This window comes from Phascolarctos cinereus, unplaced genomic scaffold (genome assembly GCF_003287225.1).
Source record: "Phascolarctos cinereus isolate Bilbo 61053 unplaced genomic scaffold, phaCin_HiC Scaffold_3;HRSCAF=262, whole genome shotgun sequence".
Taxonomy (NCBI): domain Eukaryota; kingdom Metazoa; phylum Chordata; class Mammalia; order Diprotodontia; family Phascolarctidae; genus Phascolarctos; species Phascolarctos cinereus.
In genome coordinates this window covers 145983087-146271444 of record NW_027555736.1, presented here as the reverse complement: position 1 = coordinate 146271444, position 288358 = coordinate 145983087, and the positions used below count along the sequence as shown (strand labels likewise).

General features: G+C 39.9%; 5 protein-coding genes, 1 long non-coding RNA gene, 5 other non-coding genes and 1 pseudogene across 13 annotated transcripts in view; 8 read left to right on the top strand and 4 right to left on the bottom strand.

Moving 5' to 3' along the window:
- The window catches only part of LOC144454173 (uncharacterized), a 12845-nt gene extending 12552 nt beyond the window's left edge, over window positions 1-293 (bottom strand). Inside the window, exon 1 of the long non-coding RNA XR_013485100.1 lies at window positions 173-293. This is a non-coding gene — a long non-coding RNA (uncharacterized LOC144454173). The remainder of the gene's footprint in view (window positions 1-172) is intronic.
- Window positions 294-2085: 1792 nt separating this feature from the next.
- On the bottom strand, window positions 2086-4490 carry LOC110205894 (protein ABHD13-like; annotated as a pseudogene).
- Window positions 4491-101706: 97216 nt separating this feature from the next.
- Window positions 101707-134616, top strand: LCTL (lactase like). Its single transcript, XM_020982918.2, is given in 15 exon segments — window positions 101707-101794; window positions 104669-104817; window positions 105243-105406; window positions 106079-106166; window positions 107910-108019; window positions 110456-110584; window positions 110811-110906; window positions 116252-116306; window positions 116404-116565; window positions 129835-130109; window positions 130417-130543; window positions 131415-131614; window positions 133040-133077; window positions 133079-133101; window positions 134496-134616. Coding segments are annotated over 15 exon segments (1740 nt in total). The 5' UTR covers window positions 101707-101786; the 3' UTR covers window positions 134612-134616.
- ZWILCH (zwilch kinetochore protein) lies at window positions 132042-159668 on the bottom strand. Of its 3 annotated transcripts, none has more exons than XM_020982871.2 (19): window positions 159538-159668; window positions 157454-157493; window positions 156085-156180; window positions 152796-152914; window positions 151438-151637; window positions 150536-150615; window positions 150007-150162; window positions 148929-149000; window positions 146056-146149; window positions 145476-145525; window positions 144202-144307; window positions 143674-143753; window positions 143276-143432; window positions 142791-142819; window positions 140375-140511; window positions 138672-138767; window positions 138482-138594; window positions 135842-135956; window positions 132042-134721 (listed from the first exon to the last, which is right to left on the bottom strand). In XM_020982871.2, the coding sequence occupies exons 1-18, from the start codon at window positions 159588-159590 to the stop codon at window positions 135868-135870; spliced, it is 1767 nt and encodes a 588-aa protein (XP_020838530.1). In that variant the 5' UTR covers window positions 159591-159668; the 3' UTR covers window positions 132042-134721; window positions 135842-135867. The 3 variants fall into 3 exon arrangements, with proteins under 3 accessions (XP_020838530.1, XP_020838540.1, XP_020838550.1); XM_020982881.2 differs by having other exon boundaries at window positions 135867-135956; XM_020982891.2 differs by lacking the exon at window positions 157454-157493 and having other exon boundaries at window positions 159538-159639.
- A 378-nt stretch (window positions 159669-160046) lies between these two features.
- RPL4 (ribosomal protein L4) lies at window positions 160047-165753 on the top strand. The gene is made up of 10 exons (XM_020982903.2): window positions 160047-160150; window positions 161179-161350; window positions 161669-161775; window positions 162197-162335; window positions 163047-163171; window positions 163958-164087; window positions 164563-164719; window positions 164946-165029; window positions 165176-165296; window positions 165382-165753. The coding sequence occupies exons 1-10, from the start codon at window positions 160148-160150 to the stop codon at window positions 165646-165648; spliced, it is 1305 nt and encodes a 434-aa protein (XP_020838562.1). The 5' UTR covers window positions 160047-160147; the 3' UTR covers window positions 165649-165753.
- LOC144456423 (small nucleolar RNA SNORD16) lies at window positions 160989-161089 on the top strand. The gene has a single exon (XR_013485516.1). It is a non-coding gene; the product is annotated as a small nucleolar RNA SNORD16 (small nucleolar RNA).
- Window positions 161513-161585, top strand: LOC144456419 (small nucleolar RNA SNORD18). Its single transcript, XR_013485512.1, has one exon. It is a non-coding gene; the product is annotated as a small nucleolar RNA SNORD18 (small nucleolar RNA).
- LOC144456422 (small nucleolar RNA SNORD16) lies at window positions 162033-162132 on the top strand. Its single transcript, XR_013485515.1, has one exon. It is a non-coding gene; the product is annotated as a small nucleolar RNA SNORD16 (small nucleolar RNA).
- On the top strand, window positions 163753-163823 carry LOC144456420 (small nucleolar RNA SNORD18). Its single transcript, XR_013485513.1, has one exon. It is a non-coding gene; the product is annotated as a small nucleolar RNA SNORD18 (small nucleolar RNA).
- LOC144456421 (small nucleolar RNA SNORD18) lies at window positions 164769-164840 on the top strand. Its single transcript, XR_013485514.1, has one exon. It is a non-coding gene; the product is annotated as a small nucleolar RNA SNORD18 (small nucleolar RNA).
- Window positions 165754-166763: 1010 nt separating the features above from the next.
- SNAPC5 (small nuclear RNA activating complex polypeptide 5) lies at window positions 166764-170952 on the top strand. Its single transcript, XM_020982932.2, has 3 exons — window positions 166764-166970; window positions 168894-168983; window positions 169902-170952. Exons 1-3 carry the CDS (start codon window positions 166881-166883, stop codon window positions 170019-170021), a joined length of 300 nt encoding a protein of 99 aa, XP_020838591.1. The 5' UTR covers window positions 166764-166880; the 3' UTR covers window positions 170022-170952.
- A 2961-nt stretch (window positions 170953-173913) lies between these two features.
- On the bottom strand, window positions 173914-277929 carry MAP2K1 (mitogen-activated protein kinase kinase 1). The gene is made up of 11 exons (XM_020982941.2): window positions 277320-277929; window positions 240053-240263; window positions 237041-237187; window positions 227078-227155; window positions 226354-226405; window positions 190143-190267; window positions 184931-185132; window positions 183563-183627; window positions 176722-176783; window positions 176144-176189; window positions 173914-174962 (listed from the first exon to the last, which is right to left on the bottom strand). Exons 1-11 carry the CDS (start codon window positions 277397-277399, stop codon window positions 174849-174851), a joined length of 1182 nt encoding a protein of 393 aa, XP_020838600.1. The 5' UTR covers window positions 277400-277929; the 3' UTR covers window positions 173914-174848.
- Window positions 277930-288358: the final 10429 nt, after the last annotated feature.

The window sequence follows — 288358 nt, the reverse complement described above, 5'->3', positions numbered from 1 at the left end:
CTGAGCTCTTTCCAGGAAACCACACACAAACCCAGTTCCTTTGTCTTTCTTAAACCTGGACAGCCTGGCTGGTAATTCTGACCCACCTGGAAAAACACCATGCCTACGTCCCTTTCCCTTCTCCCCTACCAAAAGCAAGCAAACAAAAACCCCACCCGTCTTCCGATCGTACTTCCATTCAGAACTAAAGGGAAGTTGCGGTAGCTTTCTTCAGACGTCAGCACAAGCCATCCCTTCCCCAAGATGAGCCGACATTCATCTGTTAGGGATGGGGGTGGAGAGGTGCTGGGTCCCTCAGATAACTCAGCTGTGTTTAACTCTGTCTGCTGTTCAGGCCCCAGCAAGGCTGGGAGCAGGAGGGTCGGATGTGATCCAACCCTGAGTGGCAGACATAGAGGCAGCACCCTCTTCCCCTATTCATGCAGTGAGGCGCCTAACTCGGACCAGCCTCATCAGATCAAGACCAGAAGTTGGGGATGGGGGGGGGGGGCTCAGGGTTTTACTTATCACAGAGAGGAGGCCAAAGCAGCTCTAGAAAGAGAAGGGTTAATCCCTCTATTCTCTGCCCTGGACAGACCACATATGGAGTATTAAATTCAAAGCTCTGGGCCCCACATTTTAGGACAGACATCGATTAGCTGGTGAGTAACGCAGAGGACAGCAGCCAGAATGGTGAAGGACCTTGAGGCCATACTATAGGAAGATCGCTTGAAGGAATTAGGGTTTTTTAGTCTGGAGAAGAGAAGACATGGGGAGGATATAAGGAACTGTCTTCAAGTGTTTGCAGGGTTATCATATAAAAGAGGGATTAGATTTGGTCTGTGTGGGCTCAGAGCCAAGAATTCAGACCAATAGGTGGTGGTTTCCCAGAGGCCAATTTATCCCTGAGGTCAGGAAAAGCTTCCTGGGATGTGGAATGGGCTGCCTGGGGAGGGAGCAGGTTCCTTCTCCTTGACTGTCTTTAAGTAGAAGCGGGACCATTACTTGTCAGACATGTTATAGTGGTGACCCATTTTAGGTATGGGTTGGACTAAATGGACCTGAGGTCTATTCCAATTTTTAAACTCTGTAGGTGCTGAATCCTGGCCATGGTGACGCAAACACTGAGGGTCACCACGGACAGAGTATGCATCTGTCCTGAGCTGGACCTGACTCAGGGCACTCCCTGGTTTAAGTTCAACACTAAAACAAAATGGAGCCTCATTGGGTGTTCAACAGTTAACAAACGGAGATTCACTTAGCCATGGTAGTGGCTATCTCAAACATATCACAATAAGGATATGAATTGAGGATATCTTCGGTTAAATCAGCCAAGCTAAGCTCTCTTGCCTCTAAATTGTCCATGTGGTCTATCAGCCAAGCATCAGAGCCCACTGGGAGTTCCTAGCAGCAATTTTCAACAGATGATTAAGAAATAACGTCAATAGCCCTGAACCTTTAGTCCCTTGAGCCAACTAAATTGAGAGAATGGTTTCAATACCTTTTTTTTAAATAAGCATTTTTTTTTATCTTATTTTGTGTGTGTGTGTGTGTGTGTGAGGCAATTGGGGTTAAGTGACTTGCCCAGGGTCACACAGCTAGTATCAAGTGTCTGATCTGAGACCGGATTTGAACCAAGGTCCTCATGACTCCAGGGCCAGTGCTCTATCCACTGTGCCATCTAGCTGTTCTGTTTCAATACCTTTTAAGGAAAAATTATCCTAACTTACATTGGGGTGAAGAAATTAGGATATTGATCCCACCACAGCATCTTGGTTTCTAAAGCTTCCAGTGGGTGGGTGTCTGTGAATGATGGTGCAGGGCTGGGATTGGGTGCTCAAGTATCTATTTGAGTGTGTCTGACTGACCCTTCTTCATTTCACTTGCTACATCATCATCTGTGTCATGACCCCTAAAAATGGCTGGCCCCCAAGGCTCTGTCCTTTATTTTCCTTTTGCCTTTTTAAGTTCAATTTTACTCTTTAGATAACTACAGCTATAATAATACATGGTTTGAAATGAACATCCTTTGTCACTTTATTCAAATCAAGATATAGTACATTAGAAAAATTATATTATACAATTGTTATATTAGATAAAGGGGTTGGGTTGGGTTTTTATTTATTTATTGCCATTTCTTCAAGGGAGTGACTTTTTATTACTTCTTTGATGAACTGCTCAAGTGAAATGAAATAACTTTGGCACCGCCATGTGTCATTATGAGTTCCATCTGGAAAAATTACTAATCTTTTAGTAGGAGACAAGGATAGTTCATAAAGCTGCTTCATCATTACTGTTGGAATTAACTTGTCAGATAGCCTAAAGATGAAAAGAGAAAGGCATCCTGCATTGAGAGAAATTTTTTTATGTAGGAGAGGAATTTATTTTTGGAGCACCACAAAGTAAGATATCACATTGGAAAGAAAGAAAGAAAATAAAGTTGTGGCCATATATGGGATATTTAGAAACATGTTCTCCATCGCAATGGCTGGAATCCTATGGGAATTTTCAGAAACTGAGTGAACAGCCATTGCTTCCCCAAAAGAATGGCCAAAAAGAAAATTTCTGCTTGATCAAGGTCAGGTCTGGGCATCCAGCTTCAAAATCTAAGCAAGGTCCTTCTTCATTTACCTCCTCTTCACTTTTTCCCAGAACCTCTATAATCAATAGGTGAAAGGCTGACTTTCAGGTTAACTATAAGCAAAGTATTTGGCAACCTGTGACTAACATTGCCCGTGTTTCCGTGCAAGTAAGTGATAGTTGGGGAATACATTGAGTCATTTCCAGTGTATCTCAGAAAAATAAGATTGAGAAGCACTCCATCTTTGGTTCTGATGAAAATGGTTTCACATGGAATATCAGTGGTTATATTGCTGTTATTCAGTCATTTTTCAGTTGTGTCTGACTCTTCATGACCCCATTTAGGTTTTCCTTGGCAAAGGTACTAGAATAGTTTGCCATTTCATTCTCCAGCTCATTTTACAGATGAAGAACCAAACAGGGTTAAGTGACTTGCCCAGGGTCACACAGTTAGTAAATGTCTGAGACCAGATTTGAACTCAGGTGGGAATAGAAACATGTAAGGCACAGGGGTGGGGAGGGCTTGATGGTAGCTGTTCTGAAAAATAAAGCAATATATTATTGACTTTATGTGGGATACCTACTATCAACATAGAGGTTAACAGAGGTAAGATAATAATGCCCTTGCACAAATGGCAAGTTATTATTAAAGGTAAAAGAGAAAAATGGTAGAGAGTTCAAGACCATGAAGCTAAGACATCTTTCAACAAGCTCCACATGACCCATGACTTTTCCGCTGTAGCTCTCCTTGAACTATTATTCTACATGTATTTTATTCATAGATGCAGGGTTATTTTTTGGTGAATGGAGCAAGGATTGCTTTCCCAACATGCTTCCCAGCCTATGAGATGGCCAGACACATTAAGCCAGAAATCATCCTTCTGTATACCTCTTTATCCTCTTCAAGTTGATTGGCTGCCACACCAGAGCTCCCACGTCCTGTCCTAGGCCCTCTTCTTTCCTCTCTACACTCTCTCGGTGAGATCCTCCACTCCCACAGGTACAATTATTATCTCTATCCTCTTGACTCCCAGATCCATATTTCCAACCCTTGTCTCTCTCCTGTGCTCCAGTCTGCACCAAAAACTACTGGCTGAATGTCTTCTCTTGAATATTCTGCAGACATATCAAATTTAACATGTTCAAAACAGAATTAAATTTCATAAAGCAAGAAGTCTCCTCCTCTTTGAAGCCTTCTCTGATTCCTCCCAATCATTAATGTTCTTTCTCTCTTCAAATAACCTGAATATATTTCTGGCATATCCCCCAGTAGGACGTAAGTTCCTTGAAGTCAGGAACTATGTCATCCCCATCTTTGTAACCCCATCATCCAGCACTGTGCCTGGTATATAGTAGTGGCTTAATGTTTGTGGCCCATCAATTTGGGGAATGGCTAAACAGATCATGGAACATGAATATAATGGAATATTACCTTACTATAAGAAACAATGAATGTGATGAATATAGAGAAACATGGAAAGATTTACGTGAACTGATGCAAAATGAAACAAGCAGAACCAGGAAAACAAGATACACAATAACTAAAATAACATCAATGGAAAGAACAACCACAAAACATTCTAAAATAAATATTGCAAAATTATAAAATACAAGTTTGGCCCCATGAAGACAAATGGAAAGACACCTCCTCCCATTCTCTTGCAAAAGATGTGTGTATGAGTGGAGGGCTGTACAAGTATGTTGAACACCGCAAATATAATTTTTTAATATGTGAATTAGTTTTGCAGATATTTTTCTCTTCCTTTTTATTAAGAAAAATTCTTTGCCATAAGGAATAGGTCTCTAGGAATGGGAAAAGGAGAGATAAATGGATAAATCCAGGTGATAAGACAAAAGATTTAAATATAAATTTGTTGTCAAAAATGTTTGTAAAATTAAATTGAGTTGAATCATTACCCATGTGCCTTCATGTCTGCATACATATCTAATCATATATGCCTCTGAAATCCTTTATCTGGGTTGTGTGTATGTATGTATGTATATATGTATGTTCCTACATTCATGTCTCTATATGTGTCCACTCTACACGGTGATGGATGTTGGAATTCTCTGGTTTCACATGTTGATTTGTGCACTTGGGTACCTGGATATGCATGTGTTTCCAAATGAATGCCTAGGAGCATTCACGCATTTGTGTCAGAGTATATGTATCTGTATGTATACATACATATCTGTGTATTTATGGATGCAATGTTTGTGCACTTGTGTGTCTGGGTGTGTCTGTGGGTCTCAGCACATATCTGAGTATGTATGACAGAGGCTCGTCCATTTTTTAACTCAACTATAATAAACATTTGCATTTATTCAAGCTCTAGATTTGGAAGCTAGAGAGAAGAGAGCACTGCACTTTCACCAACCCCAGCAGGGCAAACAGAAGCTTAAGACACTGAGGTGATGTTCTGGGGTTGGAGAAAGTGCCACCTAAAAACCCCCTTCCTCCCTTCCACGGACCCCTCCACCACCACCCTGTTAATCTCCATCACACGTTGACTGCCTCTGGACTGGTACTACCCCTGGGCCTACAGTCCAATTCCTCTCTACATCTGTGTGACAGATGTGACCCATACTCAGCCCGACGATAGGTGCCAGAGATAGACAAAAGGAAAAACTGCCGCCCTCAAAGAGTTTATTTTCTAGGGGGTTGACTGGAGTTCTTTGATGCTTCATCAAAAGGTAAATCTTGGGTTGCCAAATGCCAGCTAGCATGAGTTGTGGCAGGGCCAAACGAAGCTGGCAAGGTTTTGAGAATGGGTCTGATAACAGACTGTGTGTCTATTGTCTGAGATCATTTCAGACAGGCTCATCCCCAGAAGTCTGGCTAACAGATAAGGATTTTGTTTTGGGTCAGAAGTCATAAAAAAAAAGATCCACTAAGGTAGGAAAAGGATGGGCTCTGACTCAAGAAGAGGCCTCCCCCATGGATGAAATGCTGGATTCTTGCTTGAAAATTTAAAGTGATACAGAAGAGCTAAGGAACAGTGCTGAGAAGTTCCCTGTCCAGGGTACAACTGGATGGCTCTCAAGTTTCATCAGTGTGTCTTAGGGTACCCACCCACTCATGCCCATGCTTTCTAAGCACTCCCAGGAGCCTCCTTTGGTCATTCATCTATACTAACACCACAAATCACTAAAAGATGAATATACTTTATCACCAGTTTCACCCACAAAATTCTCAAGAACACAAGGAATGTTATACACAGTAAACGTTCCTGAAGTTCCAAGAAAATATTAGCATATAGGCTTTAGAGCTGGCAGGGAGATTAGAGATGAAGAGATATATAGTCTAATTTTAGAGCTGAAAGAACTGTTAAAGTGACTTACCCAAGGTCACCGGTAGGAAGTAGCCAAGCCAGAATTTGAACCGCAGGTCTCTGAGCCCTGGATGAAGAGCTTTAAAAAAAAAAAAGTTTTCATTTTTAAAATTAGAAACTTAACAAATGAATATTTCAATATACAAACAATAATAGAAGAAGAGACTTAGGAAACTGCATTTCTATTACATAGTTTGGAGATTTTAAAAATGCTTTTGCTAACATGGGAGTAACAAAAAGGCCCTATTTTTCAATTTCTACTGCTGAACTTCCTCTGCTCTCTTTAATGTATTTTTTTAATGTTCCAATGAAGCTTTTTCCTTTCTTCTTTTTTCTTTTTGCATCACATTTTTTTTCCTACCACTTTTTCCACTGCACCAAATTGTTTCCCATGGCAATGTAATAATAATAATAATGACATTTATATAGTGTTTAAGATTTGCAAAGTGCAAATTTACAAATATTATCTCATTTGATCCTCACAACAATCCTGGGAGATAGGTGCTATTATTACCCCCATCTTACAGATGAGTAAACTGAGGCAGAAAGCTCAAGCCCAGTGCTCTATCCACTGATTCACCTAGCTGCCAATGTCGCCCTAGAGGACTGCTGGAAGATTACTGGACAAATTGAGACTTAAAGAATGGGTAGGACCTGGACCATGAGTAGATACCATGGGAATCAGAACACTAGGAAAGGGCCTTAAAGGTTTTTTGAGCTGATCCCTTCACTTTACGGATGAGGAAGCTGAGGTCCAAAAGGACTGAACAGCTGCTGCGAAACCTTAGGGATGAGTCTGGGGGATGGATAACAGCTAGAGGGAAAAGGGCAGAACCACAGGATTACAGAATACCTGAATTAGAAGCCCCTCTACAGCCCCTCTACAACCTGGGATGTTGTCTAACTTTGCTCAAAAACTTCTAGTGAGCAAACCTCTTGAGGCCACTCTTGGAACGCTCTAATTATTAGGAAGTTTTCTCTTACATTAAATTGAAGACAGGGAAACTGGGAACTCCAAACAGGAAGGGACCCTGGAATTTGAGGAGGGGGCAGGGTGGAGGAGGCAGTGGGCCTGGATCAGAGCTACCTGGTGAGTAATTCCCCATCTCCCCCCACACACACATTTCCACCACCACCACCCCAACCCTCACCCCCACCCCTCCAGTGTTCTGCGGCAGAGCCAGGCCAGGAGGGTGTCCTGTGACTAGCTGATAAGAAGCGTGGGAGTGGGACAGCAAGCTAGTCAGCTGCCGGTGGGCCCCAGGCCGGGGGAAGGCAGCAGTTGGACCACAGATAACTGCTGGGCCTCCCCAGACTCTGTGTCTGCAGGGCCCAGCCTGTCGGGAGATTAGACACTGGGAATGACTCCCATCTCCCCCATGGTTCCCCTCCTTTCTTCCCTCCCTCAGTCCTCCCTCCTTCCCTCAGGCCCTGGGGCCAGCACCACCTGACTGCTAAGACAGGATAAAGCAGCCCTGCTGGGCCGCCCACTATGGTTGGAGCCTGGGCAGTCAGGAATACAGTCACTGTTGGAACACAGCAAGCAGGCTGGCCCAAGCCATGGCTGCTTTGGGCCTAGTGACAAAATACAATCCATCTGACCAATCAGAGCCCCTCTCCCTACTCACACAGTGGCCATCTTAGCTCTGAACCTTATTGCTTGCCATCTCAATGGGTGAGGGATGGCTGGAGGGAGGGGGAGGATTTGGAACTCAAAATTTTTTTTAAATGAATGTTAAAAATATACATATTTTTTAAAAAGAACCTTATCACCTCTCTCCTTGGACTACTGGAATAGCCACCTAATTGTCTCCCTGCCTCCGGTCTGTTCCCATTCCAAGCCATCCTCCACACAGCTGCCTTATTTTCCTAAAGCAAGTCTGACCATGTCACACACACTCCCACGCATACGCACACTCTCAATAAACTCCAGTAGTTGCTTATTATCTCTAGGATGAAACAAATTCTTCTGTTTGGCATTTACAACCCTTCAAAACATTGGAGCTCTTTTCATGCAGCCTAAGATGATAATAACCTTTTTTAGCTTTCCCGTCTCACCACTGACTCATTACAGCCCAGATTTTTTTCATGTGAATTGTCTAGCCTCATCTACCCCATCTTATTCCGAAGGAGTTGATTTTTTAAGCCCAAATGTAGTACTTTACATTTATCTCTATTATATCTTATTTATAAGATTCAGCCTAGTTTGATAGCCTGTTGAGATCTTTTTAGATAGTTTCTACTACCCAGTATACTAGCTCACCCTCTTACGTGCATGTCATCTGTATTTATTTTGTATGTGTCAAGGTGCTGGCCAGCTCTGTGGATAGAGTTCTGGGTCTAGAGTCAGGAAGACCTAAGTTCAAATCTAGCCTCAGAACACTCACTAGTTGTGTGACCCTGGGAAAGTCATTTAACTTCTGTTTGCCTTAATCTACTGGAGAAGGAAACGGCAAACTACCCCAGTACCTTTGCCACAAAAATCCCCATGGAGGATATGGTCCACGGGGTCATGAAGAGTCAGAAATGACTGAGCAACAACTTTTATTCTGTATTATCTGTGAACATGTTATAACCCCTGATAGAGTATAAGCTCCTTGAGATCAGGGACTGTCTCATTTTTTTGTATTTATATCCCTATCAGCTAGCTTAGTGGCTGGAATACAATAGAAACTTAATAAATACTTATTGATTGACTTAAATTTGATAAAGAAGCCATTTATACCTTCATCCGTGTCATTGATAAAAATGATGAACTGCAAACAATCCAAGACAGCACACAAGGACGCTGCTAGAAATTTCCCTCCAAGTGGTCTTTGCTGTTGTTCAGTTGTTTCAGTCAGGTACAACTCTTCACAACATCATTTAAGGTTTTCTTGGCAAAGATACTAGAGTGGTTTGCCATTTCCTTCTCCAGCTCATTTTACAGATGAGGAAACTGAGGCAAACAGGGCTAAAGTGATTTACCCAAGGTCACACAGCTAGGAAGTGTCTGAGGTCAAATATGAACTCAGGTCTTCCTGACTCCAGGCCTAGCATTCTATCCTCTTTGCCACCTAGCTGCCTCCTAGGTGGTCATCTACTCTATTAATAACTATTCTTGGGTCATTTATGCCTGTTCATTATTATGGTATACGGTTCAGGCCTTGTGACTTTAGCTCATTGAGATCAGCAGGATGCTGTCTTATCATGTCTTCACTTATCAAAGGACAACAGATTTAGAGCTAGAAGAGATCTCTGAGGCCATGGAGTCGTGTTCTCATTTTATTCTACCCCTTTCATATTATACTGCAGAGAAAGGGAGTGCCATAGACTTGGGCTGTCCTTACCCCTCCCCTTTCTTTCTTGGGTGGTCGGGGATGTCATGCTTTCTGTCCATAGTGTCAAACCTGGAAAAAGCTAATAACACCATTTGAATTAACATTTGTTTCTGTTCTCCAGAATATTTGCTTTTTAAGCCTTATTTATTGGCCTGATTTAGAACTGAAAAAGACCTTAGATATCATCAAATTATAAAATTTAGAATTAGAAAGAAACCACTGGGGTCACTGAATCCAACCCTCTCATTATTCAGATGAGGAAACTGAAGCCCAGAGAGGTGGATGTCACATATACAATAAGTAGAGAATTCAGCATTAGGATCTAAGTCTTCTGACAAGTCCAGTATTCTTTCTAATACCCTATATATTATCGTTACTAACACTATTACAGTATATTATAATTTATTATTCATGAAAGCTCTATTCCCTTCCTTCAACTCCATCTACCCTAATTCCTAGGGCATATTCCCAGTCAGTGTTTTGAGTCATCTATGGTATATCATAAAAACATAGAACATTTGAGCCAAAAAAACTACTCAGAAATCACCAGATCCAAGTCCCCACCCAGGGTTTGAATTCACTCTCTCTACATCTCTGATAAGTGGTTATCCAGCCTCAGCTTGAACACTTCCAGTATCAGAGAACTCACTACCTCACAATAATAATAGTTACCATTTATATGGCACTTTAAGATCTGCAAAGTGCCTTACAAATATTGTCTCATTTGATCCTCACAACACTTCTGGGAAGTAGGTCCTAATATCATCCTCATTTTACAGATGAGGAAACTTGGGGGCCGGGGGAGCAGCTAGGTGGTGCAGTAGATAGAGCACCAGCCCTGGAGTCAGGAGGACCTGAGTTCAAATATGGCCTCAGACACATGATACTCACTAGCGGCATGACTCTGGGCAAGTCACTTAACCCTTATTGCCTCAGCAAAAAAAAAAAATGTGGATACAGATGAGGAAACGTGGGCTGAGGGAGGTTAAATGACTTGCCCAGAGTTACACAGCTCAATAAGTGACTGAAGCTGGATTTGAACTCAGATCTTCCATTGTGCCACCTCCCATTCCAATTTGGACAGAACTAATTGTTGGGAATTTTTTTCCTTATACTTCAGTTTTTTGATGGCTCTAAGACTTCAGCAAATTGGGTGGTCTTTCCAGTACTGAATATCACAACCCATCCCTATCTTTTCACATGTGACTCTTTTCCACATCCTCCCATAAGTGCCTAGACCTTGCTTGGATGCCAATGGAGAACACAGGCAATGGACTGGTTATCCCTTACTCTCTTACAACTGACCAGTTCACCTCCTTTTCTTCCAGATATCAGGCCAAAATTTCTAATACCGAAGTTACATCTTCCTGTAACTTCCACCTATTGGTCCACTAAAGTCTAATACACCAAATTTAATCCCACCTTCCACAAATGTGTAGACCAGCCACTAACCTACACCTCACTCCTACTACTTTACTCTTCTACAGGTCAGAGATGTCCCAGCTCCCTCAAACTGATCACCCATATCATTCGGCCATAGTTTTTTGTCTTCTTTTTCGGGGTCTCTCTTTCTGGAGTTGGAAGGAATTACATAGTTTCCCAATTAAAACAAAACAGAAGCCTACTTATTTCACAAATATAAGCAAAAATATAGCATATGAATATAAATGCACCATGCCCCACAGAGAATTTTAAAAGCTGCCAAAAATATTCCTCCAAGTCCCTGCCAAGGTTAACACTGGTGGACTTTTCCATGGAAAGCCTTAGGGAAATGAGGAAGGGGAGTAGGAGGGGGAGGAGGGGTTGGTGTTTCCCCACTGCTCTCTTTCACACAGGCCCAGCTGCCAACTAACAAGAGGTTCTTTTTCATTCCTTATTCTCATTCCCCCCACCCTCCCCAACAAAAAGAGGTTAATAGCCCCAAGTCTGGTTTCATCCCTAGCTCCATGACAGCAATAAACTGCACCTCATGTTAGCAAGAAAACTATGATTAAAAAGATTGTTTTGATATTAACAGAGGAGATAATTTCATGAAATTGACACGGAAGGTTGAGCAGCAGTGTGGATCAACAGGAAGTGTACTGACTTGGGGTTGCAAGACCTGGATTCAAAACTCAGGCTCTAGGGGCAGCTAGGTGATGCAGTGGATAGAGCACTGGTCCTGGAGTCAGGAGGACCTGAGTTCAAATCTGGCCTCAGACCGCAATACTTACTAGCTGTGTGACCCTGGGCAAGTCACTTAACCCCATTGTCTAGCCAAAAAAAAAAGTCCCAAGCATTAAAATACTTGAACACAATAAAATTAAAAAAAAAAACTCAAGCTCCATTGCTTTCTAAGTATGTGCCCTTGAGCAGCATTATGATGAGAATGGAGCAGGTCTAGAGTCCAATCAATGCCCAGTGTATGTCTAGGGTCTACCGCATCCCATTAAATGTTTTATTGATGTTCTTTAAAAAAAAATAATTGTCACATCTCAATGACTCACCCTACCCCACCCCAACTCTAATTGAAACCTCCTTTGTTACAAAGAAATACAGCATTAAGCAAAGCAAATCGATACAAGGGCCCCTGTCTGAAAAATGTAAGCCTTATTCCACACCTCATTTGTTAGTCCTCTGAAATCATGACTGGTCAGTGTATTGATCAGTTTCCTGAAGCCTTTCAATGTTGCTTTCCTTTATATGATTGTCATCATCATTTAAATTCTTCTCCTGGCTCTACTTGCTTCACTCTGTATCAGTGCATACAAGTCTTCCTAATTCCTCTGAATCCTTCAGCCATCATTTCTTATGGCACACTAATACCCACTAATTTCATCTGTCACTATTTATTTTGCCATTTCCTGTTTGATGTCTCCTAATTGTTTGCAAAAACAAAAAGGGTTGCTACTAGTAGGTAGGGGAGTTTTCCCTGTCTTTGTACCCCGGTGGTATATACCTAGTAGTGATACTGACGAATCAAAGTTCATCACATGTTTACAAAAAAAAAACCATGACGGGGACGTGATTTAATAGGAATAGGAGATTCCATATTAAGAGCCCTGAATTTAGAAGTCAGGGGACCTGGGGTCAAGTCCCAGCTCTTCCACTTATCAATGTGGCAAATCAGCTCATCTCTATGAGCGTCAGTTTCCTCATCTGTAAAATGGGCACAATAGGGCTGTTTAGAGGAGGGTGGTTTGTAAATCTTAAAAGCCAATAGAAATGTGAGCTTTCAACTTGTCCATAAAAACAGCCAGGGCATTTTCTGAGTTATCTCTCCCCCTGGTGGCCTGGAGGTGCCATTGCAGGACCAGCACCCTAGAAAATGAATCAATTTAATTGAGCTATCTATTTATCTGTCTGTCTGTTTGTCTGTATGTACGTATGTCTATATATAGATATCTACATAGCTATCTATATATGGATAGATATCTGTAGATAGACATATGGACATATCCATCTACAAATATATAGAAAGAAAATTTTTATATATGGATATTTCATATATATATGTATATGTGTGTATGTGTGTATAAAATCCAAGTCTGTTATCTCTTTGGTGTGGGGGACTCTGAGTGAGAAAACTCCCTCTCCCAATACAGTTCTGCAATTTCTCTGCAATTTATAACCTTAGAGAGATGCTTGGAGCACTAAGAATTGGACTGACTTTCCTAGGGTCATCCAAAAGAATGGGTAAAAAACAGGCCTCGGACCCAGGTCTTCCCGACTCCAAGGCCAAGGTTCTATGCACTGTGCCACACTGATTCTCTAATTTAACACGAGCACTGAGAATCCCAGATGACAAATCAGAAAAGAAAAAAAAAGTATTTCCTAGGTCAGTAGTGATAATCGTTGACATTCATTATTTCAACACCCATTTGACCCTCATCAAAATTTTCTAAGGCAGATGGTGTAGGTATAGTTATCCCAATTTGACAGGTGAGGAAACTGAGGCTCAGAAAGGTTAAGTGATTTGTCCAAAGCTCTACAGCTAGTGTCAAGGGCAAGACTTGAACCCAGATTTTGGGGGGTTCCAAATCTACTGCCCTTTTCAACTGCAACTGCTTTGCTTCACTTTGAAGCTAACTCAAAACCTCTGAAGAAAACTCTGTATTCCTCAGAGAATTCAAGGATGCTGAGCTGGAAGGGATTTTTAGATCTCATACTATCATAGACCTTGAACAAGAAGGGACCTTAAATATCAGTTTGTCCAAACCCTTCGAAGAAACTGAGGCACAGAAAGGATATGTAGTTTGCCCAGAGTTACACAGAGAGTGAGTAGTAGAGCCAAGGATGCAACCCAGGCCCTCTAACTACAAATCCAGTCCTGCCGCCATTGTTTCTCACAACTTCTCTGTCCACCACAGCTAAAAATGAAGCAAAAGTATTCAAACCTGTCTCTTACTTCCAATCCAAGCCATGAGGTAACTGGAGAGCCATGGTGACTCAGCCATGGTTGGGTCTGGGCAAGGACAGTTGAAAGCCTTCTTCTAAGCAACTTCAGAGAAAGAACTGATGACCCAGGACTTGACCTAAGCCTGCACACAAGAGGGGAAATTCTCATATCTCTTGGTTTCTTTTCTTGGTGGTTAGAGTAAGGAGGAGTACTTTGAGCTGGTTCTAAATTGCCAGCTGGGTTAGGAGGAGAGGTCAGAGGTCCCCCATTTACAATCAACCAGTTGAACTTCTTTAGGCTTAAGAAAAGGGATTTACTGAGAACACAGAGTTATTACAAAACACTTTCCTCCCAAAAATGTCAAGAGCATACACTTCCCCTGCAATCAATGGATGGATAAACATTAATTAAACATCTACTATATGCCAGGCACTGCGCTAAGTTCTATGGATACAAAAAGAAGCAAAAGATAACCTCTGCCCTCAAGAAGCTTACAATCTAATGGGAAGACAACATGCCAACAAATATATACAGAGGAAGTTATGTACAGGATGAATAGGAAATAATTAATAAAAGGAAGGCCCTGGAATTAAGAGGGGTTGGAGATGCTTCTTTTAGAAGGTAAGATTTTAGCTGAGACTTACAGGAAGCCAAGGTAGTCAGCAGTCAGAAAGCTGCTGGAGTTTGGGGGTGGAGGTTTGAGGGGGGAATGATGGTCGGACCTGAATTTTTGGAAAATCACTTTAGTGGCTGAATGGAGGATGGATTGGAATAGGGAGAGGTTCTGGGCAAGCAGACCCACCAGCAGGCTATTGCAGTAATCAAGGTGTGAGGTGATGAGGGCCAGCACTAGAGTTGAAGCAGTGTCAGAAGACAGAGATTTTACATAGATGACATCAGCAGACCTTAGCAACTGCTCAGATATGAGATGATGATTGACAATGAGGAGTCCAGGATGGCTCCTAGGTTGCAAGCCTGAGGGATTGGGAGGATGATGTTGCCCTTATAGTAAATAGGGAAGGTGAGGGGTTAGGGGGGGGGTACAATGGTAGTCAAGCACACGTGTAGAGAACACACATGGTAAAGGGTACCTCCTGACTCCTGGCCCAGGAAAACCTTTCTCCCTGCACAGAATCCTCATGAAGTTGAGGGGCCAGGTAGACTTGGTAGCCAACTACTTGCTCTGATGCTTAGAGAGGTTTTCTCCTCGAAGACAATGGCATCTCTGCTGAACTATCCTTTGCTGGGCTGGGCTGGGCTGGGCCTTGTCTGCTGCCGGGACAGGCTAGGGCTACTTTTCCATTGCCACTGGTAACTGCTCTCCCTCTTACGTTTGGATGCCAAGGGAGAGGAAGAAGTCATCCAGACCATGCTGGGCTCAGAAGGTCGCTGCCTTGTCTTGGCTCACTCATCCCAAGGTTGATGCTCAAGGCATTTCTTCACTGTTCCCAGCTCCAGTATCCTCTGCCGAGGCTAAGGGGAGAGACCTCTGTGACCTAGGGAGCTCCTGAACTCACATTTTTGGCCATTCTCCAATCAGAGCATTCATTCACTTAAGATCAGGAAAGAATAAACACAAAGAAATAGGGGCTCCTATGTGAGCCTAGGGTCACATGGGGCAGAGTGGGGGAATTCAGCTAGATGCTTCCCCTCTTCCCCTTGGCAGTTCAGAACCACTTCTAAGTACTCTTCCTCACTCTAAGCTACCAAGGAAAGAAATTGGGAAATAGTTGAGCAGTCCCAATTGTATGCACATTCAGATCCAGCTCAACCCCTACTGAGTCATTAGTTCTTCTGGCTCTAAAGCCAATTAGATTTTTCATCATCACACATTCCTAAAGCCTGGGTCATCATGGCTGGAAACTGGCTCCCCAAAGGTTCCACATGATTGGATTGAAAGCAAGTAGAGAATGTCTGCTCTAAGGGCTGGGTCCTCATTGACCAGTCCTCTCTTTATACAAACATTTACTAAGTATAGGTTATGAGCAGAGCACCATGCTGAAGCTATGGGTACAAAAATGAGCAACACAGTTCCTGCCATCAAAAAGCTTGCAGTCTAGTAGGGGAATGCACTGTCATTCAATCTTGTCTGACTCTTCATGACCCTGTGGACCATACTATCCATGGGGTTTTCTTGGCAAAGATGCTGCAGTGGCTTGCTATTTCCTTCTCCCGTGGACTTAGACTGGGGTTAGGTGACTTGCCCAGAGTCAACAGCTAGTGAGTGTCTGAGGTCGGATTTGAACTCAGGTCTTCCTGACTCCAGGCCCAGTAGTAGGGGAATACAATACAAGACAAAATGATTTCAGGCACAAGGTGTTATGGGGGCTCAGAGGAAGGAGTGAACATGGGTAGAGAAGAGAAATAGATTTGGAAGTCTTCATGGAAGTGCTCATACACCCATGCTCAGGTTCATGGGTAGAATTTTGAGAGGCAGAAGTATAGGGAAATAATTGTGCCAAATAACATGAGCAAAATTTAGGGTGAGTAGAGCAGGAAAGACAGGCACTTCAGGGGATAATGAGAATTACAGCTTGGCTGGAACATAAGATTATATGGAACAGAGCAGTGGGAGATATGATTTGAAAGATCTGGGGGAGATATATATGTATATATGTGTGTATACATATATGTATATGTATATACATATATGGAATTAATTCTATAAGTAATCCTGAGTCATAGAAGGCATTGCAGAAAGGTGATGAATATGATTGGCCATAGACTTGAAGATTAATCTGGTGCTTGGAATAGATTAGAGATGGAAAAGACCAATTAGGTAGAAGAAACCGATCAGGCCATTGCCATAATACGAGGGAGAGATTATGAGGACCTATAACAGGGTGGCAGAAGTGAGAATAGAAAGGACAGGAGATCAGGAAATCAGAATAAGTTTTTAAGGAAAATCTATGGGTCTCAGTGCCCTGAATGAAGAAGAAATAGGAGTCAAAAATTATTTATCTCAAAGTTCTGATCTAGTAAGCAGAAAAGAAAGTCTATTCATAAGCAACAACCTGCAAATGGGGATTGTTGAGACCCTGTCTTCAGGCTGCATGTAAAATGCAAAGGAAACCAAACTTAGCCAGTTGGCTCTTTTTCCATCCTAGGATTGACAAAGGAAATACTTTTTTCCTGGTTTTTCCTCTGGGATCCTGAATGCCCAGGCTAAATTGGAAACATCCTGCTTTCCAGTCCCAAATCCTGCTCTATACCCAATCATAGATTAGGAGGGGGAGCTCAGAGGTCATTATCCCCATTTCACAGATAGTGGGGCTAAATCCCAGAGGAATTAAGAGTTAGCTGAGTTCCCCCAATAAATCAAAGACAGATTGAGGGAGTGGGGAACCCTGAACCCAGGGGAACCCTGAAACCAGGGGCACCTACTCTCAATTCAAGGATTCCCATCTCTAAAGACCTTAGCCTTAACACAGAAAAACCCAACATCGCAACTTCTCAGCCTAATAATAATTTAATTTTACTTAATTATTTAAATATTATTAGTATAGCATCTACATAGCACCTTAACATTTGCAAAGGGTTTCACATGTCATTTCATTCGATCCACACTCTTGTGGATCCACACCCCATGAGACAGGTGCTGCTATTATCCTCATGTTACAGATGAGGAAACTAAGGCTGAGAGTGGTTAAGTACAGGGTCATGCTAACTCATAAGGGTCTGAGGCAAAATACATTATGTGACTCTAAATTCAATACTCAATCCACTGACGTCCTTTCAATTACCACCCATCTTCCTAGACCACAGCGGTTGGGGTGGGGTGGGGGGAACTGCCAAGAATAGCTCTTCCAATGACTTGGGGAAATGGTAACCCCTTCCCCAGCATAAGAAAAGTAGAAAAGGCAATGGCCCAGTAGTCATTGAAATCTTGGGTGTTCCGTTTATTACTTATGTTTGACCTGGGGCAACTTATCTAACCACCTGGGCCTCAGTTTCCTCAATCCCAAAATGAAGGAATTGGACCAGACCGACCCTACGGTACTTCCCGCTCTAGACAGAGAAGGTGCGCCCCAGTACATTATTAGTAGATAGGACCTGGACCACTGATTTCATCAGTATAGGAAACTCCCAGATGAGGAGTTCCCCCAATGCAGGTCTGCACCTTCTCTGCAACATCTCCTATTGGAGAGCTACCTAAGCACTGAGATGTTAAGCAACTGGCCCAGGATCACACCGCCAGTATGTATCAGGGGCAAGACTTGAGGCCAAAGAAACGTTCGTGGCCTCCAGGTCGGCTCTGTATCACGCAGCACTGCCTCTCAAATCTCAGATACTTTGGAGAAAACCAGATTTCCAAAAATCTTATCTTCCTTTTCTGTTCCCTCTCCCCCTGGCTACCCCCCCTCCCCAAGCCGCCCCTCCGGACTCCCCCTCTCGCTCAGAGTAGGCGCTAGCCTTAGGTGGGGGTTATTTATAAATTCAAGCTGATTATGAATCACGGGAGGAACTGCTCACAGACTTGGAGACAAGAGTCTGCAGCGGCTGGACAAATAGGAAATGCCCTTTACATGCGCCTTCCCCCTTGGCTGGGCTTCCCCTCTGTTTGCCCCGCTCGGCTTTCCGCCCCTTGCCCGGGCTCGCCCTGCGCCCGCCTCCCTCGCTGGGTAAACAGAGCCGCAGTGACCGCCGCCGCCGCCGCCGCCGCCGCCAGAGCCCCGGAGTCCCGGAGCCCGGCGCTGGAAATGATACCGCTTTCCTTAGGACTGGCGCTTCCTCCGCCCGGCGACAGTGGAAAGTTCAGACGCGGGCCTGGACAATTGGGCGGGGGAGGGGAACCAGACAAGTAAAAGGACAAGTCGTTCTCAGTGCTAGCCGAGCCAAAGACATTTCTCAACATCTCTGTCCGCCCTCGCCGCCGCCGACCCCACCATCCGAGCGCCCCAAAGGCGCTGATGGGAAGGACCGCCCTTGTAGAATTCAAGCATTCAACAAATAGGGACTGAGCTCCTACTGGGTGTCTCCGAGGCCTGTGCTGGGAACTGGAGGAGACACGGAGTTTGGTTCAAACCGCCTGCTGTGCTGTTATGTTGTCAGTCATGGCAAGCAACAATTAAGCACTTGCTACACTCCATCCCCGACTGCCCCTTTGCTGTTTCCGATGCCTCCTCGCCTCTGACTCCTACCTACCCTGACTGCCTTCAAGACTCAGCTCAACCCTACCTTCTTTCAGGAGTCCTTGCACCTTCTTTGGCTGCCTCCTTCCCCTCCCACTTTCCCTCTGAGATTCCTTTCCATTTTACACACACACACACACACACACACACACACACACACACAATGGTACATCATAGCATAATGTCTCCCCCATTAGACTGGGGAGGTACAAGCTACGGTGGAGGGAGTTCACCGTACCAGTAAAATCGCTGAACCAGTCCTTATTCGTCCCCATGGATGTAAATGCAGAAGGGCCCTCGGAAGCCAGCTGGCCGAGCTCCCTCGTTGTACACATGAGGAAACCGAGGACGAGTGGCTAAGAGCCTTGACCAAGGTCACACAGGCACTAAATGGCAGAGCTGGGATATGAACCCACATCATCTGACACCAGCACCCATTCCGCTGTATCATGATACCTAGCTCCAGCTCTTCTGTAAGTGAGGAGACCATTCAATAAGGGAATCATGGAAGGCTTCCTGAAACATTGTTACGTTCCTTATGTGTTCTGCATAGAGTAGGCACTTGGAATTCAGTTCCATTGCCTTTTGTTGAGCTGTAGGGTGTTGGATTACAGGCAAATAATATCTCACATTTGTATTAATTTAAGGCTTACAAAATGCCTTGCTCCAAACTCTGTGAGGTAGGTATTGAAAGTATTTAGCTCAATTTACAAATTGTGAGAATTATTATCCCAATTTACAAATACAAAAATTGAGTCTGAGAGGTTAAGGGACTTCCCCAAGGTCACTCAGTTCCCATGTAACAGAACTGAATTTTAAACCTAAGTCCTTCCTAACTCCCAATTAACATTCTATCCACTCTACTACATTTTAGCTGTGGCATAGTAGAGCATAATATGCTGGACTTGGGAGTCAGGAGACCTGAGTTCTAGAACTTGCTTGTGTGACCTTGAACAAGTCTATTCCCCACTGTGTGAACCTCACTTTTCTCTGGGCTTGACAATCTCTTAAATTCTCTTTCAGCTCTGATAGTCTGTGATTTTGACTTCCCCTACAATATGGATTCTGATTTTATATCAAGAGGGATCTTAACCAGGACTAATCTCACACAGAGTAAAAGAATTTCTCTGTCTCCATGTATCTTCTCCATTCTCTATTTAGGAACCTCAATTGTGGCAGGGCTGCCCAGAAACAGGCTTCGATATACGCAGAGCAGGCTGTAAACTACATGGAATGATCTTTCCAGTCTTAGAAGGTCCCAGGGCTCTAAATTACCTCTCTCTGCCTCTCCCTGGGGCCTAAAATTCCATTTTTAGCAATTTACTTTTAGTGATTCATTCCTTTGGGTTAAGTGTTGTTTTCTGCACAACCTTTCAAAATACAAAATTCCATTGGTGGGGGTAGACAGATATGATCAGATAAGTGCTGTCTATCCCTCAAGGGGGAATAAAAAGACAGAAAGGTGAGACTGGGATGCCAGGTAATTTGCAATTTTGCTAAGATCCAGCACTTTCTGGTTGTAGAAAGAATTTTTTTTTGTACTTAGAAGGTAATTCAAGTGGAAGGCTTAGATTCAAAGGCCAACTATACAACTTACTACTTAGGTTTCACTGGCAAGTCACTTCTTTCTGGATTTCAGTTTCCTCATCAATAAATTTAATTAAATTTAATAAATTTAAATTAGGTTATGATATCTAAGGTTCCTTTTAGCTCTACCATTTTTCGAGTTCTGTAGATTTTCCAAACTGCTATCCTGGCAGTTGGCTTCCAATCATCTTAAAATATCTTTTGGGAAAATTCTGGCCTGAGTCACTAACCCTAGGGAAACTTAAAAGTGCTTTGGTCTGTCAAATTGACCCCATAGCTCCCCCTGAAGAAATCACCTCCCCTGAAAGAGGTTGGGGTTTTTTTTTTAAATTAATTTATTTATAATTTGCAACAATCACATAAGATGTTGAGTTCTAAAAGAGTTTTTAAAGATAATTCGGAAACTGGAAACTGAAGACTCAGAACTGAATCTCAGCACCAACACTAGCTGTGTGACCTTGCTCAAATTGCTTCACTGATCTAGGCTTCAGTGTCATCACCTACAAAGTGAGAGAGGGAGACTAAAAAAGCTGTAAGATTCTTTCCGGCTCTTTTGACTCTGTGAATATGTAACTAACCACCTGTGATAACTTGGCCAAGCCTATGAATGGAAACAGACGTATTCATATAACACATGCAATCTGGGCAAACGTGCATTTAGGAAACAGTTGTAGGAACTGAAATTCATGATCTTGAGGGAATTTTCAAAATATTTTTCTACTTACAGAAGAGAGATGTCTATATTGTGTGAGAAGGGACCATACTCAAAAGATTTGCCATAACTTTCTCTAGCAATATCTGGATGTTTGACTGTTTTGTGGGGCAGTGCTCCACACCTTTCCCACCTTCAGAACATAATCTGACACCTCTGAAGGGGGATATGAGTGTCCAACAGAAGAAAACCTGCTGTTCCCATTCTCTGAAGGAGAGGACCAAAACAGATTGCAGCAGGAAGGATTTAGACTAGATGTATAGCAGGACTTAAACTGAGTGGTAAATGTTCCAACAGGGATCTGAGGAAAACTGGGGAATCTACTTCACTGAATGGTTTTTGACTTAGGAGACATTGATTTGTTACTGTCTCTGTACTTTTCTTTATTTGTTTTCCTAGCCCTGAAAAGCTCTCATTCCTCCATCCTTGAATCCTGTCCATCTTTTAAGAGTTAGATCAAATCCCAGCTTAAAGCCTGGTATATTAGGAAGAGTACTAGACTTGGAATCAAGAGACCTGGGTTTTGCTTTGGCTTCAAACATAAGCACCTCATTTACCCTCTGAAAGCCTCAGTTTTCTTACATATAAGATAGACATAATCAATCAATCAATCAATCAATCCACAGGTATTCATTAAGCTCCTACTGTCTGCCAAGCCCCAGGGATACAAAGATAAAAATGAAAGTCTCTGTCCACAAGGAGATCATATGGAGTAGAGCAGAGGGTATTGGGGAGCAGGTGATGGCACTAAACATGCATGTACATAAGCATATACAAAATATATAAAAATGCAAGGTAATTTTCGGAAGGAGGGCACTAACTATTTTGGGGTTTGAGGAAAGGCTTCACATGGAAGAGGGAGCTGAGTTTTGAAGGAAATCAGTAATACTGAGAGGCAGAGGTATGGAGGAAGTACATTCTGAGCATGGGGTACAGAGGCAGTAAATGGAGTGTGATGAAGAAAAGAGCAGCTAGGTGGCACAGTGGATAGAATGCCTGGCTTCAAGTCAGACTCACCTTCCTGAGTTCAAATCTGTCCTCAGACACTAGCTATGTGACCCAGGTCCAGTCACTTAACCCTGTTTGCCTCAGTTTCCTCATCTGTAAAATGAGCTGGAGAAGGAAATGGCAAACCACTACAGTATCTTTGCCAAGAAAACCACAAATGGGATCACGGAGAGTAGGATAACAACGAAAGCAACTGAACAACAAAGTCATGAAAACCCAGAGAGTAGACTGTCAGCGAGGAGAAAGTGGTCAACAGTGTCAAATGCTACAGAAGATCAGTGAGGCTGAAGATTGAGAAGAGGCCATTGGCTTTCTCAGCTGAGATCACTAATAGCTTTCACCGTCTGTCTAACTAGATGGTTGTGAAGAAAGCACTCTAAAAAGAACTATAAAACCATGTATTATTGTTATTACTCCCGCCCAAAGTGACCTCACCCTTTTGGGACTTCCTAAGACGTTCATGGCCTGTACCACACCATCCAACAGTAGTGCCTGTTTCCCTATTGTCATCTAGTGTTCCCCACGTTCAAAGTTCTTTTTGTTCAACATTTATTAAAGGCTTGTTAGGCTCTGGGAGAGATGCAGAATCTTGATAAGACATTGCCCTTACCCCCTTGAAGCTTGTATCCAAGTGAGAAGAACAATAATCATTCACAATTCCATAGAACTTTGAGGTTTTATCCTGCTTCCCTCATAATGAATGAGGTTGCTAGTATAAATACTATTATTCCCATTTTACAAGTGAGGGTCAGAAAGAGAACATAACTTGCCCACGACCACACCATTAGGAAGGGTCAGAGTCAAGACTCAAACACAGGTCTTCTGACCCTGAGTCCATCAATCTTTCCACTACACCCCACTGCCTATCTAGTTAGATTCTCCAGGGAGAATAACTGTCATATATTTCCCTCATATCACCCCTAATTTGTTCATTCATTCATTTACAGCCCTTGTTATGGGCCAAGCCTTATAATAAGTAATGGGGACTGCAAAAATAAAAAATATGCTGTTGAATATTTAACAACTTGCTCTCTGGGGGAAAAAACTGTACTCAGACACATTTTTAAGTTTAATCTGCATTATTCTTTGACCTTGTGATATTGGTACTAGGTCTATACCAAAAAAAACAATAGTTCTTTTAAGGATGGCAAAGCACTGGAAACTGAGTGGATGCCTATCAACTGGGGAATGGCTAAACAAGTTATAGTATGTGAATGTAATGAGATACTATTGTACTATAAGAAATGACAAAGGGGATTGTGTCAGAGAATCCTGGGAAGACTTGTAAGAACTGCAAAGTGAATTTAGCAGATCCAAGAAAATAATTTATATAATAACAACAATATTATAGAGACAATTAACTCTGAAGGTCTCAGGAACTTTGATAACATAGTGACTAGCCACAGTTCCAGAGGACTTATGATGAAATATGCTAAGCACCTCCAGATAGAGAGCTAACGGATTTAGAGTACAGATTGAAGCAAATTTTTTTTTATTTCTCTCTTCTCTCTCTTTCTCTCTCTCTCTCTCTCTTTCTCCTCTTTTCTCTCTCTCTCTCCCTCCCCTCTCTCTTCTCTTATCTCACTCTTCTCTCCCTCCCTTCACCCCTCTCTCTTCTCTCCCTCCCTCCTTTCCCCCTCCTCTCTTTCAATGGCCAACTTAGGAATTTGTTTCCATGACTACACATATTTGCAATGGGCTTTGCTTTCCTTGGCATTCAGTTTTCTCAGTGGTCAAATAGGATAATTCTACTTGCACTATCTAATGAACACAGTAGCTGTGAATATAAGTGATGTCTATCCAGAACCATATAAAAGTTAATATATTCACTTTTTCTTATTGAGTTATTTTCTACATCCCTACCAAAATTCCAGGTAACATAATTGTCTTTTGGCCTTCTAGATTCAATGGAGTGGGTAGGAATTTTAGGCTTCACCATCACAGCTATATATATCATATATATATCATAGAAGATATTTGAGGCAAGTGAACTCTTCCTCTGAACTGAATCACATCCCACTGGTAGCTATTTACTGATTAAAAATCAGGCAGAGAGGCACAGAGGCCCCAGGGTGTTTTAGATCTATTCTCTCTTTTAGTTCATAAGCCCATTAGGGTACAATTTTTCATCATGGTATAATCATGATCCTGAGTTCTTGAAATTTATGCCAAAAGAGCATAAGTTGTAGTAGGTCTTACCAAACTGGAAAGATTTAAGGTCAGACTGTATTAGACTCTAGGTGTGTCATCTGAAAACCAGTCCAGCTAAGTGAAGAGAGGCTTGTCCAATGCCTAGCACCATGCTTTGCTCATAGTAAGTAACTGATAAATATTTGTTGGTGGACTCAGCTGTGATCTGGCTCATTGGAGTGAGTATCCACCCCAATGGATGAAGCCAAGGGGCTTTCAAAGCACCAATGTAAAGTTAATTTCTGAGGTAGCTGGCCACTGCCAAGTACATGTTAGATAAGAGGGAAACTTCTTCCCTGGCTCCACAGCCACAGACACAAGTCAGACAGAAAGACACACACATTGGTCAAAAACACACATACCAGCCAGTCTGTGCTCTGGGCTGAGCCAGGTTTATTATACCTCTGTGACTCTCGGCTTTGCACCCCAGCTCATCAAAGCCAGAGAAACTCCTCCTCACTGCCAACCCAAACTTCACTAGTAGCATGAGCTACGTCCAAGAAAAAGATCTAGGGAGAGTTGGGGATTTTTTTCTAACTACATAGCAATTGTTGATTAATGCACGTCATTGGTTGTTAGAGTCAAAGGGGACTTTGTTTATAAATATCCAGGTAGCAGGATCCCGACCTGGGAAGGGAGCTGACCGTCAGTGTGAACCAACAAAGCAGATGTAGTGAGAGGGAAATGTTCCCTCTGGGGGTCAGCCAGGGACACGTTAACCACTTAGAGGGCCCCTAGAGAAATTTTTGTGTATGGACCATGACCCTATTTGTTTTTTCCATGTTGACCTCCCATGTTAGAAAGAAAATATTTTAATTATATTAAGATTGATCTCAAAGAATATTTTCTGATCATTGTGAATCATAAACCTTTCAACAAGGGCCATGTCGTGGAGTCTGTGAAGGACGTAGAACTTATTATGAAGGACTTCGTGAATGATTTAGGGACCCATTCTTTTAACCATAAGTTGTTGGTTTCGGTTCTTTTTTAATTCCACATTTTATTTAAAACTTAACATTGAACATCAATCAACCAAGTAAACTTGTTTAATAACTATAACCAGTTTAATCCAAATGCACAAAGTATCATCATTTTCAGTTCTCCTTGGTCCTTTCCTTCTCATTCATTTTTCCTCTTACAAAGTAGTAGTTAGTATGTATTTCATTCTTTTGGTTCTCTTTGCATTATTTCATAAAGGCTTTTTCAGGGTTTTTTTTTTGCATTCCTCATACTCGGTGTTGACTGCATTATAGTATCCTATTATGTTAATGCAACAATTTATTCAGTTATTTCTTTATTGGGGGTCATTCCAGTTGTTTCACTAGGGTTTTTACAATCACAGAATGCAGCTATCAACCAATAAGCATTTATTAAGTGCCTATTATTTTCTGGGCACAGTGCTAGGTGCTAGGGCTACAAATAAAAAACAAAACAAAAAAATAAAGCACTCCCTACATTCTACTCCTTTACATTCTGTTTTCTTTCTTTCTTTCTTTTAATTCTGAAGTTAGCAAACACCAAACAAAAAGAATATTTCCACATACATCGTAGAACAGGATAGGATTGTTTTGTTTATGACCAAAAATGTATTCTGCACCCTGAGCCTATCACCTCTGTCAGGACGCAGTAGTATATTCTGTTCCTTCCTCTGTCTTCTGTAATTGTGGTTGATCTTTGCATGAATCAGAGTTCTCAGTCTTTCAAATTTGTTTTTCTTTATAATGTTGTTATTGTATAAATTGTTCTCCTGGATCTACTCACTTTACTCTGCATAGGTTCATACAAATCTTCCCAGTTTTCTCTGAAGTTGTCCTTTTCAACATTTCTTATGATGAAATAACATTCTAGCACATTCATATATCATAATTTGTTTAACCATTCCATAGTAGGTGTGCAGCTATTTGATTTCCAAATTTTTACAACTACAAAAAGAGCTACTATAAATATTTTTGTACCTCTGGATTCCTTTTTCTCCTTCTTTGATCTCTTTGGGATGTGGACTTTGTGATGTTCAGTCACTTCTAACACCTTATACATTGGCAGAGTCAGACACTATGTTGCCCCTCCTCAGGGGATTTTCTGTGTTTCATGTTTACGAATATATCTTAGGTTGCCTCTCCATGCACCCTAAGTCCCAATAAGAGGAGATAGATTGTTGAGATACTGGGGAAATGGAGGGACCTGTATAAGGGCAACTAGGGAATTTAGTAGAGAGAGTGCTTGGGCTTGGAGTCAGAAAGACCTGTTTGAGTCATTCATCAGAAACGTATTAGCAGTCGAACCTTAGAAAAATCCCTTAACTTTGGTTCCCTGATCTGTTAAAAGGGATACTGTTAAATAACAGTTATCTACCTTATAGGACCATGGTAATCAATAATAATAGCTACAATTGAAATAGTTTGCAAAGCATTTTACGTATTATCTTGTTCGATCCTTACAACAACCCTGGAAGATGGATGCCAGTATCACTCACATTTTTCAGATGGGGAAACTGAGGCAGAAAGAAGTTAAGTGACTTCCTCAGGGTCACACGGCTAGTGAGTTTCTGAGGCAGGATTTTAAAATCAGGTCTTCCTGACTCCAAGTCTAACATTCTATCCACTATACTACCCAGCTGCCTGTTGTGAGGATTAAATGAGAAACGTAAAACAGCATGCTGATATTACTATTATTCATCTTCTCCCCTCTGCCCCTACCTTTTCTTTAAGAGACTCTTGCCATAGGAGATTTGGCATACAGGATTCGAGGAGAGATGCTGTAGTGATCCAACCCCCCCTTGGAATTGGTGGCCATAAAAGTATTTCAGGTTGAAATTATGGGTACCATTTGCAACCAGTCAGTCAAGAAACATTAAGCACCTACTATGTTCCAGGCACTCTGATTAAAACAAAGAAAGGTAATACAGTGCCTGTCCTCAATAAGCTTACAGTCTTTGGAGAAGACAACACACAAAAGGAAGTGGAAAGGAAGGGAGGCTTGGAGGAGGATGGTAGTCACTGAGAGAGCATGATGGAGAGATCCATCATTCATTTAGGTGGGAAAAGAAAAGATGACTGATCTGGGCTCCTCCTTAAATTGAGGCTCTGGAAGGAGCTCTCCACCCACTAATCAAAGGGAAAGAGAGGCCTTAATGGCAGAGTACCTACAAGGTATGAGTTCCAAGGCAGAGATGATTTTGTAGAGGGTACTGACAAGGTCACAATACAATGTATTGGCCAAGCATTGGCCTGAGACTTGAAAGGTGTCTGTGCCAGCCACACTTCTCAGGTCCTGCAGAACTCACCTTTAGGGAGAGCAAGCACTGCCTTGGGCTCCATCCTCCCAGAGCCTAGCTGCCACGGATGCTCTTTCTCTGTGCCCTCCTACTCCTCTAACTGAAGAGTAGCAGCAGATAGGAGAGGAGAGACCCAGATTAGGAGCAGAATTACAAGTTGCTGACTGAGACCGCAATGGAGGATTGTCAAACGGTAGATAGAGGCAAATCCTGGAGCTAGAAACTTTTCCAAAAGTTCATCAGCTTTGAAATGGACAGACAAATTAATTAATTAATTAGATTATTTAGTGTTATGCTCTTAGCATTGGGACTTACAAAGTTGATACAGTCTTTACCCTCAAAAACCTTATGTTCTAATGGGGGAGACATTGTTGCCAAGTCCAATTGGTTTTGCTTTCCTAACATTTCTTCTGTAAGTTCCATTCTCTTCCCTGATACTGCCACCGCCCTGGAGCCATCACCTTGCCTAGACTGTTGCATTAGCCTTTTGATTGTTCTCCTTATTTCAAATTTCTTCCCACTCTTCTTCTCTTCTCCATTCAGCTGTTAAATGAATCTTCCTAAAAATTAATCTGACCATGCCACCCCCTTATTCAATAAACCTCAGTGGCTCCCTATAGCCTCCAGGCTCAAATATAAAATCCTGTGTGTCATTCAATGCCCTTCACACCTTTCCAGTATTCTTACACCTTAATCTCTCCTGGCCCCCAATCTATGTACAATGTGATGTAGTGATTCCCAATCTGGGCAAGCCTTGCCTGGAATTCTCTTCGTCCTTATCTCTACCTCCTGGATTCCTTCAAGTCCTAGCTAAAATCCCACCTTCTGCAAGAAGCTTTTCCTAAACCCTCTTAATGTTAGTGCATTAAATGAGAAACGCTAGTGCTACTGCCCTCCTTCTGTTGATTATCTCCAAATTATTCTGCATATATCTTGTTCGTATATAATTGTTTGCATGTTGTTTCCCCCATTCGATTGTGAGTGCCTAAAGACCAGGGTCTATCTTTTATCTTTCTTTGTGTCCCTAGTATTTAGGATAGTGACTGGCACATATTTGGTGGTGGTGGTGGTGGTGGTGGTCCTTCATTCACAAAGAGGACCACGACATCAGGGAGGTGATGCCATAACTTGCAAGTGAATTAGATTTAAGTGAGGGAGGGCTGTGCAAAGTCACCAGCCTCACTCTCTCCTCTGGAACCATCTGGGTCCAGTGGCAAGCTATAGATCAGGATGACTAGAGATGCTCCCAGATGCAGTGGGAGATCTTGGCCTTTTTAAGTTAAAGTCTTTTCCAGGTCTCAATTTGACTGAGGCAACACCCATTCATGCTCCTAAATGCTTATTGACTGAATGACTGAAGATATACATTTATAAGGGAGTGTGAGACAGGGAAGAGAATTTCCAGGGAAGGTCTGAAAAGTCACAAAACAGTGAATGGAACATATGCTTTTTTGAGATAATAGTAGTGATGATTTGATTACTGAGAAAGATCTGGAAGTTGGTGGGGGAGGGAGGAGAAGGAACAAGGATGAAGGGATGGAATGTACCAGGTAGCAAAAGGCCAGGATAGAGACAGGGACACATGATCACAGGGAATGGAAGGGAAGGAAGGAACATTGAGGAGGAGGGACAGGGTGAGACAGCCTTCTTTTGCAACATTTCCTTTGTTTTTTATTTGGTATAAATTCTTGTCTCTCAGAAGAGTCACAGACACCCAGCTCTTTCCCCTAATCTTTTGGAAAGCTTGGGAAGGCCTGCAGAAGCAAGTTTAGGTTTCAAGAAATGGTTGGAATGGTTTCCTTTTATTTTCATTTTATACAATGAAACACGTAGCCAATAGGACACTATTTGTTTGTTTTCTATGGATATGTGGGGTTCAGACTGAAAAAGAAAATTCCAGATGTGGGGTGGTGGTGGGGTGTAACAAATCAGACATTTTCCTATTAATAATTTTGGAGGCATATGCCCTAGGGGCCTAGAATCTAGGCCCTAAATCATGTCTTTTTTTATTTAATCAATTTAAGTTCTACAATTAACAAATTTTTTTCTCCTTCCACTTTTTCCCCATTTCCCCCTCCACCTTTTGTTTTTGTTCTTGAAATCTGCACAGCCTTTGAGCTGAACATGAGAGTGGGGGAAGTGTTCTCTTGAGCACCTATCAGAGAGACCTTGATAAGACCACTGGGTTGGTGGCTCAAGCATAATGCCACCTGCTGGGCAAATTTTATATTACTCTTCTCCTTTGATGATTAATCAATAAAATTACACTTTACCTTTCTGAAGGTTTAAGGAAGTGCAGCTAGATGGTGCAGTGGATAGAGAGCCAGGAAAAGAGATCTTCCTGAGTTCAAATCCGGCCTCAGACACTTACTAGCTGTGTGACCCCGGGCAAGTCACTTCACCCTGTTTGCCTCAGTTCCTCATCTGTAAAATGAGCTAGAGAAGGAAATGACAAACCACTCCAGTGTCTTTGCCAAGAAAACCCCAAATGCGGTCACAGAGAGGAGGACGCAACTGGGCAACAACAGTAGGCAACACAAAAACCAATGTCAGCTGCTTGCATATTTCCATACTGGAAGACCTGAGTTCAAATCCAGCCTCAGATTTACTAGCTGTGTGACCCTGGGCAAGTCATCTGACCTTTGTCTCAGTTACGCCAACTGTAAAATGGGGATAATAACAGCACCTAATTCTGAGGGTTGTTGTGAGGATCAAATAGGTAATAACTGTAAAGCAGCTAGCACAGCACCTGGTACATAATAGGCGTATAATAAATGCTTGTCTCCTTCCTTCTTGTATCAGAGCCTTCCTAAGGGACCCGAAAATAATCTTCTAGGCAATCTCTTTACTAACAAAGTTGGTTCCCATTAAAAGGAAAAGCCTATAGTTGTGCAAAACTAATGAAACAGGGAAAGAAAACTGAACTGAAAACTCTCTTTACAGAGAGACCCAACTTTGCGTCCTGCTCAACATCTATTAACTTCAGTTCCCATATGTGCAAAATGAGGGTGATGATATCTATCACACCAAACTCACTGGGTTATTGTCTGCATTAAATGAAGTAACACAGGGTGTCCCAAAAGTCTTAGTGCAGTTTTAAGGGTTTTTTTTTTTTTAATACCTTAAAGAGGGGAGGGGCTGGGAGGCAGGGACCATCTCAGCTTTGTAGTTGTAGCACCAGTGCTTGGCACATGATAGACTTTAATATCTTACATACTACACTAAGACTTTTGGGACACCCCATAAGCACTTTCCAAATCTTGAAATGCTATATATATGATATGCTGTGTGTACAAACCGCACAGTGTAGGCCTCGGCAGCCCTGGGCTATAACCACTGACGGAACGGCCTCTTAGGGTGAGTCTTAGGGGGAGCAAGTGAACTGGTCACCTCACCACATCATGAGTGAGCCTTTGTTTCCTTATGGGTTTTGGATGGGGAGAATGAATCAGCCCAGACAAGAAAGAGGAAGAAACAGGGCCCAAGCCAGGAGGGTACCCCAGGAATGATCACAACCTCACAAAAGGACAGAGGACAGGGGAGGGAAGGGCTGTCTCATGTCATTGCTCAAACAGGGGCAAGTGGCCTTTTAAAAAAATGTTTCATTTATTTATTTAATTTTTATTTATTTATTTATTTATTTGATTTTTGATTTCTGGAAATAAACAAGCATTTCCATAACATAGTATAGCAATAATAATAATAATAACTGGTCTTTTTCTGGCAGGTAGTGTGGTGTTTTGGTGAGCAATTTGTCTTCTCAACTCCAATTGTTTTCTCCTTGACCCCAGGAAAGCACCCTCACTCCACAAGGTTCCCTGTCCCTTTTTGGAGGTGTTTTGCTCTTGTGCTCTCTCTTATCCACCCCACCAAGGTCTCCCCAGTTGAGTTTTTTCCTAAATGACACCTCTATGCCCCTACTTTTCCCACCCCCATGCTGGTCTCAGGCCAGAGACAAGGAAGGGAGACCAGGAAGGGAGCATCGAATCTCTCTTCCACACTAGAGCAAATCACTCACACGTTTGAAAACCACTCTTCCATCCCCTCTAGGTCTTCCCTTTTCTAGGCTAAGCATTGTCCCATTTCCTTTAACTGACTTCCTAAGTTCTCTTCCTCATCCTGGTCTCCCTCTTTAGAAATGTTCTCCAGTTTCTCTATGAAGACATGAAAGGGGAAGTGGTTGTTAGGACTAAATGTTGATGATGGAGATTACAACAACAATGACAATAATAATAGCTAGCATTTCTGTAGTACTTTAAAAACACTCTACTGGTAATCTTGCTTACTTTCCCTACCAACCCTGAGAAACATTCCTGTTTCAAAAATATGGAAACTGAGACAGAGCTTAAGGGTCTGAGGGTCACAAGTGTCTGAGGCAGGATTTGAACTCAGGTCTTCCTGCCTCTAAGTCCAACAAGCTACCTTGCCTGGTCCCTGTCTCAACCTCTTAACCTGTCTACTGGGCCAAATTGAATTTTTTGAAAGCATCAAGCCCTAAATGGCAAATGCTCCATAGGTGAGCCTCCTTTTTGGATATCAGTCACCCCCAGATGGGACTTCCCAAACCCCTCCCTCCCCTGTTGTTCACCATCTGGGGAGAGAAAAATCTCTCCTTTTTTTTAAGCCCCAAAGAAACTCCCTTTGTTCCTCAAAATTGTTACCTTATAGCCCAGAGGACAAACCTGCTTCTGCCTGGGGAAAGACCCAGATGGCTCATAAAAAAACTACTTTCCTTCTTTGCCTGCTCCAGAAGAAATGCTTTGGACACTTATTGAAAGAGGAAACTCTGAGTCAGTCCTTCTTGCTAACCCAGTTTACTCCTTGACACACACAAACACACAAACACCCCCCACACACACACCCCTCAACTTTAGTTGGAGGGTGGGGTAGGAGAAGGATGAGTACAGTGTGGAAGCAGGCAGAAAGTTGGCTGTGGGAGAAAGTGTGTAGGGGTGGTTAGACACGGAGGATGTTGGTGGAAGAAGTCAGGAATGGGTTAGGAAGCTGGAAATGGAGGGTGCTGGGAAGTGGTTTATGGAGGTGCAACAAGGGGGTTTGGGAGGAGTATGGGAGAAATGACAATGGGGGCAAGTTGAGGGGAAGACAAGAATGAGAGTTTGGGGAGACCTAGGGATGGGAGGTGGTGCTGAGATGGAGGGGGAATGCCATGTAAGGATTTAGCTTGACTGTGGAGCTTTAGCAAACTCCATCTCTAACCCTGTAATTAGAGAGGGAACAGTATTAATCCCAGGCTGTGCCCCAGGGGATGTGGGCGGAGACTGGGAACTGTGACCAGCAAACCTCCTATTGATGAGGCTGGATTCCAGGCATGCCTGGGTAAAAAATGAAGGAGCCAAGCACTTCGTTCCCATGCCCTACCTTCAGTCTGGCACCCCCCACTTCGGACACTCTGTTGTCAGGCCCCTTTTCCTTGGTGAGTTCTTGTGGGATTTAGATGTGTGTGAGCATTGGCCAATCATGTCACTTCTGTAAAATGGCGGCCAAGGTCTCATCCAGCTCTACCTGTGTTTCTGCATCCTGTTGGAGGTCTCCCTATCAGCTGCCTTGAGAACTCCAGGCCTTCCTGAAGTCTAACTTTAACCTTCCGTGCTAGAATATAAAGCAATTTCCATTTGCCTGGCCTTTGAGAGAAATTAAGAAGTTTTCGCTCATTTCCAACTCCTTTTGCTCAGGGATTATTACTCCTTTTCTTTCCCAAGTGAAGTGGTTGCTTTGGTCCTTCCCCAAATTCAGTAGCCTTTTGAGGGAAGAGTTTGTTCATCGAGCTGGAAGGGATTGTAGAGAACCTGGTTCATGTCCTTATTTTACGGGTAAGGAAACTGAGGAATTGTTTGTTGTTTTATGACTGGGTCACCAGAGCAAGATGGTGCAACAGACAGAGCAAAGGACCTAGAGTCGGGAAGTTGTTGTTCGTTCATTTCAGTCCTGTCTGACCCTTTGTGACCCCATTTTGGCGTTTTCTTAGAAAAGACATTTGGAATGGCTTGCCATTTCCTTCTCCAGCTCATTTTACAGAGGAAGAAACTGCGGTAAACAGGGTTAAGTGACTTGCCCAGGGTCACACAGCTAGTAAGTGTCTGAGGCCAGATTTGAGCTCAGGAAGATAAGTCTTCCTGACTCCAGGCCCCGAACTCTATTCACTAGCTGACCTAGGAATCAGGAAGACCTGAATTCAAATCTGGTCTCAGACACTTACTACCTGTGTGACCAGGGGCAAGTCACTTAGCCTGTGCCTTCCTCAGTTTCTTCAGCTACAAAGTAGGGATGATAACAGCACCTATCTTTCAGGAGTTTTGTGATGAGATAATATGTGTAAAGCACTTAGGACAGCACCTTGCAGTTGTAGGTGTTTAATAAATGCTTACTCCCTTCTTTATATCACCCAATCTGCAAATGCAGTGCCTACTCCCTGGCTGGTCTCACTCTGATGACTACAGGAGCTTTAACCTACCACATTCTGGACCCGGGCCATCTCACCCCTCTTTAAGCAGTCTGGTGCCCTCTCTATCCCCAGCTCCAGGGGCACAACGTGTTGGTGCCAGACTTAGTGCAGATGCCGTTCCACTTAGCCCACTGGAGCTCAAGAGATCTGCCTACCACAGTCTCCCATGTAGCTGGGATGACAGGCCTGTAGCACTACATCCAGGGAGATTCAGTTTTAGAGATATGAAATGCCCTGTGAGAGGTTACCCAGCCAGCACTCAGGACCAGAACCCAGATCTGCTGACCGTCAGGCCCAGTACTTTTTGTTAGCTGTCTTTCTTAGGTGAAGGCTAAATCATCAGCCATCTAAGCTAGAAGTGCCTTTTTAGGTCGTTTCATCCAGGACTTATATTTTACAGAGGAAGAAACTGAGGCACAGAGGAGAGGTAAAGAGAGTTTTCCCTGATCGCAGGACCATGACGCCAATTCCAGGGGTGTTGCCACTACACCAACTGCCTCTTTCAATCTCTTTGGTCTCAAACTCTCAGGGAACAGGTATCTACTTATCTTTACAGAGCTGGGATTGTAGTAGGTGGTCTCTACGGTCTCTCCTTCCACAGGCCCATTCCTGGATTCTAAGACATTTGAAAAAAAATGCCTTAGAACTTCTTGGCGTACTTGGCTTCCTCCAAAGAAGCCCAGGGACAACTAGGTGGTTTTGAACAGGGGTTCAATTTGCTGAGAGTCGGTCCCAGGGGCCATTAAGGCCCTGTCATGCAACCTAACTCCCAGGCCTAGGGAAGACTCCAACTCTGTCTTCCCCTCCCTTCTTTTCTGCTCCTCCCTTTTGTTTTCTCCTCCTCCTCCTCTCTCTTCCACTCCCATTCTCTTTTTGCCCTTCCCTCCCTCCTCATTTCTCTAGCCTTTCCCCATCAGGAAGGGGGTCTGGGGGAGAGTTGGGGGCTGGGTCACCTCCATGATTTGGAATGTTTCTCTTCTTCTTCTCCCTCCCAGGGGCCCTCCCTTGATCCCCAGAGCTGGGGGAGCTTATCTCTAAATCAATTCTCCAAACTTCCAGGCACGCATCTTTGAAATCTGAGCCCCAGCAGTCTCTGTAGCCTGGCTCAGGCCTCAGACCTGCCAAGCTAGGCCCTAACTGGCTGATTATAGCCAGAGCAGCATTTTTGTTTCGAGCTTGGGGAAGCCCCAAGACTGCCAGAGGTCAGGAGGTCCTATGGAGACTTCTTTCCTGGCAAAGGAAAAGAAACACATAACCCCATGGAGACCTGAGCTGCCCCCACCTAACCTGGGGCCTATTTGCCAAGGGTTCAGAGTCTCAGGATCTTGCCCTACTAGCAAAGAGCTAATTCTGGAACCACGCTTCCACCCCCCATTCCCCACAAGTTACCTGGAATCAGGGCACAGACACCATCACCCTGGAGTGGAATCTCAGGTTTGCCACCTCTAAGTTTATGGAATCAAGACCCACAGAGACAATGAAAACAGATTCATAGCTTAGGATAAGCTGTGTATCTCTGCCCGCCTCCCATTTCTACCTGTTAAAATGTCCCTCTCATAAACAAAAACACCGGGGCAGCTAGGTGGCACAGTGGATAGAGCACCGGCCCTGAAGTCAGGAGTACCTGAGTTCAAATCCGACCTCAGACCAAACACTTGACACTTACTAGCTATGTGACCCTGGGCAAGTCACTTAACCCCAACTGCCTAAAAAAATAAATAAACTAACTAACTAACTAACTAAATGAATGAATGAATGAATGAATGAATGAATGAATGAATGAAAAACACCCCGGAAGGTGTAACTGGATGAAGTCCCTAATACCTCCATATCTCAGTTTTCTCTCCTTTCAATTAATTTTTTCAATTAATAAGCATTTATTTTTTCTCTCTCTCCACCCCATAGGGAAAAAAAATCCTTCCCTTCAATTAGATATGTTTTATTAATACTCTTTCCTTTTTTCATGTCATTATCACTTCCCAATGCTCCTCCACCCCCGTAGAACCCTCCCTTATAACAAAGAACACAATCAAGTTAAAAAAAGTAATCAAACCATGACTCATATCTGGAAGTATATGCCTTGTTTTATACCTATAGTTTACCACCTCCTCCCCCATTAATCCTCAGGAGTCAGTTTAGTGACTTTGATCAGGGTTCTGAAGTCTTTCAATGATGTTCTCCTTTTATGGTACCTCCTCTGGGAGGCACTTCCCAGACAATTTCAATTTATGGGTTGGGTTCTCCCCTCAATCCCCACCCCTGGTGGACAACTATCCCAGCTTCAAGGTATTCTGTGGGTCCATACTCCTAAACCTATACAGCTCATGAGCCCCCACCAACATGCTTATTGTCAGTAGTCAGCTATTGGATATAATTAACTCAAAGCAAATGCTTTTGTTGATGTAATATAATTAATGGTGTACTGGTAAATGTTTAAGAAACAGCTCTCTGGGGAGAAAATATACCACAAAACACTCAAGTTTAATATACATTTTTAACATTTTCTCCATCCCTTTCTTAAGTCCAGACCATCAACAAAATAATAAACCAAACCCTGATTTGTAGCATTTACCAATTTCTGAGGTGTGACTTCTCACACTGAAAATTTAACAATTGTCCCACATTCAAGCTGGCCTCTCACTCGCCCCTAATATGCAAGATCCATAGCTAAAAAATGGTATTCCCATAAAGCTGTATTCCACTACAGATACACACAGAATCAGGGAGAAGATTGGGTATTTCCATAGAATCAATGAATGAATGAGCATATATTAAGCATTTACTATGTGCCCCAACACTATGCTAAACTTTTTTTTTATAAAAACAAAAATCAAGATAGTCTCTGCCCTCAAGGAGATTATATTCTAAATGGGAAGAGGAGTGATGATGGACAGGGGCATTTTGTTTGTAAAGTTACTGAGATGGTGAATGGAGCCAAATGGCATAGATTGACACACCATTTCTAGGAGTAATAGCAGTATTGATTGATTGATTATGGTTCCTGAACTGGAAAGCCAATGTCAGAGAGGAAGGGTACAAGCAGGGGGCAAGGTAGGTAGCTGTCTAGAAGATGCCTGAGAATGGAGTAAAACATGTCTTCCTGAAACATGCCCCCATGAGGCAATCCCTGATCAGACCAGGGTAAATCAAATCATCATATCCCACTTTAACTGCAGAGATGCTACTATAAATATTTTTGCACGTATGGCACCTTTCCCTCTATCTTTTACGTAATTGAGATATATGCCTAGTTATAGTATGGTTCCAAATTGCTTGCTGGATTGGTTGGACCAATTCACATCTCCTCCAGTAGTTCCTTAGAGTGCCTGTCTCCCCAGAGCTCCTCCGGCTGCTACCATTTCTATCTTTCATCATCAGTACCAGTCTGATGGGTATGAGGTGGAGCCCCAGAGTTCCTTTAATTTGCATTTGTCTTATCATTAGCGATCTAGAGCATCCTTTCCTATAGTTGTTGATAGCTTGCTTTTCTTCTTCTGAAAAGTTGCTGTTCAAATATTTTGACCACATATCTTTGTTATGGGAGCTTTAGCAAGAATAAAGAAATGTTTGCTGGGAAGATTCCCACCCCTGCCCCATTAACTATTCCTTTTTTTCATTCTCTTTGTTGTTGTTCAGTTGTTTCAGTCATGTCTGACTCTTCATGACCCCATTTGGGGTTTTCTTGGCAAAGAGATTGGAGTGGTTTGCTATTTCCTTCTCTGGCTCATTTTACAGATGAAGAACTGAGGCGAACAGGGTTAAGTGAGTTGCCCAGAGTCACATGGCTAGTAACTCTGAGGCCAGATTTGAATTCAAGAAGATGGGTCTTCCTGTCTCCAACCTTGGCACTCTATCCACTGTACCACCTAACTTCTTCTGTAATTTTATATAATTTTAGTTCTAGCTGCATTAATTTTGTTTGCACAAAAGCTTTTTAATTGTATATGTACTCATATGTATTTTTTAAACTTTGCCTTTTCTTCCTTTCCTTTTCTTGTTGTTTCATTTATTTTAGTTTCCTTATCAAGAAGAGATGAGGAGGCCCTGTAAAAATGAGGAGTATTAGATTAGCCAGAGAAGTCAAACTCCACTGGAGGGCCATAAGGCTCCAGAGACACTCCTGAGAGCTGCCTAAACCAGATTAAAATGTCATTGGGAGATGTTTAACAAAAATAAATAAAAATACAGTACAACATAGCTAATGTTAATTTATGGTTTTCTAAGTCAATTGCAATGTGCAGGAATCTTTTCTATTTAAGTTTGACATCGCTGGCCTAGAAAATTTCTAAGGCCTCTTCCAGCACTAACATTCTGGGATTCTGTAACTTTTCCCTTGGCCCAAGAGAAGGGGGCTCCAGAAAAGTTGGAAGGGGTGGGGAGAAAACTATCCCCGATGGTAATCACAGTCTTCCAGGAGCTTGACTTTAAATTACTTCAGCAAAGGATTTCAGTGAGTGAAGAATCTATGCTCTTGGGGGTCCTGATGCAGATCAGAAGAGCTGCTTTTTAAAAAGCATTGCTTAAAAAGCAACTCTGGTCAAATTGTGGCCATCATTTAGCCTCTCCAGAACTAGTCAGACCACTCCCACGTGGCCAGGCCACTGGGCAGGGTTGCAATTGGGGAGGGGTGCTCAGGCCCATTACATTAATAATGCTCTAACATTGATATAGCAGCTTTTCAGGGTGGCCTTGTGGGTGGAGTGCTAGACATGAAGTCAGAAAGGGCTGGGTTCAAATCTTGCCTTTAACATTTACTGGGTCACTTAACCTGTATGAGTCTCGGTTTCTTCATCTATAAAATGGAGACAATAATACCTCTACCTCTCAGGGTTGTTGAAAAACTCAAATGAGATTATTTACATAAAGCACAATTAGTATTAAAAAAGCATATTCATATCCATTCTCTAACTCAAAGCAGACAGTTGGTGGGATGCAAGCTGTTTAGATACATTGGGAGCTTCTACCGCCCAGAGCCAGGCCAAGTAGTACCTATTAGGTATGATTTCAGGGACAGCAGGAAAGCCCCTTTTAAGAGTAAGATTAAAGTCCTCCTTCATTTTAGTCCCTTGTCAGTGAATTGAATCCAATTTATCCTGTACATATCTTGTTTGTCTGTGGTTGTTTGCATAGTGTCCCCATTATTAGACTGTGAGTGCCTTGAGGGCAGGGTCTGTCTTTTGCCTTTCTTTGTATCAGAAGTGCTTAGTACAATGCTCGGTGCATCATATGGCTTGTTGATTTGACTTGACTAGGAAATGCCTTGATGCCCTGGGGGAGAGAGGGAGTTAGAGAGAAAACATCAAATCTTTAATTCCCCAATGGGAGAACAGAATTAAAGTGCGACCATCCCTGGAAGAGTCAAGCTGTCAATGAGCATTTATTAAGTACCTGCTGTGTGCCAAGGCACTGTACTAGGCAAAAATCAGTCCCTGACCTCAAGGAGCTTGCAATTTACTAAGGGAAACAACATGAAAACCTCTATGGTCAAACGAGATATATTACCAGATAAACTGGAGATAACTAACCGAAGGAAGAAACTAGCCTTAAAGGGGACTGAGAAAAGCTTTCTCTAGAGTGTAGCTGGGATTTGAAGGAAGCTAGGAAAGTCAGGAGGTAGAAATGAGGAGGTAAGGAATTACAGACATGGGGGATAGCCACTGAAAATGCTCTGAGTGGGGAGAGGGAACACAGGTAAATGAAGTTACATTCAAGTGTGAGTGACTAATGTCAGAGCTTTTAAATCCCTAGGCTTTCAGGGTGGCCACAGTCCCTTCTTGTTGAAGGCCTTTTTCTTCAAGATGCAGCTGAAATCCTACTTCCTGACTTCTCAGATGAGTTGCAGCTCAAAATCTGTGGTGGATTAGACTTGATGACAGCCAAAGCTTCTCCAGATAGAAATCTTCAATCTCATTTATGGTCTAGGAAACCTTCTCTGGTCCACCCAATTGGATATGATCTTTCCCTCCTTGGATTTCCCTAGAGCCCTTTATCAATACCTGTCTTTTGTTCTTACACATTTGAGCTTTATCATCCTTATTTATATGGGAGAGTCACAAGGTCAGATCTGCATTTAAGGCAAATAACTTTGACAGTAGTGTGTAGGATGGACTGGAAATGGGAGAGACCTGAGGCAGGCAGACCAATTAGGGGGCTGTTGCAATAATCTAGGCAAGAGGTAAGGAGGGTCTGGATTGAGCTGGTAGCTGTGGGAGTCTAGAAAACGGGTCAGATGTGAGAGAAGTGAAGGGAAAACTAGCTAGATCTGGCAACCAATTGGATATTTGAATGTGGGAGAGTGAGGGGGCCAAGATAATGCTGAGCTTTTGACCCTGAGACACTGGAAGGATGGTCGTGCTTCCTTGATAGAAATAGAGAAGTTTAGGGAGGGAATTAATTGCAGAGGAACAGTAGCAGGTTCGGTTTTAGATAAGTTGAGTTGAAGATGTCTTAGAGACATCCAGTCTGAAATGTTAATCATCACACAATACAATATTGCTTTACTGTGTACAACATTCTCCTGGTCCTGTTCACTTCACTATGCATCAGTTCATGTAAGCCTGTCCAAGTTTTTCTGAAATCATCCTGCTTGTCATTTCTTATAACACAATAATATTCCATCACGATCACATAGCACAGCCTGTCTAGCCATTCCTCAGTTGATGGGCATCCCCTCTATCTCCAATTCTTACTACCACAACAAGAGTTGCTACAAATATCTTTGTACAAATAGCTCCTTTTCCTTTTTCTCTATATCTTCATATCTTTTTATATCTCGTAGTGGTATTGTTGGATCAAAGGATACATATAGCTTTATAGCCCTTTGGGCATAGTTCCAAATTGTTCTCCAGAATGGTTGAATCAGTTCACAACTCCATCAACAATGCACTAATATCCCAGTTTTTACACATCCTCTCCAACATTCAACATTTTCCTTTTCTGTCCCATCAGCCAATCTGGTAGGTGTAAGCCATTTCAGAGCTTCAGAGCCATTTCAATTTGCATTTCTCTAATCAATAGTGATTTAGAACATTTTTTCATATGCCTATAGATAGCCTTGATTTCTTTGTCTGAAAACTGCCTGTTAATATCCTTTTACCATCCATCAGTTGGAGAATGACTTGCATTGTTATAAATTTGACTCAGTTGTCTATATATTTGAGAAATAAGGTCCCTATCAGAGATACTTGTGAGCAAATTTTTCCCAGTTTTCTGCTTTTCTTATAATTTTGGTTGCATTGGTTTTATCTGTGCAAAAACTTTTTAATTTTATATAATCAAAATTATCTATTGTACATTTTGTAATGTTCTCTTTATCTTCTTTGGTCCTAAATTCTTCCCTTATCCACAAATCTGACAGATAAACTATTCCATGCTCTCTTAAGTTGCTTATGGTATCATCCTTTAGGTGTAAATTGTGTACCCATTTTGACCTTATCTCGGTATACAGTGTGAGATCTTGGTCTATACCTAGTTTCTGCCATACTGTTTTCTAGTTTTGCTAGCAGTTTTTGTCAGATAAAGAGTTTTTGTTCCAAAAGCTTAAATCTTTGGGTTTATCATATACTAGATTACTATGGTTATTTACTATAATGTAATTTGTACCTAATGTATTCCACTGATCCACCACTCTGTTTCTCAGCTAATACCAGATTGTTTTGATAATTACCACTTCATAATGTAGTTTGAGATCTGATACAACTAGACTGCCTTCTTTTGCATTGTTTTCATTGATTCCCTTGATATCATTAAGCTTTTGTTCTTCCAGATGAATTTTGTTGTTGTCTTTTCTAGCTCTATAAAATAATTTTTGATAGTTTGATTGGTATGGCACTGAATAAATAGATTATTTTAGGTAAGATTGTTATTTTTATTATATTGGCTCAGCCTTCCCAGAGGCAATTAATATTCTTCAAATTGTTTAGATTGACTTTATTTGTGTGAAAAGTGTTTTATAGTTGTGTTCATATAATTCCTGGGTTTGTCTCAGCAAGTAAATTCCCAAGTATTTTGTGTTGTCTACAGTTATTTTAAATGGAATTTCTCTTTTTATCTCTTGCTACTGGACTCTGTTGGTAATATATAGAAATGCTGATGATTTATCTGGGTTTATTTTGTATCCTGCAACTTTGCAGGAATTGTTAGTAATTTCAAGTAGTTTTTTAGTTGACTCTCTACAATTTTCTAAATATAATATCATATCATCTGCAAAGACTGATAGTTTTGTTTCCTCATTGTCTATTCTAATTCCTTTAATTTCTTTTTCTTCTCTTATTGCTATAGCTAACATTTCTAGTACAATATTAAATAATGGAGGTGATAATGAGCATCCTTGATTCACCCCTGATTGCACTGGGAAAGCTTCTAAGTTATCCCCATTACAGATTATGCTTGTTGATGGTTTTAGATAAATATTACTTATCATTTTAAGGTAAGCTCTATTTATTCTCATGCTCTCTAGTGTTTTTAATAGCTATGAGTGCTATATTTTATCAAAGGCTTTTTCTGCAACTATTGAGATAATCATATGATTTCTGTTGGTTTTATTATTGATGTGGTCAATTATGCTAATAATTTTCCTAATATTGAACCAGCCCTGCATTCCTAGTGTAAATCCCACCTCGTCATAATGTATCATCCTTGTGATTCATTGCTGTAATCTCTGTGCTAGTATTTTATTTACAATTTTTACATCAATATTCATTAAGGAAATTTGTCTATAATTTTCTTTTTCTGTTTCGGTTCTTCCTACTTTAGGTATCAGTACCATGTTTGTGTCATAAATTAGCATTCACTTTTAAATAAAATTTTGAGTTCCAGATTTTCTGCCTCACTCCGTCCCTTCCCTCCTCCCTAAGACAATAAGCAATTTGATATAGGGTATATATGCGTAGTCATGTAAAACATATCTCCATATTAGTCATATTGTATAAGAAGAAACAGAGCAGAAGGAAAAAAAACTATGAAAAAAATAAAGTGAAAATAGTATGCTTCGATCTGCATTCAGACTCCACCAAGAACACCAATGTTTCAATGGCTCTGTAATTCAATGTGGATATTTCCTCCCTCAGATGAACAATCTGTCTATTCCCTCCCATCCTGTGTGACTTTCATCTATGTCTTCCCATAAACATGCCCCAAGAGGTTCCCCCAATGTTCTGAAGGCATTCCTCACATCTCCTTTACATTTACTGTGATCAGACATCCTTACAGGTTTTCCTAAATAACTCCTTGCTTGTGTTGGGTTCTAGCCCTCTTATTCCCACAAAGTACCTCTCTGTTACCCTTTGGGTGATCCTTAGCTTCAGTTCTTTGAAGACCTTAATGTTCCATGACTTACAGCCATAAAACATCCCTGGAAGATTATTGTTGTGAAAAATTGACCCTTTGTTTTAGGGAGGAACATGGGCTCATTAAAAGAATTTTGCAATTTTCCCCAGACAATTCAGTCTGCTTTCTTCTTCCTGTTAAAGTCTGGACCCTGCTAATTGTCTAGTTACAGTGTAACTGGAGTCTATCATAGATAGATAGATAGATAGATAGATAGATAGATAGATAGATAGATAGATAGATAGATAGATAGATAGTAGATGGATGGATGGATGGATATGGATATAGATAAATAGATGATAGATGTAGTTATAGAAGTATAGTGACAGAAGTTTAGAAATAGGTTATAAACATACATTTATAGAGATAGATAAATAGAAAATCAGATAAATACATGATAGATTGATAGACATATGCTATATAGATATAGATATAGATAGATATAGATATAGATATAGATACAGATATAGATATAGATATAGATATAGATATAGATATAGATATAGATATAGATATAGATATAGATATAGATATAGATATAGATAATAGATGTATAGAGACAGCTGTATAGAGAGATGGTAGATAGACAAATAAATATACATGCATTCATACATATAGGGTCAAGTTCTATAGGTTGCCATCCAACTCAATATTATTATCTGGATAATAAGCATTCTTCCTCTACTTGTTTTTTCCCGTGTAGTTAGAGCAAACTCTTTTGAGTGGTCATGAGTTTCATTTAAGATCTTCAGCAAAGTCTTGGCATTTCATGCAATCAGCCTGTCCCCTGAAAACAAAAGCATCTATCTGGAGGACCTTGTCATTTATAGGGAATCCATCTTCAGTCTGGATTCTACACCAGAAAACTACAACACTCAATAAGGAGGGAGACAGCATTGTCAACTAGGGGAGAAGAAAGATGGTACCAGGGAAGACTTTAGAAAGGAGGTTCTATCTGAACTGAGTCTTTTTTTTTGGGGGGGGAGGCAATTGTAGTTAAGTGACTTGCACAGGGTCACATAGCTAGTAAGTGTCTGAGGCCAGATTTGAATTCAGGTGCTCCTGACTTCAGGGCCAGTGTTTTATCCACTGCACCACCTGGCTGCTCCTGAACTGAGTCTTGAAGGAAGACAAGTATTCTGAAAAGCAGGGATGAGAAAGTAATACATTCCAGGGCAAACGCATGGAAGTAGGAGATTGAGTGTTGAGGTTAGGAAACAACTTGTCTTCCAGTCTGAATGGAAGATAGAGTTTATGAAGGTGAATATAAAATAAGTCGGGAAAGGTGGATGAGAGCTAGAACAAAGAGCAGAAGTTGTAAAAAAAAAGATAGATTTAGGTGTGGTATATGAAAAAATTTATTAAAAATTAGAGTGATTGAAAAGCAGAATCAACTGCCTCTGGGGGAAGTGGAAGCCTTCAAGCTTATGAAGGACTTGTAGAATTTGGAGATGGCATCCGTGGTCATGTGTGGGTTAGGATAGACGGCCTTGGAGGCCCTTTCAAGCTCTTAGATTCTATGATAGCCCTCAAAGAATTAGTCAGAACATCCACAATTTCCTAACTTTATAGTTCATAGATAGTGTTTGGGTCCCAGGGGCAGCTAGGTGGTGCAATGGATAGAATGCTGGGCCTGGAGTCAGGAAGACTCATTTGCCTGAGGTCAAATCTGGCCTCAGACACTAGCTGTGTGACCCTGGGCAAGTCACTTCACCCTATTTGCCTCAGTTTCCTCATGTGGAAAATGAGCTGAAGAAGGCAATGGCAAACCTCTCCAGTATCTTTGCCAAGAAAACCCTAAATGTGGTCAACACAGAGTCAGATACAACTAAAATGACTGAACAACAACAGGACCAGATGGCCTCTAATATCCTCTCCAGTTAAGCAGTATCGTACAGGGGAAATGACACTGAATTTGAAGTCAGAGGAACCAGGTTTGAATCCTGACTCTGCTGCTTACTATCTGAGTGGCCTTGAATGCCACTTTATCTTCCTGAGCCTCAGTTTTCTCATCTGTAAAATAAGCAAGTTGAGTTAGATGATCTTCAGGGACCTTTCTATCTCTAAATCTCCAATCCTGAATTACGGAGTCTGTGGTTTAATTCTCCATTCCAGAAACACTCAGAGACAGTGGGATTTCAGAAGGAACCCAAGCCAGCCAACTCCCAGGTGCTTTTTGAGCCTGTCCCTCATTTTCACTGTCTTGGCCTCCCTGTCCCAACGTGGAGGTCCTTGCTCTGCTAGGATTCATTAACTAGCCCTCTCCCCACAAAGGACACAATCTTCTGCTCGGTGGAGGCCTGGCCCTTTTTATTAATTCCTGCTGAAAACGCCTGCTGGCCTGAGGCCCAGCACGCACAATGCACCTGTCAAAAATGAACAGCTTTTTATACCTGCTGCTTTCCAGCCAGCAGCGTCTGAAATGAATCATCAGTGTTTGCTTTGCCCCACCCTGGACCAGGTTTTGATTCTGCCTGACTAATTTTGGCCAGTTTTTTTTTTATTAAGCCAGCACTAAGACCCCAGTGTAACCCCCCTGAGTGAGTAAGCTGCTTGGGCATCTGGACCCCTAATTAGCCACAGTTATAGGTAACTGCATGGATAGGCCTCTGTCTCCTACTAAAGGCAGGTGGAATATTTTAAGGGAGCAGAGACTTCCAGGATCTATGTCACAGTGCACAGGGGCCTGGGGGGAGGGAGGCCTGAGGTCAGGGGGAGAGGGGTGGGGGAGGGGAAGAGAATGCTTGCATCTGCTCGGAATTCATCCACCCAGGTGTGCCCAGAGATCTATCATCTACCTGAGGCCCTTTCTCTCTTTGCAGATGGCTTGGCATATGGAATAGACAGTTAAATGTTTCTCCCCCATGTCTGACAATATAAAGGAGAAAGGGAGAAGTCTTCCTGGTGCTGTTTGGGCCAAACAATGAACACAGGTTAACTGTTTGGGGGCATAAGTTATGCTTTCCACTTTCCTGCAAAGGTCCACTAGACTGATTATCTCCCAAGGGCACATTCCCCATGGAGCTCTTAGAGAACCTCTCCTTGAAGAAGAGGTGTGAATATCTCTCCAAAACCCTAGAGCCAGAAGGCCTTGAATGTCAAAAGGGAGAAATTTAGTACCACAGCATACATAGCGGAAAATAAACTTAAAGAACCCAAATGATAATGACCCAAACCATAAACAGATTCAAGAAGGGGTTAGATTAATTTCTGCTTGACAAGCCATACTGGGTTATTGAGGGAAGCTTGGGACAGGTCCATAACACTCAGGTTGATATCAGGGGGCAATCATGCCCTACCCTAAATTCACCCTAAATGGTGAAACCAATGTTTCAACTCCTGGCTAGTGAAGAGACCACCCAGTCAAATGCTTTTCCATAATCAAGAAACAATAATATAATTGACATCCATACGTAAAAATCATTCAATATTCCTTGAAAGATACAACAGAAATAGCCCTGTTCAATACAACAGGTGAGCATAAAACTGTGGTAGAGGAATCTGGTGCAGAGTCCAAATTGAAAAGAGTTCCTCTGTGGAGGGTGAGGGCATTCAGATAGTAAGGTCCTCCATTTGTCAATGACATTTTGTTGATTCTATCAAGTTTTAGAATATTGCAGAGTCTCCTGGGAGAGATTTTTAGCCATTTAAAAACAGCTTGAACTGACTATCTACATAAGAAAGACAAAATGGACAAAGGATGTTTATTGCCAAGATCATGGCATGCATTTGGATGGAAATCCTATAATGTTTCCATCAGTATGTATATCTGGGACAGACATACAGATGGACAACAATTTGGGTTTTTTTCCTGAAAAAGAGCACAGTGCGCTCCTTTAGAAAACTGAAAAGCTCCTTTAATGACCCAGAGCTTCACATGGAAACAAAGGCCCATCTTTTTAATACCAGCATTCTACTAGTATTGCTTAATGGCATCAAGATATGGAATGGAAGAGTCTCTGAAGAATTAAAAATTAATGTCACATAGAGGGTGATGGAGAGGTGCATGGTGGGTATGAGTCAGTTGTAACATGCAACCAATAAGAAACTTCTAAGAATAGAAGTAAGAGATGCCATTCAAGAAATGTATTATTGAAAAAGAAGATGAGCTGGTCATGTGACAAGAGCAAGGGATGAGAGGTGAGCAGCCAGAGTGCCCCACTGGTATCCTCTTGATGTACCAAAAGAAGACCCCTTCACGTTGGGTAGTGAATGTATTAAAGAACGTAAACAAAAGTCACACTGGATGGACAAGCATGGGTGGGTTGAAAGAACTCCCAAACTGATGAAATCACACACCTATTTGTGTGCTTATTTTAGTTCATACTGATACAGTTTGCCTTTATATTACATTCATTTCTAAATATAGCCCTACCCTGTGAGTCATTCTTTACAACAAAGAAGAAAAGGAAGAGAGAGGGAAGCCTTCATCTGGAGGTCCTTGACCAGTTGATTTTCCCTATCCCAGTAGAAGAAATTGCAGAATGCGTGGAACAGGTAACAGAGATAACAAAGTATAAAGGTCTCGGATGAGTTGTAGAGAAGTGTTTCCCCTTTGTTCTATCTTCTTGGAATTAAGAGGGCAACTAGCCATTGACTGGCTGAAAACTCAGTCATACGCCTGATGGCTCTTCAAAAAGCAAAGTGTACTCCCTGGGGTACAATCTAAGCAAGACTGAGTTCTGCAGAGGGTAAGCCCAGGCAGTCAGGCAGAGAACCAGTTATAGAAGAGGAACCTAGCTCCTCATAGGGAATTGATTGCTCTTCACTTCTTCGAGAAGGGATTTCTCTCTTCCTTCCCCCACCCCACCCTCATCAGCCATGGAGCCCAGTGGGAAACAGCATGCCCAGAAGGGAGAAGGCCTAGGGAATCCAGTGGAACAGCACGTTCAGGGTGAACAGTATGAGGACATCCTGAGAAAAGAAAGGACGGTAGGATCTTAAAATATCAGAGGCATGAGTCATCTTGGCTATAGGTGCTACCTAAGTAAGTACTTCTGTCAGGATACACTGTGTGTGTGTGTGTGTGTGTGTCTGTGTGTCTATGTGTATTACATCCTTTCTTCTTACTGACACTGTTTGTGGGAGAATGTACTTCAGGGGTGTTGTGGGGCAGGGTGAGAGTTGTAGCTACTGTCCTTATGATTCATCTCAATAAAGGCTTTTACTTTGAGCTAATTACATCCCTTGTCTAACAATGAAAGGCACATGGATCAGGGGGTGCTTGTGAACTTTAGTTTTAGGAGTGTGCTTCGCAGAGATAAACACACTGCCTGGCACATAGTAGGCACTTAATAAATGTTTATTGACTGACTAGGTGTGGACACATAGTAATTTGAACATAGGGTAGTGGCCCCCAGGAGACCAACCTACCCAGAAGTTGGGGAGGAAACAACTTGGAGGGTGTAGTCTACAATAATTTGGGCAGAGCTCCAAAAGATGAGTTGGCTTTAGATAAGGAGTATTGAAGGGGATGATAGTTACAACACCGGGAATGGCGCAAAGGAAGGAGTGTGTACAACGTGTTCTAGGGACCATGTGAGGATCAGTCTGGCTAAAGCAAAGAGTTCTTGTAAGGGACTAGCTTGAGATGAGTCTGGAAAAAGAAGCTGCTATCAGACTGTGTAAGGCCTTGAATGCCAGGCCAAGAAATTTGGGTTTTTTCCTTCAGGAAATGGCAAGCCATTGAAGTCTGGTTTTTGGTAAGGCCATTGGAGTTAAGTGATTTGCCCAGGGTCACACAGCTAGTGTCAAGTGTCTGAGGCCGAATTTGAACTCAGGCCCTCATGACTCCAAGGCCTGAGCTCTATCTGCTGCACCACCTAGCTGCCTGCCATCAAAGGTTTTTGAGCAAGCAAAAATATTTTCTACAGACAAATCTCTCTGCCTGCATCCAACAAACGTAGATTCTTGTAAGCCAGTCTTTCTAAGTGTGGCCCTTCCTGACTTTATCCAGAAATGCAGGACTCCATCTTGCCCTTAGGGTTCATATATAGTTCTCTCTCTCCTGCCTATAGTAGGGAGTTGTCATCTATTCCATACGGAGATTACAAAATTTCGAAGAATGAGGGCACAACTATTGGTATTTATTTCTAAAACTGAGGGACACCATGAAGGAATAAAGAGAGGGTTGATCTTGGAGTTAGGAAGGCCTCGAACACACACTAACTATATTACCCTGAGCAAGTTACCTCAGCTCCCAATGCCCAGGCAAACCTTTTAGACCATAATTCCAGAAGAGTTGTGGATTCACATCAGTATAAGGAGTTTCCCACATCAATAAAATCCCAGGCCTGGAACAAACACTAAAATTAGGCTGGACATAGTTTTATTCCGTCTAGTGATTCTGAACCTCAGAATCATTACAAACACCAACAGCCACTGTACTAGAGGCCAGAAAAGGCCCACCGAAAGGTAGGGTTGATGGAATTCCAGTTGCATGATGCAGTTGGGGAACAGAGCAGTTAGACAACATGGCCAGGTCAGTAAATGGTTTGAGGTGTGGAACTGAAAACCACACACACATACAGCTCTTTTGATGAGTCCCAGCCAGTTCCCAGGTGTGTCACTGATAGAAAAAAATTTGGTCTAGTGCAAAGAGCACCACATTCAGAGTCAGAAGACTCTGTCGTTGTTGAGGCGTTTCAGTCCCGTCTGCCTCTTCATCCATTTGGGGTTTTCTTGGCAAAGATACTAGAGCAGTTTGCCATTTTCTTCTCCAGCTCATTTTCCAGATGAGGAAACTGAGGCAAACCAGGTAAAGTGACTTGCCCAGGGTCACACAGCTAATAAGTATCTGAGGCCAGATTTCAACTAACGAAGATGAGTCTTCCTGACTTCAGGCCTGGGACACTATCCACTGCACCACCTAGCTGCCCCTATACAAATGCTAGCTCTTCCAATTAGTCCCTGTATGGCCCTGACAAGTCATCTCCTCTCTATAAGCCTCAGTTTCCTTATCTGTAAACCAAAAGGGGCTGGGCTGAATCTTTAAGTTACTTTTCAGCTCTAAACACTATAAACACTCTCCTGGGCATATCTGGTGTGGGAGAGCCTCTGACAGATGGCTTACAGACCCTTCCAGTGTCTGAATCAGGTGTGACCTGCCCTCTTCCCCCATGTCCACCCCCTACATTCAGCATCACTGCCGTGATCTTAGCCACGTGCTTGTTTCTCCTCCAAGAAACCAACAGCTTGAGATCCAACTGCCTATAGCCTTTGTGAAAGCAAACTCAGTCTCACTTCAGTTTATGCCTCAAGTTGATGAGGAGGACAGAGGTTGGGAGAAGGGGAATAGATGGCCAGAAGACCCAAAGCACAGTCATTGATGGGGTTATAACACTTGGAAAGGAGACAAGAGAGTAGCCCACTGGCTTTCAGTGACCTCTCTCCTTTTTCCATTGTATTTAAAAATCCAATCTACAAAAGCTGAGCTATTTCTTTTTTATAGAAAACATTCAGCCTGAATCCAGAATGGCTGTTCTGAGTCTAAGAATTAGACAAAATCTGTGCAAAATAATCTCCTGCCAGGGCCCACATGTAGATAATATTAATTGTCACAATTGTGGGAGGGGGTGGAAAATGAGGAAGAAGAAGAGTCTGTAATAGATGGTGGTAGTGAGAGGAAACACTAGCTCCCCTCCAATAGGCTCATGATGGTGGCTACAGAAAGGTCAGAGGAAGAAATTTTATCCTAGCATCATTACTGGCAGATTTACTGTTCTGTACAAGTAGAGAATCTCCTTTAAGAAAACCTAACATGGGAAAATCCAACTTTAATAATAGGTTCCCCTTATATAGCACTTTAAAGTTTTGGAGGCCTTAAACAATTTATATCTATTATATCATTTGATTCTCACAACAAAACACCAGGAGGTGGGTACTATTCCCTACTTCACGGATAAGGAAACTGAGGTTAAGAAGGGCTAAATGACTTGCCCATAGTCATACAACTAGTAAGCATTTGAGTCTGGATTTGAACTCAGGTCTTCTTGTTTCAAGCTCAACACTATAGCCACTACTTCATGCTGCATCTAAGTTATAACTGCTAAATTGAGAAACAAGCATATTCATAGCTAGGTGGCTCAGAGGAAAGAGTATTGGGCCTGGAGTCAGAAAACCTGAATTCAAATCCAGCCTCAGACACTCACTAGCGGTGTGAGCCTGAGCAAGTCACTTAACTTCATTTGCCTCAATCCACCGGAAAAGAAAATGGCAAACCACTCCAATAGCTTTGCCAAGGAAAACCCATGTGGGGTCACAGAGTCAGACACAACTAAATAAAAACAAATTATAGCCTAGGACAACATAGTATAGTATAGTACCGTATAGTATAGTATAGTATAGTATAGTATAGTAGGTTGTGCTATGTTATGTCACATCATACCACATTACATTCCATTAGATCTGAACAACAACACATTATAAGAAGATTATTGTGTTAAAGACTTCATGACAGTATTTCTTTAAATAGCAGGTCCCATGCATGTTCTGGGGAGCCTGAGATCTCCTTTTAACTTTGCTAGTAGCTCTCTTCCTCATGATCTTAAGCAAATAAGTTCCCTTCTCTGGGCCTCAGTTTCTTCATCTATAAATGGAGCTGTACCAGCCCAACCTTATAGGAATGTTGCGAAGCTCAGATTAAGTGATGAACTGAAGTCAATTCAACAAATATTTACTAAAGCAACTTCTGTGTCCAAGACCCTAATGATGATATTGATTGTGAAAATGCTTTTTGAAATGTAGATGTGTCAGGTATGACACATCTATTTATTTACATGCCATTTGTTCTTTTCAACCTCCTGTACCCCTCCCCGCTTCAAACTGTTCGGGTTTTTAAAAGAAAACTGCCTTGTCTTCTCCCCAAATTAATTGCCCGTTTCATTCTGACTCTACAATCGTCCAATTGTTTGACTGACGGTAAGGCCCTTGGCCCCCATCCATCTGTATCACCAGTCCCCAGGCCTGAGTTTGAATGTTGTCAGATGCTTAGTAGCTATGTAATCTCTCTGAGCCTCAGTTTCCTCATCTGTAAAATGGGGATAATAATAGCACCTAACTCCTAGGGTTGTTGTCAAGATCAAATGAAATAACGCACATAAAGCATTTTGTTAACCTTAAATTGCTTTTTAAATGTGAGCTATGATCATTATCATCAATATTATTAATTAATAATATCAATATGTATTATATGCCAACAGTATATTAATAATATTAACAATATTATTAGCAAAGTTATTATTACTCTGTATCAGGAGAACTATCACAGGACACACATTGTCCCTGAAAGCTACCACAGGGCATATTACAACAGGGAAATTACCCCATGTCCCCTGATCTTTTGCTAGAGACAATAGGACATGCCCCCTTTCATGGCTCTCTACTTAAATGGTGGGAGCTGTCAAGGAAGACCCATGCTATTCACCTATGAAAAACACAGAGTGCTTACCCTGGTCATCAGACAAATTGGACTGGGTCCTCAACAGCAGAAGGGAGTAAGATCCCCCTAAGTTTCTCAGGGGACAATGGGAAGCATTTCTTCCTGGGAGAAACATTTCCTATTGTCCCTTTCCTGGCCTTGATGGGTTCTCCCCCATTAGATTGTAAGCTCCTTGAGGGCAGGGACTGTCTTTTGTCTCTTTGTATCCCCAGCAGCACTTAGCACAGTGCCTGGTACTTGGTAGGCATTTAATAAATGTTTATCAATCAAAAGGAGGTATCAAGAACTTGGGATGTTTTGAGGAGAAGGGAATCATTAACCCTTGTACCCGAGGGTTTCTTATCATGCCCGGAAGGTTTCTCATCATGCCCACAGGGCAAGGGGAACACAAAGGGAGAGCTAGAGATTACAATTCCTCTGGAATATCGAGGCTTGCTAGAAAGCAGCCATAACCCTAGTATAGCTAAGTGTGGTGTGGAGGCCTCTGAGTGCTGTGAGTGAATGTCATGGAAAAAAGGGCTGTGGTTGTCGGCAGGTTACAGGTGTGCATTCATTCTAAGGGAGGGTGATTTAAGGTGATTTTGAGTCCAAGGTGAAAAATTTGGAGAGTGGCTTAAGAGAGGGTCAGTGGAGATAAGTGTAGAAGCTGAGTCTAGAACTAGGTCACTCCTTTCTAGAGAAATGCAAAAGCAAGTAACCCTCCTGTCCTTCCAGGTTCTTATTCCCTTGTATAGGCATCCTAGCCTGTGTACTAGAGCAGGCTTGAGGCCTGGTTGCTAGTGATACTCCCACCCCACCCCCAATCTCCAGTACATATTAGTATAGACAAATCAGTGATGTAATGATGAAAAGAAAAGTTGAAACTCGGTAAGCAATCATGACTTGAGAAGGCTGATGATGAAGCATGTCTCCCTACCGCTTGGCAGAGAGGTGATGGTCTGGAGATGCAGAAGGAGACTGGCATTCTCAGACATGGCCCGTATTTTGATTTGTTTTGCACGGCCATACTTATTTGTTAAAAGGGATGACTTTAAGTGGGGGAGGGAGTAAATTCATGGGAGGTAACAGAAATGAAAAAAAAAAGCATTATTAATGAAACATTAAAAATACACAGAAGAAAACAACAAAAAAGTCTAGATAGGGACAAGAACAAATGGAAATTTGTTACTACCTTGTTAAATTTAACAGAATTTTTTAGTCTTTTTTGTGAAGTTTTCTCCAATTAAAAAGCATTTATTTTCTCTCCCTCTCACCTCCTTTCCCCACCACCGAAATATAAAAATGAAAACAAAACTCTTTTAATAAACATGCTGAGTCAAGCAAAACAAATTCCTACGGTGACCATGTCCAGAAATGTGTATCTCATTCTGCATTTTTAATATAATGTTAAACAATGTAAATAACAGTTTTCACATACAAACAAAAGAAAGAAGAATAGATTTTTATCTCCTGCAACTTAACTAAATTGTGGGCAGTTTAGCTTATCTCCAGATTTCGGTTTCAGGGATTGCCTGCTAGGTGTTAGAAAGAGAGGCAGTGAGAAGGAAGTCAACATGGCCTGAATCACCCGGCACCCCCTCAGATGGCTTGGCCTCTTGAGGAGGATCCTAGCTGGTTCTAGTCAGAGAAGGGGGTCATCTTCAGAAGAGAAGAGATGCCTGACCCTGAAGTGACTCGCTTTGTGTCCCAGCTCAGCTGGGGGTGATCTATTCAGAATCACATTACCCACTGGGAATGACCAGAGCCCAGGGTGGCCCAAATGATCAGATAGGAACAACCTTCAGTGGTTTCCAAAGTTGGACAAAGTGACCCGGCTCGGATTCCGAGCCTTACAATGCAATGTATGACTTCTTCTGAAGCATTGAAAATAGACAATGAAAGAATTCTTTGCTGTGGTCTTGCCCTTCCCTTCACCCCTCGGAGTAATGCTGTGTGGAGGCCCAGTAAACACAGGGTGCAGTATTTCCCTAAATAAAGCAGAGGCAAAAGAACAGATCAATGTCCCAGTCGCCAACAGCAGATATGCAGTGAAGTTAAAAAAAAAAATCAAACATACAATAACTTAACTCTTTTTATTGACCCCAGGACCAGGGGGATCAATTCAGTTACTGGGACAGTGGTGGGACTGGAAGGGTGGGCAGAGAAGCCGAGCAAATTTCTGCCACCATAAAATACATACAAAGCTCTGGTCTAGACAATGAGGGGGTAGGAGGAGACACAGTCCCTGCCCTTTGAGACTTCCCAGTCTGGTGAGAGACATATAGTCCCATATTTTTAATTATCTGCTATGGATAGCTGTGATTAGTAGAAAGTGGGTTAGGTTTGGAGTTGGAGGACCTCTGTTGAAATCCCAGATCTCTACTTACCACCTGAGTGACCTTGAGCAGGTCACTTAATTTTTTCCATGCCTCAGTTTCCTCATCTGTAAAATAAAGGGATTGTATTAAATTACCTCGAAGGGCCTTTTCAACTCTCTATGATATTATTACTTCCTCCCCCACCCATGGCTTGCTGGCCTCTGAAATTCAACATATTCCCAAGCTGAGCTATCATCTTCCCCCAACACCTGACCCACCCTTTAACTTTTCATTATTTAGTCATCCAGGTTCATTGACTCCGAGTTATCCTTAACCCTTTTCCTCATCTCACATAGTCAGTCACTTGCCAAGTCTTGTCAATTATACCTTCAAAATATCTTTTGCATCCTTTATCTCCTCCTTTCTACTCACATTGTCACCGCCCATATTCAATCTCCCATCCCTTCAATCCCCCATATTGGAATAGCTTCCTACCACCTGCCTCTAGGTCCTCTTTTCCACAATCATTACTGTCCAACTAAGTTTCCTAAGACTTCACTCTGGTCATGAGGAGAAGCCTAGAGTAGGGGATAGATTGCTGGACCCCAAATGTGAGACTTGAGTTCCAGTCCCCAGACACTTACTGTGTGTGACCCCAAGCCAATCACTTACACTCTTCGTTCCTCAGGTTTCTTACCTGTAAAGTGAGGATGATAATAACAGCACCCATCTCATAGAGTTATTGAAAAGATCAAATGAGGTGGACGAGGAAAGCACTTGGCAAACCTTGGAAAGTGGTATGTCAATATCCACTATTTTTGTGCCATTGAAAAACCCTCAGTAGCACCCTATTACCTAAAAAAAGTTTAACCAAAATAAATAAATAAATGGAAATAAATGAAGTTTAACCTCCCAATCTTGGCATCCAGGGTCTTGCAAAATTTGCTTTAAACCCGACTTTTCCAGTCTTGTTTCATGTTACTCCCCTTCCTGTGTGCTCCACATTCTGGTCAGACTGGCTGACTCTCCTTCCCCCATTCTTTTCTTGCTAAGTCCTGTCTTTGTCCTGACCCTGCCTGGAAGAGACACCCTTCCCCACTCCAACCCATTTCTGCCCACTGAAGACCCTTCCTTTCCTCCATGATCCAGCTTAATGATCACCTCCCTGTGGTGATCATTTGTCCCTTAAAATTCTCATAGAATTTTGCCTGGACCTCTCCTTTGTACTTTTTTCCACATTTGTTGTATCAGAGTTGTATACATATCTTTCCTCTCCTATTTGTAAAATATTTGGGATATTTTACACATATTCAGGTTCAGCTACATGGCTTAGTGGATACAGCATGGACCTGGAGTCGGGAAGACCTGAGTTTAAATCCAGCCTCAGACACTTACTAGCCGTGTGACCCTGGGCAAGTCACTTCACCCTGTCTACCTCAGTTTTCTCAACTGTCAAAAGAGCTGGAGAAGGAAATGGTAAACTCCAGTATCTCTGCCAAAAAGAGAAAAAACCCAAACGGGGTCACGAAGTGTTGAACACAACTGAATGACAACAACAAGGTAGGGTGCTACAAATCCAAATGCATGGGCAGCCACAGAGACCCTATGACCTTAACCTAAATGTCTCTGGCCACCGAGTCACTGCTCCCCATACGTGAGCAGACACTGGCGCAGAGTATCCTAGGACGAAGACTGGAAGAGATTTTACAAGTCATCTTAATCCAGAAGAGTCAAAAACCTAGCATCTGTATTCATGAAGCTTCAAAACTCAGGGATGCAGGAACCAGATTCAAATGTATGTGGGAAATGCTTAACAAAGTAAATAAAAATGCAATGCAACATAGATAATGCTCATTTGTAGTTTTCTAAGTCAAGAAGCAGCCTGCCTGCTGGGATCCATGTCTATTCCAGTTAACACACCACTTATCTAGTCCGGATGAGGGAACTGAGACTCAGAAAGGCTAAATTATTCACTTAAAACCCCACAGGAAGTAAAGAGCAGAGCAAAGTAAAGTAAAGATTCAAACCCAGACCCTCTGACTTCAATCCACTATCTCCTGTTTCTTCGGAGGCACTTGGACACAACCTCCTTTGGAAAGCCACGGTAAGGGACAGTTTGCCCTTTCTTCTCTGTTAATGGATTGATTCCTTTAACGTTGTCTGCTTTCCGCAGAAGTGAATGACATGGAAGAAGGTATTTAAACATTGCAAGTGCCCCCAGCTTTTCTTTAATATATATATATATTTTTAACATTTTTTAAATTTTTGAATTCCGAATTCTCTCCCTCCCTCCCTCCCTCTCAACCCTTTCCCACCCATTACACAAGCAAGAAATTTCACCCAACTTTTCTACAAATATCAGGGAAGTGCTAGAGCCAGCCCCAACTGGTTTGAGAGCCAATTGTTAAATGTCTGGTGTGAACATTTACACCTCAGAAATCCTCAAGAGCTCGCTTTATTGTTTTGTTGATGGTCTAGATTTAAGAAAACGATGGAGAAAGTGTAAATAATGCAGATTAAATTTAAAAGTGTGTCTTGCCTATATTCACAACCGTCCCCGGCTGGTTGTTAAATATTTACCAGCATCCCTCTGTAAATGACAGAGATCCTAACCCACTCCTCAGAAATTATTATCTTCATTTTGCAGATAAAACACCTGAGGCTCTGAAAGTTTAAAGGATATAAAAGTCATTTTAATTAACTAAAACGAATTCTGTCACATTCAATAAAATGTAAGCTACTTGAAGCCAAGGACCATTTCATGTTTTTGCTTTTGTCCCCAGTCCTCAGCGTAATCAGTGCTTTAACACACAGTAAGTACTTCGTAAGTGATTGCTGAATTTGAATTGAATTGATATTGAGCAATTAAAAAAAAAAAGAATTAAAAGTAAAGGCAGCCAGAAGGTCCAGACTGGGTTACTTTCTGGAGGTGGGGAATAACCTTCCTTAGAGGACTTTAGCAGCAGGAGTCTCTCTGTCTCTGTCTCTCTCTCTCTCTTTCCCTTTTTTCCTTTCCTTTTCTTCCTTCCTTTCTCTCCCTTCCCTCTTTCTTCCTACTATTCTTTCTAAATTTTTTCAATGACAACTTTTAATTTGCTGAATTAGGAAGGGAGATGTGATAAGATCTAGGGAAGGCCTACTAGACTACGGAGCCTGGGATTTTATGAATTAATGGCACCTCAAAGCATAAGTCGATGTACTTTTCTTTTCTCAAAAAATCAACCCCAGGGGCTGATTCGACTAAGCATGGGTGTATTGGCTATCCCTAGCTCAGCTGGCCTGGTCCCAGTTTGCTCCTGTGCAAAAGGCGCTGGAGAGCCCAGGAGGCATAAATTAGGTCCCTTTAGCTGAATCTGCCCCCCTCCCATGGAGACAGACAGACAGACAGACACACACACACACACACACACACACACACACACACATACACACACACATCAATCCTGACCGGGGGGGGGGGGGGTGTAACTGCCAACCTTACAGCAACTCTGTTCTTAAGGAGTCTGGACCAAGAGCAAGGCGGAGTCAGGCACCAAGCTCTCACTGGGGAAGAATGAAGCAGCTTTTCCCCTATCCATCATCTGTGATTTTTCAGATGACTGCATTCCTCCTCTCCGTCAGCAGTGAGTCTCTTTTTTCATCCAATTTTCATGTATGGTACAGTACGTCTCTGAGGGCTGACCTGTCTGGGGCTCCTGGGCTATATATTCTACACACACACAGAGTTACCCAAGAGACCAAGTACCTATTATACACCCTAATGAAGGGCAGCACAGGTAACCCCACCTCTGGATCCAGTTTTAGTAGACAACTTTTTGAAAAAGGTATCTTTAAAAAATCATACATCTATCTCCAGCTCTGAAATGCATTATGAGTCTCCCACCCATTCTCTTCATTCTAGCTAGGAGACTTTTTTGTGAAGAGAGCCTCTCCCCAAAATGTGGCTATAAATTTAGGAATCATTTCCACCACTACCCCTCATGAAGGGGGTTTATCTTTTAAAATCTATACTAAATGCCAATGGGAGCTGTCTTAATATGCACACATACCCCTCTCCCTTCTTTGCAGACAGATACGGGATTATGGGTGTGGAACATTACATATACCATAAGACACAGTTGAGGTGTGGGTTAGCTTTGCCAAAATGCATACCAGAAGGAACTTTAAGAAGTCATCTATTCCAACCCTCTGGTTTTATTGTTGTGAAAACCAAGTCCTGAAGGGGGAAAGTGATTTATTCAAGTTCTTAAGCTAATTAGTGGCTGAGATCTAAATTTTCCCTTTCTCCTCTCCCTCTTTCCCTCTTTCCCCCCTCTCTCTTCCTTTTTTTCTTCCTTCCTTCCCCCCCTCTTTTTCTCTCTCTCCCTCTTCTTTTCTTTCTTCCTTCCTTCTTCCCTCCCCTCTTCCTTCCTACTATTCTTTCTTTCTAAATTTTTTCATTGATAGCTTTTAAAGATATTACTTTCATTTCCAAATAGAACTCTTCTTCCCTTACCAAGAGAGTAATCTCATGTTAACAGACATATCTGACTTTCCTACCTCTTATCTAAAGTATTCAGCAAACTGGAGGGGGAGAGCCTAGATCAGAGATGAGATGGGGGAATGCCCAAATTGTCTTTATGCTCTCAATCCTTTATTCCCCAGCCCCGATATTAACCTTAACTTTCATTCACTAAGCCCCTAGGGAAGATGGCCCTGGATGTATTCTGGTTGGTAGGGGGAAGCTGACCTAAGATTTTAATATTGCCCTAGAGAAGGGCTAGTGCTATGAAGTTGGCTTCTAGAGGGGACAAAATGAAAAATGAAGTTAATGATTGAGACTAGGAAGGCAAATTCTAGGAAGGATAAGGGCCAGCTACTGTCACATCATTTGAGGAAAGCTACAGCATGGAGGATTTCAGTTGGGCACAGGAAAGAACTTCCTGGCAACAAATGCTATAATTCCTAAAACCATTGGTAGGTACACTAGCATTCCCTGTAATTCATTCAGCCCCATTAGTCTGGGCTGGAAGATAAACAGTCTCATTAACCACACCAGAACTCTCCTGGTGACTTAGCATTCTCTGGGATACCCTCTCCCTATACTCTGTTCTCATCTACCAACCCCCATCTCTATCTCTTTCTACAAGATCAATCAATGAATAAACATTTATTAAGTACCTACTATGTGCCAGAAGCAGTTAGATGGCGAAGTGGATAGAGTATTGGACTTGGAGTCAGGAAGACTCATCTTGAGTTCAGATCTGGCCTTAGACACTAACTGTGTGACCCTGGGCAAGTCACTTACTTCTGTTTACCTTATCTATAAAATGAGGTGGAAAAGGAAATGGCAAATCACTCCAGTATCTTTGCCAAGAAAACCCCAAATGGGGTCATGAAGAGTCAGACATGACCGGAAAACATAACGTCATGTGCCAGACACTTGCTAAGTACTGGGGATACAAAAAGAGGCAAAAGAGAGAGAGTCACTGTCCTCAAGGAGCTCACAATCCAGTAGGGGAGACAACAGGCTAACAAAACAAGCTATATACAGGAAAAATGGGAAATGATTTCTGGGAAGACCTGAGGGTGCAAGTCCCTGTCACACACTGGATGTGTGAACCTGAGCAAATTATTAATCTCTCAATTCCTTCCACAGGCAATACTTGAAGACCATAAACTACAGAAAAAAAATTGCTGATCTGCATTGGCGAGGCTCATAGGAACCCTAAGGCAATAAAATCATAGATAGGGACCGAATGAAACAAATCATTGTGTAACAAATGTGTAATACAGATGTTATATTCATATTGTAGCTTCCTTACTTCCCAACGGTCACAGGACATTCAGAAACCCCGCATGGAACTGAGTGAGGCCTTTCCTTTAATGAACAATAAACAGCCATTTATTCATTTATTTATTCATTCATTCTGAACTTAATAAACACCCAAAAAAAGATGAGCATTCTATATACAAAGTAGAAGAGAAAAAGATGATTTTTCTTTTCTTGCTTTTTCTTTTAAGTATAAATCCAACATGTAGTTTTCTCTTTTCCTCCAAGAATTCTTTAAATTCTATTTTCTTTTCTTTTCAGGCTTGTGTTCCCTCCCTTCCACCTCCCCTCCCCAGTTCCCGCTGAGAAAGCAAGAAAAACACAGCGTGTTAGGAACGTGAGCAGTCAACCACAGTCAAAGTCCCCCATTGACCATGGCAGCTTGCCCTTCCGAGTGGATGTGCCTCAATCTGCACTCGAGTCTATCACCCGATCTATCATGGAGACACCAGTGGGTAGCACGCTTTTATCATGAGTCCTTGGAATTGTGATGAGTCACTGTGTTAAACCTGAGCCTTTCAAAATTGTTTGTCTTTACAATATCCAGCATGCAACTTTCCAAGCTGTCCTGATTGTCTGTTTCCTTCTAGCCTTCCTTCTGTGCTTTTTTAGTAATAACTTTTCATTGGTTTCCTTTGTCTTTATATTGCCTGGTTATTTCCCTATAGCCCCAAACAACCATCCCTTACAATTATTATTTTAAAAGTTTTCTATTCATTGAAAAAAATGCTTCTATGACCTCCTTTTCTTCTTTCTTTTTTCGAGGAGTAACATCTTCTCTAGGCCCCCCTCCCTCCCGCCTTCCTCCCTCAGCTGAAGAACAACAAAACAGCTATAACAAATATGCACATACAAGCAGAATAAATTCTGCATTGGTGTCATCTGAAAATGTCTTGGACTTGATGATTGTGCTTCATGATGGAAAACGCCGTCCACAGCCAGAGAAAGAACTATGGAGTCGGAAGGCAGAGCAAAGCTTACTATTGGCTCTTTTTTTTCTTCTGTTGTGTTTTGTTTCCTCTTTCTGGTGGTTCCTCCTATTGGTTCTAATTCTTACTTAAAACATCACTAATGTGAAAATATGTTTAATAGAAATGTATATGTATAGCCTGTATCGGATTGCTCACCATCTTGGGAAAGGAGGTGGGGAGGGAGGGGGAGAAAAATTTAAAACTGAAAAGCTTATGGAAGTGATTGTCAATAAATAAATCAAAAAACCTAATTTTTTAAAAAGAGCAAAAAAAAAAACTTGACACTAGCCATGTGACCCTGGGCAAGTCACTTAACCCTGAATGTCTTACCAAAAAGAAAAAAAAAAAGACAGTGTCTTGGGTCCATCACTTCTCTGTGTAAGAAGGTGGATAGCATGCTTCACCATCAGTCCTTTGAGATGGTCATTGCACTGAGCAAATCAACAAGCATTTATTAAGCTCTTTTTGTATTGGGCTAAGAGCTAGTGATACAAAGAAACAGAAAATAGTCCTTGCCCTCAAGGGAGCTTACATTCTAATGGTACATTCAATGTGTTGACAGATACAAAGTAGACACAGGATAGAGCGGAAGGCAGTAGCATCTGGGGGGGAGGCAGGATCTTACAGAAGGTGCCAGGTGAACCGTTTTGAAGACAAGCATGGGTTATAAAGGGCAGTTAGGTGGCAAAGTGGCTAAAGTGCCAAGGCTGGAGACAGGAAGACCAATCTTCCTGAGTTCAAATCTGACCTCAGACACTTACTAGCTGTGTGACCCTGGGCAAGTCACTTAACCCTTTTTTGCCTCAGTTCCTCATCTGTAAAATGAGCTGGAGAAGGAAATGACAAACCACTCCAGTATTTTTGCCAAGAAAACTCCAAATGGGGTTGGGCATGACTAAACAACAACCGTAAAGGGGTTATAAGAAGCAGGAGGTGAGGAGGAAGAGCATTTCAGGGAAACGGAACAAGGGAAATGAAATGAAGATAGGAGATGGAGTGTAGGATGTGAAAAACCACAAGGAGGCCAACATGGCTGAGCCATAGAGTTCATGGAGGCCACAAGCAGACTCACCTCCTGTTTTCCCAACACCACTCTCTAATTTCACTGCATAAGCAGAAGGGAGGGTGGGACAGGCCGATAGAGGCCTTTGCTGAAGCTGGTTCCAAAGCTTTCCTGGCCTGCCTGGGTCCCCAGGTGCTGAGGTGCAGATGATGTAATCACACCTTGTGAATGCAACGTTTAGTCTGTAAGAAGTCGGGAATTTCTGAAATGTAGGCACTGGGCACCGAGCCCACTCCTACCTCCATTCAGCAGCCAGGCCCACGCAGCCCCTCAGCCCCCACCCTGAGAGATTTCACTCCTCCTGAGTCCTAGAATAGCTCTCTTCCTTTCCTTTCCATTCATATGATACTTAAAAATTTACAAAACATTTTTCTCACAACAACCTATGAGGGGCAAAAGCAGAGGTGGGGGGGGATCCTGTGGCCCTTTGAATCCAAATTTTACAGGTTCTCCACCCCTGGGCAAGAGTTTTGTCCACGTTTTATAGATGAGGAAATTGAGGCAAAGAGGGGTGAGGTGACTTATATGTAGGTTGTCTGACTTTAAGATGAATTCTACTTCCACAATATTACACCATTTCTCATGACTGCTGGTCAGAGGAAGGAGGATGTAGACAGATAGAAGCTATTATCTGAGAGACATCTACTTCCCCACATAGCCTATGCTATATTCCAAGCCAAGTAACAACCATAACAATTCTGAGCGTGTGTTGGGAGGGATTATTCATGCAATGGTTTGTCTCCATTGTATCGCATGGCCCACAATGCCACACACCCACTTTTTCAGACCAGGTTGGGTTCTCTCCTCTGGCCCTTCCTGGGTCATCATAGGTATAGTCTCTAAAATTCGGAAGCCAGTCCAACAACCAGCAAGCATTCACTGTGTTCCAACTAGCCTTGGACAAGGAACAGGGGAAATACAAAAGAAAACCAACAGTAAAGTAGTCCCTGCCTTCAGGTGGCTTACATCTAATTGGGAGAATAATGTACTTCTACACCCTGGGAAGCAGTGTGGTGTGGTGGATAGAGAACTAGATTTACAGTTAGTGGGTCTGGGTTTGAATCCAAGTTCTGTTATGACCTATGTGGTCTTGAAGTTCACTTCTCGCCTCTGGACCTCAGTTTCCTTCTTTGTAAAATAAGGAAATTGGACTAGATGATCTCTTAATCTTTTCCGGCTCTAATCTTACAGGGTCTTTCATAAAATAAAAAACAAGACAAGATAATGTACGAAGCAAGACAATTACAGAGACTGAACTCCAGACTGTGGCTCCAGACAATAGAGATGCTAGGATCTAAAGGAAGGAATTCATCAAAGAGAAGTGGCGTGGTTAGTGGGAAGAACACCGGAGATATGGCGTTAAGCCTCGGCCCTGGTATTTGGGGCAGCTAGGTGGTATGATGGATAGAGTGTCAGGCCTGGAGTCAGGAAGACTCCTCTTCCTGAGTTCAAATTTGGCATCAGACACTAGCTGTGTGACCCTGGGCAAGTCACTTAACCCTGTTTGCCTCAGTTTCCTCTTCTGTAAAATGAGCTGGGGAAGGAAATGGCAAATCATTCCCATATCTCTGCCAAGAAAACTGCAAATGATGTCACGAAAAGTCAGACGTAACTGAAAGTGATTCAACAAGGTAAGACAAGTATCAAAACCACATGGTACAGCAGAAACTTGCAGTGGTGGTCCGTGGCGGCCACCAGCTTCTGTCACGCACCCCTCCTTCCCTGGACCTTGAGCATAGATCCACACACCAACACAAACATAGTAAAGAGTTAAGACAAATGACAAATCGCTGCAGAAGAGGTCCATCATGGTAACCTGTCTCCAGAAAGTCACTGTTTACAATGAAAAGATATGGATTATCTCAGAGAGCAGGTAACTCAGCCACATCTGTTAGCACAGATTTGTTTGTTAGATTAGCTGTCATCTTGGAGAGCAGGCGACAGTAAAATGTGGACAGATAAGTTTGGATAAAAGGGCATGGCGGGAGCAGGTTACTAAAGCACTAAAGTATGGAAATCTGGACTAGGGAGGATTGTCATTAAGTCGTTTCAGTTGTGTCCATCTCTGTGACCCCATCTGGGGTTCTCTTGGCAAAGATACTGGAGTGTTTTGCCATTTCCTTCTCTGGCTCATTTTGTAGATGAGGAACTGAGGCAAACAGGGTGAAGTGACTTGCCCAGGGTCACACAGCTGGTAAATGTCTGAGGCTGGATTTGAATTCAGGAAAATGAATCTTTCTGACTCCAGACACAGCTCTCCATCTACTTTGCCACCCAGGAAGATTGGGTCTGTATTAAATGCCCACAGTGAGGAGAGTCTAGGAAGCCTAGAGCCTGCCACAGGGCACTGAGCATCTAAGATCTATATAGAAAAGGACAGTGGGAGGGGGCAGCTAGGTGGCACAGCCGGGTGGCGCAGCAGATAGAGTACTGGCTCTGAAGTCAGCAGGACCTGAGTTCAAATCTGGCCTCAGACCAAACACTTGACATTTACTAGCTGTGTGACCCTGGGCAAGTCACTTAACCCAAATTGCCTAAATAAAAAGAAAGAAAGAAAAAAAGAAAAAGATAGTAGGGAAGATATCAGGAGAAATATAAAGAAGATGGAGGTAAGAAGAAAAAAGGGACTCTTGGGTCCAAAGACAAACCATCTAATTCAGAAATTCACCCAAAACTGAACTGTGGTCAAGGGATCCTGAAGTCAGTAAGAATCAAAGGCAGAAGAGCATGCAGGGTGACATGATGTAAAGAGCCTTGTCCTTAGAATGCAAAGTCTTGAGTTCTCTAGGCTCTGCTACTTGCCTACAGCACTTTGGTCTAATCACTTAAAATTTCATAGAATAGGGTCGTGACAACACTGGAGATTAGGGAAGAGGTCTTGGAGTCTAGGCTACCTGTCTTATAGAGGAAGAACCTGGGGAGTAGTGAGTGAGCCAGACTTCCTGAGCCTCAGTTTCTCCCCTGTAAAAATAATATAGTTAGCCTAGATCAGGTCTCCTAACCTGGGGTGATTAATTTGTGGGTTTTTTTTAATTTAAACTGTATTTCAATAAATCAATTTTCTTCGTATCATCTTTATTTTATGTTATGTCTTTAAAAGCCCTCTGAGAAGGGGATATTCAATGGGGTCAATGACGCAAAAAAATGGTTAAGGACCTCTGAAAGAGATGAACTCTATTGTTCTGTGTAAACCAGGTTACATTTCCACTGATCTGGTTTCTTGGTAATGCCAGGGACTAAAAAAGGAAAGCCCAACTCGTTGATAGATGGCGCCCTCTGCTGGAGACAAAGCATCATGTCCCTGATGTTAGATTCAGCTCACAAACACTCCTTCCCCCACCCCACCCCCACCCCCAAACAGGACAATGTGGGCCATAAATTTATTCGAATGACTTTCCTTAGTAAACAGGGCCTTGTAGATGCAGCCGGATTAAATGTCCTCTTGGCCCCACGGAAAATAGTGTCTAGCCAGAACGATGCCTTATCTCTGGGAGTTTATGTTTCGGGGAAATACGCTAAGCACATTGCCTCCCCACTGAGAAGTGGGACAATGGCCCTGCCTGACCAGTCCCTGATATTATATCTGCTGTCTGGGGGGAAGGAGAGGCTGCCATATAAACAATTCTTCGATAAACATTCCTCTCAAGGTCTGGGAGATACCAGGGCCCTGGGGGTGGAGGGCTCCTTCCGGAAACTTGGGCGGACAGCTGAAATTCTCATACACACATACCAGGGTGCTGGCTGGACTGTCTGAAATGGAACTCTAGAACAAAAAAAATGGAAAAGGGGAGACTTGAGGAAAAGAGGACCGCTTCTGAGGATACCACTTCTGAAGACACAGTTTTAGTTGTGCTATTCCCCCGCTTAAGAATCTACATTGGCTCCCTATTGCCTACCAAATCAAATTATAGGATCTTAGTATATTATAGTAATATGTTATATAGTAGTAGTATGTTGTAATCAGGGCACCTAGGGGTACAGTGGATAGAGTGCCAGGCCTGGAGTCAAGAAGGCCCAGGTTCAAGTTCAACCTCAGACACTTAGCTATGTGATCCTGGGCAAGTCACTTAACCCTATTTGTCTCAGTTTCCTCACCTGTAAAATGAGCTAGAGAAGGAAATAGCAAACCACTCCAGTATCTTTGCCAAGAAAACCCCAAATGGGGTCATGAAGAGTCAGACATGATTGAAATGACCAAACAACAAGAAATGTTATAATCATCGTATGAGCTCATGGGACTAAACTCTGCCTGTCATTCAAAGCCCTCTTGAATAATCTGGTCCCCAACCTTATGTTTTGCTGTTCCCTGGCAAAAACCATCAAACTCCATGCAGACTGGTCTTCTAATTGTCTCCTTGGTACCCAATTGTCAATCTTATCTTCCCCTTTTGTTCTTTCTGTTCCCCAACTTAGAATGAGCATGTCTGAGTATAGTGACTAAGTGTGCTTGTGTGTGTGTGTGTGTGTGTGTGTGTATGTGTGTCTGTGTGTGTGCGCACGCGCTAGACTGGTGTGTCTGTGTGAACGCCGGAATGCACGTCGGTGTAAGAAGTATGCTATTCAAGACAACCTTGCTGGGAAGGCAGTGCTTTGAATGCCTCCACTGCAGGATGCTGACTTCTGATGGCAGCAAGGGCATCACAGGACATTTCCAGGCCATAATCCTCTTGAGTGACAGACCTACCTAATAGCACTTGTTAAATACCGTAAGTCCAGGATCAGAACCCCGATGACAGGCATCGTCCTTGCAGCTGGGGTGCATTTGGATCTGCTGAGTCAGACACCTTTAAGAGAAATGCCCTTATTTTCACAGGTGAGAACCTCAGCCTCTCGCTGGGTCAAAGAGTTTATCACCACGGGGGAATGGAACAACCTGGAAGAGGGGGAGGTGAGGGAGGGCAGATTCCTCAGAAAGCAATGGGGTCTCTGTGGACAAGACAGCCTTGGGCCTGAATCTCTGGGCTGACCCCAGAGAGGCAGCCGGAGAGAGGAGGAAGAACCCTGACTCTATCTATACCCGAGGGTGTGAGCTTAAATCCCATTTGTTGCCAGGCACTCTTATCTCCTGCGCCACCTCGCGGCCCACATCTGCTATTTCATGTCTATATAACTAAGACACACTTCCCTCTATCTCTGTTTCTCAATTTCTCCAACAACAAATGAAGGATAACATGAGTTCAAATCCCAGCTCTGCCATTTAATACCATTGTGGTCTAGTGTGAGACACTTTACATCTGTTTCTAAGTTTCTCCATCCATAAGATGAGGATGTGGTCTAAATGATTTCCAAGGTCCCTTCCCCTTCTAAGTTCTTGCTGAGTCAGAGGGCTCTGGCCACCTTGCTCCTCTGTTCTCCTTTCTGCTTTCTGGGTTTAGCCATTCCCTCGTGTCGAGTGCCTGTTGGGTGTAGACACCTGTACTGGGTGCAGGGGAAAGATGTAGGGAGAAGAGACATAGTCCTTGTCCTCAGGGGCTTCTGGGTCTAACAGGAGAAAGAGTCCCCACCCTGGAGGAGGTCTCCATTTTATGGGGGAGATAGAGCGTACAGAAACAAAAAGTTCTTTGTATGTTACTTTATAAGCACTCACTAGTGTAATTTCATGTAGTGCAAAAAGAATCCCCATGGTATTTATCATCCAGGCCACACAATTCAGGCCCTGATTAGACACAACTCTGAGACAGTCTGCTCAGACTAGGCCCCTTCCCCCAAGGGCTGGGAGGAGGGACAGAAACCAGCAGAAATAGCAAGATGTATCCATAGATATAACTACTGACTGAGCATTGGCTCACCCCCAGTATGAATCTTCAGTGAGGTTATTCATGATTGATGGGTTTATTCTGGGGTGCCTGGGGTCTGATTGCCCTGCATTGGTACACGTGTAGAAGGCTCACTTTTGTTGTTCGGTCATTTCCAATTATTCATAACCTCATCTGGGGTTTTCTTGGCAAAGATACTGGAATGGTTTGCAATTTCCGTCTCCAGCTCATTTTGCAGAGGAGGAAACTGGGGCAAACAGGGTTAAGTGACTTGCCCAGGGTCACACAGATAGTGTCTTGGGCTTGACTTGAACTCAGATGAGTCTTCCTGACTCCCAGTGCTTTATCCACAGTGCCACCTAGTGACCCAAAAGGCTCAGTACCCTTGGTTTATTCTTGGTATAAAAATAGGTTAGGTTTTTTGGGGGATTTTTTTATTTTTTAAGAAGTGATTGGTATAAGTGGATAGAGAGCCAGCAACCAGGAAAATCTTGGTTCAAGTCTGTTCGCATACTGTCTCTGTGACCCTCGGCACATCACATAATCTTAGTGCTTCAGTCGACACTTTTAAATGATAAATTGCAGAGAAGGTGCCAACCTGCATTGTTAGAGGGAGTCCCGTGTTTCAGTTAAATCACAGGACCAATCCCTCTCCATATCTCCGTTAAAACATCATCAGCTCTATAACAGGAAGCAACTAGAACAGGGCTCCCCAAGGTGTCATGCTGTGGCCCTATCCCACTCCCAGAATCTGTAGCGCATCTACTCCAACTCCTTTGACTAGACCGGGGATTGCCACCCCTTGTGACAATGAGGCCCTTCTCTCAGGGCCTGGTAACTGGTGCTCTGCCACCTGCTCATCACAGCCTGGGGACCAGTCCTGTGCCACCACAAAGAATGTTGCAGGTAACTTTTTGTGTGTGTAGGAGTCCTTTCCTTTTGTCAAAACAATCTCATCTGATTAGTATCAGAAACAAGGAGAGCAAAGTGTATTTTCTCCTCTGTTTCGAGGTCATTGCAATTAACCTGAGTTCAGTTGCTTTATTGTAGCCATTATGTATAAAGTTCCCCTGGTTCTGCTTTCTTCACTCTGCATAAATTCATATCAGTCTTCCTATGTTTCTCTGAAGTACCTCACATTCATATTTTGTATTATTGCATTATTCATATTGTATTATTTTTATAATACAATAATATACCACTATATTCAAATATTACACTTTGCTCAGTTATTACAAACATTGGGTAAATACTTAGTATTTAATTTTTTTTGTACTATTGTAAAAAATGTGGCTATGATTATTTTGGTATATATAGGACTTTCATTATGCCTTTGACCTTGGAGTATATGCAGAAAAATGGGATCACTATGCCTAAGAATATGAAGGGTTTGGACACATTTCCTGAAAAGGTCCAATTTGTTTTCCAGAATCCTTAGACTAATTCGCCATTGGCCAAAATCACTTAATTTCTCTAAGGCTCAGTTTCCTTTTCTATAAAGTGGGAATAATTTGCACTACTTACCTAATGGGGCTGCTGAAATGACCCAAATGAGATAATGTATTGTGAAAGTACTTTTGTAATCAGATCCTACTAAGTCCTACTAAATCAAGTCAGCTGTATGAAAATGTCTTGACCAATGGGAGCCCTGCCTTCGGAGCAGGCATAGTGCTCTGACCACTGCCATGTGGAGGAAGCCAGAGAGCCTACTTCTGGAAAAAGATGAAGATGTGTAATGTAAGGGCCCTGCTCCCTGATTCCAAGCACCTGCAGGTTTCTGGTCACTTCACAACATAAAAAAGAGGGATCCTTCATTTAGCGGCTGAGCTGGAATGCTTACAAAACCAACAATCAAAAGATTCGACCTTTTCCTTCTTTGGTGGTCAGGAGGAACGGCTATGAGCCTTCCCAGAGTAGAAGAGGGGACTGAAGTCTTCTTACATCAAGAGGCTAGATAGCACAGTGGATAGAGCACTGGGTCTGGAGTCAGGAAGATGTGAGTTCAAATAGGACTTTTGACACTAGCTTCAGGATCCCTGTGCCTCTTAGGGCAAGCCTGAACTCAGGAGCATGTGAACTCCAATCTGACATCAGACACTTACTAGTTGTGTGGATACTCCCCCCAATCAATTAATTTCTATGTCCCTCAGTTTCCTCAGCTGTAAAATAGGGATAATAATAGCTCCACCTACCTCAAAGGATTATTGTAAGGATCTGGCTGGCACACAACAGATGCTTAATAAATACTTGTTCTGGGGCAGCTAGGTGGTGCAGTGGATAGAGAACCAGCCCTGGAGTCAGGAGAACCTCAGTTCAAATCCAGCCTCAGACACTTGATATTTACTAGCTGTGTGACCCTGGATAAGTCACTTAACTCCTATTGCCTCACCAAAAAAAAAACCAAAATGCTCGTTCTCTCCTCTTCCCTGAAGTCAAAAATGGAGCTGCCGTTACTAAGAAAGATCTTCTTTTCAATCCCTTGCTACTTTATCCTATCTCTGATCATGCCCCTGCCAAGACTCAGCCTTAGATTACTTTTACCATCTATTGCCTTTACTCTTGCTCATGGGCTGCCAGACAAAGCTAAAGAAAAGTCACAAAACTTTGCTGACTGGGTCCACTACAAATTTATGTTACATAATCTCAGCTGAGCCCTCACTATGGCAAAGCAATCTTTGTATCCCTCCCTAACTGACTCACTATCTCAGTCACTACAACAGCTTTGTCAACCCTTTTATCCACCTAAACTTCTCACAGTTCCTCCTTCCCCCACCCCGTTAGCCCCATATTTCACTGAAAAAAGTCGAGGCCATTCATTGAGAGCTCCCTTTTCTCCCCTTCATCCTCACCTCTCATCATTCAGATGTCTTCTGCCACTATCTCCTCTTTCACCTCTGTCTCATATGAAGAGGTGGACCTTCTCCTTGCCAGCACAAACTTCTCTTTATGCATAAGTGATTTCATTCAATCCAGTCAGTAAACATTTATGAAGTTCCTACCACGTACCAGTTACTATGTTAAACTCTGGGGATACCAGAAGAGGCAAAATATAAGAAATGACAAGCAGGAGGATTTCAGAAAAACTTGGAAAGACTTACATGAACTGATGCAAAGTGAAGTGAACAGAACCAGGAGAACATTGTACACAGTAACAGCAATATTGTATTGTGTGATGATTAACTGTGAACACAGCTATTCTTAGTAATACAGTGATCCAAGATAATTCCAAAGGATTTATGATGAAAAATGCTATCCACCTCTGGAGAAGGAACTGATGAGTCTGAATGCAGATCAAAGTATACTATTTTCACTTTATTTGTGTGTGTGTGTGTGTGTGTTTCTTTTGGTCTGTTTCTTCTTTCACATGACTCATATGGAAATGTTTACATGATTGTACATATCTATATATCTATATCTATATCTATATCTATATCTATATCTATATCTATATCTATATCTATATCTATATCTATATCTATCCTACATCAAATTACTTACCGTCTTAGAGATGAGGGAGGTGAGGGAAGGGATGAAAAATTTTGAAACTCGAACTTTTTTTTAAATGAATGTTAAAATTTGTCTTTACGCGTAATTGGAAAAAATAAAATACTATATTAAAAAAAGGCAAAAGATAGGCCCTGCCCTCAAGGAGCTTATACTTTAACAGGAAGACAACAAGCATACAAATATGTACAAACAAGCTAAATGTGGGATAAATAAGAAATAATTAATAGAAGAAAGGCACTAGAATTAAGAGGGGTTGGGAAAGGCTTCCTGTAGAAGATGGGATTTTATTGGGGACTTGAAGGAAGCCAGGAAGGCCAGGAAGAGAGACTATTCCAGGTGTGAAGGAACAACCAGGAAGCCAGTATTATTGGATCGAAGAATAAGTAGCAGAAACCAGGAAGTAAGGTATAAAACTAAGTGGGGGAAAATAAGGTGTAGGAAGATTGGAAAGGGGGCAGCTAGGTGGTGCAGTGGATAGATCTCCGGCCTTGGAGTCAGGAGGACCTGAGTTCAAATCCAACCTCAGACACTTGATATTTACTATCTGTGTGACCCTGGGCAAGTCACTTAACCCCTTCTGCCTCACTGAAAGAAAAAAAAAAAGATTGGAAAGGAGGGGTTTAGGTTATGAAGGACTTTACATTCAAAACAGAGGGTTTTGTATTTGATCCTGGAAGTAATAAGGAGCCAATGGAGTTTTTTGAGTAGGGTGATACGGTCAGACCTCTGAGCTTCAGGAAAATCACTTGAGTGGCTGAGTAGAGGACGGATTGGAGTAGGGAGAGACTTAAGGAAGGCAGACCACCAGCAGACTATTGCAGTAGTCCAAATGTAAGGTGATGAGGGTCTCCACTAGAGTGATCAGGTCGCCATGTCAGAGGAGAAAAGAGTGCTGTGTTCGAGAGATGTTACAAAGATGAAATTGATAGGCCTTGGCAACAGCTTACCTAGGTCAGGTGAGAGAAGTGGGAAGTCGAAGATGATTCCTAGGTTGTGAGCCTGAGGGACTGGGAGGATAATAGCGCCTTGGACAGTAGGAGTGTAGGGAATGTAGGAGTGGGAGAGGGCTACATAGGGGAAAGATAATGAGTTCAATTTTGGATATGTTGAGTTTCAGATGTCTTCTCCAGCAGATTGCCCCCTCAATCACTCCTACTCACTTCATTCCTGCTCTGTCTACTGGCTGCTTCCACATGCCTATCTCCCCAATACTCCCAATGCCCTTACTCGAGCCTTACATCCTATATCTCTCTTCCCTTTTGAGAAGGTCATTGAGAAGGCATAGGGAAGAATGTGTCCTCAGGCATTGGGAGAAATGGTTTTTCCTTCTTTTTTATTATATTTTTTCAGTAAATATCTTTATTTAAAAATATTAAGTAGATATTATATAGAAATATTAAATAGAATTATTTAGAATATTTCTATTATTTATATATTTATATTTAGAATAAGTATAGAATATTTAGAATATTAAATAGGGTTATATGGAAGTATTAAAATTAATTGACGTGAATTGGTTAAATGAAATGGCTGGTGCTAATCAATGATGATTAACACTGGGGAGAAAACACTGGAATGAGGGCTTGAGTCAGTAGCATTAGAGCACTTCCAACCCCTTTAGGGTACCCTTATAATCCTGGAAGAGAGATACAGGCTTGCTCTGGGGGACCTGACTCATTAGTGCCAATAGGGGTACTCCATGAGGACACTCAGAGATTCTGAGGGCTATTTAAGAAAATCCCATCTTTTCCCTTGGCCACCATAGGCAGCAGGGATCTGGCCTTCCTCTGAACTCCTACCAACCTTAATATCTGTATTACTCACTCCTTGGGCTCACAGAATAAATGACTTACTTCATTCATTCAATAAATATTTATTGAAAACCTACTATATCTGAGGCATTATAAGATACTGTTCTTTCCCTGAATACTGGATTTGGAGTCAGAGGAGCTGAACTATCTCAAAACGTCGTGTCACTCCTCTACTCAATAACCCTCATTGACTGCCTACTACTTGCCTATGGGATCAAGTTATAGAATCTGCTATTTATCTGTGTGACCTTGGGCAGGTCACTTAATCTCTGACTCAGTTTCTCTAAAATGAAAACGTTGGACTCGATGGCCTCTACAATCCCTTCCAGCTCTGAATCTATGATCAATGACCTTTCGGCAGGTTTGTTTCTTGACTCCTCAGACTATCAGCTTGCAGAAAGTAGGGCCTGTGCTGCATACATCTCCTTATCCACCCAGCCCCTAATGCAAGGATACATACATACATAGAACAGGTCTTCAAAAAGATTTGAATGATTAGCCTTCCTCATCAGCCTCTAGGACCTGGAGCCTTTGCTTAGATTTTAATGACCATCCCACCCAAGAGTGAAGCTTTTCCCCCAACTTTTTCCTTAGCCAGAAAGCAAATCCAGGCCCAGTCCCAGCTGTTTCCTCAAGCATACATGGTGTTTATGTTCTCCATCAATGTTCATGTTCTCTCCTTTCTCTCATTGACCTCTCTGTCACAGAAGAATTCAGAATTAGCCACGGAGGTCATGGAGGAAAGGATTATTAAGTCTAATGAGGTTAGCTAGGACAGCTAGGTGGGGCAGTGGATAGAGAGCTGGGTCTCAAGTCAGTAAGACCTGAGTTCAAATCCAGCCTCAGATACTTGCTATTTGTATTACTCTGGGCAAGTCATTTAACCTCTGTTTGCCTCAGTTTCCTCATCTGAAAAATCCCAAGACTGTTGTAAGGATCAAATGAAATAATTGTAAATTGCTTAGCACAGTGCCTGGCACATGGTAAGTACTACATAAATGTCAGATATTATAATTAATTAAGTGGGGGCGGCTAGGTGGCTCAGTGGATAGAGCAACGGCCCTGGATTCAGGAGAACCTGAGTTCAAATCCAGCCTCAGACACATAACACTTACTAGCTGTGTGACCCTGGGCAAATCACTTAACCCCATTGCCCAGCCAAAAATAATAATAATAATAATTAATTAAGTGCCAAGTATATAAAGATAGAAGCTAAACTTGTCATTTCATTAGCATAAGGAGCTCCTGACGAGGAACTTCCCTACAGATGCCGGTTGGCACCCTCTCTGCAATTTAGCGTCTTCGAACATTGCCTAGAACAGTGGTGTCAAACTCAAAGAGAAAGGGATCCATGGTGAGTACATACTGACTTAGAAAACCACAAGTTAATATTATCTATGAGCAGCTAGGTGGCGCAGTGGATAAAGCACCAGGCCTGTAGTCAGGAAGACCTGAGTTTAAATCTAGCCTCAGACACTTACTTGCTGTGTGACCCTGGGCTAGTCACTCAACCATGTTTGTCTCAGTTTCCTCATCTGTCAAATGAGCTAGAGAAGGAAATGGCTAACCACTCCAGTATCTTTGCCAAGAAAACCCCAGATGGGGTCACAAAGAGTTGGACATTACTGAACAACAGAAACATTATCTGTGTTGTATTGTAGTTTTATTTATCTTGATAAGCATTTCCCAATTCCATTTTCATCTGGTTTAGGCTTCTAGGAAGTTTTTCAGGCTGAGAGTTTGACTTAAAGCACTTTGAGGGTCAGTGACTTGTCAACAGTCACACGGTGTATGTGAGGGAAAGGGTTTCCTAGCTCTGAGGTCAGCATTATTACACCATGCTGCCTCTCACCAAATATGGTCCAGCTGCTTAATTTATGAAAGTCCAAGGTCTTTTAAAATTGAATCAGAGGTAGGGAGATGGGGCAGCTAGATGGCACAGTGGGTAGGGCACCAGCCCTGGAGTCAGAAGGACCTGAATTCAAATCTAGTCTCAGATACTTACTAGTTATGTGACCCTGGGCAAGTCATTTAACCCTGATTGCCTCCCCCCCTAAAAAAAAAAATTGAATTTTGAAGTAGCAGGAAACTTTTCCAATACGATGCCAGGCAGAGGTGATACCAAATTGAGCTCAGCTGACATCAAGGCCTAGCTACTGAACACGGGTTTTCAAGGCCCGTGGTTCACACATCTGAAATAAGATCTACCAAGAATCCTCTGATGTGCAGGAAAGACGGAAAATCAAACAAGGAAGACAAAAAGCCAGGAGGTCAAGCTCTTAATTTGTCTATTTCTCCAAAGGAAGCCACATCATCCAGAGGAATGCCATGGTTGGTACCACACCTGAGTTTCTGTTTTGGCGACACTGACGTAGCGGTGCATTCCTTTGCTGCAGTGATTGGCCCTTTCTATTTGTGAGGCTAAGCTGAGTGCTGCAATCAGAGTAAATGATAAACCTACTCCGGGAGGTCACAGGACCACTGCGATAAAATCACAGATTGGGACCGTAGAGGTAATCTACTCCAACCCATTCTACAGACAAGGAAACTGAGGCCCGGAGATATGAAGTAACTTGCCCATATTCATAGGGTCATGGATATAGAGTTGTAAGGGACTTAAGTCATCTAGTCTGAAGCCCTCATTTTACACATGAGAAAATTGAGACCCACAGATGGAGTCGCCCCAAAGTAACATTCCCAAGGTTATATAGATAGTAAATAGCAAAACCAGGATGTGATCCTGAGTTGTCAGACTCCAAATCTAGAGCACTTTTCTCTTCTACCACACAGGGCCCCAGGAAAAAGGGGGAGCTTACCCACAGATTGTCCACATTTGAATGTCGCTTCTCAGATATATACAGCCCTTTCCCTTCTCTGATAGTCTACCACATTTTTTGCTGTTGAATCCTTGATGGTCTGAGGGGCTGCTAGGTGGCACAGTGCACGGAGCACAGGGCTTGGAATCTGGAAGACTCTTCCTGAGTTCAAATCTGGCCTTAGACACTTACTAGCTGTGTGATCCTGGGTGAGTCACTTCACCCTGTTTGCCTCAGTTTCCTCATCTGTCAAATGAGCTGGAGAAGGAAATGGCAAACCTCTCCAGTAACCTTGCCTAGAAAACCCCCAATGGGGTCACAAAGAGTCAGACGTAACTGAAACGACTGAACAAGAACCTTGGGGGTCCAAGCCCCAGGTTGGGAGTGAGCAGACCAGAGATAACTTGCCGTGTGAACCTTAGGCAATCCAGAATCTAAGAATTTTAAAAGTAGAAGGGACCTTCTGAGGCCATCTGGTTCAACTGCTAACTGAAATAGGAATCCCTTGTGCCACATCCCAGACAAGTTGTCTGTGTCAAGACCTCCAGTGTCAGGAAACTCACTGCTTCCTGAGGCTGTGCATTCTATTTTGGGACAGCTCCAATTAATAGGAATTTTTTCTTTATATTCAGCAGAAATGGTCATGGTTCTGCCCTCTGGGGCCAGGCAAGAATAAGTCTAATTCTACACGGAAACTCTTCAAATATTTTAAGACAGCTATGCTCCCCTCCCCTCCCCTTCCCTCCCCTTCCCTCTCCCCATCTTCTCTTTCCCAAGCTAAGCAGACTTTTATAGTATAGTCACCAGGGCAAAGTGCGACGGATTTAAAATCAAAGGTCTTCAGTTCAAATATACTAACTGCGTGACTTTGAGCAGTATCGACAACCGACTTGTATGTAGTGCTTCCAAGGTTCAAGGGCACTTGACATACATTATCTCACTTAAATTTCACAACAATGCTGTAAGGCAGTTTGACAATAATAATAGCTTGCTAAAAAGTAACACTTTAAGGTTTGGAAAGCACTTTACAAATATCTCATCTGATCTTCACAAAAAACCTGGGAAGTAAGTGCTATTATTATACTCATTTCACATATGAGGAAACTGAGGGAGACAGAAGTGACTTGCCTAGGATCACACAGCTAGTGAGTAGCTGAGGATAGATTTGAATTTAGATCTTCCTGACTCCAGGTCCAGCGCTCTAGCCACTGTGCCACTACTCATTATTATCCTCATTAGGTTCAAATAAGCTTAGTGACTTGTCCAGGGTTGTACAGTTAGTGTTAGAGGTGAGATTTGAACCCACATCTTCCTTAGTCTAAATCTACCTGTGTGGCCAGTAAGACAAGTCACTTAATCTGTCTGTGTTACAGTTGCTTTATCACTAAGCTGCTAGGTGGCGCCATAGTGCACGGGGCCTGGAATGAGGAAGATCTGCGTTCAAATGTGTGCTCAAACACGGTATAGGCCTGGGCAAGTCACTTAACCTCAGTTTGCCTCAGTTTCTTCATCTGTAAAATGGGGATAACAACAGCACCTAGTCTGAAACTCAAATGAGATAATGTTTGCAAAGCTCTTAGCACAGTGCCCAATGCGTAACAGGTGCTAAGCAAGTTCTTGTTTCCTTCCTCCTGCTTCCCTATAAAATAAGGCAGTTGGACCAGATGACCTCCAAGGTACCTCCCAGGTCTAAAACCGCGATCCCACGCGCCTGGCCTCCTCTCTCTGGATAACACTAAAATGTGGTCCCAGGAACAGAATACAGTACTCCGCGTGTCATCTGACCGGGGCAGGGAACAGTGGTCCCTCTCCCTCTTTCTTGACTCAGTTGTTTAGGCCTGTCTGACTCTTCATTTTGGCATTTTCTTGGCAAAGATACTGGAGTGGTTTGCCATTTCCTTCTCAAGCTCATTTTTACAAATGGGGAAACTGAGGCAAACAGGGTTAAGTGATTTGCCCAGGGTCACACAGCCTAAGGCAGTACCTAAGGCCAGATTCGAACAAAGTCTTCTTGACTCCAAGCTCCGCACTCTATCCACCGAGCTACCCAGCTGCCTCTTTCTTGCCATTATCCTCTTATTAATATAGTCTAAGATTTCATTGACTCTTTTGAAAATGAATCAGGCTGCCAACTCACACTGAGCTTTCCTAGGTTCTCCTATGGGCCTCATCTTTATTCAGAAAGACTATCTCCAAGGTCCCTTTCAGTTTTTACATTCCTCTTTTATGATCTTTCCCATTTCACACGTATGTATCCTGTCTAATCAACAAGACTATAGACTTCTTGAGAATAGGAATCATGTCTTGAGCTTCTTTACCTCCTCAGTGTCTCTCACAGTCCTGGACGCACAATAGGCTCATTATTCCAATTCTAGAATTTGAAGAGCAGAAACACAGCCATGCCCACTTCTAATCTAACTACAGGGTTATTTATTAATGGCACACAAACCAAGAGCTGAACATTCACCCACGTGATACGACACAAGGATATATGGAGTTCTGCCTAAGTGCCAACTTTGAGTACCAGGCTTGGTCTGGTTCTAGGAAAAGAAGCCTCAGATGTCACCAGGAAACTGGCTCTATTGAGACTGTAGACCAGCTCCAGGCGGCCTTAAGGAAGCTGGAGCATCTTACAAATGTACCAGGCTAGGCTAAGGGGATCCCAGGCACCTTTGAATATACAAATGGATGAACACCGGAGCTGATAGCACTCCTTTGCTATCAACAACTACTTTCATGGACTCATCAATCATTCTGAAAGTTTCTGTCTGCCTGTCTCCCCTCCTTCCTCTGGGATAAGAGGCCTGGTCTAAGCAGTCTACATCAATAGGTTCTCAGCAAGAGAATTCTTGAATTGAACACAAACCCATACTCTGAGTGTGAATTTGAGATGTGTTCAAATTAGTAGGTGGTCAATTCCTGCCACAAGATGTGGCAAAATTGAATGGGTCTTGAAATTCCATTTAACCTGTGCTGGGGAGAGATTTGCCATGGTGGTAAGTTCCAGGGGTTCTGAATCCTTATTGGCAAATGAATCCTAGAGCTACCCTTGGACCTTTGGCAAAATCCCTGCTCCCAGTGTTGCTTACATTTACTAACATTATCCCTAGCAGGGATAGAACAAGGATTATTGTTATTTTTTAATTAAATTTTATTAAATTATTATTTTTAATAAATATTCTTTTTTATTGTGAAATTAAATACTTGAACATTCAATGCAGAAAGAACAGAAGATTCTATGCATGAACTTCTATTATGTACAATTAAAATATATGTTCAATTAAATTTAATTAATTTAATTAACAAAACTGCCCTATTTGCCCATATCTCCTACTAAACTTCCCTCTGCTCTTTTCTGGGTAATTTTAAAAAAATTTTCTTGACACTGTTATTTCTTTTCTTCTTTTTTTTGCATCACTATCACTACCCACCAACTCTGACCCCCACCAAATAGAAGCTCTCTCTTAGAGAAAGGATTATTCACCCCACTCTACAGATGAAGAAGCTGAGGCCCAGGGAAGCTAAATGACTGCCCCACAGGTACACAGGAAGTTAGGAGAGGAGCCCAGAGGAGAACTTTCCTCCAGTTTCTTTCCTTTCTTTCATCACTACTCTGGGCACGCGCCTCCCTGCAAGTGACCAGTAGCTCCCTTCCTAATTTACTTGTCAAGACCCCAGATGAATTCCAGATGTTAGCAGACAGCAATTCTCTCTGCAAGCAGAGAGGGGGGCCAGAGCAGGTCCCTGGACTTTCCCTTCACAGCTTGCCCCACTCCTGCATGTGTAATAGGAACCCGAGGGTCTCCTGCTGTCTCTGCTCCAAAACCATCCTCACCCAAAGATTATTACCTTCCACCATGAAGCCACCTAAGGAGGGTCTATTTTCACATGTGTTGTTTCAAACCTAAGTCTGAGGTCCTAAAGGTTGGAAGAAATGACTAATTAGGGAACCACTTCTTTGGACTCATCCCAGCCCCACAGGAAAGTGGAGAGAATTAGAAGTCATTTTCCTAGTGGAAAGTAGAGTGGCCAGAGCCCCCAGATCTCTGCCTCTCCCCCCCCCCCATGGCCTGGCTTTCTAGAGAGATTTCCCCAGTTCCATCAGAAAGGGACCCTGGAAACCCAAGAAGGATAAATTGTGATTCCACTGCAGTTTTCATGTTATCCATCCATCCACTAAGGGAGAAGGGATAAAAGAGTATAGTCCCCCCTCACATTCAATGTGGCAATCAATGGAACAATCAATTATTTAACTCACCACCTAAGCCCCTGTCTTATCAAGTCTCTATTGTCAGATGGGACAAAAGATACATAAATCTAATAGCAAAAGCATTTAATTAAGACACGAAACAATGTCAATAACAAACAGAAGGACCAAGTCGCAAAATATTCTTTGCATTCATATAAAAACAGGTGCAATCTCCTATACTTCCAGAGGAATTACAATGTAATGCCCTTTAACCCCCTGATTTCCTAGCCCAGTGGGAAGACCCAGCCTTTGGGATGCAGCCATGACTCCTGAGTTTTGGGCCACCATAACCATGCAATGCTCTGTGCACCATATTCTACATCCCCCTCTAACCTGAGCCTCCTACTGTTTGCTTCTCTCACATCTGCTTACACCAACCTTGTGGCCCCCAGCAGCTCTACTTTTTAAACCTCCCACCTCATACAGAACTACACTTTCTAGAGCTCTCATCTAAAGATGTCACCATGCTGTGCCAGATGGATGCCTTTTTGGAAAGGCAAATGTCCAGCAAATATCTTCCAATAGCCTTCATCCTCAAGCATTACGGGGAATGAAGGCCTAGGCACATGCTCACTATGCCGGCATGGTCTGAGGTCAGGACCAAGCCTAGAAAGGCAGTCTGGAGGAAGCAGATCCAATCTAGACTTAGATCTCTTGGGCCAAATCTTAGCTGGACTAGAAGCAAGAGCTGCAGAAATGCTTTCAGTGAGTTTCCAAACAGGATCGAAGCACCCCACTTCCACCCTTGGCTATCTCAGCAGGCTGTGTGGATCAGGGCATAGGGTGGCCAGATCAGCAGTTTCATCTGATTCAGAGCTGCAATAGATTTCCGAGGTCATCTTTTCCAACCACCCTCATGCCACAGTGAAGCACTGGAGTGGAGCTTGAGTATAGGAATGGGATTTCAGGCTGTATTAATAGAAGTATTGTGTCCAGAAGGAGGGACGTGATAATCCTTCTATTCTCTGCCCTGGTCTGACAACATAGGGAATACTGAATCCAGTTCTGGGTGCCACATTGTTAAGGGGATCATTGACAAGGTGGAGCGAATCCAAAGGAGATAGTCAGGGGACTGAAAAGTAAGCTTTACAGTCAGAAGGCCAAAGGAACTGGGGATGTTTATTCTAGAAAAGAGAAGACTTAGAGGGGACGTGGTAGCCTACAAATATTTGAAGAGTTATCGCATGGGACAAGCCATAGACATTTCATTTGGCCCCAGGAGAGACAATTAGGCAGCAAAGGCCTAAGTTACAGGGAAGCAGATTTTGGCTTGGTAAAAGGAAAATTTTTCCCAGCAGTCCTAGCTGTCCTTCAGCGGAATGGCCTGCTTTATGAGGTAGTAAATTCACTCATTGGCAGCACTCACACAAAGAGCGGACGACCATTTGTAGGGAAACCATAGATGTAATGTATGCTTCCGGCAGGAATTAGACTAGATGACTTCTCAGTTCCCTTCCAGCTCTGTGCCTCAAGTCTTAGGAAAGAACACAAGTTTCAGGAGGCTGTCCATTCTGTCTGGACTTCTAGCCAGGTTGAGCAAAGGTGGAAGGTGGGGGGAAAGTCTGATAGCCCTAGAGGGGGTCTTTGCCCAATAATCGAGGTGTCCCAAGCAAGAAGCAGGGAGCTAAAGAAGTTTTTGTCCACAACTACTTTCAGTGGTGGCCTTTTTTTTTCCTTTTGGCTCCACCATATTAAATGAATTAAAAAGAAAATGGGAAAATTGAAGAATCATAAACTAGATCAGGAAAAAAAAAAAGCTGAGCCAATCTGCATGGTGATGAGATTTCAGGTGATCAGTTTATCTGGGGGGAGGCATGATGTTTGTGGAGTTCAAACCAAGCGGAACTCCTCTGATGGAAAATGAAGGAAGATCTGAGTTTGAAATCTGCCTTAGATATTTACTAGCTGTGTGATCCTGGGAAAGTTATTTAACCTCTCTCAGCCTCAGCTTCCTCATCTGTAAAATGGGGATAATAATAGCACCTACCTCCCAAGGTTATTGTAGAGATCAATCAATCAATCAACAAATAAACATTTGTTCAGTCATTTTAGTTATATCTGACTCTTCACCACCCCATTGGGGGTTTTCTTGGTAAAGATACTGGAGTGGTTTGCCATTTCCTTCTCCAGCTCATTTGACAGATGAGAAAACGGAGGCAAACAGGGTGAAGTGACTTGCCCAGGGTCACACAGAGCTAGTGTCTGAGGCCAGATTTGATCTCATGAAGGTGAATCTTTCTGACTTCAGACCCAGCACTCTATCCACTGTACCATCTTGCAGACCCTATATAAATAGTAGTGATTATTATTATCTAGAGACAAACCCCCTCATTTTACAGATGAGGGGACGGAGGCCTAGGAAATTTAAAGACCTTGCCTAAAGTCACACAAGTTGTTGTTATCAGAGACAGGCTCTTCTCAGTCTAGAGTCAGTGTTCATTCCATTGTGTGTAACCCATTGGAGGCAGGACAGAACTGAAGAAAGAAACCAAATACTCCAGATGCTAACCGCCATTGGCCCTGGGAAATGCCCACCTTCAACAACTCTCGTCCTTCTGTCCCCCAAATTTAAAAAATTTAAAACATTAAAAATTTAAAACATTTAAAAAATGTTCATTGATATCTTTTGTTCTTACACCACCTTCATTTGTCAGCGTATCTTTCGCCTTCCCCTACCCAGAGAGCCATCCCTAATGACAGAGAAAAAAGAATGAATGAACAAGAGAAAGAAGGAACAACAGAGCATCAAAACTAACACGCCCGTCAAGCCCGTAGTATGTGCAGCATATGAATCATTTTTGTTACTTAATCGTCAAATTGTGAAACCTGACCCCATCCAGTCTGGCCAGTCTTCTCTCTCACGACTCCCCATTATGAAACTGGTGCTAAGGATTATCCTCATCCCCACAATGGAGGCTGTTCCCACCCCTAAGACTTTGTTAATGCAGCTCACCCTGCCTGAAATGCCCTCCCGCTTGAGGCAGCTGGTGGTACAGAGCGCTGGGCCCTAGAGTCAGGTAGATATGAGTTCAAATCTAGTCTCAGACAATTACTAGCTGTGTGACCCTGGGCAGGTCACTTAAACCTCTGTTCGCCTCAGTTTCCTTATCTGTAAAATGGAAGTAATAATAGACCTACCTCCTAGAGTTGTTGTAAGGATCAAGCGAGTTAATACGACGTAGGGGAGAGAGAACTTAGCACAGCGTCTGGCACGTAATATTTGCAATAGAAATATTTATTGCTTTTCGCTTCCCTCTCCCCCCATCAAATCCAGGTCATTTAAGGCCTAGCTCCAGTCTCACCTCCTCCAGGGAGCCTTCTCTGACTACTCCAGTCACAGGGGATTTCCTCCTCTGAATGTTTGCAGTCTTTGGCTGGGGTGCGAGTGGAAGGGGGGGATCTATACCACACTGTTTAGCATTTGATAACAGTCTTATAATATATTGCAGGCTGCTCATGCCCACCATGCCCCCCATTTTTGTCCTTTGGGTAACATACAACTTTAATCCTTCAGAGTCTGTGGCATTACATGACATACAATCATACAGCATCACCAGAAGAAAATCGATAATCCAAAGATAGACCTTTACATCAGAAAGAAGTAGGGGGTCTTTAAAAGGAAAGAAATGAGCATTTATTCAGCACATACAAAGAGCCAAGAGCTTTACAGATACCTCATACGATCTTCACAAAAACCCTGCTCCAAACAAGCCAGCTTCCTCACCGCCGTCACCCTCTTCTATCATACCCCAGCTCTTTTGATTTTGCCTTTTCCCTGACGTAAAAAGCCTTCCTTTCTCCCTATACCCTCTCTGTAAATCTCAGTTGGTCCAATATGAGCCCCACCTACTCCAAGCAATGTAACTCCCTCCCTTGTCCAAAGTTCTATAGAAAATCAGTTCTGTAACTGAGTTGATAGAAATGCTTTTTTGAAAGTAGAGGACAGAATGTCCTCTCCAGGAATCCAGGCCACAGATCAAAGTGTCTAGGAACATGGGCTACTAATGTTCTCTCCTCCGCCCCAGGAAAAGGCCAAAAGGAAAAGGCCTTGGCCCCCCCCGGTGAAAGTCCCAGGGATGTGATATATGGCCTCCAGTCGTCAGCAGAGCCAAGATTAGAAAGCTGGCTTCCTGCCTCCCAGCTCAGTCTCCTCTTCTGTTATGTCATAGGAAGACTTCTATGTCTCAGAAGCTTTGTCCCATTGTTTTCATGATCTGGGTTCTCCTTCGGCTGAGCCAGCATGGGTTTAAGATATAACTCATCTCAGGAGTATCTGCTTTTTGAAAGGGAACTCTGGGAATCCTTGAGGCTCCAACAGAATGAACAATTAGTGACAGACAAACAGATGGATGACTGGACAGATCTCATCCAATGCTCAGCATAGGCCCCTGTGACGCCTTCTCTATGAAGAAAAGAATATCTTAGCCCTGTCGTCACATATACAATAATAATAATTTTCAGGCAGCTAGGTGGGGCAGTGGATAGAGCACCAGCCCTGGAGTCAGGACGACCTGAGTTCAAATCCGGCCTAAGACATATAACACTCACTAGCTGTGTGACTCTGGGCAAGTCATTTAACCCCAATTGCCTCACCAAAAACAAACAAACAAACAACTTTGTGGACCCTAGATTAAGAATCCCTGGTTAAGATTACAGCTAAGTGACATAATGGATAGAACTCTGGACCTGGAATCAGGAAGCCTTGTTAAAATCCAGCCTCGGAACTTCACTAATGTGAAAATATGTTTAATGGGTATGTAAACGTAAAGCCTATATCAGATTGTGCGCAGTCTTGGGGAGGGTGGGGGGCAGGAAGAGGGAGAAAAATTTTCAACTCAAAAGCATATGGAAGTGATTGTTGATAAATCAAAATAAATTAATAAAATAAAAAATAAAATAAAATAAAATCCAGCCTCGGATATCTCCCAGCGAAAGAGGTATTATTTGTCTCTTTTATAGATAAGGAATCTACAGACTGGAGAGGTAGAGTGATTCTTCTGTAACTAAATAGTTAGTGGCTAGACCAGGACACACTAGCTGCGTGGCCCTGGGCAAGTCATTTAAGCTTTGTATGCCTCAGTTTCTTCATCCATAAAAATGGGGATAATGATAGTACTTATCTCTCTGGGCATTATGAGGAGAAAACAAGATAATATGTGTAAAGTGCTCTGCAAACCTTAAAGCACTATATAAATAAATGCTAGCTATCATGAATGTAACCCCTGTCCCAAAGGTTATTGGTACGGGCTTCTTTCCTTATTGGTACTGATGAACGCCTTGACTTTCATGAGAAGTGAGAATGGAGAGAGAGACCCTTTGGGACTTTTCAAGCATTGAGTTGCTTTGGGTACTTCTGGCTTCCATCCTTGAGCAGGAAGATGGACAAAGTCAACCCCATTTCAGGTTGCTGGAGGAAAAGATACTGGGAGGATATGAAAAGAGCAGGCAGTCTCCATCGTGTCTCTATAGCCAGCTCATTTCTCTAAAGACTATGGAGAATTTCCCCTTAGGTAAGATCCAGGACACTCTTGGTTAAGCTGAGCTACCTTGCTCCCAGTGGTAGAGCTCCTTTACTCTGTTGTCTGTTATATATTCTCCTATGTGCACCTTCTCTGATTTCTGGAGTTTGGATAAATGGGTTTCTTTGCTCTTCACTATGTGTGTTTATTGTGGAACTAGAATTTGGTGGAAACGGGGGCAAGCCTTGGATATAGAGCTTGGGGTCCCTCTTCCCTCAATAATAATGAGACAAAGTAACCTATTTTTATCAGATTATTATTAATTATTATTATTTCTTATAAGAAGTTATTTCTATAAGAGTGTGATCATATTCCCTAAGAAAACAATATTTTATTTAATTTGATATTAACACTATTTAAGATAGGTATAATTCTAGTCTAGTACCCTCTTTCACTGAGGAGAGTGGGATAGCCTAGGGCCCCAACTTCCAGCTTCCCTCCTGGCAGGAATCAGTTTCCTTTGGAAGACGGTGTGGGGAGAAGAGGCTAGAGATGTCCATTCTACCTCCCTCTGAGCCACACGACAGACAGACCTTGCCAGGACGGACCTCTCTACAGGTGAAAGGTCTCTTTCACCAAATGAACACTCTCATCTCTGCATATGGGGCCCATACTACACATACGGGGCCCATATTTGACTGCGTTATCATTATGAAGGGGTTTTACAGTAGGTAGTTTATTGAATGGTGAGAACTTGAGGTATTGTGAGGTGGCTGATTTGGGGTGTCCTTATTTTAAGTCTGCAGGGGAAAAGCAGAAGGGTCACCACAGCACATTCAGCAGCCACCCACTTTGCCTATGAGTAGGACTAGTCATCTTGCTGGTAGATGTGAATTAGATAACAGTTGAACAGCATTTATAGAATCATAGAATGTTCCAAGTGGAAGGGACCCCAGGGAGTGCATTTGTTTCAGCTCAACTCATAGCTAAAAGGGCTTTTGCCTCCAGTCAAGCACACACAGGTGGGCTTGCATTTAAACATTTGCCCCATGTGTAGGGGTGATACGTACACTTTATTGAGCATGTTCATATGTGCTGAGGGGCCACTGTTCTAAGAAGAGAAGCTTCTCCTCTGGATGTCTCAGATGACCCAAGATCACTACTAGACTACCCAAGTCCTCCGATTCCAAATCTGGCCTGACACCGCTACACCACAGCAGCTCCTGCCTGCCTGCCTGCCTGCCTGCCTGCTTGCTTGCTTTCTTCCTTCCTTCTTTCTTTCTTTCTTTCTTTCTTCTTTCTTTCTTTCTTTCTTCCTTCTTTCTTTCTTTCTTTCTTCCTTCTTTCTTTCTTTCTTTCTTTTTCTTTCTTTCTTTCTTTCTTCTTTCTTTCTTCTTTCTTTCTTTCTTTCTTTCTTCTTTCTTTCTTCTTTCTTTCTTTCTTTCTTTCTTTCTCTTCTTTCTTTCTTTCTTTCTTTCTTTCTTTCTTCTTTCTTTCTTTCTTTCTTTCTTCTTTCTTTTTTCTTTCTTTCTTCTTTCTTTCTTTCTTTCTTCTTTTTCTTTCTTTCTTTCTTCTTTCTTTCTTTCTTTCTTCTTTCTTCTTTCTTTCTTTCTTTCTTCTTCTTCTTCTTCTTTCTTTCTTTTCTTCTTTCTTTCTTTCTTTCTTTGCTTTTCTTTTCTTTCTTCTCTCTCTCTTTTTTTTCCCTCCTCTCTTCTTCTCATCCTTCCTTCCTTCCTTTCTTCTTTTCCTCTCTTCAGTTCTTTCTTTCTCTCTTTCTCTCTCTCTTTCCCTCCCTCTCCTTTTTAATTTTAAAATCTCCATGCTTCACAACACTGAACATCTGAATTACATAGTAAATTCTCCCTCTCCCCAGCCCCCAAGGAGAGCCAACATCATCCTGGAGGCCCAAAGCTCTATTCCATCATTCCGTCATTCCCACTAGGAAAAGCAAGGCCAAGCTAAGAAAAGCCCATTTCTTTTGGGGAGTCAGCCAGCCTGCAACCCCACGAAAGCACTCTAAGTATGGGCCGCTGAAGAATCCAGCCCTTAGATTGGGGGGGAAATAAATTCAGTGCATGACACAGGAAATAATAATCAGATGATCTCAGCCTCAGAAACATTCCTCGGCAGGGGAAATGCCAGGTTGGAGAGTTCATGTGGAAAAGCCAGAGGCTTGTAAGCCTTCCAAGCATCAGTCATCACTTCCAGATACCACTAAATACAGCTATTCAGGGGCTGCCACAGGATACCTCTAAATGCAGCCATTCACTCCACACTGCGGGATATTGTATTGAAAAGCAAGGCAGGGCAGCCTTGGACCTGCCACCGCTAAATATGTGCTGCACAAACCTACCCTAAGTGTGTTTTTCCTATTTGGAATAGGTTCTTTCATTGCCAGCAAGGACTTTGGTACCAGCGCCATGGACCCAACAAGGATAGAAGCACTCCATGTACGTGTCTCCCTCTAGAGGTATGTGCACATGTGTGGATAGTGGATAGACATACAGACATGCACAGGAGTATGTGTGCATATATTTTTATGCACGTGTATTTTATGTGTGTGCATGAATATATGTGGGATTATAGGATTTAGAGTTGCCAAAAGTTTTAAAAAATCATCCGATCTCCCTCCCCAGGGGAACTGTGTATAGATTTTAGGAGGGTCTACGAGTTTGGATGGGAAATTTTGACATCATTATTTCAGCATAATTTATTTCCTTTGTACTCCTACATATATTATTTTGTGTTTTTAAAAATATTACTGTGAGAAGGAGTCTATAGGCTTCACCAGACTGCCAAAGGGGCCATGACACACAAAAGGTTAAAACCCCTGATCCAGTCCAATTCACTCATTCACAGTCTGGCCACTGCCAGTTAACAACTTTGCTCAATTAGTTAACAAACAATTATTAAGCACTTATCATTTGCCAGACACTGTATATAAAGACAAAAATATAGTCCTTGCTCTCAAAAAGTTTATATTCTATTGGCATAGATAGACAACACATACATATGTAGCCCATATAGCCCCTGGGTTTCTTTATCAAAACTTTTATTCAAACTGAAGAATCAGGACCCACAGAGCAAGATTGGCTACTTCTTCCTCTTAGGGTTCCAGGGATACCTTTGAGCATTTGGGGGTGTCTTCCTCCTGCCACTGACTTGAGCCCCCATTGCAGTCTGTTCCCCCAATATCAATCACTAATTACAGTTAGTATCTTCCTTACATCATCAATACCCACCAGCGATTAGAATCCCAGGATCATTTAACCAACTAATATAAATTACTTTTTACAGAGAATATTTACTAAGAAGAAACAGCAAGAACAGAAGTCATTACCCCAAGCTGGGTACATACTGTCCTCTGTACCATCTTGGTCTCTGAGAGTGGGCTTAAGCTTAAAGCAATTCTACGAAGCATCTGCCTCCACCAAGATCACTTCCAAATGTGGCATTGCTGATGGACAAATTAATAATAATAGCTAGCATTTACATAGCACTTTAAATTTTGCAAAGTGCTACATATAGATTTACATATTTTATTCTTTTAACAACCCTATGAGGGAGATGCAGTTATTATCCCCATTTTGTTGTTTGTTGTTGACTTGTTTTTTAGTCACATTCAATTCTTCATGATCCCATTTCGGGTTTTCTTGGCAAAGATACTGGAGAGGTTTGCCATTTTCTTCTTCAGCTCATTTGACAGATGAGGAAACTGAGGCAAACAGGGTGAAGTGACTTGCCCAGGGTCACACAGCTAGTAAGTGTCTGAGGCCAGATTTGAACAGCACTCTATCTACTGTATCACCTAGCTGCCCTATTTTACAAAAGAAGAATTTGAGTTACCTAGAGGTTAAGTAACTTGACCAGGATTACATGGCTAGTAAGTATCTGCGGCAGGATTTGAACTGTGGTCTTATTGACTCCAGTCCCGCATTCTTAACCATTGTGCCACCTAATTTGCTGTTGCTTCTTCTTGACTGCCTTTGATCCACTTATACCAGGTTAAGAAGGTCACTTGGGGCTTCACTTCCTTAGCAGCTGGTTCTTCCTGCCCCTCATAGATCACAGAGTTATAGCTGTTCCATTTCTAATACTCCTTCACCTAAGGGATGAAAGGATAGGGACACAGCAGGGATAGAAGCAACAGCAGGGCCATGTGCTCATGGCTTCATGGTGACCCTGGAGGGGACCAAGGCAGCTAGTAGCAGGAGGCCACCACAGCCCCTGCTACTACCCCTCTCCCCACCTGGAGGCTTACAACAGTCCTTGCCTTGAGCACCACCAAGAAAGAAAGACTCAAGGTGCTCTTCTGGGGGTCTCTTGCATGTATTGTCAGTTCTAGCTCAGCAGCTAATCGAAGAGTTCCTTTCTTTACATATGGTGATTGAAGGAAACAGTCATAGAATATCTATACAGGCTCTAAAGTCCACATGGCAGTTGCATCAGAGGGGCATGTGCCCATGCTCATAAGGACTAGGATCTCATTGCTGAGTCCCCCTATTACACATAAGCATATATAAAATATTCTGAGGTGCAGAGAGGAGAGTTAAGTTACTCAAAGTCTTCCAGGGAATAAGTAGCAAAACTCAGATTTAATACAGGTCCCACTACTGACTGGCACCAAAGTTTTGATCTGCTCTGCCTCTGACCGGGTCAGTTTACTGATCCCCAGGCCACCTGGCAGCTCTCCCTTATCCTAAAGGCTCACCATTTTGATTCCAGAATAAGGGCAGAATCCTGACCAGCTTAGCCCACTGCATTTCAGAACTCCTGAATTCAAGAGCTGGGGATGATACAACTCCCAGCCTTGGAAGTTTTTTCCAGAGCTTGTGTTACAACCCCAGCCTTGGTAGTTCTTGCCACAGCCTTTGCTCCCCTGGAATGGCCCTGGAGAGCCCAGAGTCACTTACATTCCATGATTAGGCATGTGAAAAAGACCATAATGGAAGAATTCTTAGGTTACTGACAAATATACCTCAATATTTTAAGAATACATAGTTTCACTAGATTGAGTATTCCCTCCACCAATGCAGATTTCAACCCCTTTACAACTCTATATTTGAGAGGTACGATGACCCCAAAAATTCCTTACCCTGTAACCAACCTGGTGTCTGTAAATTTACCAACATTGATATTTGGGCAACAGACATAAGTACATCTCTGGGCCTGTCCTGAAAAACTTTCCAGCTTCTACTCATCTGACACAACCAATAAGAAACCAACAGCACCACCATGCTGGAAGAAGCACTGGAGGAGACATAGTGGAATAGAAAACCTTCATGATGTATGCAGATCATTTATCAATGACTGGGTCAATTTACTTATAATTCAATAAAATTAATTAACATGTATTTACAAAGGGCTTACAAAGTGCCCAACTTGAAGCTTTTTGCTGTGATAGATACAGAGCTACCCTTGAGAAGGACATAGTTTAATTAGAAAGACAGTCAGTGAGTCAATATGCATTTATTAAATACCTACGCTATGCCAGTCACTGAGCTAAGCTCTGGGGATACAAAAAGAGGCAAAAGACAGTTCCTGCCCTAAAGCAGCCCACAATCTTATGGGGAAGACAACGAGCAAAGAAATATGAGCCCAAAAAGCTGTATGCTGGATAAACAGGAAATAATTATCAAAGGGAAGACACTCGAATTAGGAGGACTTGGGGAAGGCTTCCTATAGAAGATAGAATTTTAACTGGGACCTGATGGAAGCTAGGGATGCCAGGAGGTGGAAATGAGGAGAGAGAGTATCCCAGGCACGGAGGGACAGTCAGAAGAAATGCCAGGAGTCAAAAGATGAAGTGTCTTGTTCATGGAGAGGCCAGGAAGCCAGTGTTACTGGATCAAAGAGTATGTGTCAAGGAGTAAGGTATAAGAAGGCTGGAAAGGTAGGGGGCTAGGCTATAAAGGGCTTTGAATGCCAAACAGACCATTTTGTATTTGATCCTGGGGTTGATAGGGAGCCACAGGACTTTATGGGGTGGGGGGCAGGGTGTGACATTTGGATCTGTGCTTTAGGAAAATCACTTTAGCAGCCGAATGAAAGATAGATTGGAGTGGGGAAAGACTTGAGGTCGGCAGACCCACTGTTAGCCTATTGTAGTAATCCTGGTGTGAGGTGATAAAGGACTGCACTAGAGGGGCAGCAGGATCGGGGGGGGGGGTGGAGAGAGAGAGAGAGAGAGAGAGAGATGACCCAGGAAGTCCACCAGGGCCCTGTATAGCAGCAGCACTTCCTACAGAAAAATAAAAAAATCAAAAAGTCAAGATTATATGTATCTCTCTTGAGGGATGACACAAGACCCCATTCTTGAGTGAGCCTAAGTTTATGGCTTACCTACCACGGCGTGTGCGCATGCACACACACACACACCAGGTGTGCTGTCTCAATTCTCAAGCTGTGAGTTCTACATGGAAGAGCTATGACCACAGACCAGGCCAGGAACGCTCATGGAGGAGGCCAAGAAGTTTAGTGAAAAGAACATTCAGTGGAGGACCTGATTTGAAATTTGGATCGCACTACCTGTGACCTCAGAAAAGTACTTTAGCCTCTCTAGGTCTCATTTTCCTCATCTTTCAAATATGCGAGTTAGACCAGAGAGGTCCCTTCCAGCTCAAAATCCTATGGTCTAATTTCCCAGGGAGAGCTGTGGAAACCCTGAGCATCTGAGATTACCAGCTAGAACAAGAGACTAGGTGTTAGAGCCTTATGAGCTCTGATATAGACACACGTTAGGGAAAGACTGCAAAGATGCAGTGGAGGAAACAATTGTGACTGATTTTGTGATTGTTACCATAGGACCATAGAGTTAGAGCTGGAAGGAAATTTGGAGGCCATCAAGCGTAACCCTATCCCACCCCTTACTTTATAGATGAGGAAACTGAAGCAAAGAGGTAAAGTGATTTGTCCAGAGTCACACAGCTAGCTCACGTCTGAGGCAATATTTGAACCCAGGTCTTCCTGATTCCAAGTTCAGCACTATATCCACTTGCACAGTTCTCTGATGCTCTCCATATCTGACATCTCGGGCAGTTTACAGCACAGCCTAATATACAAGACTTCCTCAGGACACACATCGTATAGGTAGAGAATCTTAACTTTTTTTCTTTTCTTAAATCGTGGACCCCTTTGACAGTCTGTGAAGTGTATCTCAGAATAGTGTTTTTAAGTGTATAAAATAAAATATATAGGACTACAAAGGCAGCCAAGTTCACAGACCCCTGAAATCTTTCCATATGCCCCTGAGATGTCTCTAGATTACGAACCACTGGCATAATGGAACATAAATATAGGCACATAGGAAAAGCCATCCAGTGAGCCAAATCCCCAGAGATGGACTGTTCTGTTATAAAGAGGTTTGACCTAGTTCTTTAGCTCTTCCTTCTGATGACACACATTGATTTGCCTTAGCAATAGAAATAGGGCAGCTGTAAACATCAGCCCAGAAGTTCAGTCTTTGACTACTTTTATGTTATCTCTATAGCAGCTCAGAATGGGACAGGAGGAATCCTCAAAGATATTGATGACAGCTTCCCCACCTTCCTGATTGTGGTAATCATCAACAGCTAAAAACTGCATAGTACTCATGCCACTGTGATGACTGAGATGAAAAACTTTAATATGAGAAGATTCTTTGTTCTGAGACTACAAATTACTTCTCACAGAGTAGATATTATTTCTTAATTTTACTGAGGCAATCAGGGTTAAGTGACTTGCCCAGGGTCCCACAGCTGGTAAGTGTCTGAGGCTACATTTGAACTGACTTCAGGGCCAGGGCTCCATCCCCTGCATTACCGGGCTGTCTCAGTTTTGTTTTTTAATTAAACTTTCCTTTGATACATTGTAGCAGAGAAAAGGGCAAAGGAATAAGTATTTATGTTCTCCCAAGCACTGTGCTAAATAAATATTAACTCATTTGATCTTCACAGCAAGCCCTGTGAAGTAGGTACTGTTATTATCCGTATTCAGTTGAGGAAATTGGGACAAACAGAAGTCAGGTGACTTGAGGGGATCACATAGCTATTAAGTGTCTTGAGTGTCTGGCAGAGGGAAGTTACTGGAGAATATTCTCAAGTTTCTGGGTGGAGACTCAAACCAAAGGAAGGGTGGCCCCCTCAAAAAAAAAAAAAAGAGGAACCAGGTCCTTCAGGCCACTGCCTCTCTGACATATACATGTGTGGGTCATACACATGCAAAAACAGCTAAGAATTGCAGGCACTATGTAAGTGAAGGAATTCAGAGAAATGAGAGATCTCTGAGGGCCAGGACATGTCAGAGAAGGCTTTGTGCAGGAGATGGGAATTGAACTGAGCTTTCAAAGATGGGAGAGATCCAAATAGGTATAGAGTATGATGTGGGCTACTGAAAGATAGAAATCAATATTCTGATTATTATTGTTCAAGCACCACTTTCTACATGAAGCCTCTTGATTTTCCTGACTCATGTTCTAGCTACCTTGCATTTATTTCTTTTCCCCATATTTCTATTATTTTAATATATTTTATTTCATTAGATATTTCCCATTTTTAAAATTGTTAACATTCATTTTTTTAAATTTTGAGTTCCTATTTTCACTTTGTTTTTTTCACAGCTTTTTCCTTTGGGTCTGTTTCATCTTTCACAACATGACTAACACAGAAATATGTTTTACATGATTGCACATATATAACCTATATCAAATTAATTACCATTTTAGGGTGGGGGGAGGTAAGAGGGAGAGGGAGAAAATTTGGAACTCAAATTTTTAAAAAATGAATGTTAAAAATTGTCTTTGCATGTAATTGGAAAAAATATGATACTATTTAAAATTTTAAAAATCATTTAAAATAACATTTTATTTTTTCCAATTACATGTAAAGCCAATTTTTCATATTCATTTTAAAAAACTGAGTTCCAAATTCTCTCCCTCCCTCCCATCTCTCTCCTGACTCCTTGAGAAGGCAAAAAAAATATCGATTATACATGTGAAGTCATGCAAAACATATTTCCATATTAGCCATGTCCTTGTATTGATTTCTAATTTATTCTTTATATACTTATACTCATGCATGCTGTCCCCTTGAAATCTCTGGGTCCCCAGCACCTACCACAGTGCCTGACATGTAGCAGTCACTTCATATGTGCTGATTGATTGATCACCTTCTGCACCAGTTCTAGGGCTGGGATGGACTCACCAGTCAAACCATGAATCCATATGGCCATTGCACTGCACAAGTAGTGGCATGGAGGGAAAGGGACATCGTAGTAGGAGACCACTTCTGTCACCAACTCACTGGAGACCTTGGGGGAAATCACCTCACCTCTCCAGGACTCAACTTTCTTTTTCAGCAATATAAAGTAGCTGGCTTGACCAGATATCTCTATGGTCCCTTTAAGCTGTTACACAAAAATCTAAGCAGAGTTCTCAGGCTGTTATCACACAGACAAGCTTTTTCCCTGTGGATGGAGAGCCTACTCATTCATTGTCCATGGGTTTGTCTTGTGTGTTTGTGTGTCTGTCTGCATGCACCGAGAGGGTAAGTGTCTCTTGTGCCTTTGAACCTCTGCTTGCCCATATTGGGGGGACTGGACTGAGAAGACCCCACCTGTCTGGGATCAGCCCCCAGAAAGGCTAAATGAAAGGAGGGGCAGTCGTGTTTACATTTATCCCCAAATTCTGTTGTTAGGCTCCTACATTTTATTGAAAATAGAAATAAGGGGTGTTTTAGGGAAAGGAATAAACAGAGAAGGAAGGGAACCTGTGGGAGACTTGGCTCCCCACCCTCCAGTCCTCCTGTGGCCCTTTGCTAGGCATCTAACTCTAGGATGGGATGTGCTGATCTAGCAGAGGGGACAAAGAGATCGTAGTGGAGAGAAAGAAATCCTCTCAGCAACAGCAAGGGAAACACTGAATTTTAAAGCCTTAACTAAGAAACTTAGAAAATGTCTAATCTAACCTTGCCTTTTGACACATAAGGAGACAAATGCCCAGAGCAATTAAGTGATTTACTTTCCAAGGTCACACAGCTAGTTGTACTCTACTCCTCCTATCCTTTCCTGGAATAGGTCCCATGGACTAAAGGTACTTTAAGAGCATGTGTGTTTTTGCAGAATCTCCTTCCAGCTCAGTTGTACGGTGGACAGAGTATCGGACTTGGAGTTGGAAGACATGAGTTCAAATCTTGCCTCAAATATTTCCTGTATGACTATGGGCATGTCATTTAACACGTTCTGCCTCAGTTTCCTCATTTGTAAAATGAAAATAATAATAGCATCTGCTTCAACAGCTTGTTGTGAGGATCATATCCAATAGCATGTAGAGTACATTGCAAACCTAAAAGCACTAATGAGAGCTAGCTGTTCTTTCCAAACGTGATAAAGCCAGATCCTGAGGTCAGTGAAACTGTTGGGAAGCACAGGCAGAATCTGTTTTCTTGACCCCTTGCTGGAGCAGAAGGAAGCAACAATTGGTGAGGCTTAGGGAAGGAGCCTCAAAGTGGACTGTCCTTATCTAGAAATGGGGGTCTCTGTAGCAGGGAGGTCTTTGCCTGCTCACTGGTGGCTGGGCACGGTTTCATAAATTATAATGTCTTAGAGCAAAGTCTGGCAGAAACCACTCAATTGCAAGGCCCCCTGACCACCAGGCTGGGGCCTCGTGGGAATGAACAGACCAGTGCCATAGGCAGCAAATAAAATTAATGTGATGGGGGCTTATGTGCAGAGCTCCCCCCATTCCTCCCTGACTGTATCAAGCTGGCCATTCACCTCCAAGACAAATACTCTCCCTCCAAGGCTAGAAGGAGAGGCAAGATTCTTCAGGGATGACATAAACACCTATATTTTTATATTTCCTGACCACATAAGCATGGAGAGCAGAGTTCCTTGGCAGGCCAGCCAAGCTGGCAAGGCAGCCTTCCTCAAAGGGCTCCCCATGCACACCTATCTCAAGAGCTCACGGCTTACCTTCACCCCCAAAGGGACAGAGAGGCCTGTGGCAGAGGCCCAGCAACCTGCCTGGTGATCAGTCTCTGTCCTGAGCACTTGTTAATGGAAGGACTGAGGAAAAAGAATATATATTTCTGCCCTCTGGAAGCCCCCAGTTTGTTGGGTGAGTTATATCCATTCACTCCAAGAGCACTGTTAGGCACCTTATCAGGCACTCATCAGGTACAAAGACAAAAATTAAATAGTCCCTGCCCTCAAGGAGCTTACATGCTACTGGAGGAAAACAACATGCACACAGACAAATAAATACAAAATATCTACAAAGTAAATACTCATATTTAAGGAGCATTCAGTCTGTTGGGGGAAACCACTGCCCAGCCCTCATCTTTGTTTTTTTAGCTTGGCAATGGGGTTAAGTGACTTGTCCAGTGTCATACAGCTAGTAAACATCAAGTGTCTGAGGTTGGATTTGAACTCAGGTCCTCCTGACTCCAGGGCTGGTGCTCTATCCACTGCGCCACCTAGCTGCCCCTTTTGGTTTCTTTGTTCATTCATCACAGCAAAATTTTAATGACCTTCTAGCATATGCAAGGCATCAACTGTATTCATCTCTTGCTCTATAATCATTCACAGGATCATAGATCTAAGGCTAGAAAGGATCTTAGAGGCCATTAAGTCCAACCCTTTTATTTTACAAATGAGGAAAATGAGTCCTAGGGAAGTGACTTCCCCACTTACAAAACTAGTTATATCGGAATTTGAACTCAGATCTTCCTGACTCCAGATATAGCCCTCTACTCACTATAACACCTAACTGTAAGAAGGTACCACTTTCATTTTTGAGCAGTTTGGTTGCTAAAAAGGGTAGAAAATGAACTTTTTAATAAAGAAAAATTAAATGAATTTATTTGATTGTTTTTTCAGTCATGACTGACTCTTCATGACCCCATTTAGGCTTTTCTTGGCAAGGATACTAGTATCCTGGCTTGCCATTTCCTTCTCTAGCTCATTTTACAAATGAGGAAATGAGGCACACAGGGTTAAGTGACTTGCTCAGGATCACAATAATACGTGTCTAAGGCCACATTCAAACTCAGGCAAAGAGGAGTCTTCCTCATTCCAGAGCCAGTGCTCTATCCACAGCACCACTTAGCTGCCTACGACTGGTCTTAGCCCAGAGCAAAGAGCATAGACTACTGAGGCCCCAAGTTCCTTGGCTCCTAGGTCTGCTCTCATCCCCTCCTAATCAAAATAGGGTGTTGACTCTTCACCAATCAAGATTGGTTGATTCTGCTTTCTACAGGTGAACCTATATGGGAAGACTGGGCAGATCCTAATGGTGGAGAGAGTGTTCCAGAAAGGCCTCACTTATTCTCAAATTATCTCCAAACTCTGCAGAGGAAATTCCCACCTTAGTCTCTCCTCTGGTGAAGACAGTGCTTCCCAAACTAATTTGGCCAAAGAATATTTTGGGGCTTGAACTATATTGATGGAAAACATAAAGCCTTGTCCAAGGAGAGCAGAATTATGGAGGGGCATCAGGATAGGCAGGGGTATTTTAGGAAGTTTAAGTCTATTTTCTTATCCAAAATGTTTTACATAATAAGCATACTTGATACATATAAAGGCTAAGTTCTGATGTTGCAATTTACCTCACTGAATCACTTAATCTCTCTAAAAGTCAGTCTCCTTTTCAGTTCTGATTTTCTATGATTCTGTTATAACCCTTATGACACGAAAGACCCAGGAACACTTTAAGGACTTCTAATTTCTCTCACTTTTTGCCCCAACCTAGAAGGCCTAGAAATTTCAATATCTGTCATACTTTCAAGAGTAGTTGTTAGCTCCCTTTACTGTTTGAGCACCCAGTCTAAAAAACACAAAGAGTTTTTTTAGCCAAGACTCATCTCTGAGACCATTGAAAATCAAGACATCTTTTAATCCATTCCCTAGAAACCTATGTAATCTCCATTGAATTACAGTATTGCCCTGGCTAAGGCACTGATAAAAAACAATTGAGGTTTTTTCCCCACACAACATGGTGCTCCCTTCCATGGTGCCTCTATCTGTGGCAGGTTGCTTATTTCTAACAATTCCCACCTGGTACACCACTGCTATTTCTTACTGGTCAACACTTTTTCCATCAGCTCTCTTTGGTCTTGGCTCAGGCTGCCGCCCTCCATAATTTGGTAGCCCTAATTTCCTTGAGCAGATGGTACTTATCATCTGTTGAGATGAACACACAATATTATTTTGGTTGTACTTAATTTCATCCTTCATCAATTCATACAAATCTTCCTATATTTCTCTGAGTTCCTTATATTTATCATTTCCTACTCTATAATATTCCATTGTATTCATGCAATAGCTTTTACCCTGTAATTTCATAATTGATGGACAACCAACTTTGTTGCCAATTCTTCATTACTACAAAAAGTATGACAATAATTTGTGGCTCATGGCTCTCACTTTGTTTGCTGTTCTCAGTAATTCATCTCTCCTCCCACAGATAGCACTGTAACCTTTTCCCAGGGCCAAGCTCTGCAAATTTCTGGAGGGAATATCTGCTGCTGCTTTCCAGGGTTATTGAATGTTGTTTTATTCCAAGATCTCAGGGAAAGTTTAAGCTGGAGATTTATAAGCTTTCAGCGTTCCCAAAGTTGCCCAATCAGGGGCCAAGTCTGATTGCTGTTTTTCTGATCTGAGTGCTACAAGTTCCTGACCTGGGTTTGAGTCTGAGCAACATGCCTGTGGGCTTGCCCCATTTAGAGTTCCAGCAGACTTAGCCACAATCTGTGAACTAGAATGCTTTCCTGGTTCAGAGTGATAGAACTGTAGGATTCCCTTTGGTCTGTGGTTCTTGCCCTGGTTATTCCTTTGCAGGCTTCAGACTAGCATAGAGGCTAGAACTAAGACCCCACTGCATTCCTGGGGTCTAAGCCACACAGCTGTTGCTTCCTTCTTAACTTCTTCATTGCTTGATACACAGGCTAGGAGTCCCAACTGCTCCTTACCCTGGAATGCACCCCTAGGTACAAGTCCCCTCCTCAGTCTGTGATCCAGAACAGAACTGACAGATGGCACTTTTTTTCTGTATCTTATACAAGTTTAGGCCCCACTGTACTGAATGTAGGACCTCTTCTTTCCCTGGCCAACAGCCTTTACTGGCTCTAGAATATTCTGCCCTGCATGCTCCTCCAGTATCCAAACACCTCTCAGTCTATCTCCTCATGCTGATCAAAGCTGGAAAAATTATTCACTGTGACTTTTTTTTTTGCTGCAATAATTGGGGTTAAGTGACTTGCCCAGTAACAGCTAGTAAGTGTCAAGTGACTGAGGCCAGATTTGAACTCAGGTCCTCCTGACTTCAAGGCCAGAGCTCTATCCACTGCACCACCTGGCTACTCCTTCACTGTGACTTTTTAAATTGGATTTCCCAATCAGGATTCAGTCTGGTGGCATTTCTAGATCTGTTCAGAGTAGTTGAAGGGTAGGGGAAGAGTTTTTTCCTTCTACTGTGTCATCTTGGTTCTGTCACTTAAGCAAAGAGAATTTCAAAGCTGGGTGTGAGAAAAGTCTTTGTGCTATAGAGTATCTCTTTTAATATATTTGATTTTATTCTTTTTGCTCCTATAGTAATAAATAAAGAACTATATACAATTATACCACACTTGTACAATTGACTTCATTATGCTTTGCTCACACAGTTAGGTCCATTGAAATTTAGCAGTCAAGAAAAAGGAAATGGAGGCTGATCTAAGGAGTCGAATTGGGTGGATCCACAGAGACCATGTCTGTAATGAGATTAGCCTTGAAGAAAAGAACCAAGGGTTTGCCAGTTCTCCAAGAACTATAGAGCTTGATTTTTCCTAGGAGTGCCCCTGGTATTGGATAAAGGACCTAACACCAGGGTAAGCTTGAGATTACCAGTGCCTGCTTCTTAGAGTTGAACAAGATCAGGCAAGCAGCCAGCAACACCACCTGGCGGCTACGTCAGGAAATAAGAAATTATGCCAGACACATCAAAGAAAGATGACCTGACCAATACTCCTTAAAGTCCTCATGTACACAGGAATATATAAGGCCAGGGTAGGCATAGTACTGCTCCCTCCCTTCCACCATCATCCCCAGGGTTTTAGCCTTCATCCTAGATTCCATTGCTGACTCAGGCTCATCTAACCAGCTCAGCATTCCCGTGGCAGCTACTGACTAAATCGATGGATTGTTCGCTTTTGTTAGAGGCTTAAGTTGCCAATTTGGCTAACTGACCAGAGGCTTCTGCTACAGGGGTTGTGGGCACAGGTCACAGGACAGTATAAGGAGCAAGGTCACTGTCTGGTAGCCTGACTGCTCTTATCATTACCGGTTGTTCAGCAAGGGTCTTTGGCGAAGGACATGCCCAGGTAAGCTGGCTGAGGGGGCACTCCAAGGAAGTTCTGGGGAGCCAGGAAACCTGAGTTGGCACCCAACTTCTCTTGGGGATTCAGAAAGGAGGTATGGAAGAATTCCCCCTATCATTCAGGATGGGAGATACTGTTATGAGTGTGTTTATTCAGGGTGCCCAGTCAGCATTGAGGGATTCAGCTTATACCCTCTGTTGTATTGCTGTAGTTTATATGTTGCTTTGGAAGCACTCTTAAGGTTATCCATGTTTGTCCTGCTTTATTCTATCAGACTAGAAGCTCCCTAAGTTTAAACACCCCCCAACAGATTATGAGTTTCCCAGTGGTAAGCCCTCTATCTCTCCTATCACACTGCGAGTTTCCTATGGACAGAGACTCTGTCTTTTCCAAAGATTTAAAAAAAAATCACTGCTTTTTGTTATTATGTAACAGTGATTTCTGAGGAGGGGAAAAACCTTGCTTTTTAAGAAAAAAAATCCCAGTTTGTTCCCCACTTCTCAATTGTGAGGAAACAGAGATGCTTCATTATCCATTCTCTGCAACCATCATCGGTTTTTCATTTACTCAAAATTTGACTTTTTTTAGTGATCTTTTTATTTAGCTTCTTATAATCATTAAACACAAATGTTCTTTTGTTTCTGCTTTTTTCATTCTGCATCAGTTCATACAAACCTATCCAAGTTTCTAAGAATCCCTTGTATTTGTCATTTCTTACTACATAATAATATTCCATTAGAGTCATATAAATAGTTTTTTTCATTACCATTTCCTAATTGATGTTTCCGAAGTTCCAATGTTGTTTCCAGTTCTTTACCACTACAAAGAATACTACAATTGTTTTGTATATGTTGAAGCTTTGTTTTTATTTTTGGCTTCCTAGGGGTTTATGCCCAGCAGTGGGATTGCCGGGCCAAAGGATATTGACAAAATCTCATTTATTTTCTTGCATATCTCCAAATTTGTATTCAGAACAGTTGAAGCAGTTCAGAGCTCCACCAACTTGTATCTGTTTTCCCATAGTCCCTCAAACATTGACTCTTCTTGTATTTTGTCATCTTTGTCAATTTATAATGTATGTGAGTTGAAACTTCAGTTGTTTTTTCATTTGCATTTTTCTTGCTGTTAGTTATTTGAAGTATGTTTTTAAAAACTCATTTATAATCCTTTGGAAATTTGTTTATATACTTTGACCACTTATTTCTTGGAGTTTTATTGTTATGTATCTCCTTTAATTTCCCATGTATCTTGGATATCAAACATTTATGACTGACATTTGATCCAAATGCTTTTCTCACTTGACAATTTCTCTTCTATCTGCATCGATTTTATTCATGGCAAAAGCTTTTTAATTATATGTAATTGAAATTGTCTGTTTTGTCTTTTATGTCTCACTCCCTTGTTTGGGTGAGAAGTCTCCTCCAGTCATCATTTTCAAAGTTACTTTCTCCCATTGGCCTCTGTTTGTTTTACCATGTAACGTTTTATATTCAGGTTAAATATCCATTTTGGCCTGATTGTTAAATATAGAGTAAGATATTGGTCTGAATCTAATTTATGCTACACTGTTTTATAGTTTTCCCAGAAATTCTTATCAAAAGTGAGTTCTGGGGCAGTTAGGTAATGCAGTGGATAGAGCACTGGCCCTGGAGTCAGGAGGACCTGAGTTCAAATCCGGCCTCGTACACATAACACTTACTAGCTGTGTGACCCTGGGCAAGTCACTTAAGCCCATTGCCTAGTCAAAAAAGAAAAAAAAAGTGAGTCCTTCAGCTAGTAACTTGTGTTCTTGGGTTTATCAAATTATTGACTAGGGCAGATAGGTGGCACAATGAATAGAGTACCAGGACCGGAGTCAGGAAGACCTGAGTTCAAATCTGGCCTCAGACACTTACTAGCTGTGTGACCTGGGCAAGTCACTTCACCCTGTTTGCCTCAGTTTCCTCATCTGTAAAATGAACAGAAGAAGGAAACGGCAAATCACTGTAATATCTTTGCCAAGAAAACCCCAAATGTGGTCATGAAGAGTCAAACAAGACTCAACAAAAACTATTTTTGATTGTTTCTCTTTCTTGCTTATTCAGTATTTTTTGATGTCCTTTTTTCTGCAGCATTAAATCATTTGGATGGTCCACATAACTTTTCTAAGGTACCTGTTTCAGGGCTCAATACCATAAGGAATTTCTTTCTTACCTCTGACTAGAATCACTATCTCTGAAGCATGAACACCTGTCATCTTGGTCTGTCCTCAGAACAGCTACTCACCCCTGTAACCTCTTCTCCAGTCATAGAAACACACCACGTTTAGCCCTTCGCATTTAGAGGCGGAGCTAAGGAGAAATGGGACAAACATGAGATTTTAAAACAGAAAATGTGTGTCCAAACCTTGGCTCTGCCTTTTACTTATTGGTCGTGTGACCTTTGGCATGTCACTTCAACTTTCTGAACCTCAGTTTCCTCATCTCTAAAATGAAGATAATACCTGAGCTATCTACCTCCCAGGGTTGCTAAGAGCATTAAATGAGATAATGTATGCAGGGTACTTTGTAAACCATGAATGAATGAATGAAAATTTCCTTCTATGTACCAGGAATTCTGCTAAGCTCTGAGGACACAAATGTAAGCCAGAGAAAGACAATTCGTACAGGGCAATGATGGTCAAGAAGGAGGGTTTTGGACAGGGAAGCCAGAGAGAAAAGTGAAGTGATGAATGCCATATATCTCTGTTCTCTGTACATAACTGTGAGCCATTAATATTGAGATGCCTTCCCATAACTGTGAAGCCCCAAATTGGTCCTGGACTCAGAGCTGACAGCAGACCCAGCTGTACCTTACTAGATTCAAAGCAGACTTGCAGCTTCTGTCGGATTTTTCCAGGTGTCTGGAGAAGGGCTGGCCAGTGGACACCTCGAAGACAACAGCCTTCTTCAGCCTCTGCTACCACCTGCTGCTCGTTCCTAGACTATGGGCAGACAGAGTGTTCCCTCGGGATGATGCCTCTTTTTACTATGGGACCTTCCCTCCTGGTAAGTCCCTATGTCTCTGCATATTCCATTCATGAAACTTGGTGGGGGAAAGTCAGTGGTGTCCTGGAGTCAACCCTTACTGACTTGGGACAGCCAATTACTACACTGTTCAGTGGGAGCTTTTTACACCTCAGAAATCAGCAAACACAACAATTCAGGAATCGATTTATTGTGTTGTTGATTGTCTGGCCTTAAGAAAGTGATGCAGAAAATATTAATGATGCAGCTTCAGTGTTAAACATTTAGTAATCTACCTCTGGGCTCAGTCATCTTCAGAAACAAGTTGGCCACTCATCCCTGCTCATCCTAGCAAAGGCAAACTCCTCAGTAGATAATGGGGTGTGTGCCCAGTGTGAGGAATTAGCAAGGGTCTGACCCTACCTTCTTTAGAGGAGATATTTCAACTTAGAGGCTGTTGTTTATAGGCTTCTCATGGGGTGCTGGAAGCTCAGCCTACCAGACCGAAGGGGCCTGGGACCAAGATGGGAAAGGCCCAAGCATATGGGACACCTTTACTCATCGCCAAAAGGGGAGGGTTTTCATGAACCAGACGGCTGATTCATCTTGTGAAAGCTACTACAAAACCCAAGTGAGTATAGGTTTCGCTGACTCTTTCCCCCTCAAAGAGAAGAGATGGAAGGAAGAGGTAGGGAAGACAGAATAGGAACGTAATAGAAAACTGGACTTGAATTTGAATCCTGGCTTTGCCACTTTCTAGCTATGTGACCTTGGGCCAATCAGTCTCTCTGAGCCTCGGTTTTCTCATCCAGGGAGTCCTGGAACCAATTCCAATCCCTGACATATACTGTTGTATGATCTCCTCCCTCCAAACAAACACACAAAACCCCCAAATTTATGAGTGTAGAGTACCACTGGGAATTAAGAGGCCTGAGTTCTAGTTCTGATTTCAGCTCTAAGCTTAGGCTAGTTACAACCTCTCTGGGTCTGTTTCCTTACATCTAGCAGAAGTGGGCTAGAAGAGATAATGTCTTGGGTTCCTTCTAGTTCTGACATTTCATATTATAAATACCTTCTTTTTATAGGTAAAAAAACTGTAGGAGCTAAGGGATTGCTAAAGACCCCATATCTATCAATTGGAAGATTTGGCACCAAAGCCCAACGCCTCTGACTATTAGCCATTACATTTTCTGCTACCCAAGAACTCTGGGGTTCTAAGTCAATTTCTGCTATGCCTAATAAGTGACACTATAATATCTTTCTCACTTCCTTGCTCCAGCAGTTCTTCCTGTCTCTATTACAGGATGATATCAAATTACTGAAAGAGCTGAATGTTAGTCACTATCGAATTTCTATATCCTGGCCTCGGTTGATACCCACAGGGGTCAAAGGTAAGTGGGTCAGAACATTCCCCGGTGAAATTATGCCCTCATTAGGCTACAGTCCCTGAAAAGGCCAAAAGGTAACAAGAACACATAGTCAAAATGCTTGTTTAACATCCACCTTTATTGTTCATTCAGATGCAATAGAGGAGACTATTAGTAAAGTTCCATGCTTTGGCGGACAAGCAGCTTCCAAATTTTGCTTACCTCAAAGTAATGATTGCTAAGTCTCATTTGGTTTCTCTTGTGGTTCAGGCCACAGATAAACGGAAGCTTTCATAAAAACACTAACACCTAACAGCTCCTAGGTAAAAGAAGTATTACTTACAAGAGGTAAGAAATTTGGGGAAGGGCTAGGTGCAACATTTTCAGGGAGATCAGTCTGTTTTGGAATTCAGCTGTCCATTACTGGGATAGAGGGATGAGGAAAAGATCACCTACTTTGTTATCATCTGTAGTAAATGTTTAACAATTCATTCTGTCAAAGAAAACACTGTATTCTGAGTTTTTTTGCAAGGCACAAGTCTACTAGAAAAAAATACATTTAGTTTATTATTAACCTAATATCAAAGCATTTCTAGCTTAGAGAGAGAGAAGTCCAAACTGGCATAGTTCTATGTGTGCAGACACGTTTCTCTACCCCAAGATGATTCGAGATACTATTTATGGGAATTTTGAAAAAGAAAAAGAATATGTTAAAATAGAATTTTAGTTCAAATTCCAAAACAGTAATAACTACTTGGTTCCTACCTGGCCTTCTCCCTTCAAGAATTGAAAAGGGTTTCTTCCCAGTGGTCCATATTTTTCCTTTATGAATGGAGGGATGGGCCTTAGCTTTAGGAAATGGAGAAAAAATGACTGTCCTTAGATGTTATTGGTCCTTCATTTTTTGAAGAGGATCAGTGACATCACTGTGATGTCTCGACTTGCCGGTGAATTGGATTTAAGTGAGGCAGAGCCATGCAGTCTTCAGCCTCACTTTCTCTTCCTGAGTCACTGACGTTCCAGGGCAAAAGGCAAGATGGCTGGTGATTGCCCAGGGTGCAGTGGACGACCTTGGCATCTTCAGTGCCTGACCAAGTTCTAAGCAGTGCTCCACGGTGCCTGCTTCAGCTGCCTTCATGGCTGTTGGAATAAATTATTTCTGTCCGCCCATTCCCCCAGGGATGGTGCTTGAGGTAGACATTCCCATAACTCGAGGACTGGTTTGAGGCCTGTCATTTAAATCACTTCTGGAGGCAAGGCAATAATGTTGCTTAGGCTACTGATACTCTTGGTTAAAAGGCTGATATCTACTCTTAATTCATTTCCTCAAGAAAGGCCTTTTGATTCGTCTTTACATCATGACTAATATGAAAATATGTTTAACGTGAATGCATGAGTAGAGCCTATATCAGATTGCATGCCGTCTTGGAGAATGGGGAAGAGAAGGAGGGGGAGAAAATTTAAAACTCAAAATCTTATGGAAGTGAATGTTGAAAACTAAAAACAAATTCATTAATTTTTGTTTTAAAAAGGCCTTTTGTCTTTGACCTAACCCACCTTCAAGCAAGGAAGTCTGAAAAGGATTTTACAAAAGAAAAGTAGTATTTCTTTAGAAAGAGGTTTATATTTTATCCTAGAAGCAAGAGGAGGGAAGCACTGCAGATTTTTAAGCAGGGACTTGACCCTCTCAGACCTCATGCAGGAAGAAGACTGGAAGCTTTAGGTCCCAACCCACCAATAACACGCTTCCCTTTCTCTTTCTAACAGCAGACTATGTGAACAGCAAGGGCATCAAGTTCTACAGTGATTTCATTGACACTCTTTTGGAAAATGGCATCACACCTATTGTGACCCTCTACCACTGGGATCTTCCACAGGTCCAGGGGACAACAGGGGAGGGGGTGTAGAGTCAGGACCTAAATGGACAAGGAGGCAAGAGAAATGTCCATTTTCCTCACAGATGGTGGGTTGAAAGAGATCTTTGCACTGATATTTGGCCCAGGGGTCTTAGAAAATGAGAAAATGAGAGCTATGGTTATGTATATATGTATATGCGTATTATTTGCGTATTTGTGTGTATGTATATAAGGTGTCACAAAAGTCTAAGGGCCTGTTATTATTTTATTTATAATTTATTTTCCTATTATTAAAAGCTTAAAATGGTACTAAGGCTTTTGGGACACCCTGCACATAAACATGTGTGTTTGTTGCATGTGCCAATGACACATATGAGGTGTGGGCCGTTGAGAAAATTGCTTAATCTTTCAACTCCCCAGCCTTTTCTCTAACACGATAAGTTACAGAGTAAAATTGTCCATTTGCATTTGGTAGAAGGAATTTCTACTTGAGTTCCCTATTTGGATGAAATTATGGGTCCTGATTTAAAATACATATATGTGTGTGTTTGTGTATGTGTATACACATAGTTATATAGTAGAAAAGTAATGCTGGTTTGGGGGTGAAGTCAACAAATTTTTTTAAGCACCTACTCTGTGCCAGAGACTGTACTACACTCAAAGATACAAAGGGATACAAAGAAAGGCCAAAAAGCCCCAGGCCCTTCCCTCAAAGACCTTACAATCCAATGGGAAGACAACATGTAAACAGCTATGTACAAACAAAATGTAGACAGGAAAAAATGGAGATATGATGGGAGGTAAGAAAAGGTGACTTTATTGGAGTTGGTTCCTTTCAAACCATTTCAAGCAAAATGGGCTAACGAATAGGCTTTATTTTTTTTTTGTCTCGACATATTGTAATACTCTCATGTTGTTAACATAACCACTTAATTACTCTGCATCTTAGTTTCTTCATTTATAAACTGACATCACAGAATGTTATAGTCCAAAGGAACTTTTAGGAATGAACTAGATGAGTGTTCACAATCTTTTCACATTTGAAGGCCATTTTTAAAATAATTTTTTCAATTAAGCCTTTATTTTCTCTCTTCCCTTGTCTTTCCAAAAACATTTGGAAAGAAGACAGAAAGAAAGACAGAAAGACAGAAAGAAAGAAAGACAGAAAGACAGAAAGAAAGAAAGACAGAAAGACAGAAAGAAAGAAAGAAAGAAAGAAAGAAAGAAAGAAAGAAAGAAAGAAAGAAAGAAAGAAAGAAAGAAAGAAAGTAAGAGAGAGAGAGAGAGAGAGGGAGGGAGGGAGGGAGGGAGGGAGGGAGGAAGGAAGGAAGGAAGGAAGGAAGGAAGGAAGGAAGGAAGGAAGGAAGGAAGGAAGGAAGGAAGGAAGGAAGGAAGGAAGGAAGGAAGGAAGGAAGAAAGTCCTTATAACAAAGGTGAATAGTTAAGCAAAACCAGTTCCCATATTGGCCATATCCAAAAATGTATATGAAGATCCTATTTTAATGTCAAAAAAAATCAAAGACCTTTACCTGACCTTGGCTGAAAAATGCATCATCCTGTAACCATGCTGGTGAAGAACCTTTCCAAATTTAGCTAGGTTGGTCCTTGAACAACAGGCACTGTTCTTAGGCCTGACTTTAAAATCTTTCCAGCTTAGTAGATACCATCATTGCTTGCATGCTACTGGCGCATTAGCATTTAAGAATTGGGTGGCCTCTACAATATGCAGAGGCAGTGGAGTAAGACTTAGAGGCTTTAATGAAGGACTAGTTCTTTATGGAAATAATAACCTCGATTTTTTTTCTCATCTCATTCCCCCCTCTTTTTATTCATCATGCATTCTAGCTTTCTGGCTAAGCTCCTCTCCTAATTTTTTTTTTATTCATTTAATATTTTTATGTTATTTCTCCAGTTCCAGAGTGCCTTTTTGCTTATATCATATACCTTTAACAAGATTTCCCTGTAACAAGACTCCATAAGACACCTTCCTTATGACTATGGGTTTTTTGTTTGTTTGTTTGTTTGGGGGGGGTTGTTTGTTTTGTTTTTATGGGGTTTTTTTGGGGGGGGGTTGTTTTTTGTTTTTTGCCACAGCAAATGGAAAAAGCCATCCACAGCGGCACAGTGGATAGAGCACAGGGCCTGGAGTCAGAAAGATCTGATTTCAAATTTGGCCTCAGACACTTACCAACTATGTGACCCTGGGCAAGTCACTTAACCTCTGTCTGCTTCAGTCTCCTCAACTAAAACGGAGAGCATAATTGCACCTTCCTCCCAGGGTTGTTGCAAGAAGCAAATGAGATAATAAAGTGCTTAGCACAGTTCCTGGCACATAGTAGGCCTTACTAAATATTTCTTCCCTTCTCCTTCCCTTTCTTTCCCAATTGGCTTCTAAATAATGTCTTTCATGACGGGGTCCTCAGAGATGTACTTCTCTCTCCCCTCCTATGCATCCAGATGCTTCAGGTCAAATTTGGAGGTTGGCAGAATGTAAGCATGGTCACCTACTTCAATGATTATGCCAATCTATGCTTTGAAAAGTTTGGGGACCAGGTAAAGCATTGGATAACTTTCAGTGATCCTTGGGTAAGTTGAATTATTTTTCTGAGCTATGGACCCTACTTTTAAAAACATTTTTTAATTGATTTTTTGTTTTTATATTGCCTAGATTTCCTCAAATATCCCTGTCTCACCCCTCCAAGAGAATCATTCCATATGACAAAGAATATAACCCCACTCTTTTCTAACACTGATTTTCACAGCTGTTTCCCGACTAATTGAGTTCCACTGCCCCCCCCCCTTATTCTTCTAGTCAGTTGCAAAGGAAGGCTATGAGACAGGACGACATGCACCTGGACTGAAGCTCAGAGGTACTGGGGCATACACAGCAGCGCACCATATCATTAAGGTAAAAATGAGACTGAAATCCTCACTGGGCTGCAGACTAAGGCTGAGGGAGGGAAAGTATGCTTCAAAGCAGAAGCACACTCAGGACTCTAAGGTCTCCCTATCCCTTTTACCTCATACCTTACTCTCGTATATTACTTTAACATGTTAGATAATGATCCATTGGCTTATGTATGCTGATTAAACAAGCATTTATTGAGCTACTACCCCATACTCACTGTGGTAAGTGCCATAGGCAGAAATACAAAGATGTATCTGTAAAACATGGCAGCTGCTCTCAAGAAATTTCCAATCTAGGAGCAGTGAGGTGGCGCAGTGGATAGAGCACTGGCCCTGGAGTCAGGAGGACATGAGTTCAAATCTGGACTCAGACACATAACACTCACTAGTTGTGTGACTCTGGGCAAGTCATTAACCCCAACTGCCCTCACCAAAAAAAAAAAAATTCTATCTAGTTGAGGAGACAGTAAGTACCCACCCGAAACCTTTAACAAGGCATGTCATTGGTTAATGAATACATACTTCCTTTTGTTTTCTCTAATGAAATATTTAGTATTTACATAACTATGGCAAAGTCAGCAATACTGCTACTATACACAGTGAAGGGCTCCCTGCCCCGCAGCCAAGTGGCCTTCTTCCCAAAACTTTTTTCAACTCCTTTGTATATATTTGTATTTCTTTACCTTATGCTTCTGTTCTCTGTATTTATATTTATTATCTTCTCCCATTAAAATGGAACCTCCTTGTGAGTAGGCATTGTTTCACATATTGTACTTATATCCCCAGCACCTAGCCCACAGCCTGGCACATATGAGGCACTTAATAAATGTGTTTTGACTGATTGGATTGGATTGTAATTAGTGGTGGACATTGAAAATGGAGAATCTGGATCTCCAGATTCCCAGCACAGTTGTCCTTCCATTGGCTATACAAAAAGTATAGCTTTTGCCTAGATGCCCCTGGGGGACAAATCTCTGGGGATTCTGGCCAGAGTGGCCCTAGACAGAACTGATCAGGAAGTAAAGTTCATCTTTCACATCTTGTATTTGCCCTTGGTGTATTTCACATGATCTCTTGCCACCCCATTCCATGTGCCCATGGGCCTCATGTTACCTCCTTCCCCCCAATTCTGCCTCCCAGTCAAGGACTCATTACTATTGCACCCCAGTGCCTGTCCTGAATGGTAATGTTCCATCATTCAGAACCGACAAATGTTGGTGGGAAGAGAAAATCCTGAGCTCCAGATAATCTGACCTATCCTAAATATGAAAAATGAGTATTAATTATTCATTAAACATTTATTAAGCACCTACTATATGCCAGGCACTGTGCTAAGTTCTAGGAATACAAAAAGAGGCAAAATTCTCCTCTCCTCAAGATTACAATTAAATGGGGCATAGAACATGCAAACAAATCTATACAAAGCAAACTATGTATAGGATAAATAGGAGATATTTAACATATATTTAATTAATTTCATAGAGTGAAGGCACTAGAATTAAGAAGGGTTAAGGAAGTTTTCCTGCAGAAGTTCAGATTTTGGGGCAGCTAGGTGGTGCAGTAGATAGAGCTCTGGCCCTGGAGTCAGGAGGACCTGAATTCAAATACAGCCTCAGACATATAACACTCACTAGTTGTGTGACTCTGGGCAAGTCACTTAACCCCAACTGCCTCACATTAAGAGAAAAAAAAGTTAGGATTTTAGTTGGGACTCTTTTAGGTAATATTTATAAGTTTAAGGGAGTTAGGTGGTGCAGTGGATAGAGTACCAGGCCTGAAGTTAGGAAGACTCATCTTCCTGAGTTCAAATCTGGCCTCAAACACTTACTAATGTGACCCAGGGCAGTCACTTAACCCTATTTGCCTCAGTTTCCTCATCTATAAAATGAGCTGGAGAAGAAAATGGCAAACCACTCCGGCATTTTTGCCAAGAAAATCCCAAATGGAGTCACAAAGAGTCAAACACACCTGAAACAACTGAACAACAACAAAATATTAATGTTAAGGGGGCTTCTGGGGCCAAGACCTTAACTTCAAAAGACTCTAATGGGGGTGTTGGAGACTATGATAGGTCAATAAGACAGATACTTGAGGGCAAGGAAGCCTTTTGGCAACCCTCAAAATTACATTGGCCCCAAGGGTCTCATTCTAGAAAATGTAAATCATTCACATATTAGCCAAAGAATAGCATAACCTTGCAACTAAAACAAGTATCACACTATTTCTGGCATTATGGCCAAATGACTAATGACTAAGAGTTCCTCCTATCCTGGCACTTCAAGTAGAAGTCATGACCAAGTGGTCCAGTTGAAATACATAGAGATCTTCCCATGCAGAATGAAGTCTTGCTGGCTGCCACATGGTGTTACTATTCTTCCAAAGCCTGTTTTTCTCTGTGGCCAAACCCCACAGAGACCTCATTACTTATCAGTACCTAGCACTCTGCTGAGTGGTCACACTCATAGAAAAGCATTAAATGGATGGGATCCACCAACTTTAGGGCCTTTTCATTTATAAATTCATGTATTCAATGCTTATTAAATGCCTACCATGTAGTATAAGCAGTGGTATGCTGGTAATGTTTAACAACTGGTTCTTGGGGGGAGAATGTACACAATACACACATTTAATTTTAACCTGTATTGCTAACATTTACTTCATCACTTTCTTAAGTCTAGACAATCAACACAATAATCAAGCAAGCCCTGATTTATAGTTTTTGCCAGTTTCTGAGGTATAAATGCTCACACTGAAAATTTAACAATGGATTCTCCTGGACTAGTTCAAGCTGGCTCCAGCACACTGAGAGTATAAGTGACAACACTATGTTGTCACTTATACATATAAAGGATACAAAGATGAAAAATAGTTTAGGCCCTGCTAAAAAAAAGAGAGAGATATTGTAGAGGATACAACATACGCACAAATGTTATAGAATGTGATGGGGTAAAGGTGAGATCCAGGCAAAGTGGATCAGGAAGATTTGAGAAAGAGATGACTTTTTGTAGGGAATGGCATCAGAGATGGACCTCAAAAGAAGAAAAGCACTTTAACACAGAGAGAAGATGGCCCACACAAATTCATTGGGGCAAAAAATAAGACACATACCTAGGACTCTAATGTGCCTGAAATGAAAAGCACACGGATGGGAGTAATGTGAAATAATGCTGGAAAAAGAAGTTGGAGTCAGATTGTAGATGGCTTTAAAAATCAGTATTTTAGCCAATAAGAAGGTACTGAGGGGCAGCTAGGTGGCGCAGTGCATAGAGCACTGGCCCTGGAGTCAGAGGACCTGAGTTCAAATCCAGCCTCAGACACATAATCACTAGTTGTTTGACTCGGAGCAAGTCACTTAACCCCAATTGCCTCAAAGAATAAAAAAAGGTACTGGAGTTTTTTGAGAAGGGATGCAACTTGGTCAAACTTATAAATTAAAAAAACCCTATATTTTGGCCATTTGGGGAGAATGGACTAGAAGCTGAGAAACTAGTTGGGAGCCCATTACATTAATTCAAGGAAAAGGTAATGAGGGCCTGAATTAGGTGTCCGTGAGAGGAGAGGAGAAGATGGATATAAGATATGTGGTAGAAGGTGATCTTTGCAATGACTGGATTTGGTGGGCAAGTGGGAGATGAGACAAAAACAACTCCAACATTTCAGGCTTGTGTAACTGGGAAAAGTATGGTGCCATCAGCAAAAATAGGAAAGGTAGGAAGAACAGCAAGTTTAAGGGAAGTTAAGTTCTACTTTGGACATGTTGGATTTGAAATGCCATCATGAGATGTGGAAATATGTGGCAGGCAGATGGAGGTAGGATTGAAGCTCACAAAAGAGTCTAGGACTGAATATATAAATCTGGGAGTATTCCGCAGAGGCAATAACTGAAACCATGGGAGAGGAAGGGATTGCCAAGAGAATTAGCATAAAGAGGAAAAAGGATCGAGGACAGAGCCTTAGAGGACACCCAGTTTTAAAGGCAAGAAGAAGCTCATGAACCAGAGAATGTCCCGATTCTCCAGAAGAGGAGGATCAGGAAACAATGGTGGCAGTATATTTAGCAGTAAAGGGGAAGAGATATGAGATGATACCTTGAGGGGAGGGCCAAAGCAAGACAAATTTTTTGTTTTCCTTTTTGGGAGATTGAGCACGTTTGTAGAAGTAGGGAAAGCTCCAGTACAGTGGGAGAGGTTGAAGATGATAGAGAAAGAATGAGATTGGGAGAAAGAGAGAGAAATGATCAGTGGCCCTAGAGGAGTTGGAAAGAGATGATGAGCAAGGGAGCAAGTGGCAGTGTTAGACAAACAGCAACTTACCTTTTGTCTTAGAGGCATAAATACTTCTCAAATCATCTGTAATCATTCTGTAAAGATTTGTCTATGCTAAGCTAATAGGTCAGCTTTCTTTACTATAATACTTAGCAAAAAAAAACCCAGTCAACTCTATTATCCACTTATGGATTATAAAATTGGATTATATTATAAAAATGGATTATAAAATTATAAAATAGAGTTCTTAAAATTATCTACAATGAATTCTTAATCTTGGGCTGACTTTCCCCTCATCACTCAGCATGCTACCACCCAGAATCTATATTCTCAGGCAATGAACATTCATTTAATTTTAGCCCAAGAGAAACATAGCCAGAAAGATAAATATACTGCAAATGCCATTAAGCACTGCAAAGCCAAAAAGTTTTTGGATTATTTGATGACTTGGATTACCCCACTATGATTAGTCTCCATTACTGTAGATGGTTTAGAACTAAGAGTGGAGAGACTGTAGACTGTATGTAAAAGGCAGAGAAGGGAGTCACAGAAGCTGGAGTAGGACAGCTAGTCTTTATATAGCTCTTCAAGGTTTGCAATATTAATTCATTTTTTCCTCTTGCAACAACCCTGGGAAGTAGGAGCTATTATTATCCTAATATTACAGATGAGGAAACTGAGGCAGAGAGCAGTTAAGTGACTTGTCCCAGGTCATACATCTAGTGTCTAAGGTTGAATTTGAACTCAGCTCTTTCTGACTCCAGTTTACTGTGCCACCTAGCTACCTACTAGAACTTGACTTTGAAGTAGAACTTGGTCTTGAACTATTAGAACTTGACCTTGAGTGATGGGATGACCTAAATAAAAAAGCAGGGAGAAGGTACCGAGGATAAGGTAATAAAGGGGGTTTGAAAGGAAGAGCAACATTCATTCAACTATTTATTAAATACCTACTATGTGCAAAGGAAGCCCTGCTCTTAGTGCTAGGGAGTATACAAAGATACTTAAAATATGGTTCCTGCCCTCATGGTGCTTAGGAGCTAGCAAGAGGCATTGTAAGAGTGTGTTCTTTTCCTTCTAGTCCCATGCAAAGGTCTGGCACTCTTACGACAAAACCTGGCGCAAAAAACAGCAAGGTAAGCCTCAGACATTTAGAACCCACAAACAGAATTGGAACAAACACAGGCTCTGTCAGGTGACACGTTCCTTTATATTTTTCCCCTTTTCCCAAAGGACTGGTGGGTATTTCATTAACCTGCAACTGGGGGGAGCCCGTGGACATTACCAACCCAAAGGACATCGAGGCTGCTGAAAGATACATGCAGTTCTGTTTAGGCTGGTTTGCAAACCCCATTTATGCAGGAGACTACCCCCAAGTTATGAAGGACTACATTGGTGAGTAAGCTGGACTCTTCCTATCCCAACTGGAGGGGCAATGTGGTAGATTGCATTGTTTGGCTAAACTGGGAATCAGAAGATCTGGGTTCTAGTCTCTGCAAGTCATTTCTTCCATTCAGACTGGAGATTAATAAAGTTCAGTTTCCTCCCAACTCTTTCATTCCATAATTCTAGCAGAATGGACAACTAGGTGGTGCTGTTGATAGAGATCTGGGCTTAGAATCAAGAAGACTCACCTTCATGAGTTCAAATCCAGCCTCAGACCTTTACTATCTGTGTGACCATGGGCAAGTCACTGAACCCTGCTTGCCTCAGTTTTCTCATCTGTAAAATGAGCTGGAGAAGCAAACAGCAAGCCACTCTAGTATCTTTGCCAAGAAAACCCCAAATGGGGTCATGAAGAGTCTGACACAACTGGAAAACAACCAAATAACAACAAATAGAATAGTCATGAACCTACTGTTACAGTGTTCATGTGAAAAGAATAAAAAGCTGGGGAAACAGAAGTAAGATAAATGGTAGTAAATGGCCTAGATAAGCCATAAACTGGATAATAAGCCACCAAAGAATAGGGAATTAACTGTTTCTATCCGGAAAGCAACCTAAGAATACTGAGAAAATGAGCTCACCAATTACTTAGATTTTTTTTCATTCCTGTGTTTTCTTCCTTTTTTACTTCTCTCTTCTTGTCCCTCAAACAATCTCTCGTCCCTTTTTTCTCTCTTAAGCTGCAGGAAAATGAAAGGGGAGTAAAAATTTTACTTGGGTTTGTTTGTTTTTGTTTGCTTTTTTGAGACTGAGTCTTCCTATCTTGCCCAGGCTGAGACTACTTGTGGGCCCAATGTATGATTCTGAAGGACTCACCACCCAGAAAGATGTAGTCTAAGAGATTAGATGTGGATGATATTTACCTGCTCTTCCAGTGTCTCCAGACAGAATTAACCTGTTCAAATCATGACACTGTCTACAAGGCATTATCTTTCATATCCTCTTAAGACACAGTCAGGAAGAACCATTGGATTAGACCACGCACAACCAGAAGAAATCAGTGCTAGAGGCAATTTTGCTGTTCAGTTGTGTCAGACTCTTCGTGACCCCTTTTGGGGTTTTCTTAGCAAAGATACTGGCGTGGTTTGCCATTTCCTTCTCCAGTTCATTTTACAGATGAAGAAACTGAGGCAAACAGGGTTAAGTAACTTAGCCAAGGTCATACAACTAGTAAGTATCTGAGGCTAGATTTGAACTCAGGGCTTCCTAACTCTAGGCCTGGCATTCTATCTTTTGCACCAACTAGATGCTATTGCTAGAGACGATACAACTGTTTAAAAAAAAAAAAACACTTGGGAACGGATATTCAAGAAAACTCAGAATAGGAAAGATTTTTTTAAATGGAAAAACTCATGGATGGTGTTCTTAATGGGGGAAGGGAGGATATAAGCATATAGCACCTACCACGTGCCAGGCACTGTGCCAAGCACTTTACGAATATCATCTCATTTGATCCTGATGACCACCCAGGGAAGTAGGTGCTATTATTATTCCCATTTTACAGTTGTGAAAACTGAGGCAAACAGCATTAAGTTACTTGCCCAGCATCACACAGCTAGCTCTGAGGCTGGATTTGAACTCATCTTGCTGGCTCCTGGCCTGGCATTTTAGCTAGCTGCCTCAAGGGAGAATAAGTAATGGTATCAAACTACAATAAAAACAGGGGCCACTAAACTGATATTATCTACGTGTTATTGTATTTCCAATTTATTTATTTATTTGTTTTTTATTTTTTATTTATTTTGTTAAATATTTCCCAATTAAATCTGAATCTGGTTCAGACCATAGTTGGGAGTGTTGTGGGCTGCACTATAACCTGCCATGTGTTTGACACCTCTGGTTAAAAGGACAGTGGTCCACATGCCTGCTTTCTCATGGCTGTAAAACCTTTCAGGATAGTCTATATATTCACTAAGGGCAAACATAAACTTAAGCAAATATGAGGGTATTCACATATAAAATCATATCTTTATAGTTAGATAATCACCTGAGAAGCACAGCAAATACAAGACCTTGCTATCTGTCTACTCTAACCAGTTCCTTGCTGGCTACCTTAAAAAAACAAACAAACAAACAAAGAACCAACTGAATGATGCAGTCAGGATCCAAAAAGATCTTGGAATATCTGTAATAAAATTAGATTCCCTTATTTAATGGGGATAAATAGAAAGTCTTATTATTTTTTTTTTTTTGCTTTTAGGCAATTGGGGTTAAGTAACTTGCCCAGGGTCACACAGCTAGTAAGCGTCAAGTGTTTGGTTTGAGGTCGCATTTGAACTCAGGTCCTCCTGACTTCAGGGCCGGTGTTCTATCCATTGCGCCACCTAGCTGCCCCTACATTCCTTTTTTTTAAAAATTTTTATTAATTTATTTTGATTTATCAGTAATCACCTCCATATGCTTTTGAGTTTAAAATTTTTCTCCCCCTTCCTCCCCACCATCCTCCCCAAGACGGCGCACGATCTGATATAGGCTATGCATTTACATTCCTGTTAACATATTTTCACATTAGTGGTGTTGTAAGTAAAAATTAAAAGCAATAGGAGGAACCATCAGAAAGAGGAAACAAAACTCAACAGAAGTAAAAAAAATAGCAATTCAACTTCCGTTGTTCTTTTTTTGGATGTGGACAGCATTTTCTATAACAAGCCCTCTGGAGATGTCTTAGATCCTTGTACGGCTGGGAAGGGTTAAGTTTATCTATATTAGTCATCACACAATGTGGCTGTTATTGTGTACAACATTCTCCTGGTTCTGCTCACTTCACTCAGGATCAGACCATACAAGTCTTTCCAGGTTTTTCGAAGTCAGCCTGTTCATCATTTCTTATAGCACAATAGTATTCCATTACATTCATATACCACAACTTGCTCAGCCATTCCCCAATTGATGGGCATCATCTCAATTTCCAATTCTTTGCCACCAAAAAAAAGAGCTGCTATAAATATTTTTGTACATGTGGGTCCTTTTCCCATTTGTATGATCTCTTTGGGATATAGCCCTAGAAGTGCTATTGCTGGATCAAAGGGTATGCACATTTTTATAGTCCTTTGGGCACAGTTCCAAATTGTTCTCCAAAATGGTTGGATCATTTTACAACTCCACCAACAATGTATTAGTGTTCTAATTTTCCCACATCTTCTCCAACATTTATCATTTTCCTGTTTTGTCACGTTGGCCAATCTGATAGGTGTGATGTGGTACCTCAGAGTTGTTTTGATTTGCATTTCTCTAATCAATAATGATTTAGAGCACTTTTTCATATGACTATAGATGGCTTTAATTTCTTCATCTGAGAACTGTCTGTTCATGTCCTTTGACCATTTATCAATTGGGGAATGGCTTGTATTTTTATAAATTTGACTTAATTCTCCCCATATTTTAGAAATGACCGCCCTTATCAGAGAGACTGGTTGTAAAAATTCTTTCCCAATTTTCTACCTTCTTTCTAATCTTAGTTGCATTGGCTTTGTTTGTACAAAAACTTTTCAATTTAATGTAATCAAAATTATCCACTTTGCTTTTCGTAATGTTCTCTGTCTCCTGTTTGGTTATGAATTCTTCTGTTCTCTGTAGATCTGATAGATAAACTGTTCCATGCTCTCCCAGTTTGCTTATAGTACCAGCCTTTATATCTAAATCATGAACCCATTTTGAGAAAGTCTCACATTTCTGTTCAAGAAATTGACTTCATAAATATAAGACGGAGGAGGTACAGTTAGATGTCTCCCCCATCTTTAAAAACCTCCTCCTTGATTCTCCTGTTCCCTCTCCTTCAGATATCATGCCATATTCCTATTCCATTTCATAGCCAAACTTCTAGAAAAATTCCTCTACAACATTTGTTGCCCCTACTTCCTTACTTCCTACTTACTGAGTCACATTTCAGATTTAAAGGGACCTTGGTGGTCATCTAGGGCAATACATGGTGGAATACTCTATATGACATAGCAAACAAATGGTCAACAAACCCCTGCTTGAAGACCAGCATTAAGGGGAAATCCACTAGCTCCTGAAGCTGCCCATCTGACTTTTGAATAGTTCTAATTGTTATTAGGGTAGTGAAGTGGCACAATGCATAGAGTGACAGCCCTGGAGTCAAAAGGACTCATCTTCATGAGTTCAAATCTGGCCTCACATGAATTGTGTGGCCCTGGCCCTGGCACTTAGCTGTGTTCGCCTCAGATTCCTCATCTGTAAAATGAATTGAAGAAGGAAATGGCAAACCACTTCAGTATCTTTGTCAAGAAAACCCCGGATGGGGTCATGAAGAGTCAGAAACAGCAGAACAACAACAATTGGTAGGCAGTATTTCCTAAAACAAGCCTAAGTTTCCTTCTTTGCCACTTCCACCCATTGTTCCCAGGTCAAGCAGAACAATCCATAGCATAATCCTTTCAAATATTCGAAGTCATTTATCCTGTCTTCCTTGGGTCTTCTTTAGGCTAAACATCCCCAGTTCTTTCAACGGTTCTTCCCACGGCATGAATTTGAGGCGCTTTGCCATTCTGGTGACCTTCCTTGGGATGCTCTCCAGCTGATGAGTGCCCTTTCTTCCATTAGATTGTGAGTTCCTCAAGGGCAGGAACTATCTTTTACCTTTCCCCGTATCCCTGGAGCTTACTGCGGTGCCTGGAACATAGGTGCTTAATAAATGCTTTATCGACTGAACACAGTGCTCCAAATGTGGTCTCACCGGGGCAGGCTACCCTGGAGCTAAGAGCTCCTTCTTTGTGTGAGCTGTGCTCTCTTCATGCAGTCCGAGGCCACCTCTGATCGTTTGGCAGGAGCGCCACGCTGTTGATTGATGTTGGAGTGAACTCTACTAAAACCTGCACGACTTTTTCAGACACACGATCTAACCGTACCTCCTCCATCTTATGTTTATGAAGTCAGTTTCTTGAACATAAATGTAAGACTTTGTATTTATCCCCATTAAATAAGAGAATCTAATTTTATTTGAGTCATTCCAAGATCTTTTTGGATCTTGATTGCATCATTCATTTTGTTAGCTATCCTTCCTAGCTTTGTGTTTATACTACCTATAACTTTATCTATATTTATTTATTTAAAACTATATGTACTTTATTTATATCAATATCTAATACACTCTATATACTATATCTTATATCTACTTTATATCTATATCCACTATACTATATCTATTTTCTATCTGTATCTACCATATTGTACATACTATATCTACCTTATATCTATATCTACTATACTATAAATAGGATATCTACTATACTACATATACTATATCTATGTCTACTTTATTTATATTGTAAGTCATTGAGAAAAATATCAACCAGTATAAGGCCAAGTACAGATCCCCGTAGCAGTCCACTGGAGACATCCTCCTGAGATGACATTGAAACACTGTTGACCACTCTTTGGGTTTTGCCATTTAACTAGTACTAGATTCACCTAATTGTACCATTGTCTAGGCCAGATCTTTCCTACAATGGTAGCATTAAAGATTATGAGATTATTTGGTAAAACTTAGGTAGACAAGATCTTGTATTATGCCTTATTTATTAATTTGGTAACTTTCAAAAAGGAAATAATATTCATCCTGATGAAGCCATTGAGATCACTGTTTCTTTTTCTAGATGTTCACTAATTATCACTTTAAATAATAGATTCTAGAATTTTACCAGGAATTAGTCAGGCTCACTAGACTACAGTCTACTCTCCTAGTATCCACAATGCATGCTAGACCATGCCCAGTTTTCCTTTCCTCTATCTTCCATTCTCTTTCCTTTTGTGAATATTGGGATATTTATCTTTTTCCTGTCCTGTGGCACCTCTCCTGTCCTGCATGTCTATGAAGTATCACTGAGAGAGACCAAATTCCCTAGGCATTAGATTGCATTAGAGAAGCCCTGTAAATGTGATGTGTCCTAAAGAATTCACATATCAATAAACTTTTCATGGTCATCAAAAAAATCTGAGTGGAGAAACCCTAGGAATGTGATGAGCTTGGCAAAAGGTTCGAACAGAAGAAAGCTTGATCTCACTAGTTGTCAAATGATCCATATGGAGGAGAAATTCTATCAATGTATTTAGTTTGACATAGGCTTCATTCAGAGAATAGTCCTGAACATTCATAAAAGTCCATTCAGGAGGGGTAGCTAGGTGGCACAGTGGATAGAGCACCAGTCCTGGAGTCAGCAGGACCCAAGTTCAAATGTGGCCTCGGACACTTAACTAGCTGTGTGATACTGGGCAAGTTACTTAACCTTGATTTCCTCCAAAAAGAAAAAAAAAGAGTCGATTCAGGAGAAAAAAAGACCTTGTATGTGTGGCAAATACAGGAAAGGATTCAGTCAGCACTCACATTTTTAGACATATCAGAAATCCTGAGAATGGCTCAGACATATCATCTGCCATTCTTTCAGTACCAGAGGAAGCAGTTCATCTGGGTCAGGTTACTTGAGCTCATCAAAGACAGTTTGGTGTTTCTTACTATCTCCTTAATGTCCTCAGGTATCAATCACCTGACAGGCATTTCTGTTCTATCCTTTCCAGGCCAAAAATAATTATCCATGGCAGAGAAAATGGTAGCAGAATAGGTTTTGAGCACTCTCCCTTCTTTGTCATCATTTATCGTTAATGTCATCCCACATCAGGTAGGATCGTATCCCGCCTTTGATCCTCCTCTTTTCCACAACAGAGCTTTAGAATAAAATAAAATACTAAAACACCTTTTTTCCTTGCCAGCCTCCGCTCCTTTTGAGCTTTGACACCTACTTAGTTCTTACAAGACTATGGCACACTTTTATATCCAGGTGCTGTTATTTGCCCTGGTGTTCTTTATCTGGTACATATCTTTTTAAAATCTAGGTTGGTGAATGCCCTGGGCATCCAGATTGGTCTCTTCAAAATTTTCTTTTTTGTGCCTCATTGGGATTGAATCTTTGTATCTTCAGAATTTCATCTTTGAATTTCCCATCCTTCTTGGGATTCTGCTTCATCTGTGGAATCTATAACCCATGCATATACTTTCTTTTAAGTCTCTGAAATCTACTCTCCTAGTATCCACGGTGCATGCCAGATGATGCCCAATTTTCCTTTCCTCTATCACAAACTTTAAGATAAAGTGTTCATTTTCTTCCAAGGTTCCCATCATATCCACTGTAGCAACCATTGCTTTCCTATTAGTGAGAATCAGATCCAAAATAAAATTTCCCCCTTGTTGTTTACAGGATGAATTTATCATTAAAGGGAGTAAGGAAATCATTAACTGTTCTGCTTTTGAGAAAGAGTACCAGCAGCTGTCCGGATGATCGAAGTTCCCATCACTACACCATACTGCTACGCCAGGCTTGTAATCTGTTTCCCAAACCGCGCATCTATTTCATCTTTCTGTCTAGGTGGTCTAGTATGCAAAATATTTTCTGTTGTTGTTTAGTCGATTATTTGTATCTGACTCTTTGTGACCCTATTTGGGGTTTTCTTGGCAAAGAGACTAGAATGGGTTTGCCATTTTCTTCTCTAGCTCAAGTTACAGATGAGGAAACTGAAACAAACAGGGTTAAGTGATTTGCCCAAGGTTACACAGCTACTAAGTTTCTGAGTTCGCATTTGAACTCACATCCTCCTGACTGCAGTGCTGGCGCTTTCTCTGCTGCACCACCTAGCTGCCCCTAATATCTCTTCTATTTCTGCCTTAATTGATCTTCACTCAGATGCTCTCTACCATGCTTTTCCCTCATGGCTCCTGGATTTCCTTCCACAACTATACCTTTTTAATGTACAATGCTGCCCCCAGCCCCTTTACTTATTCCGTTTCTTTTGATTAAGGCATACCCTTCCAGAGTCATAGTCTAGTCATGGATTTCATCTCATCAGTTCCCAGTTATTTCTATAAGGTAAAATTTGCCTACTTAGACTAATTCTTGTAGCTCAAGTTGCTTTTTGTTTATAATTTGAGCACTGATGTACTGATATTTGAGGCCATGTCTCCCTTCTTAGATTTTTCCTGGTGAACTTTTGTGTATCAACGGCTATTCTTCATATGTATATGAAACTAGAAATTCTCCATGGCATTTATTTTGATGGATGTTTGTAGGAAGTTTTTATACCTCCATCATTTTCAATCTAAAGCCAATCTGATTATATTTGCAAGACACTATGCAGATACATTCTCATCAACTCAGTAGGTGCCCTCCATCCTTGATCAGGAACTTGTAATTCCTACATTTTAAGCTATGGTTCAGATATTCAAATTCCATTTTCAGACACTATCTTCTTAACTAGTTGTTTGCTTCCTGAATCTACTTTTCTCCACCCCCTGTGCTTGATAAGGAGCAGTATTTAAGGACACCACTTGTGTCCTAATCTTTACTATTTGTAAAGATTTACTTTTTACCTTTACTATTGTCCCATAGACTTAATAAGGATACAGCAATCATATACAAACCAAAACCATTAATAAAGACAAGGTGCATAGATAAAGATCAATTGGCCACTTGCAGAATTTGTTGCTTGTCATTGGAATTGTTAAATTTAATGACTACATGTCTTGGAGTTTGAAGCATAGAGGTCTCTCTCTTTCTGTGTTTGTCTGTCTGTCTGTCTCTCTCAATCTCCCTCGCCTCCCACAGGAAGTCTGGATTTTTTAGACTGGTGCTTTGTTTCCTGTTTTCAGAAGTTTTAGGTACTTATATTATTTCCTGCATTATGATGTCCAGGTGTTTTGATTTGTCCCATTCTTCTGGTAGACCAATTGATCCTTATCTATGCACCTTGCCTTTATTAATGGTTTTGGTTTGCACATGAATTTAAAAAAAAAAACTTTCTTGCCTCTTGCTCCTTTTCTATCAGATTTTTCTCTCTACTTTAGTGTTTTTATATTCTTTATAGCAAAGTCATATTTATATATTTATATTTGGCATTTTTATATTCTAATTGTTACTCTTTAATTTCTTTGGAGAAATTCTCCACTATGGATTGAAATTTTTTTTTGTCTTATTGCCAAGTTTTGGGGTTTTTTTTTTAAGCATTTAGAGCTATAACATCTGACATATTCATTCCTAATTTCTTCTTGTGGATTTGTCTTTTATATCATCCTTAAATTTTTTGTTCCATGCTCCTTTGGGATTTCCCAGGATCCAGTGTTTCATTAGACATTGGTTAATGCTCTTCTTGTAATGTTTATTAAAAGTTTTGTAATCTCCTTGAGGATTTAGTACTTATCTTTCTTTCTAGTTTAGGGATCCCCTCTGTTGATTTATCTGCTTGTGCTCTGGGTTTGGAGTTTTGAGAAGTCCTTGGTGTCTTAGCCCTTTTGCGTTATGTTCCCATTTCACTCACTTAATGGTTGTACATGCCATAGGTGTACACACTAGGGCTGAATGGGAAAGTTGTCTCCATCTCCTCCCACTTGGGTTTAACTGTCTTTGTTTCCAATCCTTAGTAGATCTAGTTCTCTGGGGGTCCAGGACTGTCTCCTTTCCTTCTGACCCAGCAAAGTCACTCATGTTGGCCCTCTTTCCCATCCTTTCTTGCTGGGGTGAATAAGCATGTTATTTTTTTTAAAAGGGTTGTAGGAAGGTGTTCCAGAGACTCTGCAACATTGAGCTCCTAACCTAGGGACCGCTTCAGGCAGACGGTAGCATGCTCTACCCATTCTTATATGGATAGGCAGAATTAGTGTCTGCTGCTTATTGTGAGTTTGGGGATGAGCAGGAGATAAAGGGTGCCAGCTAAGTCTTTGAAGCGGGAGGAGATCCCATTGTGAGCCCTAGACCCAAGTCCATGGGTCAGTTTGTGCTGGTGCATCCCAGCCAGGAATGTGAAGGTTCATTGGGGAGGGGTATTGAAAGAGTGCTTTAAGAGTGTTCTCTAAAGCCAATAAGAATATTTTACTTTGTTGAAGTTTATTCTTTTTGTTCTGTGGATTCAGCTGTAATTGCTTCAGATCTGGCACACAATCCTTTAGGAGAGGTTGGCGTTGTGAGTTAGTGGGGACTGGGAAAAGTATCTAGTTCATTCATCATCACATTAGCCATGCCATGTAGCCCAGAAGTGAAGCATTAACCTTTAAAATAAAAATTTATAGTTCAGACTAGACTTAGTAAACTGGCCTCCTTTTGTATGATGTGAAGAAATGTTTTGCTAAGCAAACTAATATTACCTTCAGTAATAAAAACATTCTAAAATCTTGTTCACAATTACAGTATAAAGCTCCATCCTTTGAATGTCATCATCGATCTGTGTATTTGGCTTAACAACAAAGATCATTACCTCTCTTGATTCTTATTCACATCATCCCATAAACTGTTCACAGGGGACCCACTCAAGGCTCTGGGCCTTTCTCTAGATTTCTATCACATAGGAGGTAGTATGGTATTGTGGAAAGACCTTTGGCTCCGGAGTTGGAGGACGAGTTTAGCAGCCTTCTGGTGTTTACTATTGTTGTACCCTTACTCTCTTGGACCCATTTCCTCATTCTTATAACAAGGGGCGTCTAGCTCTAAACATATGATCATATGACATCAGTGAAACCTGTGGACTATGGAGGCAGCTATCTCTCACAACATGTCCAGTCCATCTCCTTTTCTGACCATCTATCTCTAAAGCTATCTTTCGTATGCTCCTCCTACATGATTCTTTGTTGGTAATGAGCCACTACCTATTCATGTTTGCCATTCACCTCTTCGCCCATTGGGTGATTTTGAAGATTTTGGTTTTCTATGAGCTGCAATCAGAAAGCATCATTTCAAGTCTATTAAATTCTTCTTAGTGATTATACATCTCATTTAAGAACCTCTGCAGTGTCCCCAGTCTTGACAAAATCAGCACAATGCCTTCTGCACACAGGAAGACTTCACTGTACAAACATTTTCTGTACCTTTCAGTCAACTGATACCAGAAAGATGTGGAATGATAGAGTTCGCAAAAGTCTATGTATTCCCTTCTCATGCCTTCTTCAAGGGCACCCTCAATAAGGTTGCTGCTTATTCTGATAAAAATCTTATAGAGATGAAAAATATGGGTTGCTAGTTATTTTCTCAATTTTTTTTGCAATAGCAATGAGGAATATTTTTCTATTTATTTCAAATATCTTGGGGATAAAATAAACCCCAATGCCTTCAAAGATCTGCTTTGAGAATATGTTCTATCCTGAGGGATCTTTCGCTTTGTTTTCTATAACGTCAGGGGATGTTAGTCAACCAGCATTCCTTGAACTTTTACTGTGTGTTAGGTATTGTGGTAGGGACTGGGGACACAAAGGCCTAGATAGTTCCTGTCCTCAATGACCTCACATTCTGATGGGGAAATGATGTGTAAATAGGTACATGCAAGAAAGAGTAGATGAAAGATAATCTCAAAAGCAGATTAGGATGGGGTGGGGAGAGAAAGCCCACGAAAGGCCTGTAAGATTTGAGTTGTCTTAAAGGAAGACAAGAAAACTCAGAGGTGGATGTAAGGACAGAGTTCAGGTAGGGGGAACTATTACAAAAGTCTTGGAACAGGAGATAGCGTATCTTGTGTGAAGAACAGCAAGTAGGCCAGTGTTGTATTTTAGAGCGTGTGGACTAAGGAAGGCGTAAGAGGCAAGGTTCTAAAGTTTTAAATGACAAAGGCTTAGCCAAGAAGGGAAGGAGAGATGATGTGGTTATGGTTGGACTACATAAGTGTTTTTTAAGGATGAGGAGATGTGTGCATGTTTGTAGGGCAGCAGAACCAGTAGAGAGGAAGAGACTGAAGAATTAGTGGGAGGAATCTGTTGGATCCAAATCTGATTGCTCTACTGTCAATGGAATAAGAACTTTTGCAAATCTTTAACATACATATTCTCCATTTCTCATCTTTGTTGTGAACCGATGTTCATACTTAATTCCTTTTCAGATGACATTTATTTGGATTGTTTCCCAAGGTTTTGGCAAACTTGTTTCCTGTCACTGATTTTCATTAAGTAGTATTGCTTATAATTGGCTATCTTATTAAATTTTTATTAAATTGAACGTTGAAATTCAACCCCACTTCTACATCAACGTGAATAGATATGTTCTAAGCTCAAGGAGTTTAATCTAGTTCAAATAGTCACATTTGCTTAAGGAGTGATTCCTTACTGCCAGAAGGAATAACCATACTGTAGAAATTCTAGCCTGTATGAAAGATGATCCTAGCTGAATGATAGAGCTGTTCTTTTCTATTTCAAACTTTGTAAGGTTTTGCCAACAAATCTATGTTCTCAACTGGGGCTGCCCTTGACTACCAACTTTTTTTTCACTTGGCAAGTATAAGTGCTTATTGGCTGAGTGGCAATTTGTAGTATTTTCTGTAGGTCTCCTCTGTAATTTTTTTTTACATCAGTTAAATTTCAATCTGAATGGTGACAGTCTGTGTCCATAACAGATTTTTTATCCATCTCCCATTTTCCAGTGTGAACAGCTTGTTTAGATCAATAGGTTAGGTTGGATCATCTCAAATATCATCTCATTTTGGCATTGACGTTGATTTTTGTCCTAACGTCAATGATGCGTACAGAGAAATGACTCCCCCACTGTTTATCAGAACAAAATCAATTTTTTTTGTGCGCGAGATTATGTGCAGTACTTCCTAACTCTTAAGTATGTGTGGTGCAGACATGAGGTTTTTATACAGTCTATAAAGCCTCTAGTTCCTGTTTCTTACCAAAGCATGTTTCCCAACATTTTTTTTTTGCCAGTTAACCTCTGCATTGAAACCATATGGTATGTGTTCATTTAATTTAAAAGGTTTTTAAAAGTTTTTTGCAGAATTTCTTTACCTCCTCATTGACTGGATATATGATAGGTACATGTAAAATAAGAATTATTTAATCGTTATCCTTCTGGGCACTTACTTTTAATTGCATTTTGGAATTATATTTAAAAGTAATAATACAACATTCTTTTAAGGTATATTTCACAACTCACTATTTTAAAATGGACTTTCTTTAATCAGAAGCTTCTGGCAATTCAATTTGCAGGTAGATTTTAGACACATTACTCATAAAGTGATGCTTTGCCAAATCAAAGTTTTATTTTTGTAGTTTTAACATTTTAAAATTGTTATAAAAGACTAAAGTTTTTGTTCATAGATACTTTAATCTTAAATCCCAGGACTTAAACATCACCTTTTAAATCAAGATTGTAAATATTACTATCATGTGTTGTTAAAGCCAAAAATATTTGTGGAAAATTACTACTTTTTGAAGTTACTTTTTTTCTTTCATGATAGGCAGAAAGAGTACAGAACAAGGCCTGGTGATGTCAAGGTTACCAGTGTTCTCAATCCATGAAAAAAATGACATTAAAGGCACATTTGACTTCTTGGGATTAGGTCACTTTACTACTCGATACATCACAGAAAAGAAGCATCCTTCCCGTCAAGGGCCCAGCTATCAAAACGATCGTGATACAGCAGAATTAGTTGACCCAAACTGGTCAGATTTAGGCTCTAATTGGCCACATTTGGTGCCATGGGGATTTAGGAGGCTCCTCAACTTTGTTCAGGTAATTATTACAATGCATTTTTTATAGGAAGTTACTAAAGATCCTTGTTCTGATAAAAAAAAAAACACAGACAAAAACTGTATACAGCCCTCTTCCAACTATTCTCTAAACATAAAATATGCTTCTTGGTATACATAAAATTCTAAACAGAGTTAGGATATTGGTAGGTTCAACCAAGAGTACACATAGTTACCTGCTATTACTCATCTGACTCAAAAGCCAGCATTTTAGATATTCTCTACATATTTTTCCCATCTGACCCCCAACACCTTCCATAGCTGGTTCAAACATTAATTTGTCTTTTCAGACACAATATGGCAATCCTCTCATTTATGTGACAGAAAATGGTGTGTCTGAAAAGCTAAATCATATTCAGTTGTGTGATGAGTGGAGAATACACTACCTCAAAGGATACATTAATGAAATGCTAAAAGGTGAGAATTAGTTGTAAACATTTTATTTTTTTAATTCAAAAAGTGTTGTTTTCATCTAGGTATTTTGGTGACTCACAAACTCATCATGGGTCAACAATACCATATGGCTACTGAAAGAACAAACACTACCCTAGAATATGATCAGAGAGGTACAGTGTCTGGAACATACGCAATAATCCCATCCTACTCAGCCCTGATGATATGACGAGTGTAGTATTGTATTCAGTGAGTTGTCATGTTTCAGGAAGGACAATGATAAAATGAAGAGCATCCATAGAACCAGGATAGGAAAAGGCCTCAAGTTCACAACACATGAATTATCAAGAGAAGGGACTGAGGACACTTATACTGGAGAAGACACGATAGAGGGACAGCAGTTTCATAACAGAACATGATAGTTGCTTTCAACTAGATGAGCAGATGTCATATGGAAGACTGAATTTGCTGTTTGTCCCAGAGGGCAGAACCAGAAAAGCAGATTTAGGTTAGCTATAATGAAAACTCCTCCAAACAGTTAAGAGACATCCAAAAGTGCAGTTGCTCTGGCTCAGGAGGTCATGGGTTCTCCCTCACTTTGCTGCTTCAAATGTTCAAGTCCATTTATTCAGGATGTTACAGAGGCAGTTCTCCAAAAGATAATCTCAAGAGTTCACAAGGAACTCAAAAGTCATCTCATACATTTATACTTGAATAATCCCCTCTGAGCTAGAGAGTAAACTAGATACCTTCTGTGGCCTCCTGCAATTCTTGATTCTATAAATGTTCAGGATTTGATAAAATTTCAGGAAATGTAGTTTTAATACATATTTTCACTGAACCATATAGGCTGAAGTAAATGTTAAAATTATTTTTAATGGAAATTTGTTTTCAGCTATAAAAGATGGTGTTAATGTAAAAGGATATACTTCCTGGTCTCTGCTTGATAAGTTTGAATGGGAAAATGGATACTCACACAGATATGGACTCTTTTATGTTGAATTTAACAACAGGAATAAACCTCGATATCCTAAGGCTTCAGTTCAATACTATAAAAATATCATCAGTGCAAATGGATTTCCTAATCCAATAGAGGTGAGATGATCTGATGTTCATTCTAACTCATAACAAGGCAACCAGAGGGGACGGCAACAGGTATTCTCTTCCAACCCCCCCTTTTTTTTGGCAGTGGGGGTTAAGTGACTTGCCGAGGGTCACACAGCTAGTAAGTGTCAAGTGTTCGGTCTGAGGCCACATTTGAACTCAGGTCCTCCTGACTTCAGGGCCGGTGCTCTATCCACTGCGCCAACTAGCTGCACCTATTCTCTTCCCTTCTATGGTTAGTTATGCAGAGTTATCAGAGCTTTGACCCTGCCACCCCTCTATCACCAGTTCCTAAGTTATTAAATAAGTCAGGACTGGAACAAGTCTTCTTGACCCCCAAGTCTATATTCTGTCCATAATGCCACGATGTCGAAAATGAATACCATTTAAAAAAAAATCGAATACAAACAATGCCTACTCATGAATACAGATGGTTTATTGATATACTAATAACAAAAAGACAATTTAGCATTATACGAATGGTTATGTGGTAAGCTAACTAAAGCAAAGGATATGACTACTGTTGTCTATCACATTTCTAAAAATAAGATACCTTGCTGTTTCTGAATCAAGATTGTCCAGTCCATCCCACCAGATGGTTCCAAAACTTTTGGTGGGGAAAATATACTAAATTCTACTTTTAAAGGTTTTAAAGTTTTTACTGGGAGACTACAAGGTGAGAAAATAGCAAAGGAAAAGAGACTTTAAAATGTCACATACTCTGTTCTATGATTAATAAAAAACACAGGAATAAAAAAATACAAAGAGGCCAGTTGTTTTTTTAGATTTTAAGCAACTTGAGGGCAGGGGCTTTGTTTAGTTTCAGCTTTGTACTTGCACCTAGCACAATGTTATACAAAACAGAAGGATAAAATACAACCTTCTCTGTTTAACATTTAAAGCCCATCACAATCAGGCTCCAGACTGTTATTTCCATGTTGCTTACACCTTGCATCACCCCCTCCCAGGCTATATGATCAGCCAAACTGTACTATTTGCCATTCCTCACTTGTGACATTCCATCATCTACTCTATGCCTCTGCTACAAGCTGTTCCCCATATCTGGAATGCTGTCTTTCCTCACTTACACATTTTTGAATACCTAGTTCTCTTTGCGGTCCTTCAAGAGGGCTTCCCTGATAGTTGTCAGCACCACCCCAATATTTTTTATGTATCCTGTACTTACTTATCTGCGAACATACTACAGCTCTCCAGTAGAACTCAAAATTCCTTAAGGGCAGAGGCTGTCTCATTTTTATTTTTGTATAACCTGAAGGCAAGGAACAGAACTTTTAAAAAAAATATTCCACCCAGTGCCCTGCACAGGGAACACTCAGTAAGTATTTGCTGATTGATTTAAACAGGCTAAAACTTTGACTATTACGAAACTATTACTTATCAAGGTAATCTTATCAGGTGGAGAGATGGTACAGCATAGCCACTGAAACCTGTTCTCACCAACCAGATCCTTGCTGCAGGTAAATATTTTATCCTTATCTTTGGCTCACTAAATGACATGATCAGATCCAGAATAACACAATTATATGTTTCTCAAGTCAGTTTCTAACATCTATTTAAAATAAAAACAAATTCTTACTTTACCTATAAGCAAATACTAAATTGCTAATTATAAAATCTTAAATGAAAAAGAATTAAAATGAAATTAAATTAAAAGAAAAAGAAAATAACATAATTGCTATAAATCCAAAAGAAGTGTTTCTATGACACTACATTGCTCCTAATAAATCAAACTGATGCATACTGAAAGCCAATGAAAACTAAGAAACTTGTGGTTTTTTACTAGCTGGACCCTTTTTTTTTTTTTTAAGGAAGTAGGTGATATAAAAAAATGGCACCAAACTGAAAACATACAAAGGAGCACTTCGTATGTTGCACGTCAGCATTTCTAATGCAATAGTAACTAAAAGGATTATAGGTAGATCTGTCTCTAAACTTTCGAATTAGGAGGTTTAGGTAAAAACTTACACAGAACCCATGTAAAAAAAGAAAGAATAAGAAACCATAGCTTACTAAAAGAAATGCTATGTGTTGCTATGGATTTTAATACGTTTAACTCAGCATAAGCATAACTGTAAAGCTAGCCTGTCATTTAAAAATCTGCTAAAAATGTCTATTTGATATGGAAAATACTAAATCACATTAAGGCACCGATTTGAAACACAGGAGCTGATAAGATAAAAATAGAAAATGAGATAGTATAGTATTAATATCAAAAGGTAGTGTTAAATATTCCAATAGCATAAATACAGACTAATACTGAACTCCCTACTAAGCTGAAAACATACTCTAAAGGCATTTATTGTTCAATTACTGAGGATGGTATACTTAACATCTAATACTTAATGTTAATTCCTCACAAAGTCTGTTTAACTATACTTCTGTTATTAACAATACCACCTTCAAAAGGTTCTAAGTGCTTCCAAGGATTTTCTTCTGGCAATTTTCCTTATTTCTCCCCAAGTTTTATGTCTCCTTTCCCCCCTCTCCCCAATGAAAGTGAGAAGCACAGTGGAATATTTTGCTAATATTCAGAGGTGGATTCACAGACGGAAAAAATGAGAATTTGCATGCTTTTAAGAAGCAAAGATATGTTTTAAAACTTTTCTAAATTTAAAAGGCATTAAGTCCCAACTTTGCTTTCTATTTTCTATAAATCATTTTAATGAATGTTAATACACTTAATTCCCAATATTTAACTAATTATCTAGGTATCAGTTTATAGTAAATATAAATAGCTGAAAATGTGAACTGATTTTTTTAAGGTTTTTCCACACTACTGACCTTTCAGTAAAGTTACATTAACTGAAATGATGACATATTGACTTATGGTCCCTGTCTTCTTACATTTCAGAGCCCTTGTTACATCACATGCAAATGGTTACAGAGATTGTGGTGCCTACAGTCTGCACACTATGCATACTTATAAGTGCAGTTCTACTGATGTTCCTTCTTCGGAGGCAAAGCTAAGAAAAGATTACTGATAAAAGGTTACTAACAAAATAGCTTCATTCCATATAAAGTTTAGTGTCTTCATCTTCATTTGGTTTCAAAGGCCTGCAGAGTTTCCTTTTTGGTTACTGTGATGATAAAGAAATTATTTTTACATACACATAACTGACACTACTTCCAACATACAGTGTCATAAAAGCAATTTGGATTTTAGTCAACTTGCATCTATTTCTTTAAAATGCTGCAAATACTATTATTCAAACTATAGAAAAACCTAAAATTCATGTTAAAGAGATATACCTTGAGGTAACAAATGATTACACAATCTCAGCCAATTCCATTCACTAAAGTACTTCAACTATTTTTGAATGCTTATATTTCAGGTGAAGCTTACGTTTTCTCTCCAGTTAGAAATTGTTTCTTAAAAACATACAATGGTAACAAAAGGAAAAAAAATGGCTAATTTTTTTCTTTTAGAACATCATATCCAAACCACAAACCACATCATCTTGGACAAAGAGAGCCATCTTAGGGAAGACCAAAAATGTCAAGCCTTTTAGTTCCCATGTGAAGCTGAGTGTTATTAACTATCTAAAAAAATAATTCTTAAAGACTTAAAGTTTTACACAGATTATTTTGGTTCATTTTCTTTCAGATCAAAATCTTTTTAGAAGGGATACTTTGCATCTGGGACCTACACTAAATACTTAACTACTTATATGAATCTTACCTCATTGAAGTGGGTATTCTAGCCAGAAATGACTTACTTTTGCAAAATAGATGAGTGAACTGTTTATCTTCAGCAGAACTTTGATAAATTTCTAAATACTTTTTCAATTTTTTTATCACTAATTTATATTCTGACATCATATAAATGTTCTTCTATCATGTTTCAGCCCTCTGCAAAGCTTAAACTGTGAAGTCAAAATGCTTAATGTTTTGTGTCTGAGGGAACTATAAAACCAATTTGTCAAGGTTAACTGCAATAAATGAAAAGGCAATCAAAGCTCTGTGTGCTTGGAAATAGGTTTGCCTTTGGACAAGTTACTTCTGGGACTCTGGATGACCTATAACGTTCCTTCCAGCTCTAAATGACAGAATCATGAGTATCAAGTATTAGAAGGTTATATTAAACACAATAATTACATATTGCATTAAATCAGCACTACATTTTGTGAAGAACCACCTAGGAGGATTCTTGCTCGCAAACTTCAAAACGTGAAGAAAAAAGACAACATAAATAAATACCTCTTGCAAGATGATATCAACATACTTTAAGTGAAATGCACTTTGCTGCAGGCAACCATGTTAGTGAAATACATTTTTTCTTCAAGAATACTGTTGAATGTTGACTCAGACAGATCTGCAACAAAAATGAAATTTCAGTGACTAGAGAAGCACTTAAAAGAATGGTAAGTTCTGCCCACTTTCATAATTAAGAGAAAAACTGCTTTCATTTCATTGTAACACTCAAAGTTTGAATGACAATGTATATACTACTTTAAGAAAAAACATCTAAAAACCTAAATTTACAAAGTAGTTAGATTAGGTGATTACTTGAATGAAAAAAAAAGATGCCTTCTTGATACATCTGAAATATAATACAATTTACTTAAATAACGGTAGAGCAAAGGGGTAAAAAAGTTCATTTTAATTTATTCACCCAATATCATAATCTTTATGCCACATTTAAGAAGGTGTTCTTTCCAATTTTAAAATTCACAAAGAAAGTATGATGTACTAAAAATTCAAATTCTTAGGCTTACATATTTTCTATTATTACTATTACCTTTTCCTTAAGACAGATAACAAACAGTTCAATTAGCATTTAGATAGAATCTAGCCAGGAACCTTTGATTTTCTATATTATTAAGCATTTACTGCTAATCATCAGTGCAAGGCACTACAATACAAAACCAAGCCATAGTAATAATGATGATAATAACTAGCTTTTCAAAAGCTCTTTAACTGTCTGCAAAGCACTTTACAAAACTTCTTATTTGACCCTCCCAACAAGCCAGGGGGTACACAGCCTAGAAGAGTCACCTCCCTTCCCTACAGTAAACCAGTTCAACTCTACACTGAGCCCATTTGTATCCTTATCCTATCACTGATAATGCCTTACACCAAGCCCAAACTGTGAATTACTTCCATCATACTCTGATTTTCTTATTTACGTGCTGCTAAATGGAAATGGAGAAAAATCACGAAACAACATTGACTGGGTCCATATTTATAAAACAATCTGAATTGGGCCTTCACCACATCAAAGTACTCCTCTTTACAATTCCCTAATATCCCACTTACCACAGCACCTTTTCCAAATTGTTTCATCCTTCCTCAAACCCTCCCTCTCAGCACCCGCTAAGAGCCTTGCTTCACTCTTCACTGAAAAAGCTGAGGCCAATTGACAAGAGCACCCTCCTCTCTCCACCTCTTCAGATGCCTCCTGCTACTATTTCTTTCACTCTTGACTCACATGAGGAGGTGTCCGTTCTCTGAGCTAAAGCATGCATTAAGATGGATTCTGGCCGCTTTATGGCCTAAATGCAGGCTCAATCCCATTCCATCTTGTTTTCTCCAGGAGATTGTACCCTCTCTATCATCCCCACTGTAATCTTCAATCTCTCCTTCTTGGCTGCTTCCCTGTTATGCTACAAAAATGGCCATGTCTTTCCCCAAACACACATACACAAAAATCCTTTTCTTGATCTACCACCATCCCCAGTATTTTCCTCTACTTCTCCTGTTTTGTGGCTAACCTCCTCAAGAAAATCATCTACCCTCTCTGTCTCCAGTTCCTCTCTTCTAAAGCCTCTGCAACCTGGTTTCTCATCACATTCTTTAGCTGAAATTTCTTTCTCCAGTGTTACCAAAGACCTTGTAATTGCCAAATATAATTAATGGCCTTTTCTTGACTCTTTGTCCAAGGCCACCTTCTTTTTGCCTTTTCTGTGTTACCTTATTTGGTAATCTGATCATGGATTCAGTTTTTCTTTGTGTCACAAGTTGCTGGACAAGAAATTCTACTCAAAAGCTCAGTCTCAGGCTAGAAGCAATGGGTGGACATTATAGAAAGCAGATTTCAGCTTCATATCAATAAAAATTTATCATGTAGAATTTCTCCAAAGTGGAGCAAGTTATCTCATGAAATAAAGTTTTCAATCAATGGAAGTCTTCAACTAGAGACTAGTTGACTGTCCGGGCAGGGATGTTATAGATATTTATGCTTCACACATGGTCTGAACTAGGTAACCTGTAGGTAGCTATAGCTAGTCAATACAGCGCTGGACACAGAGTTGGAAAAACTCAAGTTTAAATCTGGCCTCAAATACTTAGTAGCTGTGTGAACCTGGGAAAGTCCTTTAACCAATATGCCTCAGTTTACTCATCGTAAAATCTAACTCTTAGGGTTGCTGTGAGAATAAAATGTAATAATATTTATAAAATGCTTTGCAAAACAAAGTGTTATAAAAAGACTCCCTGCAGCTATTGTTATTATGACCTCCAAAGTACCTTTAAACTTTAAGATTCTATGACGTTAAAATAAAAGACACTTCACCCCAGATCCACAGAAATCATTTGTCTGGGAACCTGAAATCTCATCTTTTAGTATCACTATCAAGTTGCTAAAGCTTAAAACTGCCCCAATATTTTTCAGATACCCTGTATTTTTCTAAGACAACCTTTACCCTACCTTTAAGACGGAATGTTTAGAAACACATAATTAAAACAATTTTTAGTGGGCTATTTACCTTTACTGGCTACAGTACAGACTAGGCATTTTAAGATCAGGCCTAAGAGCCACTAAAATCATCTTTATGAGTACAGATTATTTTTCACTCTGTCTCAATAGTTTAATTAGTATAGTTCTAAACCATTCATTACCTTCTTTGCTAAAATTCAGATGGCTTATTGACGGGGTGTCACTCAGTTGCCAAAGTGTTTTAACTTCCTTCTGTCCACTATTTATTTCCACTCTCCATTTTTTTGGAGTCTCACTAATAAAAGAAAAAATGGAGAGAAAATGAAAACCAGGTTTTCATAAAGGAATTATTTCAGGATTAAAAATGCTTACCTCTGATAGAAATTTTTTATGACAATTGGTCTGATTGGCAGCTGAAACGTATGCTTCTCATTAAGAGGGTTTCTCTTATAATACAAAATGCAAGACCTATAAAAATAAAAGTGAAAAGATTAAGGTCCGTTTTAAAATAAATTTCTTAAAGTCTAAGTTTTTTAAAATGGCAAATGAATTATAAAAGTTTAAAAGTGGGAAACCTACTATAATTTGAAAAAAAGAGATAAACTGTTGAACACAGAATCATGTTTAATACATGAACCAAAGGGAGAAAAACTAATTATGCCTAGCTAGCTTTAAAATAAAAAGACGGAAGTTAAGAAATGAAGATGTTAGCAAAGAGATTTAATTAGAGAAACTTCAAAGGACTTATATGATCTGATGCAGACTGAAGTAAGCAGAATCAAGACAGCAATTTACACTATGACTACAATAATATAAAAGAAAATAACTATCAAAGACTTAAGAATTGGGATTAACCAAGTGACCAATCACAATCACAGAAGAATAACAACGAATCATGTTTCCCACCTCTGGGGGAAAAGGCAATGGACTAGAGATACAGAATGTGACATTTTCAAATACGGTCAATATGTGGAAATGTTTTGAGTAACTATCTGTTACAAGGAAGGGCTTTTTTGAGGGGTGGGGAAAGAGTTAAGGATTGAGTAGGGGAGTAATGATACTAAAAAAAAAGAAAAGAAAAGAGAGATAATCTAATCACTGAAAAATAAATAGAAAGCAAAATGAAGTTCAGCAGGGACAACAATAAGCAGGAAAGAACTACCACGTGAAACTTGAAATATAAAAACAATTTACATAGTAGTCTCTTCTGTTCATTGTATAGGGATATGTTTGTTGATATTTGTCAAATTCATAATAATAAAAAGAAACATTTTAATAAATGAAGATGTTGAGAGAAAGAATATATATGTGGGGGGTAAAGGGAAGGATTGGGAGTAGGGAATTAAATAAGAGCTCATATAGGTACACGTATATACACTATAAGAACTAACGTCTAAAAGAGATTTAAGGCTTGCAAAGTGCTTTCCCTTTTCAACACCCCTGTGAGACATGGAACAGAAATATTACCACCATTCTGCAGATGAGGATGAAGGAGGTTAAGTGACTTACCCAAAGTTATAGAACTACTTAATGTGAGATCTAGGATTTGAATCCAGGTTTCCTGACTCTTAAGTCCAATGTTCTTATAAAACATTTTATTTCCTATCTAATTTTGCAAGTATAGGAATCTTTGAAGTATTTTCTTTTTCTTATTTGCAACTGGGAAAACAATCTGCTTTCACTGAAACAATGAAGCGTAGATCAAAAGGTTCTACCACCCCCAGTTTAAGGTATTATTCCAGCTATATGGAAGCAGAACATGCTCCTACAAGAAAAATTCTGCATAATCTTTAGTCAAAATGAACACCACAGTCCATGTTATAATGTGACAGTAACAGACTCAGTAATAACAGTTGATTGGTCACATCACCACACAGATACACCACAGTAATCAGTCTACCAAAAGTTATGCTAACAGCTGTCAAAGCCATTCTAATTCTATCACCATGGGCAGATACAGCCTGAAGGGTATTAAAACACAACAATTTGAATTATTTCTGAAGACAACTGAAGCATTTAATCATAATCACTTAATCACAGTGACAAAAAATTATCAGAAAATAATGACTACTTACTGTGCTAAAGTGAACAGGATTTCATGTGGAAGTTTAAGGTACACCATGCAACTGATGACGACTTCCAGGATGTGGTGGAGTTTCCTAACACGACGAACTTGTTCTAGTGTGTCTAAGGATGTGGAAATAAAGTAATCCTGAAAGGAAAAAAAGCAAGAGAAAAAAAATGGAGTCTTTGTAAAGGAGCTAAATGATGCAGGCCTAAGTCTGGAAGACTGAGGGGAGAATATAAGGAAGACAGAGATATAGAACATTTGAATTCAAGCACTATTCTTAAACCACACATTTTAAACAGTCTAAGTAAATCATTACACATATTCTAAGCAAAGAGGGAAAATGGCTTCTCAATTAAGCACCAAGAAATAACATATTTACCCAAATATAGGCCATCCCCTAAAACAGACCCATTTGCCTAAACTGAAATCTCTATGAAAGAGAAAAAAAAAACCAATCACTGAAAAATAAAATATTATAGTCTGCTTTTATCCACTACTTCAAGGGGGAAAGTGTTATATTCAGATCAGCACAATACCTTACAATTATAAAACCTGCTGCTCTGAGCAGGTCAGAAAGTAGTTTATGGGTACTGTCACATCACCAAGAGGGGACAGAGAGTGAGTTATATTTCCAAATGGATGTCCTATAAGCATCTTAGATTCAACATAACCAAGAGAGAACTCATTATCTTTCTTCCAAAACCCTTCCATGAACTTCTCTATTTCTGCCAAGGGAACCATCACAGTCCTCTAGTCACTTAGGTTCATAACGTCAAAATCATTCTTAATCCTAATTCTCACTTTCACCCCACACATTTAATTAGTTGCCAAATCTTGTTGATTCTATCTTCTCTCAACTCACAAGACCACTATCCAAATTCATCATCTCTCACTTGGAGTATTACAATAGCCTACAAATTGGTATCCCTAATTCCTGTCTTGCCCTCTCCCAATTTTTCTTCTACACTACTGCCAATGGGACATTCCTAAAGCATAGGATGAGCAAGTCATGTCCCTTTTCAAAAAACTCTAGTGACTTCCTGCTGTTTGGCACTTTTTAAAAATATCTGTTTGGCATTTAAAACCTTTTACAATTCAGCCTACCTCTCCAAACTTATTACACATTACTAATTTCTTTCCATGTTCTCTGTAGTACAACCAACTGGACTATTTTTGTCCCTCACATATATTATTTCACCTTATCTCCAAGCCTGTGCAGAAGTGTTTCCCCATATGTCTAGATTAATCTCATCATCTACATCTCTTAGAATTCCCCACACTTCCTAAAAAGTGTGGCTTAAGAAAGAACTCCTACACGAGGCCTTTCCAGTACCCCTCAGGTACTAGTGCCTCCTCTTCAACATTTCTTTGTAGTTACTTATATTATATACATGTTATCTTCCCCCATAGAGGGTGTGCTTCTTGAAAGCAGGCAGTTTCTTTTTTATCTTTGAACCATCAGAGCCTGGCACAAAAAAGGTTTTCAATTAATGCCAATCAACTGATTGTCCAAAGTACTATTACAGTATTTAATATCTTTGTGAAGTTGATAATGGTTAGTTTTTTTTTCTTTATAGAAATTAAACCAAAAGTACAGAGAATTGGCTAGTTTGTGGTAAAGCCCTTTTACCCTTGTTTTCATTCCATGTTTTCTGATTAGGACTCTTTCAGAACACACACATTAAACAAAACTAATAACATGAAATTAATCCCTCCAAGATTTCACATGTGCTTCTATTTTGCACAATAGATATGGTCCTCAAATTGTACATATAACTTTGACAAAAGTTTAATGCGTGTGTGAAACTTATTTAAATGAATTACACTGTCAAGCATTTTACAAAATACTTTGATTTACAATGTAAACACATCTTAATTTAGTTTTTCTATAAGTATAGATTATCATACACAGTAAACTTTCATTTATCTAAAATATGGCCTGAAAATCTTTTCTGCACTGAACTTTCATGAGACAAATCATGTTAAATAACTCAAATCCAAGATGTTTATAAAAACTGCCAAATTACATCATAGCATAGAATAATTTTCATCTCTTACACTTTCTACAGCTACCATACTGTATAATCAGATGAATACTCATAATAATGACCTAAGGCAATGCAAGATTCTAAAGAGCAAAACTTAAATCACAAACACGTTAAATTCTATTATAATTTTAAGTGTATTTGGCCACATTCTAATTCTCTGAAAACTGGTAATTCATATATGATGAAAATGTAGTACTAGCGGGATGAGATGCTCCCTGAAGCCCCTTGCAACTCTGATAATCTGTGAATCTATGGATTTTGTAACTTGATCCCAAACATTCTGAATAAGTAGGATTTTCTATACTGAATTTAAGACTAATACAAAATTATAAAAAGTGAAAAGCAAACTGGAGAAAGACAAAATAAACTCACCAAATGGTTTAATGATGCAAGCTCCTGGCCTATTGAAAAAAATTAAATATATCTATGTAAGTGGAAAGCATATCCACAACAATAAAATCATAGCTCCTTTAAGTATTAAAGTAAGCCTCTACATAATCTATTTGTAGATGTCACAATTTTAATGCTCTTCTACAAATTTCACAGTATTTATCATACTATCTTAGTGAATTTTTTTAAAAATAAAGATGCTTAAATCAAAAAGGCAGAAAAATGCAGAATTTTATACTAAATTAAGCTACAATTATACAATGCTATTGTTTATTCTTGAAATTATCGTTTCTGTTTAAAACAATTTCTCAAAAGTTTTCAAGTGTTGGGTGTACTCAATCAACTCAAAATATCTTACAAGACAATGAATAACAGATGTGGAAAGAAAAAAATTAAGTATCTGGAGGATTGGCAATTAAAGACAGTAATGTGGAAATTAAGAGAAAGAGAACAAATAGCAGACTTACCTATAAAAAAGTTAATGTAATCTCTCTTTATTTTGTCCAAACCAACCTCCAAAAGCATTCGAATTGGAGTGGTACCAGTGAGTGGAACTATATCCATGGCTCCATGGTAAGACTGCTGAATGTGTTTACTAAGTAAACCGCTACTCCCTCTGTGGAGCTAGAAATAAGACATCTCTTTTAGAATATTCATAAGATATGTTAACATCATTTGTGTGAATATAAATTCAGTTAAGCAGAAAGCTACCAACATGGATCTAAATAAGGTTTTGCCTTACATCTTAAAGCACTCTGCTTATGGTCTTTATATCCTCCCCCACAACAGGATCATATCTATTTACACACTGGAAGTCCCATCATTTAAAAATCACACATCTTAAATATGTAAAATATATACATACCCATGGCTGTACATCTCCACGTCTTAAACACTGTAAGATCAATGTAAAACACTTCACCAAATCTTGGTATGAGGTGACACCTTGAAAACACAAGTTTTTCCAATATTTATTTTCGTAGTATTTTTGCAGTTGTTATATAAGAAACCTTTTTCTAATCATGTCAGGTAAAAGAATATTCACTTTGTCAATGAAAAAGAAACACTAAATTAAGTTAAAAATTAAGAACTAAAAGATCTAATAAGCTGATAATAAAGCAATGGAACCAAATGTCTATACTCTACTATAAAATAGAATACTAAAATGACTATAATTCTGGAAAGGTGGTACTCTTAAAAAGAGCCCTGCATTTAGAGTTGGAGAACCTGGGTTAGAATCCTACTCCTCTGCCACTTATTAGTAAACCTTTGTTGACCTTGGTCAAGTCACTGGATTGGTATGGCTCTGTTTTCTCCTCTACAGAATAAAGTAAATTAGATCAAATGGTTGCTAAATAGTCTTTCCAACTCTATAACAGAATAGATAACTTACTCATTCTCATTCTGCACCACAGCTGCTCAGCGAAATCCAGATCACCTCGTACTGTGAAAAGACACTTAATGGAATCATCAACTGCAGCAGTATCACATTTCAATACCTGAAAAAGAAATTTCAGAGAATGCTTTATTTACCAAAAATGTAATGATTTCTACACCACCAGAAACAAATTTTAAAATACTGTTTCTTCTACATTTGCGCCATTCACTTATTAAGTTTAGCCAATTTTAAAATAGGGTACACAGACAGACATACACATTGTACTATTGTCGTTTCATCATGTCTGACTCCTCATGACCCCACAGACCTCTGTCCATGAGGTTTTCTTGGCAAAGATACTGGAGTGGTTTGTTGTTTCCTTCTCTAGTGGCAAACAAAGGTTAGAATGACTTGCCCAAAATCACACAGCTAGGAAGTTTCTGAGGCTGGATTTGAACCAATTCTAAGCCCAGTGCTTATCTACTGTGCTACCCAGCTGCCACAATTACTGTACTAGAAGCACTTTTTTTTTTTAAACATACTTTGATTCACATAAGAATATTCAAGTCATTATATAAAAAAGTAACATTAGATGCTGAAAATAGTTCAAAACCTTTATTTCCAAATCACATGTCCAAATTTTCTTTCGTATACAAATTACGTATTTATTTATAAAGTACATTTGCCATTCGTGCGGATTAAAAATAGTGGTTAGGCAACACATCTAGCCTAAATAGTATCGATACCCTTGTGCATTTCTCTGGCACCTTAACATAACCATTTATCTTTATAAATATATAATTTATATCGTATTATACATATAATTATGTTATATTTATAAAGATACTATATATTTTAGAAACTTATCATGTAAATTTATCAGTTGCCTTCTGGAGGGAGAAACAGTAACAGAAAATGTCTTTAGGAGTAAAATAACCAGCTAGTCTGATTCCTGGGGAGAACTCCAAAAACGGGGTCAGGGAATAGGGGAAGAAAGACCAACAGGTAACTTTCATTGGCCTTTCCATGGAATACCAGGGCTACTCCTTTTAAGTTTAACCTTCTTAAAACTTTATAAGTTACCTGTTCTGTTATTTCAAACTCCCACTTTCTGGTATTTAATGGTATAAAAACAGACACAGACACACAAAATATACTAACCATCACTACAGACTAACAAGGGATTAGCTGCTATGATGGGTCCATTTGAGATGGCATAAAGTAAAAAACCGTTCATACTATGGAATGAAGAATTATCTGTGGAGATTCTTAACAAAAAGTCCACATACCTTGACTTTTTTTGCTGCGTTATCAAATCCATCCAGCTTACTCTTTAAATCTAAAAATTGAAAAATGGCATTAATGATTTTCTGTCCTGTTCCTTCCTTACTTTCATCTTACCCCACCCAGATTAAAACAGTATACTGAAGTTGCTGCAATTGTAGTCTAGAGCTAGAAGGGACATTAGAGACCATCTGATCCAAATCTCCTTAATTTTACAGATGAGGAAGCTGAGGCCTAGAGAAGTAAAGCATTAGCCTAAAGATCTAAGTGGTAGTAAAAAGCAAAGCTATGATTTAAACCTAGTCTTCTGACCAGAGTCAGTGTTTTCCCCAATATATCTTTTATCTGCTTTGTAACATATACTCTCTAAGTATAATACAGCATTATCACTATGTAATCAAATCTAAGTATTAGGAACTTCTGAAACTACCTCTCTTTTTACCTTTGCCATATAACGCTGCAAAATAGAAGCTCTCTCTTCCTTAGCCATGACAAACTTTAGACATATTAGGGTACTATCACAAAGTCCTGCTCAGACAAACTAAAATTATTTAAGTTGAGTATGTATGAGCCAGAAACAAATACCATTGAGAAATTCCTGAACAAGGTCAACAGATGATTTAGCCTCCGTAGGCTCAGGCCATTCAGTAACACCAGTCGTCAATCCATCAGCCAAAGCCTATTAGCAGAAAATACATTGTTTATTCAATCAATGAATATTAATAACATGCCCAACCAAATGGAGGATTCAAAAAGAAAATAAGACTTATGCTTAACATAAGACTGCACTCTGTGATATAGTTGAGAAGACCAATACACACAATTAGAAAACAATGTACCTAAAAACTATTACATGATTATACATAATATCTCACATGTATCATATCAAATTCCAGTTATCAGTCAGCACATTGTTCTCTAGTGTTTCATTTATGTTACTTAAAATAGCTCACATTTCTTCCACAAAGTCCTATTCTTATGGTTCTTCATGGCATGGAGCAGATTCTGTGTTCCTGAAGATTATTTCAGTGGGAACTCAGTTCTAGTAGGCTCTATCATTCTGTAAAAACCTTTGTGTATAATAATCCCAGCAACAGAGTGTGTCCAGCATAGCTTAAGTACAGAAAGGCTCATCACCGGTACAGCTGGCCATTTAGTGATGAAACAAACAAAAAAGCTGTCTTTGGTCTTAGTGGCCCCCTTCTACAGTGACGACAGAGTGGTGGTAAAAGAGGTGAGAAAGTGTTAACAATTGTGGTTTTTAGATAGTCTATCAGTTTTAACTTGGTTGTTAATACTCTAAATGTGAAATTCATGTCCAATGACCAACAAGTAGACATACTACTGGAGGGACTGAGTTATATCAACCCTGATGTTCTCCCTAAAAATAAAATCAGAAGACAGGAGTTGCAGCTAGCTGAAAGAATAACTTAGTCTCTTCTTGCTAAAGCAAATAACAGACATTTTAAAATTTTTACTTTATTTTTAGATTTCCATTTTCTCCCTTCCACCTCTCTTCCCACTGAGAAAGGGAAAAACAAAACAAAACCCGTTACAAACATGGTTAGTTAAAGAAAAACAAATGTGTGTACTGGCTGTGTTAAGAAAAAAAAAGTTTCAATCTTTACTTTGAGTCCATCTCTTAATAAGGAACTGGGTAGTACGTTTCAACTTGAATCTTCTGAAACTGTGGTTGATTACTGTATTGATCAGATTTCCCAAAGTTTTCAAAGTTGTTTGTCTTTACGATACTGCTATTATACAAATTATTCTGGTGCTGCTCACCTCACTCTGCATGAGTTCATACAAAACTTTCCATGTTTCCATTCCCTTTATCATTTCTTATAGCATAATCACATTCCATAACACGCATATATACCTTGCTCAGCCTTTTCCCAAATCACGGGCACTGCCACTGACCCCTATGTTTTCATTTCTTTGCCACCACAAAAAGAACTGCTACAAGTATTTCTGTACATGTGAGTCTTTTTAGGAATTGGTTTTTTTTTTTTTTGCTACACGTGCAAAGGCGACAAAACATAATTTCACGGGGCATTTGGTCACTGAACACTGCAGTAGTCATGATAAACATTTATTAAAAAATCAAGAGAGGAATTGCATCAATTTAACATTTGATGTAAAGGGTGATGTAGAGAAATTAAGAACTTGCTAAGATAATCTAAATTAAATCAAAATATGCTTTTATGCTTTATGATAACGAGAAATATGTTAAAAGGCATAGGTATGGAATAAGTAATGAGAGGCAGGGACTTGAAGACTACAAAGACACCAAGCCTCTACATCAAGAACAATTTGAGAAAAGATTTGGGAGAAGCTGCATAGGGTGAGCACTGAATAATGTTACACACACACAAGCTGATTATATTTGGGTAAACAAGAAATGATAAGCATTCTTGAAAGATCTGGGTATGGTCAAACCAATTTGTTAGATGTAAACCAATCACCAAAGAAAGGAGACTCAAAGAGCCTTACAATATGCCTTAGGGAACACTTTACTTTCCAGGCAGGAAGAGATAACCAAAGAGAATACTATTTAGAATATATACTCATTTGTAAAACTGTACAGAGCAGAACAGAAGATTTTGAATAATGTTGCCTCAAACAGACAAGAAAATTAGTGAAAGGTAAAACTATTTTAAAGATAGTTGAGTGATATACTCAAACTAACTAAAATTACCCAGAGAATTAAGATGGAAATGCAAGATAGAAGAACAAAAGAAAACTGGAAAAGACCTACAAAGAGTTACAACAAATTTTTTTCTCAAAAGACTGCAGTCACCACACTTGGACTCATACATCACAGAAGCTCACATCTGCATAGCACTTTAATATCTGCAAAGAGTTAAAAAACATCATTTGATTTGGTGCTCACAACAAACCTGGGAGGTAGATGAGGTTGAGTGACTTGCACAGAGTCACGGGGATAATGGGTAATGACTGAGGCATGATTAAAACCTAAGTCTTCATGATCAAATTCAGCATTCTTATTTACTATGTTGTGGAAAGTATATGAGTACTCTCATAGTTTGACAATTTTAACTTTGCACCCCAAATGAAATTGGCTGAGAGAGGGTAAAAGAATTTCACTCTCCCAGAAGCAGTAAAATGAGAAATAAATCTTTGAATGTGTGTTAAATCACCCAGTGATCCTAGTTTGAGAATCTCAACTATAGAAGAAACAGCAATTTTCCTATCAATTAAAGATATTGCAGTAGTGATAATTTCATTGAAATATAAAATGTAGGGGCTACTAGGTGGCACAGTGAATAGAGTTCGGGCTTTGGAATCAGGAGGAGCCGAGTTCAAACCCAGCCTCAGACACTTAATACTTATTAGCTGTGTGACCCTGAGTAAGTCACTTTGCCTCACCAAAAAGCAAAAAATAAAAATAAAAAATAAAACATAAGGAAGTTTGCAATTTTCAGATCGATACTCACAATTAGAAACTTCAGTTCTCTATGCAGATGGTACAAAGGGCTCCTAGGATCTCCAGGTTCCACTTTAATATTCTGAAAATCCCCCATAAGTTTTTATAATTAGTTACATTTCAAAGTCCTAAGCTTCTCCAACAAAAAATAACAAAAACTTAATCCTATAATTCCACCGTAGTGCACGCTTGATGCTGTTAAAGGTAAAAAGGGTAAAACAGTAACTACGCCCAGAACATATTGCTCACCCTGCTCACTCATACCATCCATGGATATTTCCAATATTTCCCAACCTAGATATACTAATATGAACCCCAGCCACTACACCCTCTACCTCAATCTCTTACAAGAATTATGTTATAAACTCTCTCTCTCCCCCACCTACCTACATTACTAGAATAATCCTTTTTACATGCTCTTCTGTACTCTCTCACTGAATTTCAAAGGGCTACTAAGACAGAAGAAATAAAAGACTAATAATATCAGTGCACAATATTTAAAAAGTCAGTCACAAAATTCCAAACTATTTTTAATAGTCTTTCTCCTTTTCTTCCTAAGAGCCTGGCTCACCAAGTCCCAGATTAACATTTCTAAATTCCAGCACCTACTCTCCTCTTTAAAGAAGGGTAGGGGCAGCTGGGTGGCGCAGTGGATAGAGCACCAAGCCTGGATTCAGGAGGACCTCAGTTCAAATCTGGCCTCAGACACATAACACTTACTAGCTGTGTGACCCTGGGCAAGTCACTTAACCCCATTGCCTAGCCAAAAATAAAATAAAATTAAATAAAATAAAGAAGGGTAAAGAGGAAAAAAAGAAAAAGGAAGATCCTTTTTTTCCCCACTTATGACTAATTTCAGGAATTCTATCAATTAGTGGAAGGCTCTCAGTAAATAAAATTTTAGGGTTATGAGAATCAGATCTTATTTTGTTTAAAAAAAAAAAAGATGCTATCTACTAAGTGATGGAAGGACCTCAGCAGCAAGACAAGCATTTCTGAATACTCAAAATAGAAAGAGGTTGTTCCCTATGATAAACAAAGGAATTTTTTTGAGACCTGGATAGTAGAAGGGGGAAAAAAATTCTCACCAATACTGAAGCAGAAGTGAGAGGAGGTGTTTGGAGAAGTTCATCCACAGGACTCCATGAAATATCCAAACCAATAGTAGTATGTGAAAAGGGAATGTTATCATCCAAGGGAGTGGATTTAAACAGCTCATACTGAGCAAAACCCCTAGTTGTTACCTGAAAAGAAAAGCCTGTATTAATCAGATAATTAAGATAAAGCCCACATAAATAAGAGACTGGTAACAGAAGATACTTAATTTCTTCCTTAAGGATACCCAAATCAGACACAATACTGGAAAATATTCTAGAGGAAGATAACAACTTTACAACTACTCTACCTACAAGTAAAGAAATATATTTTAAATTTATTTTTCTCCTAGACTACAAGTCATTATGAAAATTATGAAAATTTACATTATGAAGATAGTGCCAATTAGAAATCTTAATAAAAGCTTCCTCAGAAAGATAGGTCTGTATGTGTACATACACAGCCCCTAGTTTTAAACAAAAACTTTAAAATGACGAACAGTTACAACATTAAAACACATACAGTAGATGACTTATGTCTTTTCAGGTGTGAACTTTTCAAATCTTCAAGATTTACAGAAGTGTTTTTTTCAGGTGTGGGACCTAGCAGAGGAAAAATTACAGATTAAAACCCCAGTTCAGGTTTAGAACACTTAAAAAAAAAATTAATATTTCAAGGTAATGTGGATCCATAGCACTGGATGTAGAGATGTAGGACATTTAGAGTAGGAAGAGAGCTCAGAAAATCATCCAACCTCCTCATTTTACAGAATAGGAAAGTAAGGCACAGAAAGATTAAGTAACTTTCCCTGGTTTAAATGCTGGTAGAAATTGTTAGAGGCAGGATAAGTCAACTTGCATTCAAATTATGGCTCTACTTTTTATAAACTGGGTGAATGTGTCTATCAACCTCTCCAGGCTCTAGTTTCCTAATATGTAAAATGAGGAAGTTGGAAAAGATGACCTATGAAGTCCCTTCTAAAAGTCTAGGATTCTGAAATTTTTTTTTAAGTCAAAATTAGCATTTCCCTTCGACCAGGAATACCACAGTATGAAAAGAATTAAACCCTTAATTTTTCTGTAGTTTAACTGCTATGGACAAGACATTTTTCAATCAGAGATGGTTCATGGTTTGAAATAAATGAAATCTGAATGTATCACCACTAATAATTATTTATCACTGAATGCTTACTGTGAGATTGGCATGACAACTATAGTCAATTTTTTCTCACCTTTCAAAGTTCAAAGAAAAAACTTATTGCTAAACTTTTGAGGCTGTTCATAGCATAGTTAATATATAACCTTAAAAAGTTGCAGTTAATAACGCTTAAAACAGCTCTAGACTTTTTTTCCGTTTGTATACTGTTACCTCTAAAGTGATGTCATTTATTTTTTATAATTACTTCATAACCCTTAAGATCTCACCTTTACATGTGACCACTTGTAAGACAATTCCTGCAATGCCCTTCTTTGTTCTAATAGGTTCAGCACCCAGCCAACAGGTACTTTCAGGATCTGAGCTGTCACATTTTACCCATAAGGGAGGAAGAGGTTTAACTGGCCCTTTAATCTTCAAATGGGTCATATTAGGATTTTGGGTCATGGTATAAAGTCCAATCAGCTGCCTGGAAAACAATTTCAAAGAATTTTAGGTACAGACTGGGGTTCAAGTTGAAAATTATAATTCTGGCAAATTCTAAGTTTCTTATGAATATGTGCTAGATCATAAAGCATGTTATTTTAAAGCTGCAGAAAATAACTTTTTTATGAATAGTTTTTTGTATTCCAGTGCCTAGCACCCAGGGCTGCCAAGAAGATAGCCAATGCTTAATATTTTTCAATTGATTCTTTTCTTTACAACAGCAATAAGAAATTGTGTTAGAGAACAAAAATTTTAGGCAATTTAAAAAAATCATAAAACTATTAAATTCTCCTAAAAGAAAAGAGGGGCAGGAAAGGGTTATTAAAATGTAATCAAGAGTATTTTTCTTTTTTCATGAAGAGGAATACTTCTACCCATATTCAGAAAATTGGTATAAGTCATTACTAGTGGAAAAACAGAAGTACAAACATACTGTCCTAGATATTTTTATATCTGTCACTTCAGAAGTAAAAGAAACGTAGGGTATGCAAATTGCATACACTGTCAGATGTGGTCATTGTCTTAGTTGGCAAATTGTTTTTCTTTGTCATCACAAGATAAGAGTCACTGGGAGAGGTTTAGATGAAAACGACTGGAATTTTAAAAAGGGCATCAGTAAAATTTAAAAACTAAATTAAAAAATTTTAAGCCTCACCAAATTCAGAAGGGTAAAAATTACGAATGAATGAGGTTACCTGTTGTAGTGGAAAGAACACTGAATAAAAATTGGATTTGATTCCTGGCTGTGACACTTTCTTGACAATGAACAACTTAATTAACCACTCTGAGCCAGTCTCCTTACATGCCAGATGGTTATAATACTTGTACTACTTAAGTCATGCATGTTTGTTATGAGAAAAACATTTTGAAAACTACAAAGTTCTCTATCAATGTGAGTTATTCCTGTGTCTTTTTTACTCCTGAAATTATTTTTGGGATCAACACAAGCACAGTTTTTTGTTTTTTGGGTTTTTTTGGTGAGGCAATTGGGATTAAGTGACTTGCCCTGGGTCATAAAGCTAGTGTGTGTCAAGTGTCCGAAGTCACATTTGAACTCAAGGTTCCTCCTGATCCACTGCGCCACCTAGCTGCCCCAACAGGCACATTTTTTAAAGTTCCCTCCTTTAAAAAAGAAACTCACCTGGCTCTCTTTACAGGTAAAGCAAGTGGTCCAGAACTTCCGTTCATGGGGAAATCAGAAATAACTGATTCTTCAGACTGTGATTCTTCTGTACGCTCCATTTCTTTTTCTTTTGAACGCTTTCAGAAATATTTTTAGCAGTATTAGATTAAGGGTCATAATTAAGACAACAGAACTGACTTTATTAAAACTATTAATAATTGAGGAAAACATCGTCATGGATATCCAAAGACAGAAAAAAGGGCCACCACAAAGCAAAGATATCTGATATAAAGACTCAAACCCATAGTCACAAAACAGCTGATTGTCCAGAGAACCCTGCTGACAGGACTATTACCCACTTTCCTAGAATCCACCATCCATTTTTCATAAGGTCACCAGAATAGGAACACTCTTATATAGAGGAACTATATCCTTTCTTACCAGCAGCATCCCTAATAAGAGGCTCCCTTCTTTTCCCAATCATTTCCACTGCTACCACCTGAGACTTAAGGGGACCCCCCTCTTTTAGCTCTAAGACAGCAGTTTTCCCTCTTTATCTGCACACCCTCAGTCAGTCACAACCTACTGTGCTTGTTTCAGTTCTGAGTTCCTCCAAGCTCACAACCTTGAAGAGTTCAAAAGCTCTTCAATCTCAACCCTTTGTAGCCAAACTGCATGACTTCCCAAGAAGCTTGGGTTTTCTTCATAGATCCACCTGTCATCAAGAACATTACTCCTTCCTCAGGTATCAATCTCAAACGGCATGGGAGGATTCTAACATAAAGGAGCTATGTCTATGATGAAATACCACAAGTACCTGACGAGGGAAATGAACATGGTAATAGTAGGAAGAATCTTGGAATAGGAATCTGGAAGTTCTAAACTCAACTATGCACCTATCCAGCTGTGACTCAGGACAAGTCATTTTGCCCTGCTGACCTCTAGCCCACCTGCATAATAAGGGAGGTATGACTACATGGACCTCTAAAGTTCCTTTCATCTCTCACTACAGCACCCTTATTGAAGACTCACGGTTGGTTTTTCTCTTCTACAGGATGGTGTAATGGATAGACTAGGAAGCAGGAAGCCCTGGGGTCAGATACAGCCTCAGGTACTTACTGGCTATAAGTGGGCTAAGCACTTATTCTCACCTGTAAAATTAGAGGATTGGATTGAATGCCCTTCAAGATCTCTTCCAGTTCTATGTCATCAATCCTATGATCCCTAAGGTCAGGTTGAATTACACTTGAGGTAGTAACCAAGCCCTCCAAAAAGCATTCTTCCTCGGGGCAGCTAGGTAGCAAAATGAATACAGCACTGGCCCTGAAGTCAGGAGGACCAGAGTTCAAACCTAGCCTCAGACAAAACACTTAACACTTCCTAGCTGTGTGACCCTGGGCATGTCACTTAATCCCAATTGCCTAAAAATTTAAAAAAAAAGTTCTTCCTGGTCCCAAGTGTCTCCACAAACTCTTTTTACCTTTAGCTGCTAACTAACCTGTCCTTATGTAACCCTGACTGATTCTTGTTCTTCACATTTTTATCCCTCTTCTGGATTCAACCCCATCTTTCAACCATAATTACTTCTTCCTTATCCATTTTCTGACCACCACAAATGAGTATTTCTAAAACTCCCTCACTAACACAATATGACCTAAGTTAATTCCTGTATACAGCATAAAAGACACACATTAAAGATACACACTTACAGTGTGCATGGGAATATATCACAGTAACTATGTTCCTAGCGCTCTGTACCAACTGGAGGATGCTAAGTATTCATAAGGAACAACCAGCTCTGACTATGTAATTGCTATTTCTTTTGCACTCTAAGGAAATTACCTAACATGAACTGCAGTCTAGTCCCAAACCATTTGAAGAATGGTACAGGCGTTACAATGTTAGCTCCCAAGGCCACCCAAACAATAATAATGTTATTTTGCATTTTTTAAGTGCCCATTTCAACAAGAATTTTCAAAGAAAATGTGTATGTGACTGCTTTTCTCCCCCTGCTCCAGAAATACCTCCAAATATATTATTTTGTCCGTATTACACTAAAATAAATTTACTCCAATAAAAAAAGCAGTTTACACTTGATCTCATTTCTTACTAGGCCGCACTACTTTGGAACTTTTCTGAATCTTCCATCAGGCCCCAGGAAGGTCATTATTGGGAAAACTACCATCATCTTCAAAGATCACATCAGCCTTGAAACTCTACCTCATCACCACTCTCAGCTGAAAGGTGGAGCTATGGAGGGAGGGAATTCAGCTCAGAACACCTCCTTTCTCACTTAGTTGAACTACTTTGACAAGTCTTTGACTTTCCCACCCCGCTGCTGCTCCTCCTGCTCCGGGCTCCTTCTTTCCTGTCCCTCTTTTCCAGGTTTGTTTCAGGTGTTGTCTTCCCCCATCGGAGTATAAGATCACTGAGGGCAGGAATCGTCTTTCTTTTGTCATATTTGTGTCCTTAGCACAGTGTCTAGTGCATAGTAAGTGTATAATAAATCCTGATTGATCTAGAACTATGATATGAACTAGGTCAGGGCAAGATCAAGCAACTAAAATAGGAAAAAACAAACTATTCCAGTTGTAAAGCAGTGTATAATGATGATGACTTACATAGATTATCCTTGCTCTCCTCATTGGCCTTAGTTCTCCATAACTAACCTATCCAGCACACCCATGCTGTTACTAGACATATTAATCAATTGCTTTATGGTTCCATTCACCAGCCTGGGCTTTCCCAGTCCAAAACACCCTGACTGGGCTACCACTTCCCTATATGTATTGTCTTTATGAGATTTTAAGTTCCTGAGTTTATTTTCATCCCAGTACTTACAGTGTTTAGCACATCATAAGTGCTTAACAAATTTTTTCACTGATTCATATTTACACACAGCTTTATAATAACAAATATCTTTACACTCTCTATTTACTCAACGAAATAACCTTAAGAGGTAGTTAGTTCAAGTATAATTACCCCTCCATGTCAGAGAGCTTGAGTGATATGCTTAACATACCTTGAAAATGACAGAGCTGAGACTCAAACCTAAAACTCCAAGTTCAGAATGCTACCCACTATATTATTCAGTACAGAAATATCAAAGTGTCCTGGAAATTTATCTTGCTTTAGTAATAGTTAATATGCACAAATAAAAGGAAAACCTTAAGTTAAACATCTATGAATAAGAATATAGAACCACTATTTACTGAAATGAAGATCTGAAATTTGTAGCACATTCGTGAACTGCCAGAGTGATCACATGTGATCATTAAGAATTAAACAAAAACCCAGGCCCACTTACCACTTTCTCCATAATAAATCTCATGCCATATCTACTCCCAAAACCTTCTAAAGGATTTGCCCGATTTTCAGTAATCAATTTCACTTGGACATCAGTCTGTCAAAAATAGGAAATTATACTCACATGAGTAAGTACACATTACTCTAAGGAATTCTAATGTCATACAGCAAAATTCTATTTTCACACATTTTAATCCAAATGCCAGTTCTATGAAAGGAAAGGTAGAAAAGAGCACCTGACTGAGGCTTACAAGTATTTTATGGAAGCTTCGTGATAGAGTAAGAAGAAAGATGAATTAATTAGGAGTCAGAAATCTGGATTCTGGTATTAGCTCTGCCACGAACTACCTATGTGCGATTTTCAAACAAATCATTTCACCTCTCTTAGCTTGCTTCCAAATCTATAAATGAGAGGATAAAACTAGATGGATTAACTCCAATAATATTTATAGATCTAAATGTGCAGGGTCAATGTTTAAAATTAATTTAAAAGTATCTCTTGCTCAGGCTCATCTTTGCGTCTAGGATATTCTTAATTTTCTCCACATCAATCTCAACGCTTTAAAAGCTTTTTAAAGTCTATAACAGCTCTCCCTCTAACTCATTTTGCTATCTTTACCACAAAATTAGTAACCATTCTTTCAGTATTATATACTCTAGGAGTTCATCTCTTACAAGGCTAACAGATAATCTAGCTGATTCACTAACTATATGAATGCATGTGCATACACGTTCATAAGACAGTTCTGAAAGCTCCGTGGAGACCTCAAGATTGCCTATTTTACACATCTTATTTTTTAACCTTCAGCAGCAAAGGACAAAGCTTGACTTATTAACTCCTAATGGATTAAATCCTAATGAATTATACCCCTAATGGGGTGTAAGGAGAGGAGAGGGAAAAAGGATTGGCATGTTTTATCATCTAATCAATGCTTCAAATACATTCTTCTACAAAATTCTTAGAATGAATATTTGCATTTTAAAATATCTTTTGTGGAATGACTGGTTTTTTTCAACCTATAAAAATAAGCATTTCACCCATAAAAACTCTACAGAATTAAATTGTTACATTTTATATTCCAGGTTAGAGTATATTAGATAACGGTCTTCCTAGTTTCCATTAAATTATATATCACCTACTTTTCCTAAGTTGCCTCAATGGATCACGAACTATACAATGTGAAAATGATTTAATTAAAAATGAACATCACTTATACAACTACAGTAAGTAAAAGCATACAAATCCTTGTAGCTGATATACAGTATTTCCCCTTGAGATGTACAAACAATGGGTTATTTGTTAACATGTGTATACAACATTAATTTTAGGTATGAAGATTTGTTTAAAAGTACAACAAATAACTTTATACCTCAAAGAAAAATGGATCTTTCTTTACTTCTTCCATTGCTCTGAAACACAGAAATGTTAAGATAAAGTTTAAGCTGACCGTTAGAATAAAAATAATTCATACTACTCTAAGGATTTAAGGTTTATAAAATGCTTTCCTTACCACTGGTAGACAGCTAGGTGGTGCTGTGGATGGACAACACTGTACAGAGCCAGGAAGACCCAAGTCAAAATCTGGCCTCAGACACTTATAGCTATACAACCCTGGGCAGGTCACTTAACCTCTGTCTACCTTAGTTTCTTCAACTCTAACAAAGTGTAGAGGTAACCCTCTGCCTTGTTCTGATATCATATATTTGTAAACTGCCTAGCAGAATGCACTTAATAAAATGCTTCTTTCCTTTCATCATATATCCCAAAGAGCTCAAAGAAAAAAGAAAAGGACCAATAATACTCATAGCAGCTCTTTTGTAATGGCAAAGAACTGGAAATAAATTGAGTGCCCATTAACTGAATATTGACTGAATAAAATATGGTATCTGAATGTAAAAGAACAGAGTTACTACCATAAGAAGTTATAAGAGGAATAGTTCAGAGAAACCCAGGAAGACTTCTATGAATTACAGTAGAATGAAATGATTAGAATCAGAACAATTTATACAACAATATTTTAAAGAGAAATCATTCTGAAAGACTTAGGAGCTCTAATCAACCCAATTACAACTTGGATATAATTGACCAATTCAGGACTTTTTTTTTTTTGCTTGACTTTGGGTATTTGTTAAAAAGATTCTTTTCCCCAAAGTGTGTGGGGAGTGTGGGGAGGGGGGAAAGTGGATGAGAGAAAAAAAATAAAAACTTGGGGTTTTTTTTGTTTGGTGAAGCACTCAGGGTAAAGTGACTTGCCCAGGGTCACACAGCTAGTAAGCGTCAAGTGTCTGAGGCTGCATTTGAACTCAGGTCCTCCTGATAAATACTTGTTAATAACAAACAATTTTTTAAAGCAGCCAAAACAACAACAGTCTTGTTACTTCAAGCCCAATTTTTTTTCCTATTACTCCACATTATGTATCTAGTTACTTTAAATATTCAAAAGTTAGAAATATTTTTCATCCCTAAGGAAAAGACTAAGCAAAGGAAAACATATAGGGTGCCACTGTCAGGCTTGACTTCAATAAGAGGAGAAAAAAAAAAGAAAAATATTAGATGGGCAAAAACCAAAAAGAAAGAAAGAATGGTATAAATTTGTTTGAGAAAGTAATCTGCAACCCACATTGATCCCAGATGCCATTTTGTGCAAGGCAGAAAAATGTATCAGAGAAAGAGAAATTTTAGTCAAAAGGGAAAAAAGGAACAATCTTGCAGTTCGAAATCTTTTCAATATGTAAATAGCCTGCAGAAAACTCCAAGCCAGTTGATTTGGCAGTCTCAGCCTAACACTACAGACACACTATCAGAACCCCTTATTGAAAATATGCTGCTTCTAAGTACAAGTTCTTTAAATGTTTACTGAATTGTAGTATTGTATCTTACAATGAAAAATATTCTAGTTTTAAAAACCCGAATAAAATTTGTTTTTAAAATCACCAAATAAAAAGACTTGCTACCCCTCCCCCCATTCCCGTCCCCCACCTGGACTCACAGCCCACGGGAAGGCTAATTAAACATAATGGAAAAGAGCAGCTGCGCAGCTGTTCCCTCCTAGGCCGCTTAATCCTGGTAAACTCTCAGGAATGCTGGCTGCCGGAGGCCCCAACCCTTCGCCTACAGAGGGGCCCGCGAAGGGGGACGACTGGGCCCAGGCCTGTTTGGCAGAGACAATAAGGGCGGCATCAGCGACAGCCTTCCTGAGAGAGGCCCGCCCCTGGACACCCCCCCCGCCCCCACTTCCGACCTTGCCACAAACTCCAGGTCGAGGCTTCAGACTGGGGAGACAAAAGGCGCAAGAAAAATAACTGCCCTGAGGGAGGGGGAGGGGCAACCAGGACTGTGGCCTGAGGCCCGAGGCCTGGCCAGGCCGAGCCGTCTTCATCGCCTCACCCGAGGCGGAAAGCCGGACGGAGCGAAAGGCACAGAAAAGCAACACGGGTTGGGGAAACAACTCACTTAATGAGAAGGTCGTACAGGGCCGTGGCCGCTTGGTTCACGGTGGGCAACATCGCGTCTCCAGCGGCTCGGACCTCCCTGGCCACGTCTGCGCTCAAGTATGCACACAGCGTCTGACTTCACGTCAGAGGTCGTGACCCGCTCCGCCCCCCTCCGGACTACATTTTGCCCTGAAGGGAATCGATGCGTCTTCTCCGCTAATTTTTTAAAATAATTTTCATGACATACAATGCGTTTTCTCATTTAAATAACATCTCCTTCTCGCCTAAAAAAATAAATGCTAATTACTTCGTGGAAGATTTTTACGTGTGACGTCATACCCCACCCCCCTTTAGTATTATTCCGCGAAAAATGAATCCCTGAAGTCTAACCTATATTAAAGACTTCAGGCTTGTTTTAATAGATTAATTTCACTTATATGCGATTAGATTGTATGTTTAGAAAATAAATACTGGGTATAGAAATGTTCCGCTCCTCTCCATTGGTTCCAAGCTGGTGCAGAGCGCAGGGGAAGGGATACATATAATTGTAAGTCGGTGCTGGGCATTTCCTTTTCCTGCGGGAGCCATCGGGCGGAGTGGAGCGTGGCTCTTACTCTCCGGTGGCCGCTATGGTGAGTGAACCTCTTGCGGGGGGGACATCCTCCACACAGAGAACCTAGAGTGGGAAACCTGGGGCCCCGGACGGCGGAATCCATATGAAAGGAAGGAGAGGGACAAAAGTTAGAGCCCTGAAGAAAGCCGCATCTGGTGTGGAATGGGTGGTGTGGCGAAAGGGCAGCCATCTTAGAAGCAACGTGTGTTTGTGGGAACGGGCAAAAAAGTCGGAGGCTTTCCAAGGGTGTGCGATCTATGCATTTATACGGGATGAGGGCGCCGGGTAATTGCTGGGCTGCGGAGCCCCCTGGGCATCAGAGCGGCCCAGATCCGGTAAAGCGCATTTAGGGCTGGGCCCCACGTTGGAATGAACGTAAGAAAAAGAGAGGTTGCTTTAGGCCTTCCTCTACTTTAAAAGTGTTGCTGTCACATGGCCTTGAATGTTCACGAGGTTTTTTTGTTTGAAACCAACAATCTCGTAACTTAGAAGTGCCCTAAGGTCTATAGTATGATTTTCTGATTTCAGTAACTGTAGTTAAATTTGGCCGGGCATTTTGATCTCTTAATCGAAAGAAAACTACAGTGTATGTGTAGTTAATATCTCTAAGCTCAGAGGAACCAGGTCCAGAGCAGGTTTATTTACCTCACTTGCATTGAATGAATGAATCCTTAATGAGAGGGATTGGCGCATCATTCTGATTGCATCAGAATCTTAACTAACATATTTGCTCATGCTTGGTTGTTAGATTGTTTTGAAGATTTTATATTCGACTGGTTCCATTTAAGTCTCTTTAATGAGGTCTTTGGAAACATTAAAAATTTATGTCAAACGTTGCCTGAGAAGACTTTTATCATTGCTATGATGATGTAATTTGCGTCTTACACAGCGTTCAGTGACAGTTGCCTGTTGTCAGAAAGCTGACGCTTTATGGTTGATAACTACTTGTAACTGAGCAATGTTCGTGGGATTCTTGGAAACAAAAAAATAGCTATTTTTTTCCCTAATAATGCGGCTTATAAGTGCTTGTTGTTCTTTTTTTCCCAGGCTTGTGTACGTCCCTTGATATCTGTGTACTCCGAAAAGGGGGAAGTATCTGGCAAAAATGTTACCTTGCCTGCTGTCTTTAAGGCTCCTATTCGTCCAGATATTGTGAATTTTGTTCATACCAACTTGAGAAAAAATAACCGGCAACCTTATGCTGTCAGTGAATTAGCAGGTATGGCCACTTAGATTTTGTTTTTTTTTTAAATGAATTTGGAAGAGTATGGGCTTTAAAAGCCAAAAAAAGAAACCACCCACATTTTCATTGAGTCTGTAATTATAATTTTAAGTGAGTTGTCTGAGGTGTGGCTGCAAAGGGAAACTGTTTAATGCTACACAGAAATGATGAGATTTCCACTTCATTGGTCCGTGTTTCTGAACCACATGATTTTTATGGAAGTTCTGACAGTGTGTAGTACATGCATTCAACTAGGGTGCTTTTGCAAAATTAAATCTCACTAGATCTCTCCTTACCCCATTTTTTATTTTTCAGGTCATCAGACCAGTGCTGAGTCTTGGGGCACTGGCAGAGCTGTTGCTCGAATTCCTCGTGTTCGGGGTGGAGGGACTCACCGCTCTGGCCAGGGTGCTTTTGGAAACGTATCCTTATTATTCATTTTTTCCTAAACATGATGTTACGAAGTTAGTCATTATTGCTTACTTGATGTAAACCTCCAGTGTTTTGTGGTCATTCATGTATGGCCTATGCTATTCTCTATAGCAATCCTATGAGGTGGGTAGTGAAACTTAATTGCTAGTGTGTGTATACCTATAAAGCATCTCCCCAGGACTTTGCATGTTTAGTGAACACTAAATATTCATAAAGGGGGGTGGCTACCACATAAAGAAAATTAGCTTGCTATGATGCTGTAATTTGCGCCTTACTCTGTTTTCAGTGACAGTTGCCTGCTGTCAGTAAGCTGGTACAGAAGGTTGCTGAAAAAGTTTCTCTGAGCAAGATCTAAGTAGAAGCTTTATAAATTTTTTAAATGGTAAATTGGATTCTTGACTGGAAAAATAGATGTGCCGAGGAGGTCGAATGTTTGCTCCTACCAAGACTTGGCGCCGTTGGCATCGCAGAGTGAACACAACTCAAAAACGTTATGCCATCTGCTCTGCTTTGGCAGCCTCTGCCCTGCCAGCACTGGTCATGTCAAAAGGTATGTTTAGTTAGAATGGTTTGAGTGAAGGACACTTCCGCTGTTGCAATACAGGCAATATTCTCAATATTTGGGGCATCCAAATAATATGCTTTAGTGAAATAGGTTTGGTGAAATATTGGAAATAAATTTAATTTCAGTCCTACTTTTATCATCAGCTGGCTTTGCATGTAACTTTGGACATTGACTGGGTTATGTTCTTCATCGTTTACGAATCTTGACTGCATTTATTGATTCTGTTAGTCTACTTTGGTCCATATTACTCTTTTAGTGTAGAGATCTCTGAAATTCCACCTCAGAGACCATGTTTGGGAACCAGTGATAAGAAAGGGGAAGGGGGAAAGGGAGTAAGCATTTATATAACTCCTAATATGTGCCAGGCACTGTCCTAAATAATTTACAAATATCATTAGGGTTGATGCTCTTATTACTCCCATTTAACAGATGAAGAAACTGAAGCAGACAGGTAAAGTGACTTGCTGGGATCATAACAGCTAGTAAGGCTCTCAGACCAGATTTTAGCTCAGGGCTTCCCTGATTCCCAGCTTTCTATTTACTATGCCACCAGCTGCCTATATTTGATAACTGACAGATGTGCAAGTTAACTTGTGTGTCTTTTGTGGCTGACTTTATGTGTTCAGGAACATTTTCTTGAACTTATTTTTCTATGAAATATGGACAGGTATAACTAAAATAATTTATTTTACTCAGGTCATCGAATTGAAGAAGTCCCAGAACTTCCTCTGGTGGTTGAAGATAAAGTGGAGGGTTATAAGAAGACCAAGGAAGCAGTTTTGCTGCTTAAGAAGCTGAAGGCATGGAATGACATAAAAAAGGTGAATTAATTGGGCGCATTGTGTCTAGTCTCACTATAGTGGTAAAGAAAAGTAACATCTAAAATTGGAAAATGAGGTTTGAATATTCAGGTTTCATTTAATCCTCTCAGGCAGATTAGTATGATGCAAAGAGTTAGAATTGGGAAATAAAAGTAACTCTGCCCCAGAGATTTAATACCTTTTCAGTCCTTTGTAAGGCAAAGTGAAAGTGTCTGCTTTCAAGGAGCTTACCTTGAAAACATAAAGAATAAGAAATGATAATTTTGGAAGGAAGGGGATTAGTAGCTGGGGGTGAGTTGGGAAAGATTTCTGTATGGGGAGTTGGTTTTTTAGTCTTGAAGGAAGTAAAGGATACTCTCATGAAAGTGAAGGGAGTAATTCCAGGTATGAAAAGTGGCCAATGCAAAGCATATAGAGGGGAATAGAGTGTCATCTATGAGGAATAGCACCAAGGTCCATTTGGCTGGACCTGAGAGGGGAATTAAGTTGAAATTGGAAAGATGGGTTTGGCCTTCAGGAGTCCAGTGGACTCACATCAGAGTGAAATTTAGTCTGATGTTTTGCCTGTAATTATTACAGCCTTGTAATGATGAGATTCCACTTCATGGTCCGTGTTTCTGAAACAGCATGATTTTGTGGAAGTTCTGATGCTTGGTAGCCTGTATGTAGTTACATTGGGAAGAACTTAAATCTGATTTTCTTCAGTTTAAGAATTATTACTTAGTATTATTTATAATGTGAAATTTTACAATAAGATGGCTCTTGAAAGACTTTTTTTTTTAAAAGGTCTATGCTTCTCAGCGTATGCGAGCTGGTAAGGGTAAAATGAGAAACCGTCGTAGGATCCAGCGTAGAGGACCTTGTATCATCTATAATGAAGACAATGGTATCATCAAGGCATTCAGAAACATTCCTGGTAACTTTTTTCCTTAATATACTAAAATACATTAAGAATTAAATGGTTTCATCAGTGTGAGCACTCTGCCTCTTTGAAAAATTTACTGGCTTGCAGGCAACATTTCTGGTGGACCTCTTGAACTTAACCTCATTTGAAAGTCTTTTTCTGCCTAAGTATAAGTGGCCAGAGCTGAAGGTCCACTAGGATAGCCTTTAACAGTTATGGTCACATTACAGTTGGACTTAGAAGGTTTTTTCTCTGAATATAGAAAATAGCTTTGTAAAGATGCGATTCTAATTTCATAGTCGGTTTATGAATACTTGATTCTGTTGGATGTTCTGATACTTTGTTGATGTACTATAACTGCATTGGAAAGAATTTCATTTGTGATGTATTATGCTTCAGTGTAACAGTTGTGTGTATTTAAATGCCTTTGTTTATCTGGCAAGAAAGGTAGATGGAACAGTTATTTATACTTTGCTTTACCTTATAGGTATTACTCTTCTTAATGTGAGTAAATTGAACCTTTTGAGACTTGCTCCTGGTGGGCATGTGGGGCGTTTCTGTATTTGGACTGAAAGTGCTTTCCGAAAGTTGGATGACCTGTATGGTACATGGCGCAGACCTGCTACCCTGAAGAGTCACTACAAGTAAGTGTTTTCTAAGTTGAACTGTTTAATATTACTGAAATAAGAATAGTAGAAATGATGAGATTCCACTTCATTGGTCCATGTTTCTGAAGCTTGTGATCTTAGTGGAGTTTCTGATTCTGATCTTTTAGTGGTGAAACTTAGCACAAAATTTTTCAGATTTTCATTTTGAACATAAAGCACCCTGATTCTCATAAGAAACATCCTGAATTTTCCCCCCTTTCAGTCTTCCCATGCACAAGATGACCAACACAGACCTGACCAGGATTTTGAAAAGCCCAGAGATACGAAGGGCCCTCCGTGCACCACGGTAAATTAACAAGTTATCAGCATCTAACTACAGTGGTAGTTAGAGCTTCACTTTTGTTTATTAGTGGTAAACTATACAATTTCCACAGCTTAGAATATGATGTTTCTAGAAGTATGTTAATACAAAATATATCTGGTACTTTGCAGCAAAAAGATTCATCGACGAGTACTCAAGAAGAACCCACTGAAGAACTTGAGAATCATGGTGAAACTGAACCCATATGCCAAGACAATGCGCCGGAATACAATTCTACGCCAGGCTAAAAATGTAAGTAATGCAAATTCTGTACTGGTTTTCTAATTTCAATCAATTTTTTTGGTTTCCTTATTTTCTTCTTCCCAATCCTTTGCAGCGGAGAATCAGAGAAAATAAAAGAGCTGCTGCACTAAAGAAGATTATGGAGGCAAAGAAGGCAGTAGATGAGAAGAAGAAGAAGCTTGTAGGTAATAAGAAGCTTGCAGGAGCAAAGAAGGTTCCAGGGCAGAAGAAACCAGCAGAAAAGAAGCTCGGGGAAAAGAAACCTCCAGCAGCAAAGAAACCTGTGGAAAAGAAGCCTGCATCTGAAAAGAAACCTGCTGCACAAAAAAAACCTGCAGCTGAAAAGAAGCCTGCAGCATAAACTCAGCATATCAGTTTATCCACTGGGCCACAATTCATTGTGTCAATATTGTGAATTTCTAAAGAATAAATATTCAAAGTGGCTTTGGGGGAAAAAAACCAAAAACTTTTTTGAAGTATTTAATTTTCACAAATACAAGTTTTCAAAAGCTTCCTTTCTTTTTCACAACAAAGTTTAAGTTAACCTGGTTGCTTAAATAGGTAGTGCTGTAATTGGGCCTTGAATTCAAGACATTTGTTAAATACCAGATGCTGGCTGCCATACCACTTAAAACATTTAACTATGTATAGGCCCTAAAAGTTTCAAGATAGTTATAAGCTAGGTAGGTGCTTGCAAAAGAAGTGGAGAATTTGATGTTTTAATCACTCAGTCACCTGGAAATTAAGGGCCCACTCAATTAGTAAGCCTGAGTCAGGGTAGGGGACAGACAATAAATGGGAGATAGCTGGGAGGGTTGAGGGCAGCAGCACTGGGCCTGGAGTCAGGAAGGCTCATCTGCCAAGTTCAAACCTGGCCTCAAACACTCACTAGCTGAGTGACCCTAGGTGAATCACTTAACCCTTTTTGCCCTATTTTCCTTATTTGTAAAATGAGCTGAAGGAAATGGCAAACCCCTCCTGTATCTGCCAAGAAAATCCCAAATGGGGTCACGAAGAATCGGACACAACTACAGGGAGGGGTGTGGGACAACCAGTGGAAGTGCTCGGGAGCTGGAGGGTGTACAAGGTAAAAGTCCGGAGGTCCGGCACTAGGGAGCAGAGTCAAAGTGAGGCAGCAGCCCGGAGCTAATGGCTTTGTTGCCACTAGGGGACTCCCCTGCGAGGGATCCGCCTGGTGAGTAGCCCAGCATCCCCGCGTTACCGGGGATAAGGTTACAGAGGGCCTCGTACTAAAAGTCTCAGCCCGAGAGTGTGGGGCTGCCTTTAGTACACAGTACGCTATAGTCCAGACTAAACTAGAGGCCTAATCTCCATGAGGCGGGCAGGAAAAGTGGCGGCTTCTCCCTGGAACGCAAAACCGGGAAAACTCGCCATCCCTCTTAGAAATCACTTCCGGTGGCTACGCTAAGAACCCTCAGTGGGAGAGTCGGAAACCGGAAGTGGTTCGCTCGCCCTCTTCAAAAATGTCCGCTTGCCCGGCCTCTTCCGCATGGGGCCTCACTGTCGTCAGACCGCCTCCCCACGGCCTCTGCCTGAGAGAGGAAGGCGCGTTGAAGGCAACTAGCAGGCAACATGCTGAGCCGGCTGCAGGAGCTCCGCAAGGAGGAGGAGACTCTGCTGCGGGTGAAGGCGGCGTTGCATGACCAGCTCAATCGGCTCAAGGTGACTGCGCCACCGGCGGCCCCGAGGCCCCGGGAGGGGGGCCTGGGGCGGGACCTGGCGGGGTGGGGCCCCTCGAGGAGGAGCCGCCCCCTGGAGGGAGGGGAGAGACAAGGAGCGGAGGCCAGCAGCCACGCCCCTCTCCGGTCCTGGACCCCTGTGGCTCCCTCCCACCCATCACCCTAAAAAGGCGGCCTTGAAGGACTCTTAACCCTAAAGTTTCTGGGGTCTAGGGCCAAAATCAGGGAATCCTGGATTTCCGCTCTGCAGCGAGCGTTTTGTGGAGCCGTGTGAGCTCGTACGTTCTGTTGGGGCGGGGGTAACGGCAAGATGCACACGAATAAGTAAATTAAAAGCGTGTAAAAAGTAAACGTAGAGTATGTTCTCCTGGAGGGAAGGAAGGAGCAGGCAAGGCTCCTGGAGGAAGCCTCTTCATCTCTTTCAGCCTCATCTTCCTTTCCTGTCGTGGGGGGAGGTGTCAGGGTGGTGCAGCCCTTTGAGTCCAAGTTTGACAGACAAATCCTTTTATTCAAGGCATTTATTCTGTGAAGTTGGATTCGGTCAGAGGGACGCACTTGAGGACCTAGAGGGCCACATGTGGCCTCGAGGCCACAGGTTCCCCACCCCGATTGGACGGATCTCTAAACTAAGCGATCTCCTGAGAAAATCCCAGGACTTGCTATCAAGAAACATATAATCTGGTATGGGATATCAGGAACACAATTCTATTAGTACTAGCCATAATGCAGTCACTCCCTCAGGTAACATATTAAAGAACAGTTCAGAACTCAGAAGAGGGAGAAACTTTTCACTCTGCGGGATTGTTGAAAACTTCGTGGAAGAGATGCCCTGGAATCAGAACTTGAGGGATGAATAGGAATTCAGCAGATACCATGGTAAAGCACAACTAAGAGGCCAATCTGGCTGTACTGTAGGATGTTTAAAGAACCCTAGTAAGAGATGTCTGGACCGTAAATTGGGACCAGATCTTATCATCTCAGAAAGAACATGGAAGATACCAGATGAAGGTTACTTCTTTTCTCACCTTGAATGCTTTTTTCCTTCATCCAACTTTCCCACCTCTCAAGTCTCTTTCTTGATGGCTTACCAATATAGACCACAGAGATCGATCTAGTCTGAACTTTGGGTTTGGTTTTTTTGTCTATGTAATTTGGTAGTTATCTTTTCCTGTGTTCATGCCTTAGCTCTCCTTGATCCGCTGTTTCCCTAGGACTTGTGTCATACTTCTGTGTACTCCATAGTGCCTACCTAGCACAGTAGGTATTCAGTTGTTTGATGGCAATGATGATAATTAATGAGAGGCAGCCTGGGCTAGTCAAAGAGTAAGAGGATTCAGGTTTGAAGGCTAATGTTGGTCCTTAGCAATTTAAGTCACTTAATCTCTTGGGGGACGTGTTTTCCTCATCTGTAAAGAGTTGTAGCAGATTATCTCAAAAGGTTCCTTCCAATTCTAAGTCCTCTGCTCCTATGACATCCATCACTCATGTTCTCTCCAGTGCACCTTCCTACACCTGCCAACACAAAAACCATCCCTAGCCACCTTGATCCAGGACTGGTCAGGAAAAATTTTAAGAGGCTAGGAGGAAGAGACCTTAGTCTCTGTTCCCCTTGGGGGTATTTGGGCTTGGTAGTAGCACTTGACTTAAAGTGAGCTCAGCTGGAGAAGGGGCACTTTTCTTCTCTTCAGGGGGAACACAAGCAGGAGAGGGCTTCCCTTGCCCTCTTCCTTGTAAGGACAGTGCATGTCAGGAGCTTCTCTCTTCCCACCCGGGGCTGGTAGCAGAGAGCAATCACAAGACTGTATTTCATTTCCCCTGCCTTAGAATACAGTGTGAGCTTTGTTCTTTCCTCTTCATTGCGAGTGTATAGTGGAAGGCAAAGTGACCCAGCTGTCTCATGTTTTAGGTTGAAGAGCTGGCCCTTCAATCAATTATTAGCTCCAGAGAAGGGGAAGGGATGACTCATTCTTCACCTCTAACAGAGGAACCAGAAAATGTAAGCATAAGCAAATGTGGGTCTGTGGAAAAAACTGAAATTCAGAGTTAATGGTACAATTTTCTGCCTTTTGGTAATAAAAATCAGTATAAAATCACATTTTTGAGACTGAGGGACTTTAGAAAGTTATGAGAAATTTCATTAATTACTTAGGTTAGTAAACTAGTTAGTCATTTGCTTTTAGCCATTGCGAAAACTGTTTTCACCATTTTTTTGTTTGATTACTCCCCTCTGTTCAGCTGTCATGTCAGTTATTCTGATACTTCCAGGCATAATGTTGAGGAAGAATATAATTTGTCATGTGTCAAAGCTGTTGCTACTTTGGGAATGTTACATATACATTGTAATAAACATGCTTGAAAGAGTTACCAGAATCAGTAACTTGGGGGAGCTAATGCTATGGGTGCTTTATTTACCAGGCCATTCCTGGGATAGCAATCCATTTTAGCTTCAGGATAGGACAAAAATGGGTTCTTGTCCTTAATGTGACTCTCTCCCATCAAATGACCTGAGGTAATCATTCAGCAAGCATTTATTAAGAAGTTGTTATGTATCAGGCCTTGGGATGTTTTGCTGGAATCATCTGTTCCTTCTGTAATAAAAGATTTGAATTAATGACTTCCCCTAAGGGAAATTTAATAAACTTCTAACCATTGAGAAATAAGGCTCAGTCAGCCTTAGTCTGCCTCCTGTCATATAGCCTTCCCAAAGACTCATGTTTGTAATGCAGTTAACTAAAACATTTAATCTGAAAGTATTTGAGGAAACCTAGGGATGTGACTATACTCTGTGAGTCTGGTTCTTCAATGTCTTAGAGATGAGAAAAGTAAAGATTTAGCTCTAGTTTTAAGACCTGGCATTTTTTAAGTGTTTGGTTGCTTAAAAAATATTAACGTATGATTTCTTTGGCCCCATCAGATCTTGGTGCAGGTAGATAATGAAACTTCCATCAATCAAACTGAATTACAGCTAAGCACAAGAAACCATGCTCAAGAAGAAGAGGAGGAGGAGGAGGAGGAAGAAGAATCTGATTCCTAAAGGAGAAAGGGAAAAATCAGAATTATTTATCTAAGTTAATTTTAAGATTAATGAACTTTCTCTGTTCAAAGAAACCATTCCAGTACAATCATTATGGCCTGTTGGAGGAGGAAGAAGAATCTGATTCCTAAAGGAGAAAGGGAAAAATCAGAATTATTTATCTAAGTTAATTTTAAGATTAATGAACTTTCTCTGTTCAAAGAAACCATTCCAGTACAATCATTATGGCCTGTTAACAGGGAATGAAAAACTCTCAAAAAATGCACTATTAAAATGACACCATAGCCCATTGAAGCTTCAGTGCTGAGTTAAAACAAAAATTGACCATAGATAGGAAACTGGAGGATCTATGTTTTACCGTTTGGGGAAAAAAAAAGGTCAAGTTCATATAAGCTAGTCAAATTAGATACATATACATACTAGAGGTAAAACTCCATGTGACATTCTATTGAAATACTCATGTATTTGCAACCAGAAAAGTTTAATGTAAGCCAGCCTTTCATATTTTTCTAATATATATTGACAAGCAAAGACACACCATTGAACAGAGCAAGGCCACGTTCTAAGTTCTAGAATCTAGTAGATGGAAAAGTGAAGAAGAGATATAATGGGATTCAGCTTCTCATATAGAGAGGGTAAGCTGTTTGAATGGCACATGAGATGTTGCTTGGTGTGGTTGTGACTATATCTTAATTTGAGTTTACCACATTGTGGTAAAATGTGGTCAGAGTCAATTTTAGATAAAAAATGCTGTCTACAGGATACCAAAGGAGAAGAGCTAAACCATGTTCTTGTAGAATACATATTATAATAAAATTGAATTGTTTTAAAAATCATTTTTATATTTAAGGAAATGTGCCATGTTTTTAAGATGTCTCAAGAGATACATGAGTGGATTTGTTTTTACAATAAAAGGAAAATGCTAAAGAAATAGGACATGTAAAAACTCATTTGTGGTCAAGATTCATTAATATGCTCTTTCCCTTCTCAGACAGGATAAGACTAATTTAGTTGTTCAGATTTGCACAGTACAAGTAACAAAACATAGCCCCAAACACAGAAAAAACAGGTATTCTTCTGCAGTTTTTAAACTGTGCCAGTAATGACGATACTTGATTTAAAAATCAAGCCTTCAATAAATTAGAAATAGGAATTAGAAACTGAAACACATGTTTCTTTGAAAATATCATCTAGTGTTCATTTTAAAAGTGGTTTTCTATTCACTTTAGTCAATGTAATGTCATTAATAATTTCCAGGACAGAGAGAAGTTTTGAATAAGTTCTAAATGTTCTATATGGGAACACAAACGAGGAAGACTGCAAAAGAGAAGTGCTTAAGGGTATAATTATTCTTAGGTGCACTAAATGTTATTACTCCTTTGGGGTATGACTAGAAAAAAGTAAACTTAATCAGGGCTAAAACTCATCTTGATCAGTGCTTCAGTGATCAAGATATAAGTTATTCCAGTTATGAAACCTGAAAACTGACCAGAATATTTAAGTCAACGCATTTAGATCAAAGTGATAATGCTATAGTAGTGTTGTACCTTTAAAGAACTATTTTGCCTTTTCTAAAATGAAGCAAGAGGGGCAGCTAGGTGGTGCAGTGGACAGAGCACGGGCCCTGAAGTCAGGAGTACCTGAGTTCCAATCTGGCCGCAGACCAAACACCTGACACATACTAGCTGTGTGACCTTGGACAAGTCACTTAACCCCAATTGCCTCACTAAAAAAAAAATGAAGCAAGAAATTTAAGCCATGAATGTTTGTCCTTTTTAATTGAATCACAAAAATCTCATTCAAGTTCTCACTCTAGCATCTAGTAGGTCAGGGATCAGCATACCAGAAGATATTTCCCAGATTTTTTTTTATTTGATAAAGCAAAAGTCCCTTTTGTCAAATGTTTTTATTGGCTATGTAGTCTTGCTCTGGCAAAGAAGAAAATGAGGGAGGAAGTTCAGACAATGTCTTTTAAGTTTACATGCGGTAAAAGCCCAAACTCAACCATTAAAAGAATCATTAAAAACCTTAAAAGGAATAAATTGCCAGGAATGTAGAAGTCATTTGTCTTTTGGCGACTTAGTGAGAGCTATGATATAAAATTCAGCTTGCTGACCTATGAAGAGCATTAGCACAAGACACAAAATATATACAACCTTTTAGTGCCATGAGCATGAATTTTAGAAACCGATTCCCACATTTTTATGAGACTGTTTCTAAAGTGCTGTAAAAGTAAGTCCTACTGATGCCAGTAAATCATGAAAGGTTTTTGCTAGTCATTTCAAAAACGTCTCATTCCTTTAAGTTGGTAATCCCAAATAACAGGTGGGATGGGGAATAAGGTGCAAGTAAGAAAGACTATCCTATATACTTAAACATGTATCTGAGTATTCTACAGCTATGACTTCCATATAATTAGAAAATGACACAAGGGATACAACACTGAACAGCCCTCACACATAGGCAAACATTTATACTCTCTGGACACTGATGAATCCTAGAAGATACAAGAATACTTCAGCTTAGAAAAATCTGTTATAGCCAGTTAAGCACATGTGTTATATGTGCGTGTTGGGGGGGAGGGGGGGCAGAGACAAGACTGTAAAGAGTTAAGATTCCCAAGGACCTTCAGATTTGTCTTAAGATTTTTTTTTTCCAGACCATTACCCTTCACTTTTTGAAAGAAATAGGTGGGTGTCAAATTGGCTAGGATAACAAACAAGGAAAATAACAAATGCTGGAGGGGCAGCTAGGTGACACAATGAATAGAGAGCACCAGCCCTGGAGTCAGGAGGGTCTGAGTTCAAATTCTGCCTTAGACACTTGATACTTACTAGCTGGGCAAGTTATTTAAACTTACTGCCTAGCAAAAAACAGAAACAAATAAACAAAGAACATGCTGGAGGGGATATGGGAAAACAGCTACACTGATGAACTGTTGCTGGAGCTATGAACTAGTCCAACCATTTTGGACAATTTGAAACTATGCCCAAAAAGCTATTAAACTGTACATACCCTTTGACTCAGTGATTTACTAGGCCTAAGAATTAGAATTAAGAATTACTAGGTCTAGGTCAAAGAACTGGAATTGGGGAATGGCTGAACAAGTTATGGTATATGACTGTGATGGAATACTGTGCTGTAAACAACGATGAAGGTGATGGTTTTGGGAAAACCTAATTAGACTTATATGAACTGATGTGAAGTGTGCAAAAGAACCAGGAAAACAACATACATAGTAACAATGATAATTGTAAAGATAATCAACTTTGGAAGACTTAGTAACTGATCGATACAACTGACCAACTACAATTTCAAAGGACTCATGATAAAACATTCCATCTACCTCTAAACAGAGTGGGTAGACTCAGAGTACAGATTGAAGCATGTTTTCTCTTTTTTTTTTTTTTGGTACATAGCTAATGTGGAAATTTGACTATTCATATTTGTAATGGATTTTGTTTTTTCTTGCCTTTTCAACAGGTGGGGAGAAGAATGTGAAACTGAAAATGAAGTTGAACTGAATTAAAAAGAAAACTGGGTGGGAAGGACAAATAGGGTCCTTTCATATTTCAAGAGGAAAGCTATTGGAAGATGCTTATTTATAAATAAGGGTGCATGGTGGGAGAGATTTTGAACATTGCTGCAATCGTTTTTGATGTGGCTTCTAGACATATAAAATGACAGGAAGGCAACCAAAGGCACATTAGCCAAAAGCTTCAAGCTGCAAGCTGTCTCTTGGTCCAGTATTTCCTTCTTGCAACCCTCCCTATTTTCACCCACATAAAAAGGCTCAGCTAGGTTTAAGAAACCAAAATGACCATTTTCCTGTAGAATGATAAAAACATCACCACCTGAGGTAATTTACACAGAAATCACTACTCTTCAACTCTTCTTTTAAACCTGATGATATATTTATTAGAATAAGAGATTAGATTTGTTAAACATTTGAAAATAAAATGGTTAAAAGGATCTCCATACAATTTTTAGGCACTATACACACAGTTCTCTTACAATGTATTCTGTAATTGGATTAGGAGAAAGATAAATCTGATGAACTTTAATGACTTGATCCATGGGTAACATTCAAAAAAAAACCCCACTGTTTTAGAAATGCCAGTCAAAAATTAAGAGACATACACCACCAAACAACTCTGAATATCCTACAGAGAATATTTTAAAAATAAATATAGAAATATAGCCACAAGTCTCTAAGTCCTCACAGTAGACTGATGAAGCCCTGGCTATTATGGCAGTGTGGGGCTCTAACTTGATTTAGGTGAAAACAGCTGGATTCTACACAGAAAGCAAAAAAAATTACAACACCGTGACATCCACTTTCTAATGCTTGTTTTCATAGCAGCGAAAGCATGCTTCCCATGCACTGCTTGTGAAGGACATTGTGAGGCTCCTCCCTTCCACTTTCTGGAAGAGAGTAAAAAGCCTTGAGAGAATGAAGTACCACCAAGTGTCAAAAGATTCCCCACCCCCCCAAAACAAAATCACAAAGCCAGCCAGCTGAGGCTGAAAGAGCAGCGATACAAAAAATATCCACTACTGTCAAAATTTCACTAACTCAACATCGCGCACTTTTTTGGGGGTCATTAACACAAACAAGAAGCCCCCAATGCAAAGCCAATTCCAAGAGAGTAATCATAATTAAAAAACAAAACAAACAGAATTGGCACATGCTATGTTCTTCATCCTTCTTCACAGGGTAAAATGCACATCTGAACAGAGACAAGCATGAGAAATAGGACCTAAGGTAGCATCGTTTTGCACAATGGGGTAGGAAGCTGCCTTTCTCCAGCTTCCCAAAGAAACACTTTAGACGCCAGCAGCATGAGTTGGTGTGCTAGGCTGGTTAAGGCCTATGGTGGAGCACAGCCAGCCTGCAAAATCAACTTCCTCGGCATCAGACCTCTTGATAAAAGCATGAACCTATATGTGAGAAAATGTGAAGAAGCAACATCAGAACAACATCAAAAGATCCAGTTCAATACGTGTAAAAATATCTGCATTATCTCTTTTTGATATAGTTTTACTATATGGGAATTAAGGGGGTGTCTGTGAATTGGAGAATGGCTCAACCAACTATGATATATGAATGTAATGAGCTATTTCTGTACCACAATAAATGATGAAAGGGATGGTTTCTGAGAAATCTAGGAAGACTTGCAGGAACTGATGCAGAATAAAGTGAAAAAAGCGAGAACAATTTATTCAATAACAGCACTGTAAAGAGAAACAGTTCTGAAAGACTTGGGATCAGTGATCAACTCTGATCAATGTAATAAACCACCATGATTCCGAAGGGCTAATAATAAAGCACACTACCCACTTCCTGATAAAAGAGGTGATGGACTCAAATTGCTTAGTAAGACATTTCATTTTTGGACGTGGAAATGCGAGGATTTGTTATGTTTAACTATGGATATAGTTAGAAATACTTTTTTTCTTTTTATTTAAAGAGAGATCTTTATCAAAGGTGGGATAGAAAGGACATAGAGAGAAAAGGGGTATCTCTCTGAAATGAGAACTGAGGAAATTACAGATAAGCAGGACAGCTTTGAAAAGTACATATTTAAAATAATTATATACTTTAAAAGAAAAGCAAACTCTCTGTAACTTCATCTATAATCTTCTCCTGTTCTTCAATGTATGTAGAAATAGTCTCATTTTACTTGGTACTTGACAAGTTCCAAATAAGGAAAATTATGTTTAATCAAGAAAAATAAGATTCAAAAGGAATACAATAGTCAAGATGATGAATTGAGCTTGTTCAAGATTAACAGGGTCTCCCATCCACTGCGGCTGGTTGGGTAATGGCTCAGGAAAGTGAAGGGAGGTATGGCTATGAATGGATGGCCTTAAAAAAAAGACTATGCACTATGAAACTCCCCACCATCATCAGGAAGTAGATGAGGCCATCTTTCAAGTTGCATGCTAACCTTTGACAACCTTTTTTCTCCTTCAATATTGCCCTTAAAGTTAATTTAATTTGGATTCCACCCTGTATCCAAATACTGAGCAATAGGCACACCATACAATTTGCCCTGGCCCTACATTTCCTTAGGGTTAGTGACAGTTATTAGTGAGAAATCTATTAAGATTTTACTTACCATAAGTTGCTTCAAATCAGCTCTCTCTGCTGGGTTTTTTATTAGGCTTAAAAGAAAAGCAAATGAAAATTATTTCTCTCTGAAGGTAAAAAAAAAAATTTACTAGTCTCTACAAAATTAACTCCCAAAGGATAAGTTATTAAGCTCAATGTAATGTGCAGTGTGATTATCTTATATAAGTCTTGTAACCCACAACTTACATAAACCCAGAAGCCCATGGGAGAATAACCTAAAATGCTCAGAAGGGAAAAGCCATGGTGGGTTACCACCAGAAAAGCCAAATCTGGGAATCCTATAGAGGACTATAGTCCAATATTAAAAACCAAATTCTTTAGGATATACTTTCTAAGAGTAAGAAGCCATGTGGTTCTTTTTGGTTCTAATTCTTTACAGCATGACTAATGTGAAAATATGTTTTATAGGAATGTATATGTAGAGCCTATATCAGATTGCATGCTATTTTGGGGAGGGAAGTAGGGAGGGAAGGGGAGAAAATTTAAAACACAAAAGTTTATGGAAGTAGATGTTGAAAACTAAAAATTAATTAATTAATTAAAAGGAATAAGAGGCCAACTTACCATTTATTCACAAAATCTTGAAATTCCAGACTAAAGACTCCACTGGGCAACTTTGGAGGAGGCTGAAAGACATGACAAAACATCAGACCTAACTCTCTAGAGTGGTCACTGAACCCTCCCACAGGTTAGTTCTTAACCATATTTATCTCTTCCATCCCCCTTGCCTTATGGTAGGCTTGCCCCTGAGTTATTAACACGAAGGAAGGACACAGTTCAGTCTCCCTGGTTCTTAAGATGTACTGTTGGTGTGATGATGCCAAGACTGTCTATCTTGCTGGAATCAGGTACACCACTCTCCATATTTGGTCAGAAGATGTTTAGCAGTATAATTAATGGTGTTTTTGACCTAATTTGTTAGTCACTGACAGGAGGGAAACTAGATCTTCTTCAATGGTTCTAACAAAATAAGAAAGAAAGTTTCCTAAAGATATGCGTCTACATGGGAAAGGGATGTAGTTAATGTAAACGAAAAAGCAATCAATCATTAATTCTATGAGGGGAACGATTTAGAAGAATGCTACCCAAACACTCTAGAAAAAGGGTCCTTATAAGGAAAGAGCCTTTCCTGATCTCCATGAAGATTATCATGTTCAGACAAGATTGTTGCCCATTACTGTTTTTAGGAACAACCAAACTGAGACAAGGACTTTACAAAATCTTCAAATAGGAGCAAGCAGGACTAGAATGTATGCCCTAGCCCATTTCTCCATAACAATAACCAAGGAAGACTTTTCTTTTTCAAATTTCCTAAAATTATCCTAGTTATATCCAATCAACTACAAGCTGGCCCCAACCTGCCTTTCAGTCTTATCTCTCACAATTTCTATGGCCACACAGGTCCACATCTTTCTAGACTATTCCCTAAGATGCCTTCCCCACCTCCACCCCTTCTTTCTCTTCTACCTAATCCATAACCTGACTGTCCTTCAAAGTCTAGCTCAGAGGTAGGGAACCTGTGGCCCTGAGGCCACCAAGTGACCCTCTAGGTCCTTGGGTGTGGCCTTTTGACTGAGTCCAAGTTTTACAGAACAAATCCTTTTATTAACAGGATTTGTTCTGTGAAGTTTAGATTCAGTCAAAGGGCCGCACTTGAGGACCCAGAGGGCCACATGTGGCCTTGAGGCTGCAGGTTCCTCACTCCTGGTAGCTCAAGTCCCACTTACTCCATGGAGTCTTCTCTCCAACTACTCCTCAAGTGTTCCCTCTCTCCTGTGAACCATTCATTTGCCACTTTCCATACATATAGATAACTATAATAATCTTACTCTAATGCCTCACTGTGGTATGCAGGTGACCTGGGGCAGTTTAAGGTTATGCCAGAGTGCATGCTGTTGTAGAGTCTGCAAGACAGAAAGGATTAGCTCAGACCTGGCAATAGATCAAGGTGTAGTTTAAACACTGATGCTTCATCACCAGACGTCTTGTTACCAGTTAATAAATTTATTTGGTCATGGCAACAGACAAGATGGACAAAAATACAAAATGCTTATAGTTGTAATGAAAGTGGTGGAAAAAAGGAAGCAGAGGTTGCTAAGACTCACTAAGTACAAGCAAGAAACTGCTGATAACATGCAATCTTTGTCTAATGCTCAGCAAGGAGTGTTGGTGTACTACAGAGAGTGTTAGACAGACCTGGGACTCAGGAAGACTTCAATCTGAATCCAGGCTCAGACTCTCAGGAGCTGTGTGACCCTGGGGCTCAGTGTCCTCATCTGTAAGTGAATGGGACTCTAGCTCCAACGTCCTTGCCAGCTCTAAATCTATGATCCCAGAACTGTAAGTCCACACTACTGTACAGATAGGACCATGTCCACATCAAATTCTCATGAAAGCTTATAGGTTCTCTTTGGAAAAGTGACTAAAACAGTTGGTTTCATTATGTGGACAAAGACAATAAGAAACATAAAATGGGACACTCGGTCACCTTGTAGGGCTCACAACGAACATAAGAAAACAGTATCATCATGAAGATAACTGCAGGTTATAAATGACTGTTGATTGACCATCTGTTTCAAAGGATGAAGAACCACAGAAATTCTACCGAGTAACTAACCAGATCATTCAAGCTAAGTAAATACATATATTTTATCTGTGGTGACTTTAACTTGAAAATGGGAATGTGGAAGATGAGTTGAAAATATGGATCAGGATCAAGAAATGAAAGAGATTTGCAGATTACTCAGAAATGCCAGGCCTGGACATAATGAAGACTTTCCCAAAGAGTGAAAAAAATGTAGGACTTGGAAAGCCCAGAACAATTATAACTGACCCCTAATAAAAATGAAACTGCTTTTATCTCTAAAGGAAAGCAAATGACCAGTTACAGATTCGCCATTTATTTCAGAATTACTTGTTTGAATGTCTTTAGATCAACTAGTTATGGCAAAGGATAAAGTAAATTCCAAATAAAAAGATGTCAAGAAGATAATATTGGATATGACTACATCAGTTCCAATTCAACCTATCTGAATAAGCTGTCTCTAAAAAAAAAGATATGGATTGTAAAGACATCACAATTTCTCAGAAATGTTTAACCAATGCAGAACAGTCACTACAAAATATAAGGGGGCTGAAAGAAAACAGAAACTACCTCAAACTATTAACTCTTAACTGAGCTGAACCTCAACATGGAGAAATATGGTGGCCAAGGGCCACAACAATAGCTTCAAGTACAAGCTCACTTGCAGAACAATGCAGAGAGGAAAATTGAAGACTATTAAGGATGTAAGCTCACCAAAACTGCAAAAAGGACTTAAAGTGAAAATGGACCCTTTGGAGAAATTCAAATGAAATTTGGCTAACTCATTTCAACAAACACTTACTTATTAATAAATCCACTTACCATCAGCTAGCTGCTCTGCTTGGTTTCAACTGCAAGAACATCATGCCTCCCCCACCCAGGATAAGCTCATCACAGAGACTGATTCAATTCTGACACTCAACTCAACACCTCTTTAGCCCCCTCACTAGCCTCTCTCCTCTGCCTGGAGGGCTGGAGGATGAAGCCATGAACCCACCCCTCTGTCCTTTAGTGGATTACCTTTGTCTTCCCCAAGAGCTAGTAAGCACCAGGATGGTGGTGACTGTCATTCTTCTGGTTTGTCCCCCCAGTGCCTGGCACACAGCTGATGTTTACTGACTATTATGACTACTAGGTGCAAGACACTGTGTGAGGTGCTGGGGATGCCAAGATGAAACAATCCCTACTTTCCATGAGTTTAGGTTTTGCTTGGGGAGACAAAATGTAATCTGAGGACAGGGAGAACAATAACAACTAGAGGTAAGCAGGACAGGCTTCATAGCAGAGGCAGTGCCAGAGATAAGCCAGCATTGAGGAAAAGACTAGGATTCTGAGAGAGGAGGAGGAGGAGTTGGAAGGTTGACCAGGAAGAAGCTGTGGCCACTGCAGCTAGAAAAGAAGGGGAGTAATTTGAAGAAAGAGGGCAGCTAGATGTCAGAGTAGATAGAACACTGGGCCTGGGGTCAGGAAGACTCATCTTCCTGAGTTCAAATCTAACCCCAGACAACTTACTAGCTGTGTGACCCTAGGCAAATCAGTTAATCTTATTTACCTCAGTTTCCTTATCTGTCAAATAAGCTGAAGAAAGAAATGGCAAACCACTCTAGTATCTTTGCCAAGAAAACCCCAAATGAGGTCACAAAGAGTTGGATACGACTGAAACAACTGAACAATAAACGTTTATTGCTTGATTGTAAAGAAAAATTAAATCCCAGAGAGATCAATTCATTCATGATCACATGGCTAGAAAATATATGTAGGCAAGATTGGAACTTAAATGTCTCTCTACTGTGCTATTTTTTCCACTATATGAACCTCTTTCTTTCATGCCTGTGGTAGGGCTTTGTGAGACTGGGAGCAGAGAGAGAAGGAGACAAAGAGAAGTGTTGGAATCACAGCAGGCACTATTTTTTTTTAAATGATTGCTAGATTGACAATTCACAGTAAGAAGTACATTACTCAGGCTAAGGGTTAACTAAGCCCTTTGTCTTCATCCTTTTTTTCTTTCTTTATTACCTAACTTTTGGTCATTTAATTGCTTGTTAGCACTTCTGCCAGGAGAAGAAGGATATGATGTGTTAAGCATGCTCAGCAAACATAAGGTATTTACAGTAAAACATCTAGTGACAAAATGCTCAGTGAGCTAGGGAGAAGGAGACTGTATAATGAATTTTAACCTTCAGGAAAGTAAAGCAGAAAACTATTTCTTATGGCTGAAAACGTCTCTACTAAGATGGATGTGGAATGCCCCATCAGTGACTGATAAGTGTCTTCCCTAACTGAGGACAGTGCCTCAAGGGGCCACAGCCCAGGCCTGTGAGGAGGTAAGGGATTAGGCTGACGAGGCACTAGCCTAGGACACACCCAGAAAGTTGTTTTCTGAGAGAAGTGATTATCTCTCTCTCATATTAATAATCAATTGTTGAATTAGGACCAGGATTTTTTCAGAAGCCTGTAGATTGTTCAGTCTTTGAAGGACATTGATAATAACGAGACTGGATTAACTTTTTCTTAACAATCTTGTTCAGACCCCACACAAGTGGAGAGGTGGCCCATGGTGCCCTGCTTAGGTCTGGGTGGAGGTAAATTCTTTTCATTAAATTGCCCAATGCAGGGGATGATTTTAAAGTAAATGATATGATCAAAGTCATGTCCCTTAGCCCCTCTTTAGAATAGGCGTACCTCTGATTACAATATTCATTTTCTCATTTGTTAACCAATCAGTTAATTGATACCTTCAAAATACATACCCTTCCAAGGGCATATATAGCACTGAGTGGATTCCATGAGGGGTCTTTGGCGTTTAAGTGTTACTGACCTCTTTTATTAAAAATATGCTAGCATTATTAATAAAATGGCTAATTACCCAGAAACTTGCCTCTTGAATCTCTTAAATGTCACATTTCTAAATAAAGTAACTGATACTAATTTATCTCTTTTCTCAAAGTTTAGCACAATTGAATCAATAGTTTTAGCTGGGCAAGAGTTCTGTATAACTGAATTTTCACTGTATTATTACTTTTTTTTTTTTAAAGCATCATCCTTGTGAAAAATCACATCAGGCTTGGTAAGAGCTCCACTAGGACTTGAAAGTGGAAAAGGCTGAAGCACTAAGGTAAAAGGAGGGTTTGGGATTCTCTGAAGAATTCCATGATCCAGAGTCCACACACCTCCCCCCCCCCATTAGCACAGCTCACAAACTTCCTTTCTTGAGCCTCATTATGAAAGCAACCTCCTAGACCAGGGTAGGGAACCTTTGGCCTGGTGGTCCTCAAGTTAAGTGCAGACTTTAGACTCAATCCAAACTTCACAGAACAAATCCCCTTAATAAAAGGATTTCGTTCTGTAAAACTTGGACTCAGTCAAAAGGCCGCACCCAAGGACCCAGAAGGCCACATGCAGCCTCAGGCTGCAGGTTTCCCACCCCAAGTTCAAGACATATAGGGAATAGGATGGCCCTGATCTAATCAATAGCTAAGGACTGGAAGATAATGTGATGAGACTGAAAGCTGACACACTAGTGGTTTGGGTTTTTCCCCCCTTTTGTTGCCCACTTTGCCCGAATGCCTATCAGGTGCCAGTGCTTATGGTTAAATAAACCAAAAGTAACAGGAGTTTGGGAATGAACATGCATCAATGCTGTCATGGTGACAGATCAGTTCAAAACCACTACAGACTCAGAGTCAGAAGACAGAATCACAGAGTAAATGCATTTTAATGTGTATCTACAGCATCTCCCTCCACTAGACAGAAAACATCAATTCTAGCTCCTTGGAATCTGGTGGTAGAATGGGATATTGTCCAATTGCTATCTCCACCAAAGAAAGCCCCATGCTTCAGCTAAGTGGTGCAGTGGATAGATAGTGCCAGGCCTGGAGTCAGAAAAACCTGAGTTCAAATCTGGTCTCAGATACATACTAGCTAAGTGACCCTAAGCAAATCATTTAACTCTGTTTGCATCAGTTTCCTCATTTGTAAAATGAGCTGGAAAAGAAATGGCAAACCACTCCAGTATCTTTGCCAAGAAAACCCAAAATGCAGTAACAAAGAGTCAGACAGACCCAAACAAACGAACAACAAAAACTGCTAAACCCAAAGTTCAGCCCATGATGAAATACAGTGTCACTGCAATGAGAGCATGATTATTAGCCAGGAAGGAGAAAGGAAAGACTAAAGCAGGTGAATAAATCCAAACTGAGATTGGGGATGAAACCCAGCACAGAAAGGCAGGTACACAGAACAAAGATCAGTCATCATGAACTGTCTCTTCTGTCCAGGGAAGGAAAGAATGGCCAAAAGGAAGAGAGAAACCACTAACCAGTGATTCTAGATTCAAGTTCCCTTTCTTCCAGGGTAGCCAGAACTTCTGCATTAAGTTTAAGTTCTTATTGACACATTAGGCCTCCATAATTGGACCCCATTCCAGTTATCCTATTTTTATGGAGCCCCTCTGGATAACCTCTTGGAGGCTGGTAGGACAGTGCTGAGCACAGCTGGGCTTTACTCTTGGCTGTGCTGTGTGGCCTGGAGAAGCACACTGGGAATCTCTCAGTCTATTCCAGATGATCTATGATTTATAAGACACTACCATTATTGAATGGAGATGTTCTAAAGGCTTCCTTTTGGGAAAAGATTCTAGAATTATCACCAGAGTCTAATTAGTTCCAAAATAATTATTCATGAACCAAGCCAAGACTGCTGAGTAGAAAAACTTCAGCCTGCCCCACACATCTCAACAACTCACTATTTACCCAGTAGTTATTTTGTCCTTTGTCCCCATTTCCCCAGACTCCAAGACTTGGGAAATCATGCTGTATTTACCTCATTGACTATGTAATCCAGCAGCTCAAAAATTGCCATAGGTGGTCGGCTATCCATTCCATAAGCTGCAAATTTCAGAAAGAGGAAAATGGGTTTATCGGATGAAGTCACTTTATTACTGTGTAATAAAACTCCCTGGGTAATGCTCCCCTTGCTAATAAAGACAAAAGTAAAGTCTAGAATATAGAACATACCTGTCTCAAGGAAAAGATGCTGTCAAGGCAAGAACGTGAGGGGGAAAGGAAATGGGGGTGGGAGGGTGGGGAAGGGTAGCTTGCTATGCAACAGGGGAAAAGACTATTGGTGGACTGAAGACTTCATGGGACAACAGCCCTCTTAGTTCTCAAACAGGCTCATCATCAGATCTTCTCATCCAGGACCATTCGCATTAGATGTAGCGGCTCACAACCACCTGTACTTTCAGAGTCAGAAAAACTAGTCTCAACTATGACCTCTTTATGCCATTCTAGCTACATACAGGCCCCTATGGGGCTCATGAAGTACTGCACTCATGAAGACAGGGATTATGTCAATCCCCTCAGACTGGGAGATCTCAGTATAGCCCTGGGATTTGTTTCTGGTCTGGCAAAAAGTAAATGAAGAAGCTTCTGATGTGACAGAACCTTCCTTAATATCAGGTCCATTTGTGATCTATAAAAAATACTCTAAGCTATGTTGGAGAGCGTTTCACACAGATTCTCCCAACTACCTGTCCCATAGTCTTGAATTGTACCCTAACCCGGCCTCTGGCGATTGCATCCTCTTCCCACAATCTGGCTCTCCATGTCTTGGAATGTGCTCAGGGAAGTGGTGGACCCCCTGGAAGCAGGAAACTGGGGAAAAATCCTCACTCTGCTGCTTTTCCTACCTATGACCTTGGGAAAGTTACTCCTCTGGGCTTCTGTTTCATCATCATAAAACAACTCTATAAAGCAGTTACAGCAAGTATTATTATCCTCAATTTACTGATGAGGAAACTGAGGCCCAAAGAAATTAAGTGGCTTATCCAAGATGATACAACTGGGTAAGTGTTCTCAGGCAGAATTTAAGTCAGGAGACTTAACTCAAATTCAGTACTCTCTGTTTTGCCACACTGTCTCATGTGCTCACAAATGAAGGGACTGCAATAGATATCCTTCAAGGTTCCTGCCAGGTCTGTGATCCTTTGATCACCTGTCACTGCTGACAGACTTGATGTGATAGGAATATAACATTTATCTCTGTCTCTCAACCACTGTCTTTGCAGTGACTGCAATGACACCTAGTACATAATAAACACTTAGTATATTTGCTGAGTTGTCTGAATGAGACCAAAGCCAGTTAGAGATTGCCTAATTCTGAGCAGCTAGATATTTCTGGGAAACTTACAGCTTAAAGGCCTCCCAGGAGTTCTTGGCCTTGGTGACGTCTCAGGAGCATCTCCCTCCATTGGACAGCCAAACATCAGTTCTAGCTCCTTGGAATCTGGCGGTGGAATGGGATATCGTCCAATTGCCATCTCCACCAAAGAAAGTCCCATGCTCCAGATGTCTGACTGTACTGAGTAGTGAGTTCCCTGGAGTCTTTCTGGCTGTATTAGACAGAGGGAGAGAGAGAAATATCATTGTCATCATGAATAATATTAATAATTTTATAAAATATCTTAGCCCTAGTGAGAGAAGTGCTAACCCCAGGAACAAAAGACTGCTATTAAGATCTAGGGGCTGCTAGGTGGCACAAGGGATAGAGCACCAACTATGGCGTCAGGGGGACCCGAGTTCAAATGTGATCTCAGACATATAACACTCGCTAGCTGTGTGACTCTGGGCAAGTCATTTAATCCCAACTGCCTCACCAAAACAAACAAACAAAACAACAACATCTATGTTCACACTACCCCCATTCTCCTCTCTCTAGCTAGGTATCTGACTTTTGATTTTTGTTCCCAGTACCAATTCAGGAAGAGATCTCACTTAAACAAGAAAGACACACCAGTTTTTTCTAAGACTATGTAAAAGGCTGCCTCTGTTGACAGGCTCAACTCAGTCCTTTCTGTGCTACTATCCACTGATGTATTCCTGTTCTGTTCCTCCTTTAATGACCCTCAACATTCTGACCTCTGGCTATCTTCTCAAACTAAAATACTCTGCTCTCCTAGTCCTGATTGGGTCCCCCCAACTCTGACTCATTACTCTACCTAACCTCAGCATTCTGATTTGCTCCATTTTGGATCAGCTGACCAGCAGAAAATCTCAGACCAGCCTTTGACATCAGTTACCTGTCAAATGTGCACCTTGACAATGGCTTCCCACACCTGGGCATCTGCTTTGCCTTTATAGCACCTCTTTGCTAATAGCCACGCCATTTTAAAAGGTGAGAATTAGGGGCAGCTAGGTGGCGCAGTGGATAGAGCACCAGCCCTGAATTCAGGAGTACCTGAGTTCAAATCTGGCCTCACACACATGACACTTACTAGCTGTGCGACCCTGGGCAAGTCACTTAACCCCATCGCCTAGCAAAAAAATAAAAAATAAAAGATAAAAAATAAAAAATAAAAGGTGAGAATTATTATGAAGAGTCATGTTGCCTGGGTTTTTCAGATGTGTTTGGGTCTCAGAAGTGACAAGGGGGCCTAAAATTCTCTAAAGGGACAGTGTATTGCAATGGAAAGAACACTTGATTAAGCTAAATGACTCAGGCTCTAGAATCAGCTGTGTGCACCTGGGCAAGTCACTTTTTAACATCTTTGAACCTTGGCTTCCTCACTGATAAAATAGGGCATAATATCTACTCTATTTAATTCACAAGACTGCTGAAAGAATTAAAATCGTAAACTGCAGTCTTCCCTCCCTGAAGAGAATATAAGCTCCTTCAGGGCAAGTACTATTTCACTGTCTCTGCATCTTCAGCATTTAGTACAGTGCCAAGCACATAGTGGGTGCTTCATAAATGCTCACTGAAGGTACTTGGGAAGGTACTTTAAAAGAATACACCACCAGGAGGCAGTGTGGCACAGTACTGAGTACTAGACGAGTCAGGAGACTTGATTTCAAACCCTGCCTCAAAACCCTTGACAGCTATATCATTGTGAGGATGAGGATAACACTTGAAATACATACTTGATAGGGATGTGGTAAAGGAAGCACTCCGTAAGCCTTCAAATGCTCTTACACAAGCACACAAATTTTTTTTTAAATCTAGAAAATAACTTATCTTGACGATTGTGCATTTTGACAACAATTTAACTTTTTCCATTAGACTCTCTCACAATTCCCATACGGTATTAGCTATGTTGTGACTGAGCATATAACCATGAAAATACTGTCATCAAGTAAATGATAAAAAAGAAAAAAAGATCCAACTCTTGGTCAATAAGGGTTTATGAATTGCAGTAATACAGATGAAGTGATGAAAGCCTAAATCAGGGGAGCAGCTGTGTGTGTGCATGGATAGGCACAGCCATATATGAGAGATGTGGGAGAGATTAAAGCAACAAGACTCGGCAAGTGGTTGGAGGTGTAGGATGAGAATGAGGTGCAGAGAATGACACAGAGGTTTTAGACCTGGGTGGCCCTGCACAGTTAACAGGGAAGTTTGGAGAAAGGATCAGTTTGGGGGAAAAACAATGAATTCAATTTTGGACATTTTGAGTTTCAGGTGCTTATAGACCACTGAGGTGGAAATGTCCAATAGGTGGCTGGTTATGCAAGACTGGAGTTCAGGAAAGAGATCTGGGTTGGATATACAGATCTGGGAGTCATCTATACAGAGAGAACAGAACACACGGGTGCTAATGAGGTGATCAAATGAGAGACTAGAGAAAGGGCACCCAGACAGAGCTTTGGGATGTACCTAGAGTCAGTATGAATGAAACGGGATAATGAATTAGTAATGAAAGAAAACACCCATTCCTATTAAAAAAACTAGAAAACAGAAGAATAAACGGAGCTTTTCTAAAAATTTCAACTAGTATCTATCTAAACCAAGAGCAAGCATTATCTATAATGGAGACAAACTAGAAGCCTTTCCAATAAGATCAGAGGTGAAGCAAGGATGTCCATTATCACCACTAATATTCAATGCTGTACTGAAATGCTACCTACAGCAATAAGCCAAGAAAAACAAATTGAAGGAGTAAGCATAATCTCACTATTTGACAAAAACTGCTGGAAAAAATCGTAAAACAGATCAACATCTCACACCCAAACCAAGATAAGCTCAAAATCAGTATATGATTTGGACATAAACTGTGGCATCACAAGCAAATTAAGGAAGCATGGAAGAAACTATCTGTCAGATCTTTGGACAGGGGAAGTGTTCATGACCAAAGAAGAGATAAAGGGGTTCACAGGAGGTAAGACTGAGAATTTTGATTACATAAAATTAAAGTTTTACACAAATAAAACCAACATAGCCAAAACTATAAGAAAAGCAGGAAACTGGGGGAAAATTTTTACAGCAAATTTCTATGAAAAAGGTCTCATTTCTCAAATATAGGGTACAAAATTTATAAAAATAAGCCTCATTCCTCAATTAAAAAGTGGTCAAATGATATAAACAGGCAGTTGTCAGATAAAGAAATCAAGGCTATCAATGGTCATATGAAAAATGCTCTAAATCACTAATAATTAGAGAATTGCAAATTAAAACAACTCTGAGGTTCCACCTCACACCCATCAGAGGGCTAAGATGACAGAAAAGGAAAATGACAAATGCTGGAAGGGATGAGGAAAAAATAGGATGATAATGCACTACTGGGGGAGCTATGAATCTGTCTGATCATTCTGGAAACAATTTGGCACTATGCCAAAGGCTATTAAACTGTACCTACCTTTTGACACAGCAATACTGCTACTAGGTCTACACCTCCAAGGACATCAAAGAAAAGGGAAAAGTACCCATATGTACAAAAATGTTTAAAGCAACTCTTTGTGATGGCAAAGAATTGAAAACTGAGGAGAAGCCCATAAACTGGGGAATAGCCGAACAAATTATGGTGTGTGAATGTGATAGAATTCTATTGTGCTATAAGAAATGATGAGGGAGGCAGTTTCAGTTTCAGAAAAACCCGGAAAGATGAACTGATGCAAAGTGAAGTGAGCAGAAGCAGGAGAACAACATTTACATTAAGAGTAATATTTTAAAGAAAATCAACTGTGAAAGACTTAGTAACTCTGATTAATATAACGACCCACCGCAATTCCAAAGGACTCAATTTAAAATACTATCTATCTCCAGATGGAACACTTCCAATGGATTCAGAGTTCATAATGATGCATGGTTTTTTTTCCTTTCTTTGTTTCTCTTGCTTCCTCTCCCTACCCCTTGAACAAGGCTAATGCAGAAATTTTTTACATGACTTCATATGTATAATGGGGTGCAGTAAGGGAGAAATTTTGTAACTGAAAATAAAAATGTAACTTTTTAAAAACCTAAATAAAGTGATGGAAAAATATTTTAAATGTAATTGGGAAATCTTTACAAAAACTAAAAATATAATACAACATTTAAAATACAATTTAGGGGGGTTTTTTTGGGGGGGTGCTAGGCAATGGGGTTAAGTGACTTGCCCAGGGTCACACAGCCAGTAAGTGTCAAGTGTCTGAGGCTGGATTTGAACTCAGGCATTTCTGACCCCAAGGCCAGTTCTCTATCCACTGGGCTACCTAGCTACCCCTAAAATACCATGTTATATGGGATGGCTCTCTGGGAGGGAGAGGGATACTGGGGGAGACTTTAAGATGTAAAAAACAGGCGACATCAACAAAAACTAATTTTTTTTTCTTTTAAAAAAGAATCTATTAGGGCGAAGTAAGCAGAGATTGGATCCAGTTAGCATGGCTGCTGGCTGCTTCCTCTTCATGATGGTACAAGGGAGCAAGGAAATAGAGAGTGAGGGATAGGGTAGACTTTAAGGAGTTGAAACTGGGAGGAGAGGGGAGGAGAACAGGGAGGACAGTCTGGTAAAACACAGGGGTGGAGGAATAAATTTGGGAGGAGTTATGCAGGAGAGATTGAATTAGACTGTGATTAAATAATTCTCATCCAACTGTAGTGGATGTTTATTCTGTTCCATCGTGCATTATAACAGCTTGTGTATTTCATGGCTCTTAGAGCTAAACAGGACCTCAGAAGTCACCTAATCAAATACCTAACTTAGAGATCCTCTTTGTACGTGTGTTTTTTCTGATCTTACTCTTTAAGGTGTTTTCCCTGAATATAATGTAAAGTCCCCAAAGCCAGCAATCATGGAACCTCACTCTGTGGTCTTTTTGGGTTTTTTTGTTTTGTTTTAATTTTTGCTAGGCAATGGGGTTAAGTGACTTGCCCAGGGTCACACAGCTAGTAAGTGTTATGTGTCTGAAGCCAGATTTGAACTCAGGTCCTCCTGAATCCAGGGCTGGTGCTCTATCCACTGCACCACCTAGCTGCCCCTCTGTGGTCTCTCTGGGAAGCAGCAGTCCTGCCCCCCAAACCAAGAACTTCCAAAATTAAGGACATTCAGTACATGGCTCTCTGGTTTCCCAGGGGATGATCAGTTGCTGTTCCTGATTGAGAGCCCTGGGCCAGAAGCCGAAGCAAATTAACCAGCAGTCCATACCGACATATAGGACCTTGTGCCCACGAAAGAGTTAGCCATGGAATCAATCAGCTGCCCACTGACGCCAAAGTCACAAAGTTTGATTTCCCCTCGTGAGTTCACCAAGATGTTGGATGGCTTGACGTCTATGGGGTGAAAAGATAAAAAGAGAAAACTGTAAATATGATAGTGAAGAACCAGATCACCCCAAGGTGACTACCACTGCTCAAAGGAACTCCAGCCTCTCAAGGACCTCAGTGACATTCCTAAAATCAATGATCAGAAACAAAAATAGATCCTCTGAGTGATCCTTCCCTGTAAGTGGTCTTACAGCAGACACTTCTGAGCAATAAGATAAGAATCCTTTGTTTTTACAACTCTATTGAGAAGTCTCACTTGGAAGACCTAAAGGAAGGAATCCATTAATTCTAGCAAAAACATGTCTACCAGCTTTGTTTTTTAAAAGCATTACTGTTGATGAGACAAAGTATCTGTTGTTTTTTGAAAAATATGAAGAAAAAAATCACCCAGACGGCCTGACCCTTTTGGTAAGAGACCTTTTCTTCACTGTTGCTGCTACTACTAAACACTATTTTCTGTTGGGATAGACTTTTTTCACTTTTATTATGTCATTGAGTCAAGGCAGGCAGAGTGTCATCCCAACGCTCAGCTCAGACTTCCTTATGTCCCACCATGCTACTGAAAGTCAAGGAGTGAGGTAAATGGTCCCAGGCTATTCTGTTCTACATGGGACCAGAGAGTAGGCTCCATATACAGGATGTCTCAAACGTCTTGGTACAATTTTAAGCTAAAATAATTTAAATACCTACCCTGTATGTGGCACCTATGGTTTTAACACATCTCCTATATTCCCAACATCTAGGGTGTGAAGCAACATTAATTTTGAAATGTTTACACAGGTTTCTCCAGAGTGAAAAAGGAAAACAAGAACCCTGGCTGACAGAGTGTACAGAATCTACCTGATAGAAACACTGACAACACACACACATCATCTGGGTAAGGAATTACAAACTCAAATCCCATTTCTAGTGCATAACTACCCGTCTTCTACCTACAAATTAACCAGCTAACTCTACTAGAATGCAGATCAATTTGGGTGATACAGAAGAAACACGAATATTGTGGAGGATACTCCAGTTCTCAAGAAGGTGGTAATCTGGTTGGAATGATAGGAGATAATTAAGTGTTAAATAATGGGATGTTGACTCTGTACAAAAGGTACCCAGAGAAGAGAGAGGGGTTGGGCTGAATTAGCAGGAAAAGCTTCTTAGGGAGCTAAGATCTGAATCAGACTTAACCTTTTTTGTCATGTATAAAGCCTACGAACAGACCTTTTCTTGACAATGTTTTCAATGCATAAAATAAAATACGGAGGCTTACAAAGTAAACCAGTTATACTGAAATATAGTTATAAAAAATTTTTAAAACAAGTTCATGGACTGAAGTAACAAACCTCTGAAGGAGGAATAGAATTTACATCTTATTGATGCCTTTTGTTTTTTATACCACAGTCAATTCTAGGTATGTACCACTCCCCACCTTCTTACCCTCAGGTGAAACCAAGAAAAAAACTATTATGCAAAACTGATCTACCCACAGTGGATGGTTATCTAATAGCGCGTACGAAATCCCATACCTAACGTTGCCAGCCTCTTGGACAAAAGGAACAAAGTACATTCATTATATCTCCTCTGGGGTCAAGACTGGCAGTCATTCTAATTCCATAGCAGTTAGTGTCATTTATTTGTTATTTTCATTTATATGTTGCAGTTCCTGACCCCAAGGAGCTCATATTCCATCAGGAATAAGCATGACATGTTGGCGGACAATGGTGAGACTATCTTAGAGAGTGTATTTTAGACAATAGCAGGAGATAAGATTGTACAGATAGGATAGGAATAGATTATGGAAGACTTGCATGCCAGACAGGGTAGTTTAAACTTAAAACAGTAAGCAACAGGAAAGCCTGACAACAGATTCTTTTCCAATGATCTTTCTGTGGCCCTTTTCTCTCTCTACACTCTCCCTGCACAGTCTCACTCCATACACTGTAGCTACTTCTGTAGATGATAAGTTTCTCAAATCTTCATCTCCAGTCTGTCCAGACACATCTGCAGCTGCCTACAGGGAAGCTCACCCTAGATGTCCCACCAGAATCTCAACCTCATCATTTCTTAAACTGAGTTCATTATCTTTCCTCTTAAACCTGCTTCTCCTTTTGGCTTCACTTATATTCACTTAATCTACCATGTCTGAAATCCTGCATTTATCTTCTGAGTCTTTATTTCTCTCTCACCTGTCACATTCAGTTATCAAATCCTATTGACTCTACCTTTGAAACAAATCTCACATCTGTGGCTCTGTCCCTGTCTCTCTTTCTAAATACTGTGAGAAATGCAAGATGCTGCCTTTCTCCTCAATCACCTGAGCTAAGGAAAGTAATACACAAAACAATTAGAAAATACTGTAAGACAGTACGTATGGCTCTGTCCCTGTCTCTCTTTCTAAATACTGTGAGAAATGCAAGATGCTGCCTTTCTCCTCAATCACCTGAGCTAAGGAAAGTAAAGCACAAAACAATTAGAAAATACTGTAAGACAGTACGTAACCAAGTATTAAATTGTATAGTGAAACTATACAGTTCTCCCTTATATGTTACAAAATTTAAAAAAAGCATCCTTTACATCAGGGTAAAGGTTTCTCACAAGGGTATATATAAGTCAAATGGTAAAGGAAATCTCCAATGCCAGCCATATCTCCTCTCCTACACCTTTTCTCTTTATAAATTAAATGTGACTCACAGCCAACTACTACCTCTAGGCCGATGACCCTCAAATCTATTATATCTGACCCTGGCCTTCCATATAGTAGAGCTCTACTTGAATATTTCATCACTTCAAACAAAAATTTATCAGAAAAAGTCAAATTACTCATTATAGAATGTTCAAACTGGGAGGAAACTTAGAGATCACTTAGTCTAGTATCTTTATTTTACAGATGAGGAAAATGAGGCCCACGGAGCTAAGTCATTCACCCATGGTCACCTTAGCTGATTACTGGCAGTTCTGGGATTAGATTAGCCCAACTTCTTGATTTGCAGTCCCACACCAACTTTCCCACTTCTGTGAAGGTTGCCACTATTCTCTCATTTAGGCTTGAAACCTTTAATTTATCTTTGATACATTCATCTTTTTTATCCTTTATAACCTATATCCAATAACCAAATCCTGTCAATCTATCTGGTGCTACTCCAGGTTTCCAACACCTCACTACTTAGATTCGTCAATCAGCTTCTGACCTCAGGTCCTTTCCCCACACCTGGCTCAATCTATCCTACACAGTAACATAGTAATTTTCCCAAAATGTTATTTTCATCTCCCCCATTTGCTAAGCTGTAATTGGTTCCCACTTTATACAGAATACAACCTAAACTTCTGTAGCAGATGTATTCTCCAATCCAATCCTTGTCTTAAGTGCCTCTTATGTATTAGGTCCTATGCTAGGGGATCAGGGATATAAAGACAAAAATAACAAGTCTCTACTCTCATTCAATAATCAAGTTTTTGTTAAGCATCAATTATAACAGGACAACAAAGGTAAATGACAAATGTAGGAGGGGCTATGGGAAAAATGAGACATTAATGCACTGTTGGTAGAGTTGTGAACTGATTCAACCATTCTGTGCTACCATTTGGAACTATGCTCAACGGGCTATAAAACCATGCACACCCTTTGACTTAGCAATACCACTACTAGGTCTGTATCCCAAAAGAGCTAAAAAACAAAAAGGAAAAAGACCTGTATGTACAAAAATATTTATAGCAGCTCTTTTGTGTAGTCAAAGAATTAGAAATTGAGGAAATGTTCACCAATTGGGGAATGGCTGATCAAATCGTAGTATGTGATTATGATGGAATACTATTGTGTTATAAGAAATGATGAGCAGGATGCTCTCAGAAAAACAAAGACTTATATGAGCTGACACAATGTGAAATGCACTATGTACAAAGTAACAGCTATACCGTAAGATGATCAACTGTGAATGACTCAGCTATTCTCAGCAATACAATGATCTAGGACAGCTCTGAAGGACTTCTGATGAAAAATGCTATCATTCCCCAGACAAAGAACTGATGGTGTCTGAATACAGATTAAACCATCCTTTTTTTTTTAAACTTTATTTTTCTTGTCTGTGTTTTCTTTCACAACATGACCGTTACGGAAATATTACACATGTATAACCTATAATGAATTGCTTGCCTTTTCAATGAGGGGGTGGGCTAGTGAGTCAGGAAGGGAGAGAATGTGGAACCAAAAATTTTTTTAAATGAATGTTAAAAATTGTTTTTACATGTAACTGGGGTAAAATAAAATACTAAATAATTTTTTTTAAAAAGCACCAATTATGAACACATACAAATCAGAATCAGACTATCAAGACATACAAATACAAAGGATGAAAACATTTCTCTCCTTCTCAAAGAGCTTCTACTCTAACAGGGAAGACAACAAAGACATCTATAAGCACAGACCAAATAAATATAAAGAGAATAAATACAAATCAGTTAAATAGAGAGGAAGGGCACTAGCAGTTAAGGAGATCAGGACAAAATTCATGTAGAAGGTAGTAACTGAACTAAATCTTAAAGGAAGAGAGAGATTTTTTTGACACACAGGTGAAGAGACAGTGTATTCCAGGCACAGGGAAGGGCCAGTACAAAGGCAGAGAGATGGGAGATGGAGTATTCTGTGTGAGGAACAGAGAGAAGGTCAATTTAGTGGTACAGCATGGTATGGAATAAGAAATGATGGCCAATGAGACTGCAAAGATAGACTGAGACTAGACTATGAGGGACTATTTAAAAAGCTAAACAAAGGAGTCTATATTTGATCCTTGAGTTAACAGGGTACCACAGGAGTTAACTGGAGAGTGACATGGTCAGATCTACACTTAAGGAAACATCACCTTGGCAGCAATATGAAGGGTGGCTTGGAGCAGGGCAGACTTGAGGAAGAAGACCAATTAGGAGGCTGTTGGCAATAATCTAGGACAGAGGAAAGCCTGGACTAATATGGCAGCTGTGTTGAATGGAAAGAAGGTAGAAGAAAGAACAAGATGTAGCAACTGACTAGATATGTGGGGTCAAGGAGAATGAGAAGCCAAGGAGGATACCAAGGTTACAAACCTGAGTGACTAGCAGGATGGTGGTGCCTTCAACAGAAATACAAGTTTTGAAGAGAAATTAATTATTAATTAATAATTAAGGGGGAAAGACGAGTTTTGTTTCGGCTATGTTGAGTTTGAGATGTCTCCTGCATATATTGTTTGAAAGTCACAACTGGTAATGTGGTACTGAAGCTCAACAAAGAGACTAGGGACAAGGTTTATAAATATATGAGTCAGAGGCATAGAGATGGCAATTAAATCCATGGGAGTGCTTAATGGGTCACCAAAAGAAGAAACACTGAGAGAGAAGCCAAGAGGGCAAAAGGACAAAGCTTTGGGAGTAATACTCACAGTTAGGGATGGATGAGGATCCTCATCTGGATGATGATCCAGGAAAATAGTAAGACACACAGAAGGAAGACCAGCAGAAAGTAAAGTCATGAAAACCCAGACAGAGATCCTGGGAGGAAGGCATGGTTAATAGGGACCAATGAAGCCGGGAGGCCAAAAAGCATGAAGACTGAGAAAACACAATCAAAGCTGGCAATTAAGAAATAAGTGGTAACTTTGGAGAGAGGAAGTTTCAGCTGAGTGATGACATCATAAGCCAAACTGCAAAGGGCTAAAGAATGAGTAAAAGAAGTGGAGGTAGTCAGTATAGACAGCCTTTCTAGGAATTTACCTGAAAAAGAAGATGAGATCCAGGATTAACAGCCTAAGGGAACAGTGGCATCTAGTAAAGGTTTTTAAGGACGGGAAAGACTTGGGCACGTCGGAAGGCAACAGGGAAGCAACCAAGAGATAAAGAGGGGTTGAAGATTGGGTGTAGCGGGAGTAGTGAATAAAGTTGCAATCTGCCGGAGAAGAAAGAAGGGATGAAATCGAGGACTCACGTAAAGGAGCTGGCCTTGGCAAGGAGAAGAGCCACTTCACTGTAAGACATGGAAGGGAAGGAGAGAGGGAGAATGATGTAAAGGGATTTGGGGAAGAGACAGGGGAGAAGATGGAGATCATGTCAGATAGTCCTCAGTTTTCTCCATAAAGAATTGAGGTTCTTGTTGGGTTGGGGAGGGAGTATTTAAGGAGCTTATAATTTTCTGGGGAAATACTATATACACATCTAAATAAATACAAGATAATCTGAGACACTAATGGAAGAGGAGAGAGGAGAAACTGTAATGCAGGTACAGTTTCCTATAGGAGAGCACCTTGGTTAAGATATAAAGGAAACTAAGGGTTCTGGGCAGGAGAGGAGGAAGGACTGAATTGTGGATCTATACAGAAGTATGAAGGTGGCAAATGGAATGACAAGTTTGGGAAAGAGCAAGTAGATCTGTTTACCTGGGAAGCAGATTTTTGTGAGATAAGTATGGAAAAGGTGAGAAAGCCAGAGTCTAGAGGGCTTCCTAAGCTGAGGAATTTGCATTTTATCCCAGAAACAATAGAGAGCCACTGAAAGGCAAAAACTGAAAGTTGGGAGATCAATTAAGAGGCCATTTTCAATAATCTAAGTGAGAGTGATGAGAGAAATGTGATCTGGAGTGGTGGTGGTCTGAGTGCAAAGAAAAGTCCAAATGCAAGTGACATGAGAGATGTGGAGGCAGAGTCCACAATCTGGCCCTGCTCTCCTTTTCCAACCTCATCTCCTAGTACTTGGAAGCAGGAATCTTCACTCTAGTCAAACAGCCCTCTCTACTGAACATACCACGTTCATTCTCAAGTATTTCAAACATGTAAACCCTCATTCCTCTCAATCTATGAAAACAGTACACAACTTCTACAATGACAATCACTCCAGACCTACACACTTGCCCGTGGGATGCTGCTTTAAAGGGGCTCCCCTTCTTCCATTTAGGTATAGATCTTTTTCCTTCTCCTCTCCTGAGTCAGAAAAGTGATTTCAGACAAAAGAAATGACCTCACCAAAACGTAAGTAAATGACTAAGACTGAGATAAGAGGTAGTTTCAGATCTACCCAAGCTAAATCCACCCCACTCCTCTAAAGGAAGAAGAATGTAAAATTAAAAATTTTTTAAATAGGCCTTTACTTATTTTCTCATTTTACACTTGAGGAAACTGAGGCCCATCAAGGTGAGGAGACTTTCTCAGTCACTTAGCTAGTCAAAGAGACAGGACTAGAACCTCACTGGGTCTTAGTTTCCTCAAGTGTAAAATGGGATCATCACTGTTATACACACCTTGAAGTGTAGTTTAAGGATCAAATCAAATTATACATATGAAAGTACTTTGAAAAAATAAGTTAACTCACCAAATAAATAATCTGGCCCAGACACATTTACAATTCCATCAAACATTTTTTAAAACAATCCCCCTATGTTCCATAAACTGTTTTCAGAAATAGAAACTTCCTCCAATAAAGGAAGTCTAAAGAAGAAAAGAAATTGGGGCTAGAGACAAACAGCATTGGAGAAGTGAGGAAACCAAATAGTTCCTAACGATCATGTTTTCTAAAATATGGCAGGGATGAACAGAATTATCTGTCAAACAGAGATGACCTCATGCTATTATATCATACTATTCTTGGAGAAAACATAATTAAGCATCTTGGGTTAAATGAGCTATTTTTGAAGCTCACCCTCATTAGGATACAAGTGAAGACAGCATCCTAGGATAAATCAGTGGTTGCTAGAATAGGAAAGGGTGAACAAACAGCTCAGTCTGGTCCATATGTGACTTCTAATCAGTGATAAAATATGAGGCTGTACAGTGCAGCGGAATTCAGGATTCAGATTCAGTGATGATGAGTCAGGACACCCAGATCTGGTCATCTTGGTTCTGTCACCTAACTAGCTATAAAATTATGCGCAAGTCACTTTAAGGGAGAGTCTTTGTTCCTCCCATCTAAATGAAAGATTAACAGAAAGACAGGAACAGGAATTAAACAAGATGAGAAGGAGGAGCTGCTATTACCACTGGTGAATAGAATACCAATAAAAATGAGATTCTGAGTCAAAGTAACAATGGAGTTCCTACCCAACAGGCCAGGAAACACTCATTTCCTTAAGTAATATGTAGTATAAAATGATAATTGTATAGGAATTCCTTCTGTTTCTGGAATGGAGTGGGAAATTAAAATTCAAGTGGGAGAACTGAAATATATATTCAGTCCCCAGAACTGTTTTAGCTAGGAAGTTGATTTTTAGTTAAAAAGTCTTAGCTAATAATAAAAAGATAACAAAACAAATTTTTAGAATAAAATGAGCTTGGAAGAGATGTAAAACTGATTCCTGCCCAGAACTGGAGTAACTCTTATTGGCCTGGCTCATTCTGAATATGCCTAAGGGATTTGTGCTTTTGCTTTTTGGTTTCTTTTTTTTTTTTTTTAAGCTAATCGCATCCAGTATCTAGTCAGGAAATGCAGATAAATGTTAATATCAGTCTGAGTCTAACACAAAGAGAAAAAAAACTCTAATGTATGTGCCCTCAAAATGTTTAAATCCCATAATTCAATCCAGATCAAAGAAGTGACTTGTACATATTAGCTGAGAGGGGATTACTATCCATATTCAATTAATATATTTTTATTAAGCCCCTACTCCATGCCATGCACTGTACTAAGTGCTGGAAACTGTGTTCTCATTCACCTCCCACATTACAAACAGAACTAACCACAGCAGCCCTCAACACTCCTTCCTTCCCTCTCTGCTGAAGTGAAGCTAACTTTAGGATTCACCTGGGGCCAGTTCCTAGCTGTTCATCAGCTTTGTCTGGTTATCTTTTTCATCTTTTTCCAACTGCAGTCAGAAATATCACATTTATTTTCCGATCTCAATTGCTTGGTAAGCAGATGGCATCATTAGGCACTCAATTAACACTCCCCAGACCCTTTCTCCCCCCCTTCTCCCTCCCCCAGTTAAAATTTAGAATGTATTAGCCCATCCAATCAGGAATGGGTTGGGCAAAATCACAAAACAGGTCAAAGTTTCTATCTATAGTGCCCTGCTTCCCCATTATAGGCAGTTTCTCTCTGCCCTTTTTAGGGTTTCCAGTTCCCTTCCTGATTTCTCCCCTGTCTCCTGATCAAATTTTGCTCTCTGGAAAGGCTTACACCCTAGAGTGATGCAAATTGCTCTCCCAGGGATATTTGTAGTTTGTGTTAGCTCACAGGTGAATAAAGGCCTTCATCTTACATTCAAGTATAGGAATCAGCTAGTGTGGAGAGGTATCTGCAGATGATCCTGATAGAATGGCATCTTACTGTTCCTAAAACCACACCAATTAAGTCATCACCTGCAGGCAATTCAAGTCCTGTAGTTAAACCACGTGAATCTAAGTTTGCACCCAAAAAAAAAATCCTTCTCTATTTTTCTAACTTTCCCTATCACTTATGACCTAGATTCCAGGATTTGGGAGATTTGAATGGGCTCCTCTACCACACCTCCTCTTCCAGAAAAGGACTCAGTCACATCTTCAAAATCCCATTTCCCTATTCCTTCTACTTCTCACACTGCTTCCATAATCAAGGCACCAGAAGATAATCTCTTGGATTCTTCCCCCTACCTTCCAAAATCAAATGACTGTGGCTCAAAGTGAGAGGATTCCTGAATGCTAACAAGACTCTTCATAACCTCTATTTTAAACTAAGAGGACAACTCTTGGCTCACACCAGAACCACAGGGGCCATATCTAGTTAACTACTTAAATGAGAAATTCAGGGCAAGATGCCCTCTCTCTATTCTGGATAGGCTCAAAAGGCTATTAAATCCTCCACTCCACCTCTGAAATGATGACAGAGAACTGTCTATACTGAGAAATTGGGAAGGAAGTTGAAACAGAGTGCTTAAATTATTATTATATTCCATAAAAACTAAATATAATGAATTCAATTATCCACAAGGATAGAGGGGGAACTTGATGGCACAGATAATCTGAAAACTATTTCTTTGGTTTTGGGATCCGTTAAGTTTGGTCAGACTTTTTACCCTCATTGGAGGAAGAGAAGACAATTAGGGAAGAAGAAGGGTTATTTTTCCCACTATCCTTTGAGTCCTTCTCAAAAGGAAGAGAACAGATGAGAACAGCTGCTCAGGAGAAGGCCCCAACAAGAGCTAAGAGACTAGAAGGAGGGAAAGTCTAGTTCCTCTTCCGAGACCAGGGCAGATAATTCTACTGAAAGAAATCAGGAAACCTGCAGGCCTGAAAACAAATCTTGGCTGCAGACTAAGCCAGAATGATGGCAGAAACCAAAGGTGTCTACACAGAAATCCATCCGCTAAGAAACAAATGTAATTTTTCTTCCACTGAATCAAAGTATAGATCTTTGAACTGCAGGCTGAAGACTGTGTAACGGGGCAGCTAGGTGGCGCGGTGAATAGAACTGGCCTTGGAATCAGAAGGACCTGAGTTCAAATCCAGCCTCAGACACTTGATACTTACTAGCTGTGTGACCTTGGGCAAGTCACTTACCCTCGATCGCCTCACAAAAAAAGGCAAAAAATAATAATAGACAAATAAATAAATGAATAAATAGATGAGTAAATAAATAAATGAAGATTGTCTAACTAGAGAAACCTACCCAGGTTGTGTATGTGAAACTGACCTTAGGCTAATTCACCCATGGGTTTATTCTTCCCCAGTACAGTTTCCCAATTCCATCTGGCTAATAGAGAAAATGAGTTATTAGTCCCTAAGCAGTGACCAATGTCAAGAGAAGGAAGGTGAAAAACAAACCCTGTGGAGAGTAGAATATGCCAGTCTACGATGCAGCATTTGCTACAGATAATTCACAATGTGATTAATCCAAGTTTTAATATTCAAGAGCTGAAGGTAAAAATCAACCCAAACACACAAAGAGAAAAAGCCTAGTGGGGTTAAATGACCTCTTCTCAGTAATGCTGGCAAATGTCAAATTCTCTGCTCTAAAGAGGAAGAAAAAAGGCAGCCAATCATTTTAGCATCATGTAAAAAGAAATGACCTTTGGAGAGCTCACTTTGTGTGTGGGCCATAGGGAAATAATTACAGAAGAAAGATCATTAAAAATTCACAGAGGACCCTAAACTTTTCAATTCTCATTCATTTTAACCTCTTTTCCCGCCAAATCTTTCCTTAGAAGCACTGAAAAGCAACAAAATAAATAGGTTTGAGCCTTTTTCCTCCACTTGCTTCTTTTCCAACTCCACTGAACTACATTCCACCCACCTCCCCTCTCTCCTTTTTCCCTTTGTCAAGAGCATGAAAACAGCCAGAAGGAAGAAAATCAAATATTATTGCTGGGAAAGATCTTAAAGATTATCCAGTCCAATGTCTTCATTCTAAAATTAGGAAACTGAAGTCCAAAGAGATGAAGTGACTTGTTCAAGGATATACAGATAACAAACAAGAGCCCTAGATCTCACACACACACACACACACACACACACACACACACACACACACATACATATACAACTCTTACTCCCTCTCTCTCACTGTTTCAGCAAAGATTCTTTCTCCCATTTTAGAGAGTAACATCCCATTTTATTCATGTGACAACTATTCCTACAGCTCTAAAGGCAGAAACACACTCACAGCAGGAGTTAAAGGTTGTGTTTCCCCACCTCCTCCTGTTTAACAATTGGGTTCAAAGAGGGAGCCTGCTTAGCAAGCACTCCAGGGCCTAAGAAAAAGGCTATTTTTAGTCTCCACTCTCATTTGAAGATTTCACAGCAAGCTCAACAACGAAATTGTGAAACAAGTGTTTTTCTGACAGTCATTAGTTTTGAAAAGCTTTTATTTCCTACCCTCTGGCTCCACCTTCCTACCCTGAATCATGACAATTAAACATATTAATTGACAATGTAAGAACGGAGGACTCAGTTTTTATTTGAGCCCATCTTTCCTAGAAACAAACTCACAATTATTATTCATTTTTAATTTAGCAAGATGTCATAAAGGCAAGTGAAATGGAAACAGGTGCAATGCCAAGCTCACAAGAACAACTAAAAAGACTGGATGGGAGAAGGCTGAGTTTGTAGATCTGCCGATCTCTGCCCTGCCAGACTGTAAGGAGGCACAGGAAAGCACTTGGTCTGAATCGGACATGTATTCTAACACTGACTCTGCTGCTCAAGACTTGGGGCACCTTGAGTCAGTTAGTTAAGGTTCCTCATTTGTAAAATGAGGGAGCTGGGTTTAAATAATATCGGAAGTTCTTTTCAATTTGAATGGTCTATTAATCTATGATGTGTCTTCTTAAGATTTGGAGCTGAAAGGGAATTTAGGAGTAATCTAATCCACCTCCTTAATTTTTCAGAGAAGAAAACAACAGGGCCAGGATTTGAAGTTAAGGCAATGACTGGTTGCTGACTCTTACCATCCAGTGTGTCAGCTATGCCTCCTGTGTTCTCTGTTTCCTCATCTATAAAATGGGCATAAGCATCTACAGGGCTGTTGTGAAGATCAATTAAGGTAATTATATGTAACACACTTTGCAAAACCTCAAAATACCACATAAATATTAGCTATTTTTTATTATCTGTAATTATGATAAGCATGTCATCTAATAAATCCTTTAACATTTTATTAGTGACTTGGACAGTCCATTTATTCAACCAGATTTGTTGTTTAGTTATTTCAGTCTCCCAACATTTTGTGACCCCATTTGGGTTTTTCAAAGATACTGGAGTGGTTTACCATTTCCTTCTCCAACTCATTTTACAGGTAAGGAAACTGAGGCAAACAGGGTGAAGTGACTTGCCCAGGGTCACACAACTAGTAAGTGTGTGAGGCTGGATTTGAACTCACAAAGATGTCTTCCTGATTCCAGGCCTGGCACTCTACCCACTGCACCACCTAGCTACCTTTATTCAACCAGTACCATATTCATACAGTCTACATCTATTCCACAAAAATAAGATAATTTATCAAATCTTTATAAAAATCTAGGTAAACTATATCTACAGTATTCCTTTGATCTCCCAAGTTAGTAACCCCTTCCAAAAAAGGAAATAAGGGTGGTCTAACACTGTCACTGAAGTGTTTGTATTCATTGCTTCCTTTGCTTAATGTTCAATAACCATCTCCTCAATGATTCCTTTTAAAATTATCTCAGGAATCAGAGTCAAGCTCACCAGTCTACAGAGTCTGTTCTACACACACACACACACACACACACACACACACACACACACACACACACCACACACACACATATTCTCTCTCTCTCTCTCTCTCTCTCTCTCTCTCTCTCTCTCTCTCTCTCGGGGAAGGGCTGGATCAGGACATCTGCACTTCTCTGTTCTGTTATTTTCCACAATTTCATATATCACACTGGCTGAGTGGTCACAGCTACCGATTTTTTCAGAGCCTGACGATGTTGTTCATCTGGTCGAGGTAACTTGAATTAATCAGAAAAAGATGCTCTCTTAAAACCTTATTACATAAATTGAGATATGGGGGAAGGAGGACAGGATTTCTCTACATTTTCTCCCTTGGCAACCTCATTTATTCTTGTAACTTCTACTATCACCTTTAAACAGACTTTCACATTTTTATCTCCAGCCTTAACCTCTCTCCCAAGGATGGACAGGAAACTCAAGCTCCAAACCTGCATCTGAAATCACCTATTGGACATAGTTATCCCTTCCATATTATGGGGGTTAGGGGCATGGTGTCCCTGCAATCTAGAAAATCCTTGTAAAAATTTTTGGCCCTCCTTTTGTACCAGAGAAGAAGCCTGAATTATTATGGCATTAAAATATAAAATATGTTGACATTATGTAATATTATACATATATTTTATGCATTTCTGAGTTTCTAAAACTTTCTATGTCATCTACTGGCCTTCGCTTATCATCTGCAGCTTCTGCTAAACTCCCCAAAAATTCTCATTTAATTTCTTATGCCTGCGATACACTGAAACTGCGATGGGGAGATGTGGAAGAGATAATTGTACTTATCAGTATGTCCCATGAGCACCTCAAACTTAATCATGCGCAAAACTCAACTTCTTATATTTTATCTGTTGTCTCTCCTGACTTCACTATTTCTATCTGTGGTTTCATCATTCACATAATTTCCAACGTTTGAAAAAACTGGTGATTTGTGTCTTCCCTCTCCTCTCATATCCAATTAGTAACCAAATTCTGCCAATACCTTCTTGATCTTTTTCATATCATTCTTTTTCTTTATTCCCACTCCTATCACCCTAATGAAGGCTCTCAGTACTACCCACTACCTTTAGAGCAAGTAAATCCCAAAGCATAACTCTAATCCAGAAAAGGTGGGAAAGTTGAAATCATTTAAAAACATACATATTTTTAAAACATGTTTTAACATGTGTAGATAAATATGTGTAGATACACACATGTATGTATATACAGAGAAAGAATACACACACATACACAAAACATTAGGTATTTAGGAATGGTGTTTAATGTTTTAAATACATAAAGATTGGGACTGGGGGGGGCAGCTAAGTGGTACAGTGGATAGAGCACCAAGGCTGGAGCCAGGAGGACCTGAGTTCAAATCTGACCTCAGATACATGAACTTACTAGCTGTGTGACCCTAGGCAAGTCACTTCACCCCAACTGCCTCATCAAAAAAAAAAAAAAGATTGGGCCTGGAAAAATATTCATGAATATCCTAATAAAATGGATAGAATTCCTTATTAAGAAGGCAAAGAGTAGGAGAATAGGTAAGATGTGAACAGGTAACATATTTAAGACCAAAATATACTTACTGGTTTAAAATATGATTGAAATAAAATTTACTATGCCCAGATACTCTACACTTTAAATGAACTAGATTATATATATATCACCCACAAATACTCTGCATTTTCATGACTGTCTTTTTGCTCAGTTATCTATTCCCAGAATGCCCCTTTCTACCTGTTGAATTCCTACTCATTTTTTAAAGTTCAACTCCCTTCAATGAAGTCTTCCTAAATTTGAATACATAAAGACTGGAATTAGAAAATACCAATACTAGTTGCCTCCCCATGGACCACACAGAACAGTTGATTTATGACCTTTTAAAGCAATAATGATTTTTTTTTTACACCAGTATGAGCCATATCTCTCTACTAGGCCATAAGTTCCATGAGGTCAAATAACATGTCTTACTTAGCTGAACTTTGTATCTCACTTAGCATAATGCTCTGTAAAATTCATTTTATTGGACTGAGTAAAAATGTTCAATAAATACTTATTGAATTTAATTGGATGTTTTTCTATAACAGGGTTCTTTCTGCAACATGTGTGTGTGTGTGTGTGTGTATACATATATATATATATATATATATATGGATGGCTGGGTGTAGGTGTTTGTGTATATATGTATATCCAAATTATACAATTTAGAGAAAGACAAAGAGATTCATCCAACTGGGCCAAATCCTTAAAGCCTCCCAACTCACACATGGAATCTACAGGCATAATCCTGATTTTCCAAGGGGAATAAAAAAGGCATTAGGGACTCCCTCAGTTAGTTAAGAACTAATTATGTCTGTATGAGTCTTCTTTTGTCTCTTGCTAATAATACTACTTTACCTTACATTCAACACAACATTTATAGTCTTCCTTTTCAAAGTATTCTCACCTTCATTATTACCTTTAAATCTGCAATAATACTGTAAAATAGACCAAGCAGGTTTTATTACTAGTTTAAAAATGAGTAAACAGTTATCTCCTGCCAAAATGACTGCTTACATGGAGGCAAGGCAGCCCCAGTCCAACATAGTTACTCCAGCAAAAAGCCTAAAAAAGAGTACCAATGAGAAATTATAGTAAGTTACTTCATATACCCTAGAACTATATAAAAAGTCAGCTAGAAGCCAACAGGCCAAAGGAAGAGGGTCCTACCAGAAAGCTAGTGCCAGTGCAGGAAAACAAGAAGGAAGCTGACCAGAGATGGACCAGGGACACATGGAACCTGCAAGACTCTGTATCCACAGACAAGAGTGGAATGTTCAGACAAGAAAGTTATTGGAAATCCACACTGTGAAGCCTAGAAGACATTGGGAGTGGCAGGGCATGGCAGTTCCCAGATCAGGGCACCCTAGGCCTAGGGCTCCACAATCCCTAGCATTCTTTTCTGAAATGATATAGAGAACCCTCAAGAACCAATGTTCTAAACCTTAAAGATCAGGGCGGGCGGAGGTTAAAAACTACCGGCACTCTCATGACCCATAATGAGACCAAGCAGGGCTGACCACTCCACCTAAAAGTACAGCAGAGAGTCAGCACAAACTCCAATTCACAAATAAGCCTGAAGACAGGAATAAACAGAGGACATAAAGAATCACTACAGAACCAGAAATACCTAAAAATCTAACCCAGAAGAGAATAACTCCACAGCAACTGCAAAGAGAGACTCTAAGCCAAACATGAATACCTAGAAAAAATGAAGGAGAATACACAGGTTAGAACAGAAAGTGGAAAACCTTAATCTAGTAATAGACTCCCTGAAAATTAAGTAAACCAAAGAAAAATCAATAACTATGTGACAAGAAATACAAGTGGGAAAAAAGTCAAAAGATTTTTTTAAAAAGATAATGTAAGGTATCTGTTAGCAAAAACCATTAACATGATAAACAGGTCAAGGAGAGATAGAGAATTTAAGAAATCATATGGGAGTTGTTTTCTTTGAGTATGCATATCTGTAACAAAAGTTTTCTTTTTCTTCTTTTCCAGCAGGGAGGATGGAAAGGAGAGAAAATAAATGCTTGTTAATATGAAAGATAAAATTTAATAAGAAAAAAAAGAATCACTGGAATCCCTGAAAACTATGATAAAAAGAAACAGTTTGGACACGTGTGTGTGTGTGTACACACACATATGGGTACACACACAAATATTCAAATTAACAAGCATTTATTTTCTCTCCCTTACACTCCCCAACAGGAGGGAAAAAAAAAACCAAAACCTTACAACCTATATGCATATTCATGCAAAACAAATTCCTATATTGGCCATGTCCAAAGAGATATGTCTCATTCTGAATTTGAACCTATCACTCCTCTGTAAGGAGGTAGGTAGCAAGCCTCATCACATTTGATACTATATTTCAAGAAATCATAAATGGAAACTGCCCAGATCCAAAGGGCACAATAAGAATAGAGAAAATCCACCAAATCATCTCCTCAAAGAAACCCCAAAAAGGAAAAGTCCCAGAAATGTTAGATCCAGACCTTCCCTGTCAAAGGAAAAAAAAATGCAAGAAGACAGAAAGAATTCAAATACCAAAGAACCAGAGTCAGGGTCACATAAGACCTGGAAACTTCTACTATAAATAAGAGTAGACCTTGGAATACAGTATTACAAAAAGCAAAAGGTATACACTTACAACCAAGAATAACTTAACCTGAAAAACTAAGTATAATATTACAGGAGAAAAAAAAATTTGACTTTTAATGGAAGAGAGGACTTTTAAGTATTACTTAAAAGACAAGCGCTGAACGAGAATTGTGAAGCGCAAACACTATAGTCAGAAGAAACCTAAAAAGGTAGGTCTAAATGAGCAAATGGAAGAGGCTGTACAGTGGCAAAATGCTAACATTCTAATAGGAGAAGAAAACAAGTGTCCCTTATAACCCCTTAATATCTTCAAGAGAGTTGTTTATTTTTTAAGAGGATCAGGTGATAGATCAATTCTCTCTCTCCTAAGGGTTTTTTTGGGGTTTTTTTGTTTTTAGGCAATTGGGGTTAAGTGACTTGCCCAGAGTCACACAGCTAGTAAGTGTCAAGTGCTTGGTCTGAGGCCGCATTTGAACTCGGGTCCTCCTGACTTCAGGGCTGGTGCTCTATCCACTGCGGCACCTAGCTGCCCTCTCCTTAGGGTTTTTAAGAGGAAAAATGAAAGAAGAGCAGAAAAAGAATACACTATAGTGTAGAAAGGAAGAAGGGAACTTACTATTTCTCATAATTGGGGTGTGTGAGAAGAGTATAAAAATATGGAAGAAAGGGTGAGGGGATGAACCGTGCTTTTATCAGATGAACAGTGCTTTTATCAGATGAACCTCACTCTTTTCTAAACCAGGTAAAAGAGTTGAAAACATACACACGCAGATACACACATACACAGAAATTCACACATAGACAGACTCATACAGAGAAATACATCAGACCGGGGCGGCTAGGTGGCGCAGTAAGTAGACAGAGCATGGGCCTCAGAGTCAGGAGGACCTGAGTTCAAATCCGGCCTCAGAGACATGATACTTACTAGCTGTGTGACCCTAGGCAAGTCACTTAACCCCAATTGTCTCATCAAAACAAAACAAAACAAAAAAAGGAATGATGAAACTCCTCTTTCAGCAACAGCTGTTCCAAGTCTCTTGAATTAAGAAAAAAAAAAGAGAGAGAGAGAGCAAATCCGCATCCACAATGTCTTTGCCTACTGACGAGAAAGTAGAGACTAGAGCTAGACACCCTCCTCAGGTAAAAGCTGGTAGAATGAGAATTGTGCAGAAACAATCTCATAATGGAGTGCCAAAGAGGAGAGATAGATAAGGATGACAAAGAATGGGAAAGTACCACCCCCCTACACAAACCCCATACATCTGTGGTGTTACTACAAGGGGTGACAAAGATTTCCCCTCTGCTGCAGCTCAGGAGGCTGACCAAAAGCCACACCCCTCTATGGAAAAGCATCCTTCTCACCAGATACCAGCACACTCCAAGAGCCCGCCAGCGAAGGTACTGCTACCACTCTGTCAGTCTGGTTTCTGGAGAAGAACATGAGCTCCTCTTAGGTTTGACTTTTACAGAGCAACAAGAATTGGTTCAGTTTTTTGTTTTTATCTCTAGCTCTGCAGAGAAATTTAAGACAAAGCAAATCAGTAGCTTCCTTTGCCTTACGTTTCTTTGTTTACTGCCTGCAAATAGATCAGATACCCATGTATCTTGTTCACCTAAACAAAAACAACACTTAAGTCTCATTTTTAATCCCCTGATCTAGGATTCTTTTTCACTATAACCTTATCTGCAGTTTTGCTCAGGGAATACAGTGATGTTTTTAAAAGTCAGTTTTAGTAACTTTGAAGTTGCCTTTGGTTTGTACCATAAAGTGAAGTGTAATATTTAAAAACAATTGTAGGGGCAGCTAGGTGGCACTCCGGCCACCATAAAACTCTGACCTTGGAGTCAGAAAGACCAGAGTTCAAATCTGACCTCAGACACTTGACACACACTAGCTGTATGACCTTGGGCAAGTCACTTAACCCTGATTGCCTCACCCCCCCAAAAAAGGCAAATAAATAAATAAAAACAATTGTATATAAATTTTAGGAAAGTTGAAGTAAAGGTTAGGAAAAAAATGAATCATTTTGTAATCTTATTCTTATCAGACACTAGAGTCTTCCCATGTAGTCCAGAGGAAAATGGGGAAGTCAGTTAAAATTTCAGACTGTCCTTTCAATGTACTCAGAACAGTTACTCCCTTTAAGAGTCTTGTTTTTGGAGAATGAGATTCCAATAAGGCTTACTCAAAGTGAAGCATCTTGCTTTGAGTCACAGAACTGGGGCATCTATTGTATTCCAGAAAGTCCTGGCTTGAGAAATAGGTAAACTTATGCATCTCTGTAATCATCTTTATGGCTTGGATTTGAAAGGGACTCTTAGGCCTCCAGTCACATCTCGGTGGGGGTGAGGAGTGGGAGGGGAGATACAGGAATAAAGGTTAGCAAAGTTTAACAAGATAATTTAAAGCAGGTGGGAATAATAGGTAAAAACCCACCAAATTCACAAAGAGATCTAGTTTTCCTCCAAAAGGAGATTAATACCACTATCAAGGAAAGATAAACACATTCCACTTTAGTTGGCCGAAATCTGTTTGCAGACCTCACAACTGTGGTCAGACTCCCCTCTGCCCTAATTACATAATTACTCCTACTAATGCTTAAGTGTTTGATGTCATTCTGAGTTATTTTGTGTGTGGTTTTTTTTTTTTTTGCCAATTGATATTTGTAACACTGCTGCTGGAACAATTACTAGACTATTTCCCCATTGGAAAATAAACTCATTCTGGTTATTTGCATATGAAAAATGCTCTCTCAAACAATACAATTTTATGGAGAAAGTATTGCCTGGTTAGGACACTGGCAGTCTCTTCTGAAGCTACACATTGCTGCAGGTCAGCAGTGGTACTATGAATGGCTGCCTGCCTACATACCAATCATCCTCAAATAAAATGATGAACTCCACATCCATCAATTGGTAGAAATACTTGTAACTCTGCCTTGATCGATGTCTCTTAACCGTCCTTTCAAGAAAGAATGTTCACAGTTCACTTTGTTTCATGTTTTCCAGAAACCTTAGGGTTTTCTTAGCTCCAGATTAACGGCAGGCCAGTTTCCTATGGCAGTGACATTGTATCATCCATGCTGTTTCATAATGGCAGAAGTATTCATGTGAACATTTTCTGCTTCCATAAGACACTGTATTTTGTCATTATTTCACAGTCAGAACACATACTCAGAGGCCTGCCGGTTGATATTCCTATGGAACACGTGCCTAAAGACTTGGCATCTCCTCACAGCTCTGCTCAGAAATAAACATTTCAAATAGGAAGGGAAGAGCTTTATAACATCTGGGAAAACAACTGGAAGTAGATTCAATCTTGTGCAACCTATATATCACATCCTCTGCTATAAGAATAGTTTAGGAAGCTTCTCCCACCCCACTTCAAACCTCCACAGAGATAGCTGTAAATAATAGCCTATTATGTTTCCAAAAATTTCATTTTACATGTATCTCAGATGTAGCATGTATCCACATATTCCAAATCACTGAAAAGAAAGAATTATATCAACTGCTTCCTTTTAATCATTTGTGTTTTTCAATAATAAAAATTGTGAGGGGCAGCTAGGTGGTGCAGTGGATAGAGCACCAGCCCTGGATTCAGGAGGACCTGAGTTCAAATCTGGCCTCAGACACATAACACTTATTAGCTGTCTGACCCTTGGCAAGTTACTTAACCCCACTGCCTAACCAAAAAGAAATAAACAAACAAACAAATAAATAAATATTGTGTCTGCCCTTAAAAAAAAAGAAATGCTGAAACTGTTTTAGAAAATTCTTTGAAAACACGTATGAAATCACACAGAGTAAAGTGAACAAAACAACAATTTATGTAACACTGAAAAGACTTAAGAACTTTGTAATGGCCAACTGTATCTCCAAACAACCTGTGATGAAACATATTCACGTCAACCTGCCTCCTTGAGAGGTGAGGGCCAGGGACTCAAGGCACAGAAAGAGACATACAATTTTGGTTGCGGCCACCATCTAGATTTGTTTTGCTTATCTACACTTATTGGTTATAATTTTTTTTTTGTTTTTTGGGGAGGGAACTTGGGAGGGAAAGCATGTCTGATAATAGTGATCTCAGAAAAAGGGGACAACCAAAAACGTTTTTTAAAATGCACAGAAGTTTGAAGCAAATTCAAAAGGAAGCACGGACAAGCAGGACAGCTTTAAAAGTTACATGTTTAATTTACTATATAATTTTTAAAAAGTAAGTGGTATGGAAGAGATTCATCTTTTCATATATAATCCTCTTCTATATTCTACACTGTATATGGGAATGATCTTTTGGGGGAGTATTTGTTAAGTTCAAAGTAAGTTCAAAATAGAGCACAAAGCCTGGAGATGTTAAATGTCTTGTCCAATATCACCCAGCTAGCTAAAGAAGAGTCTAGAACTCAATTTTCTAGACATTCTAGTTCAATGATCTTTCCAACATACCAGGTTATTTCAAGTTGTTCATTCTAAGACATTCTTCCTTAAGGATCCTTCTTCCACTGTAAATTGCCAAGGTCGCAGCATCCTCCAAACTGAAACACCTTAGCATCTGGGGATTATAATGTTTGGGTGTATTATCTTGGGCAAGACAGCTCTACACCTACGAGTTCAGACCATTGTTGTCCTTTAACCCTACCCAGAAAGTGTAAGCAGTTTGTACCCCTTCTCCCAGGTTTCCTAGGCACACTTTCCATTGCCCTCTGGGAGAACTTAATTGCAGCAGTGATACAGAGAAACAACAGATGGACCTAGACCTCAACAATGGACTAGGAAAACTGAGAAACATGGAGATTCATTTCCTTATGGCACCCAAAATATGCTCATCTTTTCAGAGCTCAGGTACAGCCAACGTCCAAGTAGGTCTGCAAGATTTGGGTACTGTAAGAGGTCAGTGTGGCAATAGTTTGTAGCTCCCTTCTCCCACACTGAAGTTCTTAAAGGGAGGAGTGGAGGGAAATTAATATATTAATATTAATATATGCTCTCCAACACCTTAAAAGCTCCACATATATGCAGTATTTTACATAACCCTATACAGTATTTTACTAAGATCACAGATTTATAACTAGAAGGACCTCATCTAATCCAATCCCTTCATTTTACAGATAGGAAAACAGAGGCCCAAAAAAGTTGAGTATCTTTCCCAAGGCAATACCAGTAGTAAATGACAGAGACAGGATTTGAACTCAGCTCCGATAACAATCTTTTTTTCCCCCAGCTGTACAATACTGTCTCCAGCTCCCTCATTTCTGTAGATAACAATGACTCTGGTACTCCCTTCGGCTCAATCAACTGACCCTGCACCAGTTTACCTACCTTCTGATAATCACTTCTAAAGCCTGTCAAAGATTAATCACTCCTCTGCTCTGAGTAAAATAAGTAAAGAGCCAAAAATAATGGAAAATAAGCTGTAAGACGAAGACAAGAGGAAGCTAACAGTGCTTTCTTCTTCTTCTCTATGAGTCAGAAGAAATACTGCCCAGCACTAAAGGGAGCTGAACAGCTGTTTGTTTTACAAAGGGAAAAGTGACTTTTTTTCCCAAAAGGTTTTATCTAGTGGTCCTGATTTTCAGCTACATCATTCTTTTGTTGGAACATAGTCATCACTGCTCCAAGATTAAGTATTTCTTTGCTCCAAACACGCTAAATGAACATAAAATTGCCAAAGGACAAAAGAAAAAGTATTCGTAGGGTCGATTAACAGGCTGTTGGTATTCAGGATGGAAACTCACAATAGTGTGTACTGCAAGAGTATAGGACTTGAAGACCCAAAGGAAAAATGGGGAACGTATCTGTAGAGTGGGTAAGCTGCAAAATTAAAAAAACCCTGAGCAAGACAGCTATTTAATTAGCCAAGTGGTTCAGAAAAACAAAAGGAAAAATGAAAACAACAAGATGAGAGATGCACAGCATTCAAGTTCACCTACAATCTGATCCCCATTTGCCACTTCAAATTTATCTCCCTTTATTTCCCATATAAGCTTTCCCCATTGCCACTCCAGTCTAAGTAGACTACACATGAGCATTCTTGACTCCATACTCTAAGAACCACATTCTACTCCCTCTCCCCTTCACTTACCATTTATCTAAACCCTACTTAACTTTCAAGGTCCAATTCAAGTTCCATCTGCCCCAAGCCCATCCCTTTCCTATTAGATCCAGGCCACCCACAGTGAGCTCTCCTGCATCTGAATGCCTGTAGATCCTATCATCCATACCACTTCTTTGCATGTTTTTGTTGTCTATTCAAGTGTGCATCTGTGTCTAGCTTGTCTCTTTAAGAAGGCTGGAAAGGCTCTAAACAACAGGGTTTGTGCCTTTTGCTACATGTTTACTGCATCTAGCACCTTCTTCCAATAGCAAATATTCAGAGTAAATGCTCCTTCTGTTCAAACCTCTTCAATAACTCCCTACTGTACAGATCAATTAAAGTACAAGCTCCTTAACTTAAAAAAAAATCCCTTATATAAGTTTTATTTTGTTTCAATGCCTTTGTTCATGCTATTCCTGTATCTGGAATACACTCCCTGCTTCTGTTTGTAAAATCATTGTCTATCTTTTAAAGCCCAATTCGAATGGCCCCTTCTCCATAAAGTCTTCCCCAACTCCTGCAGTTGGTAATGACCTTCACCTTCTTCCTCTTCCCCATCCCCATCAGAATTTACTGTGCGTGTATGTTTTATTTTAAGCAAAGTCATTTTAGTTTGTGTCTCCTTTACCCAGTTAAACTATAAGCTCAATGAGGTACAAGACCACTTCCCACTTCAATGAAGAGGAGAGTGTGTGTGGTGGTGGTGGTGGTGGTGGTGGTGTGTGTGGTGGTGGTGGTGGTGGTGGTGGTGGTGGTGGTGGTGGTGGTGGTGGTGTGTGTGTGTGTGTGTGTGTGTGTGTGTGTGTGTGAGTGAGTGAGAGAGAGAGAGAGAGAGAGAGAGAGAGAGAGAGAGAGAGAGAGAGAGAGAGAGAGAGAGAAGGCCTACAGGATTACCCCCATTTGATATATGAGGAAACTGAGGCCCAGAGAGGTTACCGCCCCCCCGCCTCAAGATCACACAAGTCCGTGAGATGTCTATGAAAATTTTGATCCTTTCTTTTCTGCAGCTGAATCTCTGCACCACAAGACAGGACACTGAAAGGAGATGATGCAACAGCCTGAATTCTGCTTCTGGGTGCAGTTACTGCTTAGCCACCATCACCTAATAATAATGCTTCCCACGCTGCTCACAGTACAGCAAGCACACACTTTGCTGCAAGCACCTCCCACCAAGGAGAAACTCTAAATGTGCTTCCAAACCAAAAACCCACTCCTGCCACCCCAGTTTCTAACTAATCCAGTACTATTGAATCTCCTACTGGTAGCTTCCATCTGACAGAAAAGCTCAACACCATCTGGGCTCTGGGGTTGCCACTCCACCAATAACATAAGTATTTCCATCATATCCTGGTGGTAAGTAAAATGGAAGCCACATGTTGCATAATCACCAGGATGACAAAATTCTTAATCTGACAATTTCCACTTACATTTGAACTTTTCATAAAGATCAAACAGGGAACAATTAGCTGCCGCTATTCCAAATTTCACCTAGAAATAAAGATTTACACTACACCAAAGGGTGGAGCACACACCTGGGCATATGAGTATATGTATGTATGTATAGGTATATAGAAGTAGCTAGAGTGATAGGTCTGGAGCTAAGAAGACCTAAGCTCAAATCTGACCCAGATATTTACCAGCAGTGTGACCTTAGGCAAATCACTTAACCTGTCTGCCTCATTTTCTTCACCTGTAAAATGGGGGTAATGACAGCACCTCACCTCCTATGGTGGTTGTGAGGATCAAATGAGATGTTTGTAAAGTGTTTAGCACAGTGCCTGGCACATAGCAGGTGCTATAAAGATGCTAACTATTACTACTACCACTATTACTACTTCTCTACACTTTTAAGCCAAAGGGTATAGATACTCTTCCTGAAATCTACTAGGCTTGGCCCCAGCCACTCAGAAGAAGGTCACGCAGTTTAGACCACCAATTGTTTCCTCTCCTCCTTTCCCAGTAAAGGCCACAGGGCAGACCTCTAACAGCACAAAGCGTCTGAAAAGGTAATTTTCACAGCCAGATACAGATTAGATAAGATAATGCAGAAATAAAAAATTATCTTTCCTAACCATACCTTTACTTATAAAGAAGAGAAGTTTGTTTTACTCATCTTACTTAGAATTCCTTTTATCTCTCTAGGTTTGACTGCTTGACTTTCCCACATTACAAGCAGGTTCCCATAGAAAAAAGCCTTTAAAAGCTTCAGTTTCCCGGCCTATAAAACGTCCATTAACATTTCACAGAGTTGTTGTAACATCAAATGAAAGAGTAAGTATGAAAAAGTTTACATTTGCATGACCTCAATCAGACTTGGGATAGTGACATTATAATAATCTTTAAAAATCTTAAGTGCTGGCCACATGGAAGACAGCTTAAACTTGTTCTGACCCTCACTCAAAAGCAGAACTACAAGCAAGGGAGAAAATTACAGAAAGCAAGACTTCCTCTTAAATCAACATAAAGAAAAACATCCTAACATGTGATGTAATCAAAACCTCACTAGACTTGGAGATTTGGGTTTGAATCCCAATTCTGACGTGTGACCAAGAGCAAATGGCTTCATCTTTCCAAGCCTCAATTCCTTAATCTGTAAAATGAAACCAATACCTATTCCCAACAGAGTGGTTTCTGTTATCGAAAAAAATACCTTGCAAAGCTTAAAATGCCACAGAAATGTGAATCATTATAGTTATTAGGGGTCCCAAAATAAAATGAGCTGCCTCAGCACTCAGAGCCGTTAAGCAGAGACTGAATGACCACTTGTAAGGAATATTCTAAGACAGGATACCTGTATTTGGTGAGAATTCTAAGCATCCTATTTTTAACTCACTAGGAAATCTCACTATTTAAGGAAAATTCCAGAGTGCCACTCTCACCACCCCCCAGACTGGTTGTTTGATGGGAGTTCATATCCCTTCATAACTCCAAGATATAGCACTAAGAAAGACTCACTCCTTTCAGCATCTTCCAGAACTGACCTTTGGCCTCTCTGGGGCAGCCACACACACTTATCACTAACTTTTCACAGTTCACTGTCGATGGGCCAGGGTTTCTAGACTAACTTTTCACAGTTCACCGTCGATGGGCCAGGGTTTCTAGACACACACTAACTAGGGATGACTCAGCACCTTGGCAGAGAGTCATCAGCATCAATACTATCAATTTGCCTTTGAACTTCCCTATATTCTTGGGCAATACAGGATGCAAGGTCTGGAGTGAGTCTATTACATAAAGTGTCAAAAGACATACATGAATAAAGTTTGGGGAAGAAGAAAAGCTGTTTCGTTCTTTCCCCTCCTCATCTCCACAAAAGGAAGAATTAGAAAGAAAATGGGCTTTATTCGTAGCAGGGGAGTTTAGTTAGAAGTAAGGAAGAACTGACTGGCAGAAAGGAAGATTAAGCGAAGACAAACTCTCTGACAGGAGCTATTTTCACACTGACTCAAGTTTCTGGGAAACACCAGCTCATTCTTCTCTCTTTTCCTCAGTGACAGCATTGAGCAATATCTGCCCAGTACCAGAACCTCGTTCCATTCTAACAATTCAGAAATAAACGTTTCCAATATCCTGACCCTTCTGGGTAACATACACAGCCCATGAGAATCTCCAAAGTCAAGAGGCCACCTCATGCTGAGGCAGAAGTCCGTCTTCCAGCCACTCCCACCCAAGAGAAACAGACCATTCTGGCAAAGCTTTCCATGGCTCTGGGCTGATGCCAAAGTATTCATCAGCAGATACCTATCTGCTCGTTAAGTCTTCCAGCCCCTGAAATTGCTCTTGGTGCCGAGGAGTAACAAATTCACCGAGGAGACCAGAGAAGAGCTCAGGGCAGGAGCACCGTGAGGCTTAATCTGTCCTTGCACATCCCAGCCCACGGCTCAGCTGGACAGAGGAGGGCTCTCTCTGCAGATGCTATTTATGAGGTGAGGCAGCAGGGCGGAACTGAACTAACAGCTGGGAGTCCCACCTTCTCTGACAAGCTCTATGAAAGACTTGCTCTGGGACCCAGACAAATCACCTAACCTTGCTGCATCGGAATCTCTTCATTGATAAGATGGGGATAATTATCTCTGCTTTCCCTCCATCAAAGGGATATTATATGTGAAAATGCCTGGAACAGTATTAAATTATATAGACACAAAAGGGATTATCACCATGTAACATATCTACTTAATCTCTACTTAATTTTCCCACTGTCAAAAGCATAATTGAGAATGAAACAGTGGCACAGTAGACCATGGTGCTGGACCTGGAGTCAGGAAGATCTGGATTCAAATGCACTCGCAGACACTTATTAGCTATGCAACCCTGGACAACCTCCTTAACCCCTATCTCAATTTCCTTATCTGTCAAATGGAAGTAATAACAGCACCTACCTCCTAGGTTGTTAAAAGGATAAAATGAGACAATATTTGTAATGTACTTTGTAAGTCTTATAGTGTTTCATAAATGTTAGCTAGCTAAGAATATAGAGCTAGCGAGTATGAGGGCAATCAACAAGTATTTGGCTCACAACCAAAATGAAAGACCTAGTTTCTAAATGAGCTGGAAAACTGGACAGTGAAATATAACATTCCTACAACTGACAGGGCAGCTAGGTGGCACAGTGGATAGAGTGCTGGGCCTGGAGTCCAGAAGTCTCATCTTCCTGAGTTCAAATGTGGCCTCAGACACTTATCTGCAGGAGTCTGGCAAAATCATTTAACCCTGTTTTGCCTCAGTTTCCTCCTGGAGAAGGAAATGGCAAACCACCAGTATATTTGCCAAGAAAACCCCAAATGGGGTTGGTTATGAAGAGTCAAACACTGGGACAGCTAAGTGGCATAGCGGATAGAGCTCTGACCTTGGAGTCAGGAGGACTGGAGTTCAAATTTGGCCTCAGACACTTGATATTTACTAGCTGTGTGACCCTGAGCAAGTCACTTAACCCCATTGCCTAGCAAAAAACAGAAACAAAAAAAAAAAGAGTCAAACATGACTGAAAACAATTGAAACATACTGAAAAGCCTGGCATAAAATCAGAGAATGTTTTCTAGACAACTGTTTAGTCTGAGTACTTCTTTTTTTTAACTTTTTAAAAAATTTATTTTATTTTTCAACATTCACTTTTTATAAAATTTTGAGTTCTAAAATTTTCCCACTCCCTCCCCAAGACAGCATGCAATCTAATATAGGAGATATAGATAGATAGATAGATAGATAGATAGACAGACAGACAGACAGACAGAGATAGAGATAGAGAGAGATAGATATACACACACACACAATTATATTAAACATATTTGCACATTAGTCATGTTGTGAAAGAAGAATCAGAACAAAGGGAAAAACCACGAGGAAGGCAAAAAAAAAGAGAAAATAGTGTGTTTCAATCTGCATTCAGACTCCACACTTCTTTCTCTGGATGTAGACAGCATTTTCCATCATGCATCCCTAAGAACTGTCTTAGATCATTGCATTGCTGAGAACAGCTAAGTCTATCAAAGTTGGTCATCTCACAATGTTACTGTTGCTGTGTACCATGTTCTCCTGGTTCTGCTCACGTCACTTATGATCAGTTCATGTAAGTCTTTCCAGGTTTTTCTGAAATCCACCTGCTCATTATTTCTAAGGGAACAACAGTATTCCATTATATTCCTACACCACAACTTGTTCAGCCAATCCCCAATTAACAGGCATCCCCTTGAATACTTTTTCAGGCAAAATCACCCTGAGTGCCAAGCAAGTAATTAACAAAGAGTCACAGATTCTTTTTTTTTTTCTTTTAGTGAGGCAATTGGGGTTAAGTGACTAGCCTGAATCACACAGCTTGTAAGAGCTGGTACTCTATCCACTGCGCCACCTAGCTGCCCCTCACAGATTAATTCTAAGTTGTCCTCTTTTTCTGTGCTTTCTCAGCAAATCCTAAGGGATGATGGAAGGTGGGAGGCCTAACATATGAAGGAGTAAGGGAGCTCTGGACTGAGAACCAGAAAACCTGGATGGCTTCCTAGAACATCTACCAGTCTGCTACAAATATTATGGCTAGAATCCTGGGAATGGAGAAGTTGACAGGGGCCCTGGGTTTGCTGCATAAAGTAGACAGAATCATGTAGCAGAAGTCCATGGCTTCACATATAAGCTTATTTTTTCATTCTTGTTTTATACTGAAATGCTTGGGTTGCAGATTGTTGTTAAGTCCATAAATTATTTTCTAGACAATATGCAGCTCAAGCATATATTATCCAGTGCTTCTGCAGCCTCTGGTTATCTAAGACCTTCTCACTTTTGTTCTAAAACATTCCACGAAGAACAGGTATTATAAAATTATACTACAGCAAAAACGAAATGTTCTTGAGAGCCAAAGGCTGCAGAAGCTGCCTAACACTAAAAAAGTTCTCTACCACCTCTTCCAAACATTTTCTTGGTTTCCACTGGAAGAACTGTAATTGTGGTCAGAATGGTATGAAAGCAGCTAGCATAGCACTATGCATCTGAAAAGGGTTTTGTTTTGCTTTTTAGAGTAGGCTTACTTTTTTTTTTTTGGATGAATAATTTTGAATTTTCAGAAATGCATCTTAGTAGCTCAATTTGAGATTGACAAACACAGCTAAACCATATGCACAAACTATAAACCAGCCAGCCATAGCAATCCCAACAGCTAAGCCTGAATCTGACAGAAACCAATAAATATTTGATCAGAATTTCCATGGATTGGGGGAGAACATTTGTACAATATCTCCCATACTTCCTTTTCTCTTTCTCCCTTTTCTTTGCAAATGCCATGGAGAGATAATTCTCTTTGCCTCAGTTTCCTAGGCGGAACTCAATGACAGCTAATGTCCCTTCTAGCTCTACACTTAGGATCCTGTGATCCCAGACCCCCCCATCTAGTCAAGCAATCTTCCCCCATGAGCTAGGATCTAACTTTTACACCAAGAGCTAAGGTTTGGTAGAAGCCACAAACTCAACAAGAATATTACACAAAAGCAAGGGACAAAAGGTGTAGAACACAAACATGGCTGGCCTACTTCAATTAAGTAGAAAATCCAAGGTATGGCATTAACTGAGACAGTAAGAGTCACCGTAATTCAAGGACCGTGATTACTGGACAATGAAACATCTACTAGTCCGTGAATTCATCCCAGCCCTTCCTTGTCTCCTTTATTGCAGTTATCATGGATAAAGGGTGAGGCAGTTGGGAAATTGGGGAAACAGCAGTCAACACTATTAATTTTTTTCCCCTGTAAACAGTGGCTTGATTCTATTGAAGCACAGAATTTCTGAGCTGGAAAGGACCTTTTGTTTTTTGTGCTGTTTTTTTTTTCCTGTGTGGTATTTTAATTTTTCCGCAGTTACATGTAAAAACAATTTTTAATATTCATTTTTAAAACTCCGAGTTCCAAATTCTCTCCTTCCTGCCTCCCCACGCCCTCAGTGAGAAGACAAGCAGTTCCATCATGTGTGAAAGAAAACAAAGACCAAAAAAACCCCCCACCAAACTCAAGAAAAATAAAGAAACTTTAAAAAAGTATGCTTCAATCTGCATTCAGACACCATCAGTTCTGTCTGGGGACAGATAGCATCCTTCATCATAGTCCTTCAGAGTTGTCTTGGATCTTTGTATTGCTGACAATAGCTAAGTCATTCAGAGCTGAGCATCTTACAATATTGCTGTTACTTTGTACATAGTACATTTCACTTTGCCTCAGCCAGGCAAGTGTTCCCAGGTTTTCCTGAGAGCATCCTGCTCATCAGTTCTCGTAACACAATAGTATTCCACCATAATCACCATACCACTACTTGTTTAGCCATTCCCCAAATGACGGGCATCCCCTCAGTTTCTAATTCTTTGCCCCCAGAAATGAGCTGCTATAAATATTTTTGTACATATAGATCCTTTTCCTTCTCGTTTTTTTTCTCTTTTGGGATACAGACCCAATAGTGGTATTGCCAGGTCAAAAGATATGCACGGTTTTATAGCCCTTTGGGCATAGTTCCAAATTGCTCTACAGAACGGTTGAATCAGTTCACAACTCTACCCGCAGTTCATTAATGTCTCATTTCCCCACCCCATCCATTCCAACATTTGTCATTTACCTTTCCTGCCCTATTAACCAATCTAACAGGTACGAGAAAATAACTCAGAACTGTTTTAATTTGCATTTCTCTAATCAATAGTGACTTACAGTATTTTTTTTCATATGACTATAGATAGCTTTGATTACTTCATCTGAAAATTGATCATATCTTTTGATCATTCATCAACTGGGGAATGGTTCTTATTTTTATAAATTTGACTCAGTTCTGTTTCAGAAATCAGGCTTTTATCTGAGAAACTTACTTCAAAATTTTTTCACAGTTATTACTGCTAACTGTTATTTCCCTCCATCCTATTCCTCCCACCCAGTTTATTCCATTCTCTCTCTCCTTTCAACCTGTCCTTCCTCAAAAGTGTTTTGCTTCTGATTATCTCCTCCCCCAATATACCCTTATCTCCTCCCCCAATATACCCTCCCTTCTATCACCCCACCCCCTTTCTCTTATCCCCTTCTCCTCCTACTTTCCTGAAGGGTAAGACAGATTTCTATACCCAATTGCATTATTCCCTCTTTAAGCCAATTCTGATGAGAGTAAAGTTCACTCACTCCCTGTCTCCTCCCCCCTCTTCCCCTCTACTGTAAAAGCTTTTTCTTGCCTCTTTTATGTGAGATAATTTACCCCATTCTACTTCTTCCTTGGAAAGGACTCTTTGAAGTTATCTAGTACAATCCTTTTTCTAAGCAGGGCCCCATCTCCAACAAGTGGTCATTAGGTAGCCACATAAAAACTAACAGTAGAAAATTCACTATGTCCTGAGGCAGCTCATTCTGCTGTTGTTCGGCTCCAATTGTCAGGAAGGTTTTCCTTACATTAACCTTCAATCAGCCTCACTAAATTTCTGTTCGCTTTTGGTTCTACCCTCTAGAACAAAATAAATCTAATCCCCTTTTCCATGTGAAGACCTTCAGTGACTCTGCTGCCCTGCTCAGGTAACAGTAGCTCCTTTAACCAGTCCTCATGTGACATTTCTAATCTCCTTGCCACCTTCATCATCCTCTTCTGAAATCACTAAGTCTATCGATGTCCTTCCTGAAATGTGGCACCCATACTGAAGACTTTTAATATAAACATATGTCCTTTTGTTCAGTCAGTCAGAGCTCAGATCATATTTAGCAGTCACCTCAGGGACAGAACCTGGGAGTTAAGTGCCCTGTTGTTTGCTTATGACTATTTTTCTCTAGATTTCAAGGACCTGAATATTTGCTGTTACTCTCGTTGGCTTTATGATACAAAGTATGGTCTTCAAAGTGAGGGTCTCAACATGACACCAAAGAGATGAACCAATCAGAGGGAAGATCAGTCACATCCCACCAGCCCTAATGGCCAATTACGCATGGTCTTGTCTCCAATACAACTATACCACTCCCTTCATCATCCACTATAATTTAATACTCATCCACTTTGCCCCATCACTGCAAGCCTCTACTGTCTGTCTACCTTTGGTGTTGGTCCTTCAGGATGGTTATAAACCTAGGTTTAAAGCACAGCTAAAAAGGCTAAATTCCCCATCGCCTATCCACTCCTGTTATCACCTCATGCCCGTCATAGGAGGCCCTCATGCAGACAGGTGCAACACTCCTCCTCTTTTTATTCTTCAGTGCAGAAGAATGACTGACTAGCACAGAATGATGGATTGGGTCTACACTGCAGATCTCATTATATTATTAGCTTTCCCTCCAAATTTACCTATTTCAATGGAAGACTCCACCACTCTCCCAAGCTTCCAGGTCTTTAATTTTCTCCTTATCTTTGACTCCTCAAGTGAAACTGCTCTCTTAAAAGGTACCAATGCGTTCTCTCTCTTTCTCTTTTGTTAAGGCAATTGTCACACAGCTAGTAAGTGTCAAGTGTCTGGTCTGAGGTGGGATTTGAACTCAAGGTCCTCCTGACTCCAGGGCTGGAGCTCTATCCACTGCGCCACCCAGCTGCCCCACCAATGCTCTCTTAATTGCCAAATATGACGGCCTTTTTCTCAGTTCCCCTCCTTCTTGACATCTTTGTAGCATCTGATGCTGTGGACCACTGTCACTCTTACTGGATACTTAACTATTTTTAACATTCATTTTTAAAAATTTTGAGTTCCAAGTTCTCCCCCCCTCTCACCAGTCCCTCCCCAACTCATTGAGAAGGCAAGTAATATGACACCCATTATCCTTGTGAAGTCATGAAAAACATTATTAGATGAACCCTCTTTCCTTTCTGAGTTGCCAAAAAACAATGTGTCACCTATGAATATTTTCATATCTGTACACTTAAAAACTGGAAACATAATTTTCTGTATCTTCCAAAGAGTTGCAATTCCATAAAAATGTAATACCTTCCAATTAGATTGCAAGAACAACTGACTGACATCAGGAAAGAGGGAAATTTACTAGCAGAATTTCAACAAAGTATTTGTATAACTGATGGATGGAATTGAAAAATTATTTTCGTAATTATGAAAGCACAGCCAACGAAACACTTTTTCCATCTGAAGCTAAATATCTCTATATGGTATCTTTTTCATATGACAGTCATTAAAACCTACTATCAAAATAAACTGAACTCAAAAATTAGCCTTTGGATTGCTGTATTGCAAAGTATGAAACCAAGATTTTAAAAAATAATGAGGCATATTTAATCACACTGATCTCACTAAAATATGAGTAATATTTTAGTGAGAACAAAAGGGCTGGTGTGCCATTAAAACTATTTTCAAAACATTATTTCATCTTTTAAAATGTCTATTTTTGTGTAAGTTTCATGTACCTTGTTATTAGTAAGTACTACATGTATGATAATTTATAAATAAGTAAATATACTAATATCAGGGCATCTGTGCTAAAAATGTTTCCTGATAGGGGTGTGCAATCAAAAAAGTAAGGGGACTAGAGTTTGGATTCTAGAGGGCAGAACTAGAGCTAAGGGAGCTAGAAAGATAGAAAGGCAGAATTCAATTCAATCTAAGACCATTCTAACCATTAGAAACCTCTTCATCAGGAAAATCACTTCAGCCCTAGACTTCACAACCTGGAAAGCCCCTCCCTCTGAATGAGATGGCTCCTCCCAGACCCTCTATTTAAGGAGTGTACCCAGGCCAGCTAGACTCTTCATTACCACTGCAAGAACTGCAGCCAGACCTCTCCACTTTTCTAGCTACCTTTTAGAATGTAAGCTCCTTGAGGGTAGCCACTGTCTTTTGGGGGGGGGGGGGCTTGTATTTGTATTCCTAGTGCTTAGCAAAGCTCCTGACACACAGTACTAGTGACTAACCAATAAAGGGATGCATGAATGAAAAAGTATTTATTAAATGTTTCCTATGTGCAAAGTACTGAGCTTGGGATACAAAATGAGAAGACAATCTCTGCCTTCAAGGTGGCCACACTAAGGGAGAAGATAACACATGCGGGAAGTTTCAGCTGTAAATCAGATAGTAAGACCCTATGGTCCCTATAGTACAGTGGCTGCGCTAATATAAATAAAACCAAAAGCATTTCTGATGCTGAACCATGTGACAGAGCCAAAGACTTTGCAATGGACTGCCTGACTACAATAGTTAAAGCTCCTTGCCTCAATTTCTCTGTAAGAAGAAGCTGGATGATCATTTGCCAGGGGAAGCTATACAGGATAGTCAGCTAAATGACTTCCTAGGGCCTTTTCAACACTAAGATTCTACAATTTTCCTTTCTGGAAAAGTGATGCTATTACTTCAAACAGACAGAGACAGAGTTTGAGGGCAAGGAAAAATGAAGCTCAACCTAATAAGATACAAGTAAAATGGCATTAAAGCCCTCAAAGAGGACTGGAATTCCAGTCTTCCTTGCTTCACCTCTAGTCTCCATCTCAGAAAAACGAGTACTTCAGGGCAGCTAGGTGACACAGTGAATAGAGCACCAGATCTGGAGTCAGGAGGACCTGAGTTCAAATCTGACCTCAGACACATGATACTTCCTAGCTGTGTGAGTCACTTAACCCCAACTGCCTCACCAAAAAAGTACTTTGACATAATTAACATTCTATTTTTAAAACATGAAGATGCCACTAAACTAGCCCCAGCATCATGTATTCTGTGAAATCTTTCTTTTTCTTTCAATAGGGAGTATCTACCTGCCCTAAGGCATATATGGTCTCTTTCTCCCTTGCCCCCATCATGACCAGTGGCATGCATTTGAAAGACAGCTAGCTGTAGGAGAGATACAACCTAAACTACAGAACAGAGCAAAGCTAACTAGATGACACACAGAATGAACCTATAAACCCTGGCCTACTTTATTAGCACTGTACTGGAATCTATTTCCCAAACAACATATTATGACACTGGCATGTGGCAATATCCTGGGTTTCCTCACTGCCTTTCCACTAGAGAAAGTGAACAAGGGCAGTTAAGTATTTATAAATATGCAATATTGCTAGAGATAAAAGGTTGGCTGAACACAAGGACCTCTTCCATCCTCCCCTACTACTCCTTCATGTTCCAGAAAGTTCACAGGTATCAATGACTGAAAAAGGTCATAATACATTTATTCACTCTAACAAACTGTCCTGAGCAGTCATAGGAAAAAAAGCTACATTTTAACACTAGATATTTTAAAACATTTTTTGGATAGAAATCAAAATAATGTATTTTTCAAAAAATAAGCACTTACCTCTGTGCATTATCTTATGCTTCTCCCTCAGATATGTAAGACCCTTTATTACCTAGTAGAGAAGAAATACAGATATTTATGTTGAAAAGTCAAATAAGCACACAAATCTACAAATATAAGTTCAATACCACTAAGTTGAAATGGTCCAAGAGATGTTATCCAGCAATCCAATATTAAGCAAACATGATAAACGAGAGAAGGAAAAGAGGGAGAGAGAGAAGGCTTGAGAATTTGCTGGGTGTGAAGTGCATGTTGACATCCAAGTGGAGATACTGAGCAGGCAGCTAGAAATATCAGAATGGGGAGAAACTGAGGATGGAGATATAGATTTGGGAGTCAACTGAATTAAAGTAATAATTAAGCCATGGGAATAGATGACTACACCAAGAAAGAAAGAGTACAAAATACACATTCTCTCTTGTCCTAAGAATATGATCAGACTAAAAAGAAGTTCTGTAACTTATCTTCAGAGAGAATTTACTTTTATTCTCAACACACAAAGTTTAAAAAAGGGAAAATACATCACACAGGAATAGAGAGAGAGACACACACACACACACAGGGTAGATAAAAAGAGAGATAGAGACAGCGAGATAGACATTCATTATGGCAGCTAGCAAGGTCAATGATAAGCCTTTCAAGAGTCTTTTTTTCTTCAACTGACCTCCTACTTCCTTTCTTGACTTTATTAGCTACCTCATGTGCAAGGAAGACAAATACTTACAGCAATGCTAACTTTCCCCAATATCTGCTCAGGAATTCTTCCAGCCTTCTTAAGAACCTGGTCCAAAGATCCTCCATCCTAAGAATAAAATGACAGTGTTTAGTGATTTGTTTCCAACTATGTTTCAGACAGATCGAAGGAAATGCAAAGCAAACATTCCTTTTAGATGACACAAATGTGTTTTGCTCTCTTCAACTAATCAGACAACCAACAAAATGTACTTAAGTGATAAATGGGTCAGGTGCTATAGATAGAGAAATGTATACAAGACTGTCTCTTTTGTCATGAACTTACCAACTAGTTAAGGACGTAAGACATATACACATGAAAAATTAACAATACAAGATTTAAACAGATTAAGATAATAATAAAAGACTTTATGAACCAATGATGACAAACCTAGTGAATTCCAAACAATAACCATTCCCAAAATGATCCTAAGAAACCGACACAATTCGTAAAGATGACAAAATTTTCCTAAAGCTGTAGCATGACCACTGAGTCAGTTATTATCATTAACAACTGAACCCCCACTATATACACGGGGCATCATGCTAAACACCAGGCTTACAATAAAGCACAGCAGTTCCATTCTGTAGATCTAAATCTTTGAGGTTCCATGTCTTCAAGAGCTTATAGTCTTTCCATGAAACAAAGAGGTCTTAAAATTAGTCTAATGATTATGAAGATAGTTAAAATGATTATATTAACCTGCCACAGGATGTCAGATCTAAATAGTCTCTAAGGCCAGATCGATCTTATAGTGATCAACAGAAACTGTGAACATAACCAGTCAAGTTAGTCCATCAGCTGAGCTCTTGTCCAATCATGCTGAGGGCGCAGCTGCTGCAGCAGCAAGTTAACACTCAATAAAGTGCAGCCACAGAAGGATGCCATGACACAAAAACCCCAAATACACCTAAACACATTGTTACTTGGTACTTTTGTACTTAAATATGAATAAGGTTGGTCTAAGGCTCTAAGAATGTTATTTGTATCAATCAACTTGTAGTATTATCAGAATAGGCACTTCCTCCCCAAGTTCACATTACATACAACTCACCCATGCCATCTCATTCTTTCTATGCAATATTTGTCCATGTCCTTCCATATTCACCCAACACAGTGAAGGTTTTCCATTAGGTCTTTTAATATTTCTTGGATATCAGTGGAACTGATAGCTACCCATTCCTCACTATGACTGCCTTTTATGCCTATATTAATGCACAAGTCAAGAAATACTGCACTTTCAAAACAAAACAATTAGGTCACAATTGTGATCTGACAGGATACAGAGCATCCAGCTTTGCTATCTTGATCCAACTTCTCAATGCCTCCTGTTCCTCACTGCAAGCTTAGGAATGAAAATGCTGCATTAAACTGATTAAAACTAGTGGCCTAAATAGAGATGGCCCAAATTATTTTTTAAGCCAGGGGTGGGGAACCCACAGCCTCAAGGCCACATGTGGCCCCCTCTAGGATCTGTTCTGTGAAGTCTGGATTCGGTCAAAGGGCCATACTTGTGGACCTAGAGGGCCACATGTGGCCTCAAGGCCACAGGTTCCCCCTGCTTTAAACTGTCACCTTGACAACGGAAGAAACCAAAGATTAACAATACAAAAAACAAACAACAAAAAATAACCCATTAAATTGATAAATAAAACCAGGAGCTGATTTCCTGACATAAACTGCTAACCTGATTTTTTAAAGGATGGAAAACAAGAATGCTAGTCTCAGAAACTAAAAACAAAATTCACACATAAAGAAAAAAATAGAGGGAGTTATCAGAAATTATTTTGTCCATTTACATGCCAACAAAATAGAAAATTTAGATGAAATGGATAACTACTTTTTAAAAAATGCCCAGATTGGTAGAAAAAGAAACAGAAAACTTAAAAGACCCAATGCCAGCAAAAGCAATTAAAGAAGTCATAAATGAATTCTCCCACAAAAAATCCTCAAGACCAGATGGAAAAAAGATGAACAAGCAATCATTTACTAACTACCTACTATGTGCTAGGCACTAGGGATACATATGCCAAAAATGAAACAATTCCTACTCACAAGTGGCTTACATCTGAATAGAAAAAACAAGTACAGAGATAAGCAGATAGAGAGTAATTATAAGGAGACTAAATACAAAGTAGTTAAGTATTAATACAAATTAGTAGCAGAATATAAAATAAACCCATAGAAATCATCAGGTTTTTTGTATACTAATAATAAAACCCTGTAAGAAGAAAGAAAGAAAAATTCCATTCAAAATAATCCTAAATATATAAAATATTTGGGAGTCTATCTACCATGACACATTCAGGAATTACAAAATACAACTACAAAATACTCTCCACAGAAATAAAGACAAATCTGAATAATTTAAGAAATACTAATTGTTCATGGATTTTGTTGTTCAGTGCTTTTCAGTTGTGTATGAAACCCCATTAGGAATTTTCCTGGCAAAGATACTGGAGTGGTTTGCTATTTCCTTCTTCAGCTCATTTGACAGATGAGGAAACTAAGGCAAACAGCGGTAAGTGACTTTTTAGCTAGTGAGTGTCTGAGTCCAGATTTGAAATTAGGGAGATAAGTCTTCCTGACTCCAAGCCCTGTACTCTATCCTTTGTGCCACCTAGAATAGGCTGAGCTAATATATAAAAAATAATAATAAATTAATTTACTTATTCAATGCCACAACCAAGCTAATAAAAGACAACTTTATAGAGCTAGAAAAAATATATAATAAATGTATATGGAGGAAGTAAATGTCAAGAATCTCAAGGGAAATAACAACAAAAATTGGAAGTAAAGGGGTTTAGTAGTACCAGATCTCAAACTATACCACAAAGTTGTAATCATCAACAACTCTTTGGCATTGGTTAAAAATATAGAAAAATTAATCAATGGAATAGATTAGGTATACAAGATATAGAAGTACACAAACACAGCAACATACAGCTTGATAAATCTAAATATCCAGGTAAGCACTTACTATTAAACAAAAATTCCTGGGAAAACTAAAGACCTGCCAGTCAGACAGAAATAAGCTTTAGGCCAACATCTCATACCACATACCACAATAAACTCCAAATGGATATATGGCCTAGGCATAAAAAGTCATATCACCAACAAACAGAAAAATCAGGAGAGATCTTTCACAGGTATGGAATCATATAAGTGATAGAGAACACAAGATGTAAAATGGGCAATTTTGATTACAACAACTTGAAAAGCTTCTGCACAAACAACACCGGTAAAATTATAAGATAAAAAATTAACTGGGAAAAATATTTGCAGCAAGTTTCTCTGATAAAGCTCCCATTTCCAAGACATATAGACAATGGATTCAAATATATAAGAACAAAAGTCAATCCCCAATAAATAAATGGTCACATGCTATGCAAACAATTCTCTAAGAAACGTGTGCTATCCTCTTTTTGTGGCGGCAAAGAACTGGAAATTGAAGGGATGCCCTTCAGTTGGGGAATAGCTGAACAAGTTGTGGTATATGAATGTAATATAATACTATTGTTCTATAAGAAATCATGAGCAGGAGGATTTCAGGAAAATGTGGAAAAACTTACATGAACTGATGCTGAGTGAAGTGAGTAGAACCAGGAGGACACTGTACACAGTAACAGCAACACTGTGCAATGATCAACTATGATAGACTTAGCTCTTCTCAATAATACAATGATCCAAGATAATTCCAAAAGACTTATGATGAACAATGCTATGCACATCCAGAGAAAGAACTATGGAGTCTGACTGCAGATAGAAGCATACTATATTCACTTTTGTTTTGTTTTTTTCCTTCTCATGGTTTTTCCTTTTTGTTCTGATTCTTCTTTCACAACATGACTAATGTGGAAATATGTTTAACATGATTGTACATGTATAACCTATATCAGATTGCTTGCTTCTCTTAGGAAGAGTGGAAGGGAGGGAGGGAGAAAATGTGGAACTCAAAATGTCATAAAAATAAATGTTGAATGTTGAAAACTACCTTTCCATGTAATTGGAAAAAAATAAAATACTACTAAGTGGGAAAAAAAAGAAATGTAAGCTCAATAGCCATATAAAAATGCTCCAAATAATTAATAATTAAAATAAATGCAGACTATAACAACTCTGAAACTCCATTTCACATCCACTAGACTGACAAAGATGACCAAAAAAAAAGAATGACAACGGACATTAGGCCATTGTTGGTGGAGCTGTGAAGTATTCCATCTATTCTGGAAAGCAATTTAGAATTATACCTCAGAAATAACTAAATTGTGCACATCCTCTGATCTAGTGATAACACTACTAGGTTTACATACCAAAGACCAAAGACAAAAGGGAAAGTAACCATCTGTACAGAAATATTTATAACAGTATCTTTTAATGTAGGAAAGAACTGGAAAAAATTGAACAGAAGTAAAGGGGTTTAGTAGTACCAGATCTCAAACTATACCACGAAGTTGTAATCATCAACAACTCTTTGGTATTGGTTAAAAATATAGAAAAATTAATCAATGGAATTGTTTGCATATCATTTGACCATGGCATATAAATGTAACAGAATATTACTGTGCTCCATGAAGAAAGAATGAACGGAATGGGTTGAGTTCAAAGAATCTTGGGAAGATTTGTATGAACTAACACAGAGTGAAATAAATAGAACCAGGAGAATAATTTGTATACTAATTTACATTGAAAAAAAACAACATTGAAAGACTTAAGAATACCAACTGACAAAATCATCAATCTTCATTACAGACTGAAGAAATGTGATGAACGCAAACTACAGAATGAGACATATTTTTTTGAATGTGACCAATGTATAGAATTGTTTTGCTTTAATATACTTATTTGATACAAGAAGGGTTGTTTTTTGTTTTTTCATTTTGGGGAGAGGCACAAAAAATCAGAGGTAGAAGGGGAGCAAATTATATTGATGTTTGTTATGCAGAGAATAACAAAAAACAAAAAGCATTTTTTAAAAATCAAAAAGATACCCTACAGGAAAATAGGGAAGGGGACAAGAGAGCAGGGGGATGATAGAGAGAAGGGAAGACTGGGAATGGGGTAATCAGAAAGAAGTACTTCTGAGGAAGGACAGGGTTAAAAGAAAGAATAGAATAAATGGGGGGGCAGGATAGGATTAAGGGAAATAGAGTTAGTTTTTCACAACAGGTCTATTATGGAAGTGTTTTGCACATGTATGGCCTGTATTGACTTGCTTGCCTTTTCAATGAGGGTGGGTGGGATGGGAGGAAGGGAGAAAATTTGGAACCCAAAGTTTTAAAAACACATGTTTTAAAAAAATGTTTCCACATGCAACTGGGAAATAAGAAATACAGGAAATGAGGTACAGAAATCTCTCCTGCCCTACAGGAAAATAGAAGGGGAAGAGGTTAAGAGAAGGGGGGGGGAAGAGATAGAAAGGAGGGCAGACCAGGGGAAGGGGTATTCAGAATGCATGCCATCTTGGGGGTGGGGGGAGGGGCAAGATGGGTTGAAAATTCAGAATTCAAAATCTTGTGGAAGTAAATGTTGAAAACTAAAAATAAATAAATTTATATTAAAAATAAATAAATAAAAATAAAAAAGATATCTGGCATTCTTTTCTTTAACTCTTTTCTGCACTATAAACAGAAATAATGACAATGTCATGAAAGGAAGGGAGGAAGGAAGGAAACAAGTATTAAGTACCTACTATGTGTCAGCCATTGTGCTAAGCACTTCACAAATATTATCTTAGGTGCTATTATCATCCCCATTTTACAACTGAAGGGATTTAAACTTAGGTCTTCCTCACTCCAGGTCCAGCATCCCATCCACTGGGCCATCTAGCCTGCTCTAAAAGAAATGGCTCAAAGTGAAGAGGGTACAATGTCATAAAGAAGTCAAAAGAAAGATTTGTTGGATAAGTTGCAATGAGAATCAAGAGCTGATTATACTAACCTTCCCACCTTTCCAATTCTATATCACTGTTGCTAAGGGCCTTGCTGAGTAAAATAAAGCTGCCTAAATTGTACTTATTTTTAGCAGCTAATTATGATCTAAGTTAACAGTGCCTTTGTGAAGGTTTTCTATAGAAGCAGCAGATGCTTTATGAAAATATTAGTTCAAAAACTCTTACAACAGAACTATCTACTTAACAGATAAGTCCCAGTTTCACCATCTGAGCAAGTCTCTGTAGCACTAAAGATACCATAAACCAAGCTGTAACCCAGGAGTTGTCTATTCCTTCTTCCAAAAACTCAGACTGGGAAGTGTCATTGCAACTTCTTTCTGAGATAAATCAATCAAGCACTTACATAGTAAGTTCTAAATAAACTGAAGTCACCAGGTATTTTTCTGTGGTACAAGAAGAACCAAGAAACATCAAAGGATGAAATATTCTGGGTGGTAGTGGTTGAATTACTAATGGAAGCCAAGGATGAAATGAAAGAAAGGAAGAGGACAACAGTTATAAAAGAAAAAAAATTTCTGTCATCCAGAGTGTAACACAGTACAAAATATTGGGCTAGAAGATGAGACCTGGGTTCCGGTCATAGCTCTTCCACAGCAGAAGAGCTGTGTGCGCTGGGACAAGATACAACCTCTGAGCCTGTTTCCTACTCTACAGTACAAGCTTCTAAGGCTGAAGAACAACTGCTTGGACTACCAAGGTCACAAATAAGCTTCCCTCTTTACTTCCATTCTGCCCTTCTCACGAGTGAAGACCTCTTGCTCCTCTTCTTAGCTTCTAGATTCTATTGCCTTTCTGATCCCTGGATACTAGTTTGCAGTCTGCCCAAACATGACACAGGGCTTAACCTGACCTCATTATTTGCATGTTTTTTGTATCAGAATAAGCTACTGTTTAGCCCTAACCTGACTCTGCCTGGCCCTCCTAGCCTTTGCTAGGTATCCCAATCCTGGCCACTTATCACACAAGATCAACCTCATCCACAGGGTAATACATGAGGGGTCTTCTGTCTTGGGGCCTTTTGTGCAAGACACCTCGTACTTACTACACTAAAGAAACCAGATCCCCATAAAAACTGACTAACCTCTTGGTATGACTCGTGGGAGAGGCTCATACCCCATCAAAGACTGTATTCTCCACATAGAAGGCCAGAATAGGGAGAGTAGCCTCCAAAATCATGTAGGAGATAGAAGATTGAACATATGCTTACTTGTTTTTTTGGTTTGTTGTTTGTTTTTTTTTTGGTGAGGCAATTGAGGTTAGGTTAAGTGACTTGGCCAGGACCACACAGCTAGTAAGAGTCAAGTGTCTGGTCCTCCTGACTCCAAGGCCGGAGCTTTATCCACTGTGTCACCTGGCTGCCTCTCACATGCTTACTTGTTCACGAAATCCTAGAACATGAAAACCAAAACTTCCACAGACATATGAAAAAGGCAAACTTAAGACAATAAAAGACAAGAAGTCTTTTACATAGCAGAAATTAAACTTACCCAATTCATTCTTCTGATAGGCATTTAGAATGCAAACAGAAACAGGGTCTAGAAGGATTTAAAGCAAATTTACAGCTAAGGGCCATTACAGGTTCTTGACGTTTGGCCACATCTTTAACTTTTGCAAACATGGCAGAAGACAACCGTATTACTCCCACAAAACTTTTCTTTGGCTTTCCTTCTAGGACGGAGGGGAGTAGAGATTTTATTTCTGATGTTCTCAGGAAAAGGCATAAGGTCAACTAACTCATGCATTTGTGAAAAACCTGTTTGCCTCAGAACACTCAACTACTTCCCAGAATTGTTGTGAGATCAAATAAGATAATAATTGTAAAGCTCTTAGTATAGTACCTAGGATACCATAGGTGCTATATAAATACTAGCTATCATTATCATTAGCTATTATGTCCAGATATTATGACCTCAGCAAAGCCTGCAATGACTGATTTCCGAATACTGAAAAAACTGACTTCAGTGAGAAGTACAGTCACAAAAGAAACCACAACTAGACTGTAAGCTCTGCAAGGATAGAGACCAAATCTCATTCAGGTAGCTAGGTAAAACAGTAGATAGAGCAGAAAACATGGTATCTGGAAGACATGAGTTCAAATTATTCCTCAAACACTGAACTAGCTGTGTGATCCTGGACAAGGAAATGGCAAACCACTCCAGAATCTTTGCCAAGAAAACCCCAAATGGGGTCACAGAGAGTCAGATACAACTAAACAAAAAACCCTGGGCATCTGAGTCACAACCTCTCTTAAGAGGTCTTACTTTCCTCATCTGTAAAGTTGGAATAAAAACAGCACCCACCTTTCATAGGGTTGCCATGAGAATCAAATGAGACAATGTATGTAAATCTCTTTGCAAACCTCAAAGCTCTACATGAGATGGTTACGGTTTTTGTGTCATGGAGGCCTAAGAATCCCTTCTCAGAATAGTTTTTTAAAATGCATAAAATAAAATACAAAGGATTACAAAGGAAACTAATTGTACTGAAATTCAGTTATCAAAATATTTTAAACAAGTTCCTGCACCCTCGCTTGAGAACCCCCACTCTTCATAAACATTAAGTATCATGATTATCATTATTATCTCATGCTTCCTTATCTCCTCTTCAGCATCTAACCCAGTACACTGAATGACGTAAGTTAGAATTGGGAATTAGGCTTTTCCGATGTTGGTTCATCAGACTGTTACCTCATTAGTTTTTTTTTTTTGCTGTCCTGGACTATACAGAAATATGAAGGTGCTTTATCGCTTGTATGTAATTGCTACTTTGGAGAGGTCTGACAGGTGCTAAGTGCCAGAGAAAATCTGTAGCCTTGTACTTTGCTGGTCACAGGATCCAGAAATTCCGCTCTCACTGCTCCTTAACTTATCAATATCCTTCCTAAAATGTGGCTGCCTCAACTAATATGTTATGTGTGGGCTGAGCAGGGTGGAGTACAGCGGAACTATCATAACCATAGTTCTGGAAACAGTGATTCTAAGAACCAGAATAATCAAGCCTAATTCTCTCATTTTATACATGAGAGGACTAAAGCCCAGAGATCAGGCTGGCTCCAAACCCTTGGTCAGTCCACATACCTTCCATCTTCCTGGCAGAGCCTAAAGGGAAGGGAGGTTGCTCTTGCCTTTCCTGTCCCTGGAGCATGATCATCACCTTCCTTCCCACTTCGGTTTCCAGGTCCTCATTTGCCATTCACACATTTGCATCCAAACTTTACATGCCAGGGTTGGAGATTTTGTTACCAACAAAAAGTACATAAGGAACAAAAGGACAAGAAATGTTTCTCACTCTCTCTAAGTGGAGGATAAGGTCAAGCTGAATAAAAAAAAAATCATCATTTTGCGTTATAAAAATAAAAGTGTACTTATATGCTTCCCCATAAAGGATCACTTTACCACTGGGGTGGGGGTGAGGGCACAGTAACTATTGAACTAAGGATCTACTTCCACAGAAAACTTCCTCTCTCCTGGATAAGCAAGAAGAAGTGTTCTGAATAACCTGTAGACACACAGATAATGCTTCCAGAATGTACATTCCATATGGCACCAAAAAAAGCTGACAGATGTCTGGAAGAATCTGTAAAGAACATCTTGATCATTTAAAATAATGGGAGAATTAATAAAAAACCCAAACACCAAAACTATAAAACTAGAACATCCTTCCATGTTCTAGTGTGATCAGGAACTTCTTCCCCCAGGTCAGTGCTAACCCATGGAACTTCAGGAATATAACTAAGAGGGGAAAGGAGATGCTCTGCAAAACAAAAAGAGAAGGAACCAGAAGCTATTTAATGCTGATTCTCCCAAGTACTTCATCACATCAATTTCCTCTAAATAACAGAGTTATTTGATGGGAAAGAATGAGAGCAAATGAGAGGACACTGATGAGAACCAATTCTTCCATCTCTTACCAATAGTAGCAGAGCCTAACTAGCACCTCTGTGGGCCAATGATCTAGCTAGAGTTGGCCTACTGGTCCCACTAGAGAAGCCAACCACTTACCATGTGCTCCATGCAGATACTGATCTCCCCATCGCTGTAAAAGGCACCATAAAACCCTACAATATATGGAGAGTTGCACTCGTGCAGGACTTGCAGCTCCCGTATAATCTGGTTCCGAATTGCTGGCTTGATCTCCAGGTGAATTAGCTGTTAAAAACAACGACAACAACTTGGAAATCATCTTTATAACTACGGAAGCTTTTAATACGAAGAAAATTTAAAAAAAAAAGGGAAAAGGCAAGTTTTCATAAACATGTTCCACCCACCCACCCAAAGCACCAAATACTAAAGCATAAAAAGCCAAGGCTTGTGTTTGTGACTGAATGAGCCATGACTAAAGGAATGCAGGCTGTGCTACTACCTTCTGAGGACCTGGGCAGAGATAGAGATTGGGGGGGGGACAGGGAATGGGACGAAAGACAACCTCTCCTAAGGGAGACATGGAACTGGAAGTGTTCGTTCGCTGCAGCTATAGAGTGGTTCACTGGTTCTTATGAGGCAAGGGGAATGGGGAACTTCTGAATAGATTCAAGCTACCTGGGGTTTCCCCTTGGACTGAGAGTATTTTGTTAGCATTTGTTCAAGGCCACACACTGACTTTACTCTGATCTACTGAAAATCCAAGAATCACCTAACTTCCTCCTCAGCAACCTTTCTTTTGCTTTAAAAATTCAAAAGCATATGCTAAGTCCATTCAACAGACACTCATTTAACAAATATTTGCTGAGAACCCACTATGCGTGACATGCTGCTAGGCATGTGGTAGGGAGGAAACTAAAGAAACACAAAAATACAGTCCCTGCCCTCCAGCAGCTTTCAATCCAGTTACAGAAACAAAACATATATGCATGAAACAGTTAATCACACACTGTCTCTTACTATTAGAATGGAAAAGAAATTAAGTATTATAGAAATTCAGAGAAGATAAACAATGTGGGCTGAAGTAGTCTGAGAAGGCTTCCTGAAGGAGGCTGAAATATTTCAACCTTTTAAGATGGATAGGCCTTGGACAGATTTAGGGAATGATGTAACTAAAGGCAGAAAGGCAGGAATGATCATGACATATTTGTGAGACAGTGAAAACATTGACTTAACACTAGAGGGTGTGCTGGGGAGCAATGAGATATGGGTGGATAGTAAAAATGGGCCAAACTCTGAGGTACCACCTCACACCTATCCGATTGGCTAATATAACAGAAAAGGAAACTGATAAATGTTGGAGAAGATGTAGGAAAATTGGGACATTAATGCATTGCTGGTGGAGTTGTAAACTGATCTAACCATTCTGGAGAACAATTTGGAACTATGTCCAAAGAGCTATAAAACTGTACATACCAGTTTGAGCCAGTAATACCACTACTAAGTCTATATCCCAAATAGATCATAAAAAATGGGAAACAGACCTATACATACAAAAATATTTATAGCAGCTCTTTTTGTGGTGGCAACGAATTGGAAATTGAGGGGATGCCCATCAACTGGGGAATGGCTGAACAAGTTGTGGTATACAAAAGTAATGTAATACTATCGTGCTATAAGAAATGATGAGCAGGCAGATTTCAGAAAAACCTGTAAAGTTTTACATTAACTGATGCTAAGTAAAATGAACAGAACTGGGAGAACATTGTACACAGCAACACTGTGTGACGATCAACTATGATAGACTTAGCTCTTTTCAGCAATACAACGATCCAAGACAATTCCAAAAGACTCATGATGGAAAATGCTATCCACAATCCAGAGAAAGAACTATGGAGTCTGAATGCAGATGGAAGCATACTATTTTTACTTTTGTTTTGTTTTTTCTTTCTTGCAGTTTTTCCCTTTTGTTCTGATTCTTCTTTCACAACATGACTAATGTGGAAATATATTTAATATGATTGTACATGTATAAGCTATATCAGATTTCTTGCTGTCTTGGGGAAGGAGGGTGGAGAAGGAGGGAGAAAAATTTGGAATTCAAAATCTTAAAAAAAGTGAATGTTGAAAACTATCATTACATGTAATTGGAAAAAATATACTATTAAGTCGGGGACCGGGGGGGAATGGGGCCATATTAATAAGGGTCTCAAATACCAAGCAAAGGAATATGGACTTTATTCTGGAGAAAATGAGGGACCCACTGGATGTTAAGTTTTTTATGTTTTTTTCCATGTATTAAGTAAATATATTTCAGTTAGGGGCAAGGGTTTACAACATCTGTGTTTCTAGAATATTAATTTAATATGGTCATAATGTGCACGATGTTTGGAAGAGACTTCTCCTAGAATGGGTACTAGCAACAAAGTGAAATGAGATCTGCCTCTCACAGTAAATAGACTACTAGCCCACAAAAAGCAGGAAGAAAGGGAACAACGAATAAATCTAATTTGATTTTCCAAAACATGCATTAAACATATATGCAGAACTACATCCTAGGCCAGGGGTGGGGAACCTACACACATGTGGTCCTCTAGGTTCTCAAGTGCGACTCTTTGACTGAATCCAAACTTGTTTGGATTCACTTGTCTAGATTCAGTCAAGGGACTGCACTTGAGGACCTAGAGGTTGCAGGTTCCCCACCCCTCTATGCACTTGCTCAAGGTGTTGTAGTTAATACCAGAGCTATGACTAAAAAATCCAGGTACTCTGACTCCTAACCTAGTATGTTTTCCATTAGAATCCCTCCCCCCCAATACTGTTATAAAAGTTTCCAGGAAGACTGAAGGTACATGGAATGACCTGGGATGTGGAACAAACCAGATCTCTAGGCTTAAGTCCCCTAATGTACAAAAGTTAGTTAAGATGTGCTCCCTGTCCAAATAGAGCTTAGAGTAGGGGGAAATGACACACAGATATTGTATATTTTGTATTTATTGTTAAAAGCATAAAAGAAGTACCAAAGTGCTATGTGAAGTCTGATTTGGGGAGAGGGGGAGTCATCACCACACAGTCAAGGAAGGTTTCACGGAGGGATGAGGAGCTGAGTGAGAATCTTTAAGTGCCTCTGGCTCAGGAAGTCACAAAGCTCACCTTCCTTGCCATGATTAGGCCAGAGGGCTTGTGGGAAACTTTAAACACGACACCACCATTCCCAGCTCCTAGTTCACTGATCTTCTCGAAGTCATCATCTTTCAGCTCGCCCACTTTCTGTTTCTGGGTGAGAAAAGCCTCCAGTCGCTTGCGTTGCTGTTCATCAAGTTCTAATTCCTCCAGCTTCTTCTGCAGCGCCTCGAGGTTAGTCCTGCCCCAAAAGAGGAGACAGACACAGACACAGTGAGAATTCTCCAGTAGGACAGCCCATTAGCCCTACTGGGAAATAAACTGAAATCAACAAAGGGTCCACCTCTTCTCTTAGGCAGAGGAGGGACAACAGTATAAGAAAAAGACCTGGCCTCAGAATCAGAAAACTCAGGTTCTACTCTAGTCTCTGCTATTATGTGACCTTAGATAAGTCACTTCAGTCCTAGAAACTCTGTAAAACAAGGAGGCCAGATTAAATGATCCTCAAGATGACATTCATCTCTAACATCTTAGGATTCTAGTGGTCCAGGCAATGCCTGGGACCAAATAAACAGCACTGGACAAAATGATAGATCTTTGATTCTTATGAAGGTAAAACCAATGTTGATTTTATTATTTTCTACCCTAGGTACCTAAGTAGGGAGGGTGGGTGTGGTCAAATAAACTCTAACAGGTTACGCAGAATCAATCTGGGGCCTTTACCTTGGGATGTATGTGAGTATATGTGTGTGTTTGGTGGGCTCACCATGTGTGCACTTTTGTTCCATTTCTTTTCCAGATCCTACCCTCAAAAAAAGACTGTTATGATGTTTTGAAAAACTCATCAAACAGTCTGAATCTCACTAGCTGTGTGATAGCCACTTTGGAAACCTCAGCAGAGCCACCTGGAAGGTTTGATTTTACCAGCAGATGTTGAAAGAGATGCTCAATACAACCAGTAAATGGAAAAATGATTAAAATAACGCCAGCAAAAGCCAGGTGAGAAAGAGATTATGTATTACTTGCAAAGAAAGTAACTGTTTTAAACAAAGTTAGAAACAGAACTCCCTGAGAGTTCTTGGTACTGATATACTGCAGACATAACAAAAATAATGACTCAGAGCAGATCATAATCATACTTTATGATGTTGCCCCAACTCCCTACTTGGCATGTCTAACAAGGAGGAATGAATTCTAGTTTAATCATTTTTCTGGCTGAGAACATTTGCAGAGATGAGGGGAGAGTGATCATATCACTGTCAGGTAGAAAAAATTAGGCCTGGGCTTTGTATGGGTCTTTCCCTACTATCCTCCATTCCTACTTTCATATTCTTCCTCTGAGAGAGACAGTAGCCTCACACACTAAAAGCTGTAGTGATGGGGAAACTTTTATAACAATATGAGAGTGAAGGATGGGCGCTGCTATAATAGAAAAAACAAAAGACTAGGAGCTGGGGTACCTGAATTTTATTCATTGCTCTGGTATTAACGACAACACCTTGAGCAAGTCAATTCTCTTCTGTCAAACACCTGGGAGGGGTCATTTGGTCCATTCTAATTCTATGATTTCCAAGCCACAGTACCTCTCTAAGTCTACTTCTTCATCAGTAAAATGGGGATAATATTCCCTCACAGAAGCAGATAAGAAAATGGATGGAAATTACTCTGAAAAGGTAAAAGTACTACATTAATATGAAGGAACACCATCATCATTACTAAACAGATACAGAAGCTCTTAAATGTTGAATATATTTGAAAATTTTAAAATCCAATCCAGGAAATGTTAAATTTCCAAAGAAACAAAAACACAATACTCCCTCAATAAGAAAGTCTCTGTAATAAAATGGCCTTTGAGTCATTTCTATTCAAGTAACTCCAATAATTATCTGGCTTCAGCTTCTTCCCTCTACCCTGCCCCAAATACCTGACAAATCAACTCTGTAGCTGACCCTCCACTCTCATTAGCCCTCAGGTTCCCAAATAGTCCACTATTCTAGCTGAAATGGACATACGGACACATAAGTCAGAAAAGAGAAAATGTACAGTAACATCCTCCCATTCTCATTCATTCTCTCTTCACTCCCCCCTTCTCTCCCCCACTGCACACCCACATATACCTCTTCTCTAGAGAACAGCTGTGACCAGTTCTATCATGTTCACCACAACATAGATAAAATAGACCATTGTTAGCATGAATCATGCACGTGGCTGCCTTGCAGTAAACACAGTTCACTGAGATACAAGAAAATTATATGCTTAAACTAGGAGGATGGGAAAAAACCCAAGAGCTGTCATTTGTGCTCTGAAAACACCAAAGGCAAAGTGAAACAAATGGAAAAAGGCGGACCCTATGAACATGAACACATCTCTCTTCTATCTCATCCACCTGCTAAGCCTGAATACTCCACATCATCTATTGAGCTATTTACAGCTCAACGGATTAGGTAGGGAAGTAACATAAAATCAAAGAATGCCAGCCTTGGAAGGGCTCTCCATGATCTTCAAATACAATCCCCTCATTTCACAAAAGAAACTGAGGCCCAGAAGGGGAGTGATCTGCCCAAAGTCACATTTGTTAATTGTATAGTTGAGACTCTCAGAACCCAGTTCTACTGACTCCCAGTCCAGAGGTCTTTCTGCCACACCCCAAAGCCATCTCTAATCAACAAGCCACACGGAGTCCACAAAAGCTAGTCAAATAAATGGTTGAAGTAGAAATGGAAATGAATACCCAATGTGTTAATAATTAATGGGACAAGGATAACAATGGTGCCTTCCAACCCTACTAATCACAAATGGGCCCTGGCTAGTTGCCAAATGCTGCCCAGCTGGTACAAATCCAAACCATCCCTTCCCTGGGGCCTACTGGTAAACTACCATTAGTATGGAGAATCTTAATTGCTTGAAGGAAAAGATGGAGAGATGCAGAGAGGTTCAAAAATCATCACACAGAAAAAGAAAAAAAACCTTAAGGCTGGAAGAATCCTTAGAGGTCACCTAGTCCAGGGCTTCTTAAACTTTTTCCAACTGAGACTCCTTCAGTGCTTTTTAAACTCCTTATTTTATTAATCAGAACACTGAGATCCAGAGAGGTAAATGACTTGCCCAATATGATAGTCAGTTACTTTTTTGGCAGATTCAGTACTGGTCAGCCAGCTTCCCAGTCCATCGCTAAAGTGTAGGCTGATATTTTAAGCAAACAGGCCCTATCCATCTCCCCTCAAATCACATTACATAAATGTTCACCTACTTTGATGACACATTAGGCCAGGCCTGGAGTTAACTTTAGGGAACTAGGTATGTCCCTAAACCTGCCAGCAACAGGGACTAGGTATTACTTGGCCTTTATACAGTTGCAGAGTAGCTAAAGTCTGGTATGATTATCCTTTCTGGGCATTATGTTCCATCCTGACTGGCTCAGTACCATAAATTCCAGGGGAAAAGCTTTAATCTTTATACTTATCATCAGTCCCAGAGGTAGGTTTAAGAATTGTTTTGGGGAACAGTGACAGCGATGCTTTTGTGAGCACCTACACACCTGTCAATTTGGAGGAGAAAAGTGGGAGGCCAGAGGCATGATTTGCATGAGCAACCACTGTCAAAGAAACATTCAAAAAAAAAAAAGAAGAAAAGAAAAGAAAAACAGGTAGCAAAGTAGATTCAATTGTGAGAGAAAGTAGCTGTACTAAAGCAAGGTGAACATCTTTCCATAGCCATGTCCTCCAAAAAAGAGAGTAGGGCAGCCTTATTGTATTTGTATCCCCAGGGTTTAATATCCTGCCCTACTCTCAAGGCTTGCATTCTGATAGAGGCAAAACCACAGTTAGGCCATGGTGGCCCTCGTGGCTATTTTGGTTTGGCAATTTACTATGATTCTGAAAAGAATTGTAGGTTAATTGACATACCTATTACCAAATGGTAGAGTTGATATGGGGGCCAGAGTATGGGAACAGGAGTTGTGCTGTGGGGGTAGTGTGGTATGAGAGGTGGGTGTGGAGTCGTTTTAGATACGATGAATTCTCAACAATCTGGAGAAAAAGCATGGACTGGTGGAAAAAGCACAAAGGGGGATATAAAGGACACTAAAAAAAAAGTGGTCTTTCCCATGCTGGATTAAACTTGAATCTGAATTAATTTCTTTAAGTAATGACTGATTTGACCTCCTTGCTGTCCAAGGAACTCTTAAAAGTCTCCTCCAGCACCACAATTCAAAAGCTAACATTTTTTTTTAATTTTAATATGCTGGTAAATATCAAAGCTAGGTGGCTCAGTGGATAGAGTGGCTGGCCTGGAGTCAGAAAGATTCATCTTCCTGGGTTTGAATGTGACCTCAGATACTACTAGCTGTGTGACCCTGAGTAAAGTTACTTCACCCTATTTGCCTCAATTTCCTTACTCGTCAAACGAGCTAGAAAAGGGAATGGCAAACCACTTCAGTATCTCTGCCAAGAAAACTCTAAATAGGGTCATGAAGAGTAGGATACAACTGAAAAGGACCTAATGACAACAATAGGCACCGTAGTTAGTGGTTAATAAATGCTTTTTCATTCTTAGGGCTTCCTAATAGCAACCAGCAGAGCTGAAAAATGATCTTATTGGCTCCCAATGGCTCAATGACCACATTTACTTAGATGACTTGAAAATCTACCTATTCTACTCTACTTTCTCTCCTAGTTTTCAGTCCTGTGACACCAACTGTCTCCTTGACATCTTCAACCTATTCTTCTCCCTCAGCTTCTTGAACTCAATTTGTCCAAAATAAACTAATAATCTTCACTCCTAATCCTCACCTGCCCCTCTTCTAAACTTTCCTACTTCTGACAAAGATATCACCAATCATTCAAATTCACAACCTGGGATTCATTCTTGTTCATCTCCCATATCTAATCAGTTACCACAACTTGTCAATACTACATTCCATGACATATCTCCCATTTGTCTTTTAATAGTCTTCCAGCTTCCAATTTTTCTCTTTTCCAACTTATTGTCAGAACAATCAGATCCACAATGTTAAGTCAGGTCATTATTAATAGGCTGCGCTATCTTACTCATTTGGCAACACTGATTTTCAAACAATAATTAGCTTCATGTTATCAGCATTTTATTTCTGCATATGCACATATATTCCAAATGATGTTTTTCCAGTGATATGGAAGCCCAAATTATGTTTTATGTCTTTTTGTCAATTCACTGTACACAAATAATATTATATCCCTGAGAGCCTTTTCTTTCTAAAGTTGTATGTTGGCCATTAAATTTGCTTTAAGACTCATGCTGAGTCACCATGAGCAGCAAGTCAGTGGCACTCAGTTTCCTCATCTTCTAAATGAGGATAAATGTTTGCCTGCAGGTTGATATGAGGATCTAACAAGAATATGGATAAGAAAGAGCTTTAAAAGAATGTAACCATAATGGAAGATGAGAAAAAAGCAGGCCTAGCATTATCAGATCTTAAACTCTACTACAAAGCAATAAAATCATCAAAACTCTTTGGTAATGGTAAAGAAACACAGGTCAATGGAACCAATTAGGACCACAACAAACAGAAGCAAGTGAAAACAAAGAAGCAAAGACCTCGGTTCCTGCAGTAAGCTCCTGCAATAAGAACTCACTATCTGGCAAAAAACTGCCTGAAAAGCTGGCAGAAAATCGGTACAAATCAGTTCACTAACCTCATACCAAGGTAAACTTCAAGTGGGTATGAAGTTTAGACCGTACAAGCAAATTAAAAAAGCAACGGAGAAATTACCTTTCAGATCTATGGTTAGAGGAAGAGCTCATGCCCAAACAAGGGATAGAGAGAATCACAGAAGAAAAAAATGAACAATTTTGATATATAAAACTTTAACATTTTTACACAAACTAATGCAGTTAAAATTAGATGGGAAACAGGTGACTGGAAAAAATCTTTACATCAACTTTCTCTGATAAAGGTCTCATATGCAAGATATGTAAGGAATTGGTTAACACAAGACCATTTCTCAAAAGATAAATAGTCAAAGGAACAGGCAGTTTCAAAGGAAGAAAAGAGAGCTATCAACAACCATAAAAAAAAATGCTCCAAATCACTAATAATTAGAGAAATACAAATTTTTAAAGCAACTCTGAGTTTCTATTTCACACTCACCAGACAGGCAAAGGTAACAAAAGAGGAAAACGACAAACATTGAAGGGGCTGCAGGGAAACAGGCATACTAATGAACAGTTGGCAAATGGGTTGTAAATTGGTCCAATTATTCTGGAAAGTTATTTGGAACTATGCCTCAAAAGTTACTCAACTGTGCATGGACCCTTTGGGCCCAGCAATACTAGGCCTATACTACAAAGAGATCAGAGAAGAAGGAAAAGGACCTATAAGAACAAAAATATTTAGGGCTAAACAGGGGTAATGTAAGTGTAATAACAGGATATTATTGCACCGTTGAAAATGGCAAAATGGGACAGTTTCAAAGGAAACTGGGTAGAGCTCTCTGATCTGATACACAGTGAATTATGCAGAACTAATAATACTGAAGATGATAGGTACCATTTATACAGTGATGTATAGTTTACAGAGCACTTTACATATATTACCTCAATTGATTCTCACAATAACCCTGTGAGGTAGGTGCTATTTTCATCCTCATTTTACAGATGAGAAAACTGAGGCTAAAAGAGGTTAAATGACTTGCCCAGGGTTACACAGTTAGTAAGAGTCTGAGGAAGGATTTTAACTCAGGTCCTCCTGATGCTGAGTCTATTACTCTGCCAGTCAGTCGCCTCTAGCAAGTAGGAAAACAATTTGTGCAATTACAATGAACTTATTAAAAAAAACAACTTCGAAACTCTAGACTTTAGAACACTAATCAATATAATAATAAATTATCATGCCAAAGGACTAAAGGTAAAGGATGCTATCCACTTTTTGACTCAGTAGTGATGAACTTAAAATGCATAATGAGACATACATTTTTGGATATGGCCAACGTGGAAATTTGTTTTTGCTAGGCGACGCATAAGGATTTTTTAAAACTGTTCAAGTGTAGGGGAAGAGAAATGGAAGGGATAACTAATAAATGAACATTAAGAAATTTAAAATAGCATAAGAAGTTAATATTCTAGATTTACCTTAAAGTTATCGATGGGGAAACATACGCAGAATTATCCTTTTTTTTTAAACTTTGATTGTTTTAGGTCGAAATAATCATAATATGCCAACTTACTAGAAAAAATATGGAAAGTCTTGAAGCAGCTAATGAAAAGATTTTTGGGCAGAGCACAGATAATCTTCACTTCTCCCCACCCACTTCCTTTTCTTCCAGAAGGGAACAGTTCTCATTTACTCAATGGTTGGCCACATCCTGTCTCACAAGCTACTTCCTAGGAGCAAGAACGGGTGCTTTAGGAAGACTATTAACTCTTTCAACTCCTCAACAAACATCTGAACACCTATAATAGGTAAGTGTATTAAATTAGACAAAATAAATAAAATCTACCACAGGAAATGTGGTGCTATGAAGAATATAAGAAAAGTGGAATACAAAGGATCCTCGTCCTCAACACGGTTTCAACCAATTTGGAGGGAGATTAAAAAGCCCATCTACAAAGGATAAGAGAAGTGATATTGTGGCACAGAGTAAAGAATACTGGACTCAAGCAAAACCGAGGCATGAGCATTAGCCTTGCCTCTGCTCTGTGTAACCAAGAACAAGTCACTTCAGGACTCCAGAGTTTTTACTTCTTCATCTGCAGAACGAGGAGCTCGAAGGCCCCTGGGGCCCTGACAGCCTATGGCTTCATAACACTACAACATAGTACAGGACAAATGCAAAGTGAACAGTACAGGCAATGAGACAGTGATCACTGGAGGCTGGGAAGCCCTAGGAAGGCCTCAGAGATTACATACAACGCAGGATGCACAAAATCTGGATAAAGAGAGAGGAGGGAAGCAATTCTGAACAAGAAGGAGATTATGACCAAAATCAGTGGGCTAGAAAAAGCACAAGCCATGATCAGAGGACAATGAATGACCAATCCTCCAGAAACAAGATACAGACAAACAGAATGAACTAGTGGATAAGCATGCAGTGAGAGGTAAGTTTGAAAAGGTGGCTTGGAATCAGACTATGAAGGACTTTGTATACCAGACTTGGCATATGCTTGTGTGCTAAAAGTTTGGATGTTATCTTGCAGGCAATGGAGGCCCATTTAAAGTTTCCCATAAAGCCATTAACGCATTGTGGCCTAAAAAAAGAGGAATATTCCTTTCAACATCTTTCCCCAATCCCTCAGCTTCCTTCCTAAATCAGACAGGTCCTAGAGGGTGTCAAACTCAAATAGGAAGGGAGAGGGGGGAGGAAGAGGAGTCACTAGGATCCCCACAGGATACATATTGACTTAGAAAACTTAATATTAACATTATCTATGTTTTATTGTATGCTTATTTTGTTAAATATTTCCCAATTACATTTTAATCTGCTGCTGCCCATTTGACACTTCTGCTATAGGAGAAAAAGTGACTCCTCTGATTCACAGGAGATCAAAACTTCATCAAATTCTACTCTCCCCATGGCTATCAAAACACAAATCATAAGCAAAATGATTTCAGGATTCTTCACTCTGTGGAGTTATAGAATCTCCTTCTTTCTCTTCAGAGACAGAATTTATTCTTACTGTGCTGGACCATGGAAAGGATGAGGCCTATAAATCACCTTCCACTTTCAATACTGGGCTTGGCTCTCCACTCCCCCTCACCCCCATACTTCCTCCCCTTTGGAATTTATAGTCACTTCCTCCTGAAGAAGTCAGAGGGTTTCTCATATGTAATCCTCAACATTCCAGTGAAGCAAGCAAGGAAGGCTCTGGGGTCTACCACCCCCCCAATGAGGGAAGTTGGAACAAAGAGTTTAGGAAGTCACCCAAAGTCACAGTTAATTGGCAGTAATCACAATCAAGATTAAAATCCAAGTCACCAAATCTACTTTTGGGCGCTCTTTCCACTAGCTCAGCAAGCTTTTCTCTGGTCCATAGTCAACTTTATATAACAATTGTGAAAGAATAGTTACTAGGCAATCTATTAAACTTGGAAACACCAAATCTTTAAATGGACAGAGCCTCTGCTCTAACGGGTCAAAGATTCTTTCCCTTTTACAATCACTCTTTCAACAAATATTTATTATGAGCTACGCATGATAGCGAATTTTTTTTTCTCCCTGACCTATCATTTCATGAATGTAGGGACCTTCCTTTGAGTAACTTCCTCAACCGCTTCAGACCTGTACATTTTCTTAGGCTTAAGGTCTTGGAAAATTGCCTTAGGCACCGAAAGGTTAAATGACCTGTCTAAGGAAACACAACTAGTAGCTATTGGTAGAGCTGAGCCTCAAAGCCAGATTTTATTCCAACCCCTCTCCCTCATGTCTCCCTCTTCAAAGCTATCTTTTTTCATAACAGAAATCCATCTTCTAATTTTTAAAATTTTTCTTTTATTGTGAACTTAATCATCAATATTTAAATATACAAAGAATAGGAAAGAGGACTACTTAAACTATGAACTTATGTACAATTTGTTTAGGAAATATGAACTAAATTTAACAAGATAGTAACAAAATTATTTTTTGTCACTTCTGCACGTCTGTTTTTCTTCTATGTGTGTTAATGGAATATTATTTCCCAGTGCTATTTCCAGGTATTTATCAATTGTCTACTCCTCTCCTCCCCACAAAAAAAAATCTCCCACTGTGCTAAGTGCTATGGAGAATATGAAAAAGTAGACTTATCCCCAAGGGTCTTATGATCTAACTGAGGTAACAAGATCCATACATAAAAAGATAATCAATAAAAGATAGCCAATATTAAATACCAAGTGGGTCAAAAAAATCCCAAACCGAAAACAAAACAATATACAGACACAAATGAAAAAAACTGCTACAAGAGATGCTTTGCCTTCACAGGAAGGAAAGACTGTTTAAGGTGATGGTTTAGGAATTGTAGACTAAACTTATATCCCAAAACTGGAGTAGAAGGAGTAGATGATCTCCCAAAGAACAATGATGGTACTCTACAACTCAAAACAACCTATTTTCCCTCAAGAAACAATATGTTTGATAAACAGAATGTTCTTCTCACAGTTCCCATCTTTTAATAACAAAACCCAGCACCAAGAGTAAAGCTCTAAGCAATCTTTTTCTTTCCTGATGCTGGTTATCTTTATTTTATGGCCACAAGCCTCACCGCCCTTGGAGATCAATGCTTCCTTTCCTAATCATACTACCCCATCCCTCATTCTCCAAACTTGGTCACCCTGCCTCCTGACTCTAACCCTGCTGGCCCCTTCTCTCAAAAGACCCCGAATGTTCATATGGACTATTTGTGCCCAACCTTTGGTACAGCATTCCCTGCTTGAATCGGTCTTCTCAGCCACAGTCTGACACACCGTAACTTGACTCTAACACAGTGTTGTCATTTTGGTCCTCTTCAAGAATGAAGGACAACAAGTTCTTCCCAGAACCTCCACTTTGGAGAAGGATCCAGACCACTGATCCCTCATTCTCCAGGCCTGGCCACTCTCTGGCCCCTTCTAGCCCTCCATTCCTGAGCCTTATAAGGCCATTTTTACTCCCCTTTTATGTGCTGTCTTCCCCCATTAGAATATAAGCCCCATGAGGACAAGGATTATCTTTCATTTTGCTTGCATTCGTATCCCCAGAGCTTAGTACAGTGCCTGGCAACAGTAAGTACTTAATAAATGTTTGCTGACAGATTAACTACAATTTCTCCCTGTTCTGTTCTAGAAACTAATTCCAAGCTGTGCATTTTCATTTCCATAAATTCAGGATCTACTTCCTAGGGCTGTGAAGAAATCATTTTGTATACCTTAAAGCTCTATGTAAATGTGAATTACCATCCTTAACATCATATCATAAAGTCATACTCCAATGTCTTACTGTCACATGTGACCCTAAGTCAAAGGTAGCAAAGCCAAGCCATGTCAAGTCTTATCTACTATGCTAAAAATGCTTTAAGTACAATTCTGGCAGACTGGTAGCTTTCTGAAGACCAACCCTAGCTAAGAACAGAGAAGCTAATCAATCACCAGTAGGCTGTCCACTTGATAAAGAATTCTTAGGCCATGGAATCCATTAAACAGAAGAAAAAAGAGAAATGGCCCTCGGTCTTACGTGGCCCCAACTCTTTCTCCAGTGATGGTGGCAAAGTCAGGGAAAACAGGGTCAGTGAATTTTAAGAAACTCGGTTTTTAGAGCACCTATAAACATTAATTAAGTTGCTGGGATTCTGTAAGACCTTTGTCCAAAGACCAATGAATAAAGCCTAGAAGAATTAAACCATATCCTGATATGCTGTACCAAAAGTGAAATCAGAATAAAGAAACTGTAATTAAATGGAAAAATGGCTCTAAAGAAGAAATCAAATATAACAAACTATGCAAGACAGTACACAAGTTCTCCTTAATAAGGAGCATAAGAGAGATACCAAGTTGGTTTTACTGCGCTTCCAAAGGCAGCAAGAAACATTTCATGGAACACTGGGTCATTTTATATTGCAATGTTTGTGATAAGCATTTGCAAAAAGACAACCATAAAAAGAACTGCACTAACATGTTGCAGAGAATGACAAGAGAGAATTCATGCCATCTGCAGATCTGACAACTATATTATCTGTGTTTTCAAGTAATTGATAGAGATCTGGGACAAGGCCAAAGACAAAACCACTGAAAAGTTCTATAAGATTCTCTAAATTAAATCACATTTTGTGTTTTCAAAGAAAACATAGGACTATGCTTGGATAGTGAAAAAAATGTTGGAAAAATGTGCTTCAGGGTCAAGGAGTAAGAGATACCAAAGACCAGTGCAAAGTACAAGTCAAAGAGGAATTCCTTTCAAATGATGTCCTCCAGATGCAGATGACCCCCTGAACTTGTCTTTTTTAAAAAGTTGCCATATTTTCCACAAACACTGAACCCTGAGCATGCAGGAGACCCTGAATGTGTCAAGAGAACAATCTCCCACTCCCCCACCTCGAAGCCCTGCTCACATAATTTGTTGTCTGCATCCCAAACTGAATTCCCTGTTTGTCACTGGGAGTCAAGAAGGGTGCCAGACAGGCTGCACTCGGCTTGCGCAGCTAGGCCTTTGTGGATAAGGGGACCATCATATCTTCGTGGTCTAGAGGTTCCCAAGGGAAAAGAATGTGGCTTTGGTGGTCACCTTGCTCCTTCTTTTGGGTAGGGTTTTGTCCTTTTCCCACCTTTACAGCACCATTCCCTTCCTGTGCCCCTTTTGGTAGAGATTCTGCTATATCCTCCTTTCTTTGTCCTGCTGTCATAAATATGCAAACATCTGTAAGGACTGAACTCTGCTTTGTCTTTGGTTCCATATACAATTTCATTTCTCTTGTAATAAACTTAGTTTTCATGTAAGTTTTGTGAAGTTGTGATTTCATGTTAACAGCTTCAAGATTTTCTTAAGGAAAGATTGAGAAAACACTAAACCCAGTACATACAGCCTTCCCCTGCTTACAAAAGAGATGGCACTGAAGTGAACAAAGATGGGGAAAGCACCTGAATGACACCAAGCATACACAAAAGTGATTTATAAAGGAGGTAACAACTTGTAAGGTATTGGAGGGATCAGTTTTTAAGGTATCTGAAGAAGTGAAAATAGGAGAGCAGCAGAAAAAAAAATCTCAAACTTCATTATCACCAAGGAAAAAGGCAATAGAGATAACATTAATAAATATGGTCAAATACCTATTTTTCTATCTATATAAAATTTTTAAGAGAATAATCTACACACATAAAAGGCATCCTTGATGAAGATACACGAAGACGATCGGTAGGCTTTCGCAAGCAATACTCCAAAGGTGTAAAGAATACAAAATACAACTGTTCCCACTGCTTGTTAAGCTTCCCTGCCTGTCTGGTTAAGCCTGTGGACTCCTCAAAACAATGTTTTTAAATTCATAAAATACAAAGGACTGCAAAGGAAACCAATTATACCAAAATACAGTCATCAAAATATTTTTAAACCAAGTTCATGACCATGCCCAAAGGGCTATAAAACTGTGGTTAGGCCCTTTGACCCAGCAATACCACTTCTAGGTCTGCATCCCAAATAGATCATAAAAAATGAGAAAAGGACCCACATGTACAAAAATATTTATAGCAGCTCTTTTTGTGGTGGCAAAGAACTGGAAATTGAGGGGATGTCCACCAACTAGGGAATGGCTAAACAAGTTGTGGTATATGAATATAATGGAATACTATTGTGTTATAAGAAATAAGCAGGCAAATTTCAGAAAAATCTGTAAAGACTTATATGAACTGATGCTGAATGAAGTGAGCAGAATCACAATAACAGCCACATCATGTGATGACTGACTTTGATAGACGTGGTTCTTCTCAGCAATTCAAGGATCTAAGACAACTCCAAAAGACTCATGATAGAAAATGCTATCCACATCCAGGGAAAGAACTACTGAGTTTGAATGTTGATTGAAGCATACTATTTGCTCTCCTTTTCTTTTGTTGTTTTGTTTCTTCTTTCTCATGGTTCCTCCCACTAGTTCTGATTCTTCTTCACATCATAACTAATGTGAAAATATGTTTAATATGAATGTATAAGTAGAGCCTATATCAGATTGCACTCTGTCTTGGGGAAGGGGAAGGAGAGGGAGGAGAGAAAATTTAAAACTCAAAATCTTCTGGAAGTGAATGTTGAAAACTAGAAATAAATAAATTAAATAAATAAATGAAACAAATTCATGGCTCCCTGATTAAGAAGTCCTGTTTTAGAGAGACCCATGCATGGGTGAGTTGGGCCCAAAATTAAATAGGAGGAAGAAAGTATGTTGGATTGATTGCCTCTGGGAAACTGCAAAGTTCTTTTAATGACCCTGAAGCTTCTCCCTGAAGCAAATGTAATTCTTAATAACAATTTTCTTCCACTGTCATTGCATAGCTGAGTCATAGAACACCACAGTTTTCACAAAGACAAAACTGAGATTCATTGAAATTGAGGCAATAGAGAGGTGCATGATGACAAGTGTAAGCAAGTTGCAGCATGTTACATAGGGAATTACGAAGGAGAAACAGAGTAAATGATGTTATCAAAGCAGTGCGTGAGCAAAAATGAAGACAGGCTGGTTACACAGAAAAGATAAGGGATGGATAGGCTGTGTGTTTCACTGGTAGCCTGGTGAGGTCCAGAGCAGGAAAGCCAGGCCCAGCACAAGCTGATGAGAAGAGAGGGATAAGTCTCTCAAGACAGACAAGCATGAACAGGTTGTGATCATTACTGTAAGGAGCATCCACATTGATAAGATAGCAGACACATCTGTGTGAGTATTTTGAATATATATTTCTTTGGGGGTAAACAGGTCAAGCACAGAGGCCTTCTGGTTTAATTCCTGGAATGAACTGATGTTCCATTTCAAAGGACCTTGGCACACCCACCAGTGTGAATTCCTGGCAGCTTACATGGTTATCAACCATGCTCAATCTTTCAGGTTTTACTCAAAGAAAACCAGACTGGTATGCCCATCTCCACATTTAGTCTGGAGAAAAGTGAAAAATACTGTTTAAATTTGATCATTTAACTGGCCTTTTCTTTCCCAAAATATCCCTATAGTTCTCATGAGTGTCTCTTCTTGTTTTCTAAAAACTAAACCCTATCAGATGGAACCCACAGTCTAAGGAAATTCACACGGAAATGATCCTAGATTACAAGTGTGTCCCAAAATTCAAAAATCCCTATCCAGAAGGGCCAGAAATTGGTTCATTCTTGGAATGGGGACTTAAAATAGGTGCAATTATTTATTCATCTTCAATAGAAAGTACTTTAAAACACCTTTTGTAAAAAAACAAAAAAGAAAGAAACTGGGAGAAATTTTGGTTGTTAAAAAATGTCAGTAAAACTTTATTTTTAAAAATACAGCTCTGAAGATGAGAACAAATTACTAAAAAGGACTGACTGGAGGGGGGGAAAACAGGAGTGAAAGTAGAAGACATAAAGATTAGGGAAAAGTTCAGGGATTCTCAGGTTCACAGAATATTACAGTCACAAGGGCCCTCAGAAAGTATCTAATCCAGCCCCCTCACTGGACAGTACGATGGAAAGAGCATTAGATTTGGAATCAAAGGACCTAGATATGAATTTTCTCTCTTCCACTTCCTCTTTTTTTTTTTAAATCCTTTACAGCTTTAATATAAAAGGCCAAAAGACATTACCCCACAGTTGTGGGACCCCCGGGCAGCAAGTCACTTAAATTTATGATCATAGGATCATAAATCAGAACTGGAAAGAACCCCTGAGGACAACCTTCTCATCTCGCAGATGAGGAAACTTGAGGGTCTCAGAGGTTAGATGACCTGCCCAAGGTCTTACAAGTGGCAAAGGAAAGAGTCGACACTAGAATCTGGCTGGGCAGTGAAGCAGCAGCAGCAGGGGCAGGAGCATATCCAGGATCAGTAATTTCCAAGTTAGGTTTGGTCCTGAATTTATCTAATCTGCCTGAATTCCTCTTGCCAGGGTTGGAGTAGAAAATTCAAAGCAATCTCACAAGTAAGATTATGTCAGTCAAGAAACTAAACCTGTTCTTAAATAGGTTCAGCCAAGCTGTGCTATATTTAGAAAGTACTAAATTATCAAAACTAAGAAATCTTACTAATGTACAAATCTTTCTTTTATCAGCTTTCAATTTTCTGGAAAGATAAAGAGCTAAAATTGCTGAGGGGAGGAAAGAAAGAAGGGAATAAGCATTTATATAGTGCCTACTACGTGCCAAGCATTTACTAGGTGCCTTACAAATATTATCTTACTCGATCCTCACAAGTCTGCTGTTATTATCCTCATTTTACAGTTCAAGACACTATGGCAAACTATATGACTTGCCCAAGGTCACACAGCCAGTAAGTGTTTGAGGATGGATTTGGATTCAAATTTTCCTGACTTCAGGCCCAGCACTCCCTCAATTGTGTAGCTGCCACTAACTAGTTCAAGCCTTCCACAATATAGAATCTTTTAAAAATGCCTGTTACCCATCTATCCTGGCCACCAGGGACTGTGTGGTGGTGTTTAACAAACCCCTAAGCGCTCTGTAAAAGCGGCCTCTTGTCTTACATGTCTAATAGGGAGGCCACCATTAATCACTCATCAAAAATGACCTCCCGTTCATCAATCCTTATTTAATGCTTCCTATGTGTGAAGAATTCTATCACTGGAGTTGTGGAGGATACAAAGAAAGAAGAAATTTTTGTCACAACTTGTACCCACTGGTTGGAAAGGACAACATCACTGGAGTAATATGATGTGGGACAAAGAACACTGCCTCAGATTCACGAGATTGACCCTATTCTGGCTCTGCCACCAACAGAGGCCAAGTCATTTCTCCAACTATTCCATTTTCTTATCATGGATGATAATGGTGACAGTGAGCATTTACAGTAATCATTTTATACATATGTCATCCTTTGATCTGCACAACAACCCTGTGAAGGAGACACCATTACGAGTCTGAGAAAGGGTCCTGAGGCATCACCAGAAAGCCTAAGGGCTCTATGACACAAAAACCACTGCTAACAGTTTTAAGATTTGCAGAGAGCTTTACATGTGTGATCTCATTTGATCCTCACAATGATTATTCTCATTTTACACAGAGGAAACTGAGGCTGAGAGGTTAAATGATTCCCTGAAGTCACGCGGCTAGTAAATGTCTAAGGCAGGCTTCAAACTCAGGTTTTCCTGTCTCTTCATCCAACATCCTACCCACTGTCCCTATACCACCTATCTGTTTCATGGATTTTCAGGAAAAGATCAAATAAGAACAGCTATGTGGAAACTGTTTGAAAAGTATAAACATTTTACGTTATTTGCAAATAAGGTAAAAATTATTAACAACCTTGATATTTGATATGAGAAATATGACGTCTTTGCTGAAGATGAAACACCACCCAGCACTAGCTTGCCAGAGTACAGTCCCTGGAACCTCTTCCACTCACTGTCTTCTCAATGACATCTGAGTCCTCTCTCCCTCTGAGACACTGAAAGACAGAGGCAGACTAACCTTCACCCAGAGCTCCATCCCCAACAGAGTGCTTTAAACGTGAATTAAGAGTATTCATAACCTAAAGTCACTAACCCTGCTGTTGCCACAAACACGCTCAGTTAAAAAATACATCTTTAGCACTTCATGGAGAAGAAACTTCCACTATCTCAGGGATGCAAGCAAGGCAGATGGCTGTGACAGAGGAACTAAAGAGAGTCTATATTGGGGTCTACTAGATGGCAGTTGTTTCCCAGGCACTTTTGGAGCCTCCTGCTTAGCTGAAAATAATTCCTTTGCTTCCTGAGTGTCCTGAAAAAAAAAATGCAAGCATGTCCGGCATCATCTCTATTCTAAATCTAATAGGATAAAGAACAGCTGAAGAGTCTAGTAGCGGACAGTTCTTTGGGAGATGAGAAGTTTCCTTCCTCACCTGATACTCAGTCACTGCACTCCTTTAGATAAGAGGATACTCTCTGAATTTAAATTAACTTTGAAACCTACAGGAACTCTTTCAGCAGCAAACTGAATAAGCCCCTTCCAGAATAGTTTACTCACAAACTCAAGATCTGGTCCATTAAATCCACCAGACTTCAAGGATCTGTAATTGCCAGTGTGGATGCTCCCTTGGCAGTGGCAGAGCGTAACTCCTCCTTAACTTTGTAGACAGTATTCAAGATTTGTGACCAAAATGTTCACCATGCATTTGGCCAACCTCAGAACTCACTGGGTCTCTCAGAACTCAGCTAGATTTGTTCTCAGATTACAGACACATCTCTATTCAAAACCTTTGTAGCTTACAACTTCCCTACCAATACTACATAGTACTTAGACATCTGATCTGAAAACTAAATTCTTCGCTTTTAAACCCACCCACCCCGCTCCCATCACAAGTGTTGACACTGATTAAAAAGCACATTTCCTCTGAAGGGCCTGTTTGGCCCCAGATTTGCCATGGTTCAATGTTTTTCCTCTTACTAACTTTCCAGGAACAAGATCCCATCCGACAATACAATTCAGAAGGGTAGCCAGAACCCTGATAATTGCTTCCTCAGCATCTATCATATTTCTTCGCAGGTTTTAATTAGTCAACATGAAAACTCAGATGTTATTTTCCTAAGAGAATATTTCCTAACCTTAAAATCATTCCCTTGGGCCTACCTTCAAGCACAAAGAATTGCTAAGGAAGACAGAAATCTGCTATGACACCTTCCCATAGTGCACTTAATGTTTCCTTAGGAGGAAACTGGGTACTTCAACGCTAATTTCAGAGAGAAAGCTCCTTAAATTCTCTTTCACAGTTACAGTATATAGAAGCACATTTATGTTTCCTACAAATAGAATTCCTTCTCTTTTCTGCCACATCTTCTAAAAAAATAAAACCAGGCACAGTTTTACAGTTTTCTCTTTCAACATCAGTGGACACCATATCTCTAGTTCCATTTATTCCAGAATATACATTTACATGATCCCTGATGACTTGAAAGCAATCATCTACACCACAGTCTTTGCTGAATTCCCAGGAGCAAGTTAGTTAAAAATGTGAATGCCAGATACAAAAAATATAGTCCAGAAGAAAGTTTAGAATGAATATATTCTTCATGTAACATGATATATCTGCTCTACTTTCACCATCCAGCTTATAGATCATAAATGCTACACATGTCAGATCCAGGAAAAGCCTCTTCTTCCTCAATGATAAATTATGTCACAGATTTCTAAAAACCCAATATGAAGAACACTTGTGAGGAAATTATTTTTTTTGTCTTTGTACCCAGTGCCTGGAACATACTAAATGCTTACTATCTTTGACTATCTAAATTCAAATGCCGTGACGTAAATCAACTTCCCATCAACTACATATAACATGCACTTATTTGCATTCCCAGCACCTCTACAACAGTCAGACTCTAACAAGTTAAAAAAGCCCCCAGTCATGTAAGCCAATCCCCTCATCTGAACTATTTTGTTGAATAAATTCTTATGTACACTATTTCATAGTTCATGAAACTATTTCACTTACATTATCTTATTTAACCCTCATAATCTGGTAAAACAGGAAGTCCAACCTCTCATCTGAACTGCCTTATATCTGTATATGTTATTTGAATATGAATATTTGTACAACTATTACTTTGTTTACCAAATAACAAAACTATTTCTCATACATGATATCATTTGGTCCTCATAGCAATCTTATAAAATAAGCAATCCAATCCCCTCATCTGAACTTCTCCATATTTGGATTTATGCAGAAGATATGTGGTTAAGAGCTAAAAATTCAAATGGATGAGAAGCTGAAGGAAATCAGAGTGCTAGAAAATATAATAAGAAATTCCTTCTCATAAGCATCCTTTATGCTTTTGTGGGAAACTAATTCTGTGACCCCCTTGGACAGAAGAATTTCCATCTCTTTCAATGTAAGATCACAGGATCTAGAGCAAGAAACGTCCACAGAGATCACATAGTCCAATATCCTCATTTTATAGACGAGAAATCTGAGGTTCAGGGAGGTGAAAAGATTGTTCCAAAGTCACATAGGTACTAAGCACTGGAGACAGGATTTGAACTCAGGTTCTCTGACTTTCATCTTTCTTTTCACTCTTGCACTAGGTTGGTATAACAACACACTCAGAAAATAGGAACAAATTAAAAGCTAAATAAAGGTCACTATACCACATTGAAATTATACCACTATAGAAATCCATATCTTACTTAAGGAAATGAGTTACTTAGCGATCATGCAAAGAATCATAAATCATCAAAGTTGGGAAGGTGAAAATCACTTGGTCCAACCTTCATAGCACCTGTCATTACAGATGAAAAAAACCCCCTAAACCTCAGGGAAGGTTAAATAACTTGCGAGTCACCCAGCTGGCAGGTGGCAAAGTTAGCACTTATTCCTGGGTCTCTGGCTTCCAATCCAGTTCTCTTTCTACCACCACCCCAGGGTCCACAGCTTTAGGCGAACCCAAATCACCTACTTAGGCAGCCTTTGACTCTGGTGTACTTCACTGTACCAAACACACCCAAGGGAGGACCATGTGACATATTCCAGGATTCATTTAGGGGCAGAAAAAACAACTTTGACACAAAAATAGTCATTAACCTGAAGCTGGATTCCACTCTAGTAGTCTGCTGTGGGTTTCTGATACATTTTTTTCTATCATGCACCTCCCCTGACCACACCCATTCCATCTTTTGGCTCCAGGCATTTTCTCAAGCTGTCCCCCAAGCTTGGAATGCTCTCCCTTCCCCATCTCTTCTTACCAGCTTCCCTGGTTTCCTTTAAGTCTCAACTAAAATCCCACCTTCTTCTACATAGGAAGCCTTTCCCAAATTCTTCTTAATCCTAATGCCCTCCTTCTGTTAATTATTTCCTAATTATCCTATACATAGTTTGTTTATACATATTTGTTTGCTTGTTGTCTCCCCGTTAGATTGTGAGCTCTCGGAGGGCAAGTTCTGTCTTTTGCCTCTTTTTGTATCCCTAGGGCTTAGCACAGTGCCTGGCACATTTTAGGCACTTAATAAATGTTTATTTACTGACTGCCTGAATAGTTTGTAATTTTAAGTCTTCAGATTTTGGTAGACACTTATTGCTCACTGACTTTAATTATTTTCAAATAAAATGTTTCCAGGTCCTTATCTATGATGGAAATAACTGCAACAGGACACAGTTGAGATCAGTTAGATTCCCAGAATAAGTAAAGGAAAAGAACAAAAGTTTGAGAAACATGCTTCAGTAAAACAATGAAAGTGTTGCAATTTCTGCCCAAATCAACATTTTATGTTCCAAAGGCCCTTCCTTTTATTAATGGAATTTACCCATAGTCCTACTGATCAAACTTAACTGGTACAGAAGGATGTCTCTAGGAATGTGAATTGTCCTTGTTAAAAAGTGTTTGGAATGTTAAGAACATTCCAGGTTGGAAATAACCAAGTCCACTAAAATACTCCTCTCAGTATCCAAGTAATGTAAGGGAAGTTGAACAGAAGGTTGAAATCTGGATAGGATTTAAATCTGGATTTGACCACTGAACCATAAAGCTACAAGATATTTACAGTTAACCTAAAATTACTTCAAAGTCCTAATTCCTTACCTGCTGAGGACGCGTGAAAGATTGTTTAATCTGTTACCAGCAGCACAATAAGCAAAGAATGCAAACAATTTTAACTATAAATTTTTCTTAGGAAGCGAGATTTTAGATTACTTTTAAATAGAACTTGCTAAGCAGCAATTACCCAGGCTACAAATTAGCTTACATGTTCCCTTAAAATTCCCGTGGTGGAAGTTTAACATGGAATAAACAACAAATGGACAAAAAATTCAAGCCTACTGCAACCATTCACTTTAACCAATTTATTGGTCTGCTATTAAAGAGCCTAAAATTTCACTAAAGGTTTTGACTGTTCTCACCACCAGCTAAGCCTAAAATAGAAAACTCCAGAATCCTTCCAGTTTACAGTCTTTTGCTTTAAATCATTTTGAGCATCCCAGTTTCTGTTTCTGTCAGTTTAACTGACAGAGGAAAAAAATGCTCCCACTTACTAAACTTGAACCCTATTTGTGGTACAAGATTTTCCTTTTCCCTAAACCTTTTTCTGAGACTATAGAATGAGAAAAAAGACTTTCAATTTTCTTCTTAGAAAGATTTTGGAATCTGGGATGTTTCTTTAAAAATAGAATAACTGATCACTTTAGCAAATGAGTGGAAGTACTGGCAGTTAACTTCCTTTTTCTAAGAGCTTGAAGGGACAAGCTCCAGTCCTAAAAAGTTCTAGGAGGACTAAATGTTAAAATGAGGGACAATACCTTTTAAAAGGGGTCATTTTGACTTTCCCAAACTTTCATTTAATGATTCCCTACTGGAGGTCCTAGAACTGAATTTACGTTCAAGAAGGATGCCCACTGGGGCAATACAAGGAAATAAGAATAAGGACCAGCATGTTTAATAGCTAGAAGCAGACCACAATTTAGAAAAACACCTGTCATACTCAAACAAAACTCTCATTGGTTTTTTACGATCAGTTGAGCAAACAACTTTGTGAGAACCTCCAAATGGCTCTCCTAGGCTCTCTGGCAGCCAAATAAAAACTCAGAACATGAAGTAAAAATCAAAGATGAAATCAAGTGGCATCAAAAACCACGATGACATTACATTTATGTACCACTCTAAGACTTAAGTAGACTTTCCTTCATAACAATCCTACCAAGGAAGTGGTGTGTCATCCAATCTTAAAGAAGAGGAAACTGAGGCTCAGATAAGTTAAGAGACTTGCTCACAGTTACAGGATTAGGAAGTACCAGAGACAACATTCAAATTCAGGATTCCCAACTGACTCTAAGACCAAAACAACAGACTACATCTGTAGCTTTGGAGAAGAACAACAGATATGGAAATCAGGCGCCTAAGTTTTCTTCCCAGGCCTGACTTAACTTCTCCTTGGACTATCAGCAATTTTCCCAATTACAGATTTTCACCTTGTCACAAAGCTTCCCCACTATCCTGCTGCCCTGCTTCATTCACACCAACATCCTGCCAAAGAATTCTGGTTTAGAGTTTACAAAACTATTTCCTATACACCATCTTATCTGCCGTCATAATAATCTCATAAAGCAGGCAGAGCAGAGATTACAGCCGAATTTTAAGAGATGAGGAAATTGTTACTTAGGCTAAGGGACGTGCCCAAGATCACTCATCACAGTAAGCAGCTGGGCCAGAGACTAAAACCCTGCAGAGAGTGCTCTTTGTATTCCACATGGACAAAATACAGAAGAAAGGCTAGTAAATTTCTCAGGATTGAGAGCTGGGGAGGATCTATGAGATCATCTAGTCTAACACCCTCTTTTCACAGATGAGAAAACGGTCAAAGAAGGTTGGGTGACTCACCCAAAGCTGTCATACAGGTGAGCAAACAGCAGAGTTAGACATTCTGGTTTTCTGATCCTAAATTGAAAATTCTTCCCACTACTCCATACTGTCTCTCAATGGCCTACTTCATATTTTTGTTTTGGTTTTCATTCTTGGGCAGCACCTCTGACTAAATAAAAAAAAGTCATTTTCTACCTCAATCAATTAGCACTTAATACTGAGCTGTGTACAATGTCATGTGGGCACCAAAGTACAAGACATGAGCTAAGATTAAATTAGGAAGAGAAGAAATATGCCCATGAGCAATAATGGGTAGGCTATGGCTAAGTGGCACCGAGCATTTCAGGCCATTATAACACAATGAGCAGGGACATGGAATCAGGAGTAAATGAGGTAAACACTGAAATCCTAAGGATAATGGTCTGATGTGGAGTGCTCATTATATGTCAGGGAGCAATGGTGTAAAAATGGAGTGGGGGCTGAGCTTAGTGGAAAGAACACTAGCTTTGGAGTCAAGTAATCTGAGTTAAATCCCAGCTGTAATATTTACATGCTCAGAAACCATGAACAATTTACTGAATCAACAATCAATATAAATCTCACTTCTAAACTATATAGACAATGGAGTGAAACTTACAAGAATAAGAGCCATTCTCCAATTGATAAATGGTCAAAAGATATGAATAGGCAGTTTTCAGAGAAAGAAATCAAAGCTATCAATAGCCATGTGAATAATGCTCTAAATCACTAATAGAGAAATGCAAATTAAAACAACTCTGAGGTCCTCCTGTGACACCTACTATCAGACTGACTAAGATGAAAAAAATGCAAATGGCAAATACTGGAGGGGATGTGGGAAAACAGGTACATTAATGCATTGATGGTGGAGCTGTGAACTAGTCCAACAATTCTGAAAAGTAATTTGGGACTATGCCCAAAAGGCTATTAAACTGTGTATATCCTCTATACCAGGGTTGGGTAATCTGTGGCCGCAAGGCCACATATGGCCTTCTAGGTGCTCAAGAGCAGCCCTTTGACTGAATCCAAACTTCACAGAACAAATCCCCTTAATAAAAAGATTTGTTCAATACAACTTGGACTCAAAAAGCCATACCCAAGGACCTAGAAGGCCACATGTGGCCTCAAGGCCACAGGTTCCCCACCCCTGCTCTATACCCTTTGACCCAGCAATAATACTGATAGGACTACACTCCAAGGAGATTAAAGAAAGGGGAAAAGGTCTTATATGTACAAAAGTATTCACAGCAACTCTTTCTGTAGTGGCAAAGAATTGTAAACAGTGGCTATCCATCAATCGAGGAATGGCTGAAAAGGCATGGTATATAAATAAATGGAATAGTATTGTACTATAAGAAATGGGAAAGGGGATGATCTCAGAAAAATGTAGGAAGACCTATATGAACTGATACAAAGTAAAGTTAGCAAAACCAGGAGAACAATTTACATAGCAGCAGCATCAAAAAAAAACCTAATCAATTCTGAAAGACTTAATAACTGATCACAATGACCCACCACAATTTCAAAGGACTCATGATGAAATATACTACCCATATCCAGAGAGAAAACTAATGGACCCAGAGTAAAGGCTGAAGTAATTTTTTTTCCTTTTTTTTTCTTGCTTTTCTTTTCAGAGGGGAAAAGGAAGAACATATGGCTAATGAAATGTGATTTGCTTTACTATACATATTAGCAACGGATTTTGCTTTTTTTGTCTATTCATTGGGTAGGAGAAAAGGGTAATGGAAGAGAGAGAATTTGAAACTGCAAAAAAATTAGAAGTTCTCTATGCTTTAAAAAAATCAATTTACATTTATTAAGTGCCTACTATGTGCCAGGCCCTAGGGATACAATGGAGTGGAGAGGGGGATTGCCAGATTTAAAAAGGCCTTGTATGGGAGATGACACTTTAAGCTGAGCCTTCAGAAAACATGGGAATCTAAGTGGCTGAGGTGAAAAGGAGTGCATTCCAGGAAGATCCTTTGCAAAAGCATGCAGACAGGAAATAGAATGTCACTGTGAACTGAATGTGAATACCATATTTCATTATGAGTGCTTTGGAAATGTGGTGGGTCATGGTGTTAAAATCAGGAAAATAGACTGGGGAATCATCTTCAGAGTGATGATGAGCTGAGTAGATGAGGTCACCAAGGCAGAAAAGAGAGAGAAGATGCCCCGGGGCAAATCCTAGGAGGATGCCTACAGGCAGAGGAAGGGACTAGGATGATGAATCACCAAGTGCTCCTGAGATGAAGCATATGGACAGGCAAGAGAAGCAAGAGACAGCATCATAAAAGCCAAGGATGCCAGTGATAACTACTGACATGTATAGAGTGCATTAGAATTCACAATGTACTTTACACACATGATCTCATCTGAACCTCAGAGCAATCTTGTAAAGGAAGTACTATACAGTTAGTCACAGCTCCATTTTATAGATAAGGAAACTGGGATTTAAGAAAGATTAAGTGCTTTGCCAAAGGTCACACAGCTGTCAGAATTAGGATTCGACCCAGGTCTTTTTAACTACAAGTCCAATATTCAATCTACAATGCCATATCTTAATTCCCAAACAGGGAGCAATAATGCAAAAACAGAGAACTATGGACCAATATCACTGATCTTCTTGATGCAAAAATATTCAATGAAAGACTGGCAAAAAGATTATAGAAACACAGACCCAAAATTCTTCTTGACCAAACTGTATTTATACCAAGTATGATAGGACAGTCCAAAATTAGGGAAACAAATAGCATAATAATTCATTTAAATCTCATAAAACTAATACCAAGTTCTAGCATTATTTATTTATTTATTTATTTGGTGAGGCGATCGGGGTTAAGTGACTTGCCCAGGGTCACAGTGTCAAGTGTCTGAGGCTGGATTTGAACTCAGGTCCTCCTGACTTCAAGGCCAGAGCTCTATCCACTGCACCACCTGGCTGCCCCTAGCATTATTTATTTCAAAAAAAAACCAACATGTGAAGCTTTCCCAGCAAAAATAAGGAGTGAAGTAAGGATGTCCACTGTCACTATTATTATTTTAAATAGTACTATAAATATTAGCTAAAATAATTAAAACTAAAACAAATTAAGGGAATGAGCACTGGCAAAGAGGTAGCAAAATTATTGTAATACGCTGATAGAGAACCAGAGATACGAGAATTGGGATTTGAACTCAAAAGTCCATTTAGGTCAAGCCCTACATTTTACAAATGAGGAAACTGAGAAGGCTTAGGGAGATTAAGTGATTTGCCCAAGGTTACAAAAATAGTCATGAGAGGTAGAGTGTGAACCTTGTCCCTCTGTACTTCAGTCAGTGATCTCTACCCTGTATCAAGCTGCTTCCCTCGCTGATCAATAAACAATTAATTACATGCCAAGTGAAAGGCATCATGCTAGGTGCTGGAGACATGCAAGATTAAAAATTGGAACTTAGTGGTTTACTTGGAAAATTGTGAGCAATTAATAAGAAAAATAAGAAGAGCTTCAATGAAGTAGCAGGATATAAAATGCAGTGTACATGAAAGAGTAGTGGATTTTTAAATCAGAGGACCTGGGTTCCCATCTTAATTCTGTCACTTACTATTTGTGTGTGATTATAGGCAAGTGACTTTACCAGTCTGAGCCCCAAGTTGGACTAAGTGGACTTTGAGGTCCCTTCCAGCTCCAAATCTATGTGATTCTATGTTTCCAAAATGTCTACAAAAATAATCAACTTTCTCTATATTACTAACAAAAGATCAGAAAGAAATGAAAGAGAAAAATATTTAAAATGAACAGAAAATGCATTAAACATCTAAGCATCAATCTATAAGTTAAACATAAACAAAACATTTTTCACAGAAATAAAGGAAGACCTAAATAAATGATGAAAGTCAATGTTGATAATCAAATTACCATGAGAACACTTTATAAAAGTAGGTAAAACAAAATACATGTGTTGGAACAAGAAGTCAAAAATATTTAAGGAAACACTGGAAAACTGGAACAATGAAGGTTTGAAATTACCATCTCAAATTATATTGTAATGCAATAATTATCAAAACTGTCTGGTACAGAAGCAGCTAGGTGGCACAACAGAGCTCCAGTCCTAGACTCAGGAGGACCTGAGTTCAAATCCAACCTCAGATACTTGAAACTTACTAGCTATGTTACCCTGGGCAAGTCATTTAACTCCAACTGTCCCACCAAAAAAAAAAGAGAAACCTATCTGCTACAGTATTTTTTTTAAATGGCCATATGCCACAATAAATCCCAAATGGATAAATAAGCTATACAGTATATAGGATAGTTACACTATTAAAAAAATTAGGTAGGAATGAAAGCTTCTTATGCTTAGGTTATGGATTTGTAAATAGCTGCAACAAATTACAAAACACAAAACAGACTTCAATTGTATAAAATAAAAGCTTTCGCATAAATAAGATAAATGCAACTAGCATAAGAAAAAAAGATGAAATAAGAAATTTTTATATGAAAAACCTCCAATTAAAACCTGACAAGCAAAATCTACAGCAAACTGTCACAAATTGATAAGATGAAGACTCATCTCCCAATAAATCACTGATAAAGAGAACAAAGAATTCTCAAACATTCTAGGTAACTCTCAAAGTGTTTAAAATCTGTAACAATCAAAGGGATGTAATTAAAATAATTCTGAAGTATTGTTATTATCCTCAATTATGAAAAATGGAAAAAACAAGTGATGATAGAGATTCAGTACATGAGAACACTAATTTATGTATATATTGGTGGAACCGTGAATTGGTCTAACCATTTGGGAAAACCATGGAAATTATGCAAGAAAAGATACAAAACTGTTCGCGACCACAGTCCTAGTGATCCCACTATTGGGATTACACTATATGTAGGTTAACTGACTTTATAAAAGCTCCTTGAAAGAAGAAATTTTGTCTTTTTCTTTTTTATCCCTAACTTTTAGCACAGAGCCTTGCATGGACTAAGGCCTTGATAAATGCTTGCAGAACTGGAGACCTATTCATACAAAAATATTCACAGCAGCCTATCTGTAACATAAAAAAGTAGAAACAGATTTTATGCATGACAACTGAGGAATGAGTACATAAACTGCAACATATAAGCACAAAAGAATGTTGCTACACCATAAGAAATGACAAATATAAAGTATTCAAAGATATATGGGAAGATTTGGATAAGGTAATGCAGAGTGAACAAGACAAACCCAACATAATATGCTCACCATAACTACAGTTATATTATAAATGGCAACCTTACACAGCAACAAAACTCAAGATCAAAAACACAGGGAATACTGATATTAAGTTATAAAGCATATACTCATTTTTAAATAATAAACTTTTGTTATCTTTTGTTTTTATATCACCTACAGTGCCCCATCCCTGCAAAGAAGGGATGGAAGGTTTCTTCTCATATCTCTTCTTTAGGGCCAAGATTGGTTATTATAATTTCCGTAGCATTCAGTTATTATTTTTGTTGTTCTTTCCATTTATATTGTTGTGGTCACTGTGTATGCATATTTTCTTTTAAGGAATAGAAAACTTCCAAATGTAAAATTGGAGGTATTATATCAGTTGAAATCACTGCAGTTTTACTTAAGAGTTTTGGAACACTGAACACTGGGGGATTTAATTGGCATTCTTCTGGGGATCCGAATACCTCAAGAACATGTATCAATACAAATTAAACATATTCATGCATACACAATCAATGTAACACCATTAATTCAGGATGACTTCAGGAGACTTTGACTTTATCCACCATAATAAAAACCTGAGAACTCAAAGAAACATATCAGATTCTCTCGGTTTTTCCTTTATCTTTCTCCAGAGACTTTTAAACTTCAAGAAATGTATTTTCATTACAAGCTTCCTGGGGCTACTACTTCCATAAGTTATTTGCAAACTCTACTCACATCATTCAGTGTGTTTCTGGGCCACGTAGAAATAACTAACTATTCCGCAAGTTCTGGCCCAGAAAAGTTTCTAAGGCTGCATGCACAGCACATGCTGTCAGCACATTCAATTCAATGCAATTCAGCTTCTTGGGTCCAAGGACTGCACTAGGAATCGCAAATACCATAGAAATAAAAATAAGAGTTTCTGCCCAAAGTGAACCTGTAATAAAAGGGAAGGGGAGGGAAGGGGACACGGATTTACTCAGTACCTACTATGTGCCAGACACTGTGCTAGGCCCTTGACAAATGTTATCTCCTTCGATGCTCACAATAACCCTTCAAGGTGGCTTCTGTTATTTATCCCCACTTTACAACTGAGGAAACTGAGGCAAACAGAGCTTAAGTGACTTGCTCAGGGACACACAGCTATCAAGTGTCTGAGGCTGGATTTGAACTCAGGTCTTCTTGACCCTAGGTCAAAGGTTTTATCCACTATACCACCAGCTGCTAATTGCCTCAATGTAAAACATTTATATAATCTTTTAAGGTTTACAAAGGCATTTCCTAAAAATAACTCTGCAAGGTAGACAGTGCAAGTGTTACGGCCCCCATTTTACAAATAAGAAAACTAAAGTGCAATCAGGTTAAATGACTGGCATATGGTTCCACAGCCAGTAAGTGTCAAAGCTGGGACTCAAATTCCAGTCTTTGTCTCTTCACCACACCAGTGGCCTCTCTAATAGGGAGAGAGTAGGACACAGGGAGATAAGATACTATACAAACTAACAGGCATATGATACAAGTTAAAGTTCAGTGAGGGCAAAGGAGAGATCCAGTCTAAGTACAGTACCGCAGGAAACAGGAAGGGAAAGTATCACTTGACTTGTGGGGAGATGGGAAAGGAAGGCTTCATAAAGAAAGCAACATCCAACCCAAGCCTTAAGAGGAGAAAATTTCAAGAGGGAGAAATATGTAGAGAAGGATTTCCAGGCACAGAAACACCTCGCACAAAAGCACAAAAGTGGCAGAAGTCAGGACAGTACGTGAAAGAAATCAGAGTGAAAGGAGGCTGTGAAAAACCAATGAGGGCTTGATTCTGCAGGAATTTCAACATCAGGTTAAGGATTTGCATAACCAATGAGAAGCCACTAAAGGTGTTCTTGTCAGAGCCATCTAAGTCTTAAGGATATTATCTTGGGCAGCTGAGTAAAGAATAAATTAGAGAGAGAAAAGATTGAAAAGGAGAAGACCAAGTGAGAGGCTATTGTAGTCCAGGTGAAAATTAATAAGGGCCTCAACTAAGGTGGCAGCAGTGGGACAGGACAGATGCAAGAGAAAATAATATTTGACATGTACATAACTCCTTAAAGTTTAAAGACACCTTACAGAGATGATCCCATTTGATCCTCACAACACTATAAGGTAAATAGGACAAGAATTATCATCCCATTTTACAGATGAGAAAACGCACGTACAGCTGTGATGTGACCTGACCACACCCATATGTAGCAGAGCGGGGACCTGAGCCCAAGCCCTCTGACTCTAGATTCAGTGTGTTCTTTTCACTGTCCCATGCTGCCTCTCTATAAGAGGAGGTCCCACACACACACATATACTATTACCTCTAATGTTTTATAGCTTATAAAGCATCTTCATACATATTATTGCAAAGAGGTGGGAATGACAGAACTGGGCAACTGAGTGGGTGAGGCAGGAGAAGAAAGTTAAACATACCTATGAGATTTCAAGCCTGAGTAACTGGGAGGACTGTGGTATCCTACACCAAAATAAGGAAGTGTGGAGGAGGAGCAGGTTTTATGGACAAGATGGGGGACAAGTTTTGAACTTAAGAGGACTAGTGTTTCTGAAGTCAAGGCAGAAGAAAATATTATGAAGTCAACAGTATCAGACACTAACAAAGGTCAAGATGAGAACTGAGAAAAAGGCCATTGGTTTTGAAAATTAAGAGGTCATTGGTGATCTTGAAATGTGCATTTCATTCAGCTAATCCAGGTTGAAAGTCAGATTTCAAAGGCCTGAATGGATGGGTGGTAAGGAAATACAGATAACAAACACAGACACTCTTCTTATCAGTTTAAGTTTATAGGGGGCAAGGAACATAGGCAAAGTACACACATGGATTTTTAATGAGAAATTCTTTTTTAATCTATTATATTAAAAGGGGAGGATGATGGAAAGAGTCCACTAAAGACATCCTATGAACATTATTTGATATTCATATCAAGAGCTATTTTCTCTCCACTTCAATTTTCAAGAGAGTACTCAAAACTGAATTCTGATCTAAGCATAGCCACGTCCTTTCTGCTGGCTTCTGTGCAGCTCTGAAGACTAAAATCAGAAGATCAGCTTGGGAAATATCCACAGAAAGGAAAAAAAAAAGCAAAAATCTAAGTGCAGCTCTCCTGCCATTAGTATGATTAAGTATAGAGAGACATTTTCTGTATTTGTGATAAAGTCTGCACAAAGATTTCTATTCTATTGCTGTGATGAGTCATGAAGGTGGGCACAGAAGGCACAGCGAGCTTCAATGATTAAGCACACAGCACCCAACTGCATTTGGGTTTCTCTCAGCCAACAATACAAATCACATCTTAGACTGTACCCCAAACTCTATTACAAACCTTTCCCCCAAGCCCAGAGCTTTTTGCTTCAAGTTTCCTGCATTACTCTTCTAAAATATATAGTTTACATGGAAGATTATACTAATCAAATGGCAAGATAAGGCAATAAGCATTTGTTAAGTGCTTACCATATGCCAAGCACTGTGTTGTGCACATGGAATTAAACACTTACACAGTGCCACAGAGATCAATGGTGGAAATCAGACTGAAAAAGCAAGACAGTCTCTGTTCTCAAAAAGCACAAATTCTAATTGGGGTAGTCAAATATTGATAAAAGAATTCAGGTCACAGGGGGATGGAAAGATCTAGTGATCCTTCAATTAACATAAGACCAATCATCACAAAGATAGTGCACCATCCTTTCTACTTTCTACAGAAATTCCCTTCAAGTCAAGCAGAAAGAGACAAGTCAACATTTACCCAGAGCCCAGAAGCCTATTCTAAAAACTGTGGAGGATACCAAGAAAATATGAACACACAGAATTTGCCTTTCAATGACTTTATAATTTAATTGGGCATAAAGACCAAACACACAGTGAGGGTTTACAAAATGATCAAGCGCAAATCTATATAAATGTGCTCGTGAATGCTGAAGCAATACCAAAAGCAGAGCTAGAAGACAGACCAGTTATATACCATGACACCAAAGAGCTACATCCGATTTACGGGGCCAATACCCAAAGCCATAAAGGATAATCTGAGCAAGTAGCACATAAAGGCCTATTCTAAAAAGAGAGAGAGAGAGAGAGAGAGAGAGAGAGAGAGAGAGAGAGAGAGAGAGAGAGAGAGAGAGAGAGAGAGAGAGAGATAGCAGCTAGGTGGTGCAGTAGATAGAATGCTGGCCCCAGATTCAGGAGGACTCCAGCTCAAAGCCAGCCTCAGACACAACATTCCCTAGCTGTGTGACTCTGGCCAAGTCACTTAACCTCACTGCCTACCAAAAAAAAGGAAAAAAAAACACCCAGGGGAATCCCAAGAGAGAGCTAATAGTTTAGTACCTTAGTTGTCAAAGAGGGTTCAAAGTCCCCTAAGGGTCCTCAGGACCCTTTTAGGTGGCCTTTGACATTAAAACCACTTTCCCAATAATATTAAGATGTTATTTGCCCAATAAAATACTCTTCTCTTTTCCAACCACATATCTGTGTGAAGCCAAATCTTCTTTATATACTTCAATCAAAATAACGTATCTCAACAGCTTTCTTCCATTCAGCCAGACATTTAAATAGATTATAAAAAAGTAAACTAATATGTCTTTCACTAATTGTTTTAGTAAACATTGTTATTTTTCAGAAAAATATTATTTGTTAACATTTAATGGATTTATTGTTAAATGAGTTAATACTTTAAAATTTTATCAGTTTTAATTTACAATACAGTAGATATCAATAATATACAGAAATGCTAATGATTTTATGGGTTTATTTTGTAACCTGCAATTTTGCTGAAATTGTTGTTTCCATTAGTTTTTTAGTTGACTGTTTAGGGTTCTCTAAGTAAACCATTATATCATCTGCAAAAAGGGATATTTTGTTTCCTTATTTGCCTTTGTTTATTCCTTCAATTTCTTTTTCTTGTCTTATTGCTAGAGCTAGAATTTCCAGTATATTATTAACAGCACAAAGTACTAGCTCTATAAACATCAGAAACTGTAGACATCTATCTACTCCTATACAGCACCCTTATTAATGCAATCACACATAACTAACAGTTGAATTATTGAATACTAAGGGTAATAATGGACATCCATGCTTCACCTCTGTTCTTTTTTTTTTTAGTGAGGCAATTGGGGTTAAGTGACCTGCCCAGAGTCACACAGCTAGTGAGTGTTATGTGTCTGAGGCGGGATTTGAACTCAGGTACTCCTGACTTCAGGGCTGCTGCTCTATCCACTGTGCCATCTAGCTGCCCCCACCTCTGCTATTAGAAAGACTTCTAGCTTATCCCCATTAGGGATAATGTCTGCTTTTGGTTTCGATAGACGCTACTTGTTATTTTAAGGAAAGTTCTTTTTATTTCTGTGTTTTCTAGTGTTTGTAATAGGAATAGCTATTGTATTTTGTCAAAAACTTTTTCTGCATCTACTGAAACAGTCATACGATTTTTGTTGTTGTTAATATGGCCAATTATGTTTGTAGTTTTCCTGCTACTGAACCAGCCCTGAATTGGTGATCTAAATCCAACCTGGTCATGGCGTATAATCTTTGTGATATATTGCTATAATCTTCTTGCTAGTATTTTATTCAAAATTTTTGTATCAATTCATTCATTAGGTAAATTGGTCTATAGTTTTCTTTCTGTTTTGACTTCCAGGTTTAGGTATCAAGACCCTATCTGTGTCATAGAAGGAATTTTACAGGACCACATTGCCTATTTTTTTCAGAGTTTACAGAGTATTGGAATTATTCTTTAAATGCTTGGTAGAATTTGCCTGCAAATCCATCTGGTCCTGGGATTTTTTCTTAAAGAGTTCATTTATGGCTTTTTCAATTTCTTTCTCTAAGATAAGTGTATGGGTTTTGTTTTCTTGTGTTCTTAATTCTCATTTGGGGTGGGAAGATGAAAAGATAGATAATGGCCAATTAAAATAAATATTTAAATTTACAATAGTTATTTAGTACTTTATTTTCTGTTCTGTCAGTCTAGACAACTTATATTGTTGTAAATATTCATTCATTTCATTTAGATTGTCAGTTTTATTAGCATGTAGTTACTCATAATATTTCCTAGTAATTGCTTTTATTTCCTCTTCACTGGTTGTGAATATACCTTTTTCATTTTTGATAATGGTAATTTGGTTTTCTTTTTTTAAATCAAATTAATAAATAGTATGTCTATTTTATTGTTTTTTTTAAACAGCTCCTATTTTTATCTATTAATTCAATGCATTTTTTTTAACTTTCAATTTTGTTAAATCTCTCCTTTGATTTTTATGGCTTCTATTTTGGTATTTAATTAGGGATTCTAATGTTTTTCTAGCTTTTTAGTTGCATATCCAATTCACTGATCTGCTCTCTCTTTTGTGGTTGTAAGAATTTAAAGATATAAATTTTCCCCTAAGTATTGCTTTGGTTGCATCCCACAAATTTTAGTATGTTGTCTCATTATGGTCATCTTTAATGAAGTTATGGATTGTTTCTTTGATGATCCACCCACCATTTTTAATTTATGCTTCAAAGATCCTTTATTGAATATAATTTTTATTGCATTATGGTCAGGAAAGATATATCTAATTTTTCTGCATTTGTTTGTGAGGTTTTTAATGTCCTAATACATGATCAATTTTAGTGAAGGTGCTATGCATAGTAGCAAAATAGGTATATTCCTTTCTATTCCCATTCAATATTCTCCAGAGGTCTATCATATCTAACTTTCTAAAATCTTACTTATCTTCTTAATGTATTTCTTGTTTATTTTATGGTTAGATTCATCTAGATCTAATAGGGATAAATTGAGATCTACTATTATAGTTTTACTATTTCCTCCTCTAACTCATTTAACTTTTCCTTTAAGAATTTAGATGCTATGCAGTTTGGTACATATATGTTCAGTATTGATATTAGAGTTCACTGTCTTTACCTTTTAGTAAAATGTAGTTTTCCTATTTAGCTCTGTTAATTAGGTTTATTTTTATTTTTGCTTTGTCTAAGATCATGACTGCCACCCCTGCCTTTTTCACTTCAGCTGAAGCATGATAGATTCTGCTGCAAACCCTTATTTTAACTCTATGTGTATCTTTTTCTTTTTCAGATATGTCACTTGTAAACAACATATTGCTGGATTCTAGTTTCTAATCCATTGTTACCCTATTCTGTTGTATGAGGGAGTTCAATCCATTCATATTCAGTTATGATTGCTAACTGTGTATTTCTCTTCATGCTATTCTTTTATGCTTCTCTTTTTTACCCAGGTCTTTCTTTTTACTCTGGGCAGTTTTTCCTCCTTTAATCTATCCTCCCTTAATCTATCCTCCCTCTTATTCCACTACACCATGCTCCCTCCCCCCCACCCGTGCCCCCCCCCACCCACACGCTCACTCACACACGCTCACTCTCTCTCTCTCCCTCCTCTCTCTCTCTCTCTCTTCTCTCTCTCTCTCTCTCTCTCTCTCTCTCTCTCTCTCTCTCTCTCTCTTCTCTTAACTCCTTTCTTTCCCTCCTACTTCCCTGCTGGGTAATATGAGTTTCTGTGCCCAACTATGTATGAATAATTTTTCTCTCCTTGAACCAGTTCAAATGAGGATTCAAGCATTGCAAATTTTCCTCATTCCCCCCTCCACTAATACAGTAATAAATATCTATAGGTATAACTATCAAAACAAAAGCCCTTTGAGGTACTCAATTTTTAAGAGTGTAAAAAAAGTTTGAAAACTGTTGGACTAGCAGAAGTGAAAGCTGACAAGGGCATCACAATGAGATGGCCACAGAAAAGTTTTGTTTCCTAGTCTCTCTACTGTTGCTGGTATGTCTCCATGGAAAGAAGTCCAAAGATCAAACAATGTTAGAGCCCCCAGGACAATAAGCACTGGGAAGTTATCCACCACACACTTTTATTTCATTTCTCCCTCCTCCCACCACTCCCCACTAGTCTTGAAGGTGTGGAGGACAGCTACCTGGAAAGTTCCTTCTCATTACCTACAGATGAGATATTACAAAACTTCATCTTTCTGAATATACTCTTTTGGCTTACCAATTTTCACATCCTGCCATAAGCTAATTGTTAAACATTCAGGATGAAGGGCAGCTATATAGAACAGCAAATAGAACAGTGAATCCGGAGTCAAGAAGATCTAAGTTCAAATCCTGCCTCAGACACACGGAAGCTATGTGACCCTAGGCAAGTAACTTATGTTTTAGCATGTCTTCACATGTTTAACCAATATACTGCTTACCTTCTCAAGGGATGTGGGAGGAGGGGGAGGGAATTTGGGACTCAAAATATTCAAAAATGAATGTTTAAAATGTTTTTACATGTAATGGGGAATTATTTAAAGAAATAAATTTAAAAAAATTTTTAATTTGGGGCAGCTAGGTGGCGCAGTGGATAGAGAACCGGCCCTGAAGTCAGGGGGACCTGAGTTCAAATCCACTCTCAGACCAAACACTTGACACTTACTAGCTGTGTGACCCTGGGCAAGTCACTTACCCCCAACTGCCTAAAAAAATTTTTTAATAAAAAAAATTTTAAATTTAGGATCAATATTTTTTATGAAACTCAGATATTCTAGCTGTGCTCTCTGGGAATGAGGAATAACGTTAATAGGATCAGATTCTATAGCTGGAAGGGGCCTCAGAGGTCACCCAACCCCAACCCCCTTATCTTAAAAGATGAAGAAAGTAAAGCGCAGTGAATTTCTGGGATCTGCCTAATATCACTCAAGCGTTAAGACGGGACTCAAACCCATTTATACCCATTGCACCAAGAAGATTAGGTGGGACGCGGTCACCTGGACTGTGGCACAAAAGCCCTACTCCGCTTCATTGTGGGCGTAGCCCCTGGATTCTACAGAGGGAACTTCTGGAAGCAAAGAAACTGGGGGAGAGGAGCAGATCACACCTCTCTGAAATTAGTTCTTTTGCTAGCCTGAGTCATTTCTTTTTAAAATCATGGCGTAGTTACCGACGGCCGGCTGGCCAGCCTGGGAGGATATCAGGCTGTCAGGTTAGAGCCAGGATCACACCACCTTGGTGGCCGCCCCCGGGGCCTCTCGGGTGCACCTCTCCCCCCACCCCCACGCGCACGCCATGCATGCATGCATGCATACATGCCCGGACCGCCGTGCCTCTCTCCCCGTCCTCCCCCGCGTCGCCCCAACCCCGCACTCACTCGGCCGAGCTGGTCCCGTTAATCGTGGAGCCATCCGGGGTCGGGTTCAGCTGAATGGGCCCTGGCTTCTTCTTAGGCATTTTGGCCCCGAGGAAAGCCCCTTCCTAACCCGCAGGCTCCTAACCAGCAGTGGCCGCAGCTCCGCCTCAGCCTTGCGTCCTTCCAAATTCAAGGCCGAGACTCGGGGGGTGGAATGGGGCAGCGGCTTACGGCTCTCAGCAGGGACTCCCGGGTCGGGGCAGCTCCCCCAGCCCCGCGGCTCCCCGGACGGACGCCAACGAGTTGGGCGGAGGAGCGGTGATGGGGAGTTCCCTGGGGAGGCGTTCGGCGAGCCGGTGGCGGGGATTCCCTCACCCCACCCCCTCACACCCGGCCGGATTCGGTTCCGTCCGGCTCCGCAGTCGGAAGGGCTTCCCCGGCGCGGGATCCCCGGCGCTAGGGGCTGGCTCGAGGGCAGTTAAGCTCCTCGGCACGGGAAGCCCAGGTCTGGAGAGGATGCCTGTCCCCCGGCTCTGGCGAAAGTGCGGTTTCTCGCGCGGTCCTCAGACCCACACATCCGTCCGCGGGAGGGAGGGACGGACGAGGGTGGGGGGCGGGGTGGGAGGGAACCCTTCGGGGGCTGTTGTTTTGCCCCCTTCTTCTGGAGCTGCTTTTTTTTTTTCTTCTCCACTCCCTACCTCCCAGCACCGCCGCCTCTTCCCCCTCCCATCCTGAGTTTGCTGACAGCCAATAAGAAGAAGCCATCCCAGGCAGATGACGCGGAAACGCATCACGGAGGCGGTGCACGTGGGGCCGCCGTGAAATGGACCAGGAGCTGGAAACAGCGCCCTCTGCAGCTGGCGGTGCTTTCCATGGAGCTGCGAGGAGGCTGCTTTTCCTTTTTTGCTCTGAAAATCATTCACGTTGTAAACGGTAATGCATTTCTTGCAGTGTGAGGCCTCAAGTTCCTGAACCGGGCTTGAGGTACCTCATACTGCTGCGGTGACAAAGCTGGGTCTTCGCTTTGTCCTTCTCTGGGACTATGGCATTGAGTCATGTTACTCTTACTACTAAAAGAATTAAAAAAGGCTCCCGAGGAGAGGGAGCTCTAGCCTGTGAGCCAGGAGACCTGACTTCCAATTCTGACCTTGCTACTAACTTTGTTACTTCGGGAATATCAGTTATGGCCCTCAGTTTCTCCAAAACGAAGGTGTTGGAGAAACCAGCCTGCCAGGTCCTAAATTTTATAGTTGATTAAATCCTAACAATCCCCTTGGACTGAGGGACCTTGAAAAGATCTTGTGGTCTTAAACCACCCCTAATTTAGCTGCTTAATGCCTAAGACTAAGGTCTAGTTGCCCTGTGCCCAAATAATACTAGCTCACATTTTATAACCGTTTTAGGATTTGCAAAATTACCATCCTCACAACAATGTAAGAGCAACAGTGCAATGATTATCTCCATTTTGCAGATCACAGGATTATAGATTTAAAAGTAGAAAGCACCTTAGAGGACATCTATTCCAAATTCCTCATTTTACATAACCAGGAAATAGGGCCTAGAGAAATGAATTAATATGCAAAGGTCACCTCAGATCTAGAATCTGAACCCAGGTCCTCTTTTGATATCAAATCCACCATTCTTCCACTGCATCATGCCAGTGTGGGAACTGAGAGTCAAAAACTTGATTAGGAGGACACAGTGTCCATCCAGTTTCAAATCCAGGTTTCCTGACTCCCAAGTCCAGCACATTGCTTCTCAACTCTTATCTCTATCTTGAATTGACTGGGCCTCTAATTTTTCTCTTTTACATTTTAGACTTGATGAAGTGCTGTGGGGTTGCCAACAAATTCAAGAGCTGGTAGTTTTAAATCATTGAGGAAGACTGGCATAAGCAGATTCCCTCAAATGAATCAAGGAATTATAGATTTTTAAAGTGGGAAAGAACAAAGAGATCATTTAGTCCAACTCTTTAATTTTACAGATGAGGAAACTGAAGTTTATTTATTGGTGTAATACAAAACAATAAAGGAGGTTCTCCTGAGCTGAAGATGAGCTTGTTTTGCACTTGTAAACTATGACAGAGCTCTTTTTGAAATTTAAAAACATGTTGCTGAGCATTTTAACTGGAAAAAAAAACCCTACATTTGTTATTGTCCATAATTTAGTAGAGAATTTTAGAACCAAGAAGTGTGGCTACTGAAAATGCCACTTTTGCCAGATAGAGGATTAATATATTAAATCATTTTCACATTTTGAATTCCATATTTCTTTCCATTAACAAAGAGAGCACTCCAAATATTTTACAATTACTTCCCCCATTACTCAATGTCCTCTCCATGGAGCTAATTTCTTCAAATCAAAATAAGTTTAATCTAAAGGAAACACTATGTAAATATCAATAAATATTATCCATCTTCTAGATTTGATTATGACATAACAGCAGATTTTTCAGTAATGTGTAAAATGTTAGCATGCCAAATAGATACATTTAAAGAGTTACACTACCCACAAAGGAGAGACATCTATTTCTTAAATTCTCAATTCTTGACATTCCCATAGCAATGAAACCACTAAGTTATTTTGGGAGTCACTTTAATTACCAGTTATACTTCATTTAAGGGAAGAGTTGCCTCAATTTAGTGATGATGATGGGATTTCAATGGGTCTCTGCAAACTTAGTCTCAAGTTAGACAGGATATCAGATCTGGTGTCTATTTTTGGAAAGGGTGGAGGCAGAGGTAAGGAATTTTTCCTGAGAGGGTCTGGCAATAAAAAGGTAAAAACATTCACTTTTTGCCCTTGTGTAGACACAGGCTCCAAAAAAGGCAAGATGTTTTCAGGACAGATCAGCTTCTCAAAGGCAGTTATGGAAAAGGATGTAAGAATGTCAACTTCTTTCAGAAACTCAGCATAGAATGCCATTCATCCTCAATACTGAACAAAGGTGAAGCAGGTTTCCTTTTGCTTAAGGAATTATAACCAATTCCTTCGTTGCTATTTTCAGACTTTCTCTAACTCGGAGTGTAAAACTGGTCTATAATATTTTTCCTGTGAAGTACATTGAAAACTATTACAAACAGGAAATAGGAATGATTTAACTTTAAAACTAGAGTGGCACAGTGATCTGTTGCCTATGATAAGCAGCTTGTGGAATTGAACAGACCTGTCTTGCAGCCTGTGCTTCATTCTTTTGAGCTTTCACTCTCTGCCTCAGTGCCTATAAGCTGCCCCAAGAGAAGAATGTTGCCTCCACATGCCTACTATGCACAAGGCTTCTACTGTTGCTTTTAAACTTCAGTGGACCGAAATTTAACCCTCCTCCTATGGGTGTTTTGGATGGAAGGACAGGTGTCCCTTCAACTGACTTACAAAGCTTACATTTGTGTTTTAGCATTTTGCATTTATGTACAACTGCCAGATGACTTTATCCTTGAATTAGACATCTGACAGACACCTTAGATATCTTTTAGTCCGATTCCCTCAGGTTATAGATGAAGGAACGGAGGCCCGCAAAGTGAAGTGACTTGCTCAAGATTACACCAGTAGTTAGTAATAAGAGCTGGAACTAGAACATAGATAGGTCTTTAGTCTCATCATCCAGGACTCCTCCCATCCTACCCAGGCTTCCAGTAGGCTAACTTAATTGATAGGTATATTTGGTTTAGTCAACTGGAAGGTAACTTTATCTGTGAATTTTTCAACTATAACTTTTATTTTTTTCACTAACATTTGAATAGAACCTTAGAGTTTTGCATAAGTTATATGTGTTATATAATATAGCGCATGTTGTAGTACATAAATATATAAAATATACTATGTAATAATAAAATTTATGTTTATATAACTTTTAAAGCTTCCCAAAGTACTTCATAAACAATATTTCATTTAACCCTTACAACACTCTGTTGTGAAGAACAGGTAGATATGAACAGAGGTAGGTACTGTTATGCCTATTTTTCAGATTAGGAAACTGAAGCAAAAAAGGTAAGTGGCTTGTCTTCCATCACACAGCTGGTAAAGATCAGGGGATAGATTAAAAATATATAGAGATAGAGATAGAGATATTGTTCTAGGTGTTAGGATTAAAACACAAAAACAAAACAAAAACAGAATCAGCCCCTGACTTCAAGGAGCTTGAATTATAATGGGGAGATAAAATATGTGCACAATAAAAACATATAAACTAATTTGAGGAGAGAAAGAGTCCTAACAACTGATGGAATCAGGAAAGGTTTTACATAGGAAATGAGACCAAAGTTTGGCTTTATGGGAGATGCTAATTTTTTGGAGCAATAGGCCACTTTTACTGGAACTCAAGTGTATAAAGGCTGTACTTTATCTCATTTGGTTTTTCAAACAAATTTGTGAATTAGGAGGTACAAGTACTATCATTATCCCCATTTGACAGACTAGAAAATTAAGGCTCATAGGGGTTAAATGTGCTGCTGAAGGTCAAAAGGTTAGTTTAATGGAAAATAGAAAAGCCAAGATCTGTTGATTCTGAATCTACACAAAGTTGGTCTCCCTGCTTCAGGTCTTTCCCCACTACATTTCATCCAAAATGATTTTGCTTAAGCACAGATCTGACCATATCACTCCCCTCCTCTCTCTTTTCCAGTTGCTCCCAATTACCTGAGGATAAAAAAAAATTCCTCTGTTTAACTTAAACCTTTTCACAATCTGGCCCCAAATTTATCTTTCATGCCTCACTGTACATAATCCCCCCTTCCATACAGCCAAACTAACTTTTTCTCTGTTGCTCACACATAAGATTCCATCTGCTTTTTTTTCACCTCTGTGTGAACTTTCTCCTGTGCCAGGACCCCATTCTCTCTTCCCTTTTGCCTCATAGAATTCCTCCCTTCCTTTGAAACTTAGCTCAAGCACTACCTTTTACATTCAGGCATTTTTTTAACCTGGAGTCCTTAGACTTTAAAAAAAAATTAATAAGCATATCAGCATAATTGGTTTCCTTTGTAACTCTATGTATCATATTTTATGCTTTTAAAAATATTATACTAGCCTATATCAGATTACTCGATGTCTTGGAGAAGGAGGTGGGGAGGGAGGGGGAGAAAAATTTAAAACTCAAAAGCTTACGGAAGTGATAGTTGATAATTCAAAATAAATAAATTTATAATAAAAAATAAAATTAAAATTTTTTAAATTAAAATATTATATTGAAACAACCATGTTGTGCGATGACTAACTTTGATAGACTTACTCTTCTCAGCAATGCAAGGATCTAAGAAATCTTCAAAAGTTTCATGATGGAACATACTATCCACATCCTGAGAAAAAACTATGGAGTTTGAATGCAGATTGAAGCATACTATTTGCTCTTTTTTTCCCTTCTATTTTGTTTTGTTTCTTCTTTCTTGTGGTTCCTCCTATTGATTCTAATTCTTCTTCACAACATGACTAATGTGAAAATATGCTTAATAGGAATGTATATGTAGAACCTATATCAGATTGCATGCCATCTTGGGGAGGTAGGAGGAGAAAATTTAAAACTCAAAAGCTTATGGAAGTGAATGTTGAAAACTAAAAATAAATAAATAAATTTTTAAAAATATTATACGGAGAAGGGGTCTATGGACTTCAGACTGGTAAAGGAATCCATGACACAAAAAAGGTTAAGAACTGCTGTACTACATAAAGCCTTTCCTGACCCCCTCAGTTCATAGTGCCCTTCCTCTCAAACTACCTTATATTTAACTACTTTGTATTTATTTGCATTTATTCTCTTTATGTTTATTCTGTAAATGCTTATCTGTCCTTGCTTTCTCCTCCATTAGAATGTAAGGTGTTTGAGAAATGGGATTGTCTCATTCATTGAAATTATATCCCCAGAACCTAGCACAGGGCCTGGCACATAGTAGGTGCTTAATAAATACTTTACTGATTGATTCATCTTTCTGTATAGATCCTAAAAATATTTTGGTATTAATAATAGTGATAGAATACCAATGTTTTTCTTTGACCTGGTAGCTCTCTTCATTCTACTATCTCTGCAACCATCCTTTGTCTCTCAATCCTGCCAATGATTAGGGTGGCGACATACAGTTTTGATAATAGCATGTTAGTATATGGAACGGTACAAATGGTCTTTCATGAAACCAACCTTCATGGAAAAGTAAGATACACTAGGATATACAATGACAGATTGATTTTCTTGAGCTCTAAGAGCTCTGGGCCAAACCTATAAACTGGTGTACTCTTGTTTACTTCAGACTTCCTTGAACGACTGTTAAAAAAAAAATGAACACAGCCAGTGACAGCTATGTCCTTGGGTCAGTTCACTATAAAGTTTCTCCTCATCCTGTGCTTGTTCCCCACTTCCTCTATACTGTGAAAACTGTTGTGTTTTTTTTCTCCAGGAATTTTTTTAGTAACTTTATTTAATTATAGTACTGTAGAAATGCCAAGAATTAAAAGAGCCTTCGTCTCACAGGCTTACAGAATCTTAGAGCCAAAAGGAATCTTAGAGATCCTCTAAGTCTTTTTGTTTGTTTGTTTGTTTTGGTGAGGCAATCTGGGTGAAGTGACTTGCCCAGGTTCACACAGCTAGTTAAGTGTCAAGTGTCTGAGGCCCGATTTTGAACTTAGGTCCTCCTGACTCAAGGATGGGGTTCTATCCACTGCACCACCTAGCTGCCCCTCTAAGTCTTTCTTCTAAAGAGGAAAGAAGTGAAGAATCACAAATGACCTCATAGGCTATCTAGCAACCTATACTATAACAAGAACCATGTCTAATAATAACTGACACTTCTACAGAACCTTAAAGTTTGCAAAGTGGCTTACATACATTATCTAATTTGAACCTCACAGTAGCCTCTGAGGTAGTTATGACAGTATTAACCTTCCCCTCCCCTTCCCACCCATTTTTTGGAGATGGTGAAACTAAGCTGAGAGAGGTTAATGACTTGCAACCTAAGTGTCAGTGGTGGGATTTGAACTTGTATCTTCCTGACTTAAGGTGTAGCACTCTGCAAGTTCCCATCATTGCAATCCACTGACAAGTGTGTAGAAAGTTGGATTGAATCTTCATAAAGACCAACTGCTTCAGATTTCCTGCACACTTCTTCCAGGCCTTCTGGATTAGAAGGTTACAGTTATTAAGTGGTGATGTGAAACTTGAAATCAGTTCTACTAGATTCCTATCAGAAATCTTGCAAACGTCAGCCATTTGGGTTCTGATCTGCTATAAAAAACAAAGATTTAAGTGACCTTAAGTAACCTCTCCTGTGTCTTATCCTTAAGGAATACTTTCTCTAGTAGGCTACGGGTATACAAAGTAGCCTGAAAAAATATTACTCTCTAAAGAACTATGTGTTCAGATAAACCCATGCAGAACTATAAAAAAAAAACCAAACCTGATTTTTTTTCAGACAGAGCAAGTACTTTGATTAACCTATATTTTTAATGCATTGACAAATTAGGAAGTATTTATTTATGTCCTGTTTGTTGAACAAATCATAAGCACCTATTTAGTAAGAGATTAAACAATCTGACACAGTAGATAAATCCTTTCAAAAGAATAAATTGTTTCACTTAATGAAACTAGAGTTTTTTCTTTCTATCCATCTGGACCTTTTTTGGGAAAAGACTTTTAACATTTGTTATCCAATTTTTTGATATGGTCAGAATTTATTTTTAACATTTAAAATATTTTCTTACTTGTGTAAATGTCTTAAAAGTTTCTTATTTTTTCACTGTTCAATATTTCTCATTTAATAAACTAAAACTAAGAAGTTTCTTAGTTTCAAGCTTAATCACAGGCCTTCTGAAAAGATATTTTGCATGTTTTTCCTATAACTTTAACACAACTTCCAAGATTCTTCTTTGTTCATGAAATCAAGTGAGTTCCCAGCTACCTCCTAATTTAGCTCATTGAATGATAAACAAAAAGGACTGAATTTAGGTAAAGTGAAAAAAGATTGAAAAATGGGACAAATTATGAATAAGCTTATTTGTTAACATTCCATTTCCTTTATATGAATTGTGCATAGTACTTGTGCAACAGAATAAGTTCCTTGTATATTTGTTCTTCACAGGTGTAATATTGGATTAATTTCTAATAAGAATAGATTTTCTTGAGAAGTTGAGAATTTATTCTGCACATTGACTGTGAAGATATGCCTTTGTTTTTTTGCCCAAATAACTTTGTTCTTTAAAATAAAGGGTTTTTTTTTAAATGAAATGCTACTAGAATCAGCAAAAACTAACTGAACAAAAAATGCTGCCTTTATAATGTACAACTGGGCATCCAACTTTTGCTTGAAGACCTCTAGAAAAAGAAACCTAATCCTTCCCGAGTCAGCCCATTCCAATTTTGAACAATTTTAGTTGTTAGGAAGTTTTTCTTTATATGGAGCCTAATCTGCCTCTGTCTAACTTCTACCCATTGATCCAAAGTCAGTCCTCCAGGGTTAGACAGAATAAGTCTATTTTCTCTTTCAACTGGAGCCCTTCAACTTAAAGAAAGCTATCATGGACCATTAAGTCTTCTCTTCTCCATGCTAAATATCCCCAGTTCTTTCAAAGGCTCCTCATGTCATGATTTCAAGGTCCTTCATTATGTTGTTCTCCCTTCTTTGAACACAATCCAGCTAATCAATGTCCCTAAAATGTGGAACCAAGAACTTAACATGATTCTTCAGAAATGTTCTGATCAGGACAGAGTACAAGAGGACTACCATTTTTCTAGTTTTAGTATCATAAATGGAGAGCTTCAGAAATCATCTAATTTGACCCCTTCATTTTATACATGAAGAAATAAGGCCCAAAGAGGTTTAGTGACTTACTTAGTACCACATAGGGATTAAAGACAGAGTCAGGATTTGAAGCCAGGTCCTATAATTCCAAAAGTGGAATTTCCCCTTGGATGCTATGGCCCTCATAATGCAATATTTTTTGACTGCCATAGTAAAAACGTTGAATCATATTTAATCTTTTTTTTTTTGGCTAGGCAATAGGGTTAAGTGACTTGCCCAGGGTCACACAGCTAATAAATATCAAATGTCTGAGGTCACATTTGAACTCAGGTCCTCCTGACTCCAAGGGTAGAGCTCTGTCCATGGAGCCACCTAGCTGTCCTGGAAATAAGCATTTATTAAGCACTTGTCATGTGCTAGACACTTCACCAAGCACTTTAAAAATATTTCATTTGATCCCCACAACTCAGGGAAGTAGATGCCATTATTATTCTCATTTTACAGTTGAGGAAACTGAGGCAAAGGTTAAGTCCAGGGTCACACAGCTATTAAGTGTCTGAAATCACATTTGAACTAAGGGCTTTCTGACTCCAGGCTCATTACTCTATCTACTACAAGCCCACTTAGCTTTCATGGTCAAATATATAACTTCTCAGTGAGCACAGGCAATTCACTGAGACTATAATGTAAATTATAAGATGAGTTCCCAAGCTGCATCAGTCAAAGGGATTTCCACACTGGGAATTACTTGTGATAAATCACAAGTCTAAACTGCCTTTGCTCTCCAGCAAAAATCCAGATGTAAGCATATAAATGACCATGTTAGTCTCTTATTTCACATAATCCATACTATTTAGGGTAATATTTATAACAAAGATCAGTTAAGAACTTCCGTCCTTAGCTACTCTGATACTCATTTGAAGGTATAGAAATATTAAAAAAAAAAAAGCAAACCTCCTTTTAAATGCAACTTAAACTATTAAGAGATAAACTTTTTTTAAAATTTTTAAATTTTTTTTGCTTTTTGATAAGGTAATTGGGGTTAAGTGACTTGCCAGGGTCACACAGCTAGTAAGTGTCAAACGTCTCAGGTTGGATTTGAACTCAGGTCCTCCTGACTCCAAGGCCAGAGCTCTATCCACTGCACCACCTACCTGCCCTGAGATAAATATTTCTAAAGTCATTTCCAGACTCTTCCCTTTAGGAAAAGGTATAAAATATCAAAAACAAAAGCTAAGGGTCTGGGGTGGGAGATGCATTAATGGTAGTAACCAAATTTAGAACAACAAAAATACTGTCTAGTTCTGATCATTGCCTTCCCCTACCCCATCATCAAGAACAATAACACAATGAAGAGATTAGGGCATTTATTAGGGGAGGTTCCTTTGAATGCCCAAGAAAACTTTTGAAGGAGCTTGGTCCAAAATGGAACAGAGTAGTTTTAGGAAATTAAGTGGCTATTGTTCTATTAAATGGAATAGAATGTTAACTCCAAATTGTATTTTAATACATTGAGACATTCATCTTGTTCAAGATTCCTATTAAGTGTTAAATTGTCTTTTTTAAGGGAGATGTCTGAGGACATGAGGGAAACTATGTCAATTTGGGCGTGTCTCAGAACTAGAAATGCCTGCATTCAGAATGATGATAAATTAATTAAAATTGTTCCTGGGCCTAAAAGCTATAATATTGCTATTTTTCTTTGACAGAAGTATAAAAAAGAAAGCTATTCCTTTACTCTGGTCTCTAGTCTAGGATCATGCCCTCAAAACTGCTTAGTAAAAGTGAATTGACATGAAAGCATGGTCATTTTCTAACATTTTATACAGAATTTTTCTACAATAGTGTGTTATTCATGAAAAGGCTAAGGAATAGCTCCCTCCTGTGGTGAGATCTCTCTTTTCAAATATTTCTACCATTTGAAAAGATCTGTGTAAGGGGGAAAAAAGAAATAATTTAAAAAAAAATTTACTTATCTTTTGAGAACCAAAATATGCCTTTTCCAGGTAGAATAAATTATTTTAAATAGTGAGATTATAAACATAAAATAATGCTGGTCTCCTTACTGTTCTCCTAGGCAGCATGAACATAATCATTCAAATAGCATTGCAAATAGTCTCTACCTTCATGGAACTTAGGTTCTAAGCTCCTATGGACGTACAACACTTAAACAGATAAGTGCAAAATAATTTGAGGAATGAAAGACTACTTTGTACCTATGTAGGTGAGAAAATGTTTCCCTTAGTAGCAATTGTGAAGCAGCTAGAATCAGGAAAACCTGAGTTCAAATTTGGCCTCTATAGAAGTATGTATAGAATGATTTTACATATATATGTATAC

What these genes read in the sequence shown, in the direction of transcription:
- ZWILCH (XM_020982871.2), bottom strand. Translation starts at nt 159,590, where the DNA reads ATGTTGCCCACCGTGAACCAAGCGGCCACGGCCCTGTACGACCTTCTC. An exon ending in AAGATCCATTTTTCTTTGAG is followed by an intron (nt 156,181 to 157,453) that starts GTATAAAGTTAT and finishes TATTTTTGACAG; the next exon opens with ACTGATGTCCAAGTGAAATT. An exon ending in TTACATTAACTTTTTTATAG is followed by an intron (nt 142,820 to 143,275) that starts GTAAGTCTGCTA and finishes TTTTTTCAATAG; the next exon opens with GCCAGGAGCTTGCATCATTA.
- RPL4 (XM_020982903.2), top strand. An exon ending in GCCAGGGTGCTTTTGGAAAC is followed by an intron (nt 161,776 to 162,196) that starts GTATCCTTATTA and finishes CTGGAAAAATAG; the next exon opens with ATGTGCCGAGGAGGTCGAAT. An exon ending in AGCACTGGTCATGTCAAAAG is followed by an intron (nt 162,336 to 163,046) that starts GTATGTTTAGTT and finishes TATTTTACTCAG; the next exon opens with GTCATCGAATTGAAGAAGTC.
- SNAPC5 (XM_020982932.2), top strand. Translation starts at nt 166,881, where the DNA reads ATGCTGAGCCGGCTGCAGGAGCTCCGCAAGGAGGAGGAGACTCTGCTG. An exon ending in ACCAGCTCAATCGGCTCAAG is followed by an intron (nt 166,971 to 168,893) that starts GTGACTGCGCCA and finishes CTCATGTTTTAG; the next exon opens with GTTGAAGAGCTGGCCCTTCA. An exon ending in TAACAGAGGAACCAGAAAAT is followed by an intron (nt 168,984 to 169,901) that starts GTAAGCATAAGC and finishes TGGCCCCATCAG; the next exon opens with ATCTTGGTGCAGGTAGATAA.
- MAP2K1 (XM_020982941.2), bottom strand. Translation starts at nt 277,399, where the DNA reads ATGCCTAAGAAGAAGCCAGGGCCCATTCAGCTGAACCCGACCCCGGAT. An exon ending in TGGGGAAAGTTAGCATTGCT is followed by an intron (nt 226,406 to 227,077) that starts GTAAGTATTTGT and finishes CTTCTCTACTAG; the next exon opens with GTAATAAAGGGTCTTACATA. An exon ending in TGGATTACATAGTCAATGAG is followed by an intron (nt 176,784 to 183,562) that starts GTAAATACAGCA and finishes CATGTCTTTCAG; the next exon opens with CCTCCTCCAAAGTTGCCCAG.